This window comes from Scyliorhinus torazame, chromosome 14, assembly GCF_047496885.1.
Source record: "Scyliorhinus torazame isolate Kashiwa2021f chromosome 14, sScyTor2.1, whole genome shotgun sequence".
NCBI lineage: Eukaryota > Metazoa > Chordata > Chondrichthyes > Carcharhiniformes > Scyliorhinidae > Scyliorhinus > Scyliorhinus torazame.
Window position 1 is genome coordinate 56,350,557 of NC_092720.1, and position 288,358 is coordinate 56,638,914.

The window sequence follows — 288,358 nt, forward strand, 5'->3', positions numbered from 1 at the left end:
TCTAGCTACAACATAGGTACCTATAAGTTTTGTGCAAAAAAAAGCACCAACCCAACGAATTACCATCCCAGTTTACTCTCAATCATCAGCAAAATTATGGAAAAAGTCATCAACAGTGCTATCAAGCAACACTTGCAATAGCTTGACATTCAGTTTGGGTCCTGCCAGAGCCACTCAGCTCCTGACCTCACTACAGCCTTGGTCCAAATATTGGCAAAAGAGCTGAAATCCAGAGTTAAGGAGAGTGTGCCTGCCCTGAACTCCAATGCAACATTTTCCCAAATCAAGGAGCCCTAGTAAAACTGAAGTTAATGGGAATCTGGGAAACTCTTGCTTGGCGTCATAACCGAGCACAAAGGAAGATGGTTGTCGTTGTTGGAGGCCAATCATCTCAATCCAGGGACATCACTGCAGGAGTTCCACGAGGAAGCATCCTAGGTTCAACCACATTCAGCTGCTTCATCAATGACCTTCCTTCCATCATAAGGTCAGGACTGGGGATGTTCGCGAGTGAGTGCACAATGTTCAGCACCATTCACGACTCCTCAGATACTGAAGCAGCCCATGTCCGTATACAGCAAGACCTGGACAATGAAATGAAATGAAATGAAAATGAAATGAAATTTGCTTATTGTCACAAGTAGGCTTCAAAGCCCCTAGTCGCCACATTCCGGCGCCTGTTCGGGGAGGCTAACAGGAATTGAACCGTGCTGCTGGCCTGCCTTGGTCTGCTTTCAAAGCCAGCGATTTAGCTGAGAGATTAACACCATGCAAATTCCAGGCAATAACCATCTCCAACAAGATTGAATCTAACCAACTCCCTTGATATTTAATGGCATTATCATCGCTGAATCCTCTACTATAGGGGCTTTTTAGTAATTCCATTGCAGTGTTAATGTAAGCCTACTTTTGACAATAAAGATTATTATTATTAGCATAACCAGCCATGGCTGCAAGATGTCATGGCTACAAGAGCAGATGAGAAACTGGGAGTTCTGGGGAGAGTAACTAATCTCCTGACTCCCCAAAGACTGTCCACCATCTACAAAGCACAATTCAGGAGCGTGAAGGAATACTTCCGATTTGCCTGGTGCAGCTCCAAATCAAGCTCAACACCAACCAGGACAAAGCAGTCTGCTTGATGGACATCACCACCTTCAGCATCAACTCACTCCACCACCAATGCACAGTGGCAGCAGTGCGTACCATCCACAAGATGCAGTGCAGCAACTCCCCAAGGCTCCTTCAACAGCACCTCCCAAACCATAGCCTCTACCAAATAGGATAAGGGCATGTTACAACCATGTGAGAAGTGGGTGAACTGGCCCACCTTTCTTCAACATTCTCCGCTGGACACAACAAAGGTTTAATTTATTTTTCACAAGGATGGGCCTTTTTCAAATCAGAATGTATTGAACTTTTTAAGCTGTGAGCAATAAGAAGCCAATCAAACAAGGTTTTCTCAAGTCAGAGAGCGAGCAGATTTATTAACCAATACACCAGAGTAAAGTAATAAAAACATAATGTCAAGTATTCAGCCCTCATACTGTCATTTCTCCACACACACACAGAAATAAAGGAGTTAAGAGTCCAATAAAAAGGGTATAAGAATATATGGTTAAGTGTCCTTTGATTGGCGGTGAGCCATAGATTTTAAACAGATGCCAACTTGGATTCGATGGTAGGGTATGCAGTACCTGGTGGGGGCGCGGGGGGTAAGCAGAGAGAAAGACAAACAGATACATTAGAGAGAGGGGGAAGGGGTTGGAAAAACAGAAAGGTTAGAAAGACAGTTTGAAGGCATTTTCAATATATACATAACCAAGATGTACAAAAGCCACCTGGGGCAACAGGAAACAAACTCAACGCCCCCCCCCCCCAAAAAGGAAATAAAATGAAATCCGCACCCCCCCACGTTTATCTGCTGTGGTTAGATATGGATGTTGCAATTCTTACAAGATTTTGGTTTGCTGGTAGTTTTGTGACTTCTTGAACCAGGTGACAGTTATTCCAAGAGAGGGAGTGAGAGAGCAAGCACCCTTCAACCCCTTTCCTCTGCTGAAGACTTTCTTGACGCCGCCTGTGTCACTTGCAATCTCTCTGTAGTGGCTGGACAGTCTTGCCTTGAAATACTTCCACCATTGTATTTTCCCCAAGAGATTTTGGGTGATCTGTTTATGGTAGCTATTATTTTGATATTGAGTGCTTTGCATTTTTAATATCCCTTCCATAGTTATGAGTTGATGGATTACAGGAAACGTTTCGCTCTTCATACTCCCCCGGGGCGATTTGTTTGTTTCTCACCTTCAATTTGGAATGTGGCCTTGCATTAAACAGTTTTTGCTCCATCTCCATTCAAATTGCAAAATTTTCATTCAATTGAAAAATCATGTTTAAAATAAAGGTCCAATAGTCTCATGACAGGCAGCAAATGTATGGGAAAACCATCTTCTGCAAGTTCCCTGCTAAGTCACACAGCACCCTGACTTGTAATTATGTTGATGTTTCCTCACTGCCGCTGGGTCAAAATCCTGGAACTCCCTTCGTAACAGCACTGTGGGTATTCCTAGAACATATGGACTGCAGCGGTTCAACAAAGCAACAAACCACCACCATTTCAAGGACAATTAGGGATGGGCAATAAATGCTCACCTAGCTAGTAATGGCCACATCCCAAGAATGAATAAAAATTTAATTACAATTAACAGTTTTGATTTGAATTAAAATATTCCAATGATTATAGTGGGCAATGCTTGTATGGGATTAGTATGGGAGCAAAAGAACAAATGTGTTAAAGCGCTTTCATAAAGAACTCCGGGTTACATTTGATAAATATCAAAACTACGGCAATAAGGCAAATTTGGTATTGGTGTTTCACTAGGCAAATGAGTATAAACGTTTTGTCACCACGTTTTAGTGAGGCAACCTTCTGTGGCCTGGTCAGTCATTTATATGAAGATTATCGCTTGAGAGAGGATAGAGGCAAAGTTTAACATTGAGCTTGCTTTAAGGTGATTTAATTGAAGTTTTCAAGGGTATAGAGGATACAAACTAAATACATCAGGAAAATTGCATGCTGGTGCCATGGGTCATAAATTAAAAATTCAAATATTCGGGACACGAAGGCAGGTCAACAGAACTACTTTACCTCAAGGTTAACCTGAAATAAGTTACTAAAAAGATAATTACGGACAGTGTTCATGAGAGAAACAATACATTTCTGGCGGTGTTGAGAATCATGGCAAGGTCTGTGGGAGAGATTGGTTTAAAAAAAAAAGGGGCAGGATTATTGAGCTTAAATTTTTCCAGTTCCTAAAAATTCTGGATGAGGAAGTTACAACTGATCATACCAAACATACCAAAGACTGATAAAAAAAGAGGGTAAGCAGAAATTGTGCACATGGTGAAGCGATTAGTGATGAGAGAAAATTCAACACTTGTGATCTTGAAAATAGGCAATTACCCACACATTTATTTTGGACATTTAGCTCAAGCATCTGACTTCTGATCCACAGCAGTTATTACACCTCATCAATTTTCAGAACGTTTCTTGATTTGTTCAATGCTTACCAAACAGGCAATGAGATACTTATAAATTGAATATTTTTTTACAACCCTTTTATTGGTATTTCTCAGTGGACCCTGTAGATTTTCATCTTATGTGTCAATTTACAATACATTTGCCCATAATGAGATAAAAATTTTACATAATTTACAAGACATCCATTTAAACAAGCTCTTCCTAAACAAGCTCTCAATACTCTAAAATGTACTACCTACAAGTGTACAGAATTGCAATACGTACAAAGCACTATTTTAGGCCTGAATTACAATACTGTTTCCCTGTCCCATACCCGAGGATGAAGACTTCACAGTTAACAATTGTTCAGTTTGAACAAATGTTCAATTCTATATTATCCTTAAAATACCACAAAAGGAACAGATGGACCCTTAGCAAGTCATATTCAAGGATGTAGCCAAACAGGACAAAAATACACTGAACCATGTTGGATTATTCTATGCCAAGCAATGAAAGACAATGGTTTTGGCACACTACATAAAATTGCAGATGATTCTGTAAGGGGTCAATAGATTCATGTGTCTTTGTTTTCCTTTGAAATTAGATCTCCGTTTTACATGTTTATGTAGCTGTATGAGGAAAGTTCAAACATTCATAAAGCAAATTTTAACAGGGGGATGCAAATTTATGGAAAAAAGGTAATTTAAAAAAATGTCCCACTCCCTCCCCAAATTTATCTTATTTGATTAACATTCTTTAAAGTGTTGTTTATGATCCAATAGTAATTTTAAAGAAACCACGCATCCCTTCAAGTGACTAAGCATCTGAAATAACTAGTTTTATGGTACTTTTATTACTTAAGTCAGCTTTCATATTAAAATGTGCATCACGCCATAACAGCAATCATACTTTTTTGTTTAAATGTACAGACAAAATGTGCAGACAAAAATGCTTAACACTGCAGTACAAAACATAATAAGATTCAAGCTTTCGGAAAGGACATCCAAAGTTTGTGTCCATGTAGTACAAAATCTCTGTCACTGAACAGTTTGGTGCAATCTGAAATCACTATGAATAGCTCAGTGCAATAGTTAGTTCCACCAGCATTGTTCATGAACACAGAAATAGTACTAATCCGTATGACCAAATTCCCAGCTTAATGAGCATTGGTGAAAACACATCAAGTTGGAGTAGGGTGACGAGATGCAAGCTTAGATTCATAAATGTAGCAGGTAAGTTGGGCATAGGTGCCAAACACAAGGAAAGTGTTTCTTCTTGAGAAAGGAAAAACTGCTAGGCTGAGTTAACAAACTAATGGCAAATTTAAAACTGACAAAAGCTCTGGAAGTAGCTCTGCCTAGTCTTGGTTAGGAATTGCTGTGGCATGGAAGAACTAAATGGTGGGTAAAGATTACTAGCTGGGTATGACTTCCCAAGATCACCAATTAATTAAAAAGGAACAGTTTTGCTGCAGTTAATTAAAAAATGTCTATTCCATAGTTCCGAAGATCAAACCCAAATATTTTGATGTTTTTCTTAAAACAGACCAAAAATGAGTAAGTGCATTTTCTACATCAAACAAGGCCAGGCATGCACGAATGTATGTATTTATGTATGTGTGTATGTATGTACAAGTACCTTTCTCATTCATTTGTAATACATTCCCACCAATCCAGCACACAGATAATTCTCCCACAGGGACAAGTGAGAATATTCAACAAAACGTTTCCATCAGGGTTGAAAGCTGGAGAATAATCCAAAGATGTAGCAAAGCAATGTTCAGGCCATTCATATGGTTAGCACTGAATTAAGTTTTAAGACAGCCACCTCAACCTGAAGGCGGAACTTAAATGCTGTTTAAAATTCCACGATTAGTTACTCACCAACAATTCACCACCCTGCTTGCTCCACTCTGTGCATGTTGCTTTGTTTTCAAGTTTACATAAACTTTAAAAAAAATTAAAGTGAGGTGATATTTCTCCTTCATACAGTTGGTTACGCAAGAAGGGTGAGGGTTTCATCATCGTTAGAAGTTCCAGATGAGAGTATGTACAAACAAAAGTACTCGAGATCCATAACAGTTTGCATGTCCAACTGGAGGTCAGTCTTATTCGAATCTTGGTTATTAAATGGCTTTGTGAGAGAGAAATCCATCACCGCAACTGTGATTTTATACAAAACAAAGGGAAGAAACCTCAAGATCGAAATAAAAGGACACAATGGAAATAACGTGCAGACATTAACAGACCCGGTAAGGTTCATCATCAGCTATGCTCAGTACACAGAAAAAGATTTGTGCATTATGAGTTCTTGCATATTTAATGAATTTGATATAAATTGTTTACAATGTCAGTAAACTGAATTTCTCCAGATTTAAAGAAGTGCACGCTGGAAGAAGCAGGCAAGTAGATTGCGTTGGTGAGCAACAAATCAAAATCTATCACTTTAAAAAGTGATTCATCTTTAATATCTTGATTTAAAAGTCTGTATTGGCATCAGAAGTACCTAAATTCAAGCCATAACCAAAAATCATTGCTTAACCTTAGCATCAAAATTTCTTTAGCTTACATTGTTTATATAACCTCATTTTAACAGCTAAGCCTTCTTTTCTTAGGAATCTTCTAATCTCATGTGCAAATGTCAGGAGTTCTAACTGACTCCATAGTTCATACAGTACTCAAGTACATCGCGTTTGCACAGTTCAAGTTGCAAATTAGAGACAATCTGCACAGTAAAGCTGTATTTTCCATATTTCATGTACTTATTTAATTAGGGTCGATTCCATCTGCAAACTTAGTGTCACCAAAATATAAACAGTAGAACTGCACCTTAAAATGTACCATGCATCTTCAAAAGAAAACTACTGAAAGTATAATTTGCAAATTAAAATGAGAAAGTAAGATTTTCTAAAATGGTCAACTTTCTATGATCACTTAAATGTCTTTGAATTGTTTCGTTACAGTGGAATAAAAAGTAAACCAGAACATTATTGAAACTTTTTCAATTACCGATCAGTATTGAATTAAAGTAATGCATTTTAACTGACAAAGAAACAGTTCAGTTTCAAAACAGTGGCAAAGCCCAAAATATTGGGCCATTAACTTTTGAAAAAACAGTATGCTGCTGAAGTAAAAGCTGCATTTAGTATTCCAGTATTCTAAGCAAGATGAACAGGCTTGTTTTACTCTTCAGGTGTATTTTAGTCATCAATATTGATTGACCGATACAAATGATCGAAGTCAAAAACTCATTTGGGCATGTAACAAACTGTGGAACCTAATTGAATGTCTCTGCATTGGCTGCACATCACAAATAAATGAAAAGAGCCATGTAACACAATTTCAGGATTCAAAGCACAGGTGAGTGAAAACTGATTGAAAGTCAACTGCATTAGATGGCAGTGTAACATCAGAACACCTATAAATTAAAGTTTATTAAACAATTTTAAAATGCATTTGAAATTAGCACAGGGCATAACATACAGGTTGTTTTCATTGAAGATCCAAGTATGAAATCCAAATCAAGGATATGTAATAAAAAATAAAACATCCCAATGACTATAGTCTCTTCCAGCTGTAAGTTTTTTTTACCTGAATAATGCATCATTAGACCAACATGGGAGTCATTTACAGTAAGAATCAGATTTTGATAATTCCACATATTTTAAACTTGTGTTTAGTTAATAAAAAGGCTCATCTTAAACCTGCATGGAACACTGACCTGAGAAATTAGTTTTTGAAACATTTCATTATCCTCTACTTTACAATTCATTCATACGAATAGAGGAATGATCAACAGACAAGGCAACCTACGTGAAAGTTATTGGGAAACTACTGATAAAATTATGATAAGCGTATAAGCATCAATATTCATCTCACACAAGCAGAAATTTTCAATTCTTCCTTCCTTCCCCCGCCCCCACCCCCACCCCACTAGCAATGATGGTTGCCAAGTCAACTTAAACATCCCACTTTTCTTACAAATGAATTATGAGCTGGGTTGCAGGATCAAAACAGGTATGAAGTATTTGCCTTTAGTACTTTCTTTAAAGCACAGACCATTTCAAACTCAAATAAATGAATGACTACAAACACCAATGAAAAGACAGAGGTTTTTGTAGTCAACTTTCCATGAATTTCCTTGGTTATAAAAAAAAGGAAGGTCTGTACTGTTTTCTTTATATTAAGCATAGCCTGACCGAGTTGAAAAGTGGAAGAATTTCAGTTTCTCTTAGCCAACAGCATAAAACCTAATTATAATAATAATACTGCAGTTGTAAAGGAAACATGAAATACAATCCACGGCACAGCACATTGCAAATATCCAAGGCCAAGATGCAAAATCCAGTATCAGGATGGTGACAAGGTGCCTCTTGTATTTTACCCGACCTAAATATGTTTAGCAATATGCTAATATCAGATGGTGGTTGGGTGGGGAAACTTTATTCTTGTCAAAAAGAAAAAACAGTAAATACCACAGATCTCATTCGTAGAATTTCACCATTCTAATGCCACTTTCATTATGGAGCAGGACTGAATTTTGTGCATAGGCATGGTATGATCCAGTCTTCATAGAAAAGTAAGACTTTATGACAAGTAATCTGCCATAGAACAAGAAACAGCTGAAATATTAGCTAAAGAAAGATTCTGTGATGGTCTAACTGCCTGTTTACATAATTTAAAAAGTACTAAGATCAAATCGAGGTTTCCATTTCAAACACAGATTTCCGGTGTCCAAGAATGCTGTTCAGCTCCTAACTGAAGGCAGCATTGTGCTTGATGTCGAAAAGCACTATAAAATTATCCTTTCAGAAAAGTCCTCCAAACAGGATACCAAAGAATATACAGACGGAACTCACACTCAGTGTTGATGAAATTACATAAAGAGATCCTGACTATGACAGAAGCCTAAACCACCATTAAATGAATACGATATGATTGAAGAAAAGTCCTTTTTGGTGTTAACAACCCTCTGGATAGAATAAAAGGATTGATCTTCACTTCAATCCATTGATCTGCATTTTATTAACTAATTGTGAAATGACTGTGCATTATTTGCTGTATTTTTCATTCTGTACACATCATGTACATTTTGCGACAAGGCTTCCAAATGCTACACTGTTGTACTTTTTGTCCCAGTGATTTGTGGTCGTGCAAATTCCACAAAGTCATCAATAAGCACCGGCCATGCTCCTGAAACACATCAAAACGTTGCACATGTTAAAAACAAAGCATTTTTCTTCATTTAAGGTTAGTCAATAAAGCAAACTGTTACCATGCACTGACCGTCAGCTTTTGTTTTACGAATCTTATTTCATAGATAGAATTTACAGCGCAGAAGGAGGCCATTCGGCCCATCGAGTCTGCACCGGCTCTTGGAAAGAGCACCCTACCCAAGGTCAACACCTCCACCCTATCGCCCATAACCCATTAACCCCACCCAACACTAAGGGCAATTTTGGACACTAAGGGCAATTTTGGACACTAAGGGCAATTTATCATGGCCAATCCACCCATGTTCACAAAGGAGCCGAGTACCAAACTGGAAAACTGAACTCTTACCACCCCTCAACAGAAATCACTCCCAGATCAGGTTTGCAAAGGTTAGACGCACCTCAACCTCTGCCTCAAATTAGTCCTCCACTGTTGCAGAAATGTGACATTTCTATAGTTTCTTGAAGTGAATGTTAATTTTGTTACAAATTCAAGACAGTGAGCCTGTTTGGTTCATCCCCAACAGGATTAAATTCACTTTACTGAGTTTGAGGTGTAACGGTGCGAGCAACCTATCAAGTCAAGCTGGATTCAATCTCAGGCCAGAGGTAATGGCCAGCATTCCACCCAGAACATTTATAGTAACTGATGTGATTTTAGTAGGTTTTACGAACAAATTAAACTATTGAACAACAAACTGGTTTGTTGTGACCTTCATTTCTCTGACACATTTACTATCCTATTTGTCCCATTTAAGCCAACTCACTTTGATAATTAAAATCATAGAATGTTTGATAAAGTGTAAATTTGCCTTGCAAACAGTTCATAATACGAAATTACAAAGTGAAAATTTTAGTGACTATTCCAGAGTAAATATCTAAATGGTTTAGCACTGGGTGAATAATACTCATATAAACTAAAGCAGCTTCAGAATAATCTTTGGTTATTTTACATAACATACCTTCTTCATCATAATTGGACATGTCATCAGCAATCATACAGCTGAAGTCTAACAGAAGGTTCCAGGTGTCTTTAGGTATTGATCTTTTATGATGTTCCTAAAGGCAAATATGCACAATTCTTAGACATCAAAACTATAAATTGTGGCTTGAAAGTACTGAGAAATAGTGAAGTTAAGCTTTACTGCACAAAACAAAAAATCTGTTCTACAATTTATCTCGTATTAGCAGCCTACTGCAATCCAATGTTGACGTGAAGTTAACGCTAAAAACCTAAAGTTCCCAATTTAAAAAAAAGATCTGTTGTATTTACCACAAATCCACTAAGAACTTCACTGAAAAAAATCATAACATGGGACGGCACAGTGGTTAGCATTTCTGCCTCATGGCGCCGAGGGCCTGGGGATCGATCCCATCTCCGGGTCACTGTCAGTGTGGAGTTTGCACATTCTCCTCTTGTCTGCGTGGGTCTCGCCCCCACAACCCAAAGATGTGCAGGCTAAGTGGATTTGCTACGCTAAATTAATTGGAAAAAAATAATTGGTACTCTAAATTTATTGTTAAAAGATCATAACACATTAAGCGAAAATAGCATCTTAGGCAGATCTTACCACGACATCAGTTGTTTTGAAAATTAGTTACACTATAGAGGGCTGGTTTAGCTCAGTGGGCTAGACAGCTGGTTTGTGATGCAGAACAAGGCTAGCAGCGCGGGTTCAATTCCCGTACCAGCTGAGAATTCTCAATTCTCTCTCCGTGTACCAGAACAGGCGCCGGAATGTGACGACTAGTGGCTTTTACAATAACTTCATTACAGTGTTAATGTAAGCCTACTTGTGACAATAAAGGTTATTTATTTATTTATAATATATCATAAATGTCCGTTTTTAGCAGTAAAACAAAAAGGAGGTTCAATTATCAAAGATCAAATTTACTTCTGAATGTATTTACTCCCAACCAATGTTCACTGTATACACCTAACCACAGCAAACTAAAATATTCTACAGTATCATTGACTGTTAATAAACTTTCCTTAGGTTTCCGGTTGCGGCGATGACCAGCTAAGCCGCACGTTTCGGCAGCTCCAGCTCCAACGGACCTTCGGGCTCTTTTAAGAGCCCCAACGGGAAATTTTCGTGCGACGAAACCCGGTGTGGGGTGAGTGAATAGGGAGTCCCCCCCCCCCCCCAACGAAAGAGGAAAATATCGGCGGCGGCGGCTGCAGCGCGAGGAATCCTCGACGATAGGGACAGAAAGGGAGAAGACACAAGATGGCGGCGGAGAAAGCCCAGGCGACATGGGGGCCCGAGCAAGACGAATTCTTGAGACGGTGTGTGGAGCTACTAAAGAGGGAGGTGCTGACCCCGATGCTACAGGCAATTGAGGGGCTTAAGGAGGCACAAAGGACCCAGGAGACAGAGCTCCGCGTGGTGGAGCAGAAGGTGACGGATAATGAGGACGAGATCCTGGGCCTGGCGGTCAAAACACAGACGCACGAAGAGCTCCACAAAAAGTGCATTGAAAGGATTGAGGCCCTAGAAAACAGAGCGCGAAGGAAGAACCTTCGGATACTGGGTCTCCCTGAGGGAGTGGAAGGAGCGGATTGCGGGGCTTATGTACGCACGATGCTAAGCTCGTTGATGGGAGCTGAGGCCCCTGCGGGCCCCTTAGAGGTGGAGGGGGCCCATCGGATCCCGGCGAGAAGACCAAAAGCGGGAGAACCACCTAGGGCGACAATTGTGCGATTTCACCGCCTTAAAGATAGAGAAGAGGTCCTGAGATGGGCTAAAAAGGTACGGAGTAGCAGATGGGAGAATGACTGGGTTGCTGCTGCGGAAATCAAAGAGGAAATGGCTAAAGAGTGGGTGGACGGGGATGGAATGCGACGCCTGGGGAGCGAGTGGGAGCGCGGAAGCGGGATACGGGACTGGCCTAGAGAAGGTGATGGCTAGTCGACACGGGAAGGGGGCAGGTAGCCCCCTAGTGAGGCTGATCACGTGGAACGTGAGAGGCCTGAATGGACCGATTAAAAGGGCCCGAGTGCTCGCGCACTTGAAAGGACTGAGGGCAGACGTGGCTATGCTCCAGGAGACGCACCTGAAGGTGGCGGACCAAGTTAGGTTAAGGAAAGGATGGGTGGGACAGGTGTTCCACTCAGGGCTAGATGCAAAGAATAGAGGGGTGGCCATATTGGTGGGGTAACGGGTAGCATTTGAAGCAAGGAGCATTGTAGCAGATAGCGGAGGTAGACATGTAATGGTGAGTGGCAGGCTGGAGGGAATGGAGGTCGTGCTGGTTAACGTATATGCCCCGAATTGGGACGATGCGGGATTTATGAGACGGATGTTGGGTCGTATACCGGACCTGGAGGTAGGAAACTTGATATTGGGAGGGGACTTCAACACCGTGCTGGACCCAGGGTTAGACAGATCCAGATCTAAGACCGGAAGAAGGCCGGCAGCGGCCAAGGTGCTCAAGGGGTTTATGGACCAAATGGGGGGAGTGGATCCATGGCGATTTCTTAGACCGAGGGCCAGGGAGTTCTCCTTCTTCTCCCATGTTCATAAAGTGTACTCCCGGATAGATTTTTTTGTTCTGGGAAGGTCGTTGATCTCAAGGGTGGAAGAAGCTGAGTATTCAGCCATAGCGGTTTCGGATCATGCCGCACACTGGGTGGACCTGGAACTAGGAGAGGAAAGGGAGCAGCGAGCACTCTGGCGATTAGATGTGGGATTGATGGCGGATGAGGGAGTGTGTGGAAGAGTGCGGGGATGTATTGAGAGGTACCTGGAGGCTAATGACGACGGGGAGGTTCAAGTGGGAGTGGTATGGGAAGCACTTAAAGCGGTGGTCAGAGGAGAGCTGATCTCCATTAGGGCCCACAAAGGGAAAACAGAGGCCAAGGAAAGGGAAAGATTACTGGGGGAGATTTTAAGGGTGGACAGGGAATTTGCGGAGACCCCGGAGGAGGGACTGTACAAGGAGAGACGACGACTCCAGACGGAGTTCGACCTTTTGACCACCAGAAGGGCGGAGGTGCTGTGGAGGAAGGCACAGGGGAGGAGGTATGAATATGGGGAAAAGGCTAGTCGCCTGCTGGCCCATCAACTGCGAAAGAGGACAGCGGCGAGGGAGATAGGGGGAATTAGAGACGAAAAGGGAGCTACGGTGCGGAGAGCAGGGAAGATAAACGAGGTGTTCAAGACCTTTTATGAAGGACTGTATAGGTCCCAACCCCCGGAGGGAAAGGAGGAGATGCGGCAGTTCCTGGATCAATTGAGGTTCCCGAGGGTGGAGGAGCAGGAGGTGGAAGGCCTGGGGGCACCGATTGGGGTGGATGAGGTTATTAAGGGGCTGGGGAATATGCAAGCAGGGAAGGCTCCGGGACCAGACGGGTTCCCGGTGGAATTTTATAGAAAATACGTGGACTTGTTGGCCCCGCTGTTGGTGAGGACGTTTAATGAGGCCAGGGAAGGAGGGACTTTACCCCCGACAATTTCGGAGGCGACGATATCGCTAATTTTGAAGCGGGATAAAGATCCGTTGCAGTGCGGGTCCTATAGACCTATTTCATTATTGAATGTGGACGCCAAATTGCTGGCAAAGGTACTGGCATCGAGGATAGAGGACTGTGTCCCGGGGGTGGTGCACGAAGACCAGACAGGGTTCGTAAAGGGGAGACAACTGAATGTCAACGTGCAACGACTATTAGGGGTGATAATGATGCCCCCAGTAGAGGGGGAGGCAGAGATAGTGGCGGCAATGGATGCAGAGAAGGCATTTGACAGGGTGGAGTGGGAGTACTTATGGGAGGTGCTAAGGAGGTTTGGGTTCGGGAACGGGTTTATTAGCTGGGTCAAACTCCTTTATGGGGCCCCAATGGCAAGTGTGGTCACGGGTCGGCAAAGATCGGAGTATTTCCGACTATATAGGGGAACAAGACAGGGATGCCCGCTATCCTCATTGTTGTTCGCGTTGGCAATTGAACCTCTGGCCATGGCGTTGAGAGACTCCAGGAAATGGAGAGGGGTGATTAGAGGGGGAGAAGAACACCGAGTCTCGCTATACGCAGATGACCTACTGTTGTATGTGACGGACCCAGTGGGGGGGGGGGGAGAGGGGGGGGGGGGGGGGGGGGGGATGACGGGATGACAGAGGTCATGCAGATATTGAGGGAGTTCGGAGATTTCTCGGGATATAGGCTTAACATGGGGAAGAGTGAACTTTTCGTGATACACCCTGGGGACCAGAGTAGAGAGATAGAAGGCCTGCCTCTAAGGAAAGTGGAAAGAAACTTCCGATACCTGGGGATTCTGATCGCTAGGAGCTGGGGAACCTTGCACAGACTTAATCTGACACGATTGGTAGAATAAATGGAGGAGGACTTCAAGAGGTGGGACATGCAGCCACTGTCGTTGGCGGGCAGAGTGCAGGCAATTAAAATGATGGTCCTCCCGAGGTTCTTATTTGTATTTCAATGTCTCCCTATACTAATCACTAAGACCATTTTTTAAAAAATAGACAGGAGCATCACGAGCTTCGTGTGGGCAGGGAAAGTCCCGAGGGTAAGGAGGGGGTTCCTACAACGTAGCAGAGACAGAGGAGGATTGGCGCTACCGAATTTGGGCGACTACTATTGGGCCGCCAATGTGGCGATGATTCGTAAATGGATGATGGAGGGAGAGGGAGCGGCGTGGAAAAGACTGGAGAGAAAGTCCTGTAAAGGGACGAGCCTAGAGGCGCTGGTGACGGCGCCGCTACCGCTCTCACCAAAAAAGTTTACCACAAACCCAGTGGTGGCGGCAACATTGAATATCTGGGGACAATGGAGGCGACAGAGAGGTGCGCGGGGAGCCCTGGTGGGGTCCCCAATCAGGAACAACCACAGGTTTGCCCCAGGAAGGATGGATGGAGGATTCCAGAGCTGGCACCATTTGGGAATTAGGAGGGTGGGAGATTTATTTATAGATGGGACGTTTGCGAGCTTGGGAGCATTGGAGGAAAAGTATAAGTTGCCCCGGGGAAACTTCCTTAGGTATATGCAGGTGAGGGCGTTCAGAAGACAACAGGTGAGGGAATTTCCGCTGCTCCCGACACAGGGGATCCAGGACAGAGTGCTTTCGGGGGTGTGGGTCGGGGAGGGCAAGGTGTCAGAGATATACCGAGAGATGAGGGAAGAGGGGGAGGAGCTGGTGGGCGAACTAAAAGGAAAGTGTTGATGTGGAGATGCCGGCGTTGGACTGGGGTGAGCACAGTACGAAGTCTTACAACACCAGGTTAAAGTCCAACAGGTTTGTTTCGATGTCACTAGCTTTCGGAGCGCTGCTCCTTCCTCAGGTGAATAAAGAGGTCTGTTCCAGAAACACATATATAGACAAATTCAAAGATGCCAAACAATGCTAGGAATGCGACCATTAGCAGGTGATTAAATCCTTACAGATCCAGAGATGGGGTAACCCCAGGTTAAAGAGGTGTGAATTGTACCAAGCCAGGACAGTTGGTAGGATTTCGCAGGCCAGATGGTGGGGGATGAATGTAATGCGACATGAATCCCAGGTCCCGGTTGAGGCCGCACTCATGTGTGCGGAAAAGGAAAGTGGGAAGAAGAGTTCGGGGAGGAGATAGAGGAGGGTATGTGGGCTGATGCCCTAAGCAGGGTAAATTCCTCTTCCTCGTGCGCCAGGCTTAGCCTGATTCAATTCAAGGTGCTACATAGAGCACACATAACGGGAGAAAGATTGAGCAGGTTCTTCGGAGTGGAGGACAAGTGTGGGAGGTGCGGCGGAAGCCCGGCAAACCACGCACATATGTTTTGGTCGTGCCCGGCACTGGAGGGGTATTGGAAGGGAGTGACGGGAGTGATTTCGAAGGTGGTGAAGGTCCGGGTCAAACCAGGCTGGAGGCTAGCTTTATTTGGAGTTGCGGATGAGCCGGGAGTGCAGGAGGCGAAAGAGGCCGATGTTGTGGCCTTTGCGTCCCTAGTAGCCCGGCGTAGGATTTTACTCATGTGGAAGGAAGCGAAACCCCCCGGACTGGAGGCCTAGATAAACGATATGGCGGGGTTCATAAAACTGGAGCAGATGAAGTTTGCGCTGAGAGGATCGGCTCAAGGGTTCACCAGGCGGTGGCAGCCATTCCTCGACTACCTAGGGGAACATTAGAGGGAAGACAGATGACCAGTAGCAGCAACCCAGGGGGGAGGGGGGGGGAGGGGGGAGGTGGAAAGTTTTATTTTATGTTAAATGATTAGTTTACCATGTTGGTTAGCCATTTGTTCACTGTTAAATTTTCTTTTTTTTTATGTTTGACGTGCAAGGGGAAAAAAATTGTGATCGAAAAATTTTCAATAAAATATATTAAAAAAAAAAAAAATAAACTTTCCTTATTTGTCTACCAGCAACTTAGTTATGTTACATTTTGATGCTAATGCTTGAAAAACAAGCCCACAGCGACATTGCTCGAATGTTAAGTCTCAAGCAGGAAACCAGAACTTCTAATCTTTACCTGGACTCATGTTTTCCTGACTTTTCTGTAAATTTAGTTTTTTTAGTTTTCTCTGTTGGCCTGAAAATGAAGTGACCAAGAACTAATATTGGGTCACAGTGGTCAGCACAGGTCCACCAATCAAATAGACCAGGATTGATCTGCGAGCTAACTCCATAAACCCACCTTTGCCCATATATGGTTAGTGTATGGTAAATAAAAATCTATGAATCTCAGATTTAAAATTAATGATGGATCTGCCATCAGTTGCCATTTGCAGTTGGGCATTCCAAATTTCTACCATTCTGAGTTTAGAAATGTTTCCCAATTGCAGACCTGAAAGGTCTCCTGACTTTTTTAAGACCATGCCCCTTAATTGTAGATGCCCCTACAACAAAAATAGTTTCTATCTACTTTGCTTCCTTTAATATCTTCTAAGTTTTGGTCAAACCATCCCATAACTTTCTAAATTATGGTGAAACAACTGCAGTTTGTTTAATCGCTCCTGCAATTTAACCCTCAGAGTCAAGGTATCATTCTGGTATTCTTATCCTTTTGAAGGTGGGGTGCCCAGAATTGTTCTCAATACTCCAGCTGTGAACCAAGGCTTGTCGCTGTGGTGTCACTTCTATCACCTTGTGTTCTGGTCCTCTTGATGTAAAGGCCAGCATTCCATTAGCCTTTTCGATTATGTTATGTATCTGTCCATGACATTTCAATGATCTATGTGCCTGAACCCTCAAACCTCTTTGGACTTTCAGGTTTCTAGATTTTACCATTTGAAAAGTTCCCAGTTTTATTCTTTTTACATCCAAAGTGGACAACCTCACATTTACTTACACTGAAATCCATTTGCCACAGTTTTGACCATTCACTTCACCTGTCCAATGTCTTTGTAATGTTGTGCATCCATCTACACTACTACAATGCCACCTATCTTTGCATTGTTGGCAAATATAGACATGTGGCTTTCTATTCCATCATCAAAGTCATTAATAAGTTGAGGCCCCATTGTGGGATACACCTAGTTATCTCCTGCCAATTAAAGCTCTTGTCCAATATCTCTACTCTCAAAATCCTGTTGCTTAGTCAATTTTCTAACCAGGCAAATAATTTGCCTTCAGTTGAATGAACTTCAACTTCAGCTAATATTTTCTTGAGGAACTTTCTAAATTACCTCTGGAAGTCCACAAAAAGAACATAACATCTAAATACACTACTTTAGATACCTCTTCACAATGTCTGCTATATCAGGTTTTAAGATATATAGAAGATAGGAGCTGAAGGAGGCCTTTTGGCCCTTCGAGCCTGGTCTGCCATTCATCACGATCATTGGCTGATCATCCAACTCAATTGCCTAATCCTGCTTTCTCCCCAGATAGATACGGCCTACCTGCCACAAATTCATGGTGCCCCGCTCTCTCTCTGATCAGCTGAAAAACGTCAAGGTGTTCAGTCACCCTATCCTTAATTATAGACTTTAATCATTCCCCAACATCAGATGTTAGAACTAATTGGCCAATAATTCCACAGTTTCCTACCTCTCCTGTCAAATATTGGAGCAAGATTCTATTTTCCAGTCTGAAGAAAGGCACCTGTATCAAAACATCTTTATAGTCTAGGCATTTGCAATGTTCTCAACCTGCTGTCTTTAAAACCCTGAGAATGTCATTCTTTCGTACTTTTTCTTCCATTACTGTTATTTTGCCAACATTTGGTGAACCCTGTCCCTGATTGAATATCAATTTCCATCGGATTATTGGCATGACTGTCGGCCTTTCTCTCTACCACAAGCGCTGACACAAAATTATTATTTAATATGTCCACCAATTCCTCATTTTCATTGACAGTATCCCCATTAACTCCCTCCCTAATAGTACCTACACCACATGGACTGCAGTGATTCAAGAAGGCAGCTCGGGCAGCACGGTGGTGCAATGGGTTAGCACTGCTGCCTCTCGACGCCGAGGTCCCAGGTTCGGTCCCGGCTCTGGGTCACTGTCCGTGTGGAGTTTGCACGTTCTCCCCGTGTTTGTGTGGGTTTCGTCCCCACAACCCAAAAATGTGCAAGCTAGGTGGATTGGCCACGCTAAATTGCCCCTTAATTGGAAAAAATGAATTGGGTACTCGAAAAAAAAAAAAATGTTTTTATTTTTTTTAAAAAGGCAGCTCACCACCACCTTCAACGGCCATTAGGGAATGGGCAACAAATGCTGGCCTAGCTAGCAGGGCCCACATCCTGCAAAAATGAATTTTTAAAAAGTTTTCAGAGATCCACATTGTTCCTGGCTATCCTCTTTTTCCTGTCATAAGGTTTTGTTTAATATTCATTTTTTGGAACTCTGACTGTTTTGTCACATTTTACTGTTCTTTGTACTTTTCCCAATTGCCAGGCTGAGTGTTTTTTTTGCATTTTGCATGCTTAGATTTATGTGGTCTCTTACCTCTTTAGTCACGTATTATTTCCCTTGGCAAGTGGAGCTCTTACACCTTAGTGGCATCATCTGGTTCTGTATCACATTAAGTTATTTTTGAAGGCCTCCCATTAATCCTTTGTTGCTTTACCCATTAACAGATGTGTCCAATCTCGATCTCGTTGCATTACAACTTTTAGATTTTGCAGGTGGTACATCTGTGTCTAAAATACAATTTCTGACTATTATTCTGCTCTCTTCCCTTAAGTTTGTTTTCAAACTATTATCATTGCCACCGGATCCCCTCCCACACTGTACTAATTAAAAGCCCTGGTGGCCACTCTGTTTATCCTTTCTGTCACAACCCTGGTTCAGATGGGAGTCCACCCTAATGGTATAACCCTTCCTGACCCAGTATTGGTGCCAGCATCCCAAGAAATTTAACATTTCTTTCCCACGCCCCTCCTTCAGGAATGTATCCACCTCTGTTTATCTCTACACCAATTTGCGAATGGTTGAAGTAATAATCCAAAGATTATAACCTTTGAGATCTTGCTCATTAATTTAGCTCCTCCAAAAAGGGCCTCTTGCCTATGTTGTTGGCCCCAACATGACTGAACCCTCTCCCTTACTATCCAATATCCTTTCAACCTGGTGCAAGATACCGCCGCCGCCACCCCCCCCCCCCCCCCCCCCCCCCCCCACAACCCAGCACTATACAACATGAAATCTGTTCCCCTAATTATTGCATCACATACAAATACCATATTACGCTTCTCCTTTTCCTTCTCCCCACCCTCTTTGGGTAGTCTCCTGCTTTAAGGTTCTATAGTCCTCTGGAAGAATCTCTAAACGTTAGTTTGCAGGTACAGCAAACAATTAGGAAAGCAAATAGAATGTAATAATTTATTGGGAGGGGAATTAAAGACACACGTAGGGAAGTTATACAGAGCATTGGTGAGACCACACCTGAAGTAGTGTGTACAATATTGGTCTCCTTATTTAAGGAAGGATGTAATGTGTAGGAAGCACTTCAGAGGTTTACCGGACTAATACCTGGAATGGGCAGGTTGTCTTGTGAGGCTTGTTTTTGCTGGAGTTTAGAAGAGTAAGAGGCGACTTGATTGAAAGGCACAAGACCCTGAGGGGTCTTGACAGGGTGGATGTAGAAAGATGTTTTCTCTTTGGGAGAATCTTGACCTGGGGTTACTGTTAAAAACAAGGGCTTACTCATTTAAGACAGGTGAGGAGAATTATTTTCTCAGAGGGTCGCAAATCTTTGGAACTCTCTCCCTCAGAAGGCAAATGGTGGTGGAAGCAGAGTTCTTGAATATTTTTAAGGCAGAGATGGATCGATTCTTGATAACCTTTCACCCCCTTGTTTACCGGGGGTAGGCAGGAATATGGAGCTGAGATGACAATCAGATCGGGCACAATCATATTGAATGGTGGAGCAGGAGAAGGGCAGAGTGGCTTATGCCTGTTTAACTCGTCTGTTAGTGTGTAGCCTGCATTCTGGCTATTTATTCTCACAGGTAGCAAGTACACTGTACTTATTGACAACTGGCACACAGTATTTACATGATGCACTGCAATAATTTGCCAAGGCTTCTTGGATAGCATCTTCTAATTCATAACTTCTACTACCTAGACGAAGCCAACATATGCATGGAAACACTATCATTGTGACCTCCAAGTCACAGACCACCCTTACTTTGAAATATATCATCATCCCTTCACTGTCACTGGTTAAAAATTCCAGAACTCCCTTTCTAACACTAGTGTGCATGTAATTACAGAAGTTCCAAGACAGCAGCTCACCTCACCTAAGGGCAATTAGGAATGGGCAATAAATGTTGGTCTTGCCAGTGAGGCTCATTCCCATGTATGAATAATGAAAAAAAAAAAATCAACCTCATTCTGAACTTGCATCTTTCTACAAGTTGACTGAAGTCTGAAGCAAACCATCCAGATACTTCTCATCCTCTCTTACGTGTCAGATGTCTCTACCTCATTCTCCAGTTCCATGACCCTAAGCCAGAGAGATTTTAGACAGCAGACATCTCCTGTCAACGTGTTCACTCAAGACAATATTGCTGTCCACAGATCCCCACATATTGCAGTCAGGACTTTGAACCTCCTCTGTCAAATCTTAGTCTAGATTAATAGTTTTTTCTTAATAATAATAATAATAATAATCTTTATTGTCAAAAGTAGGCTTACATCAACAGTGCAAAGAAGTTATTCTGAAAAGCCCCTAGTCGCCACACTCCGGCGCCTGTTCGGGTACACTGATAGAGAATTAAGATTGTCCAATTCACATAACAGCATGGGCGGGATTCTCTGATCCCGCACCGGGTCGGAGAATCGGCAGGGGAGGGGGGGGGGGGAAATCCCGCGACGCCGGGCCTCCAATTGGCTCAACGCGGCCCCCCAGCGGTTCTCCGCACTCGACGGGCCGAATGCCCACCGAGTTCGGACGAGTCCCGCCGGCTTAGTTCGCGTGTGGTCCTACCTGGCGGGACCTCAGCGTTCTGGCTGTGGGGGCCGTCCTGGTGGGGGGGAGATCCGACTCCGGTGGGGGCCTCCACGGTGGCGAGACCTGCGATCGGGGCCAACCGAGCGACGGGTGGGTTAATTGCAGCTGTAGCTGCTTGAAGTGCTCCAGTGCAGTGCTGGCCACCTGTGCAGCGCAGGATCGCTGCTCCTAGCAGCCAGATGACACCGTCATAAAACGCTCCGGCGTTTACGACGGCGCCAACACTTAGCCCCATTATTGGAGAATGCCACCCCATGTCTTTCAGGACTTGTGGGAGGAAACCGGAGCTCCTAGAGGAAACCCACGCAGACACAGGGAGAAAGTGCAGACGCCACACAGACAGTGACCTGAGCCGGGAATCAAACCTGGGACCCTGGAACTATGAAGCAACAATGGTATCCACTGTGCTACCGTGCTGTCCTTCATGTCTCCAGTTTTTAAAAAAATACCCACTAGCTTGCACTAAACACTAAAACATTGAATAATTTGTTTTAAATACTTGCTGACTCAAGTTAACATGAATCACCGCAAGTACTGTAGACATAAATCACCTCTTTGCTCCGCTCTGAATTGAATTCCAACCTCATCAAATTGAGAAATGTACACTCTATTTATCTGCACTATTCTATGGTTTATGGGTTAACAGGAGTTGGTGCAAGTTAGGATATGGGCAACAGAGTTTTGATAGGTTTGATTTTATGAAGAGTGGAAGATGGTAGTCAGCTAGCAGTGTCTTGAAATAGTTAAGTCTAGAAGTAACAAAGGCAATGATAAGTGTTTCAGCAGGGGTAGAGTCAGGCAATGTTACAGAGGTGGCAATAGGAAGCCTTAAGTGATCTCACAAAATGCAAGCACTGTTGGAAGTTTTTTCGGTGGTCAAATACAGCGCCACGGTTGCAAATAGTCTGGATCAACCTCCGAGGGTTGCCTGGGAGAGGGATAGGTGGCTAGGGAAGGGAGCTGGTGGTAATTTATTAGTTATGGAAAACTCAGCAGTTAAAGAGAGAGATTGGAGAAGCTGAAATTGTTCTCCATATAGCATGGAAGGTTATGGGGAAATCTAACAGAAGAATTGAAAATTAAAGAGGATTTGCTAAAGCCAGGAGGAAGAAATTATCATCCTTGACAAGTAGGTCAGCAAACAATGGTCACAGATTTAAATTAATTGGTAAAAGTATCAGAAAGGAAATGAGGACAAATTATTTCACTTTAAAGGTTATAAACTTTGAAGTGTAGTGGAATCTGATTCCAGAGGAACTTTCGAAAGGCAATTAGACATGTATTTTGTGAGAATTAATTTGTATGGTTAAGGGGAAAAAAACTAAACTGTGCAACTCCTTAAAAGAGCACACAGGCTGTGGAAACACTGCAGTCCCTGAAGTGTAGATACACCCACAGTGCTGTTAGAAAGGAAATTCAAAGGTTTTGACAAGAGTAAGAGTGAGACACTGGGAGGGGGGGGGGGGAGGGGGGAAAACAGGCTGGATGCAGGGATCTAGGGGGTCTAGATTCTCTGGGTACAGGGTAGGCCATTTAGGACTGAGTTGGGGGGAAACTTCTTCACTCAGAGGGTGATGAATCTGTGGAATTATCTACTACAGGAGGCTGTGGAGGCCAAGTTACAAATAAGTACACAGATACACTTCTAGAAGCTATAGGTGTCAAGATGTATGGAGAGTGTGGGGGCATGGTTTTGAGATACAGGATCAGTCATGATCATATGGCAGAGCAGACTTGAAGGGCTGAATGGCCTACGCCTGTTCCTATTTTCTATCCTTCCATGATGTTTGCATTGCATAGAGCAGATTTAACTTCTTTAGAGATTGTCCTAATAGAAATCACTAACTCTCAAAACAAAAAATAAACTGGATTAGTTAGAAATGTTCATACTTATACTCACCAATAAAAACTTATTCCATAAATCTAAGAATTTGAATCGCCCAGCAAGTACTAAATTCCAGTATGCAATTGCCATTTCTAAATCTGCAAAATAAGATATTAAATACATCTTCAGGAAAAACATCAAGTACTACACGTGTTGTCACCAAATAATTTTTAAAACGTTAACTTTATGTAAATTTTCCTCCATTTCGGCATGGCTGCTGTAACTACTATTAAACTAGAGAAAGGTGATTTGGAAAAATTAATTAATACAGTAATTTAGAACACAAGTTTCAGAACCTGATCAGCAGGAAATGTCTACATATATTAAGCTCACTACAGATACACCTGTAGGAGTTGGAAAAGTACTTAAATATTTTAAGCTGCAATAACTGGATGTATTGGTGTTCTCATAAAATAATTGGTGAAATCTATGAATTTACAGTTGAATTGTGTGCTAGTTAGCAGCCTCATTAAACTCAATGTCATAAAGGGGGATGCGGCTTTATTTACAAAGGATAGATAAAGAACAATTCAGCATAATCTCGTACTTTAAATACTACACTTGCCCATCCAAAGCAGACAAGCATGGGTGAGCGAGGATAAATTAGCCAAGTACCAGTCTGCCAATTATCTTAAAATCAAATGGAAGTGGCCAGACATAAATAATGGATTTTTAAAAATTGTTCATGAGCTGTAGGAGCAAAATATTTTTAACATTAGTAGAGGGGGAGTTTGGATCCATTGTACATTTCTAAGTTCCATCTGTATGCAACTTCTCCCCAGCACACATTTTGCTTCATTTATAAGCATCAACAATTACCAAGTAATTAAAACAGACACCTGACTTTGCTTTCCAGCTTACAGCTGCTTGCCCCAATCAGAGTTATGCAAATGTTTTGATTAAGGGGAGGGATTTCAACACATATTTTCCAATTTTTGCACCACATGGCATTCTCAAGTTAGGTGCAACATAGGCTAGCTGCAGAATACACCTCCCATTATAATTACTCCAATCCTGTGCGTCTATCATAGATTATCATAGAATTTACAGTGCAGTAGGAGGCCATTCGGCCCATCGAGTCTGCACCGGCTCTTGGAAAGAGCACCCTAACCCAAATAGGGCACTTCAGGTGAAAGTCATCCTTACGTGTCGAGCACCAACTGTGGGTTGTTTTGTACTGCAGCAGAGATGCCAGGAACTGCACTTTGTCAGTCCAGAGTTAAATCCAATTTTTTAAAAATACTTTTGTAATTTGGCACTTAATCTCTTTTCTGCAATTTTGCCAGTGCCATTAACTGACTTGGGTTGCAAAACTTAGATCATGCCGCCATATTTTAGAAACAACTGCACACATTAATGGAAATGGTTTGTTTTTAGTTCATAATAGTGCAACAATTGTATTGAAACAACCAACATTCAGGATATTCTTCACAAAATGGGAATCAAGTTGGATAGAATGTTTTGGAGATCGATTATTTTTACGGACAGATTTTTTAAATATGCAAGTAAATTTGTACAAATTGAGGTGGCCATGGTCTCCAAGCATCTTGTTTGAACCAACAGAGTGAAGATTTATGTGCTGTTGCTCTACCCTCTCAATCAAAGTACTACTTTGACCACATTGTGTGGCTGAGGTGAACAATCTCATCATTAATGTGGTTTGTTAGAGACCACTAAGATGGGCTTAAAGAAACAAACTTCATAAAATGTTAATAATTCTATTCATTATCACCTTAACAAAAGATAATTTTACAGGCAGATTAATTTTCTTTTAGCAAGGGTGAGCCTTCCAGTATAGAAACACATATTCAGAGATTCATAAAGATAAGTCAGATTTCTAATGCCCTCGGCCTGCTGAGCTTCCAAGAGGAAGGTAAACAAAGATATTATCCCATTCTGCTAGGCTGTCAGGAGAAAACCTGGGGGCATTTCATTCTTCTCTATACTGGCTGATCTCATAAAACAAAACAAAACCTATTTTAAATCTAGAATTTAAAATCAAACCTACAATAATCTTTATTATTGTCACAAGTAGGCTTACATTAACACCGCAATGAAATTACTATGAAAATCCCCTAGTTGCCGCACTCCGTCGCCTATTCGGATATACTGAGCGAGAATTCAGAATATCCAATTCACCTAACAAGCACGTCTTTCAGGACTTGTGGGAGAAAACGGGAGCACCTGGAGGAAACCCACGTAGACACAGGGAGAAGGTGCAGACTCTGCACAGAATGACCCAAGCTAGAAATCGAACCCAGGACCCTGGTGCGATGAAGCAACAGTGCTAACCACTGTGCTACCCACAACCAAAACCTTAATGCAGGGCAGGTACGTGGTGTTACCAAAGCATACTGCTTCAGGAATCCAAATGACGACATTGTGTTCCAGTATTTTTTTTTTAAATACTAAAGTGCCATCGGTGGTTTTGTCCTAAATTTTGGCTCTCACAAATAAGTTGGAATAGAACAAATACAGACTATACTGACTTTTAATTTATTCATCCATATTTAACCAGCAGTTTATTTGATCTTTCGTAGTCCAGTCAAACTTCCAAAGACAACATTTAGTAATTGAAATGAACTATTCAAAGTATAAACTCTTATTTTCAAAAATGTATTTTATAGTAGAAAGATCAACCAGAATGCCTGGAGATAAAAATATTTATTTTGTCAGAAAACATGAAAATAAATCACAATTGAAACAAGATTTTGAATGCTAGAAATCACAATCAGGCCAAAGGAGCAAGAACTTATTTAACTAATCAACTCCACACATGCAATGAAAAGATCACATCACAAGATAACTTCCATCAGCTGTCGAATTAGCACCTGCAGTGGGAGAATCAAACCATCAAGTCTGGATCCGTTTATGTTTAGCAATCCACATGTATTTATCGGATTGACACAGAATCTCCACACAAAACTTTGGTGTCTCATTTCTCTTTTCAAATGAAGGATCTTCAAAGTATTTCCAACATTAACTTTTTTGCTCTCTCTGATCAACTTTGTGACCTTTGCACAATAAACTGCAAAGGATTCAATAAAAATTTCAAAATGAATTTAATTACATGGCAATTTTGTGAAGCCATGGATGGTAATCAATATTTTTTTAAAAACATTTTGCTAAAATTAATCTATGTTTATACCTTTGAAAAATTAGTTCTGCCCCTCTTGCATTCTGTTGCATGTGAAGGTCCTGTAGGTCTGCCTCCACACTTCTCCCTATTCCTCGTTATGGCAGCCTAGGTCTTGTTCCCAAGCCTCCTTTAGATTTTCTGTTTTGTCTGCAGACATGGAGATAAATATGGCGCAGATATATTTGGAGATTTTCCAGAGTGTGGGCAAATAGATTAGATGGGTCAATTTGAGCTGGTGTTGATTATCACTTGGTCTCAGAAGCGAAATAGCTAGATAAGATACTGGGAGGTCTTGTCTGAGCTATCTTACTCTAAAAGGGCCTTATGCCAGCTATTTTAATCTGCTTGGTGACTACTTTGGGTGTTCACAATTGTGCCAACATGAATAGAGAACTTGGAAGAGCCCATGTTTAATGAATTATCTCTTCCTGGACTAATGGCATTCAGAGATCCCTGTTGCCCAGCTTGGAAATCTAAGAAGGGCAGGATGTTTCTGTGGGTTCACAAAGGCATTTTCAGTTCCATTCTAACCACAATTGTGTTGGAAGGCCAAATCCTAAATGCATGTCCAACAGCAGCGCCTGCAGTTTGGAAGGCTGTGTTCTACTCCACTTGGTGAGTTAAGCGCTTCAGGCAATTTCTTACCTGCCCAAACTGCTGTAACAGACTTAGAGAGGTACTATTACATATGGCCAACTATGTTCACTTTTACTGTTTGTTCTTTAAGAACTCTGTGTGTATTGACAATACCTTCTGCATTATTTAAAGAATAACTTCCTGCGTAGCAATGGTAAGGGTAAAAGTGTGTATTTTGTTGATAAATCCATGTTCCTACACACACACACACACACACACACACACACATATATATACACAGATATATTGATCTGCATTCCTCAAAATAATCCCAATTTCATAAACGTAGTCAAAAATAACAAACCATTAGTATTAATGTTTTGTAGAAATGTTAGACTAAAAGTAAAAGTATCAGACTAGGATAAAACTGTTAAAGTTTTGATTAAATCGCTCCAGCTGGCACATTATTTAGTCAAGCAAAGTTTAAAAAGTAAACAAGACTGACAATGTAAATTTACCATCCCTTACTTCTACCTAGGCAACAACCAATGCACCAACTCCAATTTATGTGACTGATGCATAAAACAATGCGTGGCTCGATTATAGTAATACAACTATTTTCTGCCCCGTTATTAAATAGCCCCTTTCCAAAACAATTAAGAACAAATTACGACTCAAACATCAGGTCTGGGACACAGTAGAAGTTTTGCATTCCACTGCAAGGTTCTTCTTTGCATTGTGAAAAATCTATCCCCCCGCAGATTGCATTACTCTGAAGCAGCTACAAAGTCCATCAGAATGCTCTTCCTTCTTAGTTTGCTTATGTACAGATTTTTTTTTGGAATGTCACAGATCTTTTATACTGCACTTACCTAAGCCCTTCTGGCCTGGGTTCTTTGCAAAGTTGAACGTGAACTGGTAAAAATCCTTAAACTTTGCTTGATCTTTTAATTCTAGTTCCAACTTTGGCAGTAGGATTTTCAGTTTTTCTATGCTGTCACACCTTAAGCAATAAGAAAAATGTTTTTAAAAAAATCAAAATATCACATGTTTCTATGCTCTCATCCATAGCCCTCACAAAACTATTAAAATTCCTTTGTCTTCCCTCTATCTTTCCATTCACAAAGCTGTAGCATCTTCATTAGGCCTCAAGATCTGATTTAAAACATACATTTTATTCATTGCTATACAATGAAAAACCAAATTAAGCAAAGGCATCCATTTACAGCTGAAGCGTCAAATGTGTATGTTTTTTTTAAATTCAAAAAGATTTGCATGCTTACCAATCACACTTCTAAAAGGATGATTCAGAATTCTGCAACTCAGAAAATGTCAGCATGTTTGTACAAAAGATGCAAATAAATGAAATTCACCGTACAATTGTGAGGGTACTACATTTGGAAGCCCTAAGTCTTTTGGATGTTACCATAAGACTACTATTGATTTCTCTATATAGTTTTGAATTTTCCAACTGTGTCTGAGGTTACGTCTGTGCATTTGGGAACTTCCGGTGGCGACATGTAGGGGAGAGGTCACACACGAGGTGGATCCCACCAAAGAACTTCATTTAAGCTCTTTTCACCCGATTTTGAGGAAATTATGGCTCAAGTTTGTTTTTATTGATGGGTTTAATATCCCACATCAAGGGGATCCGCAGTAGATACCGGACAAGGCAGCAAAAAAAGAACCAGCGTCGAATTTGGACACTTAGAGAGTCCTGTCTGGAAAGAAAATGGCGGAGGCTGCTGTGGGCGCATGGTCCACTCCACTAACTGTTGGGATCTTAGCGGTGGAGCTACAGAAATTATGGCGTGAGGTCTCGGGAGACCATGAAAAATTGATTGGCAATATCCTTGATTCGAGTGGTCTAGGCTATAATGGTGAAGGTGTGGTGTATGGAGTTGAAAGAGGTGGGGGCGGCTCTGTCTAGGCAGCATGATCTGATCACCGCCCTGGAAGGGGATACCGCATGGGTGGCAGCAGATAACAAATTATTAAGGGCCAAATCGGTCTCATAGACAGAGGTTGAGGGTGGTTGGGTTGCCGGAGGGTCTGGGGTCCTGAGCCCGACAAAGTTCATGTCACAGGCGTTGCGGACGATGGTGGGGGAGGGGGAAATGGCGACTCCTCCCGAGCTGGATCGTGCCCAGATGTTGTTGAGGCAGAAGCCCTGTGCGTTTACACAGCTTTCAGAACAAAACAAAACATTTTTGGTGGGCTAAGGATCATTGCAATTGCAGATGGGAGGGCCATGCAGAATAAAGCTGGCATTGATTTCCTTGATCTTAAAGAAAGACAAGGAACCGGCAGAGTGTGGGTCGTATCACCCTATTTTATTACTGAATGCAGATGCAAAGTTTTTGCAAAGGTCCTGGCCATGCGCTTAGAGCCCTACCTTCCAGGGGTTATATCAGAGGGGCAGACCTGTTTTACGGGTAGCCAGTTGTCGGCCAATGTTTGAGACTGCTTAATGTTGTTTTGTCTCCCTCTCCAGCCCTTGAGCCGCAGGTGATTATTTCATGCAGAAAAAGCATTTGAGAGGATGGGGTGGTTCATAGTATCACTACAGTGCAGAAGGAAGTCATTTGGCCCATCGAGTATGCATCGATCATCTGAAAGAGCGGCCTACCTAGGCTCACACCCAGTAACCCCACCTCACCTTTTGGATACAAAGGGACAATTTATCATGGTCAATCCACCTAACTTGCACATCGTTGGACTGTGGGAGGAAACCGGAGCACCCGGAGGAAATCTACAGACACGGGGAGAATGTACAGACGCCACACAGACAGTGACCCAAGGCTGAAATTGGACCAGGGACCCTGGCGCTGTGAGGCAAGAGTGCTAACCACTACTGTGTCACCGTGCCATCCAGTGGGGTTATTTGCTTGAAATCCTCGGGAGGGTTGGCTTTGGGCCTAGATTCTAGCTTGGATTCAGCTCTTATATAGGGCCCCCATCCCAAGCGCTCATACAACTGCGTTGAGTTCAAAGTATTTCCACCTGATGAGAGGCATGAGACAGGGGTGTCCACTGTCCCCGTCATAGCGTTACGGTCATCTATGAAGTTGGGGGGGTGGAGGGAAAGAAGGAGCATAGGGTATCATTGTATGCAGACGATTTGTTATTGTTTGTGACAGACCAGCTCGGTAGTGCAGAGGAGATAATGAAGTTGCTCGGGAGGTTTAGCTCCTTCTCTGGGTATAAACTGAACTTGGGCAAAAGCGAATGCTTTCTAATGAATCTCCCAGGATGGGGAGCCAAGGCGGAGGTTGCCCTTTCACCTGGCCAGGTCCAGCTTTTGTTATCTGGCAATCCGGGTGGCCCGAGGCTTGGCTTCGCTCTATAAACTGAGTTTTGGTGGTGAAGGTTGACCTGGTAGGAAAACATCCTGCTGACCTTGGCAGGTAGGGTTCAGTCGGTAAAATAAATATCCTCCCATGGTTTCGGTTTTTGTTTCAGTGCCTTCCAATTTTCCTCCCTAAAACTTTCTTTGTGAAAGTCAGTAAAATGTTATCTATTTTTATTTGGGTGGGTAAGACCCCACCGGTGTTGCAGGGTGCTTTTGCAAAAGGGTAAGCAGTCGGGGGTTCTGGCTTTGCCCAATCTATTATTTTATTATTGGGTGGCAGATACGGAGAGGGTGCGGTGATGGTAGCGGGGGAACGGATGGAGGGAGGTGGCTGCAGAGGCTCTAGTTTGGGGGCCTTAGTTATAATAACAATAACAATCTTAATTATTGTCACAAGTAGACTTACATATCACTGCAATGAAGTTACAGTGAAAAACCCCTAGTCGCCACACTCCGGCGCATGTTCGGGTACACTGAGGGAGAATTCAGAATGCATGATGCCACCACAAAACAAATCTACTCCTCTTCCCCCCCCCCCCCCCGCCCCCCCCCCCCCCCGCTTTTAATTTGTCTGTTACAGTAAAAGTCTTAAAACTTGAAATCTTGTCATGTGATCTTTTCAGTCCATCACTGGAAGTTCAAATTTATTTTTAAAAGTTATCAGTCTTTACAGTGATTGTAACAATTTACACACTTTCATTAAGAAAGCAGCTGCACTGGCAATTTTCAACCACATCTACACATTTCAAAGTTTGTCATACGGCACACCATGGACTCTAAAATTCCTCTTCCTACACACGAATCCTCATTTGCTGAGGCTCGATAAATCTTCCTTACGCAGACACATGAAAAAGATCTCAGGCCAGCATTTTGAAAAGTTACTGATGTTTTTTTTGGACAATGCAATACTGGCACCTATATGTTCTCAAATTCAGCAGTGGTATACAGTAAACCACGGCAGGAGCAGATGCAATGAAAAAAATAGCCATATAAAGGAGACAAACATGATTGTCCAAATATCCTCCAACCAATAGCATTCTTCCCCCTCCTCCTCTTCCCACCAACCTTGAGCACTAATTTATTAACCTGCGCACTCACTTGCATTTCCATCCCCTCCCCATGAAGACACTCTCTACACCTTAGTAGAATGTTCTTACTGGTTAACCACTGTCAAAACATAAACTATCCCCATCTTCATAGAAATCACAGAAAAATACAGTGCAGAAAAGGCTCTTCGGCCCATTGAGTCTGCACCGTTGCATGAAAGGCACCTGATCTGCCAATCCTAATCCCATTTGCCAGCACTTGGCCTATAGCCTTGAATGTTAAGATGTACCAAGTGCTCATCCAGGTACCTTTTAAGGGATGTGAGGCAACATGCCTCTACCACCCCCCCCAGGCAGTGCCTTCCAAACCATCACCACCCTCTGGGGAAAAAGGTTTCCCCTCAAATCCCCCCTGAACCTCCCACCCTGGCATTGAACTTGTGTCCCCTCATAACCGACCCATTTTATTGGCCACTGCAAATACCTCCAAAGCCATAAAAGTTGAAGATAGAAGATCGGGAGAAAGCTGAAAGTATTAAATTAATGTTTCAGGACAACGTTCCATCTTTTCTGACAGGGTCATAATTGTTCTCTCCACAGATGCTGCCTGACATGCTGGAGTATTTCCGACATCTTGTTAATATTTTACGTTTCCACAGCTGCAGTATTTTGCTTTTGTGACAACAGTTGGCCATTCAGCCCTTCTTGGGCCTGCTACACGATTCATTTTGAACATGGCTGCTCTGCATCGCTACACCACCTTCCCACCTTTGCTGCATCCATATCCCTCAATACCCTTATTTAACAAAAATAAATTTCAGACTTGACAGCAGCAATTGTCCAGGCAGTCACAGCCTTTAGGGGGAATAACATACAAATTTACACTGCCATGTATGAAAAGTGCTTCATGATTTTTCACCCGAATGTCCCCACTCTTATTTTAGGTCGTGCCACCTCCCTTACCATCAATTACTCCACTAGAGAAAATATTCCTTTCAACTCAAACAAATCCTTTTAAAACTTTAAGCACCTTGATGACAGCTCAAACACTTATACTCAAGGGAATACAAGGCAAGTTTACGAAATCAATCCTCCAAATTCAACTCTCCAATAATGGACTTTTTCCATTTGAAGATCTATGATGACATCAATGTTACTGTCATTTGGAGATCCCCTTGGCCAGGAGCAAGATTCAAACTAATGTCGAGAAAGGAGAAATTCACAGAGACTGCTAAATCTTTGCATACAGCTTTCTTTGCAGTCATCAGCAAGCATCTTTGTTTCGTCACTGACTGCTAACTCCAAGCCTGCATTTTTTTTTTTTAAACATCCAATTCAGCAGTCATTAGTCCTTCACATCTTTGGGCAACATCAACAGTGTTTAAATGTGACAGTAAAGTACAATTCCTAAACTTGGAACAGAATCCCTATTGTTCTTTTAGGCAGTGTTCAATAGGATAATGTTAATATGCATGAGGCAACAAAGACTACCAAGATTGTCAAAATTTGTTGAAACCTGGATCAATGTATTGTAATAGAGGATTAAGGGGCTTCCGGGTGCGGTGATGGCCAGCTAGGTCGCACGTTTCGGCACCTCCCGTTTGAATGGACTTTTGGGCTCTTATTGGGAGCCCCAACGGCAATTTTTGACGGCTAAACCCATTGTGCGGTGAAACAGAAGGGAATCCCCCCCCCGGATGTACATGGAGAAAGGAGATAATAGTGGCCGGATTGCAGAGGATCCTCTGGAGCAGCGGCAAGGAAGGGAAGCACGAAGCAAGATGGCGGCGGAGGGAGGCCGTTTGGTATGGGGCCCGGAACAACAAGAGTTCCTTCGGAGATATGTTGAGGAGCTAAAGAAGGAGGTGCTGGCCCCGATGCTGCAGGCGATTGAGGGGCTAAAGGAGGCACAGAAGACCCAAGAATTGGAGCTTCATGGCGTGAAAGCAAAGGCTGCCGAAAATGAGGACGAAATACAGGGCCTGGTGGTGAAGACAGAGACACACGAGGCACTGCATAAGAGGTGTATAGAGAGGCTGGAAGGCCTGGAAAATAGCTCGAGGAGGAAGAACCTAAGAGTTTTGGGTCTTCCCGAAGGTGCAGAGGGAGCGGACGTCGGGGCATATGTGAGCACGATGCTTCATTCCTTAATGGGACCGGAGGCCCCGACGGGCCCCTTGGAAGTGGAGGGAGCATATCGAGTCCTTGCGAGAAGACCGAAAGCGGGAGAAATACCTCGAGCTATAGTGGTGAGGTTTCACCGCTATAAAGACAGGGAGATGGTCCTGAGATGGGCGAAAAAGACACGGAGCTGCAGGTGGGAGAACGCGGTGATCCGCGTGTACCAGGATTGGAGTGCGGAGGTGGCGAGAAGGAGGGCGAGTTTCAATCGGGCCAAGGCGGTGCTCCATAGAAAGAAAGTTAAATTTGGTATGCTGCAGCCGGCGAGACTGTGGGTTACACATCAAGGGAAACACCACTACTTCGAGACGGCAGAAGAGGCGTGGACATTCATTGAAGAGGAGAAGCTGGACTAGACTGAAGAGAGAAAGAACTTTTGTAATAAAATAGTGGTGTGATTGCGTGGGACTGGGAATTGGAAGGGGGGGGGGGGAAATTTTATCTTTCCCCTCGATAGGGGGGGGGGGGTATGGTGAACTGTGGGCGCCGGTGGGGAAGGACAGGGGGAAGGAGAAAGGGAGCTGCGCCATTTGGGGCGGGGCCGAGTGGGAAGCGCGGGCTTTGCTCCCGCGCTATGGTAATTGTGGCGGGAAAAGGGGGCGCAGGAAGGAGGGAGCCTTACACAATGGGAGGCTGAGGATAAACGGGGGAAGCCGAGGTCAGCCAGATTTTGCTGACTTCTGGAAGCAACATGGGGGGAGCAATCACGCTAGAGGGAGATCTAGCGGGGGGGCGGGGGGGTACTGGGGGGGGGGGGGGTAACTGGGTTGCTGCTGTTAACGGGAAGGGGGAGCTGCTACGGGATGGGATGGTCGGGACGGGAGGACACCGTTGGGGGGACAAGTGGGTGCGTGGGAACCGGGTGAGGAGCTGGTCTAAAAAAGGGGATGGCTAGTCGACAAGGGGGGGGGGTAAAGAGCCCCCCAACCCGGCTGATCACGTGGAACGCGAGAGGGCTGAATGGGCCGATTAAGAGGGCAAGGGTACTTGCGCACCTAAAGAAATTAAAGGCAGATGTGGTCATGCTGCAGGAGACGCATCTGAAACTGGCGGATCAGGTCAGATTACGAAAAGGATGGGTGGGACAGGTATTTCACTCGGGCTTGGATGCGAAAAATAGAGGGGTGGCAATATTAGTGGGGAAACGGGTATTGTTTGAGGCGTGGACCATAGTGGCGGACAGTGGGGGTAGATACGTGATGGTGAGTGGCAGATTGTAAGGTGAGGCGGTGGTTCTGGTGAACGTATATGCCCCGAACTGGGATAATGCCAACTTCATGAAGCGTATGCTGGGGCGTATCCCGGACCTGGAGGCGGGAAACTTGGTAATGGGGGGAGACTTCAACACGGTGCTGGATCCAGGGCTGGACCGGTCCAGGTCTAGGACCGGGAGGAGGCCGGCAGCGGCCAAGGTGCTCAAGGACTACATGGAGCAGATGGGAGGAGTGGATCCCTGGAGATTTACTAGGCCTAGGAGTAAAGAGTTCTCCTTCTTCTCCCATGTCCACAAGGTGTATACTCGGATAGACTTCTTTGTCCTGGGAAGGGCGCTGGTCCCGAAGGTGGCCGGGACGGAGTACTCGGCTATAGCCATTTCGGACCATGCCCCACATTGGGTAGATCTGGAAGTAGGAGAGGAAAAGGAACAGCACCCACTGTGGAGATTAGATATGGGATTGTTGGCGGACGAGGGTGTGTGTGTAAGGGTAAGGAGATGTATCGAAAGGTATCTGGAGATTAATAACGAAGGAGAGGTTCAGGTGGGAGTGGTCTGGGAAGCACTGAAGGCGGTGGTCAGAGGGGAACTGATTTCCATAAGGGCCCATAAGGGGAAACAAGAGAGCAAAGAGAGGGAGAGATTGTTGAGAGAAATTTTGAGGGTGGATAGGCAGTATGCGGTGGCCCCGGATGAAGGACTATACAGGGAAAGACGAAGGTTGCACACGGAATTTGATTTGTTGACCACGGGCAAGGCGGAGGCACAATGGAGGAAGGCACAGGGAGTGCAGTATGAGTACGGAGAGAAGGCGAGCCGGTTACTGGCCCAACAACTGAGGAAGAGGGGGACGGCGAGGGAAATTGGAGGGGTTAGGGACGAGGAGGGGGAGATGGAACGGGGAGCGGAGAGGGTGAACGGGGTGTTTAAGGCATTTTATGAGAGGCTGTATAAGGCTCAGCCCCCGGAAGGGAAGGAGGGAATGATGCACTTCCTAGACCAGTTGGAATTCCCGAAGGTTGAGGAGCAGGAGAGGACAGGACTGGGAGTACAGATTGAGGTGGAGGAGATGGTAAAAGGGATTGGGAGCATGCAGGCAGGGAAGGCCCCGGGACCAGATGGGTTCCCGGTGGGATTTTATAGGAAATACGTGGACCTGCTGGCCCCGCTTCTGACGAGAACCTTTAATGAGGCCAAGGAAGTCTTGGACGATGTCGGAGGCGACGATATCGCTGCTCTTGAAAAGGGACAAAGACCCGCTGCAGTGCGGGTCTTACAGGCCTATCTCCCTCCTGAATGTAGATGCCAAGCTTCTGGCCAAGGTGATGGCGACGAGGATGGAGGATTGTGTCCCGGGGGTGGTTCACGAGGATCAAACGGGGTTTGTTAAGGGGAGACAATTGAACACTAACATACGGAGGCTGTTGGGTGTGATGATGATGCCCCCGCCGGAGGGGGAGGCGGAGATAGTGGTGGTGATGGATGCAGAGAAAGCATTTGATAGAGTGGAGTGGGATTACCTGTGGGAAGTGTTGAGGAGATTTGGATTTGGAGAGGGGTTTATTGGATGGGTTCAGCTTCTATACAGGGCCCCGGTGGCAAGTGTGATTACAAATAGGCAGAGATCTGACCACTTCCGTCTATACAGAGGGACAAGACAGGGATGTCCTCTGTCCCCGTTACTGTTTGCGTTGGCAATTGAGCCACTGGCCATAGCGCTGAGAGGCTCTAGGAAGTGGAGGGGAGTATTTAGGGGAGGAGAAGAGCACCGGGTGTCACTATACGCGGATGATTTGTTGTTGTATGTCGCGGACCCAGTGGAGGGGATGCCCGAGATAATGCAGACACTCAGGGAGTTTGGGGAATTTTCAGGATATAAATTGAATATGGGGAAGAGTGGGCTGTTTGTGATGCACCCTGGGGAACAGGGCAGGGGAATAGATGATTTGCCGTTGAGGAGAGTAACAAGGGATTTTCGGTACCTAGGGATCCAGATGGCCAGGAACTGGGGAACCTTGCATAAGCTTAATTTAGTAAGATTGGTGGAGCAGATGGAAGAGGACTTTAGGAGATGGGACATGGTGCCCCTGTCACTGGCGGGTAGGGTGCAGGCGGTTAAAATGGTGGTCCTTCCACGGTTTCTTTTTGTGTTCCAGTGCCTCCCTGTGATGATTACAAAGGCCTTTTTCAAGAAAGTAGATAAGAGCATTATGAGTTTTGTGTGGGCTGGGAAGACCCCAAGAGTGAAGAGGGGGTTCCTGCAGCGTAGTAGGGATAGGGGGGGGACTGGCACTGCCGAGTTTAAGTGACTATTATTGGGCCGCCAACATATCAATGGTATGCAAGTGGATGGGGGAAGGGGAGGGAGTGGCGTGGAAAAGACTAGAGATGGCGTCCTGTAGGGGAACCAGCCTAAAAGCATTAGCGACGGCGCCTTTACCGTTCTCCCCGAAGAAATACACCACAAGTCCAGTGGTGGTGGCAACGCTGAAAATTTGGGGGCAGTGGAGACGGCATAAGGGAGTGACGGGTGCCTCGGTGAGGTCCCCGATAAGGAACAACCACAGGTTCGTCCCGGGGAAGATAGATGGGGGATTTAAAGCTTGGCAGAGAGCAGGGATTGTGAAATTGAAGGATTTGTTCCTAGGCGGGACGTTTGCGAGTCTGGGAGCACTGACAGAAAAATATGGGTTGCCACCGGGGAATGCATTTCGATATATGCAACTGAGGGCTTTTGCGAGGCAACAGGTGAGGGAATTTCCGCGGCTCCCAGCGCAAGAGATTCAGGACAGAGTGATCTCGGGGGCATGGGTGGGGGATGGTAGGGTATCAGATATATACAGAGAAATGAGACGAGGGGGTGACGATGGTGGAGGAGCTGAAGGGAAAATGGGAAGAGGAGCTAGGGGAAGAGATTGAGGAGGGGCTGTGGGCAGATGCCTTAAGTAGGGTAAACTCTTCGTCCTCATGCGCCAGGCTCAGCCTGATACAATTCAAGGTTCTACATAGGGCGCACATGACTGGAGCAAGGTTAAGTAGATTTTTTGGAGTGGAGGATAGGTGCGGGAGATGCACGGGGAGCCCCGCGAACCACACCCACATGTTTTGGTCATGCCCGGTACTGCATGGGTTCTGTGTGGGGGTGGCGAATGTGCTTTCAAGGGTGGTGGGGGTCCGGGTCGAGCCAGGCTGGGGGTTGGCGATATTTGGGGTTGCGGACGAGCCGGGAGTGCAGGAGACGAGAGAGGCTGATGTTTAGCCTTTGCGTCCCTGGTAGCCCGGCGAAGGATATTACTTATGTGGAAAGCAGCTAAACCCCCAGGCGTGGAGGCCTGGATAAATGACATGGCGGGGTTTATAAAACTGGAGCGGATAAAATACGCACTAAGAGGTTTGGCTCAAGGGTTCACCAGGCGGTGGCAACCGTTCCTCGACTATCTCGCAGAACGATAAGGGAAATGGGAAAGGTAGCAGCAGCAACCGGGGGGGGGGGGGGGGGGGGGGGGGGGGGGCATCCGGGCCCTCAGGGGTTTTGTACAGGTGTTTGTATATGAGTTATTTATATTGGTTTTTGTGACTTTATTATTTTTGACATTGGCTAGTTTTTATTTTTTGTTGCTGGCAGTTGCCGTCTAGTTAGTATATTATTTATTCTTTAAAAAAACGGTCATCATCATTATTTATATTGTTTTAAAGTTGCAAAAGGGGAAAATTTTGTACTGTCTTTGTTTGACTGAAACATTTGAATAAAATATATATTTTTTTTTTAAATAGAGGATTAAGTACCAGAGTGAATGTGGAGTCATCCTGAAGTACTCCACCCATTTCCTCTACTGGTTCAATTCATTTGGAAGCCTGCATAAATTGCACCCATTTAGTTGCATTATGAGCATCAGCAGCAGCAATTTGCTTTTATGTAGCAAAATGTCCCAAGTTGCCTGAGAAATACAAGGGCACGGTGGCAAGCACTGCTGCTTCATGGCGCTGAGGACTCGGATTCGATCCTGGCTCTGGGTCACTGTCCATGTGGAGTTTGCACATTCTCCCGTGTCTGAGTGGGTCTCACCCCTACAAATCCAAAGATGTCCAGCGTAGGTAGATTGGCCATGCTAAATTGGCCTTCAATTGGAAAAGAAGAACTAGGTACTCTAAATTTAAAAAAATGAAATACAGGAGTAAAACAGGCAAAGTCAAAAAAGAACAAACAAAGAACAAAGAAATGTACAGCACAGGAACAGGCCCTTCGGCCCTCCAAGCCCGTGCCGACCATACTGCCCGACTAAACTACAATCTTCTACACTTCCTGGGTCCGTATCCTTCTATTCCCATCCTATTCATATATTTGTCAAGATGCCCGTTAAATGTCCCTATCGTCCCTGCTTCCACTACCTCCTCCGGTAGCGAGTTCCAGGCACCCATTACCCTCTGCGTAAAAAACTTGCCTCGTACATCTACTCTAAACCTTGCCCCTCTCACCTTAAACCTATGCCCCCTAGTAATTGACCCCTCTACCCTGGGGAAAAGCCTCTGACTATCCACTCTGTCTATGCCCCTCATAATTTTGTATACCTCTATCAGGTCGCCCCTCAACCTCCTTCGTTCCAGTGAGAACAAACCAAGTTTATTCAATCGCTCCTCATAGCTTATGCCCTCCATACCAGGCAACATTCTGGTAAATCTCTTCTGCACCCTCTCTAAAGCCTCCACATCCTTCTGGTAGTGTGGCGACCAGAATTGAACACTATACTCCAAGTGTGGCCTAACTAAGGTTCTATACAGCTGCAACATGACTTGCCAATTCTTATACTCAATGCCCCGGCCAATGAAGGCAAGCATGCCGTATGCCTTCTTGACTACCTTCTCCACCTGTGTTGCCCCTTTCAATGACCTGTGGACCTGTACTCCTAGATCTCTTTGACTTTCAATACTCTTGAGGGTTCTACCATTCACTGTATATTCCCTACCTGCATTAGCCCTTCCAAAATGCATTACCTCACATTTGTCCGGATTAAACTCCATCTGCCATCTCTCCGCCCAAGTCTCCAGACAATCTAAATCCTGCTGTATCCTCAGACAGTCCTCATCGCTATCCGCAATTCCACCAACCTTTGTGTCGTCTGCAAACTTACTAATCAGACCAGTTACATTTTCCTCCAAATCATTTATATATACTACAAACAGCAAAGGTCCCAACACTGATCCCTGTGGAACACCACTGGTCACAGCCCTCCAATTAGAAAAGCATCCCTCCATTGCTACCCTCTGCCTTCTATGGCCTAGCCAGTTCTGTATCCACCTTGCCAGTTCACCCCTGATCCCGTGTGACTTCACCTTTTGTACTAGTCTACCATGAGGGACCTTGTCAAAGGCCTTACTGAAGTCCATATAGACAACATCTACTGCCCTACCTGCATCAATCATCTTAGTGACCTCCTCGAAAAACTCTATCAAGTTAGTGAGACACGACCTCCCCTTCACAAAACCGTGCTGCCTCTCACTAATACGGCCATTTGCTTCCAAATGGGAGTAGATCCTGTCTCGAAGAATTCTCTCCAGTAATTTCCCTACCACTGAAGTAAGGCTCACCGGCCTGTAGTTCCCGGGATTATCCTTGCTACCCTTCTTAAACAGAGGAACAACATTGGCTATTCTCCAGTCCTCCGGGACATCCCCTGAAGACAGCGAGGATCCAAAGATTTCTGTCAAAGATCCAAAGATTTCTGTCAAAAGATATGAGGAGAATGGAGCAAAGGTTTGGCCAAAAAGATGGCTTTTAAAGGAGGATGTTAAAGGAAGTGGTGTCCTCCATTGACGGTAATGTGCTAAGCAGACGCACATCAGGTGGCTCTCCTCCAGAACATAGCCAAATAGGCACTTTTAGTCGAAATTAGCCCGAGAATTCAGTTGTATCTCACCCACAATTAAGAAAGGGAAAGGACAGAATCATCATGCCAGCAAACGGGAGTCCAAGAGGCCGCAGAGATGGCAGAAGTGGAGGGAAAGGCCACGAGCAGTGGGTGGACGAGTCAGCGGACCCACAAGGGGTCCCCGGCCACCCTGGATAGAGGGAGACTGATGACCCGAACACCACCACCACCCCCGGAGATGGATTGAAGACATTCCTGGCAAAGGAACTGATGGTGATGAGGGAGGCAATAAAAGTGGAAATCCAGGGTCAAGGTGGCAGTGACGGAGGCGCTGGTCGTCATGCAGATGGCGATTGATGGACTGTGGAGGCGCAGGGAAAGACGATCCTCGAGCTGGAAAAGGCATCGACGGACCAGAGAGACAGGAGTGTCAAAAGGTTGGTGGCGAACCAGGGAAGCTTGAAGGGGAAAGTAGAGGACCATGAGAATAGGTCCCAATGCCTGAATATCCAGATCATGGGCCTGCCAGAAGGGATCGACGGCAGGGACCCAACTGACTATATAGTCCAAATGTTGGGTAACCTAGTCGTGAGTGGCAGCTTTCCCAATGTGCTGGGAAGCACAGATTGCTCTGACCGAAGCCCAAAGCGGGGGAATAACAAAGGGCAATAATTGTGAAACTACATTGTTATCAGGATCGTGAGAGGATCCTGCGGTGGGAAAGGCAGACGAAGGAGAGCAGCAATCCGGGTCTACCAGGACATTGGGGCAGACCTGGCAAGGCGCAGGGCTGAGTTCAACCAGGCAAAATTGAGGGGCAGCACGGTGGCGCAGTGGTTAGCACTGTTACCTCATGGCGCCGAGATCCCAGGTTCGATCCCGGCTCTGGGTCACTGTCCATGTGGAGTTTGCACATTTTCCCAGTGTTTGTGTGGGTTTTGGCCCATAACCCAAAGATGTGCAGGGTAGATGGATTGGCAACACTAAATTGCCCCTTATTTGGAAAAAATGAATTGGGTACTCTAATATTTTTTTAAAAGGCAAAATTGGTCCTCAACAGGAGTGGAGTGAGATTTGGAATGCTGTTCCCAGCCAGGCTCTGGGTCACGTTCCAAAATAAGGAACATTATTTCAACACCCTGGCAGAGGCAGAGAAGTTTGTTTGGACAAACTACCTGGACAAGGGGCAGGCAAGGCAACGCTCAGGATGAAGTAGAGGAGGAAAGAGGGGAGGAAAATGGGGAAGCATAGGGAAAAGATAGGGATGGCTCTCAGATTAGCTTTAGCAAGTAGTGTGCAGGTTGAAGTAACAAGATGGCGCCACAAGCAGCCACATTAGAAGGTTGCTAAAAAAAGGGAAATACCGAGTGCAGGGGCTCACCCACATGGCGTACACACAGCTGGTGGCCATGTTGGGTGCCCCCTGGACAAAGGGGTCCTGTCTAATGGCAAGAACGGTGACCAAGGCCATTTTGGACGGCCCCCTAACAAAGGGAAACCCCAGAGTGCAGGGGCGCGCCCACCAGGTAAGTATGGTTGATCCCGCAGGAAGGGGAGGGAGGGCGGAACTAAACCCTCCACCTGGAACGTTAGGGGACTTAACGGCCTAGTGAAAAGATCCAGTCTTCGCCAATTTGAGAAGTTTGAAAGCTGCCATAGTCTTCCCCCAAGAGACATACCTTACGGAGAATGACCGACTGCGGGTAAGGAAGGGCTGGGTGGAACAGGCGGACCATTTATGTTACAGGACGAGGGCTGGGAGGGGTAGCCATATTGATTAGTAAGAGAACGATGTTTATGGCGACAGGGACAGTCACGGACCCAGGGCGATGGTACATCATGGTCAGCTGTGTCCTGGACTCAGGAGTGTCCATGAAATGAAATGAAAATGAAATGAAAATCGCTGGTCACAAGTCGGCTTCAAATGAAGTTACTGTGAAAAGCCCCTAGTCGCCACATTCCGGCGCCTGTTCGGGGAGGCTGTTACGGGAATTGAACCGTGCTGCTGGCCTGCTTTGGTCTGCTTTAAAAGCCAGCGATTTAGCCCAGTGTGCTAAACCAGCCCCTATGGGTCCAGCAGCACGATGCTGTTCATGAAGACCAGCTCGTCAAGGAGATGGAGGCAGGAACCAACCTGCATAGCAGAGTGTAGTACCACACATTAGTCGGCACAGGCTTGGAGGGCCGAAGGGCCTGTTCCTGTGCCGTACTTTTCTTTGTTCTTTCTTCTTTGTTGTTCTTTGTATTAGGAGCACTGCACTACTCTGGCATAAAGGCTGTCCTGCACTCACCTCAAAATCTCTTGCAAACTATGGACTGCCTTTTGCACGCCACTCTTGATCAATCAAGTTTTAGACCAACATAATTTCACATTAACGTGACACAAGATTTGAAACCCTGTTGGGATACTGGCTGCCAGCTTAATGAACATTCGTGAGACTTAAATGAATGCAAATGGCATTGATGCCATCAGCCAGCAGGAAGGCTAACCCACCATTAACCTGCTATTGGGAGAATTATAGTGATTTTACACCGGAAGGTTTCCAACTTTATAGCTCCTGCTAGATTCCTCCTCCTGCCTACCACAGGCAGGATGGAAGAATTCAGCCTAATAACGAAGGCAAAAATCTGTTTCAACAGATAACAATTTTAATTACAGCCTTTTATAATCTACCTTTTAAAAAAAAAAATTTATAAAATGAATAGCAGTTCAAGACAAACCATCACACAAATTAGTGCAGTTAATAGCAAAAATGCTTGAAAAGCTAAAAATTGAAGTTTTCGGATCAAACAAATTCCGTGTTGTTGAAAAAAATATCTTGAAAGACAAATACAACTGACCAATATGATTTATTTTCCAAAGGGAGGTACAAACTAGAATCCTGTCTTCACCATAAATGGAAACTTTGCTGAAATTAAAGACAGGCTACAAAACAAGGGACTAATTCAAATGGCGGCACGGTGGCTTAGCGGTTAGCACTGCTGCCTCACAGCACCAGGGACCTGCCTTGGGTGATGGTGTGTGTGGAGTTTGCACATTCTCCTCGTGCCTGCGTGGGTTTTCTCCGGCTGCTCCGGTTTCCTCCCACAGTCCAAAGAAGTGCTGGTTAGGTGGATTGATCATGCTAAATTGTCCCTTAGTGTCCAAAAGGTTAGGTGGGGTTACTGGGTTGCGGGGATAGGGTGGGGTCATGTGCCAAGGTAGTGTGGTCTTTCAGAGGGTCGATGCAGACTCGAAGGGATTCTACGATTCTATGATTCCCACACAATGCAGAATGTGAGCAAATTCACTATCAGTTCATTGTACAGCACTTGCTCAGCGACTGCAATTATTCGAACAAATGTAATCAAATCTTTTCAAAATAAATGTGTGAACGTGATTACTGCTTACATATATAGCTTCAATTTTTTATTTCAATCTGGGGAAGCCCTGTATAAATGTAGCTATGAGATCCCTTCTCTATGCAGGAAATGGCAGCAGGGTTTCAATACTCCAGCTAACAGCTGCTATGGCCTTTTTCGGTCTCTGTAATTCTCCTTGCTATTAAAGTTACCCTAGAAAGTAAAAATTGCTTTAATAGAAGGCAAGTCCAAGATTTTGATCTGCAGAATCAATTTTCAAAAGCTAGTACTATGAAAACAAGTTGTTAAAATCCATATAACTACAACATGGATTTGTAGGGTTTTATAGTGGACACATGAACAGAAGCATATCAAACATGAATTTCTATTTCTAGACATGTACAAATACATTATTTTACTTACCCTAATTCTGTCATACCATCTACGAATTCTTGTTTTGAGAATTCACATTGTGTGGCTGCTCGAAATTTCCATGCAACAACCAGTACACTTATACTGGCTGGATCCAATCCTAAATCATCACAGAACTGTTGAATACCGTCTATTCCTATTTTATTTTCATCTTGCGGATCTAAAAGTAAAGAAAAGTACACGTTTACCAGAATATGCCAAACTTTCTCAAAAGGTTGTCTACCTAACTCGGTTGGCTGCATGCATACAATTGAGTCTGCACTTTGAGAGTTCAAGCTACATTTGAGCATATAACCTAGGCTGACATATCGGTGCACCATCAGAGGAGTGCTCAAATCTTGAGAGATCATGCTTCAAATGGGATGTTAAAGACTTATTGTGGGATTGAAAATTGGTATTAAAAATCGCAAAGCATTACCAAAATGATTTGCTTGCCCAGCATACATGGAGAATTATTCGCCCAATATCCCAGCCTACATTCTTTCACTCAGCGACCACTAGCAAAACAATCGACTTGCATTTATAGAATTTAAATTTAGATGGCACTTTTAATATAATAAAATGTAGAGAGAGAGAGCAGAACGCATGATCATCAATTGTGCAGTGATTAAAATTCATTTACGGGATGTGGGAGTCGCTGGTTAGGCCAGCATTTATTGCCATCCCTCGTTGCCCTTCAAAAGGTGGTGGTGAGTTGCCTTCTTGAATCACTGTAGTCCCGGAGGTGTAGGTACACACACTGTGCTGTTAGGGAGTTCCAGGATTATGCCCCAGCGACGGTGAAGGAATGGTGATATATTTCCAAGTCGGGGTGGTGAGTGACTTGGAGGGGAACCTCCAAATGGTGGGGTTCCCAGGTATCTGCTACTCTTGTCCTTCTAGATGGCAGTGGCCGTGAGTTTGGAAGGTGCTGCCTAAGGAATCTTGGAGGGTTCCTGCAGTGCATCTTGTAGATGGTACACACGGCTGCTGCCGTTTGTCAGTGGTGCAGGGATTGAATGTTTGTGGAAGGGGTAGTAATCAAGCGGGCTCCTTTGTCCTGGATGGTATTGAGCTTCTTGAGTATTGTTGGAGCTGCACTCATCCAGGCAAGTGGAGAATATTCCATTACACTCCTGACTTGTGCCTTGTAGATGGTGGACAGGCTTTTGGAGGGGGGGTCAGCAGGTGATAGGATTCCTCGTCTTTGACCTGCTTTAGAACATAGAACATACAGTGCAGAAGGAAGCCATTTAGCCCATCGAGTCTGCACCGACCCACTTTAAGCCTTCACTTCCACCCTATCCCCATAACCCCAATAAACCCACTCAGACACGGGGAGAACGTGCAGACTCCTCACAGACCCAGCGGGGAATCGAACCTGGAACCCTGGCGCTGTGAAGCCACAGTGCTATCCACTTGTGCTACCGTGCTGCCCGAGTGGCTTTGATAGCCACTCTATTAATATGGTTAGTCCATAGAACATAACAGCGCAGTACAGGCCCTTCGGCCCTCGATGTTGCGCCGACCTGTGAAACCACTCTAAAGCCCATCTACACTATTCCCTTATCGTCCACGTGTCTATCCAATGACCATTTGAATGCCCTTAGTGTTGGCGAGTCCACTACTGTTGCAGGCAGGGCATTCCACGCCCTTACTACTCTCCGAGTAATGAACCTACCTCTGACATCTGTCCTATATCTATCTCCCCTCAATTTAAAGCTATGTCCTCATGCTAGACATCACCATCCGAGGAAAAAGGCTCTCACTGTCCAACCGATCCAATCCTCTGATCATCTTGTATGCCTCAATTAAGTCACCTCTTAACCACCTTCTCTCTAACGAAAACAGCCTCAAGTCCCTCAGCCTTTCCTCATAAAATCTTCCCTCCATACCAGGCAACATTCTGGTAAATCTCCTCTGCACCCTTTCCAATGCTTCCACATCCTTCCTATAATGCGGCGACCGGAATTGCACACAATACTCCAAATGCGGCCACACCAGAGTTTTGACCTGCAACATGACCTCATGGCTCCGAAACTCAATCCCTCTACCAATAAAAGCTAACACACCGTACGCCTTCTTAACAACCCTCTCAACCTGGGTGGCAACTTTCAGGGATCTATGTACATGGACACCGAGATCTCTCTGCTCATCCACACTGCCAAGAATCTTACCATTAGCCCAGTACTTTGTCTTCCTGTTATTCCTTCCAAAATGAATCACCTCACACTTTTCTGCATTAAACTCCATTTGCCATCTCTCAGCCCAGCGCTGCAGCTTATCTATGTCCCTCTGTAACTTGTAACATCTTTCCACACTGTCCACAACTCCACCGACTTTAGTGTCACCTGCAAATTTACTCACCCATCCTTCTACGCCCTCCTCCAGGTCATTTATAAAAATGACAAACAGCAGTGGCCCCAAAACAGATCCTTGTGGTACACTACTAGTAACAGAACTCCAGTCTGAACATTTCCCATCAACCACCACCCTTTGTCTTCTCCCAGCTAGCCAATTTCTAATCCAAACTGCTAAATCACCCTGAATCCCATGCCTCCGTATTTTCTGCAGTAGCCTACCATGGAGAACCTTATCAAGCGCTTTACTGAAACCCATATACACCACATCAACTGCTTTACCCTCATCCACCTGTTTGGTCACCTTCTCAAAGAACTTAATAAGGTTTGTAAGGCACGACCTACCCTTCACAAAACCGTGTTGACTATCTCTCATCAATTTATTCCTTTCCAGATGATTATACATCCTATCTCTTATAAACCGTTCCAAGATTTTGTCCACAACAGAAGTAAGGCTCACTAGTCTATAGTTACCAGGGTTCTCTACTCCCCTTCTTGAACAAGGGGACAACATTTGCTATCATCCAGTCTTCTGGCAGTATTCCTGTAGACAAAGGTGACTTAAAGATCAAAGCCAAAGGCTCAGCAATCTTCTCCCTAGCTTCCCAGAGAATCCTAGGATAAATCCCATCCAGCCCAGGGGACTTATCTATTTCCACACTTTCCAGAATTGCTAACACCTCCTCATGAACCTCAAGCTCTTCTAGTCTAGTAGCCCGAATCTCAGTATTCTCCTCGACAACATTGTCTTTTTCCTGTGTGAATACTGACGAAAAATATTCATTTAGCACCTCTCCTATCTCCTCGGACTCCAAGCACAACTTCCCACTACTGTCCTTGACTGGCCCTACTCTTACCCTAGTCATTTGTTTATTCCTGACATATCTATCGAAAGCTTTAGGGTTATCCTTGATCCTACCTGCCAAAGACTTCTCATGTCCCCTCCTGGCTCTTCTTAGCTCTCTCTGTAGGTCCTTCCTAGCTAGCTTGTAACTCTCAAGCGCCCTAACTGAACCTTCATGTCTCATCTTTACATAAGCCTCCTTCTGCCTCTTGACAAGTGTTTCGACTGCTTTAGTAAACCACGGTTCCCTTGCTCGACCACTTCCTCCCTGCCTGACAGGTACAGACTTATCAAGGACACGCAGTAGCTGTTCCTTGAACAAGCTCCACATTTCCATTGTGCCTATCCCCTGCAGTTTTCCTCTCCATCCGATGAATCCCAAGTCTTGCCTCATCGCATCATTATCGCCTTTCCCCCAGATATAACTCTTGCCCTGCGGTATATACCATCCAGCTCCAGTTCTCTCATGCGGTTTCTGAGGAGCTGGAGATGGGTGCACTTCCCACAGATGGGAAGTGCACCCAGTTCAGTTTCTGATCAATGGTAACCCCCAGGATGTTGATTATGGGGGATTAAGCAATGGTAATGCCATTGAATGTCATGGGCGATGGTTAGGTACTCTCTTGGTGGAGATCGTCATTGCCTGATACTTGCGTGGCGCGAAAGAAACTTGCCACTTGTCAGCCCAAGCCTGGATATTGTCCAGGTCTTGATGCATTTTGATATGGACTGCCACATTATCTGAGGAGCCTTAAATGGTGCTGAACATGTTTACAGATCTCACTTATGAAGGAAGGAAGGCTATTGATGAAGCAGTTGAAGGTGGTTGGGCCTGGGACAATACTCTGAGGAACTCCTGCAGTGATGTCCTGGAGCTGAGAACCCAAACTGAGCGTCCATGAGCAGGTCATTGCTGAGCTAGTACTGTTTCTTCGCACTGTTGATGACTCCTTCTATCACTTTGCTGATGATAGGGAATAGACGGATAGGCCAGTAATTGGCTGAATTGTATTTGTCCTGTTTCTTGAGTACAGGACATACATGGGCAATTTTCCACATTGCTGGATAGATGCCAGTGTGGTAGCTGTACTGGAACAGCTTGGCTAGGGGTGGGGCCAGTTCTGGAGCATAAGTCTTCAATACTATTGTCGGAATATGGTTAGAGTCCATAGCCTTTGCAGTATCCAGCGCCTTCAGCTGGTTCTCGATATGAGTAGAGTGAGCCGTATTTGCTGAAGACTGACATCTGTGATGCTGGGGATCTCCAGAGGAGACCGAGATGGATCATCCACTCGGCACTTCTGGCTGCAGATTGTTGCAAATGTTTCAGCTTCGTCTTTTGCACAGATGTACTGGGCTCCTCTATTATTTAGGATGGGGATATTTGTGGAGCCTCCTCCTCCAGTGAGTTGTTTAATTATCCACCACCATTCATGGCAGGATATGACAGGACTACAGAGCCTAGATCTGATACATTCGTTGTGGAATAGTTTAGCTCTGTCTATTACTTGTTGCTTATGCTGTTTGTAGTCCTGTGTCGTAGCTTCATCAGGCTGATAACTTGTTTTTAGGTATGCCTGGTGTTGCTCCTGGCATGCTCTTCATTGAACCAGGATTGATCCCTGGTTTGGTGGCAAGGGTAGAGTAGGGGATATGCCGGGCCATGAGGTTGCAGATTGTAGTTGAATACTCTGATGGCCCATAGCGCCTCACGGATGCCTAGTCGAGTTGCGAGATATGTTCGAAGTCTATCCCATTTAGCACGGTGGTAGTGCCAAACACGAGTATCCTCCATGTGACGACGGAACTTTGTCTCCACAAGGATGGTGTGGTGGTTACTTCTACCAATACTGTCATGGAGGAGCTCAAAGACAGAATTAGGTGTAGTGTTGAAGGTGATTAGAGATAGAGAAGGTGCAAGACCATAGAGGACTTTAAAATAAGCATAAGTAATTTAAAATCAAGACGTTGCTTGCCTGGGAGTCCATGTAGGTCAGCAATAACGTGCATTAGTGAATGGGACTTGGAGCAGGCAGCAGAGTTTTGGTTGATGTCAAGTTTACAGAGGGTAGAATCATTAGAATTCACAGTGTAAAGGAGGCCATTGAGTCTGCATCGGCCCTTGGAAAGAGCACTCTACCCAAGCCCACACCTCCACCCTATCCTTGTAACCCAGCAACCCCACCCAACCTTTTTGGACACGAAGGGCGGTTTAGCATGGCCAATCCACCTAACCTGCACATCTTTGGACTGTGGGAGGAAACCGGAGCACCCGGAGGAAACCCACGCAGACACGAGGAGAAAGTGCACACTCCGCACAGACAGTGACCCAAGCCGTGAATCGAACCTGGGACTCCGGAACTGTGAAGCAACTGTGCTAACCACTTTGCTACCGTGCCCCCTCTGTGGGAGACCAGACAGAAGTGCAATGGAGTAGTCAAATCTAGAAGCAAGAATGGCATGAACAAGGGATCAATCAGCAGGTGAGCCAAGCTGGTCTGAAGTCGGATGATATTAGGCAACCTTAATGAAGGCATGAGTATGTGGTCAGAAGCTAATCTTGGTCAAATAAGACACAAAGCTGTGGACAGACAGGTTCAGCCTCTCATAGTTGTCAAGGCTCTTCATATCGATATTTTTAAAAATGCATTCAGCTATGCCTTCAGCTACCTGGAGCCTAATGTCTGTAATTCCTGTCCTAAACCCATTTGCCTCCCTCTCCTTCTCCTCCTTTCAAACATGGCTTAAATTCTCTTTAATTGAGTTTTTGGTCATCTGTTGCAGCACGCTAGCATAGTGGTTAGCATTGTGGCTTCACAGCGCCAGGGTCCCAGGTTCGATTCCCCGTTGGGTCACTATCTGTGCGGAGTCTGCACGTTCCCCCCATGTCTGCGTGGGTTTCCTCCGGGTACTCCAGTTTCCTCCAACAGTCCAAAGACATGCAGGTTAGGTGGATTATCCATGCTAAATTGCCCGTAGTGTCCAAAAAGGTTAGATGGGGTTATTGGGTTGGGGGGATAAGGTGGAAGTGAGGGCTGCTCTGGTCAGTGCCGACTCGATGGGCCGAATGGCATCCTTCTGCACTGTATGTTCTATATCTCCTTATGATATGCAGTAATTTCCTCCAATTAAATATTGCGCAGTCTGATGCCAGAAGTTGGGAGTGCAACGTAAACAAAACTGGAACAATAGCAACATTACCCCAAGCACGAGCTGAGAAATACTCCATATTGGTTTGCCATTTCGAATATGCACATTTCATCACTATACATCCAAACATTCCTCTTCCTTTAGCAGCCTTTAACTGCTATTAATTAATTATTTGCACTCTTTCCTATGTCATCTGTTGAGATTATATCCCTGCCTTACTTTACTCGGATTAATACTGAATTTTTCTATGCATCTATCATTACACTAGATCGCCAGCGCTCCATCTGAATGTTATGCCCTGCAGATTTTTGAGTTCTATATAATCTCACGTAATCAAATCAAATATTCTGCAGAAAAGGTCATGATTCCAACAGAACATCTCTAGCTACTATTTCATATGTTTGATATTCCAAAAGCTATGTTTTGACAAATTCATCGAATAGTATGCTACATTTAAACTGGTATCAACACAAGCAATGTTTTGCCTAGGAAGCTGGAATAAACCAGCCACCTTTGAGAAAAGCTTACAACATACAACAAAGGCAGAGGAATGGAACGAGATGCAGACTCTCGCACACAAGGCCTGCATACAATTTAGATAGAGCTACAAAATTCTGTAACAGAACCCTTTTTTGTGAATGACTTGTATTAAATTTGCTGATGAGACAGAGCTACGTGAGCAATTAACAGTAGAAATATTGGCCCAGAATTTGCTGGATCTGGGCATTCACCAGTCTAGTGGGTAATGAATCTGTAACATCTTTGTCTAACTATAGAATTGTTAGGATCTATTGAAAGTTTCAGTAAGAATCCCTAAACATTGCTTTTGACTCATTTAAAAATGTGTGTAAATGGCACACTTCACAGAAGTATCACACACATTTTCTTGACTCACACCTTTTTAAAATAAATTTAAAGTACCCAATTATTTTTTTTTCAATCAATGGACAAATTTAGCGTGGCCAATCCACCTAGCCTGCACATCTTTGGGTTGTGGGGGCGAGACCCACGCAGCCATGGGGAGAATGTGCAAATTCCATACGGACGGTAACCCGGGGCCGGAATTGAACCCGGGTCTTCAGTGCTGTGAGGCAGCAGTGCTAACCACTGCGCCACCATGCCTCCCTAAATCACACACTATTGATAATTTGCCCTTAGTCAGAGGCTATATATACAGTTTTATGACAAGGAGGTACAACACAAGAGATCTACCAACAATATATTAACACTTCTACATAAAACCTCGCACTTCCTGTAAATGACACACAAATCTATTTTTAAAACCTCCTGATCTAGTTTAGTTCATCATTCCCACAATTCACGCCAGCTCTGGTCCTCCTAACATTGGAGTGTCATCTTTCAACTGCAGGTGACTCTGTTCTTAATAGCTTCACCCAATCTGTTGCTGAGGATTTGACCAACCAGGACTCTGCTGGCTGCTCCTTGCACAATCCAAGAGCCACAGCCCTGCCAACATCCACCTCCTAAATAAGGACATGTTGAACACCAGCTTTTAAGTTCTTAGAAGGACCTTCGAAAGCGAAGAAAATAGCACAGGAACCATTTCAAAGAACTTAAAGACGGTGCGCAATTGAAAACCTGACATTTCTAGGCGTGAGGTGGTCAGCTGGAAGTCGTCGCTTGGCTTTTCAAAGCAAAGAGAGCTGTCAGGCAGTCAGCACATAGTAAATTCAAACCAAGACTTGAAACAAGAGCCAGTTTCCAGCTCATGGCTGGGGAAACCATCTTTGCAACTCCAAATTGTTTAAATGGCAAGGGAGAGTGGACAGATGGGTGAAAAGCTGACAGTTTCCATTCTCCTGCATTCGATCATCCACCAAAAAAATTGTCAAAAATAATCTCGAACCCTACTTTCAATACCTCCAGGAACCTAGCATCCCTCTTTGTGAATCTCCTAAACTCTCATGCTCTCCAGCATAACCTTTAGGTTACTCCTACTCAGATCGCAGGAGTAGGTCTGAATGCCACACCACTTTTGCACAACAGTAACATCTATTCTACCGTCTTCCACTGTATTCTGGATTTCTAAAAGTTTTTAAAAATGATTTGAATTCATAACTAAACAAAAAAAATCAATTGATGCATTTCCCCCCAAAATACAAGCGTCCTGCCTGCTATTTCCTTTGTCCCATTTCTTTTATTTTATTATCTTTGATCCGTGGACCCATAATCGGGATGTCCCTTTAAGCAAAAAACACAAGGTTGAAACAGCCTACATGACAGGACACAGTTTCCAGGTTTTGTATTTTAGAAAAAAAAAAGCCAGATTCCATGGCACCAAATGGATCTTGGGGACAGCTTTGGAGGGACTCGGTTCGATTGATTAACTGGCAACCGGTGAGTTGGCCAGGGACAGTGTTCTGCCTGACAAGTCAGTGATTTGGTTCCTGCATGATGCTTTCTGAGAAAACGTAGCAGAAGTGTTTAGACCTTGGAAGTGAAAGGAATGGTCTCTCTTTGACTCTCCCTCCTGCTTGCTGAAGTGAAAGAACTGCTCTGCTGTTCTGAAATCAGCGAGTGCCTGGCACATCTTTTACTGTGAACCTAAAATGATGCTGAGTCCGCAGAGAAAGTAGACAATCTTGGCAGAGAAAACCATCTCAAGCCTAGAAAGAGTACCAAAACGAGCTTCAGAAAGACATTGACTGAAAGTCATCTTAGTGCAAAGATCCTTATCCTTTTATTAATTTTTCCTTTGGGTCAAGTGGGGCTGTAATTGACCACGCACGAGCCCAGTGTATCATGTAACTGGAATCAGTCATTGTCTTGATATAATGGTATACTACATGAAACAAAATAGTATTTCCTTTGACTAACACGAGTTCCACTAAAATATTAAAAAGCCTCATTTTCACTCAGATATAAAAGAACCTTAAAATATACATTTCTGGGTTGGCATCTGCAATTCATAAGAAATATCTCTGAACAAAACAAAGATTTAATGACCTGAGACTCTGTCTCAACAATTTCTTTCGGCAGCACCTTCCAAACCCACACCACTACCATCTAGGATAAGAGCAGCAGATACCTGGGAACCCCACCACCTGGAGATTCCCCAAGTCGCTCACCACCCTGATTTGGAAACATATCGTCATTCCTTCACTGTCGCTCGGGCCACATCCTGGAACTCCCTCCCTAACAGCACAGTGGATGTACCTACACCTAAAGGACTTCAGTGGTTCAAGAAGGCAATTCAGCACCACCTTCTGAACGGCAACTATGGATGGGCAATAAATGCTGGCCTAACCAGCGAGTTGGTTAAGGCACAGCTCCATCTCTATCAGCAGAGTACAAGATTAAATATACTGTATAACACTGGACATTATAAAATTTATACTTTCCTTATCTGAGCATAACAGAGATAAATACAAAACTACATTAAAACATACATATTTTGTAAGTCATTTTTTCTTCAAATTTAACATGCATCACAGAGATTAGACAGCTGTAAGACCAGCTATGTATACCACAAAATTGCCAGCTCTCATAGCAGTGCACACACAACTTTGAACAAAGACGTGAATAAGAATTATTGTTTCATCTCAGGAATTGCTTCATTCATTATTTTTTGAGATTTCAGCAGTATTTGAAGATCTCAATCTTCCAGTTAAATCCCCTGGCCTTCATATTTATCTTGCTACATCATGCTATACTACAAATGGAAGTCACTACCTCTCATTATTTAAGTGTTGATCATTTACCCTTAGCATATACAAGCAATTACTTGTAAGTTATCAATTTCAATCTTCTCCTTTTCCTACACATCAGCACTTATATGCAAAAGCCACAATGCTGCAACATCTGATTTTAACAATATCCACATTTGTGCAAGGGCTCCTACCTATGGTTTTGCTAACAGCAAGTATTTGCATAGAGATACATGAGCCAATTTTCCTGAGCCACTGCCTTTCAATCATCAAGAACCTCTTGTAGTCCAACTGCAATAAAGTACAGAATAGCAGTCAGACCTGGCCATAAAAGCAAAAAGTGTAACAAAGGAGAATTAAAAGAATCACTATATCACAATTATTGCTGGGGAAAAAAAAGAGACATATCAAAGGTCAATAAACACATTGGGATTCTTACAGACGAAGATTGGTTTTATCGGAAACCTTGTAAATAGATCCCGAGCTATTTAATCAGCATGCAAGCTTGATACTGAAATAGGGCACATCAAAGGCATCCTGTGGGATAACATCCCGCCCTGATCATGTCATTTCGTATTTTATATCATGCAAATTCATGAACAAGCCTAAGACCATCAATTTCAGCCCTGAAAGGTGCCCAGTCTACCTCCGATTACCCTGGAAGGGAATGATAACTCAAATAATTGAGCAACAGATGAAGCTAGCTGTTTCACGCTGCTATTACACAAGTGGCATGTGCCACCAACAGGATGCTGCCATCAAGCCAAAAAGACGCTCTGCCTATCACACAATATGAATTTCAGTGCCAGTGTGATGCAAGGTATGCAGGCCGTACAACTCAAAAGACTGGTGGATCGTATCAAACAGCATGTCCCAGCCATGTTTACAACGGGCAAGGTACAAACTGTACGCAACCAGTCTGTGCTTGCAAAACCCAAAACAGTGTCCAGCACTAGATGTAATTGGGCAACATTTGCTAACTAATCCTCATTATGAATTATCCTGACAACCATGTTAAGATTGTCAGTCAGGCTCGCAGTGTGGCACATTTTCATGTACTGGAAGCTACATGTATTGATTACAGACAGAAAGAACATATACACACATTGCACCTGTTTTAGCTAAACAAAATAAGTGGCAGCCATTCACTGAACAATGTCTTGACCAATCAGGGTCAAGCTACCTGGTTTAAATTTCAAATAATGCTTGGCAGTTAAGTCAGTCACCATTAACTGGTGCATTGTCCATTGCAATGTCTCTACCAATTCACTTGCCAACCAATCAGCACTCTCTTCTCATGCAGTATAAATTGTTGCTTTTCACTTGTATTCTTGCAAAGTGTCCTGATGACTGCAAGACGAAAAGCTTTGGCATGTGTCTTTTTTCAGTATACTATTTGTATCACAATTGTAGGCATCAGTAGTTCATATCCAGGGTAGAAAATGTGTCCAATGTCAGAATCCAATATATCAATTACTACCTCTCCATTCTATTAAATTACATCTCCATTCCTTCTGAAATGCTCAAATTGAACTAGCATTTAATGTACTAAGCAGCAGTCTGTTTCAGGTGCTGGATTTTGTGGTAGAAATAAATAATCAGTGCTCACTGCAATTTAGGTGTAAATCAGATCCTAGTTTCCAGACTCAACACAATGCAGTTAAACACAGAAATCATTCTTGCTGTTCAAGAAGGACAGTCTTTCCAGGAACTGTGCTAAACTGGTATCTTACTGAGAGACCCAGCATCCAAACAGATGCAACAGTGTGAAATTGGGGCACTTGCGATAGATACCCAATAAACACACCAGAAAAGGGTAGAGTTTGTTCAAAAGTGTAAGTAAGTTTTTAAAACTGTGTGGCAAATCTTAATTATGGTCAAACACCGAAAATTAACTTTTGCAATGTGGAGACGTATTCCTGCAGATTTGTTATCATGGGGAGATTTTAAAGACAATTTTTTTTATAATTTAACATTGGTCCAGATTTTGAAGTCAGCAGTGAAGCAACGGTGCTTGCTGCTGACCTCAAAGATAGATGCTCACTAAGATCTAGTGCTTTCTCATAGCTTCGATTTCTCCTTTCCTGGTATCAATTTGAACATGATCAAGTTAAATGGAATCTTTAGGCATCCAGCAAGAGTAATGTCATCAAGCAGGATAATCAGCCAATGACACTGAAGTATTTTCAACGCAAAGTACCCTGATTATTCTTCTTCACTTGTAATTAAATTTTACAGAACTAAATAAATTATTCAGTCCTATAGGAGATTACGGCAGAAGGCGGCTGAAATATGAAACTAACTTTTAAAAAGATTTCAAAATTAAATTTCAATAATATAAAATCAGTTTATCAGGGCCAGTGAGGGTGCTCAGCAATAATTATAAACTTAGTATACTGTTAAAAACCTAGCTACATCTCATTCAGCCCGTGTAACCGTTTCCACGGGTTTTATAGCAAAACTATTAGTGTAAAAGATAAGCTCTCGTCAGTTCAGTGACTTCCAGTCGACTGCAGTCTGGGGAGATCATGCACCTTTGTACTTCAGAGGTTGCTGTCAATTTCAGAGTTACAGTAGAAAATGCTGATAGTTGCATAGAAATTACAACAGCAAATCTGGGTCTTGTATTTCCCTCCTCTAATCCCACCTTTCTTTCCATTTCTATTTTGCTTTCTATACATCATTTTCCATTGAATTAACTACTCTAATTTACATTTCCTCATTTACACTGCGTGCCTCAGTTCATATTCTTCAATCTGACTGTCTAAGGAGACACACTTTTGCTTACCCTTTTCACATGTTCCAGACCCCTAGAGGGCCCCACACTGTTTTTTGAGTTTTAATAACCACAAGTCTTAGTACAAAAACCCACAGAAAATCTGTGGAAATAAGTGTCAGTGTAAGGAACGGCAAATAAACAGTGCAAACCTCTGACTACAAAATCTGAGCCAATATGTTCTATCTGACTATTCCTTATGTTCGCATTACCATCAATGTAGATCTACTCAAAATATTTCTACATTCATATCAACTCCTTTTAAAAAAAACCTTGATAATCCCACTATATATTTTTCCAATGTTAAAAAATCTAATCTAAACCTCGAGATTGTTATTCAGCTTCAGAATGGCTTCAAATATAATTTGCCTTCTAAATAATTTTAGCGTGGGCCCCATCATTTAGAGTGGAAAGAAACTATGATCAAATACTTCCCTCAGGAGTTTCATGTTTTGAAGATATGACAACTTTGCACCATTCCAGTACCTCACACTATGTTAAACCCCAGCCTACAGATGGCTCAATTCTTTACAAACGGAGGTAAAGTAACCTGCAGTGGAAACAAAAAGTGTTTAAGTACCCAATTATTTTTGTTTAAGGGGCAATTTAGTGCAGCAATTCATCTACCTGCACATCTTTGGGTTGTGGAGGTGAGACCCACGCAGACACGTGGAGAATGTGCAAACTCCACACGGACAGTGACCTGGGGCTGGGATCGAACTCGGGTCCTCGGCGTTTAATTTACTCATAACGGTTAAACATTTAATCTATTCAAAACAACTGAAAAGGTGAATTTGAGTGAGATATGTGGAGGAAAAAACTAAAACATTCTGGAAGGTGTTATTGAAAATATAGAAAGATGTGTCATTTGAAACATGGAAGTCTGGCAATATCTGGTCTGAGAGAAACATGAGAGCAAACAGGGCAAGATCCTACAAAGGGTTAACAGCAGCTGCCAGGGCAGGATTGTAAAATGCAGATATCCTTGGTCAAGCAGGCTTAGCAAACAAGACAAACAGGATTTTTTTAAAAAATATATTTTATTGAAGTTTTTCAAACAAAGATTTTCCGTTTTTACAACTTAATAAAGGAATATACATTAAACGTTATTTAAATATATTAAACTAACAGATGGAAAAAGAAATAAACAAAAAGCCAATATCAACAACTAACTAAGAAAAAACAAGAACACGGAATAATCCTCCCCCCACCCCTCCCCCCTGGGTTGCTGCTGCTGTCTTTTCTGTTTTTCCATTATCGTTCCGCGAGATAGTCAAGGAACGGCTGCCACCGCCTGGTGAACCCCTGAGCCGATCCTCTTAACGCATATTTTATTCGTTCCAGTCTTATGAACCCTGCCATTTCGTTTATCCAGGCCTCCACGCCCGGGGGCTTCGCTTCTTTCCACATAAGTAGAATCCTTCGCCGGGCTACTAGGGACGCAAAGGCCAAGACGTCGGCCTCTTTCGCCTCCTGCACTCCCGGCTCTTCTGCAACCCCAAATATAGCGAACCCCCAGCTTGGTTTGACCCGGATCCCCACCACCTTTGAGATCACTCTTGCCACACCCTCCCAGAACTCATGCAGTGTCGGACACGACCAGAACATGAGTGTGGTTCACCGAGCTTCCCGAGCACCTCCCACACCTGTCCTCCACCCCAAAAAACCTGCTCAGTCTTGCTCCCGTCATATGCGCTCTGTGTAGAACCTTAAATTGAATCAGGCTAAGGCTAAGCCTGGCACACGAGGACGAGGAATTTACCCTACTTAGGGTAAATTCCTCCCATCATTCGCTTCATGAATCCCGCGTCATCCCAGTTCGGGGCATAGACGTTCACCAGCACAACCGCCTCACCCTGCAATCTGCCACTCACCATCACATACCTGCCCCCACTATCCACCACTATGGTCTTAGCCTCGAACGATACACGTTTCCCCACCAGTATTGCCACTCCTCGGTTTTTCGCGTCCAACCCTGAGTGGAATACCTGTCCCACCCATCCTTTCCTTAGTCTAACCTGATCCGCCAACTTCAGGTGCGTCTCCTGGAGCATAACTACGTCCGCCTTCAGTCTCTTTAAGTGCGCAAACACCCTTGCCATCTTAATCGGCCCATTTAAACCTCTCACGTTCCGCGTGATCAGCCGGGTTGGGGGGCCATTTACCCCCCCCCCCCCCCTCGTCGACTAGCCATCCCCTTTTTTAAACCATCTCCTCACCCAGGTCTCACACACCCGTCTGTCCCCCAGACAGCGCCCCCCGTCCCGACCACCTCATCTCGTATTAGCTCCCCTTACTCTCAGCAGCAGCAACCCAGTTAATCCCCCCCCCCAGGTCCCCCTCTAGCTTGATTACTCCCCCCATATTGCTTCCGGAAGTCAGCTAACTCTGGCTGACCTCGGCTTCCCCCGTTCATCCTTTGACCTCCCGGCGTGTGAGGCTCCCTTCCTTCCTGCGCCCTTTTTCCCGCCATAGTTTCCATAGCGCGGGAAAATACCCGCGCCTTCCTCTCGGCCCCACCCCTAATGGCGCAGTTCCCTCATTCCCCTTCCCTGTCCCCTTTTCCACCAGCGCCCACATTTCTTCATGTCCAACATTATTATACATTAGCCCTCCCCTCTCCCCACTTTACATTTCTGTGCCACCATCTCACTACCCCTCTCCGGGCAATTTCTCAAGTCTAGTCCAATTACTTTTCCTGAATAAATGTCCATGCCTCCTCTGCCGCCTCGAAGTAGTGGTGTTTGCCCTGATGTGTGACCCACAATTTCGCCGGCTGCAGCATCCCAAATTTGACTTTCTTCCTATGGAGCACTTGGCCCGGTTGAAACTCGCCCTCCTTCTCGCCACCTCCGCACTCCAGTCTTGATACACGCGTATCACCGCGTTCTCCCACTTGCTACTCCATGTCTTGTTAGCCCAGCTCAGGACCATCTCCCTGTAGCGATGGAACTTCACCACTATTGCTCTTGGTGTTTCCCCTGCCTTTGGTCTTCTCACGAGGACCCGGTACGCACCCTCCACTTCCAGGGGGCCCGTTGGGGCCTCTGCTCCCATTAGAGTATGGAGCATCAGCTCCCTCTGTTCTTCGGGGAGACCTAAAATCCGTAGGTACTTCCTCCTCGAGCTGTTCTCCAGGGCTTCCACCTCTTATGTAGTGCCTCGTGTGTCTCCGTTTTTACCACCAGGCCCTGTATCTCGTCTTCGTTCTCAGCTGCCTTTGCCTTCACTCCACAGAGCTCCATCGCCTGGACCTTCTGTGTTTCCTTTAGTCCCTCGATTGCCAGTAACATCGGTGCCAGCACCTCTTTCTTGAGCTCCTCCACGCATCGTCGGAGGAACTCCTGCTGTTCCGGGCCCCATACCATCTGGGCTCCCTCGGCTGCCATCTTGCTTCTCCCTTCTCTTCTCTGCCGCTGCTCCAAAGGATCCTCCGCAATCTGGCCACTACTGTCGCTCCTTTCCATCCACACCCTGGGGGACTCCTTCCTTTGTCACCTCACACTGGGTTTGGCCGCAAAAAATTTCCGTTGGGACTCCCGATAAGAGCCCAAACGTCCATTGAAACGGGAGGTGCCGAAACGTGCGGCTTAGCTGGCCATCGCCGCAACCGGAAGCCCCGACAAACAGGATTTTGAATGAAGCCAAAAACAATGGCTCACACCTTCATTGAAATTAGCTATCTTAGTAAGGATCTGGAAAAGAATGGATGAGGTTCAGTTGAATTTGGTGATAATTCTAGGTGTAAAGATTTGCTAATACCAGGTAAATTAAAGAAAACTGGAGACTATCAGTCTACGAGAAACATAATTCAAAGCCAAAATCAAAGTCAAAATTATGAGCTGAGGACACAATTGGAAAATAAAACTATAGAAATGATAGGAATTAAAAGTAACACCTCTTGAAGTCAAATCATTTTGAACATCACAAAGGAAACAATGTAATCAGATCTATGAGATGAAGTCATGTGAAAATGAATACTTGGTTGGATTAGAAAGTTTAGGTCAAAGATACTTTTTACAATCAAAGTTAATCAAGAGTTACTTTACAATAAAGTCATAAAAACTTAACTGTTAGAAAGAGAATATAAACCTAGAGACCAGGGCAGGAACTACCAGAACCAGAGGGAGAGAGAGAGAGAGAGAGAGAGAGAGAGAGAGAGAGAGGGGGAGAAGCAGCTAGAGTCAGATTACAGTCAGCTCGGCCATGGGAAATGGACAGGGTATAGCAGCCGAGCTAAAACAGCTAATACATCTAAGGAAGACCAGACTTTAAAAGAAGATTGATTGTCAAGTTGGGCCTGAAGTTCCCTTCAACCAACCAGAAGGATCCAGAAGCAAGATCTTTTTCCTTTCTATAAAGAAAGTATTTGCAGCTTTTAAAAGAAAAAATATAATAATAAAATAACTTAATTTAACCTGAAATAGTGGTTATTCCAAAGTCTACTTTACTTGCTTAGCAATGCGGGACCCAGGATCGATGCTACTAAGTGGTAAGTAGATGAAATCTTCGGTGAAGGTATGGGTTTTACCAGGGGATAACTTGAAAACATAAGTTTGACCCGAATAGCACCCACTGAAGCCTGTATCGGAGTCGGGGAGTGAGAATCCCTGATCACCATTTAGAATGTCGGCCCTTTTTGGTATAGGGGGACTTCTAAGAATAGTGGTGAGTTTTCAAAAACAAAGACCATAACAAATGTAACTTTCTTTCCTTCAGTCATTCACCTTTCATGTAACTTCCAGGTTACATAATAACACTAAATAATCAGATGTGTCATTTACAGTCTGCTTCAAGGATCAATGAGTGAAACTCAAACCAGACAGAAGATTACAAACAGCATGGAAATTATACTAATACAAAATTATACTGCTGCCTTACAAACTGAGTCTTTTAACTTTGATTTATGACGACTTCCGGTGGCTGCCATGGAGTGAGTGGTCGCACATATGGTAGCTCCACTCGTGGCAGCTCCGCTCGTGGCGGTCTTTTTGCAGCCTTTTCCCCGGTTTGCAGTTGGAATTGTGAAGGAAAAAGGTGTAGGAGTGTGAGCAAAGGAGATTGACTCCCGGGTTTATGGAGCTGCAGACCAGAAGTGCTTGAAAAAGAGGAAATCAGTTGGCTGGAGCGGGTGTGGTGCTGGCAACGCACGCGGAGATGGCGGAGGGGCAGGGGTCAGCCCTGCCGGCTCAATGGTTGACAGAGCAGCTGGTGAGCTTCTTGAACGAGAAGTATCACTATTGTAATATAGGAGATACTGCAGCCAATTTGCACATGTCCAGATCTGTAAAAATGATTACCAAAGGAAGCTTGAACTGTCAAAATAATGGCAAACTGTATAACTTTCAACTTAATTCTTACAGGACACCAGTTACGTTTCTCGGTCTCCCTTAATTCCCTTTATATAGTTTACTTGAAGTCTGGCCTCTGAGTTACAGGTGCATGATTTACTGTCAGGCTGCCATCAATGTTGCCATGTAGCTGGCTTTCAGGAACTGCCTCTAAATGACTCTCCCCTCCAGTTTCCACTTTGAGTAACGGTTAAGTCGGAAATTAAAGTTTTTTTTAGAAAATATTTTATTAAGGCATTTATAATATTAGCACTTAAACAGAAAAAACAGAAAGACAAAAAACCCACAATGACATAGCCATTCCCCCCAAACACAGCCCCCAACCAACATGATCCATATAAACACTCCGTCCCACGGCCCTCCTTCATTGATTTTCCTACCCTTATTCGTCACTTTCATGCGTCGGCCTCCTGATATTCCGACACTCCGAATATCGCGACCTCTGGATTCGGAGTCACCCCTGCTTGCAGGACCTCAGGCATGGGGCGGAATTCTCCGCAATCAGCGCGATGTCCACTGACCGGCGCCAAAAACGGCGCAAATCAGTCCGGCATCGCGCCGCCCCAAAGGTGCGGAATCCTCCGCATCTTGAGCGGCCGAGCCCTAACCTTAAGGGGCTAGGCCTGCGCCGGACTGATTTCCGCCCCGCCAGCTGGCGGGAAAGGCCTTTGGTGCCCCGCACGCTGGCGCGGAAATGACTTTGCCGGGCGGTGCATGCGCGGGAGGGTCAGCGGGCGCTCACGGCATCCCCGCGCATGCGCAGTGGAGGGGGTCTCTTCCGCCTCCGCCATGGTGGAGACCGTGGCGAAGGCGGAAGGAAAAGAGTGCCCCCACGGCACAGGCCCGCCTGCGGATCGGTGGGCCCCGATCGCGGGCCAGGCCACCGTGGGGGCACCCCCCGGGGCCAGATCGCCCCGCGTCCCCCCAGGACCCTGGAGCCCGCCCGCGCCGCCTTGTCCCGCCGGTAAGAGAGGTGGTTTAATCCATGCCGGCGGGACAGGCATTCCAGCAGCGGGACTTCGGCCCATCCGGGCCGGAGAGTCGTCGGGGGAGGGGGGGCGCCATCCGGCGCCGCACGATTCCCGCCCCCGCCTAATATCCGGTGCCGGAGAATTCGGCAACCGGCGGGGGCGGGATTCACGCCAGCCCCCGGCGATTCTCCGACCCGGCGGGGGGGGGTCGGAGAATCCCGCCCATGATGTCCGCAAATTCCTGCCAAAAGCCCCTCAACCTTGGACACGCCGAGAACATGTGCACATGATTCGCAGGATCTCCCCACAGTGCCCACACTTGTCCTCCACCTCCTTAAAAAATCAGCTTATCTGGGCCGCAGTCACGTGAGCCCTGTGAACCACCTTGAACTGGATCAGGCTGAGCCTGGCACACGACGAGGTCGCATGAACTCTCCCGCAGGGCCTCCTCCCATAGACCAGCCTCCAACTCGTCTCCCAACTCTTCCCCCCACTTCCACTTCACCTCCCCTATTAGAACTCCTTCCCACTCCATCAGCTCCTTGTTTAGCTCTGAGACCTTCCCCTCCCCAACTCCTGTTTTTGACATCACCTTGTCCTGTAGACCCCTTTGTGGGAGGCGCGGAAAGCTCGAGATCTGTCTCCGAACAAAATCCCGTAGTTGCAGGTACCGGAACCCGTTCCCACCTGTCACCTCAAACTCCTCCTCTAGCTCCTCCAAACTCGGAAAGCCCTCCTCAATAAAAAGATCTCCAAATCTCTCGATCCCAGCCCCCCCCCAGAAATCCTCTCAACCCCACCCCCCAGCTGGGGGTTTCGATTTATACAGCTTACTATAAAAATCTCTAAACACACCATTCACCCTCGCCGGGTCTGAAACCACCTTCCCACCTGCGTCCCTCACTTTTCCAATCTTTCTCGCCGCCTCCTGCTTCCTCAACTGATGCACGCCAGCATCCTTCTAGCTTTCTCCCCATGTTCATAGACCGCCCCCCTTACTCTCCTCGGCTGCGCCACCGCCTTACCTGTGGACAGGAGCCCAAATTCCAGCTGCAGCCTCTGCCGTTCTTTCAAAAGCCCATCCTCCAGAGTCTGCGTACCTCCTGTCCACCTGAAAGATTTCAACCTTTCTAACTCCACCCACTCCACCTTCTTGTGTGCCCAAATAGAAGTAAATTCCCCTCTAATGAATGCCTTCAGCGCCTCAGAGACCACCCCCGCCGACATCTCACCCGTATCATTGATCTTTATATATCCTCGGTTGGCCTCCTTCACCCGCTCAGCCACCTCCTCTCCCGCTAATAGCCCCACATCTGGCGCCTATTGCGGCGCTACACCCTTTCTTTACTCACTCGCAGGTCCACCCAGTGCAGGGCGAGGTCTGACACCACTATTGCGGAATATTCAGCATCTATCACCTCTGGCAGCAGCGTTTTGTCTATCACAAAGAAGTCTATCCGGGAATACATCTGATGTACACGGGAGTAGAGAGAAAGTCCTCTCGGCCTCCCGAATCTCCATGGATCGACCCCCCCCCCCAATGTGCTCCATAAACCCCCGGAGCTCCTTCACCGTAGCTGATACCTTGCCCGACCGAGAACTCAAGTCGGTCCAACCTTGGATCAAGAACAGTGTTGAAATCTCCCCCCATAATCAGTCGATGAGAATCTAGGTCCGGAATCTTCCCCAGCATCCGTCTCACAAACTCCACGTCATCCCTGCTTAGGGGATATATATTCACCAACACCACTGACATTCCCTCCAGTTTCCCACTAATTTATTCCCCACCTTGAACACCACTGGCTTATTGACCAAAAGCGTCATCCCCTTTGTTTTAAAATCTAACCCCGAATGAAACACTTGCCCATCCCTTCTTCAACTTAATCTGGTCTCCCACCTTCAAATGTGTCTCCTGCAGCATGGCCACATCCGCCTTCAGTTGCCGCGAACACACGGGCCTTTTGACTGGCCCATTCAGTCTCCGAACATTCCACGTGACCAGCCTGGTCGGGGGGCACCCTGACTTCCCCTGCTGATCAGCCATAACCTCTCCTCGGCCAGTCTTCGGCCCATGCACCACACCTCCCCTGGACCGCCCTCGGGCGTCCACCGTCCACTTGGAAGTGGTCATTCGCCATGAAGCACTTCGAGGAAACCAGAGGTCATGAAAGGTACAATAAAAATACAAATCTTTTTGGGGAAAAGGTCCCACGTTCTAATTCTGCACCCCATCACAGAATAGATTTCTCTTGTGCTATATACAAATGAAAGTTACAAATTTGTTCTCCTTTTCACAAGCTCTTAATGTATTTAACAGATTTCTCTTCCTAGTACCACTGTGGGAGTGTACCTACACCACTTAGACTGCGGCAGATCGATGTGGCGTCTCCCCACCACATTCGCAAGGGTAATCGAGGATAGACAGTAAATGCTGGCCCAGCCAACGACATCACATCCCACAATTTTAAAAAATCAATAGACTGCTACTGGAAGATTATTCCATTTCACCCCCCCCCCTCCCCCTCCGCCTTTCACACTCAAATTATTTTGAAGTGCTCAACTGGAAATTGACAGCATTTAACCATCTTTGAAGGGGTTGATGCTTATAAACATTGTGGTTACAGCACTTCAGAGTTACTCAATCATAAAGGAAGATGAATGAAGCAAGGCTGACAGCTGTGTGCATGGAAGCTGTCAATCACAGTGGAGTGAGGGAAATAAATGAATGACTTGCAGCTCAAGGATCGGAGGGGTTTAAACATGGGTCACTGCTTTTCTTTCCAGGAATTGGGCCTGGGAAGGGTGCTCTTTCAAAGGGTCAGTGCAGGCTCAATGGGCTGAATGGCCTCCTTATGCACTGTAGGTATTTTAAGATTCTATGAAATGACAGCAGAGGGCAGTAGAGCTGCTGATTGGCTGTTGCGGAGGAAATTTGCATACATCTGTGCGCTCACCCTAACTTGAAGGTGTACCTCAGCAAGAGACCCTAGCTGTTCAAGTGAAGACAAGCATCCAGCAGAGGGCAGTAGAGCGGAGCTGCTGATTTGCTGTTGCGGGGAAATTTGCATACGTCCGTGCGCTCACCCTAATTTGAAGGTGATTTGTGGAGGAGCTGTTGTCAAGTGACACTTAAACCCGAAACACTTCTTCAGTGTTTCCCTCCCTACCCCCTCCTCTAACCAAAAATAAACCAACTGCTGTAAAGATCACGAGGAAGGCTCGAGGGCAGGTAGAAATCGAAAGAAGTTGAACCGTGATGTCACAGCCTGCAGGTAAGGGACTGGCTGGTGACTGGTAAGTAATTTTTCTTTTATTTTCCCTCAGGTGTTATCGTGCGGGGCGCAGAGGTTGCCGAGTGAGTGCTTGCTGAGAAGGGGAGTGAATAACAGGTAAGCTCTTTCTTTTTCTTTTTTATCTAGAGGGGATGGCAGGGAAGGCAGTGCAATGTTCCTCCTGCAGAATGTCTGAGGTGAGGGACGCCGTCAGTGTCCCTGCTGATTTCAAATGTGGGAAGTGCACCCATCTCCAGCTCCTCAGAAGCCACGTTAGGGAACTGGAGCTGGATGAACTTCGGATCATTCGGGAGGCAGAGGTGGTCATAGATAGAAGCTTCAGGGATGTAGTTACTCCGAAGAACAAAGATAGATGGGTGACGGTGAGAGGGGCTGGGAGGAAGCAGTCAGTACAGGGATCCCCTGTGGTCGTTCCCCTTAGTAACAAGTATACCGCTTTGGATACTGTTTGGGGGGGGGGGGGGGGTGGACTTACCAGGTCATGGGGTAAGCCATGGGGTACAGGTCTCTGGCACAGAGTCTGTCCCTGTTGCTCAGAAGGGAAGGGGGGGGGGGCAGAGAGGAGTAGAGCATTAGTCATCGGAGACTCCATAGTTAGGGGGATAGATAGGAGATTCTGTGGGAACGAGAGAGACTCGCGGTTGGTGTGTTGCCTCCCAGGTGCCAGGGTGCATGATGTCTCGGATCGTGTTTTCGGGATCCTTAAGGGGGAGGGGGAGCAGCCCCAAGTCGTCGTCCACATAGGTACCAAGACGTAGATAGGGATGTGAGGCAGGAATTCAAGGAGCTAGGGTGGAAACTTAGATCTAGGACAAACAGAGTTATTATCTCTGGGTTGTTTCCCGTGCCACGTGATAGCGAGACAAGGAATAGGGAGAGAGAGGAGTTGAACACGTGGCGACAGGGATGGTACAGGAGGGAGGGTTTCAGATTTCTGGATAATTGGGGCTCATTCTGGGGTCAGTGGGACCTCTACAAACGGGATGGTCTACACCTGGACCAGAGGGAAACCAATATCCTGGGGGGAAATTTGCTAATGCTCTTCGGTAGGGTTTAAACTAGCTCAGCAGGGGCTTGGGAACCTGAATTGTAGCTCCAGTATACAGGGGGTTGAGAGTAGTGAGGTCATGAGTAAGGTTTCAAAGTTGCAGGAGTGTACAGGCAGGCAGGAAGGTGGTTTAAAGTGTGTCTTCTTCAATGCGAGGAGCATCCGGAATAAGGTGGGTGAACTTGCGGCATGGGTTGGTACCTGGGATGTTGTGGCCATTTCGGAGACATGGGTAGAGCAGGGACAGGAATGGTTGTTGCAGGCGCCGGGGTTTAGATATTTCAGTAAGCTCAGGGAAGGTGGTAAAAGAGGGGGTGGGGTGGCATTGTTAGTCAAGGACAGTATTACGGTGGCAGAAAGGACGTTTGATGAGGACTCGTCTACTGAGGTAGTATGGGCTGAGGTTAGAAACAGGAAAGGAGAGGTCACCCTGTTAGGGGTTTTCTATAGGCCTCCGAAAAGTTCCAGAGATGTAGAGGAAAGGATTGCAAAGATGATTCTGGATAGGAGCGAAAGCAACAGGGTAGTTGTTATGGGGGACTTTAACTTTCCAAATATTGACTGGAAACGCTATAGTTCGAGTACTTTAGATGGGTCTGTTTTTGTCCAATGTGTGCAGGAGGGTTTCCTGACACAGTATGTAGATAGGCCAATGAGAGGCAAAGCCATATTGGATTTGGTACTGGATAATGAACCAGGACAGGTGTTAGATTTGGAGTTAGGTGAGCACTTTGGTGATAGTGACCACAATTCCATTACGTTTACTTTAGTGATGGAAAGGGATAGGTATATACCGCAGGGCAAGAGTTATATCTGGGGGAAAGGCAAGACTTAGGATGCATCGGATGGAGAGGAAAGCTGCAGGGGATGGGCACAATGGTAATGTGGAGCTTGTTCAGGGAACAGCTACTGGGTGTCCTTGATAAGTATGTACCTGTCAGGCAGGGAGGAAGTGATCGAGCAAGGGAACCGTGGTTTACTAAAGCAGTCAAAACACTTATCAAGTGGAAGAAGGAGGCTTATGTAAAGATGAGGCATGAAGGTTCAGTTAGGGCGCTCGAGAGTTACACGTTAGCTAGGAAGGACCTACAGAGAGAGCTAAGAAGAGCCAGGAGGGGACATGAGAAGTCTTTGGCAGATAGGATCAAGGGTAACCCTAAAGCTTTCAATAGATGTGTCAGGAATAAACGAATGACTAGGGTAAGAGTAGGGCCAGTCAAGGACAGTAGTGGGAAGTTGTGCTTGGAGTCCGAGGAGATAGGAGAGGTGCTAAATGAATATTTTTCGTCAGTATTCACACAGGAAAAAGACAATGTTGTCGAGGAGAATACTGAGACTCCGGCTACTAGACTAGAAGGGCTTGAGGTTCAGAAGGAGGAGGTGTTAGCAATTCTGGAAATTGTGAAAATAGATAAGTCCCCTGGGCCGGATGGGATTTATCCTAGGATTCTCTGGGAAGCTAGGGAGGAGATTGCTGAGCCTTTGGCTTTGATCTTTAAGTCATCTTTGTCTACAGGAATAGTGCCGGAAGACTGGAGGATAGCAAATGTTGTCCCCTTGTTCAAGAAGGGGAGTAGAGACAAACCCGGTAACTACAGACCAGTGAGCCTTACTTCTGTTGTGGGCAAAATCTTGGAAAGGTTTATAAGAGATAGGATGTATGATCATCTGGAAAGGAATAATTTGATTACAGATAGTCAACACGGTTTTGTGAAGGGTAGGTCGTGCCTCACAAACCTTATTGAGTTCTTTGAGAAGGTGACCAAACAGGTGGATGAGGGTAAAGCAGTTGATGTGGTGTATATGGATTTCAGTAAAGCGTTTGATAAAGTTCCCCACGGTAGGCTACTGCAGAAAATACAGAGGCATGGGATTCAGGGTGATTTAGCAGTTTGGATCAGAAATTGGCTAGCTGGAAGAAGACAAAGGGTGGTGGTTGATGGGAAATGTTCAGACTGGAGTCCAGTTACTAGTGGTGTACCACAAGGGTCTGTTTTAGGGCCACTGCTGTTTGTCATTTTTATAAATGACCTGGAGGAGGGCGTAGAAGGATGGGTGAGTAAATTTGCAGATGACACTAAAGTTGGTGGAGTTGTGGACAGTGTGGAAGGATGTTACAAGTTACAGAGAGACATAGGTAAGCTGCAGCGCTGGGCTTGAGAGGTGGCAAATGGAGTTTAATGCAGAAAAGTGTGAGGTGATTCATTTTGGAAGGAATAACAGGAAGACAGAGTACTGGGTTAATGGTAAGATTCTTGGCAGCGTGGATGAGCAGAGAGATCTCGGTGTCCATGTACATAGATCCCTGAAAGTTGCCACCCAGGTTGAGAGGGTTGTTAAGAAGGTGTATGGTGTGTTAGCTTTTATTGGTAGAGGGATTGAGTTTCGGAGCCATGAGGTCATGTGGCAGCTGTACAAAACTCTGGTGCGACTGCATTTGGAGTATTGCGTGCAATTCTGGTCGCCGCATTATCGGAAGGATGTGGAAGCATTGGAAAGGGTGCAGAGGAGATTTATCAGAATGTTGCCTGGTATGGAGGGAAGATCTTATGAGGAAAGGCTGAAGGACTTGAGGCTGTTTTCGTTAGAGAGAAGAAGATTAAGAGGTGACTTAATTGAGGCATACAAGATGATCAGAGGATAGGATAGGGTGGACAGTGAGAGCCTTTTTCCTCAGATGGTGATGTCTACCATGAGGGGACATAGCTTTAAATTGAGGGGAAATAGATATAGGACAGATGTCAGAGGTAGGTTCATTACTCGGAGAGTAGTAAGGGCGTGGGATGCTCTGCCTGCAACAGTAGTGGACTCGCCAACACTAAGGGCATTCAAATGGTCATTGGATAGACATATGGACGATAAGGGAATAGTGTAGATGGGCTTTAGAGTGGTTTCACAGGTTGGCGCAACATCGAGGACCGAAGGACCTGTACTGTGCTGTAATGTTCTATGGGGTGCTTCCTATGTCTGAGCCAGTAGGTGTATGCCCAGGTGAGTGTTACAACAGCAACTTTTTTCATTGCACCACATCAGGGCCACACATAGAAATACCTATAGTAAACCCCACCCACACGATTCCCAGCCCAGAGGACCGGAGAATCATGTGGGGCAGGAGAATATGGTGCCTGGCCCACCAAGTGACCTGCATCCGCCTGCCGGCACATGGGCGTGAACCTCGACCCCCCCACCAGCAAAAAAAAAAAGGGGGGGGGGGGTGTTGCTGGAGCATCGGAAATGGATCGGTTTTCTTCATGAAGCCCAATTCTCCGTCACATTGGGAAACCCGCAGGAGGTGGAGAATCCAACATGGTCAGTTGGACATTTGCTCTGTATGTGAGGAATAAAGAGTGCAAGATACTTGAAAATAAGGAATCTAGAACATGATATTGTGAATGAGTCCTTGTCAGGCAGGGGTAAGTTTTTATGACCGGTATGATTATCCACTCTTGGTAATCTGCACAGTGTGAAAACTTATGAATGTGATATTTTCAGTTAACTAGCAACAGCATAATAGACAGAGCATTGTGCGAGACTAAGGAGTCATTGGCTTTTTGTTTTAATCACCGAATTGCCATTTGATACTTTTTTTCATACAGAAGTCAGTTGCAAGTAATCTGGGTTCAACAATAATATTGCAAATGGATTGCGGAAAGGTATATCATATTTAATTCCTGTGTATCAGACACCAAGTATATACAGCACACATGTACACATAGAGGCACAGGGAATAAAGTGGTCATGGAAAACACACACCAGGTGGAGAAAGGATTCCAGAGAGGATTCCTGCTGACACATATCAAAATTGGCATTAGCAGAGGATGTACTCTGAAGGCAATACGATTCATGTGGTGCTAATTGGGAACACACAATGTAGAAAATTACAATTTAGAATATATCTGGAGATAGATTTCAGGACAACTGTATTTACCATTCTAAACAAAAACATCTTGTTTTAGTTAAAATATTTCTATCTACGTTTCTATTCCAAACGTCCTGTAGATTTAAAGTAAAAGAGTAGTCAGCACAAATGAGCCAAAATGTAAGTTAACAACTCAAAAGCAAAGATCCTGATAACCTTTTTGATCTATTTTTTTCAACTTAGTTCCAGTATTTTATCACAATTAAATAATTTATTAAATTTAGAGAAAAGTTAGTTCAGTGACCTTAGCAGAATGCAGACAGGTGGGCAGCTTACATGTATCAGAACTGGAGGTCATCAAACATTGATCACATGTTCATAACGTAGCATATGTCTTGCATTTAAAAAAAATTCACTGTGAAACATTTTAATTTTCTCAAGGAAAGAGGACTGTCCTCAACATACAAATCGTATTGTATTTACCTAATTATGAACAGTCCAAGCTTGTTGTTAACAGTGAATGAAAAAGCAGCTGCTTTACAGCAAGCACCACACACTGTCAGCAGACCAAAATATTTTCAGCCCTAAAACCCACCTGGCAAAAGATCTTTTTTCCTGACTAGAATAGTTATGGAACCGGACTGGTAATCCAGAGGTTCAGATTAATAATATGGAATTATGAGCTCATATCAGTGCCTGCAATGTGTCAAAGGTTCAGAATTTTCAAGGGTCGTTACCATTGTAAAGGCACACTAAACACTGTAGGATCCAATTTACAGTCCTGGGGCTTTTCACAGTAACTTCATTTGAAGCCTACTTGTGACAATAAGCAATTTTCGTTTCAGAAATCCCAGGAAATAATAGGGTAACTAACTTCAATAATTACTTACACCACTTTGTAATTTCCTAAGACTTGTTATTTCCTTCAATACAGTAAAACAGTGAATTATAAATCTGACCTGATTATAATGACGAGACTGAATTTGCTGAATTTAACATTTGATTCCATCATTGCAAGATTGTTATCGATGAGCAAAGTATACAAGACAGAGGCAACATCATTTTTGAACATAGCTATTTGGGATGAAGAATGGAGTGAGGCTATATATGCTAAATGGTAAATCTATGCTAAATGGTGAATTTTAAAGGAGCTACAGGAACAGAGACCTAGGGGTTCACACACACACTTTCTAAAAATTCAGTCACCATATCTGAGAATCACTGTTTTGGTCAATTAAGAGTCATTTACATATGGTTGTAGTCATACGTAGGTCTAACCAGGTAAAACAACCAGGGAAACAGGTATTCTGGATTTGGTATTGTGTAAGGAGGAGGGATTCATTAATGACCTCATAGTTAAGGATCCTCTCGGGAAGAGTGATCATAGCATGATAGAATTTCAAACCAGTTTGAGGGTGAAAAACTGGAGTCCCACACCAGAGTTCTGGAGTTAAACATAGGTAATTAGGTTGGCATGAGGACACATTTGGCCCTAGTGGACTGGGCAGGAAGACTAAAAGGTAGAACAGTTTATAAGCATTGGCAGTTGTTTAAGAAGATATTCAATTCCTCCCAACTAAAATACAATCTTTTTTTCTCTCTGGATTAGAAGAGGGAGGGAAAACATCCATGGCTAAGCAAGGAAGTTAAAGAAAGCATAAAAGCAAAATCTAAGGCATACCATATTGCAAAGTTCAGAGGCAGGCTTGAAGATTGGGACAGTTTTCAAGATCAAAAAGTAGTAAAAACAGCAATGGTAAATTAAGAAAACTAATGCAAAATATAAAAAAGGATAGCAAAAGCTTCTATAAGTATATAAAGAGGAAGAGAGTAGCCAAAGTGAATGTTGGTCCCTTGGAGGATGAGACTGGATGTTAATGGTGGGGAACACAAATGGCGGAGATGCTAAATCAATATTTTGCCTCAGTTTTCACAGTGGTGGTCACTGGTATCATCCCAATAGTAACAGGTAATGCAGAGGTAATAGAAAGGATGGAACGTAGAACAATCATCATCAATAGAGGAAAAATACTAAACAAACTATTGTGATTGAAGGCAGACAAGTCCCCTTGGTCTGATGGCCTACATCCTAGGGTGTTAAAGGAAATGGCAGCAGAGGTAGTGGATCCATTGTTTTTAATATTCCAAAATTCCCTGGATGCGGGAACGGTTCCAGTGGATTCGGAAAATGCTAATGTCATGCCCTTATCCAAAAAGGGAGGGAGGCAGAAAGTAGGAAACTATAAACCAGCTAGTTCAACATCTGTCGTTGAGAAATTGTTAGAATCTATTATTAAGAAGTACCAACAGGGCATTTAGAAAGTCACAACGCAATCCATCAGATTCAACATGGATTTATGAAGGGCAAATTGTGTTTGACTAATTTACTAGAGTTCTTAGAAGATGTAACAAGTGGATAATGGGCATCCTGTAGATTTAGTACATCTGCACTTCCAGAAGGCATTTGATTAAGAGGTCAATACAAAAGGTAAGATCACATGGGTTTGGGGTCAATTCATCAGCTTGGATTGAAGACTGGCTGACAGACAGAAAGGAGAGAGTCGGGATAAATGGGTCTTTTTCTGGTTGGCAAGATGTAACTCGTGGGGTTGCCAGAGGGTTCAGTCCTCGGGACCCAACTATTTACAATATATATTAATGACTTGGATGTAGGGATAGAAGGTACTATAGCCAAATTTGCAGATGGCACTAAAATAGGTGGGATAGTAAGTTGCAATGAGGAAATAAGAAATTTACAAATGGAAATAGATAGGTTGGTGAGTGGGTCAAAATTTGGCACATAGAGTTTAACATGGATAAGTGTGAGGTTATCCATTTTGGTCAGAAAAATGGAAAGGCAACTTATTATCAATATGGCGAGAAACTTCAGATTGCTTTGACACAGAGGGATCTAGGTGTCCTCGTGCATGAATCGCATAAAACTAGTATGCAGGTACAACAGGTAATAAAGGAAAGCAAATGGAATTTTGATCTTTATAGCTAAAGGAATAGAGTATAAAAGTAGGGAAACATTGCTGAAACTGTACAGGCATCGGTCAGCTGCACCTGGAGTGCTGTGTATAGTTTTGGTCCCCTTATTTGAAGAGGGATGTAGTTGCATTAGAGGCAGTTCAGGAGGTTCACTAGATTGATTGCAGAGATGAGGGGTTTGTCTTATGAAGAGAGTTGAGCAGTTTAGGCCTATACTCTCTCGAGTTAAGAAGAACGAGAGGAGATTTAATTGAGGCCCTTAAGATGATACAAGGTATTGACAAAATAGACGTAGAGCAGATGGTTCTTCTTGTGGGGCAATCCAGAACAAGAGGTCATAGTTTTAGAATAAGGGGTAGCGGATTAAAAATAAAGATAAGAAGAAATTACTTCTCTCAAAGAGTCGTGAATCTGTGGAATTCACTTCCCCAGAGCAAGGTGGATGCTGGAACATTGAGTGAATTTGAAGAGATAGACAGATTTTTAAAATCAATAATGGGTTGAGGGGTTATGGAGAACTGGCAGGAAAGTGGAGTTGAGGCCATGAGGAGATCAGCCATGATTGTATTGAATGCCGGTGCTTATGTAGTTACATTGTATACCTTGTGTTGCCCTATTATGTATTTTCTTTTATTCCCTTTTCTTTCCATGTACTTAATGATCTGTTGAGTTGCTCGCAGAAAAATATGTTTCACTGTACCTCAGTACACGTGACAATAAACAAATTCAATCCAATGGAGAAGCGGTCTTGAGGAGCTGAATTACCTACTCCTGCTGCTAGTTCTTATGTTCTTGAGGGCAGAATGTCTTCTCTAAAAGGACACTAGTGAACTATATTTTTTAAAAACAAGTAGTTTCATAGTCACTGTTGCTGATGTTAGCTTTTTGTACCAGGTTTTATTTGCAGAAGTAATTGAACTTAAATACGCCAGCTGCTAGTGCAGATTTGAACTCATATCTCCAAATCATTAGTCCAGGCTTCTGCATTACTAGTCCAGTACCATAACTGCTAAGCTACTGTACCCCTGTTGGTGTCAAGTTCAAGTGTATATATAAAGCTATTAAAAGAGCATCTGGGAAATGCGTTATAAATAGAGGCACAGTACAAATGCAAGGAAGTTACATTAAACTTTTATAAATAACTGGCCAGATCCCAGTGAGAGTATTGTGTCTAATTATGGGCACCACACATTAGGAAGGCCATCAAGGCTTTGAAAGGAATGCAAAGAAGATTTACCAGAATTATTCGAGGGTTGAGCAGCTTCAATATATGGAGACTAAAGGAGCTGATATTGTTCTCCTTGGAGCAGGAGAAAGTCAAGGGAAATTTTAACAGAGGTATTCAAAATTATGGGGGTATTGATTAAAGATAAAGAATTGTTGGTACTGCTGAGTGGGTCAGTAACCAGGGATACTTTTAGCTTAATTGCCAAAACAAGGAGAGGTGAACAGAATTTATATTCACACCAGATTATGATCCAGAATTCACTGCCTGAAAGGGTGGTGGAAGCAGCTTCAACTGTAACAACTTCCAAAAGGGAAGCTGGATAAATACTTGAACAGGAACAAATTGCAGGGCAATGGGGTTAAAAAATAAACAGGGGATTAAGAGTTGTTGGGATAGTTCCTTCAAAAGGGCCAGCAGAGATACAATGCAAAAAATGGCCTCCTTGTAGGAGATGTAAATCTTGAATCTACGGTACCACAACTCAATTTTCTTAATCAGATCAATCCAAGAAGAACCTGCCCTTTGATAGTTGAATGTAATGCAAATGTAAACAACTTTCCTTATTTCTCACATTGCTGGATACTATAAATGAAAAAAGTTAGGGTAATCCTTGATATACTATGAAATTATCTTGGGATGGTTGTTTTCTGCTTTCTTGAAATCACTGATGTTAATCACTGTTTAAGATATATTTGGAGAGTAAATAAACTATTTTTCTAATGATCCTTGTTCTTATGCTAATATTTACTTTCAACTACAGACAAACAAAATAAATTGAAAATGCCGCAGAAATCAAACAGCAAAATAAATTCTTAAATATTCAGTGATTTCTGATCTGCTGCTATGCTCACTACAGAGGATTTAATTATTTTTCACCAAATGGGCATTAGATTTGGCACTGAGACCAAACTGAACCATGAACTAATGCCGTTCGGTGAATTCCAGATTTCAGGTCACTGTCTTTGTGACAGGAACATGGGAGGGGGAGAAAACTTGTAGAAGGGAAATAGAAGTGTTAATGACAACTAGCTATTCTGTCAAATCCCCAAAAAATGTCTTTATTCTATCATTTCAAAAAAAGTCAATACTTCCACCCACTCAGAAGATTAAATGTTGAGCAGTCACAATATTAGATACAAGTAAAACTGTCTGGATTTCCAATAAAAACTTAAATTTTGATTAAAGTGGTCTCAGCCATTTTGATCAAAACAAGAGCTGACACCTTGGGTAAATTGAAAACTGCGAAAAATTCTACCATAATTGTAGGTTAAAATGCATTTACATGAAACCACAGGAAACATGAATTTCAACAGCAGCTATCTGTAAACCTATTGCTTTCACTTTAATACACTGGAAGATTTATTTTGACCCCCAAGTGGAGAGCTAAATCTCAGGCATGTCCATTACTGAAAACTGGAAAATAATGTCAAGAGGATACACTAGTTAGTACACTTCAAAAGTAGTTCAGTGGCTGTGACATTCTGGTACTGTACTTGACTTGAGGTCCCAACCCAGTGTTCAGACAATCCTGCAACAAAAGTCTTCTTTCCATCTCCAACACAGACAATGGATGGAGTAAATATTAATTAAACAAAAACCCTTCAAGAGATGATGTACTGCAAAGCAAAGTAGCAAAATACCAAATTCTAATTAAACTTTAAGCTTTTCATAAAGTAAAACCATACTTATATATGCAGAACGTTTTTGACATAATTACATTTTTGAAAATTCTCATTGCAATCAGCTGGGTATGTGGAATATTGACAAACCAACTTCCGATGGCGGCCAGGAGCTGAGCAGGCGCACGAAAGGTGGCTCCCGTCTGGAAACTCATTTTTGGACCTTTCTGACCAGATGAATGGGCACCAAACCTGGAACAATCGCACTAATCTGACCCTCATCAATAACCCGACCGGTTTGGGATGCCAGCGAACTTCCAGACAGTACGCAAGGGGAGCAAATAGAGGCAGAGTAAAATCCCAGCTTCGGAGCAAGTGGATCCACTTGGTAACAGGTATCCGAACATGGCGGACCCAGCAGAGTCATCAACGCCATCCCAGTCTTCAACGGAGAGGCTGATGGAGTTCATCTCAATAGAACGCCAAAAGCATAGGGAGGCAGTAAAAGAGGACATAATGTTGGCGATGGAGATGGCAGTCGAGGCTAGGCTGGCCCTGTAGCCATCTAAGATAGCCACCTGCAAAGGACCATGGGAATTATGGCCAACCCAGGACTCACACAGATACAGAGCTTGTGTGTATCTGGAACACAGGTAACCAGACCTGATCGAAACCCCCTGCTCGTTTGCATTTTAATGGCCCATTTTCCCAGGACAATAGAACTCCAATCAAACAACCGGTACAGCCACAGACTGATCGGCGCCACTCCCTTTACTCAGAAAGCCCAACAGCCAAGGTCAATGGCCGCTAAGGACCCACCCAGCTACCAAGGCATCTGCCCCTTTATTGGCCGAAATCGAAGACAGTGATCAGAGCCCTGTCAAACTATTGGGTCCAAGGTTAAGGACTGCCCAAAAGGAGCGCAAAATCCCAGAGGGATAAAAGAGAGCACAACCATGTGTTGATCTCTTTTGCATCCGGCCTGTGCCAACCCAATTACAGCAGGAACAGCCAGCCAAGTTCAAGACCAACGATCGCTACCTGACGGAGAGCACAGCAGAGACAGAGCCACTTTCTTCGAACCAGCCAAGTGAAATACAGATAAAGGCCTTATCCATTTGTACAGTGCCGGTCTCCCTGAAGTTAAGTATAGGTTATTGTAGCTGATAGGTATAGTTTAACTCGTAGTAGATATTGTGTTTGCATGTCGAGATAACTCTTGTGTATGTAAATAAACCATCTTTTGAACTAACTAACTGGTTGTGCGGTCATTTGATCGATATAAGGGAAGGCTTGTGGTTCACCAACATTATTAATAGAGCAACATTATTGGCGACTCTGACGGGACTCGATTAGAAGTGACTTTGTCACTCCGAGAGAACCCACAAACGTTCAATCCAATTGCAAGAAAGAGAAAGAACCACAAGTGCAAGTTCCATATCGACCAAATAACCAAATTTCGTAAGTGTTTTCTAACCCGCATGCATACCTAACAGGAAGAGCAAGGTAAACGCGTTAGAATTGTGTACAACTATCAAGGGATTGTGAGCCGGAAAATAGCTTAAGCCATACCCGCTGTTCAAATCGCCGCCTTATTCCCCTGTCCCAAATTAAAAGTAGAGAAAGAGATAAGAGAAGTAATGGCCACTAAAGCAATGGAAAGATTGATGAATCCACAGGAGCCCGAGGTCGCAGCGACCAACAGAGCAGAGCAATGGCCCATATGGGAGGAAGAGTTAAGGAAATACTTAAAGGGGAAAGGATGGCCCCTTTGGTCGAACTTTTGCGCTAATGATGATTCAGGTCCAGGAAAGATAGGACAGACTTGGTGGGAGAACCTAAGCGAGGTCCACAAGAAAAATGTTGGGAAAGTCAGAAAGCCGATGGCAATAGTGTCCTGTTTGGCACAGTTGCGAGGCACGGAGGAGGTCGTCAAGACGCTCAGTAGGCAGTTAATTGAGGAGGAAGAAAAGAACAAGGGAAACAGTAACGAAAGCGAGAAGACAATTAAGCAACTCCGGGAACAGTTAGCAGCTATAGATAAGGAAATTGCCGATATAAAACGTGCACATCAATCTTGTCTAGTTCACCTTAGTAGCTTCCAGACCCAGTACGATAAAGCCTACCAAGATACACAGCAGTCCTGGTAAGAGACGAAACAGAACAACAGGTCGCCCAGCTAACTGCAAATGCGTGGATTTAAAAGCAGCTTTGAGAGCACTCCACAGCTCCACTAAGGAACAGAGGCGGAGTACCGTTGACCATGCTAAATGCCGACAGAAGATAGAAAAGTTACAGTCGCTACTCTCAGTACAGAATAGCTTCAGGTACACTTTCGGGCAGGATTTAGATGAGGAACATGCTCCCAATTGGCAAGAATTAAACAAAAGCCCAAAAATACGTAGAGGACATGGAAAATCAAAATCGAGCCCCCCATGCCCCAAAAAGGAAAGCACCTGCACCACCGACTGCACAGGCAGCACACAGCCCCATGAATCCGGTTACCACACAACGCAAGTCATTCGATCAGGATGAACCTGACATCGTTTACACCATCCCACTATCCATAACCCAATTAAGAGAAGCTTGCACAGAAATTAGTCCATTCCAGCCCACCGCAAACCCGCACAGATTCTTTGAGGAGGTGTGTCATCAAAACGTTACATACGGCCTAGATGAGAGGGAGGAAGTAAAGCTAATAGTTATGAGTCTTAGCCAGTCCGTAAGATCAGCTTTGCCCAAACCCCAAAATGTAGCAGGAGGAACCCTACAGGAAATGAAAACAGCCATATTAGATGCCATTGGGTAGAACAAAGGAGATCCAGTCGAGGGTTTAAATCACTGCAGGCAAGAGAGAGAGCATCCGGCCACATTTGCTGGTCGCCTATGGATTCATTTCATGGCAGTCTACGGACAATTGAACCGCAAATGAAGACACCACTAAATGGTCCCGCGCCTTAGTCTCGCATGCCGCAGACGCAGATCAAAAGGCTTGTGTAAACTACAACCCCGCAGACTACACACACAATGAAGTTTGGGGTATTGAAACGACTTTCCAGAGCATGGGAACAAACCCTACACCAACAGGCAGATCAGGACGAGATAGAAGCAAACATGTACCCAGTTAGGACTAGCCAGGACCCAGCATGGGTAAACAAGGATAGATATGAGGGACACCACCCCAGAGCACAAGGCACCATGAGGTTGTTACAATTGTGGCCACATGGGATATTACACCCACGATTGCTGACAAAACCCCCCGAACTAGCACCGATACCAACAACCAACCCCCCCCCCCCGACCTAGGAACAATGTTAGGACCATGCATAATGTTAGCGCCCGTTCAGACGATTTAGCGTTTAATTCCACAGGTTGACGGTGTTCGGACTCCCCAACTTGGGTCTGTGACACATACTGGGACAAATCAGGCAGACCGGTAGTTACAGGCACAGTCCGGGGACATACAGTCGATTTTCTTTGGGACACAGGAGGATCCCGAACTACTTTAAACTCCTCCACCATGTTTCAACAGGACAAATGGCCCACCACAGACACCATCACCCTGAGTGGCTTCACCGGCCACATACAGCAAGGATATATCACAGCTCCCGTACCCATTCAGATAGGGAACATTAGCATCAAACACCCCGTTGTTTTAGTTGACTTACCCCAAACCACAGAGCACGTTTTAGGCATTGATTTTATGAGCTCCCATAACCTTTCGTTTGACCCAGTAAACAAATGTGTATGGCGAATGGCCAAAACAGCTACGCTCACAGTAGGGGATTATGAAAACAGGATTTGCTCGGTAGGGGACTATTGGTTTAATCCACAAACAATTAGTGCAGACCAGACGATTAGAGAGGTCCTCATAAAACACAAAGCTTCATTCGCACAACACAAACACGATTGTGGGAATATCCCAGGTACAGGAAAGATTTCAAGTCCCGATCCAAAGCCGCAAAAACAATACAATTTCCCACAGCAAGCCGAGGGTGAGATTTCAAAGGTTATTAAGTTTGCTAGACCAAGGAGTTATTCGACCCGTAGCGTCCACAAATAATGACCCAATTTGGCCCGTAAAAAAGCCCAATGGTTCATGGCGACTAACGATCGACTACCGCGAACTTAATAAGGTAACCCCTTTAGCAGCCCCCACTGTTGCCACGAGTCCCGAGACCATGCACAAACAGGGAGTACAGGCAAAATATTTCACAGTGCTGGACATCAGCAATGGCTTTTGGTCCATCCCGTTAGACAAGGCCTGCCAGTTTAAGTTCGCATTTACGTTTCAAGGGCAGCAATACACGTGGACACGCCTCCGACAAGGATTCCATAACTCCCCCTCCATTTTCCACCGACAAGTGGCCAACGGACTTTCTACATTTTGCCTCATACAATATGTAGATGATCTGTTCTTGCAAACGGACACAAAAGAGGAACACGTAGAGCTCTTATCGGAATTACTAGGCCTACCGCAATCCATCGGATGGAAGGTCAACCCCAAAAAGGCCCAGATTTTAAAGGAAAAGGTTCTTTATTTAGGCACCATCATCACCCAAGGGAAGAGAGAAATTGAGCAAAACTGGATCGAGTCCATCGTTAAATTGCCCCTGCCCCAAAATGTCACTGCACTCCGGTCATTCCTAGGTTTGGTAGGATATTGCAGAAATCATATAGATGGTTTTCCACTAAAGCAGCCCTACTCTCAGAGCTCCTTAAAAAGAACGCCCCATGGGAATGGCTTCCTCAGCACAGATGCCACTGATGATTTAAAACGTGCCCTAGGCACAGTCCCCGCTTTACAAGTTCCAGACCCAGACTTGCCCTATGCCATCGAAGCAGCAACCACTGACCAAAACCTATCAGCAGTACTCCTGCAAGAACGACATGATCACTAAGGACCCGTAGCCTATGCCTCAGGAGTATTAGACCCCGTAGAGCAAGGATTCTCAGCCTGCGAACGGCGCTTGCTTGGAGTCTTTTGGCAGTACAGTACTTTGCGTACATCACAGGCCTCAACCCAGTCACGATCTTGACCGAGCCCACCCCCTCGCAACTATTACTAGACAGTAGATTAAAGGACAGTTCAGTCAGCCAAATCAGAACCGCTCGCTGGACACTACTGTTAAAACGCACCAAGACCCACACATTTCAAGCCGATAATCTCCAATATGCAGGGACCCCACATGAATGCCAGGTCATAACAGCCCAACACCTGAATAAATAGGGTGGTCAATAGGACTTTAAACTAAAGATTGGGGGGGAAGGGAAAGTCAGGGAACCAAGAGGTGAAGTAATCAGTGGGAAGCGTGGCTGCTTAGGAATACAAAAAAGCACGAAAAGACAGAACTCAGGAGAGGTTACAATAGTCCCCATCCCACAAAATATGACACAGTGTATGGAAAGGCTCAGTAAACCAAGGTCCACCACACTAAGAAAACAAAAAGGGACGGTCAATAGAGAATTAAAGGTGCTATATTTAAATGCGTGCAGTGTACGGAACAAGGTAGATGAGCTTGTGGCCCAGATTGTGACTGGCAGGTATGATGTGGTAGGCATCACAGAGACATGGTTGCAGGGGGTTCAGGACTGGCATTTAAACATCCAGGGATTCACAACCTATCGAAAAGACAGAGAGGTGGGCAGAGGGGGCGGGGTTGCCTTGTTAATTAGGAATGAAATTAAATCAATAGCACTAAACGACATGGGGTCGGAAGATGTGGAGTCTGTGTGGGTAGAGTTGAGGAACCACAATGGCAAAAAAACCATAATGGGAGTTATGTACAGGCCTCCTAACAGTGGTCAGGACCATGGGCACAAGATGCACCACGAAATAGAACGTGCATGTCAGAAAGGCAAGGTCTCAGTGATCATGGGGGACTTTAATATGCAGGTGGACTGGGTAAATAATACTGCCAGTGGACCCAAGGAAAGGGAATTCATTGAATGTTTACAGGAGGGCATTTTGGAACAGCTTGTGATGGAGCCCACGAGGGGACAGGCCATTCTGGACTTAATGTTATGTAATGAGCCAGACTTGATTAAAGATCTTAAAGTAAGGGAGCACTTAGGAGGCAGTGATCATAATATGGTCGAATTCAATCTCCAATGTGAAAGAAAGAAGGTAGAATCAGATGTAAAGGTGTTACAGTTAAATAAAGGTAACTACAGGGGCATGAGGGAGGAACTGACGAAAATCGACTGGGAGCAGACCCTAGTGGGAAAGACAGTAGAACAGCAATGGCAGGAGTTTCTGGGAGTAATTGAGGACACAGTACAGAGGTTCATCCCAAAGAAAAGAAAGGTTATCAGAGGGGGGATTAGGCAGCCATGACTGACAAAGGAAGTTAGGGAATGCATCAAAGCAAAAGAGAAAGCCTATAATGTGGCAAAGAGTAGTGGGAAGTCAGAAGATTGGGAAGGCTACAAAAACAAACAGAGGATAACAAAGAGAGAGATAAGGGAAGAGAGGATCAAATTTGAAGGTAGGCTAGCCAGTAACATTAGGAATGATAATAAAAGTTTATTTAAATACATTAAAAACAAACGGGAGGCAAAAGTTGACATTGGGCCGCTCCAAAATGACGCTGGTAATTTTGTGATGGGAGACAAGGAAATAAGCCGAGGAACTGAATAAGTACTTTGCGTCAGTCTTCACAGTAGAAGACATGAGTAATATCCCAACAATTCCGGAGAGTCAGGGGACAGAGTTGAATATGGTAGCCATCACAAAGGAGAAAGTGCTAGAGAAACTAAGAGGTCTAAAAATTGACAAATCTCCGGGCCCAGATGGGCTACATCCTAGAGTTCTAAAGGAGATAGCTGAAGAAATAGTGGAGGCGTTGGTGATGATGTTTCAACAGTCACTGGAGTCAGGGAAAGTACCAGAGGATTCGAAAATCGCTGTTGTAACCCCCCTGTTCAAGAAGGGAACAAGGAAAAAGATGGAAAATTATAGGCTAATTAGCCTAACCTCGGTTTTTGGCAAGATTCTAGAATCCATTGTTAAGGATGAGATTTCAAAATTCTTGGAACTGCAGGGTCGGATTAGGACAAGTCAGCATGGATTTAGTAAGGGGAGGTCGTGCCTGACAAACCTGTTAGAGTTCTTTGAAGAGATAACAAATAGGTTAGACCAAGGAGAGCCGATGGATGTTATCTATCTTGACTTCCAAAAGGCCTTTGATAAGGTGCCTCACGGGAGACTGCTGAGTAAAATAAGGGCCCATGGTATTCGAGGCAAGGTACTAACATGGATTGAAGATTGGCTGTCAGGCAGAAGGCAGAGAGTTGGGATAAAAGGTTCTTTTTCGGAATGGCAACCGGTGACGAGTGGTGTCCCGCAGGGTTCAGTGTTGGGGCCACAGCTGTTCTCTTTATATATTAACGATCTAGATGACGGGACTGAGGGCATTCTGGCTAAGTTTGCCGATGATACAAAGATAGGTGGAGGGGCAGGTAGTATGGAGGAGGTGGGGAGGCTTCAGAAAGATTTAGACAGTTTAGGAGAGTGGTCCAAGAAATGGCTGATGAAATTCAACGTGGGCAAGTGCGAGGTCTTGCACTTTGGAAAAAAGAATAGAGGCGTGGACTATTTTCTAAACGGTGACAAAATTCATAATGCTGAAGTGCAAAGGGACTTGGGAGTCCTAGTCCAGGATTCTCTAAAGGTAAACTTGCAGGTTGAGTCCGTAATTAAGAAAGCAAATGCAATGTTGTCATTCATCTCAAGAGGCTTGGAATATAAAAGCAGGGATGTACTTCTGAAGCTTTATAAAGCATTAGTTAGGCCCCATTTAGAATACTGTGAGCAATTTTGGGCCCCACACCTCAGGAAGGACATACTGGCACTGGAGCGGGTCCAGCGGAGATTCACACGGATGATCCCAGGAATGGTAGGCCTAACATACGATGAACGTCTGAGGATCCTGGGATTATATTCATTGGAGTTTAGGAGGTTGAGGGGAGATCTAATAGAAACTTACAAGATAATGAATGGCTTAGATAGGGTGGATGTAGGGAAGTTGTTTCCATTAGCAGGGGAGACTAGGACCCGGGGGCACAGCCTTAGAATAAAAGGGAGTCACTTTAGAACAGAGATGAGGAGAAATTTCTTCAGCCAGAGAGTGGTGGGTCTGTGGAATTCATTGCCACAGAGGGCGCTGGAGGCTGGGACGTTGAGTGTCTTTAAGACAGAAGTTGATAAATTCTTGATTTCTCGAGGAATTAAGGGCTATGGAGAGAGAGCGGGTAAATGGAGTTGAAATCAGCCATGATTGAATGGTGGAGTGGACTCGATGGGCCGAATGGCCTTACTTCCACTCCTATGTCTTATGGTCTTATGGTCTTAACACCACACAGGACCCTTTATCCGAAAGTCACTACACCCACGAGCAGGCAGTAAGACACAGGATTCCCGAGCCACAGGGGATACTTAAAAAATTTATGTAGACGGTTCCTCCACAGTCGAAAATGGCATTAGAATTATTGGTTGTAGAATTTACGTGGAAGACGCGCAGGGACGCCCACTCGAAGAGATCTTTTTAAAACTGCCCAGCCACCTAGGTTCACAAGCAGCAGAACTCGCAGCCATAGCCTATGTAATTCAGTACCCCAACTCTTTTCCAACTCCCGCAGACATACACTCGGACAGCCTGTATGCGTGCAACAGTTTAACAGAATTCCTGCCCCCGTGGAAATCTCGAGGTTTTGTTTCAGCCGATGGAAAAACCCTACCCTCTGCCCTGTTGTTAAAGCATATTCTCAAGACAGCCTCAGACCGCACATACGGTATTATTAAAGTAAGAAGCCATCATCGCTCGTCCCCACCCGGTAATGTAAAGGCAGACGCCTTAGCCAAAGCAGGATCACGCCATGGTCACTTCTGGCAGCCACCCGAAAGCGAACCGATACACTCAGTCCAGGTTTCCCAGACCAATATTGAGGATCTATCCCAAGGACAAAAAGCAGACGACACCCTCAAACAGGTTTTAGACGGCAACTTCCCAGCTCCCTATGATAAATGGAAGGACGCACTGACTGTACAGGACGGCATAGTTTTAAAAAACGGAATTTATGTGGTCCCCACCCAGGACAGAAACCAGCTCATTTACCAATTTCATGACGGACACGGACATCAGGGGATAGACAATACCATTGCCCATTTAAGACCTTTGTGTTGGTGGCCCGATTTAAAAAGCGATGTAACCCATTATGTCGAGAATTGCCTTATCTGTGCACAGAACAATCCTGAACGTTACTCAAAGAAAGGACAAATACGTCACACCCGACCTGTGAATGGCCCTTGGACAAATTTGCAAATCGATTACATTGGCCCCCTTCCCCCTTGCAGAAACGGTTTCAAGTACATGCTGGTTGTAATCGACACCTTTGCTAAATGGGTAGAAGCATTTCCCTCACGGACAAACACAGCAAAGGCCACCGCTAAGATTTTGACCCAACAGATATTCACACGCTGGGATCTCCCCCACAGCATGGAGTCAGACCAAGGTTCCCACTTCACCGGCAGAGTCATGCAAAATTGTTAAAACAATTTTTGGGATCAGGCAGAAATTCCATATAGTGTATCACCCCCAATCCAGTGGCATTGTCGAGAGAATTAATCGAACTTTAAAAGCGACCATTAGGAAGATGGTGCAACAGAACAATACCACGTGGGACACGGTCCTCCCATTTGCTCTCATGTTTATTCGGAACACCGTTTCCAGTTCCACATGTTTCACCCCCCACACTCTCATGACCGGACGGCCATTGAAGGGTATTGAATATTTATTAGGCCTCGATTTGGCAAGCCCTATAGTAACCGCCCTCACCCACGAAAAAGCAGGTTACAGATAGCATTAAAGCTGCACAGCTCGCTGCAGCTGTCTGATTAGGCGCTAGAAGTAAGCAGACTAAAGCCTGCTTTGACAAAACCGTCCACCCTGTAGAGTACAGAGGCGGTCAGCAAGTAATGGTTTCACTTTACAACCCCAGTTCTTTCCTCTCCCCCAAATTTGCAGGACCCTATTCCATTTCTGACAAAGTAAGCCCTCCGTGTACAAGATAATGTACCCCAATGGTAAAACTGGTTGGTTCCACATCAACCAACTCAAAGTCTACGGATCCCAATGTAGCCACTCCCACCACATCTCTCTGGCAATAGGAGACGATTACGCCCCGCCCATCGACAACCTAGTCCGACCCCAACGCCAACCCTCCCCCAGCCATTCCGGCATTTATCCTTTGTCCACGCACACAGACCCGAACTTATCTCCGCCCACAGGTACAGACTTTCACCTTGAACTTGACTCCGACGACAGCGAGAGCCTCCCTCATTTGATTACTATCCCTGAAGACTGGCGCAATCTCTCTGCCCCCAGTCATCCCAGACCCCGGAACCACGACTTAGATATCTTTGACCCTCTATATGCCCTCCCCCAGCCACCGCCCAACCACAGTAATTTGCCCTCCACTCCCACTGCCCCTATGCCTCACGACAAACAAGCCCCTCTTTGGCACCGCGACAACTCTTGCAGACTAGTAAGGCACGACGATTCGGAATATCCGACGTCCCACACGGCCAAGGCACAGAAACGGCAGACATGAGTCTGGCAACCGGGAGATGGTGATGATTCAGGTACTGACTCTCGTTTCGGTAATGCTTTTACAACACTGTTTGGTACAGAACCCTGAGGTGTCCAGATGATGAGAAAGAGACACCGCCTTAGTATTAAGGTGTCCAAGTTCTGATGGAACCTTTTTCCTCCTCCTTTTTTCTACTACGTGGTTTTAACTCATGTCGCCCGGCACAAAATTACTCTTCTGATTCAAGGGTACGATACCCAATGTCAGTTAAAGGCACAAGTTTGTTGAGAAACAGATCACTGTTCTCCCAGTCTTTATGACAAGTTTTCACACAACTACAAACTCTTACCGTCCACCCAGGTCACCCAGGTAGGGAGTAATAGCACTAATCCTCGCCCTACCCTGGGATTCCACCCATTCTTATCCTGCAGCGGCCCACACACACCTCATGTTCCCTTCACTTCATACGCTCTGGAATGGTTCTATACACTCTGCATTGCCTTTGGCAGGCCTTAATTTCATCTTCTCTGCTCACCCTTTGTTTGTGGTTTAAAGAATGCATTTTGCCATGATCTGTCCGCTCACCCCTTCTTTCCTTTACCTTCCGCGACCCCCTAGTCGCTCCCCACCTGCTATTCACACAAATGACACAATTGGTTGCCATACACGCTGCTGCACGCGAACTACCTCTGAACTCTGGGATGAAACTCTATAAAACTGGCCGCCCTGAAATTCAGTTGGTTAAGATAAGCCTCAACCGCCACTGGTTGCAAGTAAAGAAAAGACTGGTCGAAGAAATTGTCCAACCACTCCACGCATCGACCACAAGTTGAGAGTCTCTGTACTTTAAAAATTTGCATTTCGTGTCTCTCCAAAATGGTATTTTGAAAAAAAAAAAAATGAGGGAGTCACACATGGTGACAATCATAACGGGTAATTGGAGTAAGGAGAGAAAGAGTAATAAAACGAGATATTAACCAAAGATAATAACAGATACTATGCTTGCACCCCCAGGATCACCCAGAAAACACAGGATGAAGCAAGGACTGCTGACATGCGTTTGGATCATCGCTGGACTTCTGTAACTGTGCGCGCAACGGACTTTTGTTACAAACCCCACACCAGCCCCAAACACTACCGCACAACAGGCCACCACCAGCTCGGACTCTACACCACACATAAAGAAAGACATCGAAACCCCACTTGGTGCGAAAACATTGCCAAATGGAACCCCCTTTCATACATAGTAGAGGCCCTTCTAGTAATTGCAATAATCTGCAGTGTCAATCAGACACTTCGACTCTGTAAATGGCGAGCAAAAGCCTCCCGCTCCCCTAGATATACAGTCCGATCCCCCTTCTTTGGAATTCAACAAAATGAAACGCATGTACCAATCGCTGCTAAGGATAAACCATGTACCTCTTTAACTTTATCAGATTAAGTAGATGTTGCTGTTTTAAATTTTGCACTGTATATAAGTTCTTTGATATTCACCAGCAGCATGAGAGTAGCTTAGATAGTGTTAGCTAGAGATCAACTGTGCGGATAAATTAAATGTTTTATAGTGACCGCTGAAGATGAATTAATTTACAAATGTATTGATGAAGTATTTGGTAAACGTTTTAAACCATAAGATAGAGTAGAGTAGAACCATGCCTTGACCAAGGGTGACCGGGCCACCGAGGAAGAACAGGGATCAATAGTGTGATCCACCACACTTCGCATTCAGGATGAAGAGGATGGGATGGAGCCATCTAAGATAGCCACCTGCAAAGGACCATGGGAATTATGGCCAACCCAGGACTCACACAGACACAGAGCTTGTGTGTATCTGGAACACAGGTAACCAGACCTGATCGAAACCCCCTCCCTCTCGTTTGCATTTTAATGGCCCATTTTCCCAGGACAATAGAACTCCAATCAAACAACCGGTGCAGCCACAGACTGATCGGCGCCACTCCCTTTACTCAGAAAGCCCAACAGCCAAGGTCAATGACCGCTAAGGACCCACCCAGCTACCAAGGCATCTGCCCCTTTATTGGCCGAAATCGAAGACAGTGATCAGAGCCCTGTCAAACTATTGGGTCCAAGGTTAAGGACTGCCCAAAAGAGCGCGAAATCCCAGAGGGATAAAAGAGAGCACAGCCATGTGTTCTATCTCTATTGGATCCGGCCTGTGCCAACCCAATTGCAGCAGGAACAGCCAGCCAAGTTCAAGACCAACGATCGCTACTTGACGGAGAGCACAGCAGAGACAGAGCCACTTTCTTCGAACCAGCCAAGTGAAATACAGATAAAGGCCTTATCCATTTGTACAGTGCCGGTCGCCCTGAAGTTAAGTATAGGTTATTGTAGCGGATAGGTGTAGTTTAACTCATAGTAGATATTGTGTTTGCATGTCGAGATAACTCTTGTGTATGTAAATAAACCATCTTTTGAACTAACTAACTGGTTGTGCGGTCATTTGATCGATATAAGGGAAGGCTTGTGGTTCACCAACATTATTAATCGAGCAACAGCCCCCATACATGAGTTGGTGGACAGGGTAGAACGACAGCTGGAGGCCCAAGGAACGACGATACGTGAAGTGGAAAAGGCAGTCACTGAATAGGATGAACGAATCATCTCAGTGGAGGTTGAAATAACAATGTTGGTGGCGAGCCAAAACACTCTAAAGGCGAGAATAGATGGCCGGGAGAACGGTTATCGGCACCAGAACCTCCGGATCGAGGGCACAGAAGGCAGCAGACCAACCGAGTACATATCAAAGATGCTTAGGAAGCTGGACAGGAGGAGGGCTTCACTAAATCCCCCAGAAGTAAACGGGGCCCACTGGTCACTCTGCCAGAAGTCGCAACCCTGGGAACCACCACGGGCAGCTAACCTTTACAACCCACGCCAGCTGACCTGCGTGACCCACCATTTTCTCTTACCTTGTTTGCTGCTGATAAAAATGGAGGAAATGGTTTTGGGTCCCTTTGGCCCTCATACACGCTCCTCCAAAGAAACCTGTTGGATGAAGGTGAAGCCTTCCGGTGTCAGAAAGTATGGAGTCTCCATCTGTCCAAAGTTCTGCATTTTTTTTCCTGTAAACTTTTATCAAATAAAACCCCCCTGAACTTGTAAAATAAAATATGAAATGAATAAAAATAAAATAAATGAATACCCCCCCCCCCCCCCACGGACTTGTAAAAAAAAAAAAAAAAGGCTGCGACATTATATTAAAAAACAGGGGCTGCACTGAGCATGCATGCCCGATCATCGGTGCGCACGCGCATATTTTGCGCAGCGCACCGATGATCGGGCACGCATGCGCAGTGCTGCCGCATTTTTTTTTTTTTACATGATCACGACCATTTTGAAGGCCGCTTGCAGCCGGCGTTATTAAAGGCCGGCTGTTGCGCGAGTCGCGCCCCCGACTTTGACAATGCCTGGGTTATGCAGTACTATGGGTGGGTTGAGGAAGGTGGCGGTGGCCATCTTGGACAGACCAAGGACAAAGTCAAGCCCGGGCATGCAGGGGCATTTACACGGGGCAAACATGGCTGACCCCAAAGGAGGCGGTGGACAGACAGCCCCCGTCAGGATAGTAACCTGGAACACGAGGGGACTTAACGGTCCAGTCAAAAGATCCCGACTTCGCCCACTTGAAAAGCCTGAGGGTCGACTTAGTCTTTCTTCAGGAGATGCACCCGAGATCCAAAGGCAAGCTGATGGTAAGGAAAAACTGGGTGGAACAAGCATACCAAGTGAGCCATGACACGAGAGCGAGGGGGTGGCAGTCCTATTTAAAAAGGTGGTAACCTTCACGGCAACCAACATGGTGAAGGACCTGGGGGGACTGTACATAATGATGAGTGGGGCTCTGGAAGGGGTTTAGGTGGGACTGGTAAATGTGTACACCCTGAACTAGGACGACGAAGAGTTCATTAAGATGACACTGGCAGCGATCCCCGACATCAATTCCCACCAATTGATCATTTGGAGGGATGTGCATTTTAACAGTGTCCTGGACCTGAAGGTGAACAGGTCAAGCCCCAGGGCAGGTGCAAGGTTGAGGAATTGAAAAGGAATTGACTGTCTTCATGGTTCAAATGTGGCGGGGCGGACTGGTGGAGGTTCAGCCACCTAGGAAGGAGTTGCTCTTCTCCTACTCCCACGTCCACAAGGCCTACTCCTGAATAGACTTCTTTGTGGTGGGGAAATCAGTGCTTCAAGGGCTAGTAGCGGTGGAATACTCAGCAATAGTTATCTCGAACTACGCATCATACGACATGGATGTGAGGTTGGAGACCAGTATAATAATATAATAATCTCTATTGTCACAAGTAGGCTTACATTAACACTGCAATGAAGTTACTATGAAAAGCCTCGAGTCACCACATTCCGGCGCCTGTTTCAGGTACACAGAGGGAGAATTCAGAATGTCCAATTCACCTAACAGCACGTCTTTCGGGACTTGTGGAAGGAAAGCGGAGCACCCAGCGGAAACCCACGCAGACACAGGGAGAACGCACAGACTCCACATAGACAGTGACCCAAGCCGGGAATCGATCCTGGGACCCTGGAGCTGTGAAGCAAGTGCTGCCCACTGTGCTACCCTGCCATCCCCATTTAAGTCCAGCCAAGCACCCTCGCCACGGAAGCTGGACTCGGCCCTCCTCGCCAACAAGGCTTTTTGTGAAAGATGGCACGAACCATGGACAAGTACAGAATCAGAACCGGGAGGGTCTCTCCCTCCACATTCTGTGAGGCACTGAAGGCAGTGGTCACGAGGGAGATAATAGCATACAGGGCACATGGGGATTGGGGGAGGAGGGAAGAGACCAGTTAGACAGCAGTTTCATAGATTATCCTGGAATTTACAGTGCAGGAGGCGGCCATTTGGCCCATCGAGTCTGCATCGGCCCTTGGAAAGAGCACCCGACCCAAGCCCACACCTTCACCCTATCCCCGTAACCCCTACTACCCTTTTTTGGACACCAAGGGCAATTTAGCGTAGCCAATCCACCTACCCTGCACATCTTTGGACTGTGGGAAGAAACCGGAGCACCCGGAGGAAACCCACGCAGGCACAGGGAGAATATGCAGGCTCCGCACAGACAGTGACCTAAGCCAGGAATCGAACCTGGGACCCTGGAGCTGTAAAGCAACTGTGCTAACGCGTTGTCCGAAGTTGATCTACTCCGTACTGGTGGATTGGCAGTACTCCATGGTCCCAATTGTGGAGCTGCTGGCAGAGAGGAAAAGACTACAAATGGAGTTTCAACTGATCTCAACCGGGAAGGCAGCGAGCCAGCTCCACTCAACACAAGGGTCGGTCTAAGAATATGGGGACAAGGCCAGCCGCCTGCTGATCCACCAGTTGAGGAAGCAGGCAGCCGCACAAGAGATTACAAAGATCAGGGATGAGGGGGAAACAAGTGGCCATGGCTCCGGAGAAGATCAATGGAGCCTTTGCAGCCTAGACCCGGAGACTGTATACATCCGAGCCCCCAGAGGGAAGTCTCAGAGATGAAGCAGTTCCTGGATGGGCTGGTCTTCCCAGTTGTGGGGGAGGAAAATGGACAGGGACTGGAACCATTGTTGGCCCTAGTGGTGGTCCTGGAGTGCATCAACTCCACGCATTCAGGGAGAACGTCGGGACCTGATGGGTTCCCAGTGGTCTTCTACAAACAGTTTGCGGCAGTGTTAGCCCCGAACCTGCTGATGATGTTCAATGACTCGCTGTCGAGAGAGACCTTGCCGCCCATGCTGGCACAGGCCACGATCTCACTGATTCTGAAGAAAGACAAAGACCTGGCGAAGTACAGGTCATACAGAACTATCTCACTCCTGAACACTGCCACAAAAGTTCTAGCGACGTTCTGGTAAGACGAAAGGAGAGTTGCTTGATCGCGAAAGATCAAACCAAGTTTGGCAAAGGCAGACAGCTGACAGCGAACATCAGAAGCCTGCTAAACGAGGTCATGTCCCCGCCAGGGAGGAGACACGACAGGTAATCATCTGGACGCTGAGAAGACCGTTGACTGGTTGAGTGGAAGTACCGCTTTGGAGGTATTGGAACAGTTTGGGTTTGGACCAGTGTTCGCCTCATGGGTGAAACTGCTGTACAGTGGTCCGATGGCGAGCACCCGGACAAATGGCACAAGTTCATATTACTTCCGGCTGCAGATGCACAAGGCAGGGAAGCCCATTTTCCCTGTTGCTGTTCGCTCTGGCAATTGAAACACTGGTTATCACGCTCAGATCAGCAGAGGGTGGGAGAGGCATTCAGAGAGGAGACAGGGAACACAGAGTCTCTCTCTATGTGGATGACCTGTTGCTCTACGTCTCGGACCCCATAGACAGATGGGGAGAGATAATGAAGCTCCTGAGGGAGTTTGGAGCCTTCTCAGGATACAAACTAAACCTGAGTGTTATGGACCAGGGTTTAGAGAACCTCAATGTGTATCATGGAGCTCACCTGACCCACAACTTTTAATAAATTGTGGTATGGGGAGCATACGGCCCACTCTACAGGTGTGGTACAGCAGAAATCAAAAAGTATTATTTAAAGCAAAACAATGTTTATTCTATGAACTCAAGTTAACCTTTTTAAAACATACAGTGAACATCTTAGCAACCATTAATTCAAATACAACCCCAAAGACTACAACACTAAATAATCCTTTAAGCTTTCCTTTTAACATCCATAAGTCTTAAAAAACAAAACCTTTAACAGAAGCACATCAGGTTAAAGTCACCACTGAGAACATTTATAATTCTGAATTCACCAAATGATAAAGAGATAGTCTTTTCATGGCAGAGAGAACAGCAGTACACCTGCTTTGTCTGGCTTCAGCTCCAACACTGAAAATGAAACCAAAAAGACACAGACACACCCAAGCTTTTCTCAAAGTGAAACTAAAAGCAGAATCAGAGCTCAGCTCCACCCACACTCTGACATCACTGCAGTAACATGAGCAGCCAAACATTTCTTAAAGTGACATTCTAATGACACCTCCCCCCAAGAAAAAAAAATAAACCATCAACTTCAAGATGGTTTCATTTTTCACCTTTTCACTATCCGTTAAGAAATGCACACAGTAAATATACTTTTGCGTTTCAAAAAAACACACGCAAACAGGTATACTAATATAGTCCATTTTTTTTTCAGCCTTCTTCCTCCAATTGAAACTGCTTCCGTTCATCGCATTCATGACAAAGCATCGCCTATCACGTTTTCCCGTCCTGCCACATGTACTATTTTTAAAAGAAATGGCTGTAACAATAAGCTCCAGTGAAACAGCCTTGCATTGTTATTCCAGAATCGCTCCAAAAATGTCAATGGATTATGATCAGTATATATTATGGTGTCAGACGGATTGCTGGTCACATAAATGTGAAAATGTTGCAAAGCTAGCACCAAACTCAACGTCTTCTGCTCAATTGTTGAATACTTTTTCTCGTGAGAATTCAATTTCTTTGAAAAATAACAAATAGGCCGCTCTCGCCCTTCATCGTCATCTTGTAGAAGCACCGCACCTACACCCACAGCACTCGCATCAAACGCCACTTTGAATGGTTTCGTACAATTTGGGATGGCTAACACAGGAGCAGTGGTTAACACAGCCTTCAGGCCGTCAAATGCCTGTTGACACTCCGCGGTCCACTGGAATTTGTTACGCTTCTTGAGCAAGTCCATCAGTGGAGCGACCACACTGCTGAAATTCGGTTCAAATTTCCAGTAAAATCCACTCATACCAAGAAACCGCATTATTTCCCGTCGTGTCGAGGGTATCGGAAACTCTCCAATAACTTTTGTTTTCACATCCCGTGGGGCCATTCGATCCCGTCCGATTGTATGGCCAAGGAAAGCGACTTGGGCTTTTCTAAATTCACTTTTGGCTAGGTTTATCACCAAACCCGCCTCCTGAAGTCGATCGAATAACTCCATCAGATGTTTTAAATGTTCTTTCCATATCTGGCTGAAAATTTACCAGATCGCCAATGTATACCGCACAATTGGATAATCCTGAAACGGCTTTGTTAGTTAACTGTTGAAATGAGGGTGGGACGTTTTTCATGCCAAATGGCATAACTTTGAATTGGTATATACCGTATATACAAAAGCTGAAATCTCCTTCGCCCTTTCGGATAAAGGTACCTGCCAGTAACCTTTAAGTAAATCCAATTTGGAAATAAAAGCGGATTGTCCCACTTTCTCAATGCAATCCTCCAATCGTGGGATAGGATAAGAGTCCATTCTTGTAACTGCATTGACCTTTCTATCGTCCACACACAACCGTTGGGTACCGTCTGGTTTAGGTACCACCACTATGGGGGAGCTGCAACCCTCTTCAATTATGCCATTTTTAAGCATGCTCTCAAACTCTTTGTTAACCTGTGCCAATTTTAAAGGGTTAGGTCTATATGGGTGTTGGTTGATTGGAACAGCCTTTCCCACATCTACATCATGTGTAGCCATTTTAGAACTTCCCAATTTATTTCCACAAACTTGCCCATGTGATATCAATAACTCTTTCAGGTCAGTTCGTTTTTCCTCTGTTGAGGTAACTCAACAATTTATTCCAATTTTTAAGAACATCCTCATTTTCCAATTTAATTTGAGGTATGTCAAATTCACAGTCATCTGGATTTGGTTTGTCACTTTGAGTTAGAATCATTAAAACCTCCTCCTTTTTCTCTCCTTCCATTTCAAAGTATCTTTTAAGCATATTCACATGACACACTCGGTGAGTCTTCCTTCTATCTGGTGTTTTTACCACATAATTCACCTTACTTAATTTCCTTTCAATCTGATCAGGTTCACAAAACCTTGCTTGTAAAGGTCCACCTACCACTGGTAACAATACTAAAACTTTATCTCCACTGTCAAAACTACGAACTTTGGATTTCTTCTCCGCGACCCGTTTCATCACAATTTGTGCGACTTTCAAATGTTGTCTAGCCAATTCACCTGCTCTATTTAATCGTTCACTAAAATTTGACAAGGAATCCAATAATATAATTTCCGATTTCTCACTCACCAATTTTTCCTTTATCAATTTAAGTGGTTCTCTTACCTCATGACCACAAATTAGTTCAAAAGGACCAAATTTGGTTGACTCATTAGGTGCATCCCTAACAGTATGAATGGAATTCCTTTATCCCAATCCTCTGGATAATCTTGACAATAAGCCCTCAACATTGTCTTTAATGTCTGATGCCACCTTTCTAACGCTCCTTGCGATTCTGGATGGTACGCAGTTGATTTAAATTGTTTTATTCCTAAGCTATCCATAACTTCTTTGAATAACCTCGAGGTAAAATTTGATCCATGATCCGACTGTATTTAAATTTAAGTAACTCCTCCACAATCTTTTCAGCTGTAATATTACATACTGGATTGGCCTCTGGAAACCTAGTAGACAACATCCATTATAGTCAAAAGATATTGATTCCCACTTTTTGTTTTAGGAAGCGGTCCTACGCAATCAATAAGGACGCTTGTAAAAGGTTCCTCAAATGCTGGAATGGGTATTAAGGGCGCTGGTTTTATCACTGCTTGAGGTTTCCCTATCATTTGACATGTGTGACATGATTGACAAAATATAACTTTATCTTTATATAGTCCAGGCTAATAAAAATGTTTTTGTATTTTAGCTTGAGTTGTCCTCATTCCCAAATGACCTCCCACTGGTACCTCATGTGCAACTCGCAACACCTCCTTTCTATACCCTACCGGCAAACTACTTGATGAACTTCTGCCCACTTTTCATCCGCCTGCATATGTAAAGGTCTCCATTTTAAGACCATAAGACATAGGAGCGGATGTAAGGCCATTCGGCCCATCGAGTCCACTCCACCATTCAATCATGGCTGATTTCAACTCCATTTACCCGCTCTCTCTCCATAGCCCTTGATTCCTCGAGAAATCAAGAATTTATCAACTTCTGTCTTAAAGACACTCAACGTCCCGGCCTCCACCGCCCTCTGTGGCAATGAATTCCACAGACCCACCACTCTCTGGCTGAAGAAATTTCTCCTCATCTCTGTTCTAAAGTGACTCCCTTTTATTCTAAGGCTGTGCCCCCGGGTCCTAGTCTCCCCTGCTAATGGAAACAACTTCCCTACGTCCACCCTATCTAAGCCATTCATTATCTTGTAAGTTTCTATTAGATCTCCCCTCAACCTCCTAAACTCCAATGAATATAATCCCAGGATCCTCAGACGTTCATCGTATGTTAGGCCTACCATTCCTGGGATCTCCGTGTGAATCTCCGCTGGACCCGCTCCAGTGCCAGTATGTCCTTCCTGAGGTGTGGGGCCCAAAATTGCTCACAGTATTCTAAATGGGGCCTAACTAATGCTTTATAAAGCTTCAGAAGTACATCCCTGCTTTTATATTCCAAGCCTCTTGAGGTGAATGACAACATTGCATTTGCTTTCTTAATTACGGACTCAACCTGCAAGTTTACCTTTAGAGAATCCTGGACTAGGACTCCCAAGTCCCTTTGCACTTCAGCATTATGAATTTTGTCCCCGTTTAGAAAATAGTCCATGCCTCAATTCTTTTTTCCAAAGTGCAAGACCTCGCACTTGCCCACGTTGAATTTCATCAGCCATTTCTTGGACCACTCTCCTAAACTGTCTAAATCTTTCTGCAGCCTCCCCACCTCCTCCATACTACCTGCCCCTCCACCTATCATTGTATCATCGACAAACTTAGCCAGAATGCCCCCAGTCCCGTCATCTAGATCGTATTTTCTCATCAAGACATTACTTTTACGGTAATAACACTCTGGTATACACTCAGATTCCTCTTCTGTGTATGCTTTCTGATACGTAAGAACATAAGAACTAGGAGCAGGAGTAGGCCATCTGGCCCCTCAAGCCTGCTCCACCATTCAATGAGATCATGGCTGATCTTTTGTGGACTCAGCTCCACTTTCCGGCTCGAACACCATAACCCTTAATCCCTTTATTCTTCAAAAAACTATCTATCTTTATCTTAAAAACATTTAATGAAGGAGCCTCTACTGCTTCACTGGGCAAGGAATTCCATAGATTCACAACCCTTTGGGTGAAGAAGTTCCTCCTAAACTCAGTCCTAAATCTACTTTCCCTTATTTTGAGGCTATGCCCCCTAGTTCTGCTTTCACCTGCCAGTGGAAACAACCTGCTCGCATCTATCCTATCTATTCCCTTCATAATCTTAAATGTTTCTATAAGATCTCCCCTCATCCTTCTAAATTCCAACGAGTACAGTCCCAGTCTACTCAACCTCTCCTCGTAATCCAACCCCTTCAGCTCTGGGATTAACCTAGTGAATCTCCTCTGCACACCCTCCAGTGCCAGTACGTCCTTTCTCAAGTAAGGAGACCAAAACTGAACACAATACTCCAGGTGTGGCCTCACTAACACCTTATACAATTGCAGCAGAACCTCCATAGTCTTAAACTCCATCCCTCTAGCATTAAAGGACAAAATACCATTTGCCTTCTTAATCACCTGTTGCACCTGAAAACCAACTTTTTGCGACTCATAGATGTAGAAATAACACGTGTGTTATTTCTACATCTTTCTGTTGTAACTCTGCCAATTTTCTTGAACTAAAAAATCCGCTTCATCCTCCACCTGTTCTTGTTCTTTTTCAACCATCTGATCAAAAATCGTTTCTGATAATTGTACTTCAACTTCATCTTCACTCTTTGATTTCTCCTCTTGTCTTAACCTGTGACTTTGCAACCTTGTTACTGTAGCCATCTGGGATGGCCACTTCCAACTAGGTACAGAGAAACTCGCAAAGCCTAGCGGGTAAAATGGAGAAGCCAAGACTCAGGCAGGCTCAGAGTCTGAAATGCATATCTGTAATCAAGAAGTCCAGACGGTATCGAAACTCCGTCCAATTAGCATTTTAATGGGGCCGATTAGCAGTTGATGGCCCATCTTCACCAAAACAGGACTGATACTCGAGCAACCGGGACAGTCCCAGACATTTTGGCGCCACTCCCTTCAAGGGAAACGCAAACAACCGGGTCAGTGACTGCTTGGGACACGCCCAGCCATTAAGAACCCCGCCCACTTAATGGTTAGGAATCGAACGGAGTGATCAGGGATCACCCAATTAGTGGGGCCCAAACCGGAGGACTGCCCAAAAGAGAGCAAAAATCCCCAAGTACAAGAAGAGTCCGCCACATGTTCGTCCTCTCTTGGTCCTGGTGCCCCGGTCACAGCCATCTCCAAGTGCAGCAACACCAGAAGCAAATAGAAGTTCAACGCTTGCTACCAGACGGATAAGCATAGCTGAGCAGCAGTTATTCCTTCGGTCTCGATTGATCCAGAATCGAACAGCGGCCACTGTTTCTCTGACCTAAGCCGGGTGCCCGAAGTTAAGTACAGGTTGTCTTAGTCGATAGGTGGTTAACTAGTAGTGTTTATGTTGCATGACTAATTGTGTGTAAATAAAGTACCCTTGACCTTGCACTAACTAACTGGTGTTTGGCTCTTTGATCAATAGCCGGTTGAACCTTGTGGTGGTATAATTTGATACCTGGCGACTCTAAGCATTAGGACATAGATAACATGGAAAGAAAGGCAAATTCACTGATTGCCATAATTGGAACAGAGCCACAGAAAGGACAGAGAAAAGAGTATAGGAAAGAAGTCACAACAGTTATTGGCGACTCTGGTGGGATTCGACCCACAAGTGACCGTGTCACTCCGAGAGAACCCCCAAAAGCATTTGAATTAGAATCCAAATTGGCAAAGTAAAAGAAACCACAAGTGAAACCAGTATCGATCAAACCTCCAAAATTTGGAAGTGTGTAATTTGCGTGAGTACTAGCAAAGGGATATACGGTAAACTCGATAGATTTTGTTGAGTGAAACTTTCGGGAGTTGCGGAAACCGGAATATAGCTTGAGCCGTACCAGTGTTTGCACCACCGCTTTATTCCCCCTTGTTCCAAATTTCCAGGAGACAGAAGTAATTCTAGGGATGGCAGTGGAACGTCTTATACATCCACAAGAGCCCGAGGTCGCAGCGACCAATAGATCAGAACTGTGTCCTGTATGGGAAGAAGAGATTAGGAGATACCTAAAGGGGAAAGGATGGCCCCGATGGTCGGAATTATGTGCCAATGAAGTGACTGGTCCTGGCAGCATAGGACAGACTTGGTGGTACAGCCTGACCGAGATCCAAAAAAAGAGTTTGACTAAGGTTCGTAAGCCGATGGCAATCGTGGCCTGTCTGGCACAATTGCGAGGCACAGAGGAGGTCGTGAGGATGGTCCGTAAGCAGCTTGAGGAGAAGGAGAGAAGTAAAGAGGGAGATATCAGTGAAAGCGAGAGGTTAAATGTACAGCTCCGGGAGCAGTTAGCGGCGAAGGACAAGGAAATGGATGATGTCAAGAGGGCACATCAATCCTGTCTCGCCCACCTTAGCAGCTTCCAAATCCAGTACGATAAGGCCTACCAGGATACACACGTGCTGTAATGTAAGAGAGGAGACAGAGAACCAGGTACAACAGTTAAGGAAACAGTGCGATGATCTAAAGGCAGCCCTCCGAGCACTCCACAGTTCCACCACGGAACAGAGGCAGAGTTCGGTGGATCATGCCAAATGCAGGCAGCAAATTGCAAAGCTGCAATCCCTGCTATCTGTTCAAAATGGGTTTAGAGAAACCTTTGGCCCACAGCTAGATCAGAAAGACGGCCCCGATTGGCAGGAATTCAGGGAAACGGCCCAACGGTACGCAAGTGAGACCGAGAATTCAAAGAAGAGCCCCCCAGGCCCCGAAAAGAAAAGCACCCGCACCACCGACTGCACAGGCAGCACCCAACCCAATGAACCCCATTACCACGCAGCGCAGAGTCACCACGGAAGGCCAACCCGATTTCGTGTACACCACCCCATTAACTATCACCCAGTTAAGAGATGCCCGCGAGAAGATAGAGACTTTCCACCCCACATCAGGCCCACATCACCTTTTCGAGTTAGTGCAACAACAGACCCTCATATACAGTTTAGACGAGCCGGAAGAGGTAAAGCTCATAGTGATGAGCCTAGACCCGTCAGTTAGTTCAGCCCTTCCTGACCCACAAAATGTAGGAGGAGGTAGCCTCCAGGAAATGAAAACGGCCATTTTAGATGCCATAGGATATAATAGAGGAGATCCGGTAGAAGGACTCAACAGGCAGAAAAAGGGAGAGCATCCAACAGCGTTTGCTGGACGCCTTTGGATCCATTGTACTGTTGTATTTGGTGAGTTAGCCCGCGCCCATTTATTAGTCGACAATACGGCCAAATGGACCCGTATGCTAATATCCCATGTCACAGAGGCAGGGCAGAAGGCATGTGCCAGTTACGACCCCTCAGACCCAGCACACAATGAAGAGTGGGTTCTAAATCGCTTGTCCAGAGCTTGGGAACAGTCTGTACAGAAAAAGAGAGAGGAGAGAGTAGACGCCACAATGAATCCAGTAAGGGCACACCAAGACCCCGCATGGGTAAATTAGGACAGAGGTACAGCGCCGCACTCAAAGACACAGGAATATTATAATTGTGGACACGAAGGTCATTATGCCCGAGAACGCAATGGCCCCCGAAGCAGCAACGGAATCAGCACCGAAACACACTCCCAGAAACAATACCGGAACCATCCAGTGTTAGCGCCCGCCCAGATAATTTGGCCATGAATGGCACCGATTGACGGTGTTCGGGCTCCCCAACTTGGGTCTGCGATACCCTTTGGGATAAGTCCGGAAGACCGGTCGTTGCAGGCACAGTCCGGGGACACCCCGTAGAGTTCCTTTGGGACACAGGAGGGCCCCGAACCACGTTAAACTCCTCTGTCATGTACCAGAAAGAGATATGGCCCACTACGGACACCATTACCCTTAGTGGCTTTGCAGGTCACCTCCAGCAGGGACACATCACAGCCCCTGTGGACATACAACTTGGTAATATTAAAACAAACACTCGGTCGTTTTAGTAGATTTACCCCAGGCAGAACACATCCTAGGCATAGATTTCATGAGTGCACACAACCTTTCATTCGACCCAGTCAACCGATGCATATGGAAAATGGCTAGAGCGGCACGAACCCCCGCTACGCTCACAGTAGGAGATTATGCCCATAGAATCAGCTCAGTAGGAGAGTACTGGTTTGATCCACAAACCATTACCACAGGCAAAGCGGTTAGAGAAGTCTTGAAAAGACATAAAGCAGCATTTGCCCAGCACAAGCGCGACTGCGGCAAAATCCCAGGAGTAGTAAACATTACATGTCCCGATCCCAAGCCCCAGAAACAGCACGGCTTCCCCCAGCAAGCCGAGGGAGAGATAGTCAAGGTAATTCAAACATTATTGAATCAAGGAGTGATTCGACCCGTCGCATCAACGAATAATGCCCCGATTTGGCAGTAAGAAAACCTGATGGTTCATGGCGACTGACCATCGACTACAGAGAGTTGAACAAATTGACTCCCCTAGCAGCCCCCACCGTTGCCACGAGTCCCGAGACCATGTTGAGACAGGGACTCCAGTCAAAATTTTTCACAGTATTGGATATCAGCAATGGCTTCTGGTCCATACCACTGGACAAAGCATGCCAGTGTAAATTTGCGATCACTTTCCAGGGACAGCAGTACACGTGGACGTGCCTTCCACAAGGCTTCCACAATTCCCCCTCCATTTTTCACAGACAATTGGCAAACAGATTATCTAAATTTTCCCGCCCTGAATGCCTTGTTCAGTATGTGGATGACTTGCTCCTACAGACTGACACCAAGGAAGAGCGCATTTCGCTTCTTTCAGAATTATTAGAATTGCTCACAACGATTGGATGCAAAATTAACCCCAAGAAAGCCCAAATCCTCCAGGAAAAAGTCACATATTCAGGTACGGTCATCACGCATGGGAAGCATGTGATAGAACACAAACGCATAGATTCCATTGTCAAATTGCCCTTGCCCCAAAACATTACAGCACTCTGGTCATTTTTAGGACTGGTTGGATATTGTAGAAACCACAGACGGATTTGCCACAAAAGCAGCCCCACTTTCCGAGCTACTAAAGAAACAGGCCCCATGGAAATGGCTTCCACAGCGCACGGATGCCGTGGATGCATTGAAATGCGCCCGGAGCACAGCCCCCGCTTTGCAAGCCCCAGATCCACACTCCCCATACGCGATAGAGGTAGCGAGCACCGACCGAACCCTATCGGCCGTACTCCTGCAGGAAAGGCACGATCGTCTAGGACCCGTAGCCTATGCCTCACGAGTCTTCGATCTGGTGGAACAAGGATTTTCAGCCTGCAAAAGGCACCTGTTAGCAGTTTCCTGGGAGGTACAGTACTTCTCGTACATAACCGGACTCAACCCAGTAACCATTTTGACCGAGCACACCCCGACACAGCTTTTATTGGACGGCAGACTAAAGGACGGCACAGTAAGCCAAATACGAGCAGCGCGGTTGGCCCTTCTCCGACAGGGAGGCGACATCACTGTAAAACGGACAAAAACGCACACATTTCTGGCTGATAATTTGCACTATGCAGGAACCCCACATGAGTGCGAGATCATAGCCCCCAAGCACCGCACAGGCCCCTTTGTTCCCAAGTCGGTACCAAAAAAGACAGGTATCCGACCACAGACGACCCAACCCACAGACAAAGCATTGAGAATTTACGTAGATGGCTCCTCCTCAGTCCTTGGTGGAAAAAGGATAACAGGATGTGGTATTTATGTAGAGGACGCTCAGGGACTCGCTTTAGAAGAAATTGCTTTAAAGTTGCCTGGACACTTAGGTTCGCAGGCAGCCGAGTTAGCAGCCATTGTTTACATTGTCCAGCACCCCGATTCGTTCCCGACCCTTGCAGACATATATTCTGACAATTTGTATGTCTGCAACAGCCTAACTGAATTCCTAACCCTGTGAGAATCGTTAATTGTTTTCCGCCGAGTGAAAATCTTTACCCTCAGCCCCATTGCTAAAATATATCCTTCAGACAGCTAAAGACAGGAAATATGGAATAGTCAAAGTAAGAAGTCACCACCGTTCCTCCCCACCCGGTAACGTGAAAGCTGACTCCCTAGCGAAGGCAGGCTCACGACATGGCCACTTTTGGCAACCCCCCGAGAGTGCCCCAGTACACACAGTTCAGGTCTCACAGACCAACATCCAAGACTTAGCCCAGGCACAGAAGGAAGACGAGACATTGAGGGAAATTTTAAAAGGAAACTTCCCAGCTCCCTACGAAAAGTTTAGGAATTCTTTAACGATCCAGGAGGGAATCGTTTTAAAAGATGGAATTTATGTAGTCCCCACCCAGGACAGAAATGAGATAATTTGTAAGTTCCATGACGGACACGGACACCAAGAGATTGAATCCACCCTTGCCCACCTCAGACCCCTCTGCTGGTGGCCTGATTTGAAAACCGACATATCTCATTATGTCGAAAACCGCTTGATTTGTGCACAAAACCCAGATAGGTATGTGAAAAAAGCCCAGCTACGCCACACCCAACCTGTAAATGGCCCGTGGACAAACCTTCAATTAGATTATATTGGTCCCCTCCCCCCCTTACAGAAATGGATACAAGTATGTGTTAGTGGTAATCAACACAGTTACGAAATGGGTCGAAGCGTTCCCCTCGAGAACAAATACAGCCAAGGCCACGGCAAAGATCTTAACACTGCAAATTTTACGAGATGGGGACTCCCCCGTAGTATTGAGTCGGACCAAGGTTCGCACTTTACGGGCAGGGTCATGAAAAATGTGATGACGATATTTGGGATTAAGCAAAAGTTCCACATTGCCTATCACTCGCAGTGCAGTGGCATTGTGAAGCGCATGAATCGGACACTAAAGGCCACACTTAGGAAAATGGTGCAGCAACACAACACAACATGGGACACAGTGCTCCCATTCGCACTGATGTTTATTAGGAACACAGTGTCGAGCTCAACAGGATATACCTCCCCATACACTCATGACTGGACAGACCATGAAGGGTACCGAATACTTATTTGGATTGATTTGGCCAGCCCCACAGTCACCGCCCTGACCCATGAGAAAGCAGTCCAGCACATGGTAGAAAATATTAAAGCAGCACAGCTCGCTGCAGCTGTTCGACTAGGCGCTAAACGAAAGCAGTGTAAGGCCTGCTTTGGGGCTGTTTAGCACACTGGGCTAAATCGCTGGCTTTGAAAGCAGACCAAGGCAGGCCAGCAGCACGGTTCAATTCCCGTAACAGCCTCCCCGAACAGGCGTCGGAATGTGGCGACTAGGGGCTTTTCACAGTAACTTCATTGAAGCCTACTTGTGACAATAAGCGATTTATTTCATTTCATTTCATTTTCTTTGATAAAACAGTACACCTGACAGAGTACACAGTCGGACAGCAAGTAATGATCACCTTATACAACCCCAGCTCATTCCTCTCCCCTATTCAATCTCAAAGTAAGCCCCTCAGTTTATAAAATCACGTATCCGAACGGGAAATCAGGATGGTCTTAAGGTTTATGGAACACAGTGCAGCCACTCGCACCACCTCTCATTGACGATTGCAGACAATGAGGACCCGCCCATTGACAGCCAAATTTCCCCCTCCCCCAGCAGCAGCAGCACGTCCACAGACACGACCTTGACCATGCCCCCAGAATCAAATTTCATCCTGACGTTTGATTCGGCTGCTAGCGACATCGACAGCACAACTGAAGCCCCTGAGAGACCCGAACAAAGCTGCCACGAACCAGGCCCCAGTCACTACAGGCCCAGAGAGGCCGACCACGATACGCTCAGCCTCTTTGAGATGATTTATTTGCCCACACCGGAATCTGACCCGCCACCCGACGAAAGTGACAGCCCCCTTGCAACCTCCCTACGGACCATGAAACACTGGCACCGTGATAATTCCTGTCGTCTGACAAGGAATGATGAAATGGACCCCACATCGGCACACGCGCGTTAGCACGCAAACTCCATGAACGAGTTTGGCACTGGGAGATGGTGACAACTCCGAGTCGGACTCCCACCATGGTAATCCCTTTGAAAATCTTTTTGGAATGCAACCTTGAGGTGTCCAGATGAGAGTCAGGAACCGATTGAGATTTACAGTGTCCTATACTCTGATGGAACCTGCCCGCTTTGATGATTAGTTTGTTTTTACATGTTGTTCGTTCTCTCTTGTACGATTTTGTGTGTCGTCCTCACGGACGCTTTCCTGATGCAGTCATAACTACTCTTCTGACGCCCCATGGCAGTTAAAGAAACAAGTTTGTTGAAGCCCATATATTTACAAATTCTTACAGCTCTTGGAAGGTCACTCAGACAGTGGAGTAATGGCACTTATCCCCGCCCTGTCTGAGGACCCCCTATACTTTTGGTCAGCCAAGCTCGGGTAGTGGAGCAACGGCACTGATCACCGCCCTACCCGGGGACCCCACCCATTCTTGCCCTGCCACGGATCATACGCACCACCCCATTCGGATAATTGGTTTCAAAACTCTTTTGCTGTTCTTTTTCAGTCCTGTGGTTTAAAGAATGCATTTGCCACAACTTTTGCCCTCTCCGGCAACCCTTCGGTTGCTATCCCCCACATACTATTTACATGTCAAAACAATTGGTTAGAAAAACAAGTTTGCAGAGGACGGAGAAATTGTCCGCCCACTCAGCCCATCGACCACAGGCTGCAAGAGTGCTCGCACTGTGACACAGAATTTTTTTCCCCCGAATGTCTCTTCTCCGCAAATGTTTTTTTTTTTTAAATGAGGGAGTCACATATGGGGACGATTCTAATAGGACATTGACGTTAAGGAGAAACAGACAGACATACGAGATATTAAACAACAAGATTATATCAGACACTATACTTGTTCCCCGAGGAAGATACGAAGATACGCTACGGCAAAGGAAAGCCTGAACAAGATGAAGACGACCCTGATGATCGGCATCATGATCGTCGCTGGAACAGTATAGTTGTGTGCGTTACCTACCCCCACCTCCCTCAACACACAGGCCCCGAACACGACTACCCAACACTACACCCCCAACCCGGCCACTACACCACACATAGACCCAGCCACCGATACCTCCACATGGTGTGAGAATCGAGTTAAGTGGTATTCCCTGTCATACACAATGGAAGCCTTACTAGTGATAGCCATATTGTGCAGCGCCATCCAGACAATCAGATTGCGAAAATGGAGGAGGAGAGCCTCCCGCCCTCCAGTATTCACGTATAGAGCCCCTTTCATAGATCATAGATCATAAAATTTACAGCAAACCCCACACTCTTCTGAACCTTTCTCATTAATAAATTCTGCAGTTGTTGTTTTTGTTAATAAAGCTTATTTTTCTGTGTATGAATGTTAGTGATAAGAAGAAATGTGATGCTGCTATCGGAGTTTTGTATTGTAAGATAAGTTCTTTGATTGTTAAATAGCAGCATGAGTGTCGTCTAGTTAGAGACAGTTAGACGTTCCCTTTTTTATTGAATGTTAAATGGCCCCTTAGGAATTTTTAGATGTGTTGTTTAGGGAAGTTTAGGTAACTGTTTTTGACCCAGAGGACAGAGTAGAGTAGAACCTGTCCTTGGTTAAGGGTACCCGGCATTTAAGAGAACAAAGATGCTCCAGTATTGTGATCCTTCACGCTTCGCGTTGAGGATCAAGAGGACGGAGTGTAGCCATCTGGGATGGCCACTTCCAACTATGTACAGAGAAATTCGCAAAGCCTAGCGGGTAAAATGGACAAGCCAAGACTCGGGCAGGCTCAGAGTCTGAAATGCATATTTGTAAGAAAGAAGTCCAGACGGTATTGAAACTCCGTCCAATTAGCATTTTAATGGGGCCAATTAGCATTTGATGGCCCAACTTCACCACAACAAAGGACTGGTACTCGAGGAACCGGGACAGTCCCAGACATTTTGGCGCCATTCCCTGGTCAAGGGAAACGCAAACAATGGGGTCAGTGACCGCTTGGGACACGCCCAGCATCAGGATCCCCGCCCACTTATTGGTTAGGAATCGAACAGCAAGTAATTGGATCACCCAATTAGTGGGGCCCAAACCGGAGGACCTCCCAAAAAAGCGCGAAAACCTCCAAGTATAAGAAGAAGAGTCCGCCACATGTTCGTCTTCTCTTGGTCCTGGTGCCCCGGTCACAGCCATCTCCAAGTGCAGCAACACCAAAAGCAAGTACAAGTTCAACGCTCGCTACCAGACGAATGAGCCTAACTGAGCAGCAGTTACTCCTTTGGACTAGATAGATCCAGAATCTAACAGCGGCCACTGTTTCTCTGACCTAAGCCGGGTGCCTGAAGTTAAGTACAGGTTGTCTTAAGTCTATAGGTGTAGTTAATTAGTAGTGTTTATGTTGCTTGACTAATTGTGTGTAAATAAAGTACCCTTGACCTTGAACTAACTAACTGGTGTTTGGCTCTTTGATCGATCGCCGGTTGAACCTTGTGGTGGTATCGTTTGATACCTGGCGACTGAGCAATATAATATCGATAACATAGAAAGGGCAAACTCACTGATTGCCATAATTGGAACAGAGCCACAGAAAGGACAGAGAAAAGAGTATAGGAAAGAAGTCACAATATTATTACACAATCCTGAAAAATCCCGGGATATTCGTCCGTCAACATTTCAGTTGTCTGATTTGCCATTGGCTTATCAACCACAGTAGGCATCACTCCCGCCTGCGATCCAGCTATATCATTACCCAAGATAAACTGTATTACTGGACAAGATAGTTTCTCTATTACTCCTACCACCACTTCGACTCTTCACTGGACTTTCCAACCTTACCTTATATAATTGAACACTATGCCTCTCACCCTGAATTCCACATATTACCACCTTTTCTGGCAATATTCTTCCTAAACTACGTAACTCTTCATCTCTTACCATTAAAGATTGACTAGCTCCCGTATCTCTTCAAAATTGTGACTTCTTTACCTGCTCCTCCTGATACACGAGTAAACTTTACCCACACAAGAAAATTCTTTAAAGAGATCTGGCACCTTCTTATCAATCACCTCTTGATCAGGCTGGACAATCTTTTGCACCTCCTTTGCTTCACTTGGGCTTTCCTTTCCCACTTTAACAAACTCCACTGCTTTATCCTGTTTTACCACATCAGCCTTCCCAATGCTTTTCTTCAACCACCAACACTGTGACTTTACATGGCCTAGTTTATTACAGTGAAAACATTTGAACCTTTTCATGTCTCTTCCACCCTCCTGGATTTCCTTTTTAATCTGAGGTATACTCTCCTTATTATCTCCCATCAGATCACCTTTATCTTTACCACTTGAGTATTTCTCATGTCCCCAGTTTCTATCCCTCACAGGCGGAAACTGATGTCGGAAACCAAACTTTGATTTATGAACTAATTCATAATCATCTGCCATTTCAGCTGCTAATCTCGCAGTTTTAACCCTCCGTTCTTCCACATGAGTTCTCACTACATCAGGAATTGAATTTTTAAACTCCTCCAAAAGTATAATTTCTGAGAGCTTCATACGTTTGGTCTATTTTCAAAGCCCTTATCCACCTATCAAAATAACTCTGTTTGATCCTTTCAAACTCCATGTATGTTTGACCAAATTCTTTCCTTAAATTTCTAAACCTTTGTCTGTAGGCTTCAGGCACATGCACCCGAGATGGATTTTTTCACCTCCTCATACATCCCAGATACCTCCTCCGGTAGTGATGCAAACACTTCACTAGTCCTACCTACCAGCTTTGTTTGAATCAGTAATACCCACATGTCCTGTGGCCATTTCATTTGTTTAGCTATCTTCTCAAATTAAATGAAAAAGGCTTCTACCTCCTTCGCATCAAACCTTGGCAATGCCTTGGAGAGGGCAGCACAGTAGCATTGTGGATAGCACAATTGCTTCACAGCTCCAAGGTCCCAGGTTCGATTCCCGGCTTGGGTCACTGTCTGTGCGAAGTCTGCACATTCTCCCCGTGTGTGCGTGGGTTTCCTCCGGGTGCTCCGGTTTCCTCCCACAGTCCAAAGATGTGCAGGTTAGGTGGATTGGCCATGCTAAATTGCCCTTAGTGTCCAAAATTGCCCTTGATGGGGTTACTGGTTTATGGGGATAGGATGGAGGTGTGGGCCTTGGGTAGGGTGCTCTTTCCAAGAGCCAGCGCAGACTCGATGGGCCGAATGGCCTTCTTCTGCACTGTAAATTCTATGATCTATGATATATAAATAGATCCCCACCAAGCCTTCGACTATGGTGCTCTTTCTCACTATCCTCATCACTAGCATCCAACTGTATGTTTCCCTTTACGCCTAACAATTTTAACTGACTGTCATGTTTCATGGCCATTTTCTGAAGTTCAAACTCTCTCTTTATCTTTTTCCCTGATCTGTATCTCCCTTTCTCTTTCCTCTCTCTCTCTTTCATATTCAAGCTCCTTTAATTCTTTCTCATGTTCCATTTGTTTAATTTGTAACCAAATTTTTGCCATTTTCAATGTGTCAAACTGTATCTCAGGCAACTTTAAGTGCTTAGCCGCAGCCATAATTACCTCATCTTTTCGCATTTTGTCAGGTAATGTTAAGGGCAATGTTTTTGCCAAATCTAACAGTCTGCTTTTAGTCTCTGTCTGCATGACCGTCTCCACCCCCAAAAACATCAGAGCCTCTGAAAGAGCCATTGTCCACAGCACACTCCCTACTTAAACAAGAATACCACACCTGAAAAGCAACCACAATATGCTCACCCCTCGCTGTCTTTAAGTTCACTAAGCCAATCCAATAGATAGACATTTATCCCCCTCGAGCCCCCAATTTTTTATGCGCCAGGGTTTAGAGAACCCCAAAGTGTATCATGGAGTTCACCTGACCCACAACCTTTAATACATCGTGGTATTGGGAGCACACGGCCCACTCTACAGGTGTGGTACAGCAGAAATGGAAAAGTATTTTTTAAAGCAAAACAATGTTTATTCTATGAACTCAAGTTAACCTTTTTAAAACATAGTGAACATCTTAGCAACCATTAATTCAAATACAACCCCCAAAGACTACAACACTAAGTAATCCTTTAAGCTTTCCTTTTAATATCCATAAGACTTAAAAAACAAAACCTTTAACAGAAGCACATCAGGTTAAAGTCACCACTGAGAACATTTATAATTCTGAATTCACCAAATGATCAAGAGATAGTCTTTTCTTGGCAGAGAGAACAGCAGTACACCTGCTTTGTCTGGCTTCAGCTCCAACACTGAAAACAAAACTAAAACACACCCTGCAGGCAAACAGCCTAAAGTAAAAAGCTGACAGACAGCCCAGCTCCACAGACAGCTTCAGCTCCAACACTGAAAACGAAACCAAAAAGACACAGACACACCCAAATATTTCTCAAAGTGAAAATAAAAAACAAAGCCAGAGCTCAGCTCCACCCACACTCTGACATCACTGCAATAACATGAGCAGCCAAGCATTTCTTAAAGTGACATTTTCATGGCATGAGTAAGAACAAAATCTTCCCGGTAAACTCCCAGGGGAGCGCTGCCATGCAAACTGGCCCAGACTAAGTTCAGGTTCCTGGGGATCTAGAAAGCCCACAACTGGGCCCAGCTACACAAGTGGAGCCTAGCGAGCTTGGTGGACAAGGTGAAATTGAAGGAGGGACTCACTCCTACTCTCCCTATCGGGGAGAGTGCATATGATGAAGTTGAATGTCCAAGGTTCCTATTCGTGTTCAGATCACTTCCAATTTTCCTTCCCAAATCCTTTTTCGCCAGGGTAGACAAACTGATTTGGGCTTTTGAGTGGATGGGGAAGAACCCCGGATCCATAGAACCGTACTGCGGGGGAGCATTCGACAAGCCTGGTGGTGATAGTATCACTAAAAGCCTGGAACTAACTACGGCACCATTTCAAGCTGAGAGACATGTCCATTTCTTTTATGGCAGCTGGAATGAATGCCAAATACAGTGACTTGGAAAAGGGTTGTTGAGATTCAGGGACATGTACGGAAACGGCAGAGTGGGCAACCTTGGCAGAACTACCAGAAAAGTTCCAACTGAAAGCAAGCGAGCTCCGACACCTCCAGATATGGGACTTCCTCCGCAAGGAGGCCCCATCAGCCCCGGCACACTCTGCTAGACTCTTATTGCAGGACGAGTTAGGGGAGAGAATGTGTGCAGACATATACGGACGACAGATAGAGGAAGTAAGGGACCCACTGGATGAAATGAGAGAGGTGGGAAGAAGAACTAGGCCTCAAGCTAGGGGGGTGATTCTGGAGCGAGATATTGTGCAGAATAAACTCCACCTCCTCAAGTGCAAGGCTGGGCCTGATGCAACTGAAGGTGGTGCGCAGGGCACATCCCTGACCAGGACACGCATTAATGGGTTCTTCCGGAAGTAGAAGACAATTGTGGGCGATGCCAGAAGGGTCCGGCTAACTACTCCCACATGTTCTGGTCCTGCCCAAAACTGGTTGGATTCTGGACCACGTTCTTTGAAGCCATGTTCGAGATCATGGGGGTTGAAGTAGAGCCATGCCACTTGATGGAGATCTTCAGGGTATCAGACCGGCCAGAACAGGAAAAACGGGGAGGGGGGACAGTGTTAACAACATTAAAACCAAAAAACACACTGCTACTAGTGCATTGATGCCCACAAGATTTATGGGTGTTGTGCTGTTCTGCAACCTTTTGAATATAAACGTATTTAAAAAAAGAATATTGACAAACTAGAACTCAAATTTGGACGTATTCAAAAAGATTAGTAAAGTACATTAGCATTAGACTTCCGATGACACCCGTGGTGCAAGTGGTCGCACATTCGGCAGCTCCCGTTTGAGGCGGGTCTTTTGGCCTTTTTCCCTGGTTGCCGGATGGATGTTTTGGAGGAAAAAGGTGCAGAGGTGGTGGAGGAAAGTTATACTCTACCGGTGAGGTCATGGATGGATCTGTGGACCAGAAGTGGGTCTAGAAGAAAGGAGCTGCAAGAGCAAGAAACTCTTGGCGCGACACAGGGGAAGATGGTGGAGGGTAGAGGGTTGGCCCTCCCAGTCCAATGTTTGATGGAGCAGTTGGCTGACTTTCTAAATTAAATATTTAGCCAACAGGGGAGGAGGCAGTGGGGGAGCACGAGGAGCAGTTTATCTCATTGGCAGCCAAAGTTGATATGCTAAGGGAGACCCAGAAGGATCATGGAGAAAGTGGAAGATTTGGAGAACCGCTCCCGGAGGCAGAATCTGAGAATGGTGGGGATGCCGCAGATGTGCCCAAGGTGTTGGAAAGCGAATGGGGGACAGGGCCTTTCACTGGCCCCTGGAGGTCGATCGGGCATATAGGGCGCTTATGAGGAAGCCACTGGCAAATGAGCCGCCGAGGGCGATGGTAGTGAGGTTACACCGGTTTTTGGACAAAGAGAAGATATTGCGGTGGGCCACAGACAAGGAGAAGTACCTGGGAAGGCAACGAGCTTCAGGCATATCATGATCTGGGCGCGGAACTGGAAAAGAGAGCCGGATTCAACTGGGTCAAGGCTACCCTCTTTAAGAAGGGGGAAAATGGGGGTGCTGTACCCGGCCCACGTTTGGGTAACCCATAACGGCCACGAATGCTACTTTGGAACATGGGAGGAGATAATGGAGTTTTTGAGAGACAATGAACTGGCAGAAGAGGGAGGACAGTGAACTTTGAAGGAAATGTGAGGTGGCGTTTGTTCTCCCTGCCCTCTTTTTGTTTCATTGTTCTGGGTTCTTTTGTTTTTGTGATGGTCAGGGGAGAACTTTTCTTCTCTTAAGGCTGTTTAGCGTTTTCATGGGGTTCTTTGGGGGGAGGCCAGAGGACAGTGGAGGGCGAGTGCATCTTTTTTTATTTAGTGTTATTGTTGTTTGAACTCTGGAAGAGTGCAAGGAGGGGGGTGGAAATCAGTGGGGAGTAGGATGCTTGGCAACATGGGCGTGGGCTGCCAGGCTAGCTGGGCGAGCTAGCTCACGGGAGCGCAATGGGGGGGAGCGATCAGGTGGTTAGAGTTTTAGAGGTGGATGGGATTGTTGTTTTGATTGGGGGGGTGACTGTTGATGGAGGTGGGGCAGTTGATATGCAATCAGGAGGTAGTTGGTGATGGTGGACATCCGAGAGCGGGCCTGGCGGGTTGCGGGCCGTGAGCCGGGGGCTGGCATAAGAAGAGGTATAGGTGGTCGACAGGGGAGGGGGAAGGGGCGGGGTACCCCACCACCCAGGCTGGTCACATGGAATGTGAGGGGGCTGAATGGGCCAGTGAAATGGTCGCGCGTGTTCGGACACTTGAGGAGCTTAAAGGCGGATTTCTACAGAAAACGCATTTGAAGATTGAGGGCCAGATTAGGCTGAGAAAGGGGTGGGTTGGACATGTTTTTCCACTTGGGTTTGGATCTGAAGACGCGGGGAATGGCAGTGCTAATAAATAAGCGAGTAGCATTTGAGGTGGAGAACATAGTGGCAGACTCGGGAGGAAGGTTTATGGTGGTGAATGGGTAATTGGAGGAGATGCCAGTGATCTTGGTGAACCTTTACGCCCCAAATTGGGATAATGTCAAAATTGAGGCAGGTGTTGGGGAAAATCCCGGACCTGGATTTGCACCGGTTGATCATAAGACCATAAGATATAGGAGCACAATTGGGCCACTCAGCCTATCGGGTTTGCTCCGCCATTCAATCATGGCTGATATTTTTCTCATCCCCATTCTCCTGCCTTCTCCCCTGATGCCCTTATTAATCAAGAATCTGTCTATCTCTGTCTTAAAGACACCCAGTGATTTGGCCTCCATAGCCTTCTGCAGCAAAGAGTTCCACAGATTCACCACCCTCTGGCTGAAGAAATTTCTCTGTTTTAAAGGATCGTCCCTTTAGTCTGAGATTATGTTCTCTGATGCTAATTTTTCCTACAAGTGGAAACATCCACTCTATGTCCACTCTATCCAGGCCTCGCAGTATCCTATAAGTTTCAATAAGATCCCCCCTCATCCTTCTAAACTCCAATGAGTACAGACCCAGAGTCCTCAACCGTTTCTCATATGACAAGCTCTTCATTTCAGGGATCATTCTTGTGAACCTCCTCTGGACCCTTTCCAAGTCCAGCACATCCTTCCTTAGATACGGGGCCCAATACTGCTCACAATACTCCAAATGGGGTCTGACCAGATCCTTATGTAGCCTCAGAAGTACATCCCTGGTCTTTTATTCTAGCCCTCTTGACATGAATGCAAACATTGCATTTGCCTTCTTAACTAACGACTGAACCTGCACGTTAACCTTAAGAGAATTGTGAACAAGGACTCCCAAGTCCCTTTGTACTCGGATTTCCTAAGCATTTCCCCATTTAGAAAATAGTCTATGCCTCCAATTCTCCTTCCATAGTGCATAACCTCACACTTTTCCACATTGTATTCCATTTGCTACTTCTTTGCCCACTCTCCTAGCCTGTCCAAGTCCTTCTTTGGTAGGAATAACAGCAAAAGGGATTATTATTTAAATGATAAAATATTAAAACATGCTGCTGTGCAGAGAGACCTGGGTGTGCTAGTGCATGATTCGCAAAAAATTGGTTTACAGGTGATGAAGAAGGCGAATGGAATTTTGTCCTTCATTGCTAGAGGGATGTAATTTAAGACTAGGGAGGTTCTGCTGCAATTGTATAAGATGTTAGTGAGGCCACACCTGGAGTATTGTGTTCAGTTTTGGTCTCCTTACTTGAGAAAGGACGTACTGGCACTGGAGGGTGTGCAGAGGAGATTCACTAGGTTAATCCCAGAGCTGAAGGGGTTGGATTACGAGGAGAGGTTGAGTAGACTGGGACTGTACTCGTTGGAATTTAGAAGGATGAGGGGGGGGATCTTATAGAAACATATAAAATTATGAAGGGAATAGATAAGATAGATGCGGGCAGGTTGTTTCCACTGGTGGGTGAAAGCAGAACTAGGGGGCATAGCCTCAAAATAAGGGGGAGTAGATTTAGGACTGAGTTTAGGAGGAACTTCTTCACCCAAAGGCTTGTGAATCTATGGAATTCCTTGCCCAGTGAAGCGTTGGGGATCCTTAATTAAATGTTTTTAAGATAAAGATAGATAGTTTTTTGAAGAGTAAAGGGATTAAGGGTTATAGTGTTCGGGCCAGAAAGTGGAGCTGAGTCGACAAAAGATCAGCCATGATCTAATTGAATGGCGGAGCATGCTCGAGGGGCCAGGTGGCCTACTCCCAACTCCTGCTCCTAGTTCTTGTGTTCTTACATTCTTATGTTCTGCAGCCCTCCTGCTTCCTCAATACTACCTGTCCCTCTACAGATCTTTGTATCATCTGCAAACTTAGCAACAGTGCTTTCAGTTCCTTCTTCCAGATCATTAATGTATATTGTAAAAGGTTGTGGTCCCAGCGCTGATCCCTGAGTCACCACTAGTCACCTGCTGCCATCCTGAAAAAGACCCCTTTATCCCCACTCTCTGCCTTCTGCCAGTCAGCCAATCCTCTCTCCATGCCAGGATCTTACCATTAACACCATGGGCTCTTAACTTATTTAACAGTCTCCTAGGCGGCACCCTGTCAAAGGCCTTCTGGAAATCTAAATAAATCACGTCCACTGGTTCTCCTTTGTCGAACTTCCTTGTTACTTCCTCAAAGAACTCTAACAGATTTGTCAAACATGACCTCCCCTTGACAAAGCCATGCTGACTCAGTCCTATTTTATCATGCACTTCCAAGTACTCCGTGATTTCATCTTTAATAATGGACTCTAAAATCTTACCAATGACCGCAATCAGGCTAACCGGCCTATAATTTCCCATCTTCTGCCTCCATCCCTTCTTAAACAGCGGTGTTACATTAGCTACTTTCCAATCCACTGGGACCCTTCCTGCCTCCAGTGATTCCTGAAAGATCACCACCAATGTCTCCAAAATCTCCTCAGCTATATCTTTTAGAACCCTGGGGTGTAGTCCATCCAGTCCAGGTGATTTATCCACCTTCAGACCCTTCGGTTTCCCAGAACCTTCTCCTTAGTGATAGCCACTGCGCTCACCTCTGCCCCCTGATTCTCCCCTTAGCATGTTTCTTCCTCCTTGGGATGAATTTCTGTTGTGCCTCCCGAATAACCGCCTAAACCTCCTGCCATTGTTGTTCCACTGACTTCCCTGCTCGGCTCCTTTTCCAATCAACTCTGGCCAGCACCTCCCTCATCTCTTTGCAGTTACTCTTATTTAATTGTAATACCGTTACATCTGATTGCAGCTCCTCCCTCTCAATCTGCAGGGTAAATTCTATCATATTGTGGTCACTGCTCCCTAAGGGTTCCTTCACCTTACGTTCCCTAATCAAGTATGCCTCATTACACATCACCAAATCCAGAATTGTCTGTTCCTAGTAGGTTCTGTCACAAGCTGCTCCCAAAAAACATCTCTTAGACATTCCACAAATTCCTTTTCTTGGGATCCACTGCCACCCTGATTTTCCCAGTCCACCTGAATATTGAAGTCCCCCATGATTATTGTTATATTGCCTTTTTTACATACCTTTTCTATCTCCTGATTTATTTTCTGCCCCACATCCCGACCACTGCTAGGGGGCCTGTACATAACTCCCATCAGGATCTTTTTACCTTTGCAATTCCTCAACTCTACCCACACAGATTCTAAGTCTTCTGATCCTATATCGCTCCTTGCTATCGATTTAACTTCATTCCTTACTAACAATGCAACACTGCCCCTTCTGCCCATCCGCCTGTCCTTTCGATAGGACATATATCCTTGGATATTTAGATCCCAGCTCTGATCCCCTTGCAGCCACGCCTGTGATGCCCACAACATGGTGCCGGGCAATTTTAATGTGCGCAACAAGCTCATTTACCTTGTTCCTTATACTGCGTGCATTTAGATACAAAACCCTCAATCCTGAATTGACCACCTCCCTTCTCACACTTGTCACCTTTTTTGCACTGCCTGAGGGTGATGTTGTTCTTTCATTTTGGTTCTCTATTTCCACTTCAGTTATTACACCTTCTAAGCTAACATTCTGGTTCCCACCCCCCGCCATACTAGTTTAAACCTTCCCGAGTGAACATATGGCGGGGGAGGGGGGGGAATTTATTACGGTTATCGTGCCGAGATTGGACCGGTCAAGTCCACGATCGAGGAGGGTCTCGGTGGTGGCAATGGAACTAAAGGGGTTCATGGAGTGCATGGACCTGTGGACGTTTGGGAGGATGAAGGCAAAGGAATTTCTGTACTTGTGCACAGGTTGTACTTGCGGATTGAATACTTGGTGGTGGATAAGACTTTGCTGGCGGGGGTGGACGACTCGGGGTATTTGCCGATTGTGGTTTCTGACCATGTGCCACACTGGGTGAACTTGCAAGTGGACAGGCAGGGGAGCCCAGCGCCAACATTGGAGATTAGATGTGGGATTGATAGATGAGGAGGTGTGCAAGTAGGTGAGGGCCGCCATTCGGGGGAATGTGGAGCTGAATGACACAGGTGACGTTTCGGCCACCACGCTATGGGAGGAGCTTATGACAGTGGTCAGGGGGGAGTTGACATCAATTCAGATGCACAGTGACAGGACGGAGCGGGCAGAGATGGCTAAGCTGGTGGAGGAAATCCTGTGGGTAGATAGCAGGTATGCGAGACCCCAGAGGCATGCTTGTTAAAAGAGAAGCACAAACTCCAGATGGAGTTTGGGTTGGTGTCTATGGGGAAGGCAGTGGGGCAGCTGCGGAGAGCCAGGGGGGACAGTGCATGAATATGGGGAGAAGGCCAGTTGGATGTTGGCTCACCAACTCAGGAAGCAGGAGGCAGTCAGATTGGAAAGGTGAAGGATGGGAGGGGAGGGTGGCCCTGGACCCGGTGAGGGTGAATGGGGCGTTTGAGGAATTCTATGAGGTTATATGGAATTCCCGAAAGTGGAGGAGGATCTGGTAGAGGGGTTGGGGGCACCTTTTGGACTGGTGGAGGTGCTGGAGGACATGGGGACGATGAAGGCAGGGAAGGCCCTTGGTCTGGATGGGTTCCCAGTGTAATTTCATAAGAGCTTTTCAGGGGATCTGGGGGCCCTGCTGTGAAGGGCATAACAATGAGGCGAGGGAGAAGTGGGAGCTTCCCCTTACATTATCGTAGGGTTCGATAATCTTAATTTTGAAGAAGGATAGGGACCCGGAGCATTGTGGGTCTTATCGTCCGATCTCGCTGCTAAATGTGGCCAAACTGCTCGCAAAGATCTTGGCCTCGTGGATCGAGGACTGTGTACACGGGGTGATAGGGGAGGACCAGACGGGCTTTGTAAAGGGGAGGCATTTGTCGGCAGACGTCAGACGTTTATGTATTTTTAAATAAACTTAGAGTACCCAATTATTTTTTTTTCCAATTAAGGGGCAATTTAGTGTGGCCAATCCATCTAACCTGCGCATCTTTGGGTTGTGGAGGTGAATTTGCAAACACCACACGGACAGTGACCCAGGGCTGGGATTCAAACCCGGGTCCTCAGCGCTGCAGTCCCAGTGCTAACCACTGTGCCACGTGCCGCCCAGTCAGGCGCTTATTAAATGTGATTATGATACTTGGGCATTGAGGTGGCACGGAGTTGGGAACAATTTGTAGAGCAAAAGGGAGATTTTAAGAAGTTGGACGTGTTGCGGCTGTCACTTGCAAGGCGGGTGCAAACTGTAAAAATGATGGTGCTTTCAAGGTTCCTTTTCGTTTTTCAGAAACTTCCGATTTTTATCCCAAAGGCCTTTTTTTAGGAAAGTTAACACCCTGCACTAGATGAGCAGAAATTTCTTCCAATTAGAAATTGGGAAGACTGAAGCCATTGTTAATGGTCGCTGCTCTAAACTACTCCTAGCTACTGACTTGATTGCTCTCCCTGGCTACAGTGTGATATTAAGTCAATCTGTTCACACGAGATTCTGACTTCATATTTGTGCCATCACCCAGATCAAATATTTCCACCTCCGTAACAGCACCCAACTCCATCCGTCTCAGCTCACCTACTATTGAAACTGTCACCCATGCTTTTGTTATCTCTAGGCCTGTCTATTTCAATGCACTCCTGGCTGGCCTCCCACACTCCTACCCTCTGTAAACCTGAGGTCATCCAAATCTCTGCTGCCAGTGTCCTAACTCATAACAAGTCCCTTTTCCACTGCCATTTTTGTGCTCACTGACGACATTGACTCCTACAGTCAAGCAACGTCTTGATTTTAAAAATTCTCATCCTGGTGTTAAAATCCTTCCATGTAGGACCTTGCCCCTTCCCATCTCTGTAATCTCCTCCAGCCCCACAGCCCTCAGAGATGCCTCCACTCCTCTAATTCTGCCATCTTTGGTAACCCCAGTTTTAATTGCTTCACCAATTACCTTCAGATCCCAAGCCACGGTGTACTCTGGGGATCGCTACTGTGACATGTTAGAGAGGCCTTTGTGCTCCAATGATCCCTTGAGCAATGCAGTCAGGAACTTCTTGCTCCTGGTAGGAAAACCCATGGCAGCAAGGTCAGGGAGAGCATGGTCCAAAAAAAATCCTCAATAGGGAACAGACGGAATAAGACTTGCGTTTCACTGGCTGTGAAAGCAAAAGTCAGCTGTAGCTGCAGGAGGTCCCGGTCATCGTGTTTTGACACATTAACAAAATCTGACCACCAAACCTTCTAGGTCATGCAGACAATGATGGCACCCCCAAGGTCCCCAATTACACTAAATCATGCACAGGTTTCAGGCGTCAAGCTGTGGCATTAGAGCAGGGACAGCACTATGAATCTGGGAGTCGCTGGTCAAGATTCTTCACAAAGATGACAGGTGAAGATTGTTGGATATCTGCATTGGGACCAAGGTGTCTTTGGGCAGCAGCATCTGTGACTGAGCAGTCTTCTGCTGGATACCCTCTATTCATCCCAAATGGGACAGGGTTAGAAAATGTGCCCTAAAAATAGGCTGTTCCAGTTCCTCTTGGCTGGGGAACCACACCCTACTGGATCACTATCTTTGTGATCAAAGAAGGAAAACCTTAAATTTTGCAACTCGGAATGTTAGAACATTCATGGATAATCTCAAGAGTGGCCAATCGTTCAAAATGGCGACAACTTGTCCATCAAGCTACATCATGATTAGAGTCACAGTATCTTAATGAAGACACTGAGCAGCAGCAGAGATAAAAAAAATGAAGCAAATCCTACACTCTGGATCCCACTACTTTGTAGGACACTCTGACCCATGTGCTCAAAGGACTGTAGGTCAAGAAGCAACCTGTTCAATCACATGAAGACTCATGGCAGAAATGCACGATCCCGAGTTGACTTCATCTTTGAATTGTGGGGCAGTCAATGACGAAATCTGGAATACCCTTCAGACGTCTCTTCACATTTCATTCCTTTCTCCTTTAAGACACTTTTTAAAACCTTCCACTTTGACTTAGTCTTTGGTCATCTGGTCTAGTATCTCCTGATGTGGCTCAGCGTCATACTTTGTTTTATAATGTTCTTGTGAATAGTCTCAAGACATCTCATTATGATATATAAATATAAATTGCTGTTGTTCTAATTCTCAAAGAAGCTGGAAAGGGTTCCTCACCCAATTAAACATTTGAGTTAATGCACTGCGTCTCAATCATACAAATCGTGCAAGTCACGAGGTTTGATCCATCAAACAACTGCACCAAGGTTAGCAAAGAGGACACTACAACTGGGTTCAGTGGCCTCAGAGTTTGAGTGAGGGAGGAAAACATAAATGATCAGGACTCTTTCTCCTGATAGCTATCCAGTAGTTACACTCGACGGAATACATGTGTAGATTCCGGAGAATACAGGAGTGGGCACATCTGTGACCGACAGTTTGCCAACATTTACTATCCAGGTCCACATTAAGAATGACCATTTTTGAGGTACCAGAGGTCTTCTTTCACCATCAACCACCACATCACCATCTTGTGAAGAAATGGGGCAAAGGTAGAAAAACCGATCAAAAAGATATATAATTGAGAGTTAAGGAAAGTCTAGATACAGATAATTTGTAAAGTGCTTTCCCTCAAGTATAATCCTGCCCAACACAGGAGACGGTGACCCACACTTTCAAACATGTCTTAGACACAGAAAAGTGTACAAGCATATATATTTGTATTGTTTAATATCACGAAGCAATTTAGCAGAAAGTAGTCAAACTGTAATATTTACAGCTCCATCTAACTGTACACCTTAGGAAACCAAATGTTGGGAACCCTGCTCACAGTATGGATGTCTGCATGCTGATACATCTGCATACAGGGTCAAATCCTTGGCTACCAGTGTTTCATATCAGTGCCTTTTCAGTCAGTTATTAGAACTGTGCAAGGGTTGATTTGCCTTACAATTTATATTTCCTTGCAATATATGCCTTATTTATTTTTAATGACATGGATTTCTCATGAATCACAGGTATAATCTATGATACATAACTTCAATGAAATCAGCCCATTGTACAAGGCACTAGAGTACTTAAAACAACTAGTCCAATTAGTTCCTTCTTTGACAAAATAATGACCCTTTTGGAGTGCACTCAAATATTACAACGGGTGTGCAGAAGACCAAGACATTTATTTCAATATCTCCAAAAAGATTCTAAAGGCAAAGTGTTAAAGATCAAAGCAGTTGATAGAAGCTTTGAAAAAAGCCCCACACTTTAATAAAGTGAATGTATGCTTCACGAATATAAAAACTGCACTTACCTCGGTATCTATGGTATAATTGTTCTAATCTCTTTCTATCCAATGAACCTTTCAGACTTTCACGAACATAAAGTTCTGGATTTTGAAAAAAATTGTCTGTAGCAACATCTAACTTCCAGTCATTCTGCGATAAACAACATACTGCAGTTTTCTCACTGGACTGTGTGAAGACCATAAACTGACGCACTTTATCCTTCTGTGAGGACTTCAGCTTGTTCTGCATAGAATAAAGGAACAAGTTGTTGGTGCTTAGCTTATGCATTGATTACTTGGTCAAGTTTCACAAATATGAAGATACACAAATATAAACACACAACCAAGTCCCCGATACATAGCAAATACCATTGCAAAGTGAACTGATCCAGCCAACATTTTATTTTTAAAAAAGGATCAGCCTTTTAATGCCCATTGTAATAATCCTGCATAACTGATGTATCATGTATGGCTCATTTTTTTGTCTCATTCTATTGTTATGTAAATTATAAGCATTAATAGCATAAAAAAACAATGCTAAGTTGGCAACAGGGTTCCCAGCACATTTGTAGATTGAACTTTCCAGAAAAGTGCAACAGTGGAAGTTCAATAGTTGCAGATTAATTCACTTTAATAATTGGGTTTCCTTGGTTTAAGTCAAACTATTAAACAAAATATTGCACCATTAGAAGTTGGGAGTATGGGTCAACTAATTCAGCATTTCAAATGATATGAGATCACAGAGGAACCCTGATATATAGGAAAATCTTTAATTCAGACTACTGTCAAACTAACCAGGGAAAGCCAAGTAGGGTAAATAAGCAAAGTACAGTAAATAGATTTCAAAAAGTGTTAATTTGAGGTTACATTGTTTCTAAACCAAAATATAAACATCACAAATCCAAAATATAGATCTAAAATAATGGGATAGAACATTTCCCATAATGCAGCAAAACCCACCTCTTTCATCTCATCTATGTCAACTGGAAGAACAGAGGTTAAATTAAAACTTATAGCATCAGATGTCATACTGTGAGTGATTTGGATAATGGCAATAGGCCATGAGTGAATAGGAGGAATTTATTTTGTGCTGCAAATTAGGATCTGGAATACATTGCCTGAATGTGAGGTGAAGGCAGATTCAGCCTTGGTTTTCAACAAGGATTTGGATAATTATCTGAAGATAACAAATTTGCAGTGCTACAGGTAAAGGAGGGGGAATGGAACCAGTTGAACCACTCTTGACAGGCAGCATGAACACAATAGGCCAAATGGCCTTCTCCTGTGCTATAACATGCAACTCTCAAATGCTCAATTCAGCCACTTGCAAAATGAGGTGTAGATATCAGCTACTCCAGATTAAGTACACAGGTCCTACACAGCACAAAGTTGCAGCAATTCTGCTTCAAATGCCAAAGAGGTCCATTAAGATAACACACTAATCACATAAATACATGTATTTTGAATTATAGAAAATAGTACCCTGACACAATGATTTGTATAAGGTGTGTACATATATACTGTATATACATCTATTGCTGAAGTATTGAAGCATTCCTTTAAAAGACCGAATGAAAGGGTGGCACAGTGGTTAGAACTGCTGCCTCACGGCGCCAAGGATGCACATTCTCATCGTCTCTGCATGGATCGCACCCCCAGAACCCAAAGGTGTGCAGGATAGGTGGATAGGCCACGCTAAAATTTCCCCTTAATTGGGATAAACAAATTAAAAGTGATATTAAAAATGATGACACCTACCTGTTGTCTACATATGAATGCAACTGTTACACTTCTGCAAAAAGATCTGCTGCTTTGACAGCACTTCACAGTCAACCAAATATTGCAAAAACAACTTACATTTATTAACACCTTTAATGAAGATAAACATCGCAGAGACAAAGCTTTTTAAAAAAGGGACAAAGCCAAAGCAAGAGATGTTGGATGCACTGACCGAAAGTTTGTACAAGAAGTGGTTTTAAAGAGGTATTAAAACAGGCAGATAGCAATGTGAAAGGTTTCCAAGACAACTTTTAGAACTGGAGGTAGTTACAATATAAGGTCCCCTCTTAGGGGGAATCAGCATTTTAAACTTGAGACACTAGGAGACCAGAAACTATTGTAGGTCAGCAAGGACAGCCCAATAGAATAGAAATACGTGTCGCAGGATGTGACATAGGCAGTGGTGAGACCGAAGACGATAACTCGTCTTCCCAATGTTTCATGGCTTAAGTCAAGGCTAGCTGTCAAATAAGCAGTCTGTAAGGGCAGCACAGTGGCGCTGCCTCATGGCGCCGAGGACCCAGGTTCAATCCCGGCCCCGGGTCAGTCTGTGTGGAATTTGCACATTCTCCTGTATCTGTGTGAGTCGCATCCCCACAACCCAAAGATGTGCAGGGTAGGTGAACAGGCCACCTAAATTGCCCCTTAATTGGAAAAAAAAAGAATTTTTTTAAAAAAATTTATTATTTTAAAAAAATAAGCAGTCTGTCAGAGAATCAGTGGTGAGTTTAAGAGAGTTGATGGAGGGGTTGAGCGAGGTATCATCAGCACACATAAGGAAGCTTACGCTTTAGCTGTTGGTAATGTTGTCAATGGACTGCGTATAGAAAAGGAAGGATAAGGATGATAGCTTGGGATTTCCACCTCGATAGCATTGCCTGACTTCGCCAGTCAAGATGCTGAAACCTTCATTCATGCCTAGATTATTCCAAAGCACTTCTCTCTGATCTCCCAGTCTACCTTCGAGCCATCGAAGACACTGTTGTCCATGTCATAACTCACAAAAGCTCCCCCCATCATCCCTGTACTTGCTGACCTACAATAGCTCCCAATGAAGCAAAATATTTATGCTACATTGTTGTAGGGGAGTGGATTGAACATTTAATGTCTTGACTTTAAAATATTCATCCTTGTTTTCAAATAGCACCATAGCCTTGCCCTCCACATCTCCTCCAGCCGCAAAACCCTCTCGGATGTCTGGACTTCTCTAATTCTGGCCTCTAATTTTAATTGCTCCACCATTGTGGCCGTGCCGAAAGTCAGAAACACCCTCTCTACACCTCTTCACCTATGTATTTCAGCTTTATCAGGCACCTTAAAACCTTCCTCTTTAATCAATCTTTCGTCACGTATCTCCTTAAATGGTTTGGCATTACACTTTCTTTTATAATGCTTCTGTGAAGTACTTTTGGACATTTTTTTACTTTAAGGAACTATCTAAACACAAGTTGTTATTGTTGATGTCCGCCAAGATTCAGAGATGCAAAGAGAGGCCTGTGGTTGGTAAAGGAAAATAAAGTTGTCATAATCCCAGATGACCATAGGCTGCTTTCCCCTTCAAGGGGGAGAGCTGACTAAGAGTGATTTAACCAGAGGGCCACCACACCTCAGGCGAGGGGCAAGGTTAAGAAGGTGGACCTTCATTAATAACGTCAGCTGATACAAGTGAACCCGCGCCGTTGGCCTCACTCTGCATCACGAACCAACTGTCCAGCCAATTAGGCTAAACCAGCTCCCAATGTTCTAGGTACAGTGGGCTTAAAGAGCATATTAAAATTAGACGAGAGAGAAAATAAAGACAGATTTTTGTCTGAAATGGAGAATATTGTAAGAACAGATGGGAGCTCTGAGAACTTCTGAACCCTGCAATACCATTCCTGAAGTATGGGACGGCTTTGCCTTAATGGCCAAGAGTAGGGAGTTAAGCAGCCAAGGAAAGGATAGATTCTATCTTAGTAATAAAGAAATTTAAGAGCTCATCACACTTCTTGTTAGATGGGAGGATGATGGAGCTGGGGAGAGAAGTTTAACAGAAGCAGTTAAGAGTGTGGTTCATCTTTATTGCCAGGTGATCCCAGGGTCGTGAGCAATTAATTTTAGGAGAGAAAGAGGCCCTGAAAAACACGAAGTGGAGCAGCCAGATCTGGAATTGGACGGACGGCTTAGAGTTGAAGGAATATTGAAATCATAGAGGGTGAAGCAGGAACCACAGAAGTAAACAGCTATCAGCAGAGATAATTGAGGACCAGAAGCAGCGGGAATAGATCATTCCTAGCCCAACTAAGTGAAAAGACTTAGAGGGGGGGGCGAGAGACAGAGACAGAACGCAGCAACCAAGTCTACAGGGGCACACTAGGTAGTAGAATAGAAATAATCCACAAAATGCAGTCTCAGTATAGAGCACGGAAGTTGCAAGTACTAGAAAAACTCAGAAATTAAAAGACAAATGGGATTATGTTAAGAAAGATTCGACCCCATGTGTAGCAGCAGAGTAAAGCAGAAAAGCCACATTTTTGTTCAGTAACATATTTATCAGGATGCGAGCAATAACTATTTAGCGCAATATTTTTTTTGTGTGCAGATGAAAAAAATATTTTCACTAAAAATTTGTAGTTTTTTTGAATATTTTGGACATGTGCTGCAGCGGTTCAAGAAGGCAGCTCACCACCAACTTCTCGAGGGCAATTCAGGATGTGCAATGAATGCTGGCTTAGCCAGTGAAGCCCACATCACTTGAATGAATAAAATAATAAGGCCTATGTTTTCTGAAACATGAGTAAAACTAAAATCTTGAACACAAAATGTAGCCCAACTCTACTCTAGCACAGCCAAATCAAACGTATTCTTATCTTTTAATGCTGGTGTAAATTACCAAAAGCCATGGGTACACCCCCTCCCTCAAAATTAACATTGTGCTAATATTTTGTTACAGACATCACCAAATATGTTTTTGTCCTCCCTCTTAGAAACTAAAAATAGCTTCCTGGTGCCAAAAACAGGATCGATCTGGCACATCCCAATGACATTAGAGTATGTATTTCTGGACTGAAACCCAAGATCCTGTGTGTCTGGCAAATGGATTCAATGTCATGTGAGGTACAGAATTCATATATAGTTTTCAAAATATTACAACTTATTAATTAAACATTGTGGTTTATCAAGTGTTATATGCTGAAGAAATAATAAACTACAGAAATAGCTGCAATTGTTTAAATTGATTCAGACACTAGTTACACAGGTTAAGTTAAAGATGAATCTTAAAACTCCTTAAAATTTTTTAAAGGTCTTATAAAAGACCAGAAAAAATATTTGGTATCAATTGTAAATAGTCTTCAAAAGTAAATTGTAGTCACCATGCTAAACTTTACACAAAATTGGCAAATCCTTTATCCATAGATCAGAATTTTCTGTTCAAAATGTTATGCTCCAGATGGTAGTAGGACATAGCACGGTTCACTTGAATTCTCTATGCTTTTAATGGAGTCAATTATTAAGATGTGGACATTTTGAAATCTGCACAAAGGAAGATTTATACAATCTGTGCAAAAGATCACAATAAAACAATTTCCTTAAGAAACATGATTTCTGGTAGGAAGGCATCACAGAATCAATGCAATTCCTGTTTCTGTATGTTTCATATTCTCATTGAAAGTAAAATATTACTGAAAAGCATTCAGAAGTATAACACTTTGCAACATTTATCTAAATGTTCTGCATTTAAAATGCAAAATTGAGCTTTCAAAATAGTTTTGCAACCCAAAGATGGTTAAAGGGATTTAAAATTAATGTTTATTTTTCAAAACTAATTTTAAGGTACTCATCATAATGCATAACCAGTGTAACAAAGTTTGTCTTCGATCATAGATAATAAAATTTACAGTGCAGAAGGAGGCCATTCGTTCCATTGAGTTTGCACCGGCCCTTGGAAAGAGCACCCTACTTAAGCCCACCCTGCCACCCTATCCCCATAACCCAGTAACCCTACCTAACCTTTTTGGACACTAAAGGCAATTTGGCATGGCCAATCCATCTAACCTGCACATCTTTGCACTGTGCTAGGAAACGGAACACCCGGAGGAAACCCACGCAGACACGGGGAGAAAGTGTAAACTCCACAAAGAACAAAGAAAAGTACAGCACAGGAACAGGCCCTTCGGCCCTCCAAGCCCGTGCCGACCATGCTGCCCGACTAAACTACAATCTTCTACACTTCCTGGACAGTGACCCAAGCCGGGATTCGAACCTGGGACCCAGGAGCTGTGAAGCAATTGTGATAACCACTGCATGCTGCCTGGTTATTCAATAACTCTTCACTAAATAAAGAATTCTAAAAAGGCAATAAAGTGAGCATCAGTTTTGTTAATTTCAACATCTTCCAAAAAAATGATGGAGTTTCTTTTGCTTCTTTCCAATTGATTTCCCTCTCCACGTCATTGACTACTTGCTGCTGGATAGTTTCACAAGTTCCAGTGGTCTCTAATAGCTTCGCTAGCCATTATTCATATGACATTCGTGTTCAGTGCACTATTCAAACACTGGAGGCCACACATCTGATCCCAATCCAGATATCCTTACCCAACGTTCACACACATGGATTTCCTGACTAGGTTCCTGAACAATGCTCAGGGGCAGGAACCCTGGCTCGTTTTGCCCTCTCTAACACAGCAGCTCAAATCTATTGTAGAACCCCAAATGGCAACTTGGCTGAGATCAACTAACTTAGACCAGGATAAAACATGGACCTTCCTTGGAAGAGAAATGTTAAAAACCAATGTTAAAGATAAACACTCCTTACTTGCATACAGAATGCAAAATTATGCCTAAATTTACCAAGCTTAGCACGTGATCCAAATGCAAACCAAATATTTTTGTAATATCTAATTTTTTTAATTTCTAAGTCAAATGAGCTAGTCTGATGAGAAATCAATTAGATGTGTTCGTTTTGTTACCAACTTTAGAATTTCTAACCAAATTTCTGCCGAAAGAAAAATCACAGTTCAATGTAGTGAAATGCAGACATGCAGTGTCATGCAGACCAAGGATGTATGACAATAATATAAGACGTGCGTAAAAATTGCTCCTGTATTTTATCAAAATTATCTGAACACAATAATACAACTTGTACGGCGTTTGTGGTATTATGCAGGTTACGTTGTCCCCTGCTTTTCATCAGTTTCAATTCAACTTTAATAGTCTTTCACTCTCAAGACACAGGCATTTTTGGCATTTATTGCCCAATCCTTAGTTGTCCTTGAGAAACGGTGGACTTTCTTTTCCAACTATTGAAGAGACGTTGCTCCCACAATACTGTCAGAGGAATTTCAGGATTTTGATCCAGGGAGAAAAAACAATATATATCCAAGCATGGATTCTGTATAACTGAGAAGGGACATTGGAAGTGATGGTTGTACGCATGCGCACCTATTCCAGTTCTTCTCAGTGGAAGGTTATGGGTTTGGAACGAGCTGCCAAAGAATCCTTGGCAACTTGGAAGGAGCAGATATTTTCTGTTAGATGGGGTGCAGATCATGAGTGTCAGAACGACACCCTAAGATGCATTTCACAAGAGCATACTAACTTAGCTATTAATATAGACACCAACCATTACCATATGCCATGTTATTGATATTTTGTGACATTAACACAAGGACTGAATGATTAGGCGATCATCACTGAAATGGGAGCATATAGAAACAGTAATTACTAAGCAATTCCAAGGCCAATATATATCAATGTGCCCATTGTTATACAAGATAAAAAGCAATATTCAGTCTTTAAATCATGCTAATCTTATAAAGAATTAATATTGTTTGAAATGGCACAAGAGCTGTGCAAAAATGGTTGGATTTGAAACCGTCGATTACACGGGTTAGTTCTTCACTCAGTGGTAGTCATTTTTTTTCTCCATATGGGTAAAAAAAGTGTGATAAGTACTGAAGGACAAATTATTGCAGAATTACATTTGTCCCTACTTGCAAAGCAGTTCTCAAACATAAAAGGTTTCTTGGCAAACTGTACATTCAGGTTCACCAAAATCAGGCTTGCCACAAAATATTAACAATGTTCAAGTATGATAAAGTCCTGGTTCATGAATCAGACCAGGAAAGAATGATTGAATAGCAGCAAGGTAGTGTTAAGAGTTACAGAAATAAAAATGTACCCAATGCAATCCCTTTCAACTTTTAGTAAACTAAAAAGCAGTCTTCTCCAGGGCAGTACTGCTAAACCTAAAGGCAAATTAATAAAAACTAACATTAACGAATGTCTATTGCGCGCGTTGGCATTAACGGCGAAGTTTGCGCCTCATTAGAAAATTAGTTGCTATTTCTATTTACCAAATAAATATGAACACAAGAAACCCCCATGCAGTGGCGCAGTTTAGAGCAGAAAGGCATGGGATGGGGGGGGGGGGGGGGGGGGCGTAGGAACAGGGTATTTTGTTTTAAAAGCACAGAACCCCCGGCACTTTACACGGGAAGGTGACAGCGGAGTTTATATAAGACAGAATGCGAAAGGCGACCCGGTGAAATCGACCCTCGGTCACCGCTGCACAAACTCGTCCACATTTCATGTTAAAAATAAATCATGAAAGGGGGTGGGTGGGAAGCCCCAGCACACATCCGTCTGCTGTAGGCCCGGAAAGCAGCGGGCCTCGAGTGACGACGGCACCCGCAGCTCTCCTCCGGCTGCTCGGCCCAGGCCTCAACCAGAGAAGGGAAGAAGGGGGGGGGGGGGGGGGTGCCGGTGAACATCGCTCAGGGAGAGGGCCCGTCACTCGGGGTAACCTCCCTCACAGGGCGGCGGAGTGGGGAAGGGAAGGGGGGGGGGTCCATTCAATAGGGGGGGAAATGAGGCGGCGGTGGCCAAGTGCGGCTTATGTGGCGGAACCGGAGGAGCAGGCCAAGGCCGCAGCCACTATGAGGGATGGTGTGGACTGGCTCCCTCCCTCCCTCCAGCGAGCGGCCGGCGCGGTCACACTGGCAAAAGATCATTTGAGAAACACTCACCATCTTCAAGCGCTCGGGCCTCTTTAAAAAATAAAAAGAAAAAAAACCGGACAATTAGCAGTCACCGTGGGTGACACTCATGCGCAGTGCAGCGCACTCTTCCCCCTCCCCACACACACACACTCCGAGGCTGAGAGACTCTCTGAGGGGAAAGTTAGAGCCGCTCGCCGCCTGCAGCCCGGTCACTGCGGCCACGGCCACGGGGCGGGGAAGGAGCGAGGGGAGGGGATGAGCCAAACTTCACTGGCAAACTCAACTCCTCCTGGACCTCCCACCCTTCCTCACACACACACACAAGCAGTTAACATCAGCTCTGCCTCTGCAGCAAACCGTCTGCCGCCACTAAACCGCTTCAAGATTATCCTGTCACAAACACATTTGGAAGTTGGTGTGGGGGGGGGGGGGAGGTTTTTTTTCAACGTTTTATTTTGTGTAGATCCTGAGGTGAAGGGCCAAAAGAGGAGGAGCTTTCGGGGGAAGTACTTTTGAAACGTATACCAATAGAGAATAATGCACCACCTCTCCATACACACACAAACACAGCTTCAGGCTGTAACTCACTCGCAAAAAGGAAAACCCTTAACAGTCTCGCTTGCGTCAGAGGGAGGGATTTGCTGAACATCAGGTGACTGGCACAGCACAGAAATTTTAAAATACTCTTATATGGGTATCTCCGAGCTTTAAAAAAATGCATTCTCGTTTGGCGTGTTTAACTATGCTCCTACTATTCCCTACATGTCATGTCACAGTTTCAGCTGTCGCTCAGTTGGCGAGTAGTATTCCCAACTCCAAGACATTCGCACAAAAATCAAGCCTGTTCTACACTGGCTAAGATGTTTGTTTCGGATGAGAACTTCAACTGAAGTCCCATCCACCCTTTCAGGTGAACACATAAGATCCCAGGGCAATATTTCGAGGCGGTGGAGAGGATTCTCCTGGCCAATATTTATACCTCAATCCTCCTGGTCAATATTTATACCTCAATCAACATCGCAAAAACTGATAATCTGGTCATTGTCACATTACTACTTGTGGGAGCTTCCTATTTGCAAATTGATTGCTGCATTTCCTACATTACAACAGTGACTACACTTCAGAGGTCTATGGCGTATCTGGCTCTAAAGGCTTTGGGAGGACCTCTGGTAATGAAATATGCTCATGAGTACAAGACTTCCTTTCCTTTATTTTACAAAATGCGCAGTTGTACTTCATATTTCCTTCTAAGTTGTAGATCTACGACTATGCCTCCAATCATTTTAATGCTGCACCGGTCATCCTCTTCTTTGAGTGAGAAAATGGCATGTAACTAATCAGGATTATATTCAATGGAATGGCTGGTGGTAAAATATGACCTTTTGGGTTAAGTACTGCCTACCAAGTTTTTTTTTACTAAACATGCAGAAAATATCCAACTGGGGCCAAGATCCCTCATCTTCCTTTTGCTCTTGCAACTTCACGGCTGAAATAAACCTTCAAGATTAGACAGCTTTACCCGGTAACGATGGGAATATTTCTGTATACTGTTATACATTATGGTAATAGAAACAAAATACTGCAGATGCTGGAAATCTGAGATATATACACAGAAGTGCTGGAAAAACTTAGCAGGTCGGGCAATATCTGTGGAAGCCATGATGTGGAGATGCCGGCGTTGGACTGGGGTGAGCACAGTACAAAGTCTTACAACACCAGGTTAAAGTCCAACATGTTTGTTTTGATGTCACTAGCTTTCAGAGCGCTGCTCCTTCCTCAGGTGAATGAAGAGGTATGTTCCAGAAACACATATATAGACAAATTCAAAGATGCCAAACAATGCTAGGAATGCGACCATTAGCAGGTGATTAAATCTTTACAGATCCAGAGATGGGGTAACCCCAAGTTAAAGAGGTGTGAATTGTATCAAGCCAGGACAGTTGGTAGGATTTCGCAGGCCAGATGGTGGGGGATGAATGTAATGCGACATGAATCCCAGGTCCCAGTTGAGGCCGCACTCATGTGTGCGGAACTTGGCTATAAGTTTCTGCTCGGCGATTCTGCGTTGTCGCGCGTCCTGAAGGCCGCCTTGGAGAACGCTTACCCGGAGATCAGAGGCTGAATGCCCTTGACTGCTGAAGTGTTCCCCGACTGGAAGGGAACATTCCTGCCTGGTGATTGTTGCGGATGGCCTTGTCCTGGCTTGATACAATTCACACCTCTTTAACCTGGGGTTACCCCATCTCTGGATCTGTAAAGATTTAATCACCTGCTAATGGTCGCATTCCTAGCATTGTTTGGCATCTTTGAATTTGTCTATATATGTGTTTCTGGAACATACCTCTTCATTCACCTGAGGAAGGAGCAGCGCTCTGAAAGCTAGTGACATCGAAACAAACCTGTTGGACTTTAACCTGGTGTTGTAAGACTTCGTACAATATCTGTGGAGAAAGAGACAATTCACGTTTCGAATCGAAGATGAATTTGTTCAGAACAGTTATATTGTTATAGTGTTTGCAATCCCTCTCAAGGTGTAATGATTTAGCCGGTGAAAACGTAGTGTCTTAACTTGCAGTTTAAGAATTACATTGAAGTCAGATTCAGCGAGGTTGTTGGCCTTGAGGTTGAATGCTATTTAAGTAATCGCTTCAATAAAAATCAAATTCAACTAATTTGTATTATAAACCTATTCTTTCCAAAACATTAGTTGCGCAGATAAGTTTTGCTTTGACGAGTATGTCCTATCCACATGGAGTGTGACTGTGTGAATGTTCAAACTACACTGATCAAACTTACTCTGCGGGATAAATGGCCTGTTGTAACTATGGAATGTCATTATGGAGATTTCATCCATGGTAAAGCAACTGGTCCGCTTTAGTAACGATGGTGGAATCTCGCATAAATATTACGAAGTTCACCTGTGGGGTGAGACTGGAATACATTTTGTAAACCATTGCCTCCTAATAAATAATTTTAGGCAAAGGAATAACTTGCATTTATATTGCATCTTTCACGAACTCGGGCTGTCCCAGAATGCTTTATATTTACATCTTGGTAGGAAATGCTCATGTGGTTAGCACGTCAAATAATATCAATATATACAAAGATTAATCCGCATCTCGCCACATACAACGTTTTGATACAAGATGTCCTCGCTCCTCAAAGCCAAATTTACAAAACTTTCGGGAGTCACAAATCAAGTCATAATCGGTCAAATGAATTACACTCTGATGTCAAATGTCAACATTCTTTGTCACTGCTCATCTTCCAGCCAAGAAAACGCATTTTGTAGCAAATGTAAATTTACATGATTTGATGAGACAAATATAAACAGAACCTACATCGTAGTAAAATTGCTGAAATCATCCCTGCTTGTTTAGACAATATTGAAACGGTCCAATAAAAGGTACTCGGCATATTATTTGAATCAACTGCTACTAAGCTATTGATTCAGTAATGTATGTATGTGTGTGTGTGCGTGTACGTTTCCCAACGTTCTTAATTACATTTTGTAGATTACGTCTTCATTCCCCGAATTTAGCAAGCATTATTCATTGTACACTCGAGCAAGGGTAAAAAAGTGACAACATAAGTCGTGGTTACATTGCCAATACAGAAATGGGTTTTGTGATGCGATCTCCAAATTTCAGCTGCAGCCATACTTTCAACAAAGTGCACACCTTATGGATAGATGTTTGGCCACACTTCGGATGAAAGCTGAGAGACCGTAAGGATGTCTTTCGCTCACGGCTCACACGAAAGCGGCTTTTCAGGGGGGTTTTTTTGCAGCAAGCGGGGGAAACTGCTAAGTCTCTGGCACCTTATTTGAGTCTTCAGACTTAGCAGTTTTCCCCGCTTGTTGCAAAAAAAATTTGTTGTGGAACGGATCTTTACTGACACGGCGACATCGCTTATGAGGACTTAAGTCAAGTGGGCATCAAACCATGTAATACAAGTGTTAAGTAAACAGAGCCTTAATGCAACGTTTAGTTAGTGTTTGGTGCGGAGATTTTGTTGATTGGGAAGTGTTTGAGGATTTCAGGCTCCACGATTTTCTGTTCCCTTTGCCGGGGTGTTTTGCATCTGTGGTCTCTGGTGTGTGACATTTGGAGTGTGAAAATGACACGCTAGTAACAGTATACTGTAGTTTAGAAAGATTCCTAGTATGTATGCATATAGATAAGCAGTTGAGTCTTTGTGGCATCCGAAGATGGCATTGTAAATGGTTTGCTAACCCACACTAAGGTAAACAGCATGTGGCTGTGGGCATGTACTTGCTTATTTCACCCGAATCTATAACTCTTTCCAAAATGGAAATGAAATACTGAATGTGGCCCTTTAAATGTGCCCTTCTCGAGTTTACGGTGTGAATGTTCAATTTGAATCTGAGGGCGATCGTTATTTCAATATATTGAGGCATCTGGCTATCAAGAGGCCGATTAAAAAACATTACAAGGCTGTAATATAGAACTACTTCATTCACAATCAGCATACGAATAACAGGATGTCACTGCAGACAGATCCGCAAATATTGCAACTCATCCTAACAATCTAATTCTTGTTACAATCCTAACTAAAACAAAATGAATTTTGCAATTATTAAATAGAAGATTACAACGGCGACAAAGCAAAGAACAGAGACAAAGTTCAAACACATAATTGCTGACAATCTAATGATCAGGATTGTATAGATAAATAAGTGTCACGTCACGCGCCTTTAACCAGAATTCCCATCAATCAACCCTGCTCAAATGCTTTACAATACTTTGCATTTTTACTTATTTTCAACTTTACTACAGCGTATTTGAATTTTTTTTAAACTGTTTAACTTTGCATATATGTGTAACTTACTAATACAGTCTCTTTGCAATATGTGCCTGTTGATTCGTTTTTATGAACTTGCGCCTTCTGGGAATCGATTTGAGAGTTTCAGAACTCGTTTAAGTGGCAAACAAAAGTGGCTGTAAAATAAAGATACTCTCCCCATCCAGACTAAAATTCACGCTGAACTGATCGATTTCTCGCTCACACACAATCATGGATGAGTAGTTTGAATTGGCCATCGTAATTACTGTTTCAGTTAAATCCTTCAATTTTAGAAGTCGGATTGCGATTTGAACAAAATTGAAACTGTAATTGACTCTATTTGAAAACACAGTAGCCAACAAAACGGCACTTTGATTGAACTGACCAGGACTTTTTCAACGGGCTGCGAACGAAACTTGTGGTGTTTCAGATAGGACGCTTGTGATTGTAAAGGGCCAATGGGTAGGTAGTGGGGCGGGACTCCAGAAGCCCGGACTGTACATCTAGACCTCGCAGTGGATTCACAACAGTCGGAGGGGGTGGGGGAAGTCTGACTGGGCGATTGAGGTGCTGGCAGCTGGTACAATGGAAAGGTACCAAGCTGCCATGGTCCTGGGAGCACTTGGCAATGCCATGGGCTATCACAACATTTGCCACGAGTGCAACAAACCTGGATTAAAACTGACGGAGACTGATTTATCAGAGGAGATCGACAGGATGCTTTTAAAATCATTTCAGTGGCAGGCTCCATTTGATTCTCTCATGCACATGGCAACTGCTGAAGCGTTAGCGTCTGGTGAGTTTTATCTTGTCTTTTGTCCCTGTTGGAGTTGATCTTGAAGTATTGGTGCTCGATATCTCTGCCCATTCCTATACTAACTCATTCCCACGATGCTACTGAGCAGAGAACCTTCCTGTGAGTTTTCTTTGTGAAAATACAAATCCTGCATCATTAAGTCCGTATTTTCTGCCCTCATACTTGGAATATATAGGGCGCCGTTAAGGTAGCTAAATGCCCGGTTGAAACGATCAACACGACGCCGCCCTTTCCATGTACTGTACCAAATTCGAATGCTCCTTAAATTAATTTACCAGAAGTAGCATTCTACGAAACAAAAATCCCTTTTTGCATGTGAAAGGTGGATTTCGAAGTGTCTCCAAAGACCAACTTTAAGCCCCTTCTGGTTTTCGTGTTGGATAATAACCGCGCAGACTAACATTCTCCTCACCAGCAAAATAAAGACTTCATTTTCACCGATTCCCTTTCCGAAGATCACATTTTTAATAGTACACACATAATACATCTTCGACATTAACAACTTTTAGCAGTGGAGTTACATCCCCTCGGATAAAATGCAGGAAAAGCGCCGCAGCAGCTCTCTGAGCCAGGAGACAGCGGGTTATCTCTTGCGCGTGCATCTTTCCACATAACTTTTAACCTGAGGCGTATTTCCAGCATCTTCTATTGCACTTTATTGTTACATTCTGTATCGTTTTGAATGGATTGCACATTTAAGGTAGCTCTTTCATGCGTTGAATGATTTGATCAAATATGAACTTATTGTTAGCATGTTATTAGTAATGAGCAATCTTTGCTCTCCCACCAGGGTGGGACACCTTCCAGGAACTTTGCAGCCAGGCAGCAAAGAGATACCTCATCACGTTGCACAGATACCAGAAACGTCAATCAACATCAGCCTCGGACGGAGCCCCAGTGCAGGCAAAAGGCTATACTTCCAAAAGATACACCCCCTTAAGCAAAAGAGGTGAACAACATTTAATGTCATTTTAAGCAGGTCTGTGTCTATTGCTTGCAATAAAAGTAAGACGATGGATTAACTTGGCGGATCTGGCAGCATTTGTGGAAAGAAACAGAGTTGCCCGTTTCGAGTCCCCTTGGCCCTTCCGCAGAGCTTCTACCCCTCTTCGGCTCTGAAGAAGTCATGTCAGACTCGAAATGTTAAATGTTTCTCTCTCCACAGCTGTTACTGAACCTGCTGAGTTTATCTAGCATTTTCTGTTTTTGAAATGTAAGAAATTTAAAACTACTATAGAATGAAAATAAAGTAAAATTAATAATTGGCGAAATCAATATTGTTCAGATTTCAAATTGATTTAGTTGACACTATTGTCCTCAATTGAACCAGAAATTATATCATAGTTTGGGAACTATTTCATTGAAGTGCTTCTTTCATCAATTTTATATGTTAGGTTTGTGTGTGATTGCTGTGAGCTATTTTGTCACTGGCTGTTGGGTTGACATGAATGGCCAATGTGCTCCTTTTAGTTTAATGTGTGAGTTAGAGTTTGAGACTGACTACAAGTTAATCAAGTGATAACTATCAACATGCTGGGGGGTTACCATTGACCAGAACTGAACTGGACCAGCCATATAAATACTGCGGCTCCCATAGATATATGTTATTGTAAATAAATGTTATTACTTTGTATCCTTAAAACTCGTGCTGGATTCTTCGTGGCCCTCACAAAAGTAGGAAAGGTTGGAAGTCCTCTGCATCAACAATATCCCACTATTGAGCAATGAGCAATATTATGCCAGATAAAATTAAAATCTTAAATGTTAACTAAGGGATAACCAAGTGCCAAAGCCCAATCAGATACCTGCTATGATCTTGAAGTAGTTTTGGGAGGAAATTGGAAAGGCTCTAGAAAATTGAGTACCAGAGCAAATGGAGTACTCAATTTTAAAAAGGAAACATTGTTAATCTGGCTAATTACCAGCTAATTTGTTTAACATCTTGGATGGCAAACTCTTTAAGGATGTAATGACCACCTATCTAGGGAAAATACCGTGAATACTGTGAGATCAGGAAGGTATTTGACATGGTCCCATTCAGGAAATTACGCATGGAATTTAAGGGATGTGGAGTTGCAGGGAGAATGGCAAATGAGAGAAAGCATTTCTTTAGAAGGGAGAAAATGGAGAGTGGAAGATCTTGGGTTAGAATTGGATAGTCATATCTCTCGGGATTCAACTTTGGAGCACTTCCATTCACCATGTATATCATTTGGTTGTAGGCCAAGAATAAGTTGCGTTGAATATTGGATTTGTTTCTCATGTACCGAGGTAGAGTGAAAAGTATTATTCTGAGTGCAGCTCAGACAAATCATTCCGTACATGGAAAGAAAATACATAATAGGGCAAACATAAAATACACAATGTCAATACATAGACACAGGCATCGGGTGAAGCATACAGGAGTGTAGTACTACTTGGTAGAGAAGATGTGTGAAGATATCAGATCAGTCCATAAGAGGATCAGTTAGGAGTCTGGTAACAGTAGGGAAGAAGCTGTTTTTGAATCTGCAGACTTATGAATTTTGCAGACGGTACCAAAATATGATGTATAGTTAATTCTTGAGAAGATCACAGGAACATCTGGCAGGATATTGATAAGATAGGGAAATTAGCTGAAAAGTGGCAGATGGAATTCAATGTTGGTGAGTGGAATGTGATTCATTTTAGTTTTCTTTAAAAAAAAAGTATTTTGAATGGAAAAAGGCTCGCACCATGGAAAAGAAGAGGGGTTTGGGGAAGGCTCAGGTAGATTAGGCTTTGAGAAAAAGCTAAGCGCATTCTAGTTTTCTCGCAAAACATACAGAATATAAATACCAAGAGGTCACAGTGAGCCAATGAAAAATCTTAAGACCACAGTGAGCATATAGGAAGGATATTGAGGCGTTTGAAAGGGTACAACACAGATTGACTGTCTAGTATGAGGAAATACATAAATGGAAATTTAAAAAAAAATATTGGGTCTTTTATTATAACAATGTAGATGACTGGTAAATATAATACAATTAAAATGAGGTAGGAACAGACTTCCATGAGCTTTGAGGTAAAGAATGATAGGCCACAGATCCAAGATTTAATGTAAGAAAGTTAGAAAAGGGATCTTCTTCACTCAAAAGTTGTGTGGAATGGGGGACTGGGGGGAGGTGGGGCTGGCAGTGGGATGGGAGATGTTTGAGATGGTAGTGTTCCATGCACCAATTTCCGGGAATCCCACTCTCTGACAAGACCGATATGTTACACTCTGGTATTTAGGGATATGCATATACCTTACTTTTCTATCATTGACTGAGTAGCTGGTAAGACGTGTCATACTGGTAAAAACAAAGATGATAAGAACAGAAAACAACTCCAATTGCTGCTCAAAAGCAGCTAATCTGGGATTGTACATAACTCAAAACTTACTGGAAATAGTCTGATGTATACAGCAATTTTGTGATGGTACGTGGCATATTTGTAGCAGATGTAACATTTATTAAATGTTTTGATTTATTATTGTCACATGTAAAAAGTATTGTTTCTTGCTATACAAACAATGCATACCGTACATAGGGAAAGAAGGAGAGACTGTAGAATGTAATGTTACAGGTATAGCTAGGGTGTAGAGAAAAGATCAACTTAATACGAGGTAGGTCCATTCAAAAGTCTGATGGCAGCAGGGAAGAAGCTGTCCTTGAGTGGGTTGGTACGTGACCTCAAACTTTTGTATCTTTTTCTTGACGGAAGAAGGTGTAAGAGAGTAAGTCCGGGTTTGTAATAATAGTAGATTTGAAGTTACCATTAGATCATAAACATGAGCTTTTGTAATTCCGTCAGCAGATTGAATGTTGTCCCCTACTTCAATATTAAAGGAATGAGGTAAAAGTTTTATCATTCACCATGATTGTAAATCAATACAATTAAAAGTTGCCTGTTTAAAATGTAACGTTTGTTTTTGGAACATTGGTATGTACAAGAGATGTGGAATTTGAAGCATCACTATTAATCGGCTGTCACATGCTAATTCACAGAACCTAAATTTGGAGCAGCTGCGAGAACAATGTGCATCGGTATGTGCTATGCAAAGGCAGAGCAACTGAATGACCTACTGCAAGTCAGCATTGAATGTGGTCGAATGACGCACAGTTATCCAGCAGGTAATACGCAAAGGATGAAGTCATACCCTTTCAGCAATGCATGCGTTTGTCTAATGCCCATCAAGAGAATTGTTCCAATATGATAACAGTCATGAAATAAATTTGTTCATTTTTTTTTGGCAATAGCATTTAAAATATGCTGGAATAGATGTGTACTTGACCTCAGTTCTAATGCTGTACTAGGAAGCCAACCAAAAACTGCATTTTGCAAAGCACTTATTATAACTTGGACTGCATCAACTGTGTAATGTAAAATGAAGACATTGTAAATAACAGCACTTTATTGAAGTAAACAATCTCTGTATTGAGAAGTAAAACAATTCGGGGGGGGGGGGGGGGGAGTCAAACATTTTGTAACATTCTTTAACTAATATATTGCTGCATCAGATACTGGTTTATTGCATCATGTCTCAAATATCATTTATAATACACAGAAACAGGCTGTTTCCCGCCAACCATTTATGGTATTTATGTTTCACATGAGCTGCCCGCCATCCTTCCTCAATCAGCTCCATCAGATCAACCCATGTTCACTCCTCCCACTTACGCTTATCTAGCACCACCACCGTTAAATTAATCTATTGTGCCAAATCTTCCTCTGGGCTCAGGAAAAGTCCTGCACACTTTCATGCCTTGCAAATGTTACACCCGACCCGTGTGTGACTTCACATGCCAGTTTTGTCTTTTCACTGCAGGGTCTGGTTTGCAGTGCAGTTTGAAAGCCATGCTGGAAGGCAGGAAAAGCTCATTATGCCTCTGCGTTCTGACGAGCATTCATCTATTCTGTTCATGTCAACCCCTCCCTGCGGTAGCGAGTTTATCTACATTTATCTTACTCTTATCAAAAACTTTCAGAATTTTTAAGACTTTTATTACATCAAGGAAAAAAAAAGACCCAGCCTGTTCAACCCATCCATATCGGTTTAACCTCACATTTTTTGCTACCGTCCTTGTATATTCTTTTTGAGCCTTCTATAGTGCTTCCAAGTCCTTTTTATAATGTAGTGGCTATATACCCAATACCTATATCACCCTCCCCTTTATGTCTCCTCCTACAGTGTATGTTGTGTACTCTTTCTCCACCCACCTGCCAATCTGGAGTCAGCTGCGACACCGGGTGGGGTGGGGTGAAAGCTGCATAATGGAGCGGAAAGTACAGAGTAGAAAGCACATCACTTTCCTGACTCTTCCCCGCCCCACCACCATTAAGTTTGGGTCAAGAACGGCCTTCCTGCCCAGAGGCCAATTGATCACCGCCACCACTGGTATTCAACTAGCGGTAGGTGAGGGGCATGCAATGTTGGGAAACAACCAGGAGGATATGCCTGCAGCCTGTTTGTAGAGATTCCTTTCTCTTGGGCAGCACGGTAGCATAGTGGTTAGCACAATTGCTTCACAGCTCCATGGTTCGATTCCCGGCTTGGGTCACTGTCTGTGCGGAGTCTGCACGTTCTCCCCGTGTGTGCGTGGGTTTCCTCCGGGTGCTCCGGTTTCCTCCCACAGTCCAAAGATGTGCAGGTTAGGTGGATTGGACATGGTAAATTGCCCTTTGTGTCCAAAATTGGGGTTGCTGGGTTATGGGGATAGGGTGGAGGTGTGGGCTTGGGTAAGGTGCTCTTTCCAAGGGCCGGTGCAGACTCGATGGGCCAAATGACCTCCTTCTGCACTGTAAAATTCTATGAAATCAAAATTCTATGAAATCCTGTACCCAACAAAGGGACTCACATAGAGCAAGGGAAAGACTGTTGAGTGCACGCTGCTGCCCTTTACAGCATCTCCCTCCCTCTGGCCTCAGCAATCCCACCTCATTTACCTGTATTATGGGATTTCAATGACAATCCTCGGCCTCAGGCCTACTGCAATACTGGCAGTGACCACCACTCCCTGTGGCAGGCCTGGAGAGCTGCAAACCTTTGATTGCAGAAAGTGGGATGGCGTAGTGGCATTATCACTGGACTAGTAATCCACCTAGGGTTGTGCTATGGGATCCTGGGTACAAATTCCACCATGGCAGTTGGTGACACTTGGAATTCTATAAAATCCTGGAATTGAAAGTCTAATGATGAGCACAAAACCATTGTCAATTATCACGAAAACCCACCTGGTTCATTAATATCCTTTGGGGAAGGAAATCTGCTTACCTGGTTTTACCTGCTTATAATTCCAGACTCTTAAAAATGTCCTCTGTAATGGTTAGCACCCACTCAATTTAAGGGAAATTGGGGATGGGGGCAATAAATGTTGGCCTTACCAGTGACACCCACATGAAAGAATAGAAAATAAAAGTTCTCTGTCCTGCAGGAGACAGTAGTGAGAAAAATGCCTCTGCAAAAGCTAGGTACAGTCAGTAGGTTGTGCAATTAAGATTTAAGCCAAACAGGGCTCCTGAGAATGACTACACTGGTTATCATTCACTCTCCATAGAATCCCTACAGTGCAGAAGGAGGGCATTCAGCCCATTATGTCTGCACCAACCCTCTGAAAGAGCACCCTACCTAGGCCCATTCCCTGCACATTGACCATGGCCAATCCACCTAACCTGTATATCTGTGGGAGAAACCAGAGCACCCAGAGGAAACCCATGCGGACACAGGGAGAACGTGCAAACTCCACACAGTCACCCATGGCTGGAATCGTGTCCCTGGTGCTGTGAGGCTGCAGTGCTAACCACTGTTCTTCTCATTTGGAGGATGGACCCATCACCTCAACCATTAACCTCCGCCCTTTGTACAGTGTGATGTAAACCATGGCTTACGAGAAGGATTCAAATGCATCTTCTAATTTCTCTCCACAATGTTCTCAAACTCAGCTATGTCATTAAGGGCCATTTAATATGAATGTGTAAGAAGAGGGCAGAGATTCTAGGGTGTGTCTTCTGACCCACTGTTGTGTGTCTGCTAATAGTGGATGATTCAAGTGCAACATTTGGGACTGGCATGAAAGTGAAAAGCTGAAAGAGAAGAGGAAATATCTTCATCTGTTGTTCTGTATACCTTTGAGATATGTGCCTTTATTATATTTAGGTTTGCATTGTATTGTTTATTTCAATACATTATACACCACCGTGCTGCATTATTCTGTACATTGATTTTACTCTGCTACCTTTCATGCACCAGGATTTTGCCATCAAGCTCAGTCCAAAGTGGTAGACATGCTGCCTCAACTTGGTTGCATTATTTTTACTATTAAGGAACCAAACTGTATAATGAACTGCACACGCCATGATACAGAAACATTTGTTGTTCTTAAAAAATAAAAAATAAAATATGCAATGAAAAAAGCTGAAACTTTATTCAAAACATTCCAGACTGGTTTAAATTTACTGTCTAAAACATTAACACTAAAACATGTTCATCGGTAGGGTTTCTAGGTACTTTCTGTACAGCACTTTTTGCATCATATGCTATCCAAGGGAAGCCCATTGTTCAGTGGGGACGTAAAATGATGGAAGTGATGCCCATTGCAGAACAGTACTGTGAAAGGAAGATGACGCACTTTTCAGGTAAGGTTACCAGCTTGCCAATTTGACACTTCTATTTTTTCTTTATTATTTGGAAAATACTTGTTCCTAGATCCTGATAAGTGTAATACAAAATTTTAGTTTTTTAAATTTTCTTTTTCCAATTAAGGGGCAACTTAGCATAGCCAATTCACGTACCCTGCACATCTTTGGGGTGTGGGTGTGGGACCCACACACACACAGGGGAAGACTGCGCAAACTCCACACCATCAGTGACCCAGGGTCGGGATAGAGCCCTGGTCCTCAGCACAATGAGGCACCAGTGCTAACCACTGTGCTGCCCAATACAAATTTTCTATTGAAATAAATATCAATTGTGAAAACATGTGGCTACTTATTTGCGTTAGAGCATGTTCAGATCACTAAAATAATTCTGCTTTTAAACCTTCCAACATTTCTCTGCCTTTATTGTAGAGTATAAAGAAAGGATTTTGCATTTAACACACTTGTCTTATAACAATAGTTCCAAAAATAATTGAATTTGACTTACAATATTGGTCTGCCATGGATATTATTTTAGATTCATCAATACTGTTTGTGTCAATAAGTGATATCTACGTTTGTGATCACAGGGCAGCTACATTCTGTAAGGTAAGAGTTGCTTGTTTTGGGGTTTTTAAATTTATTTTTATTTTTGTGTTTGTTTTGTTTTTTGGGGGTAGCAAGCTACCTTTGTATCATTTAGTAGAATCACCAATTTTAGAGGGTTCACTTGAGAGTAGCAGCAGTATATATGTATATATTTTTTAAGGGCCTAACGGGTGTTTAATCTTTCCTTTTATTTTTCCTTTGAAATCTCTTTGGAAATTCAGATCAGAGGGGATGGCAGCTAGGGCAGTTGCATGCTCCTCCTGTACAAAGAACAAAGAAAAATTACAGCACAGGAACAGGCCCTTCGGCCCTCCAAGCCTGCGCCGATTCAGATCCTCTATCTAAAACTGTCGCCTATTTTCTAAGGATCTGTATCTCTCTGCTCCCTGCCCATTCATGTATCTATCTGGATACACCTTAAATGACGCGATCGTGCCCGCCTCTACCACCTCCGCCGGCAATGCGTTCCAGGCAACCACCACCCTCTGCATAAAGAACGTTCCACGCATATCTTCCTTAAACTCTTCCCCTCTCACCTTGAACTCGTGACCCCTAGTAATTGAGTCCCCCCCTCTGGGGGAAAAAGCTTCTTGCTATCCACCCTGTCTATACCTGTCACGATTTTGTATACCTCAATGAGGTTTCCCCCCCTCAACCTCCGACTTTCTAATGAAAATAATCCTAATCTACTCAACCTCTCTTCATAGCTAGCGCCCTCCATACCAGGCAACATCCTGGTGAACCTCCTCTGCACCTTCTCCAAAGCATCCACATCCTTTTGGTAATGTGGCGACCAGAACTGTACACAGTATTCCAAATGTGGCCGAACCAAAGTCTTATACAACTGTAACATGATCTGCCAACTCTTGTACTCAATACCCCTTCCGATGAAGGAAAACATGCCGTATGCCTTCTTGACCACTCTTATCGACCTGCGTAGCCACCTTCACGACACAATGGACCTGAACACCCCGATCTCTCGGTACATCAATTTTCCCGAGGGCTTTTTCATTTACCGTATAGTTCACTCTTGAATTGGATCTTCCAAAATGCTTCACCTCGCATTTGCCCGGATTGAACTCCATCTGCCATTTCTCCACCCAACTCTCCAATCTATCTACATTTTGCTGTATTCTCTGACAGCCCCCTTCACTATCTGCTACTCCACCAATCTTAGTGTCATCTGCAAACTTGCTAATCAGACCACCTATACCTTCCTCCAGATCGTTTATGTATATCACAAACAACAGTAGTCCCAGCACGGATCCCTGTGGAGCACCACTGGTCACAGTTCTCCATTTTGAGAAACTCCCTTCCACTACTACACTCTATCTCCTGTTGCCCAGCCAGTTCTTTATCCATCTAGCTAGTACACCCTGGACCCCATGAGACTTCACTTTCTCCATCAGCCTACCATGGGGAACCTTATCAAATGCCTTACTGAAGTCCATGTATATGACATCTACAGCACTTCCCTCATTAATCAACTTTGTCAATTCCTCAAAGAATTCTATTAAGTTGGTAAGACATGACCTTCCCTGCACAAAACCATGTTGCCTATCAGTGATAAGCCCATTTTCTTCCAAATGGGAATAGATCCTATCCCTCAGTATCTTCTCCAGCAGCTTCCCTACCACTGACATCAGGCTCACCAGTCTATAATTACCTGGATTATCCCTGCTACCTTTCTTAAACAAGGGGACAACATTAGCAATGCTCCAGTCCTCCGGTACCTCACCCGTGTTCAAGGATGCTGCAAAGATATCTGTTAAGGCCCCAACTATTTCCTCTCTCACTTCCCTCAGTAACCTGGGATAGATCCCATCCGGACCTGGGGACTTGTCCACCTTAATGCCTTTTAGAATACCCAACACACCCTCCCTCCTCATGTCGACTTGACCTAGAGTAATCAAACATCTATCCCTAACCTCCACATCCGTCATGTCCCTCTCCTCGGTGAATACCGATGCAAAGTGCTCCTTAAGAATCTCAGCCATTTTCTCTGACTCCACGCATAACTTTCCTCCTTTGTCCTTGAGTGAGCCAACCCTTTCTCTAGTTACCCTCTTGCTCCTTATATATGAATAAAAGGCTTTGGGATTTTCCTTAACCCTGTTTGCTAAAGATATTTCATGACCCCTTTTAGCCCTCTTGATTCCTCGTTTCAGATTGGTCCTACATTCCCGATATTCTTTCAAAGCTTCGTCTGTCTTCAGTTGCCTAGACCTTATGTATGCTTCCTTTTTCCTCTTAGCTAGTCTCACAATTTCACCTGTCATCCATGGTTCCCTAATCTTGCCACTTCTATCCCTCATTTTCACAGGGAAATGTCTGTCCTGCACTCTAATCAACCTCTCTAAAAGCCTCCCACATGTCAAATGTGGAATTACCTTCAAACAGCTGCTCCCAATCCACCTTCCCCAGCTCCTGCCGAATTTTGGTACAGTTGGCCGTCCCCCAATTTAGTAGTCTTACTTTAGGACCACTCTCATCTTTGTCCATGAGTATTCTAAAACATACGGAATTGTGATCACTATTCCCAAAGTAATCCCCAACTGAAACTTCAACCACCTGGCTGGGCGCATTCCCCAACACCAGGTCCAGTATGGCCCCTTTCCGAGTTGGACTATTTACATACTGCTCTAGAAAACCCTCCTGGATGCTCCTTACAAATTCTGCTCCATCTAGACCTCTGACACTAAGTGTATCCCAGTCAATGTTGGGAAAATTAATATCTCCTATCACCACCACCCTGTTGCTCCTACATATTTCCATAATCTGTTTACAGATTTGCACCTCTATCTCACGCTCGCTGTTGGGAGGTCTGTAGTACAGCCCCAACATTGTTACCGCACTCTTCCTATTTCTGAGCTCTGCCCATATTGTCTCATTGCTCGAGTCCTCCATAGTGCCCTCCTTCAGCATAGCACATCAGCCATGTCCCTGAGCTCCCACATTGAGCAAGAGGAGCATAACACGGGTCTGAGATCTCCTGCCATTTTGAATCTTAAGCTTAACTAAATATCAAATAATAGATAAAGGAAAAAAAAAAATTGTTACCAATCATACGATTAAAAAAAAATAGAAATAGAAAAACCTTGCCTTATCAACACACCTCAGGGAAAAGAAAAACTACTTACCAGTCACCAGCCAATCACATACCTGCTGGCTGTGACGTCACGGTTCTACTTCTACCTGCCCACGAGTCTCCCTCTTGATCTTTACTCGGCTGCGATCCTTACAGTGATTGTTTTTTATTTGGTAGGAGGAGGTAGGGAGGGAAACACTGAAGAAGTGTTTGGGGTTTAACTGTCACTTGACAACAGCACCTCCACAAACCACCTTCTGGATACAGTGACCGCAATGCACAAATTTTCCCCGCAACAGCCAATCAGCAGCTCTGCTCTGTTGCCCTCTGCTGGATGCTTGCCTTCACCTGAACATGGAGGGTGTCTTGCTCAGGTACACCTTCTGGATACAGTGACCGCAATGCACAGATTTCCCCCGCAACAGCCAATCAGCGGCTCCGCTCTGCTGCCCTCTGCTGGATGCTTGCCTTCGCTTGAACACGGAGGGTGTCTTGCTCAGGTACATCTTCTGGATACAGTGACCGCAATGCACAGATTTCCCCCGCAACAGCCAATCAGTGGCTCCGCTCTGCTGCCCTCTGCTGGATGCTTGCCTTCACTTGAACACGGAGGGTGTCTTGCTCAGGTACACCTTCTGGATACAGTGACTGCAATGCACTGATGCGAATTTTCCACGCAACAGCCAATCAGCGGCTCCGCTCTGCTGCCCTCTAGTGGATGTGGGTGGTGAGGGACACCACTGGTGTCCCCACTGACTACACCTGTGGGAAGTGCACCCAATTGCAGCTCCCCCGCGGCCGCGTTAGGGAACTGGAGCTGGATGAACTTGGATGATCCAGGAGGCAGAGGAGGTGATAGAGAGGACTTACAGGGAGGTAGCCACACCCAAGGTTCAGGACAAGAGTAGCTGAGTTACAGTCAGGGGAAGGAAAGGGAACAGGCAGACCGTGCAGGGATCCCTCCTGGCCGTTCCCCTTCAAAACAAGTATACCGTTTTGGATGCTGTTGGGGGAGATGACCTACCGGGGGAAGGCCCTAGCAGCCAGGTCTGTGGCTCAGAAGGGAAGGGGGGAGAATATAAAAGCAATAGTGGTAGGAGACTCAATGGTTAGGGGAACGGATAGGAGATTCTGTGGTCGCAAATGAGACACCCGGAAGGTATGTTGCCTCCCGGGTGGCAGGGTCAGGGATGTCTCGGATCGAGTCTACAGGATTCATAAGGGGGAGGGGGAGCAACCAGAAGTTGCGGTGCACATAGGCACCAACGACATAGCTAAGAAAAGGGATGAGGTTCTAAAAAGTAATTTTAGGGAGTTAGGTTGGAAGCGAAAGAGCAGGACAATCAGAGTAGTGTTCTCAGGATTGCTACCGGTGCCACATGCAAGTGAGGCAAGGAACAGAGCGCGAGTGCAGCTGAACACGTGGCTACAGAGCTAGTGCAGGAGGGAAGGCTTCAGATGTGTGGATCATTGGGATATCTTCTGGGAAAGGTGGGACCTGTACATGAAGGATGGATTGCACCTAAACTGGAGGGGCACCAATATCCTGGGTGGGAGGTTTGCTAGAGCTCTTCGGGAGGGTTTGAACTAGTTTGGCAGCGGGATGGGAACCAGAGCTATGGATCAGAGGATAGGGTAGCTGTTGAACAGGTAAAAATAGTTTGCAGCGAGTCTGTGAGGAAGGATATACAGTTGATAGGGTAACGTTGCACTCAGTGGAATGGGTTAAAGTGTGTCTGTTTCAATGCAAGGAGTGTCAGGAATAAGGGAGATGAGCTTAGAGCAAGGATCAGTACTTGGAACTATGATGTTGTGGCCATTACAGAGACATGGATTTCACAGGGGCAGGAATGGCTGTTAGATGTTCCGGGGTTTAGATGTTTTCAGAAGAATAGGGAGGGAGGTAAAAGAGGAGGGGGAGTGGCTCTATTAAATAGGGAGTGCGCCACAGCTGCAGAAAAGGAGGTAGTCGAGGAGGGTTTGTCTACTGAGTCAGTATGGATGGAAGTCAGAAACAAGAAAGGAGCAATCACTTTATTGGGAGTTTTCAATAGACCCCCCCAATAGCAGCAGAGAGATAGAGGAACAGATTGGGCGGCAGATCTTGGAAAGGTGCAGAAGTAACAGAGTTGTTGTCATGGGTGACTTCAACTTCCCTAATATTGACTGGAACCTCCTTACTGCAAATGGTTTGGATGGAGCAGATTTTGTCAGGTGTGTACAGGAAGGATTCCTGACTCAATATGTAGATAGGCCGACTAGGGGGGAGGCCATGTCGGCAACAAACCAGACCAGGTGTCAGATGTCTCGGTGGGAGAGCATTTCGGTGATAGTGACCACAACTCCTTGACCTTTACCATAATCATGGAGAGGGATAGGAACAGGCAGTAAGGGAAGGTATTTAATTGGGGGAGGGGAAATTATACTGCCATTAGACAGGAGCTGAGGAGCATAAAGTGGAAACAATTGTTCTTGGGGAAATGCACAACAGTAATGTGGGGTTGTTTAAGGAGCACTTGCTGCGAGTGCTGGATAGCTTTGTCCCACTGAGACGAGGAAGGAATGGTAAGATGAAGGAGCCTTGGATGACAAGAGAAGTGGAGCTTCTAGTCAAGAGCAAGAAGGAAGCTTACGTAAGGTTGAGGAAGCAAGGATCTGACTCGGCTCTAGAGGGTAACAAGGTAGACAGGAAGGAACTAAAAAATGGACTTAGGAGAGCTAAAAGGGGGCATGAAAAAGCCCTGGCGGGAAGGATTAGGGAAAACCCCAAGGCGTTCTACACATGTGAGAATGATCAGAGTGAGAGTAGGGCCGATCAGCGATAGTGGAAGGAACTTGTGCCTAGAGTATGAGGAGATGGGGGAGGCCCTAAATAAATATTTTGCTTCAGTATTCACTAGAGAGGGACCTTGTTGCTCATGAGAACAGTGTGAAGCAGGTTAATAGACTCGAACAGGTTGATATTAAGAAGGAGGATGTGCTGGAAATTTTGAAAAGCATCAGGATGGATAGGTCCCCTGGGACTGACGGGATATACCCACGGTTACTATGGGAAGCGAGGGAGGAGATTGCTGCGTCCTCACTCTCTTTGCATCCTCACTCTCCACTGGAGTAGTACCGGATGATTGGAGGGAGGCGAATGTGTTCCCCTGTTCAAGAAAGGGAATCGAGAAATCCCGGGGAATTATGTGTGTGGTGAGCAAAATATTGGAAAGGATTCTGAGAGATAGGGGGCGGGATTCTCCGACCCCCCCGCCGGTTGGGGGCGTTGGTAGCAGCCCCCCCCCCGGCAATTCTCCGGGCCCCGATGGGCCGAGCGGCCATCTGTTTTTGGCCAGTCCCGCCAGCGTGGGTTATGTATGGTCCCACATGGTGGGACCTGGCAGGTAAGTCGGCGCAGGTGGTCTTCGGGGGGGGGGGGGGTGCGGAGGCAATCCGACCCCGGGGAGGGGGCCTCCATGGTGGCCTGGCCCGCGATCGGGCGCGCCGATCTGCGGGCGGGCCTGTTCCTTCCACGTCGGCCCCTGTAGGGCTCCACCATGGCCGGTGCGGAGAAGAGAACACCCGCGCATGCGCCAAAATACGCTGGCCGGTCTGCGCTTGCGCGGAATCACGCCGGCGGTTCTGCGCATGCACGAGATCACGACGACCATTCCGCGCATGTGCAAACTCGTGCCATCCCTTCAGTGGCATCCACCTAGCCTCTGAGACGGGTGAGAATTCCTCACCTTGGGGGCTCGTTGACGCCGGAGTTATTGGCGCCTGTTTTCCTCCCGGAAGGGAGAATCCCATCAAGGATTTATGAGTATTTCAAAAAACATAGTTTGATTAAAGATAGTCAGCATGGTTTTGTGAGGGGCAAGTCATGCCTCACAAGCCTCATTGAATTCTTTGAGGATGTGACGAGACACATTGATGAAGGTCGGGCAGTGGACGTGGTGTATATGGATTTCAGTAAGGCATTCAATAAGGTTCCCCATGGTAGGCTCATTCAGAAAGTTAGGGGGCATGAGATACAGGGAAGTTTGGCTGTCTGAATACAGAATTGGCTGGCCGAAAGAAGACAGCGAGTGGTAGTGGATAGAAAGTATTCCGCCTGGAGGTTGGTGACCAGTGGTGTCCTGTAGGGATCTGTTCTGGGACCTCTGCTCTTTGTGGTTTTTAATAAATGACTTGGATGAGGAAGTGGAAGGGTGGGTTAGTAATTTTGCCGATGGCACGCAGATTGGTGGAGTTGTAGATAGTGTTGAGGGCTGTTGCAGGTTACAACAGGACAATTGACAGGATGCAGAGCTGGGCTGAGAAGTGGCAGATGGAGTTCAACCTAGATAAATGTGTAGGTTTGGGTTCGGGGGAGGGTTTATTAGCTGGGCTAAGCTCCTTTACAGCGCCCCGGTGGCAAGTGTGGTGACGAACCGGCGGAGGTCGGAGTACTTTCGGCTGTACCGAGGGACGAGGCAGGGGTGCCCTCTGTCCCCCCTCTTGTTCGCATTGGCGATCGAACCCTTGGCCATATCACTGAGGGAGTCTAATAAATGGAGGGGGGTGGTCCGCGGGGGAGAAGAGCATCGGGTGTCTCTATATGCGGACGACCTGCTGCTGTACGTGGCGGACCCAATGGACGGGATGGTGGAGGTCATGCAGACTTTGAGGGAGTTTGGGGAGTTCTCGGGCTATAAGCTCAATGTAGGGAAGAGCGAGCTTTTTGTACTACAGGCAGGGGACCAAGAAAGAGGGATAGGGGACCTACCGCTGAGGAGGGCGGAGTGGAGTTTTCGGTATCTAGGGATCCAGATAGCCAGGAGCTGGGGGGCCTTACACAAACTGAATCTGACGAGTTTGGTGGACCAAATGGAGGTGGACTTCAAAAGATGGGACATGTTGCCGCTCTCGTTGGCGGGTAGAGAGCAGTCGATAAAAATGGTGGTCCTTCCGAGGTTTTTGTTTGTGTTCCAGTGCCTCCCCATCGTGATCACCAAGTGCTTTTTCAAGAGAGTAGGTAGGAGTATTATGGGGTTTGTGTGGGCGAACAAAACCCTGAGGGTAAGGAGAGGGTTCCTGGAACGCAGTAGGGACTGAGGAGGGCTGGCGCTGCCAAACCTAGGGAGCTACTACTGGGCAGCAAACGTGGCGATGATCCGTAAGTGGGTTATGGAGGGAGAGGGGGCGGCATGGAAGAGGATGGAGATGGCGTCCTGCAAAGGAACGAGCTTGGGGGCGCTGGTGACGGCACCGCTGCCGCTCTCGCCATCAAAGTACACCACTAGCCCGGTGGTGGCGGCAACGTTAAGGATCTGGGGCCAGTGGAGACGGCATAGGGGTGCAGTGGGAGCCTCGGTGTGGTCCCCGATCAGGGGTAACCACCGGTTTGTCCCGGGGAAGATGGACGGGGGGGTTCCAGGGCTGGCACCGGGCGGGGATTAGAAGAATGGGGAACCTGTTCATCGACGGGACATTTGCGAGCCTTGGGGCACTGGAGGAGAAGTTTGAGCTACCCCCGGGAAATGCATTCAGATATATGCAGGTGAGGGCTTTTGTGAGGCGACAGGTCAGGGAATTCCCGCTGCTCCCGACACAGGAAATTCAAGACAGGGTGATCTCGGGTGTATGGGTCGGGGAGGGCAAGGTTTCGGCAATACACCAAGAGATGAAAGAAGAGGGGGAAGCGCTAGCAGAAGAGTTGAAGGGTAAATGGGAGGAGGAGCTGGGGGAGGAGATCGAGGAAGGTTTGTGGGCTGACGCCCTGGGTAGGATTAATTCCTCCTCCTCAAGTGCCAGGCTCCGCCTGATACAATTTAAGGTGGTTCACAGAGCGCACCTGACGGGGGCGAGGTTCAGTAGGTTCTTTGGGGTAGAGGACAGATGCAGAAGATGTTCAGGGAGCCCGGCGAACCATGTCCACATGTTCTGGACATGTCCGGCACTGGAGGGGTTCTGGAGAGGAGTGGCGGGAGCAATATCTCAGGTGGTGAAAGTCCGGGTCAAGCAAAGCTGGGGGCCAGCAAAATTTGGAGTAGTGGACGAGAGATTGCTTGAGGGGACGGATGAGCGGGGGATAACATGGAGGGTGGGGGAAACTGGCACGAATGGGCGAGAGCCAGTGTATAAAGCTATGTAAATATATCATCTTATCATGTATATATCTTGCTCAGGGCGATTTTGGGTCCTTTTGTTACCGGGGGAGGGGGGGGGGGTATTATTGTTTGTAAGGGGAAAAAAATGGTTTTGTTTTGTTAAAAAACTTTAATTAATATATATATATATATTTTTTTTTAAACCTAGATAAATGTGAAGTGATTCATGTAGGAAGGTCGAATTTGAATGCTGAATACAGGGTTAAAGGCAGGATTCTTGAAAGTGTGGAGGAACAGAGGGATCTCAGGGTCCACGTACATAGATCCCTCAAAGTTGCCACCCAGGTTGATAGGGTTGTTAAGAAGGCGTATAGTGTGTTGGCTTTCATTTACAGGGGGATTGAGTTTAAGAGAAACGAGGTTTTGCTGCAGCTTTATAAAACCCTGGTTAGACCACACTTGGAATATTATGTCCAGTTCTAGTCGCCTCATTATAGGAAGGATGTGGATTCTTTGGAGAGGGTGCAGAGGGGATTTACCAGGATGCTGCCTGGACTGGAGGGCATGTCTTATGAAGAAAGGTTAAGGGAATGAGGGCTTTTCTCACTGGAGTGAAGAAGGAAGAGAGGTGACTTGATAGAAGTGTACAAGGTGATGAGAGACATGGATAGAGTGGATAGCCAGAGACATTTGCCCCAGGCGGAAATGGCTATCACCAGGGGATATAATTTTAAGGTGATTGGAGGAAGGTATAGGGGAGATGTCGGAGGTCAGTTCTTTACACAGAGTGGTGGGTGTGTGGAATGCACTGCCAGCATTGGGGACATTTAAGCGACTCTGGGACAGGCACATGGACAGCAGTAAATTGAAGGGTTGTCCACAACCTGGTCGGAGAATCCCCGGGGGGCAGGCGTGAATCCCGCCCCGCCGCCCGGATGCCCTATTGTCCGGCGCTGTTTTTCGGGCGGTGGCGGGATCCCCGGGGGGACCCCCACGGTGGCCTGGCCCACGATTGGGGCCAACCGATCTGCGGGCAGGCTGTTTCCGTGGGGGGGGCCTTCTTTCCTCCGCGCCGGGCCCCTATAGGGCTCCGCCATATTGCCCGGGGATCGGCATGGAGAAGAGAACCCCCGCGCAAGCGCGGAAATACGCCGGCCGGGCTGCGCATGTGCGAGATCATGCCGCCTGTTCCACGCATGCGCGAACTCGCGCTGTCCCTTCGGCGCCGGCTGGAGCGGCGTCAACCACTCCGGTGTCAAACTAGCCCCCAAAAGTTCGGAGAATTCCTTACTTTCGGGGCTGTTGACGGTGGAGTGGTTGGCGCTGGTTTCCCGCCGGCGTGGGGACTTAGTCCACAGAAGGGCAAAGCAGACCGAAAACACCATAGTAAGATGAACTCTGATATAAATGGTTAACATTCACTAATTTTTAAAAAAACTGAGTAACTATTTTGACCAAATCTTAGCTGTAATCCTGCTAACTTCAGCTGTTTCTATAGTGTAGTGGTTATTATGTTCGCCCTGCACGTGGAAGGTCCCCAGTTCAAAAGCAGGCAGAACATTATCCGGGTGAATAAGCAAAATCACAAAAATGCACCTTCTTGTCCCTTCTGTGGTTGAAGGAAATTCCAGTTTTCTACGACGGCCTGCCATCCAAACCAAAATTAACGTTGTTCCTGAATTAAAATTGGCTGTTCCTCACTGGTCTTTCCTTTAGCAGATCTCACCAACTGACTATTTAACGTGCAAGTCTTTGTTCTCTTCTATCCTGGCACAAAGTAGGCAGCTTGGTTCATTGCCCACCCCTGTCTGGGGTTTTCCAGAATAGCTGCTGACCGAACCTACTATTGAATATAATTGAATATGCGGAATTTAGATGCACACACTAACCAGGTGTTGATCAGTAAAAACTATTTTCTGCTTTTCTTCGAATGGGACATATGTGACAAAGTAGGGGCAGTTTTAAGCCTTGCTACGCAACAGAAAGCAGACCGCCAAGTAGTTACAAACACCTGTGGGGTTCACTCGCTGATATCTCATACCAATTCTACAGAGGCAGGCAGCATGGTAGCATTGTGGGTAGCATAATTGCTTCACAGCTCCAGGGTCCCAGGTTCGATTCCGGCTTGGGTCACTGTCTGTGTGGAGTCTGCACATCCTCCCCGTGTGTGCGTGGGTTTCCTCCGGGTGCTCCGGTTTCCTCCCACAGTCCAAAGATGTGCAAGGTAGGTGGATTGGCCATAATAAATTGCCCTTAGTGTCCAAAATTGCCCTTAGTGTTGGGTGGGGTTACTGGGTTATGAGGATAGGGTGGAGGTGTTGACATTGGATAGGGTGCTCTTTCCAAGAGCCGGTGCAGACTCGATGGGCCGAATGGCCTCCTTCTGCACTGTAAATTCTATGATTCTATGATACAGCTTTTTCCAAGTTTAACTTTTTTTTCAGTCAGGAAAAATTGGTTGGGTTCTTCTTTAAATATACAGCTTAGGACTGGAGGGCCTCATGGTTTTTTTTTATACTTGCAACTGAATCAGCAGGCTGGGTTTAATATCTCATCTGAAACGGAGCATTCCTTCATTATCATATGGCAATATTGCCCTAGATTCTATTCTCCAGTTTCAGAACACGGATCCATGACTTTCTGAATGCAACCAAATGAACCAAGGCGGGAACTGATCTGAAATCTCAATACATGGGGTGGGATTCTCTGATCCTGAGGCTAAATGTTGACGCCGTCGGAAATGCCGTCGCGTTTCCCGATGGCGTCAACATGGTCCCAGGATCAGCAATTTTGGCCCCTACAGAGAACCAGCAGTTCACGCCGCTCCAGCTGCTGATCCGGCTGTAGAATGGGTGCCGGGGGATGCACGCATGCGCAGTGGGTCCGGTGTGAACCCACGCATGCGCAGTCCCACCGGCGTGATTTCCGCACATGTGAGGTGTCTCCCTTGTCCGCGCCGGTCACGGCCCAACATGGCATAGGAGTACAGGCGCAGGCGCGAAACAAAGGAGGCCAGTAGACAGAGGCCGGCCCGCCGATCGGTGGGTCCCGATCGCGGGCCAGGCCACATCGGAGGCCATGATGTATTGGGAAGTCAGCTGTGGAAGCCATCTCTTCCGGAAATTTTACTGTAATAATTAAAGCATTACACATTGCGAATTCAGCTCTTTTTTTAAAATAAAAATATTTTATTCAAAATTTTTGGCCAACCATAACAGTACATTGTGTATCTTTTACACAGCAATATAACAATATAAATAACAATGGCCAGTTTTTTAAACACGAAATAAATAATATATAAACAACATCAAAATTTAAATTAAAAAAAAAAACTAAATGGCAACTGCCTTGTCCCAAATAAATACCCTACAAAAATACAATTCAGCAGTCCAGGATACAATTACCTATAACAACAACCTATACATATTATACTTATACACTAACATCCCTGAGAGTCCTTCTGGTTCCTCCCCGCCCCCCCTGGGTTGCTGCTGCTGTCTTCTTCTTTTCCATTCCCTCTATCTTTCTGTGAGGTATTCGACGAACGGTTGCCACCGCCTGGTGAACCCTTGAGCCGATCCCCTTAGGACGAACTTAATCCGTTCCAGCTTTATAAACCCTGCCATGTCATTTATCCAGGTCTCCACACCCGGGGGCTTGGCTTCCTTCCACATCAACAGTATCCTGCGCCGGGCTACTAGGGACGCAAAGGCCAAAACATCAGCCTCTTTCACCTCCTGCACTCCCGGCTCTTCTGCAACCCCGAATATAGCCAACCCCCAGCTTGGTTCGACCCGGACCCCCACCACCTTCGAAAGCACCTTTGTCAGCCCCACCCAAAACCCCTGTAGTGCCGGACATGACCAGAACATGTGGGTGTGATTCGCTGGGCTTCTCGAGCATCTCGCACACCTATCCTCTACTCCAAAAAATTGACTGAGCCGTGCTCCAGTCATATGCGCCCTGTGTAACACCTTAAATTGTATCAGGCTTAGCCTGGCACACGAGGACGATGAGTTTACCCTACTTAGGGCATCAGCCCACAGCCCCTCCTCAATCTCCTCCCCCAGCTCTTCTTCCCATTTCCCTTTCAGCTCATCTACCATAATCTCCCCCTCGTCCCTCATTTCCCTATATATGTCTGATACCTTACCGTCCCCTACCCATGTCTTTGAGATCACTCTGTCCTGCACCTCCTGCGTCGGGAGCTGCGGGAATTCCCTCACCTGTGGCCTCGCAAAAGCCCTCAGTTGCATATACCGGAATGCATTCCCCTGGGGCAACCCATATTTTTCGGTCAGCGCTCCCAGACTTGCAAACGTCCCATCTACAAACAGATCTCTCAATTGTGTTACTCCTGCTCTTTGCCATGTTCCAAATCCCCCATCCATTCTCACCGGAGCAAACCTATGGTTATTTCTTATCGGGGACCACACCGAGGCTCCCGTCTTTCCCCTATGCCGTCTCCACTGCCCCCAAATTTTCAGAGTAGCCACCACCGCCGGGCTTGTGGTGTATTTCTTCGGTGAGAACGGCAACGGCGCCGTCACCATAGCTTGTAGGCTAGTCCCCCTGCAGGACGCCCTCTCCAATCTCTTCCACGCCGCTCCCTCCTCTTCTCCCATCCACTTACATACCATTGAGATATTGGCGGCCCAGTAGTACTCACTTAGGCTCGGTGGTGCCAGCCCCCCCCATCCCTACTACGCTGCAAAAATCCCTTCCTCACTCTCGGGGTCTTCCCGGCCCACACAAAACTCATAATACTCTTCTCAATCCTTTTGAAAAAAGCCTTCGTGATCACCACCAGGAGGCACTGAAACACAAAGAGGAATCTCGGGAGGACCACCATTTTAACTGCCTGTACCCTCCCTGCCAGTGACAGGGATACCATGTCCCATCTCTTGAAGTCCTCCTCCATCTGTTCCACCAACCGCATTAAATTTAACCTATGCAATGTACCCCAATTCTTGGCTATCTGGATCCCCAAGTAGCGAAAGTCCCTTGTTACCTTCCTCAGCGGTAAGTCCTCTATTTCTCTGCTCTGCTCCCCTGGATGCACCACAAACAACTCACTTTTCCACATGTTCAGTTTATATCCTGAAAATTCTCCAAACTCCCCAAGTATCCGCATTATCTCTGGCATCCCCTCCGCCAGGTCTGCCACATACAACAACAAATCGTCCGCATACAGAGATACCCGGTGTTCTTCTCCTCCCCTGAGTACTCCCCTCCATTTCCTGGAACCCCTCAATGCTATTGCCAGGGGCTCTATCGCCAGTGCAAACAATAATGGGGACAGAGGACATCCCTGCCTCGTCCCTCTATGGAGCCGAAAATACGCAGACCCCCGTCCATTCGTGACCACGCTCGCCATCGGGGCCCTATACAGCAGCTGTACCCATCTAATATACTCATCTCCAAAGCCAAATTTCCTCAACACCTCCCACAAATAATCCCACTTCACTCTATCAAATGCTTTCTCGGCATCCATCGCCACCACTATCTCCGCTTCCCCCTCTGGTGGGGGCATCATCATTACCCCTAGCAGCCTCCGTATATTCGTATTCAGCTGTCTCCCCTTCACAAACCCAGTTTGGTCCTCATGGACCACCCCTGGGACACAATCCTCTATCCTCATTGCCATTACCTTGGCCAGAATCTTAGCGTCTACGTTCAGGAGGGAAATAGGCCTATTGGACCCGCATTGCAGCGGGTCTTTTTCCTTCTTTAGGAGAAGCGATATCGTTGCCTCTGACATAGTCGGGGGCAGCTGTCCCCTTTCCCTCGCCTCATTAAAGGTTCTCATCAGTAGCGGGGCGAGCAAGTCCACATATTTCCTGTAAAATTCAACTGGGAATCCATCCGGTCCCGGGGCCTTCCCCGCCTGCATGCTCCTAATTCCTTTCACTACTTCCTCCATTTCGATCTGTGCTCCCAGTCCCACCCTCTCCTGCTCCTCCACCTTAGGAAATTCCAGCTGGTCCAGAAAACACATAATTCTCTCCTTCCCATCCGGGGGCTGAGCTTCATATAATCTTTTATAGAATGCCTTGAACACTCCATTCACTCTCTCCGCTCCCCGCTCCATCTCTCCCTCCTCATCCCTCACTCCCCCTATTTCCCTCGCTGCTCCCCTTTTCCTCAATTGGTGGGCCAGCAACCTGCTCGCCTTCTCCCCATATTCGTACTGTACACCCTGTGCCTTCCTCCACTGTGCGTCTGCAGTACCCGTTGTCAGCAAATCAAATTCTACGTGTAGCCTTTGCCTTTCCCTTTACAGTCCATCCTCCGGTGCCTCCGCATATTGCCTGTCCACCCTCAGAAGTTCTTGCAGCAACCACTCCCGTTCCCTACTCTCCTGCTTTCCTTTATGTGCCCTGATTGATATCAGCTCCCCTCTAACCACTGCCTTCAGCGCCTCCCAGACCACTCCCACCTGGACCTCCCCATTATCATTGAGTTCCAAGTACTTTTTAATACACCCCCTCACCCTTAGACACACCCCCTCATCCGCCATTAGTCCCATGTCCATTCTCCAGGGTGGACGCTGTACTTTTTCCTCTCCTATCTCCAAGTCCACCCAGTGTGGAGCGTGATCCGAAATAGCTATCGCCGTATACTCCGTCCCCCTCACCTTCAGGATCAACGCCCTTCCCAAAACAAAAAAGTCTATTCGCGAATAAAATTTGTGGACATAGGAGAAAAACGAAAACTCCTTGCTCCTAGGTCTGCTAAATCTCCATGGGTCTACTCCTCCCATCTGCTCCATAAAGTCTTTAAGCACCTTGGCTGCTGCCGGCCTCCTTCCAGTCCTGGACCTCGATCTGTCCAGCCCTGGTTCCAGCACCGTGTTAAAATCGCCACCCATTACCAACTTCCCCACCTCTAGGTCCGGGATACGTCCTAACATGCGCCTCATAAAGTTGGCATCATCCCAGTTCGGGGCATATACGTTCACCAAGACCACCGCCTCCCCCTGTAATTTGCCACTCACCATCACGTATCTGCCCCCACTATCCGCCACTATGGTCTTTGCCTCAAACATTACCCGCTTCCCCACTAGTATAGCCACCCCCCTGTTATTCGCATCTAGCCCCGAATGAAACACCTGCCCCACCCATCCTTTGCGTAGTCTAACCTGGTCTATCAGTTTCAAATGCGTCTCCTGTAACATAACCACATCTGCCTTAAGCTTCTTAAGGTGTGCGAGTACCCGTGCCCTCTTTATCGGCCCGTTCAGCCCTCTCACATTCCACGTGATCAGCCGGGTTGGGGGGCTCTTTACTCCCCCCTTGTCGATTAGCCATCCCCTTTTATCCAGCTCCTCACCCGGTTCCCACGCAGCTGTGTCCCCCCCCAGGCGGTGCCCTGCCGCCCCGCCCACCCCACCCCATACCAGCTCCCCCTTCTCCCCAGCAGCAGCAACCCAGTAAATCCCCCCTCCCACCCCCCCCCCCCCCCGCTAGATCCCCCACTAGCGTAGTTACACCCCCCATGTTGCTCCCAGAAGTCAGCAAACTCTGGCCGACCTTGGCTTCCCCCCGTGACCTCGACTCGCACCGTGCGACGCCCCCTCCTTCCTGCTTCCCTATTCCCGCCATAATTATCATAGCGCGGGAACTAAGCCCGCGCTTCTCTTTTGGCCCCGCCCCCAATGGCCAACGCCCCCAGCTCCTCCACCTCCCTTCCTCCCTCCCCCACAACCTGTGGAAGAGAGAAAAGTTACCGGGTCGCAGGATTAACAACATAAAAATCATCTCTCCCCCCTTTTTCCCCCCTCTTCGCCCCCCATATTCGCCCCACCACTTTGTCTCAAACGTTCTTTTTTAATAACCCGCTTATTCCAATTTCTCTTCAACAATAAATGTCCACGCCTCATCCGCCGTTTCAAAGTAGTGGTGCTTCCCTTGATATGTGACCCACAGTCTTGCCGGCTGCAGCATTCCAAATTTAATCTTCTTTTTATGAAGCACCGCCTTGGCCCGATTAAAGCTCGCCCTCCTTCTCGCCACCTCCGCACTCCAATCTTGATATACGCGGATCACCGCGTTCTCCCACCTACTGCTCCGAGTTTTCTTTGCCCATCTGAGGACCATCTCTCTGTCCTTAAAACGGAGGAATCTCACCACTATGGCTCTGGGAATTTCTCCTGCTCTCGGTCCTCGCGCCATCACTCGGTATGCTCCCTCCACCTCCAACGGACCCGTCGGGGCCTCCGCTCCCATTAACGAGTGCAGCATCGTGCTCACATATGCCCCGACGTCCGCCCCTTCTGCACCTTCAGGAAGACCAAGAATCCTTAAATTCTTCCTCCTCGCATTATTCTCCAGCACCTCCAGCCTTTCCACACATCGTTTATGGTGTGCCTCGTGCATCTCCATCTTCACCACCAGGCCCTGTATATCGTCCTCGTTCTCGGCAGCCTTTGCCTTCACGACCCGAAGCTCCCGCTCCTGGGTCTTTTGCTCATCTTTTAGCCCTTCAATCGCCTGTAATATCGGGGTCAACAGCTCCTTCTTCATCTCCTTTTTAAGCTCTTCCACGCAGCGTTTCAAAAACTCGTGTTGTTCAGGGCCCCATATTAAACTGCCACCTTCCGACGCCATCTTGGTTTTTGCTTGCCTTCCTTGCCGCTGCTCTAAAGGATCCACCGCAATCCGGCCACTTTCCTCTCCTTTTTCCATCCGTATCCAGGGGGGATTCCCTTCTGGTTTACCGCACAGTACTTTTAGCCGTTAAAATTGCCGTTGGGGCTCTTATTAAGAGCCCAAAAGTCCGTTCCACCGGGAGCTGCCGAAACGTGCGACTTAGCTGGTCATCGCCGCACCCGGAAGTCGCTGAATTCAGCTCTCTAATGAACAAAACCCAAATAGAAGTTTGTGTTCTAACATGTCAAAGGTATTCCTTTATAAGTAAATATTGTTGATAGCTATTCCCATGAGAGTTATAACTGATTGGGAACAGAATGTGGTACTGTTTATTGCACCAAACATCAGACCATTCTCAGTGATAAATAAGATACAAGGTAATGAAAAGTCATAGCTTTCTTCAAAAATCTATCATCTGTACAACCCTAGGGGCGGCATGTGGCGCAGTGGTTAGCACTGGGACTGCGGCGCTGAGGAGCCAGGTTCGAATCCCGGCCCTGGGTCACTGTACGTGTGGAGTTTTCACATTCTCACCATGTCTGCATGGGTTTTACCCTCACAACCCAAAGATGTGCAGGTTAGGTGGATTGGCCACGCTAAATTGCCGTGTATTGGGGGGGAAAAAAAAAATTGGGTACTCTAAATTTATATTTTAAAAATCTCTAGAACCCTAGAGGAGCAGAGGGGCGGTGCAGTGGTTAGCACTGTTGCCTAACAGCGCTGAGGACCCGGGTTCGATCCCTTCCGCGGGTCACTATCCGTGTGGAGTTTGCACATTCTCCTTGTGCCGGCGTGGGTCTCACCCCCACAACCTAAAGATGTGTATGGGAGGTAGATTGGCCACGCTAGATTGCCCCTTAACAAAACCCTTACAGCAGCAGTAAAGCCCTCTGATTTCTTTCTGCTATCCTTGTCTTTATGAAAACACCAGCAAATTAATACCATATTAGGTTTCCTTGCTTGCATTGAGGCATTCCAAATACATTCATAAAATCATAGAATTTACAGCGCAGAAGGAGGCCATTCAGCCCATTGAGTCTGCACCAGCCCTCGGAAAGAGCACCCTACTTAAGCCCACACATCCACCCTATCCCAGTAACCCCCCTAACCTTTTTGTTTGGACACTAAGGGAAATTTAACATGGCAAATACATCATACCTGCACATGTTTGGGCTGTGGAAGGAAACTGGAGCACCGGGATTAAACCCATGCAGACACAGGGAGAACTTGCAGACACTGCACGGACAGTCACACGAGGTCGGAATTGAACCTGGGAGCTGATGTACCTGGGAGCTGATGTACCTGGGGGCAAACTTGCTTCAGCTAAGAGCCACTACAGAACCCAGATTTAATCTTATTCACTGGGTCCATGGAGCTGTGAGGCATCAGTGCTAACCACCAGTGCCGCCCCCAGTTAGGACCTTTTGTATTTATTGAACAAGATTTGAATTCCGATCAGCCATGATTAAGTCAGCAAAGCAACCCCTCCTCAGTGTAGAAGGTTGAAAATAAATGCAGTCACAGCATAAAAAAATAGAATTAATTAAATATGACCCCTATCTTGTAGCATCTTTTTTCTAATAAATCATCAGAATTACTTTTACAGGAGCAACAGTGGACATTGAGCAGGGATTAGGAGATGTTAAAGGAAAGGACCAGTAAATAATTTTAGGAGTCACTTCAAGAAAATGATAATGTAACAATTGGTTTTGGGGAGAGAACTCCATAATGCAGAGAATGGTGATGGCAGGCTGTAGGAGAGAGGAGGCAAATGGTGTGTATTGCAGGAAGTAGACCTAAAGATTTCAGTAGAGTGGAGAGAACCATGATAGGATAACATTGATAGAGGTATCAGCAATACCTGTGTAGTCAGGCTTTAATTTTTGCAGAATATTTATTCCTGTTAGGTGCAGATTAAAAATATATTTGCTACACTTTGCGTGACTTATTTAATTTGCGCAATCTTATATTTGCTCAAATTCACAGATTATCGTGAGAACTGGTTTTCCTTTGAAACCAAATGGCAATTTTACCTTCAGCTGAGGGGAATTGAGAAGGATGGCTGTGATAGTGCAATGTTTCCAAGAATCTATGACATTGAAGAACAAAACAAGGTACTATCTGATAGAAAACAGCCTGAATGCCTCGTCATTTGAGGAATAAAGAGTTTGCTTATCTTTAATCAGTCGTTCTATCTCACATTTCCCTAATTATTACATCAGTTCAAACTTCAAATTTGAAGTTTAAATAATTCTATCATTACTACTAACATTTAAAATGCAACATACTCCACAACGAATTGTGATGCAGTGATAGTATCCCTGCCTCTGAGATGCAAGCTCCTGGTTTGAGTCCCACCCAGGACTTGATGGCAAAAGAAGGTACGTTCACAACACAGTCAAACAGGTTGAGTGTGTCAACCTGCAAATCCTTCCAACATGCCAATGGCTGGTGGTAAGAGTGGATAGGCTCCAGATCAGCCATGATTGATGTGGAGTGGCACCCCTCAATCCTTAAGCCCCGATTGACAGACTAGTGACCTGCTCCGGGAATTACCAGCAATGGAAATAAAAAGTAGTCTGCCTTAGTGCACCACTAGGCACGGGAAGATAATTAGAACACTCCTCAACAAAAACGGGTAGAGATATCTGCTTTGTTATGAAGGACAGGATCATATTTTACATTTTATGAAACTACTTATTCTTCATATTGTTTAAATTTTGTTTGTAACTATTGTGAAATGGATATATTCAGCAAGCATATGCATAAACTTTTATGAATGAAGTTTTCAAGAAATGGAATAGGAAATTTAATTTTGAATGTTGAACTGGAACTGCAAAGATAACATGAAACTGACTAAAATTATTCTGCGGAAGACAAACTTTTATTTGTTATGCATCAATGCTGAAAATGCTTTCATATAACCAACATCAAGCTCCCTGTGTAATTACCCAGAAACCTTCATTTTAATGTTGTAATAGACTCAGTGGGCAAGATCTTCCGGCTGTTCACACCAGATCCTGCTGACGGCACACTCCCGCCACAGACATCCCGGTGGATTCAATGGGAAATCCCATTAACCGCAGAGGGACCAGAAGATCCCGCACTGGCCAATGGGGGGGCCACCTTCTGCTTCTGAGAAACACACCATGGGGAAGCCAGACAATCTCTCCCAAAATATTTACAATCGTCACAGTAATAGATATTCTGAAAGTTGGTTCAAGAGTAGGGATGGACAATAAGTGCTGGCCTTGCCAGTTTACATTTCCCGCTGCCTTGGGAAAGCACGCAGCATAATCAAAGACCCTTCCCACCCCAGTTATTCTCTCTTCCATCGGGCAGGAGATACAAAAGTCTGAGAATACACACTAACAGATTCAAAAACAGCTTCTTCCCCGCTGTTACCAGACTCCTGAATGACCCTCTCATGGACTGAACTGCTCTCTCCACACATCTTCTCTATTGAGTAGTACTGCACTCCGTATGCTTCACCTGGTGTCTCTGTCTATGTGTTTACATTGTGTATCTACTGGATGTCCTATGTTTTTACATGTAAGGAGCGATCTGTCTGGATTGTACACAGAACAATACTTTTCACTGCATCTCGGTACACGTGACAATAAATCCAAATCTTGAACAATATAAGTGGATTTAAAACTGCAGTTTAAAACTGTGACAGGAAGCAGTCATCACAATACATTAAATCACAGCTTTGTCAAATAATAATTTGCATTTACTGATTACCTCCACTATCACTGATAACCTCCATTCAAGGTATCTCCGATTTAAAAAAAAATGCCAGATGCACTTTAATTAGAAGATTAGTTTGTCGTGTCATAATGTAGGTATGCAGTGATCGAAATGCACATAATTATTTCTGAATAGAGCTAAATGAATACTTGCTATATCAAGTGTCCAATTTTGATTGTAGAGATGAAGTGTTGGACAATACTGGCAATAGAATCTTAATCCTGTGAATTGGTTACAATAATTTATTTCACATCTTTTCTTTATACATGAAGCCCTGGATGTGCACTTCTTGAAACTCAATCTACTTTTTTCCAATAAAGGGGCAATTTTGCATGGCCAATCCACCCAACCTGCACTTCTTTTGGGTTGTGGGGGTGAGACCCACCAGCACGGGGAGAATGTGCAAACTCCACACGGACAGTGATCCGGGGCCGGGATCGAACTCGGATCCCCGGTGCCGTGAGGCACCAGTGCTAACCACTGCGCCACCATATAACCCGAGCCTAAATCTACTTTTGCACTGCTGAGGCATTACTGAACAATCTGCAGAGATCTTAATTGAACCTTGACAAAGAGTCACCAGAGTCAAAACATTGGTCGGGTTTCTCTGTTTCAGAAACTAAGTGTTGACACAGGTACTGAATCGGGGGACTTCCTCGACAACTAAATTAGCACCGGTCCCAGAGCAATTCATGATCCATTAATGGGCGAGCAGCGGCGCCACGTGGAACTCGATTCTAATGACAAACCGTGTCCAATTTGCTGGGGTCGGGATTGCCACTCGAGGGGCTGACAAGCTGAAGCAGAATATTAGCACTCCACTCCCCACACATATTCATTCATTCTAGCCAACAAGATAGCAGCACAAAGAGCAGCCCCCCGGTTCATGGACGCCGAACTGGAGACCCTGCTGGATGCCGTGGAGAGGTGGGTAACTCTGTACCCCGGGGTGCGCAGGAGGCTGCCACCCGCTGATGTACACCGTGCCTGGGTGCAGGTGTCAGAGGCCATGAGAGCCGCCCGCCCCATTGCCAGGATTAGACAGCAGTGCAGGAAGAAGCTGCACAACCTCCTTGGGGCGGCCAGGGTGAGTAGGCAGTACAGTGCCCCGGCAACACACCCTGTCCCACACACATATAAACCCCCCTACCACCCAGAAGGAGACCAAAACCCACCCGCCAGCAGTGTGTGCGTTCCCCACCTTGCACCACATGCCAGCATCCATACCGCACACCATGGCTGGACACCCAGCTGCCCACACCCTCTGCCTGTATCCGACTGCCCAACATTGTACACTTTTTGTCTTCCCCCGCCACCGCCCCCCATTCCCCCAGGAGAAGGCAGCACATAACCGCAGTAAGAAGACTGGAGAGGGAACGCCGGACCTGCGGCCCCCTCACTGTCATGGAGCAGCGGGCACCAGGCCTGGTCGGTGGGCCCGGAGAGAAGGCAGTCACTGAGGCGGAGGTCGGCATTGGGCAACCAAGTGAGCCCCTGTTGAGTTGCGGTGTCCCTATCGCACACATGGCACGACCCACACCACAACCCGTGATCCAATCATGCATCATATCTTGTGTCTTGCACGATCACCTGGCGACGAGGCGAGCCCTTCTGGTGTACACCAACTCCAAACAGATTCCAGCAACGAGGAGGCAGCGGACAGTGACGTGAGCCCCCGAAACGCCAGCCCGAGACACCCTGGAGCACCAGTCTGGAACGACACTGACTTCCCGCCACAGCTGTCTCCAACACTCTCCACCATCCCAGAAACGCCCACCTCGGTTGAGCACATTAGTGAAGTGGCTCCGGGGGCACCATCTGGTGTGCACCACACAAGTGCTGCTGTTTATCAGTTGGAGGTAGAAACCCTCAAGGGGGTAGACGGTCCGAGGGCACGACAATGGCGGTCCGTGCCTGGACACCTTGATCCCAGGGTGGTCACCCTGACCCCCCCAGCCCATGCCCCGCCAGCCCTGCCATCTGCAGGACAGGCAGTCCATGGACGCGACTCTGGGAACATGTCCTATCTCCTCTCCCTCCCTCAGCAGCCAAGGCGGCGGTTTCCGTTTTTTAAAACCACAAGTGAAATGCACCGTCGGTAATTCCTCCTGCAGAGGCGGAACATTGCGGGAGCCCAGGATAATACCGGTCCGGGCCCTTTAATAATATGCATGTGTGGAATAGAATGCATTGACGCCCCCGTCCGGCACCAGAGCATAGCATTCTGTCGGGCGCCCGGCGCTGGCAACGATATTCAGCTGATTGGCAATTCTTCGCCCAATCGGGTTTCCCGATTTCGGGGTCGCCGATGGAGAATTCCGCCCATTAGTTCTGTTCTCTCTCCACAGATGCTGTCAGACCTGTTGAGATTTTCCAGCATTTTCTGTTTTTGTTTCAGGTTCCAGCATCCACAGTAATTTGCTTTTATCTTAAGTGACTAGTTAAGTCTAAGTGTATTATTGTTTTGAATAGTTATCCCACACATCACAATTAGTATATGTCTCATATTTTCACAAGAGCACAAAACCTTAAATGGTAGCAAGATTATGGATGAATGATTTGACATCATCTAACTCGCCTCCTTAAGAACCACAATCATTGTGTGTCTGTGACCTCCTTTATAGAACATAAATGGTTTGTATCAGGTTGTGGTTTACAGATAACAGGCATCGCTGATACATGTACGACACTGCATTGTTTCCAAGAACAGTTGCAACATCACTTGCTTAAAAAAACTTTTTGATAACGTCCTAAAAGTGGAAAATAGAATAAATTACTTTGAACAAAAGGTTTTTGTGAAAAATAAAAGCAGCCCGTCAGCAACAACATTCATTTATGTAGTGACTTTAACATAGAAAACATCGCAAGGCATTTTATTGGGGCAGGGGAAGAAATTTTAAAAAAGGAATAACCTCAAAGGGAAATACTTTTGCAGGTGTCATTAGCCAGTGGAAAGATACCTGTAGATGGGTTGTAGGCCAGCCTTGAGCCCATATTAGAAAAGAGCGTTGTCTGAAACAGGCAACTCCAGATCCATTAGTCTTATTTGGATCCCATTTAAAATAATGGAACTGAGATGTAAACTTGATCATTTGTTGGGCGGCACGGTGGCATAGTGGTTAGCACTGCTGCCTCAGAGCTCCAGGGACCCGAGTTCAAGTCCAGCCTTGCCCGACTGTCTGTGTGGAGTTTGCACATTCTCCCCGTGTCTGCATGGGTTTCCTCCGGTTTCCTCCCATAGTCCAAGGATGTGCAGGTTAAGTGGATTGACCATGCCAAATTGCCCCTTAGTGTCCAGGGTTGTGCAGGTTAGGTTAAGGGAGTAGTGCGGGATGGGCAGGTGAGTGGACCTAGGTAGTGTGTTGGGAGGGTCAGTGCAAACTCGATGGGCCAAATGGCCTCCTTCCGCACTGTAGGGATTCTGTAGGGATTCGATAACAATGAAAATACGGTTGCATTTATATAGCACCTTTCACACCGTGAGGAAGTCCCAAAACTACTAATTAAGTACTTATCAAGTACAGTTACAGTTGTAACTTAGAGTACAGCAGCCAATTTGCACACATCAAGGTCGCTCAAACAGCAATTAACTAATGACCATGTTTCCTCCTGGCGCTCCGGTTTCCTCCCACAGTCCAAAGATGTACAGGTTAGGTAAATTGGCCAAGATAAATTGCACTTAGTGTCCAAAAAGGTTAGGTGGGGTTACAGGCTTACTGGGTGGAGGCGTGGGCTTAAGGGGGGTGCTCTTTCCAGGGGCTGGTGCAGGCACGATGGGCTGAATGGCCTCCTTCTCCACTTTAAATTCTATGATTCTGTCTATGTAATCTGCTTTTAGTTACGTTGCTTGAAGGATGAATATTGGTCAGAACGTTGAAACAGAAACATCTGACTCCAGACTGACACCTGTAACAATATTGTAAACAACAGTCAACATTGATCTACTGGGGAAGATGCTACTTCAACAACCCTCTTGGAGTCTGTATGCACATTAACCAACCCTGCAATTTGTCGTAATTGACTTCTAGAAAATATTTGATAAAGTTCCACATGTAAAGCTATTAGATAAGTTCCAAGCTGTGGTTATTTAATATAATTCTTACTTATGGATAAAGAACATGTGATTCCAGGGTGCTTCAGTAGAAATATATGATCACATGCATCTCTAATTTACATTAGTGCCTTGAACCCAGAAATCCAAATTTCGATTAAGTTTTCGATTAATAATAATCTATATTAGTGTCACAAGTAGGCTTACATTAACACTGGAATGAAGTTACTGTGAGAAGCCCCTAGTCGCCACATTCTGACGCCTGTTCGGGTACACAGAGGGAGAATGCAGAATGTCCAATTCACCTAACAGCACGTCTTTCAGGACTTGTGGGAGCACCCGGAGGAAACCCATGCAGACATGGGGAGAACGTGCAGACTCCGCACAGATAGTGACCCAAGCCAGGAATTGAACCCGGGTCCCTGGCGCTATGAAGCAACAGTGCTAATCACTGTTCTACCGTGCTGCCCAATTGCAGTAGTGAAAGGACGAAAACCAGAAATTAAAAATGAGTTAAAAAAATAATTAAGCCAGCAGAACAAATGGCAGTTTGAAATTTAATACCTGCAAATGTAAAGTGGAGTCAGAAGGAAAAATGGGCAACTTAGTATTAAAATTCTTAAGGCTGAAGTTGAAAGAGCCCCAAGAGATTTATTGGTAGCACTGAATGTTTTTCAATATCCAAAATGATATCCGCAGTAGGCACATCCATTGTTGGAGCATAATACACTGGACACCATACCAATGAGGGCGTTAGTGTGCATGCTGAAAAACTGCTGTCAGTATGGTAAGCAGGCTGATCATTTTGGAGCTCTATGCTCCAGGTAAAATGCTCTCTTACTCTCATGCAGAGAAATATGCATTCAACATGGTAGCTAGAATTGGTTCAGTTTATTGGAGTTACAGCTAGTACAAATACATTCAGTCTGAGTATGAGAAATGCGAGTCTGAAACTAGAGTCTTAAACTTAAACAAAGCCAATTACAAGGGTATTATGGCAGAGTTGGTTAAAGAGGAATAGTAAAACAGATTAAACGTTTAGACAACAGAGAAGCAGTGGCAGATATTTAAGGGGATATTTCATAACTTTTAACAAAGATATCCTATAGAGAAAGGAAGACTAAGAGACGTTATACACCTTCCGTGGTTAACTGAAGATGTTACGGATGGTATCAAATCAAAAGAAAAGTAATAAAATGCTGCAAATATTAGTGGTAGCCAGAAGATTGGGAATACTTTAGAAACCAGCGAAGAATGGCTAAAAATATAGGGAGAAATTTGAGTATGAGAGAAAACTAGTAAGCAGTATAAAAAGAGACAGTAAAAGCTGGGAGAAGTATATAAAATAATTGTAGCCAAAATGAACATTGTTCTCCTAGAAGGTGAGACTGGAGAATTAATAATGAGAATCACATTATTTTGTATCTGACTTCACAGCAGAAGACACAAAAACATCCCAAGAAGTAGAAAATCAAGAGGAAAAAGGGAGGGAGGAACTTTTTAAAAACCACCATCACTAGAGAAAAAGCACTCAGAAAGCTAATGGTATTAAAGGTTGACAAGTTCCTGGACACAATGCACTGCATCCTAGGGTCTTCAAGAAAGTGGCTGCAGATGCTCTTCCTACTGCAGCATGATTATTTTGTTGCGTATGCTTGAAAATTTATTGAAGGTAACTAAGCCAGTTATAAAATGGGGAATAAAAACAGAAAATGCTAGAAATATCTGATAGGTCTGGCAGCATCCGATGTTCTCCTGAAAGGTCACAGATCTGAAACGTGAACTCTGTGGCACTTTCCACATTTAGGTGGCTCAGTGGTATCGTCGCTGGGCCCAGGGCAATGCTGTGGGGACCTGGATTCAAATCCCACCAGAGAAGATGGTGTACAAATCTGGAATTGAATCCCTGGCCTTACATGTTGCTTAGTTAATCATGAAAGGTGTATCCTTCTGTTAAACCATGAAACCATTGTCATTAAAAAAACATCTGGTTCACTAATGCCCCTTTAGGGAACAAAATCTGCTGTCCTTACTTGATCTGGCCTACATGTGACATAAGACCACAGCATTGTGGTTGACTATTAAATACCCTCTGAAATAGCCTAGCAAGCCACTCACTTCAAGGACAATTAGGGATAGGCAATAAATGCTGGAATTGACAGTGAAGCCCACATCCCATGAATGAATTTTTAAAAACTGGACAAGAGAGATCCTTTAAAATTGGAACTTAAATGTAAGCTCATGTCTGAGTTTCCCAAAAAGTAAACAGAGCCACGTCATTAACTTGAAAATAATTTGTTTCTACCTTTTGTTTTGTGAATATTTTTGTTTACACCAAGACAAGGATCTTTGAGGAATTAGTGACCTTGAAAGTGTCGGCAGCTAATTTAAGAGAGAGATACAAGCTTCATTAATCACCCTACAGCAACTATCTCCTTTGTGTACTTAGCATTGTCGGAGCCCGTTGCTCCTTGAAGATATTATGCTCAGTGGTCATTACTACTCAATATTTAAATTAAATTAATTCCATAAAATGAAAACAATATCTTCAGTAGTTTTTTTCCCTCAAAGGGAAACATTGAAATTTCCTTCATAAAATAAATCCTCAATTAGGGGCTTCAGATGGGTCAATGGGTAACATGTCAGGTTGAATCTCTGGCATCTCCCCGAAGCAACCTTGGGGTGATGCCATTAGCTTATGTTGTTGGGACATTGAAGAGAAATATGAAACAGGATTCCAGGTCTGTCAGAAAGCAGACATGCGGGCATCTGACAAGGACAGGACAGTGCTTAGCTGTGTTGCCAAATAACTTGCACACATTTATTCAATGGGATCACACATTAAGAATAGTCCCACCGGTATAATCTAACAAGTCATTTAGCACAATTTGTGGCCTTCAGGAACAGAGGGAAAAGAACTGGAAGGAAACAGACACCATCAACTTAAAATCCAACTTGGAGATATAGTCTAAATAGGGTTTGAATTAGTGTACAGGGATTGAATCATTTAAATTGTTTGCATTATTTCATTCAAAACAAGTAGGATAGTTCTCAGGGAATCTAAAGTATTCAGACACGCTTGTACAGCTGTTTCAATATGTATTTCTCTTGTTCATTTAAAAGGTAATGAAAATTTGCCACCCCACCCCTTTTTCTGAGAACAGATATTACGGTTAACTGCATTTTAATCAGTTGGCAACACTTTTGCCCCAAATCAGAAAGGTCCCACTGCATGCTTTAAGCACGTAATCTAGTGCAGTACTAAAGGAGTTGGAAATGACATCCTTCACATGAAATGCTAAATCTGCCTCATTTTGGTGGAAGCACATGCTCCTGAGGTCTTGCGGCACAGTGGTACTGTTCCTGACTTTGAGACAAAAGATCTGGGTTCAAGTCCCACTGCAAGACTTAATGGCCAAGGAAGGTAAGTTGAATTGGTCGAAGATAGGGTGGACCAAATTGGTGCCAACAGCAGAGGGTTCAAACCCTGTTCTGACTGGGGTAAATTTGGGACCACTCTCCTTGCCTATCTCGAGGTCATGTGAGTCAGGCCCCACTTTGTTGAGAGAACAGAAGAAGAAATTATCCTAAAGTACAATTCAGGCAGATCAGAATTCAACTCCTCTCTCCAAAGCTTTCAACAAAGAATGTCCCTCTAAAACTTTTCAAAATGTCTCTCTGCATTCCTTGACTCCACCCAGCAATTACCTCATCACCCCAAACTGAAAAATAAATGGGGTGGGAGTCTCCACTCCCGCACCGAAGTGCCCACACCGTCGTGAACGCCGTCGAGGTTCACGACGGCGCGAAACAGCCCCTATCCTGACCGATTCAGGGCCCAATAATGGGCTAGGAGCGGGGCCGCGTCATTTACACGCGGCAGGCCTTGTCGCCGCGTAAAGGCGGCGCCGCATACATGACGCGGCCGGCGGCGCATAACTGGCATCACCCGCGCATGGTTGCGTGGTTGCCGTCCTCTCTGAGTCCGCCCCGCAAGAAGATAGCAGACGGATCTTGCGGGGCTGCGGAAGAAAGGAGGTCCTCCTTCAGAGAGGACGGTCCGACGATCGATGGGCACCGATCGCAGGCCAGACCCCATTTGAGGTACCCCCCGGTGCAGGATCCCCCCTCCCCCCCCAGCGTTGCCGTGCTGTTCCCGACGGCAGCGACCAGGTGTGGACGGCGCCGGGGAACCCGCCAGGGGTGCCGGAGAATCACCATTTTGGGTGTCTCGGGCGATTCTCCGGCCTGCGCCGCGCGGAACTCGTCTGGGCCGTTCCCGTTGCTTGGGAGAATCGCGGGAGGGCGTCGGACCGGCGGGAAAATTTGGCGGCCCATGCGATTCTCCCAACCGGCGCGGGAGTGGAGAATCGCGCCCATGATCTCTGCAGCCTCCAAAGCACATTAACTCCCCAGGGACTTTCCCCAGTCAAACGACAGTCAATTAGCCCAGACTAAAAAACACATTCCATCGTCAATTTCACCTTCAAGCTGCTAAAAGCTCCCAGGACCTGCAAAACAGAATTTATTTAAAAAAACATGACCACTGCAGTCAAACATACTCTAACACCAAACTTTTAATCCTCAAGTTGCCCAATACTTAGAATCCAATATTCGTAAAGACTTCCAGTATTCACAACAGTTCAAAGTAATAATAAGGCACTATGTAATGCAAGTTCTTTTTCTTTAAAAAGTATTTTTATTCAATAAATTTTCAACAGTTTTACAATACAAAACAACCTCACAAAATACCCCCAGCCACCCCTAGCCGGCTGAACCTAGACTTTGTGAGGTGCACTACCTTAAGCTGTATCAGCCCCAACCTCGCACACAAAGTTGAGGCACTTACCCTTCGTAGCACCTCGCACCACAGACCCTCTTCTAGTACTATTCCCGACTCCTCCTCCCACTTCGTCTTAACCCCCAAGATATCTTGACATGTTATATAATCCTCAATTCTTCTTTCTACATCGGGCAAAATAATACATTTGAAAATTATTGATTTTATTCAGCCGTCATTATCATTAGCCATCTGTTCTGTGCCAGATTGCTTGTTCTCTAATTTCTAAATGAGCTCAAATTACTCAGTTATTGCCATAATTATATCAACATTTACAAATGCATTAATTAGATTGAAGAAATGCAATTGGGAATTAGGTTCTTTGTGCTTCAAAAGTGACTTCTTGGCTTTTCCAGCAGTGTAAGCAGACATCAATGACACAAATCAGGCAGGGTTATCAGATCTCTGTGCTGCACCATTATAACATAGTGACTTGGCTAATGGCTGACAAAACTCAGCATATATTTAAGCAAGGACTTAAAACACAGAGGCACAGAGGTATGATGTACATGCAATAACATATAACTCTTTTCCTCAACCAAACAACATTCATACAATAAGTTTCTCTTTCCCCTGTGACAGAGGAGTTTTGAATTTGCACTCATCTTGAAGATTTACATGCAGACCAATGCTATTGCGGCTGTAATATAGGAACGTGATTGTGGTTCCTGTTGCCAATTTATATCCTGCATTTCAAAATGTTAAATTTGAAATTTTTTATTTTTCTTTCTCTCATTTTGTTGTGAATGTGATCACTTATCAAGTTCTATAAGTCTTGAAAGCCCAGATAGCGAGTAACAGCAAGTTGTGTGATCTGGGAGACATGGGTGGGATTCTCCAATAATGGGGTTGTGGCCCCAGGCCGGCGTGAAAACCAGCACCAACCGCTCCGGCTTCAACGGCCCTCGAAAGCGAGGAATTCTCACCTTTCTAGGGGTGTTTCCTGCAGCTCCAGCCGGCGCCAAACGGCCCGCGCTATTTCCGGGGGGTTCCCTTCTCTGCGCCGGCCCCCGGGCAATATGGCGGCGCCCTACAGGGGCCCGGCGCGGTGTAAGGTAGGCCCCCACAGATCCAGCCCGCCCGCCAATCGGTAGGCCCCGATCGCGGGTCAGGCCACCGTGTCGGATCCCCCCCCTCCCAGGACGGACTCAGCACACTTACCTTCCCGGTCCTGCCGTGTGTGAGGTGAGTAATTCACGCCGGCGGGACTGGGCCAAATTCGTCGGCCCATCGGGGCCCGGAGAATCGCTGGGGTGGCCGCTGTCAACGGCCCCCGGCCGGCGCGACGGAAATCCCACTGGCGCCCGAAAAACAGCGCCGGAGAATAGGGAAGCAGGAGTCGGGGCTGGATTTGCGCCTCCCCCCGGGCATTCTCCGACCTGGCGCAGGGTCAGAGAATCCTGGCAACAACTATGCCCAGTCCTGCCCTCATTCTGCACCCACAGACGTTCCTCTAGGGTTCCTCTCGGTTTGTTTTTAGTGCTGATCCCGTGCAGAGTAATTCAAAAAATGATATTGTTCCGTAAACCGGTTCATCATCAAATCAGTATGGAATCCTGGCACACACTGCTCGTGCCCAGTGAGGTCAGCGGGAGGGTCTCATTAGCATAGTCCCAAAGAGCTCTGGGCACCGCTCGTGGCCCAGGAGGCAGCTAGATGGTCACAGGTTGACATCCGGCTCAGGCAGGGGAAAGCAATCTGTAATGTGCTCCTCTTGGCTCCACAATAAAGTAAAAACACATTTACGGTTATTTTTCAGATAGCATTCATTCACAGACCATCTTTGCAAAGGATCCCCTGAAATAGGTGTTGGGCCATTAACCTGTTTTTGTAGGGGGATTGATTTCAGGTATGCACTGTGGCTACCTTTGGATGAACACCAGCCAAAAGGCAGACAATACACTGCCAGTGTGGAATGAGTGGACACATCCACCACCACCCCCCCCCCCCCCCCGCCCACTTCACCATCACTGCTTTACACCTGTAAAGCAGATAGTGGCACCCAATCTTAGGCCAATATTTTTAAACTTAATTCTTAATACACTTTACTAGATTTGATACTTAGAAATTTATTTTGAACACTTTATAAAGCAAGGCAAGAAAAAGCTGTTAAAGCCAATTTTATTGCATCATGTTAGGTTATTTCTAATTAGGTTACCTTGACATATACTGCTCGATTGAAAATGACAGCTGTACCTTTTTTTAAAAATATGACAGCTGTATAGACGTTGGCGTTCTGAAGCAAGTGGAATGAGTAAAGGAGTTGAAACCACATTGATTGCCTATGATGCACTTTTATTTGCTGGGAAAGATTGGAAAAAGCTGTGTTATTCAGCCATGTTTCATTGGGGTAAGAATTGAATAGAATTTAATGCTAGCCACTGTTGGGTAAATATATTTTAAATGCTATCTGAATTATTCAGACTATCTACTGATGACAGCAGTAGAAAATGTCAAGCTTTCTCTAGTAACAGATTAATTTTAAGAGAGGGATGCTATAATTGCTATTGTTTTTTACCATTACAGTGAATATTCATATTTATTGCAATTAAAAACTCAAAGCATCATTTTATGAAGTACTAGCATTTTAATATATCTGTTAAACTCAAAAGCTGTCAAACATATATCTATATATATTAATTAGATAAAACTAAAAAACTGTTTATACTTGAATTGAATGGCTTAATCTTTGCCTTGTCATGACATCCTGGGCTGGTGTACAGTCAATTCCAGCCCCACTTGACCCAGAGTCGCAACGCAGGGGAAGTTAGATTTTATTTAAAATACCCGAGGTCCTTGGTTGAGCAGAATAAACTACAGACACCAGGGGCGAAATTCTCCTACCCGCCCCGCCACATTTCTGCGCCGACCGGCCGGCGGGAGTCTCCGTAACACCGGCCGGTCAATGGGGTTTCCCATTGTGGGGCAGCCCCACGCCGTCGGGAAACCCCCCGGTGCCGGCAAAACGGAGACTCCCGCCGGCGGAGAATGACGCCCCTGGTTTGGAACTTTAAAACACAAGTAATGTTTAAGTAAGTTATTTACAGTATTTGAATTAAACAGAAAATGTAACTGACTACTACCCCTTTTGAAATACCCTTTCTATCTCTTTCTCTCTCTCTCTATACACACACACAACACAGATGAGAAAGGGTGGTGGAAAGGGAAATAAAATATTAATAAAAATAAAAGGATAAGGGTCTTTGATGCACTGGATGGCTTTCAATCAATGTCTTTCTGAAGTTCAGGCTTTTCTTTTGGTACTTCCTTTTAGGCGTGAGATGGTTTTCTCTGACAAAGTTGTCTAGTTTCTCTGCAGACTCAGCATCATTTCAGGTTCACAACAAAGGCTGATTTCAGAACAATAGAGCAGTTATTTCACTTCAGCAAGCAGGAGAGAGTCAGAGAGAGACCATTCCTTTCACTTCCAAGGTCTAAATACTTCTGCCAAGTTCTCTCAGAAAGCACCACGCAGCAACCAATCGCTGACCGTTGTCAGGCAAAACACTGTCCCTGACCAACCCACCGGTTGCCAGTTAACCAATCTAACCAACTTCCTCCACAGCTGGTTCCTAAAATCCACTCTTTGCTGAAAAGTCTGGCTTCTCCTTTCCAAAATACAAAGCCCGAGAACACAATGTCCTGGCAAGCAGGCTGTTTCAGCTTTGAATCTTCTGCTTAAAAGCACATCCCGATTATGGGTCCATGGATCAAAATAATAAAATAAATGGGAACAAAAGAAATAAACAGGGAGGACTCTTATGTGCCTCCCCCCTTAGAGGTATGAAACATCAGTGCTCGGATGTTTCATCACAAGGTATGTGTCACAAACCACACATCCATTCATCCTTCCTTTCCCACTACACAAGTTCCCCAATCTTACATGTGCCACTGATCGGCTTTAAACTCGTGACAATGCATCAGCAATAATATTGTCCTTTCCAGATATATGCACATTTTGTACATTGAAAAGTTGCAATAATAAACTCCAATGGAATAATCTTGCATTCCAAGTTTTAAGCTTTTCCATAAACGCAAGCGGATTATGGTCAGTATAGACTAAGCTTTGCCTATTATCATGCCGAACAAAAACTTCAAAATGTTGAAGCAATGCTAAGGCTTGCTTCTCAATAGTGGAGCATTTTCTTTGGCACAGACTTAGTGAGTGGGATTCTCCAATCCCGCGGCAGAGTGTCCATGCCGTCGTAAACGCCGTCGCGTTTTACGACGGCGTGAATGGGCTACTCCCATGACTAATTCTGGCCCCTCCAGGGGGCCAGCACGGCGCTGGAGCGGTTCGCGTCGCTCCAGCTGCAGATCCCGCCGCGAACTGTGCGCCGCGGGATCCGCGCATGCGCAGTTGCACCGGCACCAACGAGGACATGCGCAGTGGCGCCAAGCACGCATACGCAGTGGCCTCCTTCAACGCGCTGGCCCCGACGCAACATGGCGCAGGACTATAGGAGTTGGCGCACAGGAAAGGAGGCCCCCAGTCACAGAGACCGGCCCGCTGATCGGTGAGCCCCGATCGTGGGCCAGGCCACATCGGAGGCTCCCCCCAGGGTCGGACCCCCCATCCCGCCCCAAAGGCCGCCACCTGACCCTTACACAGCGAGGTCCCGCCGGCCCAGAGCAGGTTAGAACGGCGTCAGCGGGACTCGGCTCTTTTTTTACGGCCGCTCGGCCCATCTGGGCCGGAGCATCATTGGGCCGGCCGCGCAGAGCGGCCTGCGACCGGCGTCGCGCCAACCGCGTCGGGGCGGCGTGGCGCGATTCGTGTGGCCCGCCGGCGATTCTCCGACCTGGCACGGGGTCGGAGAATTCCGCCCAGTTTCTTTGTAAAATATCCCACCGGTCTCTCTATCCCTGGCTCGTCATCCTGTAGTAACACGGCAGCACGGTAGAATAGTGGTTAGCACAGTTGCTTCACAGCTCCAGGGTCCCAGGTTCGATTCCCGGCTTGGGTAACTGTCTGTGCGGAGTCTGCACGTTCTCCCCGTGTTTGCTCCGGTTTCCTCCCACAGTCCAAAGATGTGCAGGTTAGGTGGATTGGCCATGATAAATTGCCCTTAGTGTCCAAAAGGTTAAGTGGGGTTACGGAGATAAGGTGGAGGTGTGGGGATAGGGTGGAGGTATGGGCTTAGGTAACGTGCTCTTTCCAAGGGCCGGTGCAGACTTGATGGGCTGAATGGCCTCCTTCTGCACTGTAAATTCTATGATATAACACTGCCCCATACCCAGGTCTTTGGAGTCCGTTGCCATTTTAAAGGGTTTGGAGAAATCAGTGGTGGATAACACTGGTTTGCTTACCAACATGGTAATTTTTCAAAAGTTGTTTGGCATTCTGTGGACCATATTATTTTTGCCTGCTTCTGTAACACATTAGTCAAACATACCCCTATGGTACTAAAGTTAGGTACAAATTTTCTATAGAACCCACACAAACCTAGGAAACTCAATCTCCCATTTCATTTTGGGAACACTTGGAGAGGCAAAGTTTGATCAGGGATAGTCAACATGGTTTTGTCAGAAGGAGGTCACGCCTACCAAATTTGATTGAATTTTTTCAGGAGGTGACCACATGTGTAGATGAGGGTAGTGCAGATTATGTAGCTTATATGGATTTCAGTAAAGCATTTGACAAGGTCCCACGTGAGAGACTTTTAAAGGAGGAAAATGCACAGGGTAATTTGAGAAGGTGGATTCAAAATTGGCTTCCTTGTAGTGATGACAGACGGCTGCTTTAGTGACTGGATGCCAGTGTCCAGTGGGGTACCACAGGGATCTGTGCTGGGTACCCCATTATTCATAATTTATATAAACTACGTAAATGCCAATGAGGATTAGTAGGTTTGGGGATGACACGAAGATTGGCCGGGTGGTTAACAGTGAGGTTGAGTATCTTTGGTTACAGGAAGATAAAGATGGGTTGATCAAATGGACAAATAAGTGGCAGATGGAATTTAACAATGAAAAGTGTGAAGTGATACACTTTAGAAGGAATAATTTGACAAGGAAGTATTCAATGAATGGCATGACACTAGGGAGTTCTGAGGAACAAAAGGACCTTGGAATGTTTGTCCAAACATCCCTGAAGGCAGAAGGGCAGGTTAATTGGGTAGTGAAAAGGGCATATGGGGCACTTGCCTTTATAAATCGAGACATAGATTACAAAAGCAGGGAGGTCATGTTGAAGTTCTACAGAACTTTGTTGAGGCCACAGCTGGAGTATTGTGTGCAGTTCTGGTCGCCACATTACAGGAGGGATGTGATTGCATTGGAGGGAGTGCAGAGGCGATTCACTGGGATGTTGCCTGAAACATTTAGGTTATGAAGAGAGGGTGTTTGGCTTGGGTTGTTTTCATTGGAGCAGAGAAGATCGAGGGGCGGACTGATCGAAGTGTACAAGATTATGAGGGGCATGGACAGGGCGGATAGGGAGTTGCTGTTCACCTTTGTTGAAGGGTCAATCACGGGGGGGGGTAGGGGGCATGTTTTAATAATAATAATCTTTATTGTCACATGTAGGCTTACATTAACACTGCAATGAAGTTGCTGTGAAAATCCCCTGGTTGCCACATTCCGGCGCCTGTTCGGGTACACAGAGGGAGAATTCAGAATGTCCAATTCACCAACAGCACATCTTTCGGGACTTGTGGGAGGACACCGGAGGAAACCCATGCAGACATGTGGAGAACATGCAGACTCTGCACAGAGAGTGACCCAAGCCGGAATCGGACCCGGGTACCTGGCGCTGTGAAGCAATAGTGCTAACCACTCTGCTACCGTGCAACCCTAGGTGAGGGGCTGGAGGTTTTGGGGGGGGAGGTTGTGAGGAAATCTCTTTTACACAGAGGGTAGTGATGGTCTGGAATGCACTGCCTAGGAGGTGCATAACATTCAAAGCTATGGGCCAAGTGCTGGTAAATAGGACTAGATAGGTAGGTAGGTGCAGATTTGATCGGCCGAAGGGCTTCTTCTGCACTGTGTGATTCTGTGATTCTCTGAAATATAGCAACACCCTTACCCTGGCTATTCTGCATTTCTTTCTCTCTCCCAATTACCCTTTTCAAAAATATGGGGGTGACAGTTTTAAATTTATGGATCAGCTTATAATCATCAGCCGGTGTAATGGTTATCTACCTTTCGTCTTCAACATGGGTTCTTATCACCGGAAGTAGTACATTTTTTAATTCTTCCAAGAGAATCAGTATTCTCAGAGATTCATTTGTAGTTTTAACTCCCAATGATTATACTCACCTATTAAAATTGTTCTGTTTAACCCTTTCAAATTCAACATAAGTCTGTCCCGGCTGTTTCCTTAAATTTCGAAACGTTTGCCTATATGCCTCCGGAACTAATTCATATTAGTTTGTATTAATTCATATTGGGGCCCCAATTCATATTGGGGCCTCACAGTGGTTAACGTTGCTGCCTCACAATGCTAGGGCCCCGGGTTCAATTCCGACCTCGGGTGACTGTCTGTGTGGAGTTTGCACTTTCTCCCTCTGTCTGTGTGGGTTTCCTCCGGGTGCTCCGGTTTCTTCCCACAATCCAAAGATATGCAGATCAGGTGGATTGGCCATTCCAAAATGCCCCTTAGAGTCCAAACGTTTAGGTGGGGTTACTGGGTTACGGGATAGCCTGGGGGTGTGGGCCTAGGTAGGATAGTTGGCGCAGACCCAATGGGCTGAATGACCTCCTGCACCGTAGAGATTCTATATGCACCCAGAATAGTCTTTTTTACCTTGTAATCCTTTAAAAAAAAAATTTATAAATCTAGAGTGCCCAATTAATGTTTTCAATTAAGGGGCAATTAGGGCTAATCCGCCTAACCTGCAGATCTTTTGGGTTGTGGGGGTAAGACCCATGCAAACACGGGAAGAATGTGCAAACTCCCCACAAACAGTGACGCGGGGCCGGGATCAGACCCGGGTCTACAGTTCCGTGAGACAGCAATTGTAACCACTGCGCCTCTGTGACGCCCACCCACATCAACTTTCCGCATTTCAATTTTTTTTTCATATGCTCTTTCCTCATCTTTTTCCTGCATCTCCAACTCTCTTTCTAGCACGTCCATTTTTTAAAATTCCCTCTCATGCTCAAGCTGCAATCAAATTCTCTCCAGATGGGTTTCCCCACCAGAAAGTGGTTCTGATTCTACACTAGCTGGAGTACTTGCTTGTGGGCTCTCCTATGTTTCTAACAGACCCAAGCATTCAACTAATACATCATATATCTCTACCCTCTTAGCCTTAACCAGCACCTCTACTTTTAATACACTTGCCAATTCAATTAACTTCTCTTTTTGAAGCCCTTGTAAATAAATCAAAGACAAGTCCTCCAACTGAAAGGTACTAGCAGCTTTCAAAGCCATCCTGTTGTGCTGTCACAAACCTGGTGCCTCTTTAATATATACTGTACCCCAAATTGTCGCTGTTGCCCATTTCAAAGATCCCGGACGAGCCCCCAAAGTATGTCCCAACTCCCTGGGCGAGTCCGCGGTCAATTCCAGCCCCACTTGACCCAGAACCGCAATATTGGTGAAATTAGATTCTATTTATATTATCCGAGGTCCTTGATTGAGCCCAATAAATTACAATCACCAGGTTTATAATTTTAAAACACAAGTAACCTTTTATTATGTACAGTATAATTAAACGGGCAAAAAATGTAACTGATTATTTACTACCTTTCTCTCTCCCCCTTTCTAACTTGCCCTACTCTCTTCTCTCTCTCTAGATATATATATATATATATATATGCACACACACAAACACACAGACAAACAACAGAGGGGAAAGGGAAAGAAAATATTAACAAAAATAAAAGGTTAAGAATCTTTGATAAATTGGAATGACTTCCAGTCAATTTCTTTCTGAAGTTCACACTTTCATAGAATCTCTACTGCGCAGAAAGAGGCCATTTGGCCCATCCAGCTTACACCAATCCTTTAAAAGATTAGCATAGCCAATCTACCTAACCACGTTTTGTTTTGGCACTTCTTCCTTCTAGGGTTGAGATGGTTTTTTCTGGCAAGGTTGGCTACTTTCTCGACAAACTCAGCATCATTTCAGATTCACAGCAAAGGATTTGTCAGGCACTCTGCTTTCAGAACAATAGAGCAGTTCTTTCACTTAAGCAAGCAGGAGAGCGAAATATAGAGAGAGTTCCTTTCACTTCCAAGGTCTAAACACTTCTGCCATGTTCTCTCAGAGAACATCACGCAAGAACTAATTACTGACTGTCATCAGACAGAATACTGTCCCTGGCCAACACGTCAGTTGCCAGTTAACCAATCGCACCAACTCTTTCCAAAGCTGGTTCCCAAGATCCACCTGGTGCTGAAGAATCTAGCTTCGCCTTTCCAAAATGCAAAGCCTGGGAACGCAATGTCCTGATAAGCAGGCTGTTTCAACTTTGAACCTTCTGCTCAAAGACACATCCTGATTATGGATCCACAGACCAAAATAATAAAAAAGAAATGGGAACAAAGGAAATAAACAGGAAGGCTTCTCATATCGTCGAACACCAAATTAGACATGCTGTGCAAATATTTTCTTCTTGCGTGAAAAGTAATCATTACATGTTGCAAATTATACTGTGACCCTACAGGGGAAAGTGATGCAACGGGTGCCATTGCAGGCTCTTTGTATGGCATTCTCTATGGATTTGACAATATTCCTATGAGCCTTTATCAGAACCTGGAGTTCAGAGGCCATCTAGAACAGCTGGGGAGGCAGCTGTATGAGGTTGCTAGCACAGACAGGTAAGTCCACCCAATATAGAAATCATTCAAAGTCTAGAATTACAGTCCAATTAAAAATACTTTAGCTGCACAAATGTTGCAAAATTTGCACACTGATTTTCAGCAACTTTAGCAGATAAAGTTACTAGCCTGCCTTCAGATGGGGTACTTTCTGCATGTTACTTACATAAAGTAACATTTGTCCCCATACAAATATTTTCACCTTTCTCCAGGGATGCCCAATCTATTATTCAAAAATGGGAAAAAAACTATCTGAAGGAAGATAGTACCATGTAGAAAATGATTATTAATATAGAAAGGCATAACACACTAATAAATCAATATTCACAAATATCTAACAACCCTGTGGATTCTCTTGCTGATACATTGATTACATTACTGGATATCATACTCATGGTGTTTTCCGTAATGTTTATTATAAAAATCCTGCTTAATATCCAAATAATTTTGCCCCCCCCCCCCCCCCCCAAAAAAAAACCTTTTATCTGCAGTTACTAATAGGACAACCTTTTTTTGCTCTACTTTCCATGCATATTTTCCTGAAATGTAATTTATTAACTGGTTATTTGGGCTTAATTTTTGCCGTTTTTCATTTGTTGACATTTAGCTGATCAATTGCTAATTTCAATAATGTGCAGTTAAACAGCACCTTTACTGTTGCAAACCTTCATTTTTTTTTGAGCAGGAGAATGCGTGGATGCAAACCTTTTATGGAAGAACTAACAGAGATAATTGAAGGCTTGATATAGGCTTTAAAGGTAGAACAAAAGTATCTGGGGAAGCTTTGTAGATTATTAAAGAGAAGGACCAAGATGGTAAGAGGAGGGATACATGGGAGTCCAGAATAACAGGATTGAATATTATGGAAGAGAATTAAAGATGGAGAAAGTTGCATGAGGTGTGATGGGAACTCTTTTCAACAATATTCAAGTTCTGTGCTACAAAGCAACTGTAGGTATAGAACTCTTCTGTTTATAGCTCCAAACTTTGATTCTCTTGCAGATCTTTGTGTCTCAGTTCAGATCATACCCAAGGCGATGAGTCTATAGACGTGCATCCAGTTGCCAGGACGTTTGTGTGCAAGCGCACAACTGATGAAATCAACAATCTGATCAATTACATAGCTCAGCTGGAAAAGGTAAAGAATGCGAACACCAAAAAGTCTGTAGACCTAACGAATGAATTGACTACAGCACAAGTCGGCACAAAAGCAAAATCACCTGAAACCGAAGGAAAACCGAGGCCTACTAAATTTCAGCTTCTGCAGTCAAGGTACACAAAAATCGGTCTTCAAAGTAAACTGGAGAAACTACAGCCTCCTGAGCCAAAGGAAAAAAATGTTTCAGAACAATGCAACACTGCTGCAGTTCCTCAGAGCACTGGAGTCAACTTCTCCACAATGGACAAACAAGAAGCCATCTTTACTGAAGGGCATAGTCCTACTAGCTCAATGGTTAAACAAAAATGTGAACCTATAGATAGTAAAATGGATGTTAGCGTTCTTGAAAAACCACGGGCCGAAAACGATATCACAACTCTATGTCACGCTCCTGCACAAACCCATGGTCTGAATCCCAAATTTCCCACCATAGACAATAGACACACGGGCTTGCAGCAGGCTATTGACTCGATAATTCAACAAATTCCAGTTGATAAAAAGATAGATGCTGCTCTTCGACAATCAGGTGCTGAAAATGGTACCACGTCTCTTCGTCCAAATGCACTACAACAGGTGGGGAAGCAAACATTTCATACAGATAAAGCCAATGATACATGTTCAGAGACTGCCAGTGAAGTTGATATGCATATACAACTAGGTTCTCAGACTAAAAACAAAGGAATTACTTTGGATGAACCAGTTGTGCAAATGGTCACTGAAATGTTATATCCAGCTACAGAATTCCAAGCTAGCTATCAAATAAATAATTTGGCAGAATCTAGTAGGACCGGTAATGATGTTGGTAAAAATGATGTGAAAAATGTAAATTTTGCAGAAAATGTCAACAAGACATTTCCTTTACGAGAAACGGTTGGAGACTCTCCATTATGTCTTTCCAAAGTAAGTCCTTCTGGTATAAACAATATCCATGAAAATAACTTCCAGATACCCAAGTACATCCGAGAAGGCTCAACACCTGTAATGGGAGACACCAGAATTATTGGCCTTCCCCAAATCATGACTAATGAAGGACTGCCACAATGCATTGAAGATTCTGTATTTATGACAGATAACACAGAGGAAAATCCAACTCAAACAGGGAAGGAAAATACAGAGAAAACAACAAAATCACTACGCAAAAGCCCAGAATTACTCTCTGACACATGCGAGGTGCAAACATTAAAAGAAATTCTACAAAAATCAGTACCTGCTCTCACGACTGAAACTGTAACTTTGCCAAACAATGAATTGCACAGAATAAAACAGTGCGAGGAGCAGAATAAATACACTCTCCATCAGTCTGATGACCTGATAATTGCAGCTGAACAGCACGGTGTCAAACCAAGGGAACAACCTCTACAGATATCAAAGGAAAATGTGGAGAAAACGATTACACAAACAAAAAGCTCCAAACCGTCCGTCAACTTGTGTGAAAAGCAAACCCTGAAAGAAATTGCACAGAAATCAGAACCTGCGACGCCTCCTAAAATTCCAAACCACACGAAAGACGAGGACTACTGTCAAAATAATGACAATTTAAATCATTCTGGAGAATTGGTCAACGCCACTAATCAGCTTACAGTTGTGCTGCAGGAACAACCTCAGCAAATACAGAAGGGAAATACAGAAGCTAACTCACAGGCCAGAAGCTCACAGTCATTCACTGGCTCATGTGATAAGCAAAAGCTGGAGACAATTTCGCAAAAATCAGAGTTGGCTATCTCTACTAAAATCCACATTCTCCCAGAAAATCAATCTCAAGAAAAGAAACAGGATAATGATCACCACAAATACACTCGCTATAAGCTGAGTGACTCAGTTAACTCAGATGGACAACCCACAGTCGTGCAAGAGGAACGGCCCCAAGAAATACCAGAGGAAGTTGCAGAGGCAACAAACATTTCACAAACTAAGGGCCCCGGGTCATACAAAAAGAAAGAGCTAGAAGAGAGTCCACAAAAATTACAGCCTTCTATCACTGCTGAAATTCTGCCACCCCCATGCGATGAATTGTTTGAAATAAAAGATGATTATCAACACAGTGACATGTTCAATCAACCTAAGCGTTTAGTTAATGTAGCTAAATGTGGAACATTAGAAGAACATCCTCCTGCCATTGATCAGGTTCCCAAAACCGAGGCTGCTCCCTCAACACAGAACACATGTCCAGGCAACACCACTTTTAACAAAAGTAAACCGTGGAAATACAAGGCATATAGTTATGCTGACCCTTCAGTGGTTTCAAAATCGAACCGTAGAGTACTCATGAGGGCCACTGATGTGATGAAGTTTTCTTCAGTACCCACAAGCTTTGATTCCTGCTAAATATGTCAGACTGTAAGACAAAGGGTGACATAATTTCTGGAATGTGAAAGTTTGTTCATATCTGAGTGAAGTTGTTTTATGTGATATCTCCAGAAACTGCAAAGTCAGTCTTTGATTTTAAACAGTACTTAAATTACATTTATGCAGCATTAGTTGCTTGTTTTAAATAGTGTTTTGTGACTCTCAGCTGGATCCCGAAGGCCTCATTCCAGTGCTACAGTTAAAGGAGCATTATTTTCATCCAATAACATCCACCACGCCTGTTCAAGAGGACAGACATGACACGATAGCCCAAATTACCAAGGGATAGATTGGTCAGTCATTTGCAGATGAAAACGATCACTCTTTTATTCATTTTCAGAGACTTGCCAAATTATTTTTCACCAAGTTACTGACTGTCTAAGGCAACCATTTGAGTACCTCAGTGCTAAACTTTAAAAATTAATTTCAAAATATAATGCAGCAAAATCAGAAATTATTTGATTTCCCAGTGCTTATAATATTTTCAAGAGGAGAAAAGACTTTTGTTGCTTTACATCTTGAAATTGCTTTACATCTTGAAATTAATTTGGCTACTTTTTTCTGCAGCAAAGTAATATGTTAATGATGTTATTATGTTACTTTTGTTAATCAGTTACTATTACCCTCACTTAAGTGGCACAAAGCATGTAAAAGCATAAACCCGTAAACTCTTAGCATTCCAATAATAACAAATATAATTATTAACATAAGTGACCCACACATTTAAAAAACGGCACGATCAGGTTAGTCATGATTTTATTGAATGGTGTAGCAAGGCCGAATGGCCCATCCTGCTTCTATTTCTTGCATTCTAGTGTGCAATAATTATTTAATAATAATAATCTTTATTAGTGTCACAAGGAGACTTACTTTAACACTGCAATAAAGTTACTGTGAAAACGCCCAAGTCAACAAGCTATGGCACCTGTTCGGGTATGCTGAGGGAGAATTCAGAATTACCTTTACAATTCACCTTACAAGCATGTCTTTCGGGACTTGTGGGAGGAAACCGGAGCACCCGGAGGAAACCCACGCAAACACAGGGAGAATGTGCAGTCTCTTCACAGACAGTGACCCAAGCCTGGAATCAAACCCAGGTCCCTGGTGCTGAGAAGCAACAGTGCTAACCACTGTGCTGCCCTATACTGTTATTAGTCACAAGTTATGAAATACTTAAATGGGGTGTGGTCAAATCCAGAGTAAAAGTTGTTGGGCGCGATTCTCCGAGACCGCGCCGGTTGGGAGAATCGCCGGCCGTGCCATTATATTGCGCGACGCTGGTCCGACGCTGTCCCGCCATTCTCCCAACCGACGAGAACGGCCCCGTTGAGTTCTGCGCTGTGCCAGCAGGAGAATCGCCCGAGACACTCACAACGGTGATTCTCTGGTACCCCCTCTATTCTCCGGCTGGATGGACCCAGTGGCCGCTCCGACACGACAGTTTCCCGCCGGCACCGTCCACGCCTGGTCGCTGCCGGCGGGAACTGTGTGGGAACGCTGGGGGGTGGACTGTGGGTAGTGGGGGGGGGGCTCCGATGGGGACTGGCCCACGATCGGGGCCCACTGATTGGCGGGCCGACCTCTCTAAAGAGCACCTCCTTTCCTCCGCCGCCCTGCAAGATCCATCCGCCATCTTCTTGCGGGGCGGCCTCGGGGAGCACGGCAACCGCGCATGCGCGGGTTGGCGCCGGGTGACTTCATTTACGCGACGCCGGCCGTGTCATGTACACGGCACCAAGGCCCAGCACGCGTAAAATACGCGACCCCGCTCCTAGGCCCCGGGGGCGGGAGAATAGGGGGATGGGAGCGGGCTCCGCGCCGGAGTGAAACTTTGGGAGAATCGGGCCCGTTCTTCCTGTAACTTCGTGTTACATCTCTCCTAATAGATTTCCATCCCTGAAACCGCCCAACTCAAAGAAGCATATTTCATTCCTGCACCTCTTTGTAGCCTTCAGCATGGTTGGCCATACCATCCTTTCTTCCATTGTGTAGCTGAATAGAATTGCCCTAATTTGGTTCCAGTCTTAGCAATTCAATTCACTGGAGCATCTCCAATGGTGGCTTCTCTTACAGTCCCGATATGTTTTTATGCGCTATGTAACCTCCTGCAGCACTCCAATTTCCCAAGAATTCTGTATTCCCCCAACTCGCCCCTCTCATGCATCCGCCACTCACTTCTTTCTGCCAGTGGCAGCCGTGATTTCAGGTGTCTAGATGCTAAACTCTGGAATTCTTTTCCTAAATCTCATAACTTCTTTCCTGACACCACTTCCAATAGCTCCTTGCTTGGTTCAGTGTCATACCTGACTGCTTCCATGAAATGTCTTGAGATTTTATTTTCTACATTGAAGTGTCTGCTTTAAATGTATGGTGATGTAAAGCCATTTACTTGATGACCTTCCAGAAATGACCTTGCATTTGCCAGGGACAAGTTCCTGAACTAAAATCCGCAGTGCAACAAGGGAAAGTTGCAGGAGGCCACCTCAAAAAATGCTTTGTTTGTAGTAATGGGAATATTACAGCTAGCAAAAGAACTGTGTAAGAATGTGACTGTATCTCATACTTCACTTCATTCTGTAGCAATGTTTATGTTGGAAGATCTTTTTCTAAATTTTCAAAATTGTAATTAATTTCAGAGGGATTGCTGGTTTTGATATTTGTAAAAACAAAGATGCATTTCTTACCTTTTAATAGCTGATCAAGGTCAAATAAATAGTAAACGGCAAAGGATTACATTAAAAGATAAAAACTTTTGTGGTCAATGCCCGTTTTTCTCTTCATGAGTGTTGATCAACCCATTGTATTTCCACTGAACTAATGGATTGGGAGGAGCTCCAATAGGAGCAGTCAAACAGAAATGGGAGGAACTGGGGGCAGGGTTGGGAGGGGGGGGGGGGCGGGGGGAAGATAATGGAGGCTGGGATGTGGGAGGAGGCCCTGAGGAGGGTGAATGCATCCTATATGTGTGCAAGACTTGGCCGTATCCAGTTTAAGGTCGTTCACTGGACGCACACGACGGTGGCTAGGATAAGTAGGTTCTTTGAGAGGGTAGAGGACAGATGTGGGCGGTGTGCGCGGAGGCCCGCGAACATGTCCGAAACTGAAGGGGTTGTGGCAGGTGTTCGTGGACATAATGTCCAAGGTGTTGAGGGTGAAGGTGGTCCCGAGTCCAGAAGTGGCGACATTTGGAGTGTCGGGGTGTTAGAGGCCGATGCCTTGGCCTTTGCCTGCCTGATAATCCAGAGATGGAATTTGCTTGGGTGGAGAGACCCGTAGCCACCAAAATCAAGGTTATGGGTAAGCGACCTGGCGGAGTTCCTGAGATTGGAAAAAAATCAAACTTGTCTTGAGCAGGTCGGTCGATGGGTTTGCCTGGAGGTGAGGTGGAAGCCATTCATAGACTTCTTCGAGGATTGAGGCCAGCAGAGGGAGGGGTGAAAGATAAAGGGGTTAAAATGGGGAAGGCAGGACAGTAGGAGGGGAAGGACAGGGGAGTTTGGGTGTTGATTAGCTTGGGTGTTGTTTGTTCTTGCTCTTGTTTATGTATTTACTGTTTATATAAATGCCTTAATAAAAATATTATTAAAAAAATATTTTCACTGTTTCCCATTTTTATGATTACATTCATGCATATTACCGGGCAGCACGGTAACCTTGTGGATAGCACAATTGCTTCACAGCTCCAGGGTCCCAGGTTCGATTCCAGCTTGGGTCACTGTCTGTGCGGAGTCTGCACGTCCTCCCCGTGTGTGCGTGGGTTTCCTCCGGGTGCTCCGGTTTCCTCCCACAGTCCAAAGATGTGCAGGTTAGGTGGATTGGCCATGATAAATTGCCCTTAGTGTCCAAAATTGCCCTTAGTGTTGGGTGGGGTTACTGGGTTGTGGGGATAGGGTGGCGGTGTTGACCTTGGGTAGGGTGCTCTTTCCAAGAGCCAGTGCAGACTCGATGGGCCGAATAGCCTCCTTCTGCACTGTAAATTCTATGATAATCTATGATATTATCTTCTATTGTCAGAGTCACAATTAGAAGTTCTTGTAGAAAAGAGTAATTTGTGTTGGTATTCATTTATTGTTGGCAATACAAATTTTCATTCTCTCCTACCCCTTTTGATGCTTCATGTATTTTTAAAAAATGAAACCTCCAAAGTTATTTATATCTGAGTCTGGTTAGTGTTACCATTTCCACTCCTCTTCCTTGCCTCATTGTAGAATGCATTTTGCAAAAGACCTGATACAGAAGTATCATGGAGATTGGTGACACATCTGTGCACAAAACAGCTGACTGATGAATTGAAACTCTTCTCTGCTTGTTGCAACTTCCTGCCTTTTGGCTGTCTCCATCTCTTTGGTTGTGGCTTGTTGCAATCAAGAGTAGAGGGAGCCGAATTCTGCAACTAAAAGCTACACTTGATCTTGGAATGCCTAACACTCATAGTGGATGCCTAAAATAGAATGTGAGACTAACACCTTCATGTTGATCCTTAAATACTTGAGGTGGGTGTCAACAGAATCCACTAAAAACAATTCCAAACATCCCTGTGCTATTTATACAGCTCTGATTCAACTAATTATGTAGCATTTATACAGTTATAGGTGCACTGCAGAAACAGCTGAATATTTAAGGAAGTGAAACAGCCAAAAGAATGCATATTTATGTATTAACTCAGAGTGCTGGAGGAAATTGAAGTGAAGTGGCATTTGTGTCACTAGGTGAAAAATAGTAACAAATAGCCGAGTGGTTCCAACAGACAACATTGATTGAAGGCAAAGAGATGACATCTTTAAAATACTGGTCTACACTGTTGACTGAAGTTTAGTTTATCACAGAATTTCTGATGGAAACACATATGTCTTAGTCTTGAATAAAGATGGTTATAAGAATGATTATGTATTTAATTTTACTTTATAAGTACCCAGTAAGGCCATTATCACTTCTTCAAAATTAGGTCCAATTGTCATCTGGTAGATGGTCAGGGCAAATGAAATTGGCATTAGCTAACATTTTGTCATACGGCACACAGTGGCGACCTGCAATTAGTCGTTAGTGCTTTGGACTATGAAAGGGGGTGGCAGGGGAAATTCAGGTACAGTTTCTAATTCAAATGGTCATGTAGTAATCCTTGTTGGAAGCATGTTTGTGGATGCTTCACAGGAAGAGAATTAAATCTCAATTAGAATGCCCCCCCCACAAGATCACACTTGGCTGATGCCAATACCATCAGGACTCTCACATAAGCAATGGTGAAGCACTGGAACGTGACTAGGGTCTGGAGAATTGCACTTCAGCAATGAGTCAATGTCTTCAGGTGTAGAGAGGAAAGGGAGGCAATTTATACAGAAAGCTGACAAAACAGAAAGAATGTAAAGAGAAAGTTAAATGATTTAACACAAAAGCAATGATCAATGGATGCTTTGTAACAGCACTAATGTAAAAGCCCCATTTTGATTCTGTTCTGCAGTCCAGGTTATTAATTGGTTTGTTGCACCACTTTAGAAGATATTACTTTGTACAAATTTTGGATATAGCCTCAAAATGATTGTGAACTCATGCAGTTCAAAATCAGCACATTAAACCTTTATAGCAGGAATATCTGGAATATTAAGCAGGGAGTCCAAAAGAGAGATGACAACTATTCCAATTTGTGGTTTCCTTGTGCCGGCACGTCTCCTTGCCATGATGGTTGAAAGGTGAACTCCTCAAAGTATCTCCTAATTACTCATTCTTCAATATGGAGAAACATCTTTCCTTCCAGTCACTTCTTTAGTTGCTTGGGCACTGCATGGGAATGGCTGCATTATTGAGACACAAAACTTGACCTTTCTTTTGGCGGTCTCATATATGTATAAACAAAGAGGTAGACGATGAAGACTCAAAATGATCTGAGGCACCAGTGAACATACACTAGAGATTTAAATGTCAGCCGCAAGTAGTCTGTTACGTCACTCGATTATGGACAGGAACAGCATCAGCAGAAGCGTTATGACAAGCTAGGACAAATTTTGTGTTTGCTTTAGACAGTCTCTTTGATTTAGTGTTACCAGTCTTTCCTGCTGACAGACCCTGCATGTCCCAGTAAGAAAATAAAATACTGCAGATGTTGGAACACTGATTTAAAAAGAGAAAATTCTGAAATACTCAGGCAGCATCTGGGGAGAGAGAAACAGGCTTGACATTCCAGGTCTATGACTGTTATGGGAAAACTGATAAGTTCTGTAACCCTAACCATTTCTCCCCCCATAGATATTGCCCGAGATGCTGGGTTTTTCCAGCAATTTGTATTTCGATTTCTGTATGCCCAATGGTCAGGATTTCACTTTTACTGTTCAATATTTAGTCATCTGTGGCCATAAACTATCTTAAATGAATCAACAACTCACTTTGCATATGTATTTGCCCTCCAAAATAGCAAATAAATTAGTATTTTAGTGAAAGAAGACAGTGGAAAAAATAAAGAAGCTGGCATTATTTTATATATTGTGGGTGTGCCTGAACAGGAGAGTAATTGGATTGGATTTGTTTATTGTCATGTGTACCGAGGTACAGTGAAAAGTATTTTTCTGCGAGCAGCTCAACAGATCATTAGGTACATGGGAATAAAAGGAAATACATAATAGGGCAACACAACATATACAATGTAACTACATAAGCACTGGCATCGGATGAAGCATATAGGGTGCAGTGTTAATGAGGTCAGTCCATAAGAGGGTCATTTGGGAGTCTGGTAACAGCGGGGAAGGAGCTGTTTTTGAGTCTGTTCGTGCGAGTTCTCAAGACTTCTGCCCGATGGAAGAAGTTGGAAGAGTGAGTAAGCCGGGTGGGAGGGGTCTTTGATTATGCTGCCCGCTTTCCCCAGGCAGCGGGAGGTGTAAATGGAGTCAATGGATGGGAGGCAGGTTCGAGAAGGCCGAGAAGTTGCCATACCAGGCTGTGCTGCAGCCAGATAGGATGCTTTCTATGGTGCATCTGTAAAAGTTGGTAAGCGTTAATGTGGACATGACAAATTTCCTGAGGAAGTATAGGCGCTGTTGTGCTTTCTTGGTGGTAGCATCGACGTGGATGGACCAGGATAGATTTTTGGAGATGTGCACCCCTAGGAATTTGAAACTGCTAACCATCTCCACCTCGGCCCCGTTGATGCTGACAGGGGTGTGTACAGTACTTTGCTTCCTGAAGTCAATGACGAGCTCTTTAGTTTTGCTGGCATTGAGGGAGAGATTGTTGTCGCTGCACCACTCCACTAGGTTCTCTATCTCCCGCCTGTATTGATTCGTCGTTATTCGAGATCCTGTTTTTTAAAGTGCATTCTGTAATGCCGGCCATAGCATGTAAAGCACCAACAAACACTAATTGTTCCTGTTAGCTGACTAACAATTACCCGGTTTGCCTGTTGGTTGTTGATACTGGTTTGCCTTATTCGCCCAAAGGAGCCTATCTAGTGTTATCTTTCTTTACCAGTTTGTCTCTCCAGACTGTTGTGCATAATTCTTGTCTGCACTCGAAACCGCAGCTTGATCTCTCACCCTCTATCTGGCGTTTGGCTTGTAAATCTGCCAGTCAAACAAGCTACTCCACCCTCCTTGATGAATGTTCCACAGAAATCATATCCTGCTGTTCCAAAGGATGGTCTCCAGATAATGACTTTGAATAGCTCACAGAAAAGAAGCCACATCAGTTAATTATCCAATCTTCATTGTGGAATGAGCTAATAACATGAAAACATCCTTTCCCAAGCGGTCCAACTACTTTCCCTGGAATAAAACAATTTTTGCCGTGGGCAGCACGGTAGCATAGTGGTTAGCACTGTTGCTTCACAGCTCCAGGGTCCCAGGTTCAATTCCGGCTTGGGTCACTGTCTGTGCGGAGTCTGCACATCCTCCCCGTGTGTGCGTGGGTTTCCTCCGGGTGCTCCGGTTTCCTCCCACAGTCCAAAGATGTGCAGGTTAGGTGGATTGGCCATGATAAATTGCCCTTAGTGTCCAAAATTGTTGGGTGGAGGTGTGGACCTTGGGTGGGGTGCTCTTTCCAAGAGCCGGTGCAGACTCGATGGGCCGAATGGCCTCCTTCTGCACTGTAAATTCTATGATTCTAAAAGTAGTATAGCTCATTTGGCTAAAAATTGAATAATTGGGCGTGGGGGTTATGGTCTGGATCCCGCCACACTAATTTCTGGTGGCGACAGAAGCATATATTTATACAAACATACAAAATAAGAGCAGAAATAGGCCTTTCGGCACCTCGAGCCAGCTCCACCATTCAGTAAGATCATGGTTGATCTGTTTGTGTTGAGTTCCACATTCCTCATCTACCCACCCCCAATAACCTTCTTTGATTTCCTTTCCCATCAAGAATCTATTTACCTGCGCCTTAAAAATATTCGGTGATCCCACTGCCACCACCTTCTGAGGCTCAGAATTCCAAAGTCGCACAACTCTCAGAGAAAATAATTCTCCTCATCTCTGTCCTACATGAACGATCCCAAATTTTAAAAGTACTCCCTAGCTCAGGATTCACTCATGAGAGGAAACATCCTTTCAACATCCACCTTGTCAATACCATTCGGGACCTTACATACTTCAATCAAGCCACCGCTCATTCTTCTAAACTCTAGCGGAAACAAGCCCAGCCGTACCTACCTAGCCTCATGAGACAACCTGCTCATTCCAGGTTGTAAATATGCTGCTGCCATCTCATTTCCATGATACTAACGTGGCACCAAGTGATTTCCAACTGCCGGCTGTCTCTGCACTTAGGGAGCTCAACAATATGCAGAGAGCACATGGTGCAGCCAACTTTCTGTTCTGAAATGTAGTCCATCTCTCTTGGGAAGTGGCACAGAATGACAGGAAGTTGCTGCTGCTGCATGTTTAAACAAGTAAATGGGACCCAAGGGCAGAAAGATGGACCCAAGGTTATGAATACGGTGATGGAGTGGCGAGGAAGAGATACATGTCTCTACAGGGGTGGCGGGTGGCTTTAAGGACCATGATCCAGAAAGAATGGGAGCAGGTGACTGGATCTGGACCCAAGGACTGCAGCAGTGACAGTGGACATCTGATGATGTCACAAGGGTAGTCAGTGTCAGTGAATGCATCTTTTTTAAAAATTCATTTACAGGATGTGGGCATCGCCGGTTAGTGTCATAATATCCACTCATGTGTATAATGAGATGCAGACAGGCAGTGATTGACATACAGGATGACCAATAAGCACACAACACAGTGCAGCCAATCACCAGACAGGACACTCCCACTAAAAGCCAGAGGGCACTAGGTTTCCCGCTCTCTCTGGACTCAGCCTCTAAGACAGTCATAGTCCACGAGCCAGCAAATGTAAACACCATGCGGTAGCTAGTAAGTCTGGTCAGGCTAATACAAGGTCTCCAGTCAGTTCAGTATGGTGTTGACCCACAGCTGAACATGTATAACAGTTCTATCGTTGAATAAAACAGTGTTGGATTTTCTCCAGTGTTAGACGTCTGCTTCTAGCTTCCCTGCATCAAGTGCAGTCCACATCGAACCAGTCAGCCTAACACATCATGGTGCAGGAGTGATACTGATATTGACGGACCTACCTCGAGTGAATCAGCATTGACCAGCAAGCAGCCATCTGGTGAAATGGAAAACATCCAGCCTCCTCCGCAGCTCCGCTTCTCCGGCAACCTCGGCGCCGTCCAGCCTCCTACGCAGCTCCGGCAACCTCAGCGCCAATTGGAAGATCTTCAAGCAAAAGTTCCTCTTGTACGTCGAGGCCTCCGACCTCGAAGCCGCATCAGATGCCAGAAAGATCGCGCTATTTCTCTCAACAGCGGGGGACCACGCCATCCACATCTACAACTACCTTACGTTCGCTGAAGGCGAAGACAAAACAAAATTCAAAACAGTCTTGCTGAAGTTCGACAGCCACTGCGACATTGAGGTGAATGAGAGCTTTGAATGGTACGTTTTCCAGCAGAGGCTTCAGGGTAAGGATGAACCTTTTCAGTCCTTCTTGATCCATCTCCGCATCCTAGCGCAGTCATGTAACTATGACTCGACGGCTGATTCCATGATCCGGGATCAGATCGTTTTTGGGGTACACTCCGACTCCCTTTGCCAGCAGCTCCTGAAAATCAAACAGTTGATCCTCTCTGTTGCTATCGAGACGCGTTGTCCATGAGCATGCTAAGAATCGTTACTCCCACATCAGGGTGGCAGAAACTGCAAAGCTGGCCTCCCACGAGGCGGAACGGGTGCAGGCAATTGCACAGATGCAGGGCCTGAGCATCGAGGAGAGTGGCCGTTTTGCGCGCTTTTCCCGGGTCCCTGCGCATGTGCGCCACGACTGAGTGGACGATGAGGCCGACAACCCGACAACGCAGGTGCATACGTCGACCGACCACACTGCGCATGCGTGATGGTGCACGGAACGTGCTGATGTCGGCGTCATGAAGTGTGGCTCCACCCATTTAAAGCGGCAATGTCCAGCAAAAGGACGCCGGTGTCTACAGTATGGCAAGCTTGGCCACTACGCAGCCCTTTGCAGATCTGCTCCACCGCTCAGCAGCCAGCGATCCCAGCTGTGGAGCAGAAGTGTCCGCTCAATACAACAAGGCATGCCAGATTCCGATCCCGACAGCCCAACAGACCCTGATGCTGAGTGCCTCAAGTCCCCGCACCTGGTGGGCATCATAACTACACATGCACTGCCTTCCATCACAACGGCACAATGCCTATCCATCCTCAGTGTGGATCCCGACGACGAGTGGTGTGCTGTCCTCACAGTTAACAAGGCTCGCATCTGGTTCAAACTGGACACCGGCGCATCGGCGAACCTCATCTCAAAATACGACCTCGACACCATCCGTGCCAAACCAAGCATTCTCCCACCGGCCTGCCAGCTCCTTGACTACAATGGCAATGCCATAGCTGCCAGTGGCTCGTGTCAACTAGCGGTATCCAACAAGGCGATCAAGGCGACACTGAGGTTTGAAATCGTCGGGCCTGACAGAGCATCCCTGCTCGGTGCTCATGCCTGCAAGCTCCTGAACCTGGTTCAGCACATCCACACCATCATCACTGGCGACGGCCTCGCCTGATGGTAACTTGCAAGCCGACATAGATGACATTATCACACAGTACAACAGCGTATTCGATAGGATGGGCACGCTCCCATACCGATATAAAATCCTGCTCAAGCCGAACGCCACCCCTGTAATTCATGCACCTCGCCGGGTGCCGGCACTCCTCAAGGATCGTCTGAAGAAGCAATTACAGGACCTCCAAGGCCAGGGCATCATATCAAAGGTCACAGAGCCCACAAACTGGGTCAGCTCCATGGTCTGCGTAAAGAAGCCGTCAGGGGAGCTTCGCATTTGCATTGACCCGAAGGATCTAAACCGCAACATCATGCGGGAGCATTACCCGATACCAAAACATGAAGAGTTGACCAGTGAAATGGCTAATGCCAAATTCTTTACTAAGCTGGACGCCTCCAAGGGTTTATGGCAAGTACAGCTGGACGCGTCCAGTCGCAAGCTGTGCACGTTCAACACCCTGTTCGGTCGCTACTGCTACAACCGGATGCCCTTTGGTATCATATCTGCCTCCGAAGTATTTCACCGCATCATGGAGAAAATGATGGAGGGCATCGAGGGGGTGCGTGTATACGTTGACGACTTAACCATCTGGTCCACAATGCCCCAGGAGCACATCGCTCGCCTCAAGCAGGTATTCCAGAGAATTCATGAACATCGTCTCCAGCTCAACTGGGCCAAGTGCTCATTTGGTCAATCAGATATTAAGTTCCTAGATGACCACATCTCACAGCAGGGCGTGCGGCCAGATGTCGACAAGGTCTCGGCGATTAACGCCATGAAGGCCCTGGAGGACAAGAAGGCAGTCCTCCGCTTCCTAAGGATGGTCAACTTCCTGGGGGAATTCATTCCCAATATGTCATCCCACACCACGGCCCTCCGCCATCTCGATAAGAAGTCGACGGAATTCCACTGGCAGCCCACGCATGAAGAGGAATGGTGCGAGCTGAAAGCAAAGCTCACCACAGTCCCGGTTCTAGCGTTCTTCGACCCAACCAAGGAAACCAAGGTATCAACTGATGCAAGCCAGGACGGCATTGGGGCGGTGCTCCTTCAGCGGGATGACTCCTCGTCCTGGGCTCCAGTGGCGTATGCCTCCAGGGCCATGACGCCCACTGAGCAATGGTACGCTCAGGTTGAGAAGGAGTGTCTGGGCCTCCTGACACGGATAGTCAAGTTTCACGACTACGTTTATGGCCTCCCAAAATTCACGGTAGTAACGGACCACGGGCCTCTAGTCCACATAATCCAGAAGGATTTAAATGACATGACACCTCGGTTACAGAGAATTCTTCTTAAGCTATGCCACTACGACTTCGAACTTGTCTATACACCAGGCAAAGAGCTGATCGTTGCAGATGCCCTATCCAGGTCCATCACCACACCGTGTGAACAAAGTGACTTCATCTGCCACATAGAAGCGCAAGTGCAGTTGTGTGCCACCAACCTTCCGGCCTCTGACGAACGGGTGGTCGAAATTTGTGAGGAGACGGCCAAGGATCCTCTGCTGTAGTGTGTAATGCAGCACCTTACCAATGGCTGGCAGAAGGGACAATGTCCCCAGTTCTATAACGTAAAAGACGACCTGACGGTGGTGGAGGGAATCCTTCTGAAACTCGACAGTATCGTAATTCCTCAGAACATGCGGGCTATGGTGCTGGGCCAACTCCATGAGGGTGACCTTGGGGTCAGAAAATGTCGACGCAGAGCTCGGGAGGCAGTCTATTGGCCGGGCATCAGCCAGGACATTGCCAACACAGTCCTCAACTGCCCTACCTGTCAGAAGTTTCAGCCAGCTCAACCCAAAGAAACGTTGCAGTAGCACGAGATCATGACCTCTCCGTGGTCCAAAGTAGGTGTAGACCTTTTCCACGCCAAGGGGCGTGACTACGTACTCCTGGTCGTCTACCTCTCCAGTTACCCAGAGGTGTTGAAACTGTCCAACCTCACGTCGAAGGCGGTAATCAAAGCCTGCCAAGAAACATTCGCCAGGCATGGGATACCGCTCACGGTAATGAGCGACAACGGTCCTTGCTTTTACAGCCAGGAATAGTCTGATTTTGCACAGTCCCACAACTTCTGTCAGGTAACCTTCAGTCCCCACTACCCACAGTCAAACGGGAAGGCCGAGAAAGGGGTCCATATTGTAAAGCGGTTGCTGTGCAAAGCTGCAGACTCAGGCTCCGACTTCAACCTGGCAATGCTGGCATACAGGGCAACCCCACTGTCCACTGGGTTGTCTCCAGCCCAGATGCTCATGAATCGCACTCTGAGGCCCACAGTTCCAGCCATCCATGTTCCAGACCTTGACCATCTCACGGTCTCACAAAAAATGCAGCAGTCACGGGCCCAACAAAAAGCCACATACGATGCTCATGCCGCGGATCTACCCAAGCTGGCCCCCAATGATCATGTTCGTGTCCAGTTGCCTGAGGGCGGCTGGTCAGCCACATCTGTGGTGATCAAACAAGTGGCCCCAAGAACGTTCCTTGTCCGCATGGCTGATGGCTCCCTGCTACGGCGCAACAGACGGGCACTGGGAAGAGTTCCACGCCTGCTACCTGACCGACGTGCTGCGCCGCCTACGATGCTTCCTCCGGACGTACCCTACCACAAGGCCACCGATCTACCAGCAATCCTACCGGTCCACACGACCACCGCAATGGCAGCGATCCCACCTATCCAAGTGCAGGCGGCTCCTGATCCACCTCTGCGGCGATCGACAAGAATTCGTCACCCACCACAAAGACTAAATCTACAGACTGAACTCTTATACATTTTATGACTTCATCGCTTTAACCTCTGTAAATATGGTTTCGTTTGCCATGTATCTGCACTATCGACACCTTCCTATGTATATACTTTCATGTAGACACCTTTTGTATATAGTCAGGCACATAATATATATAATATACGCTCACGCACCCTAGTATTTATTTATCTAAAAAAAAAGGGGGCAGATGTCATAATATCTACTCATATATATACTGAAGTGCAGACAGGCAGTGATTGACATACAGGGTGACCAGTAAGCACACAACACAGTGCAGCCAATCACCAGACAGGACACTACCATTATAAAGCCAGAGGGCACTAGGTTTCCCACTCTCTCTGGACCCAACCACTGAGACAGTCAGAGACCACGGGCTAGCACAGTGCAAACACCATGCGGTAGCTAGTAAGTCTGGTCAGGCTAATACAAGGTCTCCAGTCAGTTCAGTACAGTGTTGACCCACGGCTGAACATGTATATCAGTTCTATCGTTGAATAAAACAGTGTTGGATTTCCTCCAGTGTTAGACGTCTGCTTCTAGCTTCCCTGCATCAAGTGCAGTCCACATCGAACCAGTCAGCCTAACAAATCAGTTAGGTCAGCATTTATTGCCCATCCCTAGTTGCGCTTCAGAAGGTGGTGGTGAGTTGCCTTCTTGAACCACTGCCGTCCTTGAGGTATACTTCACATGACATTTCCTACTCTCACCTGCCTCTCACACTGTTCAATGCACCAGACCACCATCACTCACCCAGATCCAGCCCCTGGTTCACAGGATTAACATTCAGATACCCCCACCTCACCCTCACATCCCCAACACCTCACCCTCACATCCCCAACAATGCTGCCAGCTTCACATCCAGCTCTGCCTGTCACCACATGCCTCCAGCTATCCAGCTATGGCAGGCATACTGCCCAAACTGATTGCAATGCAATCAGCAACATTCTACTCTCTTGCACGAGAATGTGGCACAAAGTAAAAGGAAGCAGAGCAGAACCAGCACAAAGACACCTGCATCTCCTAAGCCCTATGGATGGTTCTCAGCCTCGAGGGCTCAGTTACGAGGACCACTGAGTTACGTGATATATATGTAAATAACCTAGACTTGGGTATGCGTGCAGAATTTTAAAATTTGCACATGACACAAAGTACGGTGAACTGTGAGGGGGTAAGCAGGGGTGGTGGTGGGGAAAGAGTGCGAGACTTCAAGGTCATAGGTTGGTGGACACATGGCAGTTTAAATTTAATTCAGAGAAGTGTGAAGTGGAACATCTTGGCAGGAGGAACAGGTGAACCAATATAAAATTCTAAAGGGGTTGCAGAAGCAAAGTCCTGGGCCAGAAATTTCAAGATGGCAGGGGCTCGGTCCCCACCATCCGAAGAGAGCCCAGCAGGCCAGATGCCATTTCATGCTCTGTGGAGAATTAATTGGCAGCAGGCAGGACTACTATCTGAAACTAGCAGTAAGAACCGCCATAGAGAGCTACAGGCCAATCAGATTGGCCGACAGCTCTCCTGACATTCCAGAAACAGCGCAACAGTGGCCAGAAGAGGCACTACAGCTAGCTGCCTGGAACAAACTGCCAGATCCCAGGGGTCAAGGAAATGAGTGGTAGAGACGGCCAGGGGGATCGCCAAGGGGATGATCAGAGTCTCGGGGAATAGGTAAGGTGGGGGGAGGGCACCAGGCCCTAAGGGGAGTCATAATCATAGAATCCATACAGTACAGGAGATCATTTGGCCCATCGAATCTGCACTGACTATCTGGAAGAGCACCCTACCTCGGCCAACACCCCGCCCTCTCCCCATAACCTAAACGACACACCTTTGAACGCTAAGGGCAAATTTATCATGCCAATCCACTTAACCTGCACATCTTTCGTGACTGTGGGAAGAAACCGGAACACTCAGGGGAAACCCAAGCAGACACAGGGAGAATGTGCAAACTCCATACAATCACCCAAGGCTGAAACAGAACCCGGGTCCCTGGTGCTGTGAGGCAGCAGTGCTAACGACTGTGCCACCATCAGAAGGGGGCTTCTGATGAAGGAACCCCACCCACTGCCTGACATCAAACGCAGCAACAGTTCAAATTTGGCTTGAACCCTAAAAATTTAGCATGACAGGAAAGGGCAAGGGCAGGCTTTCCCTCCAAGACCCTCCCTACCCTAGTGTAAAATCGCAACCAGGTCGGGACGGGCAAGATCCCAGAGGGAATCCCTTCCTTGCAATTTTACTCCCCCGTGTTGAAGGTGGCAGAGAAAGCTCAGAAAGTGAATCATAAGTCACAGGGGATCTTTGCCTTTATAAATCAAGGTATAAAACATAAAAAAGCAAGTTATGATGAACCTTTATAAAATACTGCTTCAGCCCCAATTGGAGTACTGTGCCCAATTCTGGGCACCACATTTTAGGAAGAATGTGAAGGTTTTGGAGAAGGTGCAGAAAAGAATTATGAGTATGTGTAAGATTCCAAGGATCCTCATTCTTCTACGAGGGTGAGGGACTTCAGTCATGTGGACAGATTGGAGAAGCTGGGGCTGTTCTTCCTGGAGTAGAAATGATTGACAAGAGATTTGAAAGAGTGTTTAAAATTATGAGGTGTTTAGGCAGAGTAGATGGAGAGAAAGTGTACTAAAAAGAGGACACTGATTTAAGGCGAATAGCAAAAGACTCAGCAGCAATTCAAGGAAAAATCTTTTTAAGATCTAGAATGCACTGGCTGAGAGTGGTGGAGGCAGATTCATTTGTGGCTTTCAAAAAGTAATTGGATTAGCATCTGAAAAGAAAAATAATTCAGGGCTACATCAGGAGAGCGAGACCTGCTGAGTTGCACTTGCAGAGAGGCATGTATACGACAGGCTGAATGGCCACCTTCTTTGTCTATTACTGTTCTATCATTTTAACTCACCACAACCTCTCGAACACACTTCAGAATACTCCCAGAAATTTTGCAGCATCAGAAGTTCTTCAAAAACACCTTACCTGCAAGTTGAGTGCCTGGCACTTTTAGTAACACCAGTGATGGGCTCCTCTTGCAGCTGAGCGCCTGATCTTTGGCGAATGCTATATGAGTTCATACTATGGACCTGCGCAGTTCGAATTTAGATGGCAAAGCATCAGCTGGTATGGCTGTGTGGTGTGAAACATCTGCTTTTTGGCACCTTGCACATGATGCCTGGGTGGGATGCCCCCTTCTCAAGTTGGCATGTCACACAGGTTGTGCTGAAAGAGGCTGACAGGATAGCATAGAGTGGGAATTGGCTTCCATATTGCTGATGGAAATGCAGTTTGCGCCCAATGGTAACATGACTCGTTGAGTGTAATTCTGGTCTTTACAGCTTTGGCAACGAGCCGATGGAAATAAAAATTGGCATGTTTCTATAATGGGTGGAACCTCCAACCCAGAGGTTTACTGCTGAGGGTGACAAAAGACCCTAAGTGTCCCAAGTGGTATCTGGAAACCAATATCCTCCAAACACTGACAAAATACTACGGATGCTGGGACTCTTGAAATAAAAGCAAAAAATGCTGGAGAGAGTTAGTAGGTCAGGCAGCATCTGAGGGGAGAGAAACAGAGTTAACATTTCAGGTGAATAACCTTTCATCAGAACTAAAAAGGTTATTGGACTGAAACATCGGTTCAGTTTATCTTCAAAGATGCTGCCTGATCTGCTCAGTATTTCCAACCTTTTCTGTTTTTGAGCCCCAGACAAACTTTGGTACACATTCTCTCCAAGCAGGGAATTTTAAATCATACTTAATGCATCATTTTATTATTGAAAATAATTAAAATCCATGTTTGGCAAAGACAGAAATTCTCTAACGTAATGTGCCCATAAATATTTGATAAAAAGTCTATGAATATTCACCCCCACCCCCCGAATTGAAGGTAGTTGTCACATTAATGAAATAAACACAATTTTCCCAGGTATCTGAATTCATGCCTGTGGGACATGAAGCACATTAACTCACTGAAGTAATTTTACAAACAAAATTAACAGCACAGCTTTTGGTCAGCACACAAATGCTTTTTATTGTTGCATTTATATAAAATTCTGAACTAAAGGAATAAATTTCCTTTGTAAGTGGTCCAAAAAATGTCATATGAAATCAGAGCACCTAAATTCATTCAATAGTCACGTGAAATTAAAAAAAAAAAATTTAAAGTACCCAATTTGTTTTTTCCAATTAAGGGTCAATTTAGCGTGGCCAATTCACCTACCCTGCACATCTTTGTAAGTTGTGGGGGTGAGACCCACACAGACACGGGGAGAATGTGTAAACTCCACACGTACAGTGACCCGGGGCCGAGATCGAACCCGGATCCTCGGCAGCATGAAGCAGCAGTACTAACCACTGCACCATCGTGCTGCCCTGGTCACATGAAAAAAATCTCAGTCGTTATGCACAATTGACCAAAATAAATTGAGTTGAATTCATTGTGCATTTTCTTCTTCCACAAATTTTACCAAGGCAGCATGTCGGTTAGCTTGGGAACCCTCTTTGTACAGAACTTTCTCGATCACACCAGCCTTTGGAGCTTTTATTGTATGCTGAAAAAGAAATGCAAAGAACTCAGACTTTGGCTTTCTCCACATTTGCATCAAAGAAATGGCTGAGAAAGGCCATTCGCCTCATCTGAGTTCATCCATCCAGATAGACCCTACTCTCCCTCATTGTTCTTAGTGAGTATATTAAAATATATCACATAAAAATAAATAAAAAATTATTCCAGGACGTTTGCCTCCACTACTCTAATTGGAAATTCATCACATCTTGTGTAAATATCTTTCAGACATCAGCCCTATGAATGTGTTTTCTATTGGTTTGAACTAGGTTTGAACTAAAGTAGTCCTGCCGATTTACCATTTCATTACAGTTGATTATCTCGTCTATCTGAGATTAGCTCTCAGTCAACTGCTTTCAAGACTAGAGAAGTCCAAATATCTCCCACCATTCTTCGTGCTCTCAGCACTCGCATGTCTTCCTTTGTGCCTTGGTGACAAGAACTGGACACAACAGTCAAGGTGTGATCTGTACTAATGCCAATGCACAGGTTGGGAGTAACGTCTTCTGAATTGTACTCTAATGGTTTATTTAGATCTTTTAGCATTCAGCTGTACTAGCTTTACTAGTTACTCTGCCGTGGTTAGACATATTAAGTGCCAAGTCCAATAAGAGCTCTAGATCGACCTTAATTTAATTCATATGCATTTTGGTATCACAAGAACACACATCACTTAACTTATTCTCTGTGAAGTAAATTTCAATTGTCTATTGTTTTTGTACCATGCAGATAAAAATATTTAATTTTAACTTTTGTAAATGACATGCCTCGAAAATGCAATTAATAATCTGGCCAACAATATGTATCAGAAAGATTAATTCCTCTTCTTCAAACTGAGCATACATGGTGATGAAACTTTCCCACCCCACCCCCCCACAACTCGTCCTCCCAATTCCTCTTCACCTCCCCGATTGGGAGCCCCTTCCCACTCCATCAATTCCTTATATATTTAGAGACACTCCCCTCCCCAATCCCTGTTTTTGACACCACCTTCTCCTGTAGTCCCCTTAGGAGGAGGCAAGCAAAGCCCGGAACCTGCCTCCGGACAAAGTCCGTACCTGCAGCTACCGAAATTCGTTCCCAGCCGGCAACTCAAACACCTCCTCTAGCTCCTCCAGGCTCAGGAAACCCTCCTCAATGAAGAGATGCCCAAATCTCTCAATCCCTACCCGCTGCCACCTCCTAAAGCCCCCGTCCAGCCCCAGCGGAGAAAACTGGTGGTTATCACAGATCGATGACCACACCGACGGCACCTCCAGTCTCGTGTGCGGCCTCCATTGCCCCCACGCTCTCAGGGCTGCCACTACAACTGGGCTTGTGGAGTACCGAGCCGGCGAGAACGGCTGAGATGCCATTAACAGAGCGTCCAGACTCGTGGCCTTACACGATGCCGCCTCCACATGCTCCCACACCGAACCCTCCCCCACCCTACTTCCTAACCATCGATACATTAGCCGCCCAATAATAATTAATAAAGTTTGGAAGGGCCAAGCCCCCCTCTCCGCACCCCCGTTCCAGAAGGACCTTCTTCACCCTCGGGGCCTTCCCAGCCCATATAAAACCGAAGATCGCCGCGTTCATCTTCCTGAAAAATGCCTTAGGGCTGAAGATTGTGAAACACTGAAACACAAACAGCAATCTCAGGAGGACTGTCATGTTCACAGTCTGTACCCTCCCCACCAATGACAGCGGGAGCATGTCCCACCTGCAGAAGTCCCCTTTCATTTGCTCAACCGTCCTGCCCAAATTTACTTGTGGAGCTGACCCCAGTTCCTTGAGACCTGAATCCCAGGTACCTAAAATTCATTTTCATCACTTTAAACGCCATCTTCCTCAGACTCCTCTCCTGCCCCATTGCCTGGATCGCGAAGACCTCGCTCTTGCTCATGTTTAATTTGTAACCTGAGAACCGACCAAATTCCTTCAATATCCCCATAATTCCTGCAATTCCCCCCAACGGGTCTGTTATGTAAAGAAGCAAATCGTCCGCAAAGAGCGAGACCCTATGCTCCACCCCCCTCCTCACTATCGCCCGCCAAATGTTCGATGATCTAAGCGCCATTGCCAAAGGCTCTATGGCTACGGTAAACAGTAGTGGGGAAGAGTGGACACCCCTGCCTTGTCCCCCTACACAGACTAAAATACTCTGACCGAACCTGGTTGGTCCTTACATTCGCCACCGGCGCCTGATATAACAGACGGACCCAGTCAACGAATCCCTGCTCGAACCCAAACCTTCCCTGGACATCCCACAGATACTTTCATTCTACCCGATCAAAGGCTTTTTCTGCATCCATGGCCACCACCACCTCGACCTCGCGCCCCTCCGCTGGCATCACTGGCACGTTTAGGAGCCGTCTGATATTGGATGTCATTTATTACCCCCGGGACACAATCCTCTATGCGCATGGTCAAAATCTTTGCCAGCAATATCGCATCCACATTTACAAGGGAGATCGGCCTATACGACCCACATCTCTCCGGATCCTTATCCCACTTCAAAATAAGAGGACTCGATGCCTGTCATAACGTTGGGGGGAGCACTCCCAACTCCTTAGACTCATTAAAAGCCTTTACCAGGAGCGGTCCCAGCAACCCGGAAAACTTTTCATAGAACTCAACCAGATATCCATCAGGTCCCGGGGCCTTACCCAATTGTATCGCCCCCTAACCCGTCTACAGCCTCCCCAAGCCCAATTGGGGCTCCCAAGCCTTCAACCAACTCCTCATCTATCCTCGGGAACTCCAGCCCCCTCAAGAATCGCTTCATACCCTCCTCCCCGGCTGGGGGTTCCGAATTATATAATCTATAAGTAATTATATAATCTGTGTAGGGGGACAAGGCCGGGGTGTCCACTCTCTCCACTACTGTTTGCCCTGGCCATAGAGCCTTTGGCAATGGCGTTTCGGTAAAATTCCCAAAACACATCAGTGATGAAACTTTCTGCATATGTTTGTTTCCTTGATATTGTCCTTTTCATTTTGTTTGGATTCAGTTGATTATTTTTAAGAAAGTTCTGTTTAACCAGAAAGCTGTAGACCTGATGTAGGCCTGGCAGTGGCTTGGAGACTTTCCTAAACCCAGAGAGGTGATGCAACTAAATGCTGTCATGAGCCCCAGGGTGCTTTGTGAGCTTATGATTAAACTATTTGCATGTTGATTTAGCTCTCTTACACATGCATGCTCAATAACACCTCCCAGTATTTCTCATATGTCATTGACATTCACTCCCGAATCAAAAATAGTTACCACCAGTGGAAAGGGAGAAAAATACCAAGTAAAGTTTTCTTTTAAAGAAAGTGATGCACTTCCTTTAGTTTCAGCTTTCCTTCAAAAAGGCCCTATTGATAGAGGTGAAAGTTCTCTTGGCTCAGTGGTAACATTCTTGACTCTGATTTAGAAGGTGATGGGTTCAAGCCTCACTCCAGAGATTTAAGCACCTAATCCAGGCTGACACTTCAGTACAAATACTGAGGCAACATTGCATAATCGGCGGAGCCTTATTTTAGATTAAATATTAAACTGAGACCCTGTCTGCCCTCTGGTGTGGATAAAATAAACTTGTTGTGTTATTTGAAGAAGAGTAAGGGAGTTTTCCTACTGAGTATTTATCTCCCATTCAACATCAATGAAACAAATTATCTCGTCATTTGTCTCATGTCTGTTTATGAGATTCTACATGCACAAATTAGTAGCTGCATCCTCCGACATTACAACTGTGACTATGCTTATGGGGAGATGGTTGTGCAGTGGTAATGTCACTGGACCAGTAACCCAGAGGGCCAGACTAATGCACCAAGGGCAATGGTTCCAATCCCACCATGGCAGCAGGGGGAATTTAAATTCAATGAATTGGCCTGGACCTTTTTAAAAACAGAATCTCAGTAATGGTGACCATGATCAATGATTGTGATTAAAAAAAACAACTGGTTCACTTACTGGTCCTTGAGGGGAGGCAATCTGCCTGCTCTGGTCAACACAGAACATAGTGCAGAAGGAGGCCATTCAGCCCATCGAGTCTGCACCGACCCACTTAAGCCCCCACTTCCACCCTAACCCGTAACCCAATAACCCCTTCTAACCTTTTTGCTCACTCAGGGCAATTTATCATGGCCAATCCACCTAACCTGCACTTCTTTGGACTGGGGGAGGAAACCGGAGCACCCGGACGAAACCCACGCAGATACGGGGAGAAAGTGCAGACTTCGCACAGACAGTGACCCACTGTGCTGCCCATCCAGAGCAATGGCAATGTGGTTGACTCTTAGCTATCCTCCAAAATGTCTCAGCTCACCCCCACCGACAGTTAGGGACGTGGAACAAATGCTGATCTTGCCAGCGACACCCAAGTCTCATGAAAGAATCATTTTAAAAATGGCTTCAAAAGTACTTTGGATGTGAAGCACTTTGAGATGTCCCTTGTCCTCTCCACTTTGGGAACATGAAAGGTTCTACAGGAAGGCAAGTTATTTTACTCTTGATCTGCCCGATGAAGATCTGATTGTTGGGATATGCCGCTACTCATACTGGCAGTTATTAAACAGCTCCAGGTGTATATTTTAAAAATTCTTTCACAGGATGTGGGCATCACAGGCTGGCCAGCAATTGTTCCCCACCCCCAATTTCACTCGAAAAGGTGGCCACACAGCACAGGGCTAAGTCGCTGGCTTTGAAAGCAGACCAAGGCAGGCCAGCAGCAGGGTTCAATTCCCGTACCAGCCTCCCCGAACAGGCGCCGGAATGTGGCGACTAGGGGCTTTTCACAGTAACTTCATTTGAAGCCTACTTGTGACAATAAGCGATTTTCATTTCATTTCATGCTGAATGCTTTTTTCCTTGGGTGGGATGTGGTTATCACTGGCAAGGCCAGCATTTAGAACATCAGAACTAGGAGAGGCCTGTCGCGCCTGCACCGCCATTCAATACAATCATGGCTGATCTCATCTTGGTCTCATCTCCACCTTTTAGCCCACCCCCATTACCCTTCATCCCACTACCAACTAAAAACACTTGTTGCCCATCCGTAATTGACCTTCACCCAAGTTACTTGCTTAGCCATTTTAGAGGGCAGCCAAGAGTCAACTATATTTTTATTGGTCTAGAGTCACATGTGGGCCAAGCTAGGTTAAGGACAGTGCATCTCCCTCCCTGGATACGTTTTAATGACAATTAATGATAATTTCATTATCACCATTGCTGAGACTAGCTTTAAATGTCAAATATTTAAAATTAATTTGAATTTAAATTCCACCAGCTGCCATGGTAAGGTTTTAGCCCACATTCCCAGAGCATTATTGTAGTTATGGAGGAGGAATGTGAAGTATTGGATGTGATAAACATCGGGAGAGAGGAAGTATTCAGGTGATTAGCATCCTGGAAATTGCATAAATCACCAGGACAAGATGAAATATACTTCAGTTTGTTGAAAAAAGCTGGGAGGAAATCGTGCAGGGTCTCACCAACACTTTTCAGTCCTCACTGGCGTGGTGCTGGTAGATTGGAGATCTGCTAACATTATACCTTTGTTTAAAAAGGGAACGAGGGGTTGACCGAATAATTATGGGCCAGTCAGTGTTATCCCAGTAGCGGGCAAATTATTCGAATCAATTCTGAAGGACAGGTAAACTGTCATTTTGAAAGGCATGGATTAATCAAGGACAGACCACATTGATTTGTTAAGATGGGAAGGTCGTGTCTGACTAACTTGATTACATTTTTTGAGGAAGTAACAAGGAAGACTGATGGGGGTAATGCAGTTGATGTGGTCTACAGTCTTTCAGCAAGAATTTTGACAAGGTTCCACATGGCAGAATAGTTATTTAAAAAAAAAGCCTGTGGTATCTTGGGGAATGTAGTAAACTGGATATAAAATTGGCTCAGTGGCTGGAAACAAAGGTTGATGGATGCTCTTGTGACTAGAAGGCGGTTTCCAGTGAGATTCTACAGAGCTCAGTGCTTCTTGTGATATATATTAATGATTTGGACATAAATGTAAGGGGATTGATCAAAAAGCAGAATTTGGCTGCAATGTTGATAGTGACTGCTGTCGACTGCAGGAAGATATCAATGGACGGTTCAGTTGGACAGAAAAGTGTCAAATTCAACTCAACCCAGAGAAGTGTGAGGTGATGCATTTGGGGAGGTCAAACAAGAAATGGAAGGATATTGAGAGGTGTAGAGGAAGTGAGGAAACTAGGAGTGAATGGTCCACAGATTCCTGAAGGCAGCAGGACTGGTTGTTAAGGTGGATAAGAAGGCATATGGAATCCTTTACCTTATTAACTGAGACATAGAATACAAGAGCAGGGAGGTTATGCTGGAACCATATAAATCAAGGCTGCAACTTAAGAACTGTGCGCAGTTCTGGTAATCACATTACATAAAGGATGTAATTGCAGTAGAGGCTACAGGGGAAATTGATGAGGATGTTGCCAGGACTGAAAGATTGCAGCTATGAGAAAAGAATGGATAGGCTGGGGTTGTTTTCCTTGAAACAGAGGAGGCTGTGGTGAGATTTGATTGATGTGTAGAAAACTGTAAAGTGCTTGAATAGAATAGATGGGAAGAGCCAATTTACTTTAGCAGAGAAGTCAGTATCTCGGGGGCATAGATTTAAAGTGTTTATTAGAAATATTAGAGGGGCAGAAATATTAGAGGTGAGGAAAGCTTTTTTCACCCAAGGTATTGTAGGGGGCTGCAACTCACTGCCTGAAAGGGTGAAAATGCTCAAATAATGTAAAGGTTGTCTGGATATGCACCTCAAGCGCCGTTTCCAGAACCAAATAGTGGACAATGGGATTAAGCTGGGTGGCTCACTTTCGGGCAGTGCAGAAACAATGGGCCAAGTGGCCTCTTTCTGTGCCATAAACTTTCTCGGATTAGCCTGGGTCTCAAAATTACTAGTCCAGTGACATTACCACTATGCCACCATCTCCCTAAGTTAGGACACAAACATTGAAGATCATTTTATCGCACAAAACAAGAGCGTGCGTGAGAGTTTGTTCATTTATTTATAATGGCAAGATTGTATCCATATTCACAAATGACTCAGCTATGATTGGATATCACTGACATATACCAAATGAATATTGGCAGTTTTGATAAAAGAATGTTTCAAATGCAGAAAATGCACTATTTAAATAAAAACTCGATGAGCTAATGTTTCAGATAGAGACCTTTCAGAATTAATCCTTCCACATCTAAACAGGTACGAAATCAATTCTTAGGTGCCTCTTGTTGACCAAGACACCACTAAAATATACTGGGCTGGATTCTGGGCCTCCGCGCCGATTATGGGCGGTTACGCAGAAATCCGGTCCAACGCTGCTCCCGTGATTCTCCGGTCCCCGGAGAATCGCCGCGGTGCGCGTAGGGGGCCATTGACAGAGGCCCCTGCGGCAATTCTCCGGGAAAAACTGGACTCGGTCCGCAGCCATCATGGTGGGCGGTAGGGGGAGCCTCACAGAATGCCAGGCAAGTGATCGGGTGGCAACGATCCGCGGGCGCACGCGATCTCGGGGGGGGGGGGGGGGGGGGGGGGAAGAGACCTACTTAATTCATCATGGTCCGCGGTGCGGACTCCCGACCGGAAGTGTAAGGCCCCGTATCCGCAGCCAGAGCTGCCAGGAGCTCTCTGGGGCCCTGCTAGCCCCCTGCAGGTTGGAGAATCGCTCTGGACTTAAGTCCAGAGTGAAACACCCGCATTTTGGCACTGCCATGGGTACATAGCCTCGTTATTGAAGAATCCCGCCTACTGTATCTAATCCTCCCCAAATAATGCTGTCATTGGGAAAGGTCAATTTACTTAATTAATTGTTAACTAGGTGGATGTTATCTCTGGTTAATGTGAAGTTAACATAGAAGTAAAAATGAAAAACATTATTGAAATGTTTATTATTTAAATAAAGTATTTAAAATGAATAAAGAATCACCGTCAAAAACTTGAACCTATCGTTTTGTTTTGCACTAATTGCAGTATTTTATTTTTCATCCCGGTGTGGTATTAATGGGATAGCTGTTAGAACTGTATTGGCACATTAATCCAGTGTGTTGATGGGAGAGGAGTCCCTTCTTTCAGTATGGAAATGTCTGCAATGTTACATATTTTGGTATGTGATGCAAATACTCCCTTATACAATAACTATGGAATAATTCAAACCTTTAGAATTAGAATTACAAAGGCAAAATAAAGGGAAACATTCTTCAGAAAACACGCATTGTTTTAGAATGGAATATGCTTGCTCACCTCCATTTTCATGGCTATCATTACCATCAATGAGTCTCCAGCCTTGACATGATCACCTTCCTTAACGAACACCTTGAAAATATGGATTGTAATTGATTTCAATTAGCAAAAACTAGCCAGAATCATCTGCATGCACATCACAGAGTAGAATGACAGTACAATATTCTATACCAAAGGATGGCATGGTGGGGCAGTAGTTAGCCCTCACGGTGCCGAGGACCTGGGTTCGATCCCGGATCACTATTCATGCGGAGTTTGTACATTCTCCGCGTGTCCACATGGGTCTCATCCTCACAACCCAAAGATGTTCAGGGTAGGTTGATTGGTCAGGCTAAATTGCCCCTTAATTGGAATTTTTAAAAAAAAGTACAATATTCTATATCTAAACTATGCCACATTCTCTCTTCCAATCTTATACTCACTGTCTCACTTCTTGAAGTCTTATACTGCACTCGAAAATTCACATACCAGGATTGTAAAATCTAATGAAAGCTGGAGCCATTGTGGACACATCTAAAAATATTAGGAGTGTTGTAGACAAATGGTGCTGCACGTGATCTCTTCCACCTGTTCTGTATGAAGTCACAGGACTTGAATTATTGTGGCAACTGGTTTAGACCTAAAGTTAAACTGAAACTAATCAATTAACATCAACTACAGCACCCCACCCCCAACGAGAAGAAACACTGTAAACCAGCAGGCTTGTGAAGGGTGTTTATTAAAACATGAAGATGATCCTGCAAGGCTGCTAATCTTACTTCTTCATTGTACACCCAGGACAGATTGGAGATGGCAGGGTGGGTTTGGTGGGACGAAGGGGCCCAGTGTAACAAACACTACATGAGGAAGGAATGGGGCAGCACGGTAGCATTGTGGATAGCACCATTGCTTCACAGCTCCAGGGTCCCAGGTTCGATTCCGGCTTGGGTCACTGTCTGTGCGGAGTCTGCACATCCTCCCCGTGTGTGCGTGGGTTTCCTCCGGGTGCTCCGGTTTCCTCCCACAGTCCAAAGATGTGCAGGTTAGGTGGATTGGCCATGATAAATTGCCCTTAGTGTCCAAAAATTGCCCTTAGTGTCCAAAAATTGCCCTTAGTGTTGGGTGGGTTTACTGGGTTATGGGGATAGGGTGGAGGTGTTGACCTTGGGCAGGATGCTCTTTCCAAAAGCCGGTGCAGACTAGATGGGCCGAATGGCCTCCTACTGCACTGTAAATTCTATGATGATAATCTATTAATCTACCACGCACGTTGTCATATTCCTCAGATAAACATACACAGTAATGCCGAGTAAATATGTGGCCATCTCTCACTGACATGTGCTATCAATTAGAATTTGTTTGAGAGATGACAAGGAATCAAAGCAAACAAAGTGGAATGACCCTTAACCTGCTCCCTAATTTCCCTTTTTCAGAACAGTAGCTGTGAGAAATGCTCTCAAACTGTCATTTTGATAACTGTTGCTTAAATTCTCTTCCCCAGAAGGTAGTGGAGGCTAGGTCTTTAAGTTTATTCAAGGCTGAGTTGGATAGATTTTTGTTAGACAATGGAATCTAGGGTTGTTGGGGAACACAACCATATTATTGAATGGTGGTGCAGGCCCAAAGGGCTGAATGGTCTACTCTTGCTCTGACAACCTATGTTCCTAAATCCAGGGCCCTCATTCCCAGGATTCCTTCTCAGGAGTGTTCTTAAAACTCCCTTCTAATGTTTCTCAGACAAACCTTTCAGCATTCCAGAGCATTGGAGCCTCTCTCAAAATACTGCATCGGATCTCAAAACTACCAAATTGCAGCAACCCCCACTCCTCTTCTAAGCACATGTAGGTTCCAGGGCCACCATCAATGTTGTTAAGTTAGCTTCCCTGCTAATATTACTTGGCATAACAATTTTTTAAATGTATAAAGTTACTTATTCACCATGGGTAATGCCATTGGAGATCTGTTAGAATTCTAAAAACAGAAACACCGCATTGGTACTGTTAGGTTTAGTTTGTGATTTTCATTAGTTAAATAGATTACAATAAAAATGAGTGATTACAACTTTGTTATTCTTTTATAGATACAAGATTAGAAAACAAAATTTTTAAAAGTGAAGTTTATTATTGCGCTATAAAATGGAACATCGGTTTAGTTGTATTACGAGGCAGAATGCTTCTTCTCCTACAGTGCATTTCTTTGAAAAAGAGAAATTTATTCCACTTGCACGATTTAAACATACACATATTATGTGTATATTAATTCTTGGCGAAGTTACAGATTGTTTGGCAGAGTTGCTGATGTAACCATGATTACAATTTGAGCTGCCAAAATACCAGTGACACTCGGGTATAATTATTTAAATGTGTTAAAATTGGAAAAGAGCTTGGTTTTTTAAATATACAATTCAGATATTTAAGTCATTCTTTCTTAACAGGTGTTATTTTCTTTCTCATGTTAGAGCACCATTTTCATTGATTTTGACTATACCAAAATCAACCGAAATCCATCCACAATATACAGAATCAAGAGGAGAGAATCCATCACTGTCCCTAATTTGTCTGGACTAATATTTTAAAGTCTTTTGTTTATTGGGTTATTTTTAAAATAATCTTTATTATTGTCACAAGTAGGTTTACGTTAACACTGCAATGAAGTTACTGTGAAAAGTAGTCGCCACACTCTGGTTCCTGTTTGGATACACAGAGGGAGAATTAAGAATGTCCAGTTCACCTAACAAGCACCTAACAAGTCTTTCGGGACTTGTGGGAGGAAACCGGAGCAGCCGGAGGAAACGCACGCAGACACAGGGAGAACGTGCAGACTCCGCACAGACAGTGATCCAAGCCAGGAATTGAACCTGGGACCCTAGTGTGTGAAGCAACAATGCTACCCACTGTGCCAGCGTGAAATATAATATAAGAACCTAAGTTCAAGATGATGTGGAGATGCCGGTGTTGGACTGGGGTGAGCACAGTAAGAAGTCTTACAACACCAGGTTAAAGTCCAACAGGTTTGTTTCGAATCACTAGCTTTCGGAGCACGGCTCCATCCTCAGGTGCGACAACGGATGAACGGACATTGCGTGACAATTGTCAGGCAGGAATGTTCCCTTCCAGTTGGGGAGCACTTCAGCAGTCAAGGGCATTCAGCCTCTGATCTTCGGCTAAGTGTACTCCAAGGCAGCCTTCAGGACTCGCGACAATGCAGAATTGCCAAGCAAAAACCTATAGCCAAGTTCTGCACACATGAGTACGGCCTCAACCGGGACCTTGAATTCATTTTTTTTTTAAAGTTAGAGTACCCAATTAATTTTTTCCAATTAAGGGGCAATTTAGCGTGGTCAATGCACCTACCATGCACATCTTTGGGTTGTGGGGGCGAAACCCACGCAAACACGGGGAGAATGTGCAAACTACACACGAACAGTGACCCAGAGCCGGGATCGAACCTGGGACCTCGGCGCCATGAGGCAGCAGGGCTAACCCACTGCTCCACCGTGCTGCCCTGGGTCCTTGGATTCATGTCGCATTACATTCACCCCCTAACCATCTAGTCTGGGCTTGCAAAATCCTACCAACTGTCCTGGCTTGAGACAATTCACACCTCTTTCACCTGTGATTATCCCTCTATCCAGTTGCTCTGTCTGGACCTGTAAAGACTTAATTACCTGCAAAGACTCGCATTCAAAGTATCGTCTTGCATCTTTGACTTTGTCTATATATATGTTTCTGGAACCTAGCTCTTCATTCACCTGAGGAAAGAGCTGTGCTCTGAAACTAGTGATTCAAAACAAACCTGTTGGACTTTAACCTGGTATGTAAGACTTCTTATTAAGTTCAAGATGACCTTTATGAAACATGCTGTCGTTGACCACTGGCACCATCTGTTGCTATGGTGGTAAGTAATAGGACAATTCAAACATGAAAAGTCCAGGTGGGAAAATAGGAATTCGGGAGAAATATATGATATATATAATCTTTTATTGTCACAAGTATGAAGTTAATGTGAAAAGCCCCTAGTCGACACATTCCGGCGCCTGTTCGGGTAAGCTGGTACAGGAATTGAATCCACGCTGCTGAAGGGTAAAGGCAAAAAAAATTCCAACTGGTTCTAAACAAATACAATATTGCTGATATAATAAATATAAAAGAAGCAGCCTGGCCAATAGAAGCTGGGAGACCTAACGCGATCTCTCAAGACGTTGCGATGTAAATCCCACCCACAATCACATTTTGGTATATCTGCATATTAGAGCGATACAGCTAGCCTCACTCTAATGTGCAGATTCCCAAGGTATCCGAGGCTTTGGGATTCATCCCCTTCGCCGCAGAGATCTCGGGTGAGCGCCGTTCAGCACTGAGCTCCACAACCGAGGACCAGACGGAACGGAACTCAAGGGGGTCTCCCAGGGGATCCGAGGCCCCCAGCTGCATGTCCTTTGGGCAGGGTGGTATCCTGGCCCTACTGGTGCCATCTGGGTACTCTGGCAGTACCAGTCTGGTACCCTGACAGTGCTATCTGGGTGCCAGCCTGGCACTGCCAGCTGGCATGGGCACTACCAAGCTGGCATTTTCTGCACATGCAATCAGGGCGGGGTGCCCTACATGGGTGTTGGGGGGGCATGTTGGGGGGTCCAATCTCTCGCTACACTGGGGAGTTCCCCAGTGTACAAAACGGGGCTATGTGCGGCCTCGCTAGCATTCCCCGCTGAGGCCCCTCGCGTTTTATAGCCGTGTATTTCTCAGCTCTGCGAGCGTCGGGAAACAAGGGGCTAAATGCGTTGGCTATGGGACTTTGTTCCCAATTAATTAAATCATGCCCTTAGTCTGGGGCCCTTAAGTATTTAGTGGCCAGTCCCACAATAAATTTTAATATTTTATGTAATACAAGCTGTATAATATAAATGTTTTTCCTGAAACCATAATTAGTAGTATAGACCACAATATTTCTGATATATTGTCTAGTTTGAATTTGTACCAATTCTTGATTCTTTTTTTCTTCCCCATTTCAATCTAATCTCAACTAAAGGGAAGAGGTTGAGTAGTACATTTTCAAATATCCTTGTAGATGGTTAAACAAATCCATTATCTAACAGCAATTAATATTTGCATAGGGCCTTTCACTTAATTAAATGTTCTAGGAAGAGCACTGAACACTAAACAGGTCCACAAAAAAAATTAATATGAAGGTGATTGGATTGTTGTAATAATGCAACAGATTTATCTTGCAATCCTACTCAGTCTGGGTAATATGTGATTCTTGTTCCTATTATGTGTTGATTACCAGAACATTTGGACATGGTTGGCTGGGCCGCACCACTCACAACTATCCTCCATCTCCTCAAACAGCCGGCTCATCCTCACCTTCGTTAAGTGTGCTCTATACACAACCTTTAGCTTAACCAACCCCAGCCTCGCACACGAGGTCGAGGCATTGACCCTTCGCAGCACTTTGCACCATAATCCTTCCTCCAGCACCATTCCCCACTTAGCCGTACTCCCTTCCATGGACTCCTTATCCTCCTCCATACTCCTACCATAAATTGCTGAGACAACCCCACTCTCCAGTCCCCCTAACGTCAGCACCTCCTTCAATAACGAGGAGGGCGACGCCACCACAAACTCGGAAAAATCTTCCTGGCAAAATTCCCTACCTGCACATACCCAAAGCCTTCCTCACGCTGCAGCCCATACTTCACCCCCAACTCCTCTAAACTGTGAATCTCCCCTCCAGAAACAGATCTTTCACCTCCTTCACCCCTCTATCCTCCCATCCCCAGAACCTCACACCCATCCTCCCTGGCTAAAACCCATGAATCCCTCTTATCGGCATCATTCTCGATCCCATCCTCAACTTGAGGTGCTGTCGAAATTGCCCCAGATCACTGCTACCACGACTGGATTTCCAGAATACTTCTCTGGGGCTAGCGGTAGCGGCACCATTGCCAGCGCCTGAAACACTGACCCCCTTACAGGACCCCATCTCCATCTGCACCCACAAAGCTTCTGACTCCTTCCTCCAGCCTCGTACTTTCTCTTCATTCGCTGCCCAGTAATAGTGTCACAGATTTTGAAGAGCCAAGCCCCCTGACTGCCACCCCCTTTGGAGCACCGCCTTCCTTATCTTCGCCACCTTCCCTGCCCACACAAATGACAAGACCAGCCTATCCACCCCTCAAAAAAAAAAAAAAAATGCCTTTGGCAAAAAGGACAGTACACACGAACAGGAACAAAAACCGTGGCAAAATACTCACTTTTTACTGCCTGCACCTGGCCAGCGAACGACAAGAGACTATCCCACCTCCCCAAATCCACCTTTACCTTCCATACCAGATTCGTGAAATTTAGCTTACGGAATTGCGCCCAGTCCCACGCTAACTGCACCCAAAAATGACTTGTCGCCACCCTAAATGGCAATCCCTCCACTCCCGCCCCTCCACCCGAAGGAGACACGACAAAACACTCACTCTTCCCCCAAATTCAATTTATACCCCGTAAATGCCCCAAATTACCTTAGAAGCCCCATTATGTCCCTCACCGATGAGCCCAGGTCCATGATATACAGCAGTAAGTCATCTGCATGACACAAACCACAATTGCCAATCAGCGCAATCGCCAACGCGAACAAGAGGGGGAACATGGGGCACCCCTGCCTCGTTCCCCGGAATAGTGGGAAGTACTCTGACTGCATCTCATTCGTTCGTTCACAAGCTGTTGGATTCTTATATCGCAATTTTACTGGTGCTGAGGGCCCGGGTTCAATCCTGGCCCTGGATCACTGTTCGTCACATGATCCGATATCACAATCGCCGAGTACTCCCCCTTCTTTATCCCCATCAACCTTCCCTACCACTAAAAAAGGGAAATCCTTGAATACACCAGAGTACCGAGGAGAAAAACAAATACTCCCTGTCCCATGGACTCAAAAATCTCCCAGGATCCACCCCTCCCATCACCGTCATAAACTTCCCGAGCACCTTTGCCACTCCCGCCCTCCCTAGGGGGCTAGCGAATGCGACAGAGACATATCTATCCTTGGTTACAACACTCCTGTAACAGCACCACGACCACGTCAGATGCGAGAAAACTCAATCTCTCTTCACCGGTTCCCCCTAACCCTCGTACATTCCATGCCACCACTGCCCCGGGGGGGGGGGGGGGGGGGTCTTTCCTACCCACCACGACCATCTTCCCAGGCCCCGCTTTGTAAGCAGAGCCCTACCCTGGCCCTAGTCACTGCCCCCCTCCCCACTCCCAGCAACCCTTGCGCCACTTCGTCTTGAAAGTACCTCACCCCATATCGGCTCCATTCCCCCCACCATTCACACCTCCCAGGCCCATCGAAACCTTCCCACTCAGGTCCCAATCGCCGCGGCATCTCCACCCACCATGCTCCCATTCACTAGCCAACATTGCATTTGCCAGCACGATGACCCTTGCTAGAGCCCCCTCCCCAACATCAAAAACGAAACCACACCAACCCCAATGCCTCCAATCCCCATTAAATCCAAAAAACCCCAAACAAAGTTATCCATAACACCCGTACAAGAAAAAGAACCCACTGAGAAAAAACAAAGAAAACAAACTCAGCCAAAAATATCAAAGGTCCAAATTCAGTCCCATCCCAGGCCTTCTGCCTCAAAATAATAGTCTCTACTGTTGTACGTGACCCTCAGCTTCACCGGGTAGACCACACCAAAGTGCACATTGCGCTTATACAACGCCGCCTTAGCCCGTCCGAAGGCCGCTCACCTCCTTGCCAGCTCCGTCGTCAAGTCCTGATGTGTACGTATATCCTTGCCTTCTCACTCTACCTCATGCCCTTGCTTCGCCCATCTCAAACAATCTCTCCTTCACCTGAAAATTATCCTCCGGTTATGCCTTCGCGACCTGTTCTGAATGTCTTGCACCTTGGCTCCCAGCCCTCTGTTGATCCCCTCCACTCTCCGCTGCTCCTCATCCACGGAGGTGAAATGGCCACTATGCCATGCCAAGGCCTCCTCCAACCCTTTCATTTTATCCCCATGCTCCCACACCGTCGTCGATGTTCTCACCAACTCATCTCTCACCGGGGCAAGGGTCTCATCCACCCACGCCTTAAGCAAGGCCATCATCACCACCTGATACTTTTCAAAATGCTTCGTGAACAGCCGTTCAAACTCTCCAGCCATCACCTCCACTGTGATGGGTGCGTCCCCACCTGATGTGCTCTCTCCCACCATCTTTCCAACTGCAGCACCCCTCACCACAATCGGTGGAACGCTTTTGCTCGCTGCCTTCTTCCCTGGAATCTTCTTGCTCGTTTTTGACATTTTAGAAATGCCACAAGCCTTCCCACAGCTCCTCACGAATAATTCTTCACCAAAAGCTGGGCTAAAAAGGCCATAAAAGACAGATCTGGCAGGAGCCACCAAATATGCGACCTCCACCTACATGCTGCACCTCACGGAAGTCATGGCTTTCAATCTTGGGCCTTGCATAGATTCTATAACTCTGATCAAAATTAAAATTGGTGTAGAAAAGCAAAAGAAAAAACTACAGTTCTTTTTTTAAAATTCCCTGCGTTATCAATGTTGTCATGTCTAACCCTGAGAAGAGCTTCCAACTGCATATTTGCACCATGAAGATCGCCAACTTTCACATCCGTAATTCCATCTCTGTTTTAGCTCACCACTCCCGAAACCCTCATCTATGCATTTGTTTCCTCCAAACTGATCTTGCAACTTCCACAAACTTAAGTTCAGAAAAAATATTCTTCCTACCAGTGTCCTGACTCACACCAAATCCTTTTTGTTCACTACCGTTGTGCTTGCTGACTCACTTTGGCTCCCATTTGAGCCATGCCTCGATTTAAAAGTGCACATCCTTGTTTTCAAATTCTTCCTTGGTCTAACCCCTCCATGTCTCTGTGACCTCCTCGAGCCTCACAATCTGTCTCCATTCCTCCAATTCTGGCCGCTAGTGCATTTTTCATTTTAATTGCATCACCATTAGAGCCTTCAGTTGCTGAGGCCCCAAGTTCTGGAATTCCCTCCCCAAACCTCTTCACCTCTCTTTCTTCCTTAAAGACACTCCTTAAAACCTACTTCTCTGGCCAAGCCTTTTGTCATCTACTCTAATATCTCTTTATGTAGTTGGATGTCGAATTTTGTTGGATAAGGCTCCTGTGAAGCACTTTGGGATGTTTTTCACTGAAGGCATTATATAAATGCAAGTTGTTGTTATTTGCATCTCCTGAAAGCGCCAACCCAAAATGGGGTTTAGCCTCACGGCAGCCAGCAGCCCTCACATGTGTCATCTCAGGAGCTATTTCTTTTCTCCAAGCCGAATAAATGTATTTTCCCAGGTTGTTCAATTTGTTGGGTATCAGCTGATCCTAATCATGCTCACCCATGTCTATTCATGTGTGCCTTCCTGTCGCAGTCACTTGATAGTAATCTGTTTTTTCTCATCAAGTGCTATCTGGAAAATATATTAAGAATCACAGGTTCAAAATTAAAACGTTACCTTTTCAATTGTTCCTGTCATTGGTGCCACTGCTCCTCCTCGAGATCCAGAGGTTTCAATTCCAACCAAATACTTTGGCACAGGGCTATTAACTTGCACAGATCCTTCCTAAATAAAGATTAAACATGTGATACTTTGCTCTATTCAGTATATTGAATTGCATTCCTTGTACCTAACACAGGAATGAATCTTACCATTGAAAACAGGTGAATGCTGTTGTCTGTGAGAACTAGTTTAGGTCTGCAAACCATCCCATTGACTGAACATTTCAGGTATGTGGCATCTCCCACTACATCCAGTTCTCCAAATACATGGAATACCTCTCCATCAATCTGAGGTAAAATCAAAATTTCGGTATAAATCTAATGTTCCTCTGAATTAGACTGATAGACCAACCACAACAATTTACTGAATGAAAACTGTAACTCATTTATCCGGGATAGCAAGACTTACGCTTGAATGTTCCCTCATTCTCACATTATAACGGTGAACGGATAGGTGGAAGCCATTTGACGAGGTAGATACAGGGTAATGAGGAGTGCAGGACAATGGATTTAGTCTTGGATTGTTCTAGCTAAGAGCCATAATAGATAAGATGGGCCAAATGGCTTCCTTCTATGCAGTATGGTTCTGTTGCTGCCGCTGTATCTCAGGCTGCATGACTCAGCAAATTTACCTGATCCTTCTAAATTCATTGAGCAGAATCCTTGTTGGTCTGCTGCCTGTGTCCTCAATATAACACTAATTATAACACTAATATAACACTAACAGTATAACATTAATAATATTCAGATAGACTATAGATCTATCTTGTTATGCAGCAAACAATTTTCACAAAAAGGAAATCAGAATCTGTTTTGAGATTATTTATTTTAAACTGTATGCAGAACTAACAAACTATTTGGAGAGGTGATGCAAGTTTAGCTTTCCTGAATTTCCCAAAAGCGGATGTTATTGTTGCCATTCAACCAGATCAACTCAACAAGAAAATAAAAACAATTAAAACAAAAACAGGATAAATAACTTATTTGGTCCTTTGAATAATCATCACATGAACATGTAAAATACGAGCAGACGTCGGCCATTCGGCCCCTCAAGTCTGCTCCACCATTCAATGAAAAAATCGTGACTGATCTGTTTGTGTTTTGAATTTCCCATTCTCATCTCCACCCGAAAACCTTTAATTCCCTTGCCTATCAAGAATCTATCTACCTCCGCCTTAAAATATTCAATGACCCCGCACCACCTGAGACAGAGTTCCACAGCCACATAACCTTCAGATTTCAAATCAAAACTAATTTTACAACAGTGCCCCCTGGACTTACCCACAAGAGGAAACAACCTTTCCATGCCCACCTTGTCAATACCGTTCAGGATCTTATATACATCAATCTAGTTATCCCTCACTCTTCTAAACTCCAGTGGAAATATGCCCCGTCTGTCTAACCTTTCCTCATAACACAACCAGCTCATTCCAGGTTCAATCTAGCAAACATCCTCTGAACTGCCTCTAATGCATCCTTCCGTAAATAAGATCAAAACTGCACACAGTATTCAAGATGTGGTCTCACCAATGCCCTAGATGAGGCATTGTCAAACTCGGGGGGCGCGACCCGTGGGTGGGTCACGGGAGGGTGTCGGGAGGGTCGCGGAGCCGTCCGTCGCTGCGCTCCCGATCGCGCAAATCTACGCGCAACAGCCGCAGCGGCCGGCTTTTAATAACGGCGGCCGCAAGTGGCCTTCAAAATGTCCGCTAACATGTAAAAAAAAAAAAGCGGCCGCACTGCACGTGCGTGCCATATCATCGGTGCGCATGCGCAAAACTATGCACATGCGCGCCGGTGATCGGGCACGCATGCGCAGTGCGGCCGCTTTTTTTTTTTTAAAAACGGTCGCAGCTTTTTTTTTTACAAGTTCGGGTGTTTTATTCATTATATTTTATTCATTTATTTTATTCGGTTTTTTTTACAAGTTCGGGGGGGGTGGGGTTTATTTGATAAAACTTTACAGGAAAAAAATGCAGAACTTTGGACAGATGGAGACTCCATGCTTTCCGACACCGGAAGGCTTCATCTTCATCCAACAGGTTCCATTGGAGGAGCGTGTACGAGGGCGAAAGGGACCCAAAACCATTTCCTCCATTTTTGTCAGCAGCAAACAAGGTAAGAGAAAATGCTGGGTCGCGCAGGTAAGCCGGCGTGGGCCGCGCAGGTCGGGCGGCGTGGGCCGCGAAGGTCGGGCGGCGTGGGCCGCGAAGGTCGGGCGGCGTGGGCCGTGAAGGTCGGGCGGCGTGGGCCGCGAAGGTCGGACGGCGTGCCGCGAAGGTCGGCCGGCGTGGGCCGCGAAGGTCGGCCGGCGTGGGCCGCGAAGGTCGGCCGGCGTGGGCCGCGAAGGTCGGCCGGCGTGGGCCGCGAAGGTCGGCTGGGTTGGGTCCTGAAGGTCGGCCGGGTTGGGTCCTGAAGGTCGGCCGGTTGGTAAAAATGGGTCCCCAGAAAAAAAGTTTGCAGAATACTGCGCTAGATAACTGAAGCATAACATCCTTACGTTCAATTCCTCTCATAATAAAGGATAGCATCCCATTAGCCTTCTTATCACTCGCTGTACCTGCATCCAAACCTTTTATGACTCATGCAATGGAACACCTAGATCCCTCTGCACCACGGAATTCTGCAGTCGTTCACCATTTATGTAATGCTCTGTATTTTGTTTTGTTTTTCCTGCCAAAGCGAACAGCTTCACATTTCCCCACATTATACTCCATCTGCCAGATTTTTGCCCACTCATTTGACCTATCTATATCCATCTGCAACCTCATGTCCTCTTATCAATATCCTTTTTTTTGTGTCATCTGTAAATTTAACTTCCATGCCTTCACTCCCATCATCCAAGTCATCAATATAAATTGTAAAAAATGGAGGTCCAGCACAAACCATGCCGGCTTCTGCTTGTCACATCCTGCCAATCAAAAAGGACCCATTTATGCAAACTCTCTGTATTCTGCTAGACAGCCAAACTTCTGTCGATGCTAATTTGTTACAGTTCAATGACGTGTAGCTACTATATCTTAGGAAATTGTTTAGAATGTTACATTGAGTAAATACACTCGTTTAGCACTAAACTGTATAAAGCTGAAAGCTTCCAGGTCCACCGTTTGCACTGTGTTAGCCGATCTCAGTGGAGATATACAATTGGCCTCAATTGGAACCCCATAAGTATGGATGCTGGATAGAATAGGCTGTCAATGCTCCCTGTTAATTTACATAAATGAATAGCTACATTGATGCGGTACCAGATTTAGACATCAGCCTTGAAACTGCATTCCAAAGCTTGCTCTGGGGGGAAATTATGTTAGGCTGGGGTAAAAGCGGCAGTAGAGGGCATGCCAAGGTCGAGACTGCTCCTCCAGAGCCGGTCTCCATGTCCCGTCAGCCTCATCCACAAGCTGCAAGGGTCACTATGTCGAGCGAGTGGGTGTCGGAGCCCTCGTCGACTTGATTGCTATCCTGGAGTACCTGGCCGCCGAGACCCTCAAGCTGGCCGGCAGTGAAGACCGGGACAACAAGACGACCTGCATCAGTCCCTGCCACCTTTAGCTCGCTGAGGCTTAAGTGGGTGGGTGCAGACTCGCTGGGCCGAATGGCCTCCTTCTGCACTGTATGTTCTATGTTATAACAAGCTGCTGGGCGGGGTTCTGGCCACATCCAGGCTGTGCTGTTGTCCAAGAAAACTGGGCACCAAAGCATGGTTTATGCTGAAGGGAGCGAGATGAGAAAAAAATCATCTCTAACTACCTTAAGCAAGGAAAAAGGAGAGAAAATGGCACGAGTAACTGCAGAAATGTATTTGAATCTTCCGCATGTATCTGCTATCCATATACAAGAAAACCAAATACCGTATCTAACTTGATATATTAAGAAAAATTCTAATTATAAGCTTACCTGAATACTGTAAGTCCCATCAGAGTTATATGTAACATCAATATTCACCTCTTTTATCATGGGGAGGAAGAGGGAAACAATATAGGTATTATACACTGCAGAGTTAATGTAACAATATAAAAACATTAGAAATAGGTGCAATAAGCAAGTTGTTTATTTGAGCCTGCTCCGCCATTCTGTAAGATTATGGCTGATCTTCTGCCTCAGCTCCACCTTCCAGGGCAGCACGGTAGCACAGTGGTTGGCACTGCTGCCCCATGGTGCCGAGGACCCGGGTTCGATCGCATCCGTGTGGAGTTTGAACATTCTCCCCGTGTCTGCGTGGGTCTCACCCCCACCAACCCAAAGATGTGCAGGCTAGGTGGATTGGCCATGCTAAATTGCCCCTTAATTGAAAAAAAAGAATTGGGTACTCTAAATTTATTTTCTTTTAAATTCCACCTTTCTGTGATCGCCCTATATCCCCAATCCTTTTGTACACAAAAAAACAACAATCTGTCTTGAATGTCAATAATTAAGACATGTTTCTAATCAACTTTTATAGAGACAAAACAACTTTCCCTGTAATGCTCAACTTTTAGGTGGTACTTTACTGTTTGATTATGACTTATGAATTGCACATTTTTCCCTTAAGATTGTGCTGTTGTCTGCTGCGAGGAGCTTTTCACACCAAGTGCGAGATTCTCAGACCTCCACACGGTGTGTTTTGCAGCGGCAAGAGGTGGCCCGCTGTTGGCTGGCAGCGGAATCTTTTGGACCCACTGCTGTCAATGGGATTTCCCATTGAGTCCACCCATGCCACCGAGAAACCGTGGCGCGCTATGCCACCGGCAGGACCGAAAGATTCCGCCAGCATGTACAACCAGAAGATCTCGTCCCAAGTCTTTGTGTAATAGAACAATTTAGAAGTTGCACATTTGCTTATGAACTTGATTCATTAGGTTGGCAACATTAAAGATTAAATTTATCTTAAAAAAAAAGGAAGCAGAAAATTTTGGTGTGTGAGTATGCAAACTTACTGTTAAGAAACACGCCATGTCCTGCGGTCATAAATATTTACATTTTGTAAGGGGTTGCTAACTCTTTTTCTGGGTGCACATTCTCCTACTGTGTGCCTGAGTTAGCTGCTCTGTACAGCACTCCAGATATTTGGGCAAAAGTGAACCAAATACTACTATTGCATTTCATTGCGATTCATTCAAAACGGCGTACAGTTGTGTACATTTGTTGTATTGTTGGCTGTGTACATATCAATCCGTTGCCAATAGTCACCAAATCAGGTTTACCAATGACTTCATCCAACTTTGGCACTGTAACTTCAATGGATATTTTTTTGCTGTGAATTCTACAATGATTGTTATCATGGATGGGGTGTACTTTAGTTTAAAAGGTTTGCCTTATGAATGAAAAAGGTTGTACGTCTATATCGATAAAGCCAGGGAAAATGGTTTCTCTTTGAAACACAAATGCATGTGGAGAATAGTGAGAAATGACTGGGAAAGTGCAGGTAGAGTTTAATTTTTATAATGTGAAATGGTGTTTTTAATCTTAGGATTAATTCTATAACAAATAAAACTATTTCTGATATTTTAGGAGCTTTATTAGTGTAAATTATTATATTATTTCTTCTGTCTGTGTGCATCACTGGAGAGTGGAATCATTTGAAACTTACCAGCAAAAGCAATAGCTCAAGAGCTAAGTTGTGCTGGCGACATAATACTTACTATTCTGTCCATCAAGCAATGCAAGGTTTCTGCAGTATAGAATATTTAACCTTCTTCCACTACTGTTTGCAAATGGAGAAAATGGATCTGAAAAATAATTCAGAAAAAATGTGAACACATATAAGCTTTCAAAATGTTCGAGGGTAGGTAGGTGAGAAGTAGTTCTTACCATGTGAAAGTCCCTTGAAAGAGTTGGTCTGAATCCTTTCATGCAGTATTAGAGCAAGTGCCGCCTGGCAGAGGACATCTTTATTAGTTGCTTCCTTTACTGGGAACAGTCTATCGTAGTGTTGAGGGATAAAGTCTGTGTGCACATTTCCAGCCTCAAATTCAGGATGAGCAGCAAGGTTGAGTAGGAAATCTATGTTAGTGTTTAAGCCTACAATCTGTCATAACACAGAAACAATCAAAATTATGGATTTGCGTATCCATGACTTCCAATTTGCCATTCATAGAACAGGGAAAGGTGGATGGCAACATTTCTCAGATGGAGCTTCTCACTTGATCAAAATTAACAGCAATTATATTTTGAAATCACAGAGCTAGTTTAGTGAATAAGAGCAATGGCTCTACTTTTTAATTTTAAAACTAGAAAAAGGAGAACATAAAAGGAATATGTCCTTAATAAAGACGTCAAGTGGCATTCTTCCAACTTCCAGATCTGTTCCAAGAATGACACAAGGAGGTATAACAACTTTTGTACTGATTGTTCAGACAATACATCAGCACAATGTCAAAATATTCAGATACAAAGCAACATTACGAACAAAAGCAAAGGAAATTGGCACTTTGATCTGTATTTACCAAAGCTTAAGATGAGACACAACCCATCGAGGTTTCCATTATATGGTTATTCACTATGGTACATTTATACATATATTGTGTCGATAATTATTAACCTATTTCCTATTCTTTGTTGAGTCCAATAAGTACATAAACTCAGTATTATTAAATTACACATTTTCCAAACCAGAATAAGCAACACAATAGTCAATTCTGGAATTTCACATTTTCTTGTCTTTAGCATTTCCTCCCAATGTATATTGCAGCCTCCCTCCTTCCTTTGAAAAAAATTATTTGCTTTTGTATTATTGGGTTCTCAGTCTCCCGATATAATGCAGCATCCATTATGCTTCCATACACTGTTACAATTAGAATTTGTGCTGTCCTTAGATGTTTTTGTGTAAGGTGTATGTATTTTCCAAACCTCAGAGGATTTTTCCTAATTTAAAGTAAATTCCAGCACCCGGACATTTGGTGATTTAAAAAATAAAGATGGCTATTTATTATCACACACTTTCCCTGGATGTTTAAAATGCAATGTCTCAATCATTCGTCTCACTCACATTATCTCACACACACAGATTAGGTGTAGATTAAGTTAAAGCCATTAAGTATAAAAATTGAATTTTAACTCGGTTTCTATGTCAATGCAGGCATGATGTCTTCTTGGCTGAGTTGATACTTTAGTTGGAGCGAAGGATGTTCACAAAGCTGTAAAGCCTCTTACTGACAAATAGCCAGTAAATTGCTTCTCAGGTGGACTTGGAAACTGGAATAAGTACTTTGGTTGCATTAAATGACTTTCAGCTATGATGATTTGGCTGTTTCCGATATTTCTGGTGCTTCAGACGTTTCTTCCTCTGCGGTATTTGCTTTATTCAGAGATTTTAAACTGCAATCTCTGAAAGTTAGTTTTAGTCACATGACCTCAGGGTTAACAGTCTGAGGTCCAGACCACATGATACAATGGCAACGGTCATTCACTTTCAGCTCTGCCCAATTTGAGCTCAGATATTCTCCTTTGTTCAATATGGCACTCAGAAATCAACAGTCTAGAGATCCCATATTCCTCAAATGCTGGCTTACCCTTAAACAGCGGGATCTTTAAACTTCGCATGTGGTTGCAAAGTACCCTTATTTAGGTCCATATTTAACTAAATATTGGCCACAGAATCAAATATTGTACACAGTTTACAATGTCCATCATCACAAGTTAATTTGCAGCTATCTTAACAGGTTTTGTGATCACTTTCACAAACAATGATCTTACAGTCTGTAATATCCAATATCCTCATGCTTGTACTGAGCATGACTAAACTTTCCCAAAATCTTTGGTGGTGCAAGCAGTATCAATGGTTCCATTTAAACATATCATTTATGCTTAATCTACCAAATGAACATCCTCCAGCTGAGTAATGTGAATATCCTACTATTTGTCAACTCATCAGATGTTCTCTAACTTTTCAAAGTTTGCCTATCAGTAATAACACCATACAAGTACAAACATACACATTAGGAGCAGGATTAGGCCATTCGGCCCCTTGAGCCTGCTCCTCCATTCAATAAGATCATGGCTGATCTGATTGTGGCCTCAACACTTTCCTTCTTACCCCCAATACCCTCCCTAAGAATCTATCTAATTCAATCTGAAAAATATTCAATGACCCTGCCTTCACCATTCTCAGGACAAGTGTGTTTCACAGACTCATGACTTTCTGAGGGAAAACATTTCTCCTCATCTCCGATTAAATGGGAGGCCCAATTCATGAAAATATGAATGACTGAAAAAATCTGCATGACACGGGCCTGTATAATAATACGGAATATTATTATGAAGTTTCCAGCAGTATAGATTAGCATTCTTCAGGGATATCATACGGCGTGTTTTGCTATTGAGAGAGAAGGGAAACTTATAATCTGTAGTAATGAATACTATAATGGGATGCATTTATATGGGTCGTGTTTTATGCTTGTTATTCCTATTCCTACTTTTAAAACCCCAAAGTGATTACATTTGTTCGTACTTGTAGCTCCTCACTGCAAATTACCTTCTCTTTATAGAGATGTACTAAAATGTACCAACTACTATGCCCCCTTCATACACATTTGTGATGTTCTTCAGCAAGGATTGATCATACACCAATAAATCCAGTTTTTAGAATTATGAACTGTCTCCATACTTACATTGTACTGGCGCAAGCAATATTTCAATTTATTTAGAGCCATTGTGCGGTCATCGCCCCAAACCACCAGCTTGGCAATCATTGGGTCATAATGCACAGAGACTTCATCACCTGAAAAGAAAGTGAACATGTACCATATCAACGAATAACTACTTTTGGAGAAAAAAAATAAAGGTACTTAAAACGAACAAAGATTTTATTATCTGGTGTAACTTCAATACCTTGTTTGACTCCAGTTTCAATTCTTGTAAAAGCATCTGCTACTGGTGTTGAAAGATGCAGCAAAGGCCCTGCTCCTGGCATAAAGTTATTACTTGGATCTTCTGCATAAATTCTTGCTTCAAATGCATGACCATTGACAGAGAGTTCTTCTTGTGTCATAGGAAGCTTCTCTCCAGCTGCCACCTTAAGTTTGAAGAAACAATTAATTTTCATTTCATAGGCATGATTCCTAGTTCCATTACTTATAGGTTACTCATTTCATACACATAATACGAAACACGCTAGCAACATGCAGTGCTTGTGTGCAACTTGATGCACACATTAACGGTCGACCATGTCTCCACAGAATTAATTCCTTACTGTGTTTACTTTCACTTATCAACACCCCTCCTTTTAGTGGGTCATGGGTCCATATTAATGGCAGGTTGTGAAACCCAAATGAATATATGGCAAGAATTTCCAAGGGGCAGCAACCATTGCCATTTTGCCACTGCACTCGAACTTTCCTGCCTTGATGGAGCTCCGGATTGTTTGTGGAGTCTTCTGAGCCCATCTTTACTAGAAATGCAGAGGGCTCCATTGTAGCGCTGCAGAATCGAGGAGACGACAGGCCAGGGTGGCACAGTGGTTAGCACTGCTGCCTCACAGTGCCAGAGACTAGAGTTTTGTTCAGGTCTTGGGTGACCTGACTGTGTGGAGTTTGAACATTCTCCCTATGTCTGGGTGGGATTCCTCCGGGTGCTCCAGTTTCCTCCCATAGTCCAAAGACTCAGGTTAGGTGGATTGGCCATGATAGAATTGCCCTTAGTGTCCAAAGATGTGCAGGTTAGGTGGGATTACTGGGTTGCAGGGAAGTGGGTCTGGGTGGGGTGCTCTTTCAGAGGATCGACGTAGACTCGATGGGCTGATTGGCCTCCTTCTGCACAGTGGGGATTCCATGGACACGCTTCCCTTCATGGCATAAGCTACTGTATGGCAAGCTTACCGATTGTGTGTGAATGTTGGTGAATGGATAAATGTTAGTGAATGGATAGGTGGGTGAGGTGGATAGGGAGATAAGTGGGCAAACTGGGTCGGTGGTCAAGGATGTACTCATGGGGTCTGGATGGAGTCGTAGGAGATCAGGGGGTCAGGATACCAGGAGCTAGACTAGGGCCGGGATTCTCTGAAAATGGGGCTGTGTCCCCATGCCCGCCGGATAAAAGGTGCGAATCATTTCAGACTATCCAGACTATTTTCAAAAAGTCCAGAGTGATTCTCCGACTTCAAGAGGGATAGCAGGGCCCCGGCGTGCAACGCGCAGCTCCTGCTGCCGATATGGGGCCCTGCACTTCTGGCCGTGGGTCCGCGCATGCGCGCGGTGGCCGTTTTCACGCCGGCCCCCACACAGCGAGCCGGCGTGGAAGATATATATATATATTTTTTTAATTTTAGAATATCCAATTCATTTTTTTCCAATTAAGAGGCAATTTACTGTGGCCAATCCACCTGTACGTCTGTACCCCTCCACGTCGCGGGGGGCCTCCACGGCGGGCAGGCCCGCGATCGGGGGCTACGGATCGGAGGGCACGCGTGCACGAGGGTCGACATATCTTCCGCACCGGGTGCAGCACGGTGGCGCAAGTGGTTAGCACGGTTGCCTCATGGCGCCGAGGGTCCGGGTTCGATCCCGGCTCTGGGTCACTTGTCTGTGTGGAGTTTGCACATTCTCCCTGTGTTTGCGTGGGTTTCGGCCCCACAACCCAAAAAGATGTGCAGGGTAGGTGGATTGGACATGCTAAATTGCCTCTTAATTGGAAAAAAAGAATTGGGTACTCAAATTTTTTTTAAAAATTACATTATGCGTCTAATATGACTTCTTTGGAATGATTTCACATTGGACTTCAAACGTTAACTCTTGTTTCTCTCATTGACAATGTTGCTAGACCTGTTGAGTTTTTCCAGCACTTTTGGTTTTTATTTCAGATTTCCAGAATTCAGTTTTGCTTTTACTTATACCATGAAGAACAGTCATCCTTACATTCCTTCGCAACTACGCTTCCCAAGTACAAATAACATCAACTCAGGAAAGTCTGCCAGATCTCTCACTGTTTCAAGACAAGCAACTGTCACAGTAAACATCCTCCATACTCATATAAAATATGTTTTAAATTAATCTCAGCACAAGATTTTAGCTAATGCCCAAGACATTTTCCCTAGATTCAAGTCTCTCAAGTTGAATTTCTACTTCAAATTTAGTGAACCAAATTCGATAGTATATCAAAAAGTGGAAAAGGCGACATTGAGTCAACACAATGGGGCACATTTTCATCCCATAGTTCACTTAAGCTGAGTGATAAACCAATTTTTGTAGTAGTCCTGACTTTATATTCTATTCAAAGATAGATATTTAAAGTTATTTGACATTTATTTAAAGCCAGCTTGAAGTTGGGTGTAACAATTAAACACTAATGGTCAACTACTTCAGCCTGTTTTATGGTGTACAGAACTTGCGACTTCAATTTATCCTCTCTCTTCATGTAATATTCGTATTGTCCATGGTTTGCTAATCATGGCTCCAAGATTCCACGTTATCACAATGGGGCAAGAAGAAGCAGTTCTCAAAAACTACAGGGCTTTTCACATTAACTTCATTTAAGCCTACTTGTGACAATAAGCGATTATTATTATAATTACTTTTCCCCTCAGCCTTCCTGTAATCATGACCTACAGGTTCAAGCCTAATAGAACATGAACCATGGGGAACAGCTGTTCTCACCCACCCGAAGCTGCCATTCAACAAGATCAGTTCCGGTTATCATCTCAGTGACTGGGTGCTCCACCTGCAGTCGTGTGTTCATTTCCATGAAATAAAAATTATGCTGAGAGTCCATGATAAATTCCACCGTCCCTGAAAACAAAAAGTGATTAGATTGCAAATTCAGAGATTTTCAATATATTTCAATATTTGATTTTGGCCACCCTTGCAGTGTAGAATCATGACAGCACAGGCATGTAGTTTGTTTGCTTAAGCAAATGATTCATTTGCACAACATTTCCCAAAACAACTCATCCACAAAGTATCATTGCACCTGTATCTAGATGCACGTTCATATGAAAATGGCAGTAATATCCATTTTCCTGCACGTACACCATTGACAATTTGTAGAAATGTTCGAGATAAACAGATGTAAAATAAGGTGTGAAAATCATCAAATTGCAGGAAATATTACTGAGAAAGCCAGCTAAATATATTTTGTTCAAAGGCAATTAAAGGCATTTAAGGCATTAAAGACACACTTGCAGAATAAATTAGATAACTACTCAGACTAGAGAGGGCTATACAAATACAACCGACAGCTGAAATTCAAAAGTATGAGCACATAACACTGGAGCAGAAACTGAAAAAAGGATTGCTATTGGTTCAAAAAATGTATCAATCCAACAAATGAAAAGGAACAGTCGCATTCAAGAGTATCTCATGACATCACCCTAGGTCATCCATTATTCTGAGGAAACTGATGAATCTCATGGAAGAACCCTGAAATGGAATTATTTAGAAAATAAATAAAATAAAATTTTCATGACTAGGACTCATCTGATGTACTTCCCCATTTAATTGCATTCCCTTTTAAGTTCTGAAGTGTTGTTAAATGTTTTCGTTGCGAGATATCCATAAATGGTGAGACACTGCCAATGTTTGGCATGATTTCATGATTTTTCTTTTGTGGCATGCGGACGTCACTGGCTTGGCCAGCATTTGCTGCCCATCCCTAGTTGCCCCTGAGAAGGTAGTGTGAGCTGCCTTCTTGAACCGTTGCAGTCCCTGAAGTGTAGATACACCCACAGTGCTGTTAGGGAGGGGGTTCCAGGATTTTGATACAGTGAAGGAACGGTGATATATTTCCAAGTAAGGATGGCGAGTGTCCAGGTGGTGCTGTTGCCAGGTATATGCTGAACATGTCTTTCTAGCTGGTAGCGACCATGGGTATGGAAGGTGCCATCTAAGAAGTCTTGGTGAGTTCCTGCAGTGCATCTTGTAGATGGTACACACTGCTGCCACTCTGCGTCGATGGTGGAGGGAGTGAATGTTTATGAGATGGGATGCCAATCAAGTGTGCTGCCTTGTCCTGAATAATGTCGAGCTTCTTCAGTGTTGATGGAACTGCATTCATCCAGGCTTTACTCAGGATATTACAGTCTGTCAGGGGTGCAGTTCATGAAGTGACACAGTGAGTAGTTACTTTGCATATCTCAATAAAACATATGGTGCACTGCTAATAAAATGACAGTGCATGATGAGGCTATTATCTAAAATAAGTTGGCTTAGTTGATATCAAATGCATTTTGCAGGTCACATTATTTTTATTGACGATTTCAGTTTCCATTTAATGCAAACCTAGCTGTGAAGCCAGTAGTGGCAAGGTCACCATATTCATATATTAAAGTTGCTGAATAAGGTTCAATTTCTAGGACTTTTGCTATTTCTGAAAGAGGGAGCGAGGGGTTCAAGGAAAAGTGAGATAAATTTTGAACCTCTTTGAAGCTCCAAAGAAAATGTGGTTTACTTCTGATTCAATTAACAATAAGCAATGATAAACAGGAATTACAAAAGTGGAAATAATGTACATTATAATAAAAGATTTTCAATACAAATGAGTTCAATCAAGTTAACAAAAGAATAATTAAGATTGGGAAATCAAGGCAAGGTCAGGGGACTATGCATACCACCATGTACCTCCTTTCGAAAAAAATATAGGAGAAAACAAAATACGTTCGGAATTGGTGATTATATGACATCCACAAATGATGCAGAGCTTTAAAAAGCCTGCAATTTGAATATAAATGAAAGGCCAAGGGAAGTAAGGATTTCACAAGTTTGCAGTCTTACACGTGTCCTGAAATGTGTTTTCGAAAAACTGGGGATGCAAGGAACAAAGTTATACCTAATGACACATTTGGAATTGAAGCAAGCAAGGAAACAAAGTTCAGAAGCATTGGCAAAGTTCAGAAGTATTTATCTAAAGATAACTTGGGATGCCAGAAATGAAAGAGGAACTAGCCATCAGAAGACCAAACTTTCCACGTATCCTGTCCAGGAGTGCAAGAAACTACGAGAAGAACCTCTCGAGATGTAGAAACAATATTCTAATTCTTGATGAACTGGGCTTTAAAATGTCAGATGGTCACTTAAAATTTCTAATGAATGAAAAAAGTATGTGTGTGAAACTTATCAATTGACTTAGCCTGATTCTATTTTAAGAGTTAGCTACAGATATTTAAACTCATTCGGTTCCCCAGCTTACCAGCCTGGATGACTTAACTTCTTTATCTCTGAATCAGATGCTCCTATTTATGGTATTTTTATGTTGTCGTAGAAGCATTACTGAGTGACCACATAAGAATTCTACAGCAAAGTTTATATACCAAGCTTTCTTTGTCCTATCAACCTGATACAAAAGAAATGCAAGTGACACAACAACAACTTGCATTTGTATAGTATCTCAGGACATTTCAGGGAGGGAATCCAAAAACTTAACAGTCTAAGCAGCTGATGACAGCTCCCAATATGCAACACTGGAAATTGGGGATGTACAAGAGTCCCGAATTAGAGAAGCACGGAGATATTGGAAGGTTGCAGTACTGGAAAAGGTAAAAGAGATAAAGAAAGGGCAAGGCTTATAAAGCGATTTGATGACAATATGTTGCCTGACTGCGAGCCAATATAGGTCAATGAACATGAAACATGGCACGATTTAGGATGCATATAGCAGGTTTGGTTGAGTTGAAGTTTACAGAGGGTGGAAGGTCGGACACTGGCAAAGAGAGCAGTGGAATAATTGGAACTAAACAGAAAATGCTGGATAAACTCAGCAGGTCTGGCAGCAGAAACAATTCCAACTCAAGTCCATGGGGCATAGATATGGTTTAGTCATTCATCACCAAATCTCTACTTGGTGTTGCTCTCCTCTGCCAAAATTGTTCATTATTCCAACATCATCCTGGAATACAAAGGTTACCTCCAACATCTCTACCATTACAAACCATCTGCTTAGACCCCTGCCCCCACCACCTTCTTCATCTTCACCTCCAACAGTAAGTGTGAGGATTTCATGGACTCTTTGCCAGTAAGATTGAGACCTCAACTACCTCCTTTTGTTCTCATGTCGCCTGGCCAAGTTTTCCCTAAAGTTTCTCCCTTGTCCTGATCCTGGACGTGTAGCTTGTTCCAAGTTTCTCTATCTTCTCTTATGCCCTCTCTGAGTTCATCTTGTCTATGAGACCCACTCACTGCTCCCAATGACGAGACAGAGTATAGGAATGAGATAGAGAATCTGCTGAACTGGTGCGACGACAATAATCTCTCCCTCAATGTCAACAAAACGAAGGAGATTGTCATCGACTTCAGGAAGCGTAGTGGAGAACATGCCCCTGTCTACATTAATGGGAACGAAGTAGAAAGGGTCGAGAGCTTCAAGTTTTTAGGTGTACAGATCACCAACAGCCTGTCCTGGTCCCCCATGCCGACACTATAGTTAAGAAAGCCCACCCACCTGTCCTCAGAAGACTAAGGAAATTTGGCATGTCAGCTACGACCCTCACCAACTTCTACAGATGCACCATGGAAAGCATTCTTTCTGGTTGTATCACAACTTGGTATGGAGCCTGCTCTGCCCAAGACCGCAGGAAACTACAAAAGGTCGTTAACGTAGCCCAGTCCATCACGCAAACCAGCCTCCCATCCATTGACTCTATCTATAATTCCCGCTGCCTCAGAAAGGCAGCCAGCAGAATTAAGGACCCCACGCACTCTGGACATACTCTCTGCCACCTTCTTCCGCCAGGAAAAAGATACCAAAGTTTGAGGTCACGTACCAACCGACTCAAGAACAGCTTCTTCCCTACTGCCATCAGACTTTTGAATGGACCTACCTCGTATTAAGTTAATCTTTTCTCTACACCTTGCTATAACTGTAACATTATATTCTGCAGTCTCTCCTTGCTTCCCTATGTACGGTATGCATTGTTTGTACAGCATGCAAGAAGCAATACTTTTCACTGTCTACTAATACATGTGCCAATAATAAATCAAATCAAATCAAAGCCTTATTCCCACGAAACTGCTGACCATCCAACCTCCCCTTCTGGCCACCATGTTAGTTGATATTGTCAATGGTTCCCTTTCCTCAGTGCCCTTCTTCCCTTCAAATCTGCTGTCATCAGCCCTCTCCTCAAAAAACGCACCTTTGACCGCTTGATTCTTGAAAAATACCATCTCATCTTGACTCTCCCATCATAAAGTCCTTAAATGTGCTGTCAGTTCCCAAAACCATGCCTGCCTTTTTTGAAATTCCATGTTTAAACCATTCCAATTAGGTTTCTGCCCTTGCCACCGTACTGAACGGGCCTTTACCAAAATCACAATTTACATCCTTTGTGACTGTGACCGTGGTAAACCATTCCTACTTATCTCCCTTGACCTGCCAGTAGGTTCAAAATGATTGACCTCACAATCCTTTCCTCTGTCATCCAGTTGGGCGGGACTGCACTCACCCGGTTTCATTGTTATCTATCCAGTATGAGAATCATCTGCAATGGCTTTTCTTCTCACTGTGGTGCCATTACCTCTGGTGTTCCCAAAGGATCTATATTTGCCCCCTTTGTATGCTCCCGCTAAGGCACATCATCTGAAAAAATGTCAGGTTCCACATGTGCATTGACAACACTCAGCTCTACCTGACCATCAACCCTCTCGACCACTCCACTTTCCCTAATTTGTCATACTGATTGGCCAAAAGCTAGTGTCGATAACCGTAAATTTCTTGCAATTAAACATTGGAAATACAGATACCACTGTTTTCAGTACTGGCTTCGAACTCAGTTCCCTGGTCTCTGTCTCCATCCATCTTAATGGGCAGCATGGTGACACAGCGGTTAGCACTGCTGCCTCACAGCGGCAGGGACCCAGGTTCAATTCTGGCCTCAGGTGACTGTCTGTGTCGAGTTTGTCTATGCTCCGGTTTCCTCCCACAGTCCAAAGATGTGCAGCTTAGGTGGATTGGCCATGCTAAATTGCCGCTTAGTGTCCAAAACGTTAGGTGGGGTTACGGGGAAAGGGTGGAGGCGTGGGCTTGAGTGAGGTGCTCTTCCCAAGGGCCGTGCAGACTCAATGAGCCAAATGGTCTCCTTCTGCACTATAAATTCAATGAATCTATGACTAATATGGTCACCGTACAAATCGATAACTTTTAAAGAGAAACTCAAACTTCCAATTAACAATTTCATGTTGAGAGAGTTAAAGGTTATCGTCACAGAGATCACAAGATCTCTCACCATGGCTCTCTTCGAGATCAGCAGTGAGAACTGTAGCTTCACTGCAGACCACAAAATCCAAGCCAAAGTTCCCATTCCTCATAGATGATGTGAGAATCACACTGTGAGAGCTGAAAAATGACATGTCAAGATTTCACATTTTAAAACTTTTACTGTGCCAAATAATGAAAAATAAATCCTATTGACTAAATGCTATTTTATTTTGTAGGCAACTTATACTCTAAACTATAGAAGAAATTCCCGATTTAACTTTAGCACCACTGGCAATCTCCTGCTACAGTTATACATTACACTGTCACTTAAGTGGACATTTCAGCCTTCAGGAACCAGTCTGAAATTATCCTCAGCTTCTGAAGGTTTATTTCCTTTTCTCTTTCTCAGCCGGGTAATGTTAAAGCCCCGAACTGACTTTCGCTATGAGGATTACAATGTAGATTCTGTCCCTCTAGGAGAATCTTCCAGCCTCATTGAAGTCCTCATAATTTCAAACTTCAATCTGAGCGTGCGTCCCACCCATGTTCCGTGTTGTAAACAACGAGCCAGCATTTTCTCTGCTTCAGGTGCAGGCCTGTTTCTTTCTCCTGATCTCTCTGCCTCTCAGATGGATGCAGACCACACCAAACAAAAAATACCGTCTGTCCGAGATGCTCATGGATTTGAAGGAAAGCCTGTAACCTGATTTGAAAAGTGGTTTCCTTTTCTCTCTTCCCCATGGGATCATGAAACACATTGGGCGAGATTCTCTGACCCCCCGCTGGGTCGGAGAATCGCCGGGGGCTGGCGTGAATCCCGCCCCTGCCGGTTGCCGAATTCTCCACCACCGGATATTCGGCGGGGGCGGGAATCGCACCGCGCCGGTTGGCGGGCCACCCCCCACAATTCTCTGGCCCGGATGGGCCGAAGTCCCGCCGCTAAAATGCCTGTCCCGCCGGCGTAGATTAAACCACCTACCTTACTGGCGGGACAAGGCGGCGCGGGCGGGCTCCGGGGTTCTGGGGGGGGGCGCGGGGCGATCTGGCCCCGGGGGGTGCCCCCACGGTGGCCTGGCCCGCGATCGGGGCCCACCGATCCACGGGTGGGCCTGTGCCGTGGGGGCACTCTTTCCCTTCCGCCTTCGCCACGGTCTCCACCATGGCGGAGGTGGAAGAAACTCTCTCCACTGCGCATGCGCGGGAATGCCGTCAGCGGCCGCTAACGCTCCCGCGCAAGCGCCGCCCGGAGATGTCATTTCCGCGCCAGCTGGCGGGGCAGCAAAGGCCTTTTCCGCCAGCTGGCGGGGCGGAAATTCGTCCGGCGCCGACCTAGCCCCTTAAGGTTGGGGCTCGGCACCCAAATATGCGGAGCATTCCGCACCTTTGGGGCGGCGTGATGCCCAACTGATTTGCGCCGTTTTGGGCGCCAGTCGGCGGACATCGCGCCGGTTCCGGAGAATTTCGGCCATTAGCTTTACATTCAAGTAGAAATGCTAATTAGTTATCATTGATCCCAACTCCCTTTCATCAAATATGCAAATTATTAGTTTACAGCATAACTGTTTACAATAAGATACCTAATACATCTCTCTGGAACGGGAGAATGCTTTGCATCTAGTCAGGGTATACCCAGAGACTGTGCTTGAAATAGCTTGCACATTCCTCTGAGTAAAACAATTTGAGTCCCCTTAGCTCGCTAACAGTCAAAGCACCTACCATCAGGCAGATTGTACAATAGGTTACATGGCCCCCATTCATTTACCGTAAATTTAAAGCTCTAGTCCCAAAATAAAATTACCTTAAAAAAACAAGATATAGTTTGAATACATATTAATCTTATAAACCTCACGACTGCAACAAACTCCGACCCAAATATTTGAGGATCAGCCTGAAAGTTCACAACCTTGGTAGTGTATTTGATTCCAAAATGAGCTTCAGACCTCATACCTGCACCATTACCAAGATCTTGATGATAAAACAGAAAATACTGGACAATCTCAGTAGGTCTGACAGCATCTGTGGAGACAGAAGAGAGCTAACATTTTGAGTCTGGATGACTCTTTGTTGAAGCTGGAGAGAACTGGAAATAGTGTCAGAGTTATACTGTTGTGGGGAGGGCATGGAGCAGTGTGACTGGATAGAGGACCAGCGATAGATGGAGATTGACAAACATGTCGTGGACAGAAACACAAAGGCAATGTAAATGGGAGTGATTAAGGTTTAGAAGGATGCTGATTAGTGGCACTCGACGCATGAAGTGGGAACAGTGCCAGGAAGGGCACCCATGTCAGATCAGCTGCCCGACCATGTCCCACCATTAGGGAATGTTTTCAACAGTAGGACCAGCCTCTAACAGTTTTCCTGCGACAGGAAAGCGAGAAACAAATTTAATTATTGAAATGCCCTAATGAAGGTCAATTTATCAGGCTGTCAGGAATTTGCCAATGGCAAATCAACCCCTTCCTGTGAAGCTGGTTGGGGGTGGGGGATTTGTACAAACAAATATTCACATAAGGTAGCCCCGGGCCCCAATGATTATTCCGGACAGGTTTCCCACTTCAGCAATCTAATTTTTCTTGTTTAAAAAAAACATTTCTTCAGCCAACTTAGTTGCATCTTCTTCAACAGAGGCCACCATTTGGAGCTGCAAAGGCTGCTGGCCCTCTGATTGGGTGGGCAGATCTGGAAAGTGGGGGGCCTTCATAAACTGGACAACATCAGCGGCAGCTTATTCACGAGCTGCCAGCCATAAATGTAAGTCTCACAGGCTGGGCTTACTTGAGTTTTTTGGAAAGAAATCTGCCCAGTAACTCGGTTTCTATCGCCATAGATATTGCCAGACCTGCTGAGTACTTCCAGCAAAGACTGCCAGCATCCAACCCTATAATATTCTGATTCTGTTCCTGCTTCCCTGCTGGAACTCTCATCCATACCTAAGCTCCCTATAGACTAGACTATTCCAATGCTAGTCTGAATGGTCTCCTATCTTGCACCCTTCATTAACTCGGGTTCATTTAAAACGTCGCTGCCTGTATCCTAATTCACACCAAGTTTACTACTGTAACTGCTGGACTTCCTAGACTGGCAATACCTTGACTTTAACTTTCCATTCTTATGCCTATATCCTTAATCACCTCCTGCCCTGCAACCCTCCAAGATATCTTCAGTATCCCAATTCTGGCCTTTTGCACATGTCCTATTTTAATTGCCCCACCACTGCTGTCCTCGCTTTAAGCTGCCTAGTCTCCAAGTTTTGGAATTCCCTCCCTAGGCCTCACTTTTCCTCCTTGAAATCGCTCCTTTAAACATACCTCTTTGACCAAGCTTTTGGTGATCTGTTCTAATATCTCCTTATGTAGCTCGGTGTCAAAATTTGTTTGAAGCACTTTTAGATGTTTTATTATGTTTAAAGCGCTATATAAATGCAAGAGGTTGTTGTTGGTCACGCTCCTCCCTGCTCAGCTCCTATTTGCACTGCGCCCCTATAAACAGAAGAACATCAAATTAGAAGTTTCCACTGAATAATTTTTGCCTATCGGCAGCTGATCCAAAAAGGCATCAGCAATGTTAGGGGAGCAGGCTGCCTACACCATCTTTCTGGCTCTCAACTGTACCTCTGTAGACTCTAGACTTCCTTAGGTCAATGAGGGTCCAATCCTTTCATTCGTGCCGAGAGTTTACTTACCAGCTCCTACATAACTAACAGCTTTAGCAGCTTGGACTGCAGCTTCGCCGAGTCTTCTCCTCACCTCCAGGCTAATTCCAGGCTACAATTGTAAAGGAGCAAGTTCAAGAAAAGTTATTTACGATGTGTATCCACAAGATGCTTAAAGAACGGAAAAAAATGTTTGCTTTAAGTTTCATTTATTAAAACATTAATGCAGTTATCGTAGTGCAGTTGCAATGCGACCGGATGAATAGTTCAGAATTCAAGCCTAATAATCCAGTCAACACAATTTCAAATCCCACCATGCCAGTTCGAAAATTTGAATTCCGTTAAAAATAAACCTGGAAACAAGCAAAATGTTGCTCTCAGTATAATTTACAAAAGTTAAACTGGTTCACAAATAATCTTTAGTTTGGGCCTATTGGTCACTTCAGTCCCACAACAATGTAGTTGCCGGTAAGCTGCCCTTTGAAGTTGCCGAGCGAGCCACGAAGGTGTATTAAACTACTGAACAAAAGGCCCACCTCTCCCTTCACAGTGCAAGTAGGGATGGGCAATAAATGCTGAGCATTGGGAGAGTGAATCTTATAAAGAACTTTATCATAAATTCCTTCATGAAATATTGTTTTGAGATATAGAAATATCTGATTCCCAATAAGGGCATAGTGGATTTTAAAGTGCTATGCATGATTTGCACAAAAAAACCCTATGCATTTAAAACTGACTAACCTTTTCAGTCTTTACAAATTGATTTTGAGGGTGTAGCTCCTTTAGGCTATACTGATCTTCACTGCCCCATTTTCTTCATGACAATCAGGACTAATCCTGAACTCCATTAAGATCATTCATTTATTGGTTGTTGGGAGGTCTTTCCTAGTGAATCAAGCTGGTTGTATGAACCTCGCATTCCAGGTATAGAATCATAGAATCCCCACTCTGCAGGAGGAGACCATTCAACCCATCAAATCTGCACCGACCCTTGGAAAAAGCACCCTACCCAGGCCCACTGCTCCACGCCCCCCTATAACTGGTTTCCCTAATTCACTCACTACGGGGATATCTATTATTAGCAAACCTGTACCCCACATGTTTTTCATGCATGAGATTCACAAAGAAATTATGCCAGATCTATGATGTACATTGTACCAGAGAAAAGAGAGTGGGTCAGAATTATAGAGCACGAAGTTTCAACAGTGACTCACATGTATTTGATTAGTATTTGATTCCCTATCAGGGAAGTCAGGGACATGGAGATTAACTGCAGCACTTGTGTAAACCATCCAACACATTTAGAGGACAAGTTGCGTAAACACTAGCTATAAGGTAGAGACTGCAAATTGGGTTTGTCTCACACCAGAATTCCATACATCGGGAGCAAAAGGATTGCTTATGGAATCCACAAAGTGATGGATTGGGCCTTTGGATGTGCATCTGGATCATGTATGGAATACCTATTATTTATAAAATGGCATTAAATAAAATACAATTGAAATGCATCATCAGAGTCTTAAATACATGCTTAAAAAAGTCACTGGGGCACAGTTTCAGCTTGGATACAAATCAGTGAATCCGGATGCAAAATATAGTTTTACCATAAACAGTATACAGTTTAATCACAGTGTTTAGTTTACCACCTAGAAGTAACCCAATATTAAATACTGAAAATGACTTTAAAAATTATACTGAACAATTTACTAGTTATGCTGGTGTGCAGTGCCAGTTTCTTGGTAAATTTGAAAAATATACTTAAAAGCTTTTATAACATGCCTATTTATGCCCTGCAGCCTAAAAGGGTAATTGATTTTTAGAATCTTCTCGCAAGCCCATTAAAATGGATGCAATTTGTGGAAAATTCCACCGATGATTAATTCAATCTGGGACAGTTGTTGGTTTTGATTGTGGATCCAGCTTCGTATGCAAAAGGTTGTGGAAACCCAATTTGGGTGAACATAATCTGCACTTAAAATTTTGCAATCTTTTGTGTTGGTTTGGCCATATTTGGGCAAATTGTGCCGAAAGAAACCAGCGGAATGTCGTGGGAACTCCTGCTTATATTTAAACTGTCCAAATTCAAATTTATATACATGTTGAAATAATTTACCCCAGGTGCTTCTTCAATAATTTTCTGATGTCTTCTTTGTACGCTGCAGTCTCTCTCAAACAAATAAACAGCATTGCCATACTGGTCTCCAAACACTTGTACTTCTACATGTCTGAAACAAAGAACAAACCTCTGTTAAATCCACCAGAACATGAAAGGAAGCTGCAGGGTCAGGTATAACTCACTTTTCTTCTCCCTACATCTTATGCTCGTTATTAGCAGTTGATGGTGGCATTTAGCAAACTGGATTTTATTCTGCGTCATTTTTTTGAAGAATGGTGTGATCATATTTAAACTGATGCATAGTACTGCATTTATGACATTCAAAATTATATAATTTAGCTCAAAAAAGTGCATAATTTCAGATTGGAAGCTGCATACCTGGGAGTGTCTACAAACTTTTCTATCAGCATAACATCATCATTGAAGGACTTCTTTGCTTCTCTCCGTGCAGATTCCAGTTGTTCAAGGAAATCAGCCTTTGTTTGAGCAATGCGCATACCCTAAGCCCAGATAAAAAGGAAATTAATTAAAAATATGAATCTGTGTGATACACACACAGCATAAGATGGTACCTTAGTGACAAGGCAATTTTCCCAGAACCTATACTCACATGTAATTAATACCATAACACTACAGATATTGTTGAATGTAGAGCCCAATTTTCCTTGGCCTAATAGCCTGGGCTCACCCGCTTCCAAGACGTCAAGGGGCAGAGAAAGGGGTAAAGATCTGTAATGCTGTATTTCCACCAATGTTCCCTCCAAACTGTGCGTAGGAGAGGGTCATGATAAAAACACCATGGTGAAGGCAGCCTTTAATGGGGAAGGACTCCTGATCAGGAAAGGGAGCCAGCAAGAGAGGTACCCCTGTTAATGTTGGAATTGTCCTGCAAAAGTGTACTTGCTTTAAGTTGATAATCATGTGCAGCTGCCCACAATCGGGAACCTATAAGGGCTTTCATTACAAGAGTATAAAAAGGTGTTCACAGTGGGAGTTGGAGGGAATTTGAAGAATCTGTGCCTTTATTCTGCAGGCTTGGAAATAAATCTGTTTGAAAATGTAGGGCGGCTTCAGACTCATTCTTTCCTCAACATGGAATTGAGTATCAACCTGTGAAATCCTGCCAACACACCAGTGGCAGGCGGTAAGAGCAGGAGAGACTCCTGCTCAGCCAGGCTTGGTGTGGAGCCGCTCAAGCTATAAGCCTCTGGTGACAGGCTGACGACCTGTCCAGGTAAAACTCGCTATGGAATCAGATGAAGGTCTGCCTTGTGCAACACCAGGTACGGGAAGGTGAACAAACAAGAAAAGCCCTTTCCGCTCGAGGTCCGAGCAGGAATACCTACTGGGCTTCTGCACTCCCCCCGTCTGTGACCAGGAAAATTATGACCCGTGCAGAAAGTGGCCCTTAAGTGGTCAGCAATTAGTCTCTTGAGGGCTTCAATGGCACGATGCGGGCAGGTCACCCTAGAGCCTACCAGCTCCTTGTATAACTTTAGAAAGATCAGAGGGAGGTGAGTAGGCTATGTGAAGGCCACCTGAGGAACTTTTCAAAAACAAAAATCTCTTTATTCTCATTTTCAACATTTTCATCAATAAACAACCAAAGAAAAAACAAACGAAAACAAATACAATAACAATCCCCCATCCCCCACACGAAACCGCTCCACGCTCAATAAACAGACCAAAACATCCACCCGTACATTCCAGGTAAAAAAAAAACACAATTTAACAATCAACCCGTAAACAGTGTAGCCAAAGACAACAATACCGCCAAGCCCCCCTTCCCCCGCAACGTTCAATTGCAACCAATTCTTGGAAGTACATAATAAACAGCCCCCATGAATCAACCCCTTCAGCTGAGATTTCACCTTTCCAAGAGTCAAGGATTCAAGTAGCCCCCCCCCCTCCCCCTGCCAAGCCATGTCAGATTGGAGAAGCTGACCTCCACTCCAATAGGACCCTCCTCCGGGCAATCAGCGAGGCAAAGGCTAACATCTGCCTCCGCACCCTCCTGCCGCCCGAGCCGGTCCGACCTCCCGAAAAAAGGCTTCTAAGGACCCTGGTTCCAAGTTCACGAGCACTACCCTCGAGATGACCCTGAAAAATCTCCCTCCAACAAACCCCTCACATTCCACACAACCGGGGTAAGTACATTACATTTTTCTTGCCCGCGCTGATATTCTTTATTGTACAGAGAGGTTTATTTTGTCCTTCATTTAACTGACAATGTACATTTTGCTTCCCTCTGGATCGGTCTATAGCTCCCCCCATTTGCCGTTGTTTCCCCCCCCCCCCACTGGCTTCAGCACCCCTCCTCTTCTCTTATGGTTTCCCCACCTTCCTCCCCCACGCCCCCAGGTTGCGCAGTCCTTTGGTTCCTCATCTGTCTTGTTTTTTTTATTCTTAGCTTACTCCTTCTTGCTGGCCTCGAGCAGATTTTGGAACAGGCTGACAAACTGCCCCCAAGTATCCAGGAAGCCTTCCTCCGACCCTCGGATGGCGTACTTAATCTTCTCCAGGTGGAGAAATTCCGAGAGCCAGTTTGCAGTCGTGGGTGGTGCTGCCGATCGTCAGCCCAGCAGGATTCTCCGGCGTGCGATTAGGGAAGCGAAAGCCATGTGTAGCTCTGGCTGCTCCGATACCCCGAAGATTGCCACGATTGGGCATGGCTTCACCCTCACCCCCACAACCTTGGCTATTGCCTCGGAGAAGGCTGTCCAGAACTCAGCAAGCTTGGGGCATGCCCAGAACATGTGGGTGTGGTTGGCCGGGCCCCTTAGGCACTGCTCACATTTGTCCTCCACCTCCGGGGAGAACCTGCTCTTTCGGGTTTTGGTCCGGTGCGCTCTGTGCGCCATTTTGAGCTGCATGAGGCTGAGCCTTGCACAGGAGGAGGTGGAGTTCACCCTGCTTAGTGCTTCGCTCCAGAGTCCCCACCCTACCTCTGTCCCCAGTCCGTCCTCCCATTTTTGTCTGGTCCCGTCCAATGGAGTCCGGGCTGTGTCCAGTAGATGTCCGTATATTTTCCCACATAGTCCCCCCTTCTCGCTGCTTGTGCCGATCAGGTCCTCTAGTAGTGTGTTTTCTGGGTGCCCGGGGTACCCTAAATTGCCCTTAGTGTCCAAAATTACCCTTAGTGTTGGGTGGGGTTACTGGGTTATGGGGATAGGGTGGCGGTGTTGACCTTGGGTAGGGTGCTCTTTCCAAGAGCCGGTGCAGACTCGATGGGCCGAATGGCCTCCTTCTGCACTGTAAATTCTATGAAATTCTATAACTATACAGTTTGTCCAGATTTTTCTCCTTTTTCACCTCCCCCGCCCCATCACCCCCCCCCCCCCCCACACCGACAAACAGCTCCTCAAACACGGTCACAAACGTCCCCCACCTTTTCTAAAACGCCCCTGCTGAGCCCCTTAACTCATTCTTTATCTTCTCTAACCACAGGAAGTCGTACAGGTCACCCAACCATACTGTTATCCCCAGTGGCGATGCCGACCGCCACTCCAGCAAAATTCGTCGCCGTGCAATCAGAGAGGCAAAGGCTATGACATCGACCTTCCTCCTCCCCATGAGATCCGGCTTCTCGGAAACCCATAATATCGCCACCAAAGGGTCCGGGTCCACTCCCTCCTCCACTATCCTGGCTAAGACCGTGAACACTCCCGCCCAGAATCTTCCCAATTTTTCACAACCCCAAAACACGTGCGCATGATTCGCTGGCCACCGCCCACACCTCTCACACTCATCTGCTACCCCCTCAAAGAACCCACTCTTTCTCGCCTGAGTTACGTGCTCATCCTTGCACAAGAGGAGGTCCCGTTTACCCTTCGCAGTGCCTCACTCCATACTCCCCAATTGATCTCCATTCCCAACTCCCGATTCCCATTTCCCCTTGATCTTCACCACCCGCTCGCCTCCCTGCTCCCCCAGCCACTTATATATATCCCCAATTCTTCCCTCCTCTTCCACATCCGGAAGCAGCAGTCACTCAAGCAGGTTGAATCCCGGCAATCTAGGGAACCCCTTCCAGACCTTTCGTGCAAAGTACCTAACCTGTAGATCCTGAACTCACTACCCCTTGGCAGCTCTACCCTCTCCCTTAGCTCCTCCAGACTGGCGAACCCTTCCTCCAAATACAAATCCCTCACCTTGACCAGCCCCACTTCCCTCCACCTCCTGTATACAGTATCCATCCCCCCCCCGGCTCAAACCCATGATTCTCGCACAGCGGCGTTAGCACCGAAATCCGTCCACCCTAAAATGCCTCCTCAGCTGATTCCATATCTTCACCGTGGACTGCACCATCGGGCTCCCTGAATACCTACTCGGACATCACCATAGCCCTCAAACTAGGCCCCTTACAAGATTCCTCCTCCATCCTAACCCACTCTACCCCTTCTCCTTCCCACCACCGCTGCACCTTGTCCACATTCGCGGCCCAATAATAATGAAGCAAGTTTGGCAACGCCAACCCCCCCTGCTGCCCCTGTAGCAGGGTCCGCCCTACCATCGGCACCTTCACCACCCATACAAAGTCAGAGATGATTGTGTCCACTTTCCGAAAAAGGCCTTTGGTATAAAGATCGGGAGAGCCAGAAAGATAAACAAGAACCTCGGCAGAATATTCATTTTCACCACTTGGATCCTCCCCACCAACGTTAAGTGCAGTGTATCCCACCTCTTAAGATCCTCCCTGGCCTCCTCCACCAGCTTCGTTAAGTTCTACTTATGGGGCCCCGTCCATTCCCTCGCTACCTGAATCCCCAATTACCTAAACCTAGCCCTCGCTACCGTAAATGGCATTCCCCCTAAATTAGCCCGCTGTGCCAGCTCATTCACCGGGAATACCTTGCTTTTCCCTACATTCAGCTTGTATCCCGAGAACCCTCCAAACCTCCCCACCAGGCCCATAATCCTTCCCATACTCTCCAACGGATCCAAAACATACAGCAAGAGGTCATCGGCATAAAGCGACACCCGATGCTCCCTCTGTCCCCTCATTAACCGCACCCATGCCACAAATCTCGGCCCAAACCCAAACCTTCCCAAAACTTCGAACAAGTACCGCCACTCCACCCGATCAAATGCTTTCTCAGAGTCCATGAACACTACCACCTCCAGTACCAGGGCTCTCGACGGATTCATCACCACATTCAACAGCCGTCTTATATTACTCCCGAGCTGCCTGCCCTTCACAAAGCCGGTTTGATCTTCTGCAGCTACCCCCGGGACACAATCCTCCCCGCCAACAACTTAGCCAATACTTTCACGTCCATGTTCAATAGTGATATGGGTCTATACGACCCACATTCTACCGGATCCTTCCCTTTTTTGGGGATTAGTGTGGTTACTGCATGCTTCATCGTCTCCAGCAACTCCTCCTTCTCCGGTGCTTCATTAAACGCCCACAACAGATGTGGTGCCAGGTCCGCCACAAATTCCTTATAAAATTCTGCCGGGTACCATCCAGCCCAGGGGCCTTCCCTGACTTCATGCCCCTGATACTATCCAGCACCTCCCTCAGCCCCAGGGGCTCCTCCAACACCTGCCTCTTTGCTTCCTCCACCTGGGGAAATTCCAGCTCGTCCAGAAACCGTCCCATGTTCCCCTCCTGGGTCTGCCTCATAAAGTCCCTGGTAATACTCTCTAAATGCCTCATTTATCTTCCCTGGCTCTGACACCACAGCCCCAGCCCCAGTCCGGATCTTCAATATTTCCCTGGATGCAGCCTGCCTCTGCAGCTGGTGCGCCAGCATGCGGCTCGCCTTTTCCAATACCCCACTGACAATCACATATCTCCCACCTGGATCCCTCACGTCCTTCACACTCACGAATCCCATTTTTTTGCTCATTAAAAATCGCCACACCCCTCGATTTCAAATCAAACCCCGAGTAAATAACCTGCCCGACCCGCCCCTTCCTTAACCTAACCTGGTCCTTCACACGGAGGTGTGTCTCCTGTAAAAAGACAACCCCCATTTTCAAGCTCCTGAGGTGCACGAACACCCGCAACCTTTTAACCGGCCCATTCAGTCCCCGAACGTTCCACGTTACCAACCTTACCGGAGGTTACGCCTCCAATCCCGTCTACTGTCCGTGATCTTCCCCACTTAACTCCGCCCCTTTAATTCCACTCTGTACCTAGCCCATCCCAGGTGGCCCCTTTCTTCACCCCTGCCGCATCACGGAAACCGCGCCCCCCCCCCCCATTTTTCCCCTTCCCCTTCTTCCCCCCCCCACTTCCCAATTCCCCCCTCCCCCGGCCACCCCTCTTGGCCTTCGCCCCCACCACCTCACTTCCGTTGACCAGCATAACCTGCTAGCGTGGCTGCCCCTACCCAAAGGCACATCCTAATGACCTCCCCCTCCCTCTCCCTCTCCCCCCCACCCCCCACTCCTCAGCTACAAGAAGGAGGCCTCCTGCTGGCCTTACCCTCCCCCACCCAAACAAGGACGTCTCCTGAACTCTAGGTAGCCTTCTCCAAAAGCAAACAAACAGATGTTAAACACAAATAGTCCCATAAAACAGGAGGGGGGATGGGAACATCCATCCCCACATCAGCTTTTCACCCCTACAACTCCTTACAATCTCAACATTGAACAGAAACCACTCCCCCTACACAAGAAAAGGTGAAAATCCCCCAATCCCTACACCCACTTCAAACATGCTCCCGACATAGTTACATAGTGCAAGCACCCCGGTTCCCAAGCATTGTCCACTCATTCTCCCCCAGTTTATGCTTCTTAATGAAGTCTTCGGCCACTTCCGGGGTCTCGAAATAATACTTCTGGCCTCCGAACGTCACCCATAATTTCACTGGGTAGAGCACCCCAAACTTGATCTGCCGCCGGTACAGCACTGCCTTGGCCTTGTTGAAACCCGCCCGCCGTTTTGCCAACTCAGCTCCGATATCCTGATAAATCCGGACGTTATTTCCCTCCCAGTCGCAGCTACCCTTCTCCCTGGCCCACCGTAGAATTTTCTCTTTCTCCACAAATTTATGGAGTCTCACGATCACCACCCGCGGCGGCTCCCCAGCTCTAGGCTTTTCCAGAGACCTATGAGCTCGGTCCACTTCAGGTGCATTATCCAGCACCCCTTCTGCCATCAGCCCCGTCAGCATCTTCGAGACGTACCTCGTGGCACTCACACCTTCCACTCCTTCAGGCAGGCCTACTATTCGTAGGTTCTGTCTTCACGAGGTATTCTCCTGCTCCTCAACCTTTGCCCTCAGCATTTTACAAAGGTCTCCTAGGAGCCCCACCTCCGCCTCCAGAGCCACCACACGATCGCGGTGGTCCGAGATCATTCCTTCAATCTCCCAAATCTGTGACCCCCTTCACCTCCAAACACCTCTCCATCCGCACCAAAGTACTCTTCAGGGATGCCACAGCTTCTGCAATGTCCTTTGCATGATCCTCATGAATTTTTTCCTCTGTTTATGGAATTCCTCCTTGATAAAAGTCATCAGTTCCTGGATCTGGGGCCTTACAGCTTGCCCCTACCCCGCCTGCATGCTGGAAGAGACTGTCTGTGAAACACAAGACTGTTTCAACTTTCCAGCCAAACCTCTCACTGTTTTCTGATGGGTCCGGTGATCAGAAGACATACCATTCCAGGGCGAAACTACTCCTCTAACATTCACCTACGTCTTTTCATCAAAATTCCACCCCGATCTGGGTAAAAGGGGCCCTTTTCTATGACTTTGAACAGGAACAGCCCTTTAAGTGACCAATCACTCAATGGTCACAAGCGGAAGTCCCACCAATGACATTTTATAGTGCATTCTCAAGATTTGGTTTCTGCAGAACCTGCCCCAGTATGGTATTTGGAAGGATGTGGAATGAAGAGGAATGGAACACCCCAGCTTTACTACGTTTAATAACTTATTTTCAACAAAACACAATATGATGGTCACAAACAGAAGTGGTACAGTTTTCAATTTATTTTGTGAATCAGACTCTTCTTTCCATTGAGAAGCTCCTAACTGATGTGGGTCAGTTTAACTCAAGGAAAAAAAGTCAAACGTCTAGACACTTTATTGCAGGTAATCAATGTTTAGGGCAATGAGCAAATCTTCATTTGAGTGACATCAACCTGACTGCCATCAACGATTGTAATTGCGCTAATGGTAACAGTTGCAAACTGGAACATCCACAAAATAGAAAGTATCCGTGCTTCCCAAAGACAGATAGTACACAGGAGCTCAGTTCAGTGTTGATATATCCAAATGATCAAAATCTTATGAAATGGTGGGTGGTGGTGGTCGTGGGGCTCGTGATGTACGCATGGGAATGGCATTTTCGCGAGCTCTGGCTCTGCTAATCTCTTAATCCTTTACTTTATCCTCGTGCGCATTTCAGAATTGTCTTTTTTCAGGACTTATGCTTAGTAATATGTTGCGGAATGTTCCTGGTTGGAGTTTTGCCATGAGGAGCAGAGTTAAATCAAAAAGAATCCTCGTGTGATTGAGGCTGTCGGAGGTGGCTGGGGTGGGGCCCAGCTTGCAGTGGGGTTGTGGCTGATGAGTGGGCCTGCGCCTCAGCAGTGCAGTGGAATCGGGTTGATGACCGCCTACGGGAGTGTTATTTTGGACGATGATCTCGGCTTCGTGCTGCATGTCTCTGGTGCTCACTTTATGGAACCGTGAAGTACCGCCGAGAGAACGGTGGAGGCACAGAAGAAAATCTGTATTATTGACTGGGCACTTTCCCTGCTAGGGCCCTGCCTTCTGTTCGTTGAGATCCAGCTGCACGGTGTGTCGCATAAGTCAGGAGGCAGGAACTGGGCAAGGAGGGCAAAACTCCAACCAGGATGTCCAGAAACTGTGTGCCGGTTTCTGGCGGGAAGCGAGAGACGAGCTCCCGACTGAGTTTGAAGATTGGCTGCCATGCTTTAGTAATCCTGATTTGGAGGCTGGTCGTATCAGGTTCGACGGAGCACGATGTATCCGGTCTTCGAGGCCTGCAGTCAGTTGGGGCCCCCCCGACCGCTGGCCTTATATTATCCTGTGCTTCATCCCTTGAGAAATGCTGAGAAGTGTTTGACCTTGACCTAGGGCGGGAATCTCCGGTCTCCGGGTGGGATGTCCAAAATACACTCCCTATAACTGCAAGGGTAACTGCACACAAACAGAAAGGAGTAAAATTGTGCAAGACCACATATCACATTATCGACTTAATATAGTTTTTGCTAGAACAGGATAACCGGCACGGTCATGGCTTTGGCTTATTCAAGCAACATACATGGTGTTATTATCCTGCGTTTTTTCAATAATCATGGACATTACTCCCTTATGATTATGCTGTTGATTATTTGTTATTGCCCTTTCTCCTGAAAGGGCGTGCGAGGTGAGCCGCGTCAGTTATCCTGTTCTAACAAAAACTATATTAAGTCGATAATGTGATATGTGGTCTGTGCACAATTTTACTCCTTTCTGTTTGTGTGCAGTTACTTCTCGTCCTAGGTCAATGGACCTTTATGGTCCGCGTTCCACCCATGGCGATCTTGTGGCAGGCAAGGCGGAAGAATACAGCCCCCCTTATCTCGTTGATAGTGGAGATGAGTGGAGCCACGGTATGGTGATGGGTGGATGGTTGCTGGAGCTGGGTGGTCGGGTTAGTTAAGTCTTCACTGAGAATGTGGATAGCTCCCAGTTAGAGCCAACCGTATCGGGTTTTTATTTAGCTTTTTGTTACTTCGAATTTAAGAATCCGTGCCCATCTCTGTCGATTGCCTGGACAGATTATGTATTCTGGGGAGATTTGGGTTCCTTCTGACTTTTCCTTGAGATCGGCATTTTTAGGGATTGAGCGGTGACGCATGCAGGGGTGGACTCGGTTGATAGTCGATTGATTTATCGATTGTTTCTAGATCAACTCAGGTGTTTGTCCCTCAAGTGATTTCTTTCTTCTCTTCATTGGGGCGGCACGGTGGCACAGTGGTTAGCACTGCCACCATGGACCCAGGTTCAATTCCAACCTTCGGTGACTGTCCAACCTTCGGTGACTGTGCGGAATCTGCACATTCCCCTCTGTATCTGCGTGGGTTTCCTCTGGGTGCTCCGCTTTCCTCCCAGTCCAAAGATGTGCAGGTTAGGTGGATTGGCCATGCTAAATTGCCCCTTAGTGTCCAAAAGGTTAGGTGGGGTTACTGGGTTACAGGCTAGGGTGGGGGAATGGGCCTGGTTGGGTGCTCTTAGGAACGAATGGCCTCCTTCTGCACTGTTGTGATTCTACCTGGGTGAGCAATGTACTGTTCAGAGGGGGAGGTGCACTGCCCTGGGCGTGTTGGAGGTGGTGCAGGGTCGGCTCGGATATAGGTTTTGGGGTGTGCTGGAAGTCGTAGTGGAGCTGGCTTTTGTGCATCAGAGGGTGCCAGGCTAGGCATCTTCTCTTCGGTGATGGGTGAAGCTAGCATAATCTTTTTTTTGTAGCAGTGGGAGGTGTACGATCATGGTGTGGTTGAGGAGGTGCAGAAGTGGCTGGTGTATAGGTTTTGGGGTGTGCTGGCAGTCCGGGGGGACCTGACTTTTGTGTGTTGGGGTAGGCCAAGTCCAGTGCTGTGGTTTGTATCCTGTTGTCCCCTCGGGCTCGGGATTTCCCTTCTCGAAGGCACTTATTTGGGACATCCTGAGAGGACATAGAACATAGAACATTACAGCGCAGTACAGGTCCTTCAGCCCTCGATGTTGCGCCGACCTTTGAAACCACTCTAAAGCCCATCTACACTATTCCCTTATCATCCATATGTTTATCCAATGACCATTTAAATGCCCTTAATGTTGGCGAGTCCACTACTGTTGCAGGCAGGACATTCCACGCCCTTACTACTCTCTGAGTAAAGAACCTACCTCTGACATCTGTCCTATATCTATCTCCCCTCAATTTAAAGCTATGTCCCCTCGTGCTAGACATCACCATCCGAGGAAAAAGGCTCTCAATGTCCACCCTATCCAATGCTCTGATCATCTTGTATGCCTCAATTAAATCACCTCTTAACCACCTTCTCTCTAACGAAAACAGCCTCAAGTCCCTCAGCCTTCCCTCATAAGATCTTCCCTCCATACCAGGCAGTATTCTGGTAAATCTCCTCTGCACCCTTTCCAATGCTTCCACATCCTTCCTATAATGCGGCGACCAGAACGGTAGCATAATGGTTAGCACAATTGCTTCACAGCTCCAGGGTCCCAGGTTCGATTCCGGCTTGGGTCACTGTCTGTGCGGAGTCTGCACATCCTCCCCGTGTGTGCGTGGGTTTGCTCCGGGTGCTCCGGTTTCTTCCCACAGTCCAAAGATGTGCAGGTTAGGTGGATTGGCCATGATAAATTGCTCTTAGTGTCCAAAATTGCCCTGAGTGTTGGGTGGGGTTACTGGGTTATGGGGAGAGGGGGAGGTGTTGACCTTGGGTAGGGTGCTCTTTCCAAAAGCCGGTGCAGACTCGATGGGCCGAATGGCCTCCTTCTGCACTGTAAATTCTATGATAATCTATGAGAACTGCACGCAATACTCCAAATGCGGCCGCACCAGAGTTTTGTACAGCTGCAACATGACCGCATGGCTCCGAAACTCAATCCCTCTACCAATAAAAGCTAACACACCGTTTGCCTTCTTAACAACCCTCTCAACCTGGGTGGCAACTTTCAGGGATCTATGTACATGGACAACCAAGATCTCTCTGCTCATCCACACTACCAAGAGTCTTACCATTTGCCCAGTACTCTGTCTTCCTGTTATTCCTTCCAAAATGAATGACCTCACATTTTTCTGCATTAAACTCCATTTGCCACCTCTCAGACCAGCTCTGCAGCTTATCTATGTCCCTCTGTAACGTGTTACATCCTTCCCCACTGTCCACAACTCCAGCGACTTTAGTGTCATCGGCAGATTTACTCAGCCATCCTTCTACGCCATCCTCCAGGTCATTTATAAAAATGACAAACAGCAGTGGCCCCAAAACAGATCCTTGTGGTACACTACTAGTAACTGGACTCCAGGCTGAACATTTCCCATCAACCACCACCCTTTGCCTTCTTCCAGCTAGCCAATTTCTGATCCAAACTGCTAAATCACCCTGAATCCCATGCCTCTGTATTTTCCGCAACAGCCTACCGTGGGGAAACTTATCAAACGCTTTACTGAAATCCATATACACCACATCAACTGCTTTACCCTCGTCCACCTGTTTGGTCACCTTCTCAAAGAACTCAATAAGGTTTGTGAGGCACGACCTACCTTCACAAAACCGTGTTGACTATCTCTAATTAAATTATTCCTTTCCAGATGATTGTACATCCTATCTCTTATCAACCTTTCCAAGATCTGCCCACAACAGAAGTAAGGCTCACGGGTCTATAGTTACAGTGGTTGTCTTTACTCCCCTTCTTGAACAAGGGGACAACATTTGCTATCCTCCAGTCTTCTGGCACTATTCCTGTAGACAATGATGACATAAAGATCAAGGCCAAAGGCTCAGCAATCTCCTCCCTAGCTTTCCATAGAAACCTAGAATAGGGGACTTACCTATTTTCACACTTTCCAGAATTGCTAACAGCGCCTCCTTGAGAACCTCAAGCCGTTCTAGTCTAGTAGCCTGTATCTCAGTATTCTCCTCGACAACATTGTCTTTTTCCTGTGTGAATACTGACGAAAAATATTCATTTAGCAACTCTCCTATCTCCTCGGACTCCATGCATAACTTCCCACTACTGTCCTTGACTAGCCCCACTCTTACCCGAGTCATTCTTTTATTCCTGACATATCTATAGAAAGCTTTAGGGTTATCCTTGATCCTACCTGCCAAAGACTTATCATGTCCCCTCCTGGCTCTTCTTAGCTCTCTCTTTAGATCCTTCCTAGCTAACTTGTAACTCTCGAGCGCCTTAACTGAACCTTCACGTCTCATCTTTACATAAGCATCCTTCTTCCTCTTAACAAGTGATTCAACTACTTTAGTAAACCATGGTTCCCTCGCTCGACCACTTCCACCCTGCCTGACAGGGACATACTTATCAAGGACACGCAGTAGCTGTTCCTTGAACCAGCTCCACATTTCAATTGTGCCCATCCCCTGCAGTTTCCCTCCCCATCCTATGCATCCTAAGTCGTGCCTTATTGCATCATAATTGCCTTTCCCCCAGCTATAACTCGTGCCCTGCGGTATATACCTATCCTTTTCCATCGCTAAAGTAAACGTAATCGAATTGTAGTCATTATCACCAAAGTGATCATCTACCTCCAAATCTAACACCTGTCCAGGTTCATTTCCCAGTACCAAATCCAATATGGCCTCGCCTCTCGTTGGCCTATCTACATACTGTGTCAGGAAACCCTCCTGCACACATTGGATAAAAAAGGACCCATCTAACGTGCTCGAACTATAGCGTTTCTAGTCAATATTTGGAAAGTTAAAGTCCCCCAAAGCAACTACCTTGTTACTTTCGCTCCTATCCAGAATCATTTTTGCAATCCTTTCCTCTACATCTCCGGAACTTTTCGGAGGCCTATAGAAAACTCCCAGCAGGGTGACCTCTCATACATAGACATAGACATAGAATTTACAGTGCAGAAGGAGGCCATTCGGCCCATCGAGTCTGCACCGGCTCTTGGAAAGAGCACCCTACCGAGGCCCACACCACCCAATCCCCATAGCCCAGTAACCCCATTCAACCAACCCTAAGGCCAATTTTGGACACTAAGGGTAATTTAACATGGCCAATCCACCTAACCTGCACATCTTTGGACTGTGGGAGGAAACCGGAGCACCCGGAGGAAACCCACGCACACACGGGGAGAACGTGCAGACTCCGCACAGACAGTGACCCAAGCCGGGAATCGAACCTGGGACCCTGGAGCTGTGAAGCAATTATGCTAACCACTATGCTACCGTGCTGCCCACGATAATGCCATTTCCTGTTTCTGACCTCAGGATCTCCTTTCCTGTTTCTGACCTCAGCCCATACCACCTCAGTAGACGAGTCCTCATCGAACGTCCTTTCTGCCACCGTAATACTGTCCTTGACTAACAATGCCACCCCGCCCCTTCTTATACCACCTTCTCTGAGCTTATTGAAATATCTAAACCCCGGCACATGTAACAACCATTCCTGTCCCTGCTCTATCCATGTCTCCGAAATGGCCACAACATCGAAGTCCCAGGTGCCAACCCATGCCGCAAGTTCACCCACCTTATTTCGGATGCTCCTGGCATTAAAGTAGACACACTTTAAACCACTTTCCTGCCTGCCGGTCCACTCCTGCAACTTTGAAAGCTTACTCCTGACCTCACTACTCTCAACCTCCTGTATATTGGAGCTACAATTCAGGTTCCCAGACCCCTGCTGAACTAATTTAAACCCTCCCGAAGAACATTAGCAAATTTCCCCCCCAGGATATTAGTACCCCTCTGGTCCAGGTGTAGACCATCCTGTTTGTAGAGGTCCCAACTACCCCAGAACGAGCCCCAATTATCCAGGTATCTGAAACCCTCCCTCCTGCACCATCCCTGTAGCCACGTGTTCAACTCCTCTCTCTCCCTATTCCTCGTCTCGCTAGCACATGGCACGGGTAACAACCCAGAGATAATAACTCTGTTTGTTCTCGATCTAAGTTTCCACCCTAGCTACCTGAATTCCTGCCTTACATCCCTATCCCTTTTCCTACCTATGTTGTTGGTGCCTTTGTGGACCACGACTTGGGGCTGCTCCCCCTCCCCCTTAAGGATCCCGAAAACACGATCCGAGACATCGTGGACCCTGGCACTTGGGAGGCAACACACCAACCGCGAGTCTCTCTCGTTCCCACAGAATCTCCTATCTATCCCCCTAACTATAGAGTCGCCAATCACTAATACTCTATTCCTCTCCCCCCCTTCCCTTCTGAGCAACAGGGACAGACTCTATGCCAGAGACCTGTACCCCATGGCTTACCCCTGGTAAGTCATCCCACCCAACAGTATCCAAAGCGGTATACTTGTTATTCAGGGAAACGACCACAGGGGATCCCTGTACTGACTGTTTCCTCCCAGCCCCCTCACCTTCACCCATCTGTCTTTATTCTTTGGAGTAACTACATCCCTAAAGCTTCTATCTATGACTACCTCTGCCTCCCGAATGATCCGAAGTTCATCCAACTCCAGCTCCAGTTGCCTAACACGTTTTCTGAAGAGCTGGAGATGGGTGCACTTCCCACATATGAAATCAGCAGGGACACTGACGGTGTCCCTCACCTCAAACATTCTGCAGGAGGAACATTGCACTGCCTTCCCTGCCATCCCCGCTAGATAAAACAAGAAGAAGAAAATAAAAAAGAAAAGAAGAGCTTACCTTATATTCACTAAACCCCTTAGGCTAGAGGAGGTGTAAGGGTGGGGGACACTACAAGTGTAGTGTCTCGGGTTTAGCAACCGCCCAACTTATATACAGAACCTACCTGATTCCCAAGCTGCACTCCGGCTCCCTTTCTCTCTCCTGCTCCCGGAAACGAAGGCCGCTGGAACCTGGGGGTAAGTTTAAACACTTACCTGCTTCACAAGCTGCACTCCGGCTCCCTCTCTCTCTCCCGCTCCCGGAAATGAAGGCTGCTGGAACCTGGGTCCGGCTCCCTCTCTCTCTCCCGCTTCTGGAAATGAAGGCCGCTGGAACCTGGGAGTAAGTTTAAACATTTACCCGATTCCCAAGCTGCACACCGGTTCCCTCTCTCTCTCCTGCTCCCGGAAATGAAAGCCGCTGGAACCTGGGGGCAAGTTTAAACACTTACCTGCTTCACAAGCTGCACTCCAGAGCTCCCTCTCTCTCTCCCGCTCCCGGAAATGAAGGCCGCTGGAACCTGGGAGTAAGTTTAAACACTTAACCGATTCCCAAGCTGCATACCGGTTCCCTCTCTCCCGCTCCCGGAAATGAAGGCCGCTGGAACCTGGGGGTAAGTTTAAACACTTACCTGCTTCACAAGCTGCACTCCGGCTCCCTCTCTCTCTCCCGCTCCCGGAAATGAAGGCCGCTGGAACTCTTCTGTGCACGGGGCCTGGGGTTGAGCTGAGTTCTATACTTTAGTTGATGTCCTGTTGTCCCTTATGGCCGGGATATATTTTGTATTTGATTGAGTAGTTTTTTTTCCCCCTTTCTCATCAACAGCCTGCGCTGGGGGAATACAAACCCCAGTTGGGTCCTGACCGTTTGTTACCCTGTTATCCACTCCTGGCAGTTTCCATCCCTTTTTTTTGGGAGGCGTTGACAGCAATTATCATAATAATCTGTATATCTGACTGTCCTCTCTGTATAATTGTATGGAATGATGTTGGTCCTGTACTGGGCCTGAGACTGCAGTTATGTTGCGTTGTGTGGCATATATGTATTATCCTTTTAGAACTGGGGTTCTCACAAGAATCAGTGATTGGATCCTGCAGGGGGTCTGGTATCCGAGAGAAAGAGGTAGTGGTCTCTCATTAGTGCCTCGTGCACTACTGGAGTTGTGGGAGTTGGATGTTGGTGTGCGCCCGAATATGGTGCGAAAATATTATCCTGAACTCTCGTGGTAGTTGCGAGCAATGGCCATTTTACCATGTTTTCATTCTGTTCCCCCTTCTTTTCTGGTGTTTTTTTAAAAAAAGAGTTCTCAGGTTATGTCTAATGATTGTATTGACTCAGTTGTACTGTTATGTTCCCCTCTGCTTTTACCTTTTCTTGCGGTGTTGTACCATTCCTGTGGTTTTGTTGCGTAGTTTGTTAAAATGTAAAACTTCAATAAATATAACTTTTTAAAAATCTGATGAAAAAATTCAGTAAATGTATGACAAGTTCATGGAGGAGTGACAGTAAGAATTACATGTCTATAAACTTTTATTCTTCTTCTTCAGTCCCCTGCCTGAAGGGAGATTCGAACCACATCAACACAACCTCCAACACGGGTAGGACAATGGGGCAGTTCTTGAATCTACCCCAGCTGGAACAGAGATCAAACGCGGTGCTGTTGGCACCAATCTGCTCCACACCGACTTAGCCAACTGTGGCAATATGCATGTAGTAGTCTGAAGCTATAATTATAGAATCCAATTTGCTTTCCATCATACAGCAGACCAGGAATCTCCCTCTCTTACTGTCTGCCAGTGGCGTATGCTGGAAGAACTTACAAGTTCTTTGATTGTGTTATCAGCACAATTTCCTTGGCCACCAAGTCCTGGAGTGGGACTTGAACTCAAGGCCTTCTGGTGCAGAGGCAGGGACACTATCGACTGCACCACAAGACCTCCTGAATTTCCAGGAAAAAACAAATAATAACTGATAAATAAGTTATGAGGGAGATGAGAGTGGGTCAAAATAAAAAATAAAGATAATTGTTACTAGTCTCAATTTTCTGAAGTATGGAAGAAATTGGTAGGTAACAAGAAAGGGCCTCAGCATAGAAATTGGTTATCGGTTACATAACCAATTGGTTATCGGTTACACAACCTATACCCCAAACAGGACACCTGAAGATCACCTGAAATTGGAACTCAGAACTTGGGTGAATAGAGGGAGAGAGCCAGACTGAGAGAGAGCGAAAGGAAAAGAGAGTGAGAGAGAGAGCGAGAGCAAGAGTGAGCGAGAGAGAGAGCGAAAGGGAGAGAGAGAGCGAAAGGGAGAGAGAGAGCGAAAGGGAGAGAGAGAGCGAAAGGGAGAGAGAGAGCGAAAGGGAGAGAGAGAGCGAAAGGGAGAGAGAGAGAGCGAAAGGGGGAGAGAGAGAGCAAAAGGGAGAGAGAGAGAGCGCGAAAGGGAGAGAGAGAGCGCGAAAGGGAGAGAGAGAGCGCGAAAGGGAGAGAGAGAGCGCGAAAGGGAGAGAGAGAGCGCGAAAGGGAGAGAGAGAGCGCGAAAGGGAGAGAGAAAGCGCGAAAGGGAGAGAGAGAGCGCGAAAGGGAGAGAGCGAGCGCGAAAGGGAGAGAGAGAGCGCGAAAGGGAGAGAGAGAGCGTGAAAGGGAGAGAGAGAGTGAAAGGGAGAGAGAGCAAGAGCGAGAAAGAGCATGCCTGTTTGACAGAGGTTCAACCATGTTCTCACACTCCTGCCCCTCATGGCACCACATCAAGTTTTTAAAAAAAAGTTTTTCTACATGTACATTCAGGAAGCAAGCACCTGCTAGACTGCTTCAGCAGCAGAAAAATATGAGCCTGCTCTGAGCAACCCAATTTGGCACAGGGTTGTTAAAACAGGCTGAATGCCCCTCATTAACATATGCAACACCTGTTTTAGGCAGTCAGCAGTTACACCTGAAAAAGGTCCTGATAAATTTAACTGTGGCCCGAGCAGATGAGCTGCTGCCCATTGAACTGCTAAATTAGTCATCAATGCACCTGTTTCACACCAGAAATTAAGACATTCGCATATCAATTTCTACCACCTTATGTCCTTCTGTTTCCCCCAAAATATGGTTTATGCTGAATGAGAAACTGCACAAGAGGGAATAATAACATTGCAATAAATTTTTCTGATACCCGAATGTTATTCCCCTTTCATTTAGGATTTCCAGCAAACAGCCTGTAAATTCACCATCAGCATCCTGCATCTGTAGGCAATAAAGCCTAAAATAATACCTCGCCTATTTTATTAATGCAATTTGACAACAACTTACCTTGCCACCTCCACCCCGAACTGCTTTTATCATCACAGGATAACCAACTCTACTGGCCTCCTCCATTAATTGGTGATTAGATTGTTCATCACCATGGTAACCTTCAACTACAGGCACCCCAGCAGCTGACATTATGGCCTTCGATGTGCTGGGTAAAACATTTTAAAAGGCAAATTCAAATACATTATGTTTGCAAATTTCTCAATGGATTTTAATATGGCTGTAATCTTAAAAAAAAAAGAAATATAATTTACTTGCAACTAAATGTTTTAGCAATAAAGAGCACTTGGTCGAGCAGGATGGAATTTAGGACATTAAAAACTACTGCACTAGGTGGCGCTCTTGTGGACATGGGGAATACGGGGGGAAGAGAATTGAAGAAGGCCTGAAAAGGGATCATAATATACCATTAATCTGCGCTTGTTCCTTTCAGTATAGGCAGTGTGTAAGTTTTGTGCCACCTGCTTATTTGCATGGTAGTACAGGCTGTCAGTACTTTTGATACACATTTCAACTGCATAGCCTCAAAAATAAAGGGGGTATTTCTTCAGCCCCACTCACGCAGGCGCACATTGCATTATGGCCGGAGATCCTCGCGAGAGGGCCATAGTGTGATTTGCGCCGGGGAGAACTCATTTTGAGATTTTCCCCGCCCACCAAAGAAATGTCCGAGTGTGCGATCTGCATCATGCCGGGAATCGTCACGCGTTTCCTGCCGGAGACCACACGTAGAAATTATTTGGGAGAATTGCGACCATAGTAAACGGCATGGAATGGAAAGCCGATTCTTCATGCTTGCCGGTGTAAGTTACTTTTATTTCAATAGAATTTTGCTTAATTTTTGAATAACATCACATCATAACAAACCTGGGTTCTGCTTGACAAAGGACAATGTAAAAAATATTAAAAATAAATGTAAACATATTTTATTACCATCAAAATATGATGTTCAAACTTCTAATAAAACATAGGTACATTGTTTAGCTTTCTAAGTTCATCTCCTAGAACCCTCTACTTTCTTCTATTTATGATGTGGAGATGCCAGGGCTGGACTGGGGTGCGCACAGTAAGTCTCACAACACCAGGTTAAAGTCCAACAGGTTGATTTGAAATCACAAGCTTTCGGAGCGCAGCTCCTTCATGAGGTAGATACATGTGTGCTACCACTCACTCAATGGCATAGTGTACCAGTGTACCGGGGCTGGGTCAGCTCAGTTGGCTGGACAGCTGGTTTGTGATACAGAGTGAAGCCAGCAATGTGGGTTCAATCTCTGTACCGACTAAGGTTATTCATGAAGGCCTCCCCCCCCCCACTTTTCAACCTTGCCCTTCGACTGAGGTGTGGTGATCCTCCGGTTAAATCACCACCAGTCAGCTCTCCGCCTCAAAGGGGAAAGCAGCCATGGTCATTAGGGACTATGGCAACTTCACTTTACCTACCATACCATAGGGTAATGATCTCTAACAACTATTTAGTCTCAGAAATAAATTGGAGGCATTGGGCAGTGCTACATAAATTCTTGATGGTTAACAAGAAATCTTTTAAAATTGTGTACCACCTTACCACCTCTCGACAGTTGACTGTTTATATTTACAAAGAACAGGAACAGGCCCTTTGGCCCTCCCCAAGCCTGCACCGACCATGCTGCCCATCTGAACTAAAACCCCCTACCCTTCTGGGGACACTATCCTATTTGTGTACTTGTCAAGATGCCCCTTAAAGGTCACTATCGTATCTGCTTCTCTACCTCCCCCGCAGTGAGTTCCAGGCTCCCACAACCCTCGGTGTAAAAATCTTGTCTCGTACACCTCCTTTAAACCTTGCCCACGCACCATAAACCTATGCCCTCTAGTAATTGACTCTCCCACCCTGGGAAAAAGCTTAATTGTTTATACATTAAATGCTAACCACAGATCAATTTACTACCTTTTGATGCCCATGTCTCTGATGGCTGAGGAAGGAGGTCCAATAAAAATAATGCCCTCTTCTTTACATCGTTCAGCAAACTCTGTATTCTCGGAGAGGAATCCGTAGCCTGGGTGGATGGCCTGCAAGAGAACAGCCACAAAACAAAGATTTTTTTTTTTTCTAATTATAAATTTAGTGTACCCAATTCATTATGAAATGAAAATCGCTTATTGTCATAAGTAGGCTTCAAATGAAGTTACTGTGAAAAGCCCCTAGTCGCCACATTCTGGCACCTGTTCGGGGAGGCTGGTACGGGAATTGAACCGTGCTGCTGGCCTCCCTTGGTCTGCTTTCAAAGCCAGCAATTCAGCCCTGTGCTAAACCATTTTTCTCAAATTAAGGGGCAATTTAGCGTGTTCAATCCACCTATCTTGCACATCTTTGGGTTGTGGGGGCGAAACCCATGCAAACACAGGGAGAATGTGCAAGCTCCACAGACAGTGACCCAGAGCCGGGATCGAACCTGGGACCTCGGCGCCGTGAGGCAGCAGGGTTAACCCACTGCGCCACCGTGCTGCCTTCCACAAAACAAAGATGACAGATCATAACAGCACAGCTGTGTTAGGATTCGGTACTTCTCGAGCCAAAGAGTCACTGAATCATACAGCACAGAAAAGGCCCTTCAGCTCATCGCTTCTGCACCGGTCAAAAACAACCACCTAACTATTCTAATCTCATTTCTCAGCACTTGGCCCATAGCCTTGTATGCCTTGGGATCGCAAGTGCACATCTAAATACTTGTTAAATTACATGAGTATCTCTGCCTCCATCACGCTGTCAGGCAGCGAGATCCACACTCCCACCACCCTCGGCGTAAAAAAGCTTTTCTTCTCATCCCCTCCAAACCTCCTGCCCCTTAGCGTAAATCTCTAGTATTTGATCCTCCCACCAAAGGGAAAAGCTTCTTTCTGTCCACTCTATCTATGCTCCAAAAATGTTATACATCTCAGACATGTCCCCCACCTTCCACTCAGTCTCCTCTGCTCTAAAGAAAACATCCCACCTATAATGTGGATTCCAGAACTGCACTCAATACTCTAGCTGTGGCCTAACCAACATTTTACACAGCTCCAGCATAACCTCCCTTCTCGTAAACTCCCTGTCTCGGTTCATAAAGGCAAGTATACCATATGTCTTCTTATCCACTGTACCCATCTGCTCTGCTTCTTTAAGGGACGGATGTACAAGCCCACCAAGGTCCCTCTGATCCTCGGTGTTTCCCGGGGTCCTGCCTTTATCAGGTATTCCCTTGCCTTGTTAGTCCTGCCCAAGTGCATTACCTCACACTTATCCCGATTGAATTCCATTTGCCATTGATCAGCCCATCTGACCAGCCTGTCTATATCCTCCTGTAATCGAAGCCTGTACTCCTCACTATTTATTATTTGTACCATCCTCTGCTTCCTGCCACTCAGCCAATTTTGGATCCAATTTGCCAAATTTCCTTGGATCCCATGGGGTCTTATCTTCGCTATCAATCTCTCACGTGGGGCCTTATCAAAAGCCTTGCTTAAGTCCAAGTAGACTATGTCAAATGCATTTTTACACACCAGGTCATGTCTTTGAAAAATTAAATCAAGTTGGTCAGACATGACCTCCCCTTAACAAAACCATGCTGACTGTTTTTGATTAATTCCTGCCGTTCCAAATGCAGATTAATTCTGTTCCTCAGAATTGCTTCCACTAGTTACCCCACCACTGAGGTTAGACTAACAGGCCTGTAGTTTCCTGGTTTATCCCTGCCTCCCTTCTTGAATAATGGTACCACATTGGCTATCCTCCAGTCCCTCTCCTGTGGCCGGGGAGGAATTGAAAATTATTGCCAGTGTCTCGCTATTTTCTCCCTTGCCTCACTCAACCGCATTGAACGTTCTTTCTGTGGCCAACAAGACCTGGCGTGGGACTCAAACCTGGAGAATCTGGTCCAGCAGTAGGGATGCTACCACTGCGTCACACAGTCTCCTAATATTGTGGACTGAAAAATCCAGATGTAGCGCCCACCCCCAAAAAAAACAAAATTATACAGAATAAATACCAAGAACACTAGCCATTAATTTATCAGAATTGCACGTGTGAATTTTTGAGTCCTTTTGCAAGTGTAATAAATCCAGTACATCACTGGTTGCAAATATATACTTTTACAGTGCATGAATTTGAGTTTACCACACACAAAGCTGAAAAAATATAATTTTAATTTATACAGTAATTCAATGGTTATTACAAATCATATATACTGTTACAAACATTGTTCACAAGATGAAGTTTTAAGATTTATTCATCAGTTCAATGGGGTCTCCGTCTTGCATGGTCAGTGTGTGGGAGGTCACATGGTATATAACAATAATCAAATTGAATTTCACACAGGAATTCTCAGTTTTAACCGGAACAAACAATCACAAAATTAGTCAACAAAATTACCTGAGCTGCTGATGTTTTCGCTACCTGAATGATCTTTTCCACATTTAGGTAGCTCTGCTGGGAGGCTGCTGGTCCGATGTGGTAAGCTTCGTCAGCCTGATGGATGACAAAGGATCAGTACACAATGAAAACATCCATGGTAATTTTGAATCTAATAGTTACTATTGTTTTTGGCTTGGCCAAACACATTAAAGCAACAATTTCTGTGTCATCATCTTTGGTGACAAAACATGCTGGCAAGGTAGAAGGTAGTTGCAACTGCTTTTCTAACAAAAGCACTATTAATATAGAAATCACATATGATCAATCCATGTGAGCTCACTCTTGTAAACACAGGCGGGGGGGGAATTATTTTATTTTTTCTGAGCTTAGGTTTAGGATACTTCAGGATATTAGCAGTGGGGGAGGAGGTGGGTTTTGGGTTTCAGTGGGCTGGTTGAAGGCAAACCTTACAATTTTCTATACAGCAAAAAAATTGGCATAAAATTAATTACTTCCACTGTAGTTTTTCCATTTTGATTTCTTCACAGTTTCGCTTGCTTGAAATGAAAAAGCATCATATTGTTTTCGGTGGCGGCTATGAGGTGAGCAGTCGCGCACGAGGTAGCTCCTGCCTGAGGATTTGGTTTTTGATCCTTTTGGGTGTTTATTTTGGAGGAACTTGGTAAAGTGTGACAGAATTAGATCCCTGGATAAGGAGCAGGTTCTGAGATGGGCGAAGGACACTTGAAAATGTAGATGGTGGGGCCATCCCATCCGAATATATAAAGATGTTGGGGCAGAGTTGGCAAGCTATAAGTGAATTGGACATTCTGAATTCTCCCTCAGTGTACCTCAACAGGCACCGTAGTGTGGCGACGAGTGGATTTTCACAGTAACTTCATTGCAATGTTGTCAGCCTACTTGTGACATTAATAAAGATTATTTTTTTTAAAAGCACGGCATTCAATAAGGCCAAGACGGCCATCTACAGAAGCAATGCGTGTTTTGGGATGGCTCATCTTCGTGTTACTTTCAGAGACAGATATTATTATTTTGACGTGCTAGAGGAGGCAAAATACTCTGTTAATAATCATAGACTGGGAGGGGGACTAAAGACTTTGAGGGCTATGATCCTTTTTTGTTTGGGTACTCTTGAGTTCCCCTGTATTTTTTTTAAAAGTTTTTGTTTTCTTGTATGGGGGATAGTTGTAAAGTAGGGGAGGGTGTGTTGTTGGAATGAAGTTTGCCAGTTTGGGGGGTGTTTATGGTATTGTTGGAGGGAGGGCCTTGGGGTGTGGATTTCTGTTTTCTTCCTATATTGTTTGATATTAAAGTTGGGTTTGGGTTGGGGGACTAGAAACATGGTGTGGCAGGGTCTGTTTTTTTTCCTCACCTAGGTGGGGGTCACCTAGCTAGCAAATTTGTTAGTTAACAGGAACGGAGATAGGGAGGGAGATGGCAGCAGCCGGTTACCTATTGGGGGAGGGGTGGGGTGGGGGAATTTCTTTTGTTTCTTATGGTATCAACAGAAGTTGATAAATTCTTGATTTCTCGAGGAATTAAGGGCTATGGAGAGAGAGCGGGTAAATGGAGTTGAAATCAGCCATGATTGAATGGTGGCGTGGACTCGATGGGCCGAATGGCCTTACTTCCACTCCTATGTCTTATGGTCTTATGGTAACAAGCTTAGGGTATGGTAGCACAGTGGTTAGCACTGTTGCTTCACAGCACAAGAGACCTGGGTCTGATTGCCGGCTTGGATCACTGTCTGTGCAGCGTCTTAATGTTCTCCCCATGTCTGCGTGGGTTTCCCTCCGGGTGCTCCGGTTTCCTCCCACATGTCCTGAAAGACGTGCTTGTTAGGTGAATTGGATATTCTGAATTCCCTCTCATTGTACCCGAACAAGCGCTGGAGTGTGGCGACTAGGGGATTTTCGCAGTTAATTCATTGCACTGTTAATGTAAGCCTACCTGTGACACTAATAAAAATTATTATTACAAGGTTTATTTGTTTTGTTGGGGTGGGGGAAGGTTTTGGTGGGCTGTTTGTCTGGTGTTCAGGAGGGGGTGGGGCTGAGTACGAGGGAGTGGGAGAAGGAGAGAAGTAGATTACTGATGGTGCAGGTTCCTTTGTGTTTAATAAGTGGTTGTATGGGGGTGATGGCAGCCACCTTGGGTGGGCCTGGAGCTGGCACAGGTCGCGGTCCCGCCGGACAGATTCATGGGAGGGTAATGGCTGATCCTGTCTGGTTGGTCATATGGAATGTGAGGGAGTTAAATAGACCAGTTAAAAGGTCACGGAATTTTGCCCGCTTGAAAGATTTATGAGCTGATATGATCGTTCTACAAGAGACTCATTTGAGAGTTACGGGTGAGGCAAGGCACCGTGGGCAGCACGGTAGCATAGTGGTTAGCACAGTTACTTCACAGTTCCAGGGTCCCAGGTTCGATTCCCGGCTGGGTCACTGTCTGTGCGGAGTCTGCACATTCTCCACGTGTGTGCGTGGGTTTCCTCCAGGTGCTCCTGTTTCCTCCCACAGTCCAAAGATGTGCAGATTAGGTGGATTGGCCATGCTAAATTGCCCTTAGTGTCCATAATATGTTAAGTGGGGGTTACTGGGATAGGATAGCTATTTGGGCTTCAGTAGGGTGCTCTTTGTAAGGGCCGGTGCAGACTCGATGGGCCGAATGGCCTCCTTCTGTACTGTTGATTCCATTCTATGATAAGGCTGTGGAAGGTTAATAAGAGGGTGACTATCTCGGCGGCGAATGTTATGGTGGACTCCGGAGAGAGGTATGTAATTTTAAGTGGGGCATTAGCGGCATGTCGGTAGTTTTGATTAACGTATATGCACCGAATTGGGATGTGACACATTTTATTCCTGGTGTCTTTTCCTGATCTCGATATGCATCGGTTGGCCCGAGGGAAGGTCAATGAGGCGTTTGAGACCTTTTACTGTGGACTATATCAGTCTGAGCCTCAGGAGCAGGAATCGCCATTGTACAATGTTTAGATGAGTTGACCTTTCCGGAGGTGGAGCGGGATAGGAGGAAGGAGTTGGAGGTGCCGTTTCGGCAGCAGATTTTGAGCTATGCAGACTGTTAAGGCACCGGGTCGGGAAGGATTCCTGGTCCTGTTATATAAACAGTTTGCTGGGCTGCTCATTCCGCTTCTGTTGGAGATGTTCAACAACTCTTTGCTCGGGGAGGGGGGGGCGGAGGCTTCGATCACCTTGATCTTGAAAAAGGACAAAGATCCAGCGGAGTGTGGGATGTACCAACCTATTTCTCTGTTAAATATTGATGCAAAACTCTTGTCCAAGGTGCTGGCAATGCATTGGGAGCCTCGTCTGCCAGGGATGGTTTCGGAAGAGCAGTCAGGTTTTGTTAAGGGACGGCAACTTTCAGCAGCCAACATTAGGAGACTCTTGAAAATGGTGCTGTTGCTCTCCTCAGTAGCCGAGCCAGCGGTGATTATCGCGATGAACGCTGAGGTGTTTGATCGGGTTGAGTGGAGGTACCTTTTGGAGGTTATGGAGCAAATCGGTTTTTGGCCAAAGTTGATGTCCTGGGTTAGGCTTTTGTATAGGGCTCCTACTGCGAGTTGCCAGTACCAATGTCCTGAGGTCTTGTACTTTCGATGGAACAGGGATACAAGGCAGGGGTGCCCATTATCCCCGCTGCAGTTTCCTTTAGCAATCGAGCCACTGGCCATTGCGCTTGGATCGTCTTCTAAGTCAAGGAGAATAGAACAGGGAGGGAGCATAGGATGTCCCTTTATATGGATGATTTGTTGTTGCACATTACAGATCCTCTCTCTCTCTCTCCAATGGGGTGGGGGGAGTTTGGTTCCTTTCCGGTGTCTGGGAATTTGGTTGGCTAATGCTTGGCCCTCGCTCCATAAACAGAACTTTGCCTGTCTGGTTGATGGGGTGAGGGCTGATTTGTGAAGAGGTGGGGATGCCCTTCCTTTGACTTTGGTAGGTAGAGTTCACACAGTGAAAAGGAATATTCTTCCAAGGTTTCAGTTTCAATGACTCCCAGTCTTTCTTTCTAAGGCTTCTTTCTTTCTAAGGCTTTCAATAAATTAATATCTACATTCATTTGGGCGGGCAAGACTCCTCAGGCTGCATGGGACTTTTTGCAGAGAGACAGACAGTATGTCGCTGTTGGTGCCGATCTGTAGGAATCGTAGGTTTGTTTGACTTGGTCTAGATTCAACGTTAAGGGCATGGGAGACGGAGGTGTTTGAGAGATTTAGAGACCTGATTTTGGAGGGTAGGTTTGTAGGGCTAGAAGAGAGTTCCAGCTTACGAGAGGAAATGTATTCAGATATCTGTAGGTGTAAGACTTTATGCGGAAAGAGCTTCCTTAGTTTCTCCTGGTGCCTGCGCCTTCCCTTTTGGATAGGGTCCTGTCTTTGGATGAGCTAGGGGAGGGAAGGAGCTCATACATTTATGGGCAGATGATGGCAACTAAGCGGGGTTCTTTGGAGGAAATAATGAAGAAGTGGGAGGACAGGTTGCGGTGGTCTTGTGGGGATGTGAGTAGCGAAGCTCTGCAAAGGGTCAACTCCACCTCGTGTGAGATTAAGTTTGATACAGTTCAAGGTGGTGCATAGGTCGCACTTGACTAAGGCGCGTATGAGTGGGTTCTTCCTGGGGGCGGAGGATAGATGTGAGAGATGCTCTAGGAGGCCGGCAAACCATACGCATACGTTTTGGTCTTGCCCCAGGTTTGCTGATTTTTGGGTTTCTTTTTTCGAAACCAATATCAGGGATTCTAGAGGTTGAGGAGCTGGTTACCGTCAGCAGTTACGGGTGGATGGGGGGGGGGGGGGGGGGGGGGGGGGGAATGCGCTGGGGGATAGTAACATTTGTTGGAATGGTTTGGATATTTTATCTGTTATAAACAAAACATTTTGAATAAAATATTTTTTTAAAAGATTATTTCTTACAAAAATAATCCATATCTTAGATTTAGGAAATAATAATGTCCAAGACGTGTACATATAAGGATCCTGGATAATGCTAAAAGCAAAATACTGCGGACACTGGAGATCGGAAATAAAAACAGAAAGTGCGTGAAAAATTCAGCGGGTCTGGCAGCATCTATGACTCCTCAGCCTTTTGGCTAAGATGAGCGTGGGATCAGGTGTAATGCCTGGATCTGGTGTGTCTCTCCTTTAGAGACCATGAATTGGATTCAATTTGAATTGGTATTTGGAGCAGGCAAGGAGTTGGATTAGGGGTTCGCCACTGTCCATACTCTTGAGCTCCAGCTTTGTAACTCTGAGAAATGTAATGGATAAACTGAACATAGGGTGAAACATAGTTTTTACAAGTTTTGGTGATGATTGAGATGTTTACAAATTTGATCTAATATCCAAGTTTCCAATAGCCATTGACTTATTCAGTTTGTTCACATAGTTTAAGCGAAGAGAACAGATTGAGAATTGAAAACAAACATTAATTACACACTAGTAGAATCAAGAGAGATACACAAGCAGAGAGCAACTGAAATTCTAAATGACTATTTTACTGGAAGTGTACTGGCTTTTGCTATACCTCATTCTACACTCCATACAAACTGGGAAAATCAAAAGAATAAGCGCCTGGATCACTATACATAAAAAAGTACTTTGCCCACTTTTGGATTTAGGATATTCACAATGATCCGGAATGGCACATTATAGCATATAGTAGAGCCAAATACCACCCCCCCCCCCCAATCTGATTCATACAAGTATGAACGATATGCTCAATGCCAATGCCTGTGCATTGGTGTCTGCTACTATCACACACTTTAGCATGCCACTAGGGATAACACACAGCCCAGGACAGGTCACCCAGATAAGAGACTGTACATCCAAAGTAAATAGACTCTTTTTCTGAATGGGTGGAAAAACAAGAATGGAATCTAGAGTGCGGAATGCAATAGTTAAGTCCCAAACTCGGAGTGCCTAAAACTATTAGTTGTGCAAGAAAGAAAATAATTCTTGGGGTAAGAGGCAACCTCTGTGGGGTTGCAAACCACAGTAGTGGACCAGCTGCTCATTATACACCCCCATCTGATTTTACTATTCATTACCTTTAAAGGTATAATGGACAGCTGAATCATTTCCAACTGTCATGTGCCTCCAGTGAAGTAAAGTTTTACCTCAGTCCATCTGCCAGTACTAGCATTATTCACTCTGATAAGTAAACATAACATCACGCCATTGGATCAATCCATATAAAGAATCAAAATATTGTTTGAAACTTCATTTTATGTGTTCTCCTATAACATAGCATACCATTGTGACATGCATGGAACTTTTGTCTGCTTCACTGTAAACGGCTACGGAACGAACTCCCATCTTCTTTGCTGTCCGCATTACCCTGCAGGCAATCTCTCCCCGATTTGCAATAAGAATTTTCTCGATTCTGCAACTGCCTGCAAAAACATATTAAATTACATTCCGATTTTATACGAGACAGCTGTATATATAATATATATACATACACACACACACACAAATAAAAAGCGAACTTTCAGAAAACAAACCTACATAAAACTATTACGAAAAACATAATTTTCCTTCCTGTTCGAGCTTTAGCTACCAGTGTCCAAGAGTGATGACAAATGACAAAATACAAAAATCCTCTAAACTTAGCTCATAATTAGCAATCATCTACAATCCATCAAATAATTTCTATGAAAAATAATAACAACTTCAGTATAAACCTTACAAACTCTGTCTACAGAATAATAAAATTGTGATAAAAAGCAAAATGCTGGGAATTTGAAATAAAAACAGAAAATGCTGGAAATGCATAGTAGGCCTGGCAGCATCTATGGAGAGAGAAACAGATTTAATGTTTCAGGTCTGTGACCTTTCATCAGAACAATACTATCAGACCCACTGAGCGCTCCTAGTGCTTTTTGTTCTCATATTACAGGCAGTCCTCGACTTTACAACGTTCGAGTTATGATGAACGGCACATACAACATTTATAAATTGACAACCCATTTTGACTTTACAACATCGATTTTGCCTTTACAACAACACACCAGCACGTTCACACATGCGCATTGATGTTCTGTGCTGCCCATCTATATGACAGGACAGGGCAAACCTTCTTTATTATTTTTTTTAAAATTTAGTGTACCCAATTCTTTTTTATTTCCAATTAAGGGGCAATTTACTGTGGCCAATCCACCTAACCTGCACATCTTTTGGGTTGTGGGGGTGTGTGGTGAATGTATTCACCTAATGCATGTATGATACTGTAACCTATGACCTGGAAGTGGTGATACGAGCTGCTAGGTACTGTACTGTAACCCCGGTGGGCTCCGCCTCTGGCTCCGCCCTCACCGGGGCCATATATAGATCGGCCGCCTGTGGGCGGCATTCATCTGTACAACCAACTCTGGCTAGGCAGGTTCATGATGAATAAAGCCTAATGTTCAATCGCTCCCTCTGCCCCTCGGTGAATTGAAGGTATATCAGGGTGAAACCCACGCAGACATGGGGAGAATGTGCAAACTCCACACGGACAGTGACCCAGGGCCGGGATTCGAACCTGGGTCCTCAGCGCCGCAGTCCCAGTGCTATCCACTGCGCCAGATGCCGCCCCTAAACCTTCTTTATTATGTTGGAAATTAGAGCAATATTCTTAAATCCTTTCGGCACAACCAGCAAGATTTAACACATTTATATGCTTATGCTGTATTTAATATGTGCACAGACTCGCAGAAGTTCAAGGTTCAACAAGCAACGACAGCGATTGAATGGCTTCATTATATCCCTCTCACTAACCGAGGGACACGTGTTAAGCACGCAGACAGCAACAGTCGCCTCTGCGACTTGACAGGGCAAGTGTTGACAGCATTTAACACTGCGGGATGCTCCAGGAGTGATTTCCAGCCTTGGTCCAGGAACCAATCCCTCATTTATAACATTGTTCCCATGGGAAAATCAGTTTTGACTTATAATCTTCTGACTTACAACATGGTTTTCTGGAACCAATTGTGTTGTAAGTCCGAGGACTGCCCGTATACTGAAGTGATTAGCTTTCCTTCACTAAGAATACCTTGCCTTTAGATAGAATGCGGAGGGTGAATTCTTGCTACATCATTAGTTTTCAATTGATTCAAACTTTGGGCTGTCATCCAGAAATTAAATGGTTGATCTCATGGCTGTGACACTAGTGTTACATGATATATAAAAACAACTTTGAAAGCTCTAGATCTTTAAATAGTGGATAGATGCCATACTGATTCACAAGGGTGGCCAGTTCTCAATTTAGATACTAATTCAACCCATCTGAGGTGCAGAGCCTCAGAAACTGTGGAAGTGGCAAGCTAATCAGAAGGCTAAACAACAAAGTCCACGAGTTGACAAAACGGGCAGAATTTCTTCAAAAGTGATTCACTATTAACAGAAAAGGTGTGAAAAAAGATCTGAAATGGAGCATTCCTTTAAAATCAGCCTTCAAACTGCTATACTGGATACTAGCAAATCAATAGCTTTCAGTCAGCAAGCAGGAACAAAAAAACATGCAGACACCAGCCAAGTGGGTCCACGGCTATCAGGTTTTCACAAGGGTCCAGTGCAATTAGTTGAACAGAATATTTTTGGCCCTGAAGCGACTTCCTTCTGCAAGCAGAAGTGCATAATCCTATTCAAAATTCTGGGAACAATATCTATTCAATATTGCATCGGCTGTTTGTATAGCATAAAAACAACACATCTCCAATTATATTGTCATGCACTGGCACTGCTCTGGACATCAACTCTTTTTTACAATACTTGGAAACCGATGTTCTAAATTGAACATATTTAATCAGGAGGATAAATGCAAATTACGCAATGATTACAAATTGGTGAAAGGTATCAGTGAAACCCGCATCAATAATACAACAAAAAAAAAATACCTGTTGAAGCATTTCTTAAGAAAGTCAGCGCACAAAACCATCGCCTGTGAAGTTTAAAGGAAAGAAACATTAACTTGAAACAATACTAACAAGGTTAGTACTATACTAACAAGGTCACTCAAATCAGAAACATCTATTTAGAAAAAACGGGCTTGCAGCAGAATGACTCGTGCAACACTGGTTTAAGAGCATAAAAATGGTTAGAGATTGATGTGTTTTATATTAAATCTAGTTCAAATCAGTGTGAAAGCTGGATCTTCATACAGTCGGTTTAAGCTAAACTTCCCGCGAAATTAGCTTTCTTGTATTTACCATTGTCTTTGTTATCTATTCTCCACATCATTATCTATTCTTAAAAGTATAGATATTATATCCCTAGTACAATTTAGTATCAGAATAGGGTATGTTGGACTACAAAGTTAAATTATCCCCATTCTATACAGATCAATCCCTGTTTAACCGCATGCTACAAAACGTAAATTCTAATTTTGTACAAGACAATGCTTGTGGGGCACAGGTTTAATGTGATCTGCAAAAGAAGCAAATATGTGTGAGAAAAAACTTTTCACACAATGAGTGGTTCGGGTCTGGAAAGCACTGCTTGGGAGGGTGGTGGAGGTGGAGGGAGGTTCAATCATCACATTCAAGAGAGCATTAGAAGATTATTCAATCGAAACAGAGTGCAGGGGTACGGGGAAAAGACAGGAGAATGGCATCAAGTCATGATGCTTGTTTGGAGAGCCAGTACAGACACGATGGGCCAAACAGCCTCCTTCTGCGCGATAACAATTCTGTTGATCCCTCTACTGGGCCAACTCTTTAATAGAGTTGTTTAATTTGTCCCACACCCTGTCTCTTTCCCCCAGTGTCTTGTATTCTTTTCACTTTCAATTATCTATTGAATTTTCTTTCAGGTAATGCACTCCAGATCGCTATCACTTCCTGTGTAAAAGAACGTTCCTCCTCCCACCACAGGTTCTTTTTGACGATTGCTTTAAATCCAGACCCCCGTAGTTACTGACTTCTCTGCCACTGGACAGTTTCTCATTTACTCCATCAAAACCATTTACAGAACCATAGAATTTACAGTGCAGAAGGAGGCCATTCGGCCCATCGAGTCTGCACCAGCCCTTGGAAAGAGCACCCTACCTAAGCCCACACCTCTACCCTATCCCCGTAACCCCATCCAAACTTTTTTTTGGACACTAAGGGCAGTTTAACATGGCCAATCCACCTAACCTGCGCATCTTTGGACTGTGGGAGGAAACATCTGTCAGATTTCCTCATCCTAAACAAAGCAAAGCTGTTTGACACTGTCAGGCGGTTGGTGGTTGTAAAAAGTGCTATACAAACACAAGTCTTCTTTTTTCATATTGCCTCTCCTCATGCTTCCTATTAAAATGTATCACTTCATAATCCTCTGTTAAATTCCATGTGCTATGTGTTGATTCATTTCATCATTTTACCAGTCTGTCTGTGTCCTCCCGAAGACTGTGACTATCCAGCTCTTTGTTAATATATTTCCAAGTTTTGTATCATCTGCAAACTTTTAAATTATTTCCTGCATACCCATGTCTAGATTATTAATATATGTAAAAATAGTGGCCTTAATACCGACCACTGGGAAATGCCACCGTAATCAGCCCCCAATCCAAAAAACAAACTTTCACCATTACCTTCGGCTTTTGGTCGCTTAGTCAATTTTGTATCCTTGCTGTCACTGTCCCTTGAATAGCATGAGTTTTTAATTTGCCAACAAATTATGTGGTATTATGTGGTACTTTATCAAATAGCTTTTGAAGGTCTATGTATACAACTACACAACCCTTCTCAATCTTCAACCTTCTCCGATTCTTCACCAAAAAACCCAGTATGGGTGGTCAAACAAGATATGCATTGAACAAACCTTGCTGACTGTCATTTATTAGCCCATCATTTATAGCCAATGGTGATATGAGAAAACTTTTTTTTTTTTTAAAACACATGTGGGTGGTTAGGATCTGAACTGCATTGATGAGTGGGGTTCATCTGAAAAGAAAATGGGGGGGGTTGAAGATGAATGGGACTAGTCGAGTTGCTTTTGCAGAGTGCTCTAACATAGACACAATGGGCCGAATGGTTTCCTTCAGTACAGTAACCATTCTATGGTTCATATGTTTCTGAATGCCATTGAATTTTGCCTCACATTATTGCCTCAAAAGGTTTCTCCACCACCGACCTTAAGCTGATGGGGCCTGTAGTTGCCCAATGTATCCCTCTCCCCTTTAACAGGGGTGCAACACGTACAGTGCCCAGTCCTCTGGCATCACCCCCAAAACCATTTACGATTGGAATACTGGGACCAGAGCCTCCTCAATTCTCACTTTTCCTTCTCTCAGTAACTAAAGGTGAATTCCATCTGGAATGATTGTTTTCTAATAGTATAACCACTGTGAATCTTTTAAGCACCTCCATTTTACAAGTTTTAGTAAATTTAATCTAAACCATAAGACCATAAGACATAGGAGCAGAATTAGGCCACTTGGCCCATCGAGTCTGCTCTGCCATTCAATCATGGCTGATATTTTCTCAACCCCATTCTCCTACCTTCTCCCCATAACCCCTGATCCCCTTTTAATCAAGAACCTATCTATCTCTGTCTTAAAGTACTCAGTGAATTGGCCTCCACAGCCTTCTGCGGCAAAGAGTTCCACAGATTCACCATCCTCTGGCTGAAGAAATTCCTCCTCATCTGTTTTAAAGGATCGTCTCTTTAGTCTGAGGTGGTGTCCTCTGGCTCTAGTTTTTCCTACAAGTGGAAACATCCTCTCCACGTCCACTAGAGTTACCGTACTATTAACTAAAGGTTTACAATGCTACTTAGATTTTCATTGAACATATTAAAAACTTATTTTTAGATAGGTGCTTGAAGAAATCTTGCACAATGCATTTTAGAATGTGACTGGCTGAAAACAGGTCTACCGGGTGACAAAAACTGTAGGATTGGCTCCATAAGATATGTAAAAACATTTACAACTTATATACACACCACTATTTGAGCGTGTTTGAGAGGAGGTCCACATAAACAATCCTCCAAAACAGTGTACTCTTGCTCAGTGATGGCACTCTCACGTCCTACTGAGGTCATGGACTCGACCCCATTCCAGGCTAGATATTGCAGTTAGCACTGAAACAACGATGCAGGCCTCGAAGAAAGCTGCCCACAAGATCTAGCGATGTCTGTGGTGCAGATTTTCCTTTCCAGTTTAAATCTGATGCTAGGTCAAGTGGAACCCCTTGGAGTGCAGCAGCAGCGATGTAAGAAAGTAGTCAATCTCACTCTTCACGCACGGCACACCAGAAAGTTAGTAACACTTTTAACACCCTTCAATCTTAATATAAATGTTCAAATATCGAAATAAATTATAATGATTGGATTAATACATAAGCCATTATTTTAAATTGTGGATTTTTAAAAATCATACTAGAGAAGTTTGACATTCCATAATATCTCAATTTTTCAGGGCCATGTTCCATCTGTCCTATCAGGTGGATGTAAGAGACCTCATGGCACTGTACAAAGAAAGCAAGGGAATTCTCCTGGTGTCCTTGCCAATATTTTCTTAACCAGGCATTTTGTATGGGGTAAGAAACCAACTGGAGGATCACAGCAGAGGCGCAACTGGTGGAAAGCAAACATATTAAACTTTCATTCTAATTCTGCAGTGCAAACACATTCTCAGAGAACAGCCGACAGCTTTTTTCCCCAAATAATTTAAGTTTTACAAAAAGTTGGGAAGTCAATGAGTAGTCCTGCACACATCAAATACTTAATTTCCCCCTCAATCTTGGGTATTGAAAGTGCAGACAGAACCACCCACTAGTGCCCACTTGCTCCAGAATTGGTCCAGCCTACAACTTCATTGTGCAAAGTCATTTTGAGTTATCATCGGTGCTAAGCCTGAGAAATATCAATCAGGCTTCAAAAAATTGAGGCAATGTGGATTTTTATTTAATTTTATTTGTCCATGGGATGTAAGCATCATGAGCTAGGCCAGCATTTATTGTCCATCCTGAATTATCCTGAAAAAGTGGTGGTGAGCTGCCTTCTTGAACTGCCGCAGCTCATGTGATGGTGTAGATACACCCACAGTGCAGTTAGGGAGGGAAATTCTGGGAGTGCTGGAGAAACCTTCCAGGTAAATCTTTATCGAAAAGAATAAATTAATACAAAGGTCCTGGTGCAAAACTGGTGGTAGCAGGTACCCCTGGATACAGGGGGAGGATATGTGGGGGAGTGGGGAGCGGCCACTGGATACGCGAGAGATCAGCCCCTGGATACCCGGGTGGGGTGGGGAAGGGAACGGTCCCTGGATACCCAGAGTGGAGGTGCCTGACCTCTGGATACAGGGAGTGGGGTGGGGCTGGTCACTGGATACCGGGGGTGGGGTGGGGCAGTACCTGGATACTTGGAGGGGGGGGGGGGTGTGGAGGGGAGGGGGCATGGTACCTGAATACGCATGAGGGAGGACATGGTACCTGGATACCGAGGAGAAGGGGCCAGGGGGTTGGTACCTGGATACCCGGCGGGGAGGGGGGGCAGTGGCAGATGGATACCGGGGGGGGGGGGGGCAACTAGCAGCTGGCTACCCAGGGGCAGTGGCAGCTGGGTACCCAGGGGCCTAACAGCTGGATACCCAGGAAACTACTGGCAGCCCTGGACGCCCATGGCACCCACTGGCAGCCCTGGATACCCAGGGCACCCACTGGCAGCCCTGGATACCCAGGGCACCCACTGGCAGCCCTGGATACCCTGGAAACTACTGGCAGCCCTGGACGCCCGTGGCACCCACTGGCAGCCCTGGTTGCCCACTGGCAGCCCTGGATACCCAGGGCACCCACTGGCAGCCCTGGATACCCAGGGCACCCACTGGCAGCCCTGGATACCCAGGGCACCCACTGGCAGCCCTGGATACCCGGGGCACCCACTGGCAGCCCTGGATACCCGGGGCGTCCACTGGCAGCCCTGCATACCCAGGGCGCCCACTGGCAGCCCTGCATACTCGGGGCACCCACTGGAAGCCCTGGATACCCGGGGCACCCACTGGCAGCCCTGGATACTCGGGGCGCTCACTGGCAGCCCTGGATACTCGGGGCGCTCACTGGCAGCCCTGGATACTCGGGGCGCTCACTGGCAGCCCTGGATACTCGGGGCGCTCACTGGCAGCCCTGGATACTCGGGGCGCTCACTGGCAGCCCTGGATACTCGGGGCGCTCACTGGCAGCCCTGGATACTCGGGGCGCTCACTGGCAGCCCTGGATACTCGGGGCGCTCACTGGCAGCCCTGGATACTCGGGGCGCTCACTGGCAGCCCTGGATACTCGGGGCGCTCACTGGCAGCCCTGGATACTCGGGGCGCTCACTGGCAGCCCTGGATACTCGGGGCGCTCACTGGCAGCCCTGGATACTCGGGGCGCTCACTGGCAGCCCTGGATACTCGGGGCGCTCACTGGCAGCCCTGGATACCTGGGGCACCCACTGGCAGCTGGATATCCAGTGGCACTGGCAGCCCTGGATACGGGGGGGGGGGGGGCCACTGGCAGCCCTGGATACCGGGGGGGGGGGGGGGGGCACTGACGACCCTGGATACCCTGAACTGAAATGTAGAAGTTGGAAGCATCCTCTCCGCCACCGCTCTGAACACTCACTCTTTCAGGCTTCTCCTGGCCCAGCGCAGCCCCCACTCACTCACCAACGCCATGACGTGAGGCTCAGGGACGGGGCTGCGAGCCGCAGGATCACAGCGTTAAATATCTGATAAATCGCTCCGCCTCCTGGCTGAACGCGGCCCGGCGGCTGATTATTCCCTCAAACCCAGAGCTGGATGGCGCCGGCCCTGTGCCGCTCTGCCCAGCCCAGCCTCTCCTCAGGAACGCGATCTCAATTGGATTGCCCCCACCCTCTCGCCATCCGTACGTCGGCCATTAGCAACCAACCAATCGCCTTGGAGTAAAAGACAATGGGCCGAAACCGTGCAGCCAATCAGATCGAGAAAGTTTCAGACAGAAACACCACGGGTCCTAACGCCCATCCAACCCATTCAGGTAAACTCTGACCAGCTGTGACCTTCATTTCAAAGCAGAGAGGGTAATAGTCCATCCCTGACTCGATTGCAGCTTTTGTCAAAGCTGAGTGATCCAGATTCGAAACGTTAGCTCCCTTCTCTCCACAGATGCTGTCAGACCTGCTGAGATTCTCCAGTATTTTCTGTTTTAGAACATAGAATATTACAGCGCAGTACAGGCCCTTCGGCCCTCGATGTTGCGCCGACCTGTGAAACCACTCTAAAGCCCATCTACACTATTCCCTTATCGTCCATTTGTCTATCCAATGACCATTTGAACGCCCTTAGTGTTGGCGAGTCCACTACTGTTGCAGGCAGGGCATTCCACACCCTTACTACTCTCTGAGTAAAGAACCTACCACTGACATCTGTCCTATATCTATCTCCCCTCAATTTGAAGCTATGTCCCCTCGTGCTAGACATCACCATCCCAGATTCCAGCATCCGCAGTAATTTGCTTTTATCTTTGTGCATTTCTTAATGCTATTTGCAAAGGAAATTTTCCCAAGCCTCCCAGCTCTCACAGGGTTTGTCCCAAAATGGGACATGATCTTAGCAAAGCACTTTTCATGCCACAGTAGAACCCAGACCCGACTGCATTATGCCACAGCCTAACACTCGGAGAAGGGTCTGACTCAATGACCACCCCATGGCACTGCCAAAATGCCAACCTCACGCAGAGATGACAGGATTCAGTACACGCCAGAATGGTCATAGAGACAGAAGTCGAGTTGGGATTGATGGGAGAAGCATTGAAGGTTGCAGGATTAGTGTGCACATGGAGAAGGTGACATGGTATTCAGACTCGAGGAGGAAGAGACAGGAGCTGGGGGACCAGAGTTTAAGGTCCAAGAACATAGGACAATGAGGGTTAGGGGATGGTAATATGGAGTTTGGGGATCTGGAGAGCAAAGAATGGCAGCTTGGCGAGAGGGAGACTATGGTTAGCAATCTCTGTAGGGGCATGGCGGGTAGACAAATTGATGCACTATCAATTACGATGAGACGAGAGTAGAGTGTAATCGAGGCTTTATTATGCAGAGATGTGTGGCCTCCTACAGCAGCTGCCGAAATGGCTGCAGCTCAGAGAGCCCACACATTTATACTCTGCCTACTGGGCGGAGCTAGCAGGCAGGAATCTACCCCTGTACCTGTAGTACAGGGACCTTACCGTAATACCCCTCATATGCCGTATATACAATACAATAGTGATGACTACCACATTCATCCCCTGTTAAAAAAGAGTCCAGCGGGGGTGGTGGAAAACTATTTACATTCAGGTGTTTAACATTTTAAGGAAAAGTTTATAAATTCAGACGATCGGGCGCCTTGATTCGTCGATGCGAGCACCGCAGTTCTGGTGGCGATTTCGGCGTCGGTTAGGTCGGCGGTTTGGTCG

The 288,358-nt window shown here is 45.3% G+C and overlaps 3 protein-coding genes and 1 long non-coding RNA gene across 6 annotated transcripts; 2 read left to right on the forward strand and 2 right to left on the reverse strand.

The window, feature by feature from the left end:
- The first annotated feature begins 5,674 nt into the window (after nt 1-5,674).
- On the forward strand, nt 5,675-90,326 carry LOC140389746 (uncharacterized). The gene is made up of 3 exons (XR_011934469.1): nt 5,675-5,771; nt 66,588-66,652; nt 88,906-90,326. It is a non-coding gene; the product is annotated as an uncharacterized lncRNA (long non-coding RNA).
- Nucleotides 6,911-132,662, reverse strand: dcun1d1 (DCN1, defective in cullin neddylation 1, domain containing 1 (S. cerevisiae)). 2 transcript variants are annotated; one of them, XM_072474214.1, is made up of 7 exons: nt 132,348-132,662; nt 123,589-123,805; nt 44,156-44,324; nt 27,601-27,731; nt 23,029-23,111; nt 9,695-9,791; nt 6,911-8,712 (listed from the first exon to the last, which is right to left on the reverse strand). In XM_072474214.1, the coding sequence occupies exons 1-7, from the start codon at nt 132,348-132,350 to the stop codon at nt 8,633-8,635; spliced, it is 780 nt and encodes a 259-aa protein (XP_072330315.1). In that variant the 5' UTR covers nt 132,351-132,662; the 3' UTR covers nt 6,911-8,632. The 2 variants fall into 2 exon arrangements, with proteins under 2 accessions (XP_072330315.1, XP_072330314.1); XM_072474213.1 differs by lacking the exon at nt 132,348-132,662 and having other exon boundaries at nt 123,589-123,811.
- Nucleotides 132,663-137,670: 5,008 nt separating this feature from the next.
- LOC140389747 (uncharacterized) lies at nt 137,671-191,407 on the forward strand. Its single transcript, XM_072474215.1, has 8 exons — nt 137,671-137,922; nt 138,734-138,892; nt 141,951-142,076; nt 145,438-145,578; nt 165,987-166,114; nt 178,859-178,991; nt 186,257-186,410; nt 187,413-191,407. Exons 1-8 carry the CDS (start codon nt 137,712-137,714, stop codon nt 189,892-189,894), a joined length of 3,534 nt encoding a protein of 1,177 aa, XP_072330316.1. The 5' UTR covers nt 137,671-137,711; the 3' UTR covers nt 189,895-191,407.
- Nucleotides 191,408-207,769: 16,362 nt separating this feature from the next.
- On the reverse strand, nt 207,770-286,774 carry mccc1 (methylcrotonyl-CoA carboxylase subunit). Of its 2 annotated transcripts, none has more exons than XM_072474217.1 (19): nt 286,544-286,774; nt 280,856-280,899; nt 278,232-278,371; nt 271,955-272,050; nt 269,495-269,616; nt 267,568-267,715; nt 249,345-249,466; nt 248,964-249,075; nt 246,881-246,962; nt 237,673-237,800; nt 234,910-235,093; nt 234,690-234,799; nt 231,892-232,108; nt 231,723-231,809; nt 229,999-230,048; nt 226,255-226,392; nt 226,061-226,168; nt 216,576-216,647; nt 207,770-208,315 (listed from the first exon to the last, which is right to left on the reverse strand). In XM_072474217.1, exons 1-19 carry the CDS (start codon nt 286,594-286,596, stop codon nt 208,199-208,201), a joined length of 2,130 nt encoding a protein of 709 aa, XP_072330318.1. In that variant the 5' UTR covers nt 286,597-286,774; the 3' UTR covers nt 207,770-208,198. The 2 variants fall into 2 exon arrangements, with proteins under 2 accessions (XP_072330318.1, XP_072330319.1); XM_072474218.1 differs by having other exon boundaries at nt 286,588-286,773.
- Between the last annotated feature and the right edge of the window lie 1,584 nt (nt 286,775-288,358).

What these genes read in the sequence shown, in the direction of transcription:
- dcun1d1 (XM_072474213.1), bottom strand. Translation starts at nt 123,811, where the DNA reads ATGCAGAACAAGCTGAAGTCCTCACAGAAGGATAAAGTGCGTCAGTTT. An exon ending in CCCAGGCCAGAAGGGCTTAG is followed by an intron (nt 23,112 to 27,600) that starts GTAAGTGCAGTA and finishes CTTATTTTGCAG; the next exon opens with ATTTAGAAATGGCAATTGCA. An exon ending in GTCCAATTATGATGAAGAAG is followed by an intron (nt 8,713 to 9,694) that starts GTATGTTATGTA and finishes GATGTGTTTCAG; the next exon opens with GAGCATGGCCGGTGCTTATT.
- LOC140389747 (XM_072474215.1), top strand. Translation starts at nt 137,712, where the DNA reads ATGGAAAGGTACCAAGCTGCCATGGTCCTGGGAGCACTTGGCAATGCC. An exon ending in ACATTGAAGAACAAAACAAG is followed by an intron (nt 166,115 to 178,858) that starts GTACTATCTGAT and finishes AAAATATGACAG; the next exon opens with CTGTATAGACGTTGGCGTTC. An exon ending in GAGGTTGCTAGCACAGACAG is followed by an intron (nt 186,411 to 187,412) that starts GTAAGTCCACCC and finishes ATTCTCTTGCAG; the next exon opens with ATCTTTGTGTCTCAGTTCAG.
- mccc1 (XM_072474217.1), bottom strand. Translation starts at nt 286,596, where the DNA reads ATGGCGTTGGTGAGTGAGTGGGGGCTGCGCTGGGCCAGGAGAAGCCTG. An exon ending in ATTGCTTGCGCCAGTACAAT is followed by an intron (nt 232,109 to 234,689) that starts GTAAGTATGGAG and finishes GTGTTATGACAG; the next exon opens with ATTGTAGGCTTAAACACTAA. An exon ending in GCATTCACCTGTTTTCAATG is followed by an intron (nt 226,169 to 226,254) that starts GTAAGATTCATT and finishes ATCTTTATTTAG; the next exon opens with GAAGGATCTGTGCAAGTTAA.